Source organism: Chelonia mydas, chromosome 1, assembly GCF_015237465.2.
Source record: "Chelonia mydas isolate rCheMyd1 chromosome 1, rCheMyd1.pri.v2, whole genome shotgun sequence".
In the NCBI taxonomy this organism is placed as follows: Eukaryota; Metazoa; Chordata; order Testudines; family Cheloniidae; genus Chelonia; species Chelonia mydas.
The window spans coordinates 214,934,890-215,211,450 of NC_057849.1; the positions used below are offsets into that span (position 1 = coordinate 214,934,890).

The 276,561-nt window shown below is 47.2% G+C and overlaps 6 protein-coding genes and 1 long non-coding RNA gene across 11 annotated transcripts; 2 read left to right on the plus strand and 5 right to left on the minus strand.

Moving 5' to 3' along the window:
• Positions 1-13,234: 13,234 nt before the first annotated feature.
• On the minus strand, positions 13,235-51,360 carry A2ML1 (alpha-2-macroglobulin like 1). The gene is made up of 36 exons (XM_037912681.2): positions 51,015-51,360; positions 49,330-49,513; positions 45,295-45,457; positions 43,721-43,773; positions 40,040-40,060; positions 38,998-39,157; positions 38,631-38,715; positions 37,977-38,100; positions 37,488-37,602; positions 36,817-36,926; positions 36,325-36,492; positions 32,566-32,796; positions 31,626-31,689; positions 31,300-31,445; positions 30,879-31,028; positions 30,492-30,677; positions 29,046-29,142; positions 28,698-28,842; positions 28,014-28,242; positions 27,436-27,562; positions 26,865-26,986; positions 25,717-25,768; positions 25,074-25,157; positions 24,349-24,525; positions 24,031-24,112; positions 23,689-23,845; positions 21,799-21,873; positions 21,408-21,570; positions 19,839-20,053; positions 19,308-19,523; positions 18,893-19,020; positions 18,673-18,763; positions 18,174-18,242; positions 15,711-15,813; positions 14,480-14,521; positions 13,235-13,810 (listed from the first exon to the last, which is right to left on the minus strand). The coding sequence occupies exons 1-35, from the start codon at positions 51,080-51,082 to the stop codon at positions 14,481-14,483; spliced, it is 4,401 nt and encodes a 1,466-aa protein (XP_037768609.1). The 5' UTR covers positions 51,083-51,360; the 3' UTR covers positions 13,235-13,810; position 14,480.
• Positions 51,361-87,379: 36,019 nt separating this feature from the next.
• Positions 87,380-170,351, minus strand: RIMKLB (ribosomal modification protein rimK like family member B). 5 transcript variants are annotated; one of them, XR_006283992.1, is made up of 11 exons: positions 170,079-170,351; positions 169,323-169,445; positions 167,858-168,371; positions 161,326-161,548; positions 113,567-113,797; positions 111,507-111,593; positions 108,682-108,885; positions 97,541-102,118; positions 93,626-97,124; positions 87,827-87,895; positions 87,380-87,582 (listed from the first exon to the last, which is right to left on the minus strand). XR_006283992.1 is itself a non-coding variant. In XM_043522968.1 (7 exons), the coding sequence occupies exons 3-7, from the start codon at positions 161,498-161,500 to the stop codon at positions 101,655-101,657; spliced, it is 1,161 nt and encodes a 386-aa protein (XP_043378903.1). In that variant the 5' UTR covers positions 161,501-161,548; positions 167,858-168,371; positions 169,323-170,240; the 3' UTR covers positions 97,141-101,654. The 5 variants fall into 5 exon arrangements, 1 of the variants encoding a protein (XP_043378903.1); XR_006283998.1 differs by having other exon boundaries at positions 93,626-93,742; positions 95,004-97,124; positions 169,323-170,240; XR_006284024.1 differs by having other exon boundaries at positions 96,944-97,124; positions 169,323-170,240.
• Positions 170,352-177,738: 7,387 nt separating this feature from the next.
• On the plus strand, positions 177,739-221,414 carry MFAP5 (microfibril associated protein 5). The gene is made up of 10 exons (XM_027818062.3): positions 177,739-177,812; positions 203,092-203,218; positions 203,698-203,760; positions 207,207-207,248; positions 211,954-211,989; positions 212,174-212,212; positions 212,584-212,619; positions 213,403-213,490; positions 213,959-214,032; positions 218,245-221,414. Exons 3-10 carry the CDS (start codon positions 203,700-203,702, stop codon positions 218,364-218,366), a joined length of 498 nt encoding a protein of 165 aa, XP_027673863.1. The 5' UTR covers positions 177,739-177,812; positions 203,092-203,218; positions 203,698-203,699; the 3' UTR covers positions 218,367-221,414.
• LOC122461856 lies at positions 217,258-218,249 on the minus strand. The gene is made up of 2 exons (XR_006284074.1): positions 217,972-218,249; positions 217,258-217,496 (listed from the first exon to the last, which is right to left on the minus strand). It is a non-coding gene; the product is annotated as an uncharacterized LOC122461856 (long non-coding RNA).
• Positions 221,415-235,057: 13,643 nt separating the features above from the next.
• AICDA (activation induced cytidine deaminase) lies at positions 235,058-242,302 on the plus strand. The gene is made up of 5 exons (XM_007055621.3): positions 235,058-235,071; positions 239,041-239,188; positions 239,483-239,753; positions 239,959-240,074; positions 240,373-242,302. The coding sequence occupies exons 1-5, from the start codon at positions 235,058-235,060 to the stop codon at positions 240,424-240,426; spliced, it is 603 nt and encodes a 200-aa protein (XP_007055683.1). The 3' UTR covers positions 240,427-242,302.
• Positions 242,303-245,510: 3,208 nt separating this feature from the next.
• On the minus strand, positions 245,511-252,828 carry LOC102933773 (C->U-editing enzyme APOBEC-1-like). Its single transcript, XM_043523150.1, has 5 exons — positions 252,650-252,828; positions 250,505-250,535; positions 249,615-250,015; positions 248,407-248,528; positions 245,511-247,864 (listed from the first exon to the last, which is right to left on the minus strand). The coding sequence occupies exons 1-5, from the start codon at positions 252,669-252,671 to the stop codon at positions 247,649-247,651; spliced, it is 792 nt and encodes a 263-aa protein (XP_043379085.1). The 5' UTR covers positions 252,672-252,828; the 3' UTR covers positions 245,511-247,648.
• A 1,466-nt stretch (positions 252,829-254,294) lies between these two features.
• LOC114018437 (C->U-editing enzyme APOBEC-1) lies at positions 254,295-271,791 on the minus strand. The gene is made up of 5 exons (XM_027818051.3): positions 271,746-271,791; positions 270,414-270,441; positions 266,906-267,306; positions 263,386-263,504; positions 254,295-255,778 (listed from the first exon to the last, which is right to left on the minus strand). Exons 1-5 carry the CDS (start codon positions 271,765-271,767, stop codon positions 255,740-255,742), a joined length of 609 nt encoding a protein of 202 aa, XP_027673852.2. The 5' UTR covers positions 271,768-271,791; the 3' UTR covers positions 254,295-255,739.
• Between the last annotated feature and the right edge of the window lie 4,770 nt (positions 271,792-276,561).

A 276,561-nucleotide genomic window follows, 5' to 3' on the forward strand; every position in this document is an offset into this window, starting at 1 on the left:
TCAATGGCCCGTTGGTCTGACCTGCTGTGGCAGGAGGTGGGGGAGCAGACTAGATGGGAAAATGGTCCATCTGTTAAGTCGTTCCCCTGATGACTGGGATTGAAATGGAGGTTTGGCATCACTCACAGTATGGGTGAAGTGGCCGTGAAGTGCAGCAAGCAGCTCAGGGCGATGGCTGTCCACATCCTCCCAGGAGACTCACAGTGTGTGGGGAGCAGGGGCTGAAATATTCCTCTTCCTCCAAGGTCTCTGAAGCTGCTGCTGGGTAACTTCCTTTGGGGGCTGCCTGAGCAAAGTGATGGGAGGGGGCTTTCTCTCCCCCCCCCCCTTCTCTCCCTCGGTCTCCTTCCCGCGATTATACTCCTCAGCAGCAAGGGGGGTGTATCGTACAGAATATCCCTTAGCCAATGACAGCCTCCTGTATTCTGTCCACCAATCAGTACATGGTGTCCCCCTCCAAAGTCCCCGTACAGACATTCGACCAAACTGGCTTTTCCTGGATAAACAGCTTGAACGTTGCTGCTCAGTGACCCGGGCCTGGTCCTGATCACCTGTCACCTGTAATCCTTTGTTCTGGCTGGAAACGAATTGCCCATTGTATTGCCTCCTGGGACAGCTCCTCCTCGGAGCAAAGGCGGCAATTAAGCCATGCAATTCGGGCAGGGGGATCTGGATATGAGATATGGAGAGCCCTTCCCCTAGGCATTCTTGGGGTCCCTTTGGACTCAGAACTGTAGCAGCTGGAAGTTGTTCCCAGCGGACAGCTTGTCAGTGGGCTCTGTGAAATGATACAGCAAGTTTCAGTCCATATCCTAGTGTCCCAAAGGAGAGCCAGCATCACAAGCAGCTCTGCCTTGCTCCCTTGTTGACAGGCTCAGTAGAGAAGCCAGTGGTTGAGTGGGTCAAAAAGAACAAACAACCTTCTTAGCTGTAGGTCCCCCCGTCAACAAAAAAGCATTGTAGCAAAGCAGTGCTCAGGTCGCCTTAAGCCTGCAGGGCCTGTGCAGCACCTGGAGTCCGCGCACAACAGCAGAGCCAGACATTTTGCCAGCATCGGTTGTGCCAATTGTTTGCAATGCCTGGGATGAAGGTCTGCGCTCAGGTCCAGCTGAATTGGTGTCATATGAAATAGTTAGTACCCAGCTATGGTGGGAATTCATAAGGGTTACAGCTGTCCAGGGGCAGCTGATCCTCCAGACTCCGTCACGCAATGTAGTGCTTTGCAGTGGAAAAGTCCCTCGAAAGCTGCTTCTCACAGCACTGGGCACAATGGAATAGGTGCTCCAGGAGTCTGAGAACACCCTGGAGCAGCCAAAGCTGCCAGCACTACTGTGTGTGGATGCACACACCCAGTTCTGTAAAAAACTCCAGTGCTGTGCACAGTGCACTGAAACGTACGAGAATAAACGAGACCACCAAACGGCGCATGCCAGCAATGTCCTGGCACACCAGCCATGTTTCCCTTGCCCAGATGCATTCAGGGTAGGTGATCCCTGCAGATCAGAGCGAGACACATTGCTTGGCAGTGTGGGTGCTGGGTGGAGAAGTTTGTCTGTGCTGAACTTGTTCTGGGAATACACTGAGTGCTTTGGTCTCTAGTGGCTGTTGATCCACCAGCTGCTAAAATTCACTCATGAAAGTGAGAGAGAAAAAATTATGAAGAAAAGATGTTCGGGAAGCTAGAATCAGGCCTGGCCCTCTGTGGACTGCCCAGCAGAGACTCTGCCTCTGGGTCTACAGTGAAGTGGAGGGAAGGCAACTGGACAAACAAAGCAGCAGGGACAGAGAGCTGTCTTGGGAACAGAGGCAATCCACTCTGTTCCCTGCATGTGTTTTAGGTGGCACGGACACCGGCACTGGCAGCTCTCATGGGTCGCTCCCAGCCTTTACATATTTGTTGGTGATAGACCAGTGCCCGGGCTTCCCACTGCAAAACTACCAGTGAAAAGAGATATTTACCAGCTGGACACCATGGTTCCCTCTGATCCACAACTGCCCACTTGTCCCTGAGCCACTTGCTCTTGCTCTGATGCCTACAGCTGTCTCACTGGGCTGTGGAGCTGGGGCCAGTTCCTGTTCATTAATACTACCACACATTTGGAGCTAGGTCTTTAAAACTCCCAAGGTCAGAGATGGCCAGTCCCTTGTTTCGGTTCAGACAGAAGCCAGCTGTAGTTTGAGAGTCAGGTCTGAACTCCTGAACTTCCAGGTGTTTGGAATCGACCCAATGGTCGGTGGGCCAGTGGGGGATCTCTTGGGTTTGCAGAGTCAGAGGCTTGGAAAGCTCAGGCAAGAACCAGGCTTTTCCTCCCAAGTTGGGCTGTGGAGGCTGAATTCCCCCATAGTCCCTAGTGTTGGGCTGCTCCGGGGTAGGGCTGAGACACATTGGCAAGGGGTAGCACATGGGGTGGAGTAGAGTTTGCACTGCTGCTGCCTTTGTTCTGTGTGAAGATTTCACTGTACCGTCTGAGCTCTGGGTCTGCTTTTTGTCTGAGTTTGGGGATGAAGGCTGAGGCTCATTCTCATTCAGTCCAAACCATTTCTCTCTGCATCCATAGACACTACATCATGAAGACAAAGTTACGTTCTCTTGGGGAGGACACATTCTCCAGATTCCATCTCTTCGTAGAAAAGGGACCTCTTACATTCTGAGGGCCAGGCACTGTTAGACCCACTTTAAACCTGCCCCTTTGCCGGAGATCATGATTCTCCCATGAAAACTGCCAGTGTGGATCTGTCATGAGCTAATAAATGACAGCTCATGGGGAGCACCAGGGGCCAGCACGGGTGTGAGTACATGAATAGAGTGAGGCTGGACATGCACCTGCGAGAGCTCTCTGACCTGCCCATTCCTGCTCCTACTGCTTTGTTTGCCCAGCTGTGTTCTCTATTCATTCTCTACCCAGTGTTCTGAACCAGTGACCAAGCACAGCTCTCAGTTACAGCAGTGTAAATCTGGAGGTGCTCCAGCGAAGCCAGTGACTGACTGAATTATAGCAGCATCACTGAGAGCTTCAGTGTAGCCACTACCTACACCAATGGGAGGGGTTCTCCCATCAGCATAGGTAATCCAGCTACCTGAGAGTTGGTAGCTAGGTCTAGAAAGAATTCTCCTGTCAACCTAGTGCCATCAACACTGGGGGTTAGGTTGGCTTAACTACAAGGCTCAGGGGTGTGAATTTTTCACACCCCTGAGTGACGTAAGCTGGGCTGACCTAACTTTTTACTGTAGACGTGGCCTAAGACCTCAATGTGGCTGGAGACTCAGAATTGGATGGAAACGAGCAAGGATGCATGTGACTCATGTCTATGTCATTTCTTTCTACGAATGTGTTTAGCAGATTTCTTCCGTGTGAACGTTGCTGGATAGACAGCCCTGGGGAGTGAAGGCTGCAAATCCCCATCAAGAATGTGAGCAAAATAAATACACACAAACTCTTAAATGAACATTTTAATTTAAAAATGAAAAGGCAGAGGAAGAGGAGATTCAAAGCTGAGGTCATATGTAAATATGAAGGGCATCATTTTATGGTCCAAGTTCAAGACTGGGAGTCCGGGAATGTTGGCAAATCAGTTCACATCTCTATGCTTTAGTTTCTCTGTGGTTAAAGTGGGGATAGCAACACTGAACTACCCCATCAAGGGCGTTGTGTTTGTAAAGATGGAATATGCCAGAGAAAGGCAAATTATTACTATTTTTTAAGAACCAAACAAATATCAGAGAGTCTGAAACTGCAGAGTAAAAGTCACTAAACAACCAGAGCAATTTTAATTCTCTCTCATACCCTCAACACATCCTTATGATGGCATATGGAGGTTATCCACCCTTGTCTCCTTTGCCCGTCTCTCCCACCACAAATCCATCCTACTAACCTCCAACACCTGTTGTTCCTTCCTAAATCTCTTCCCACTTCACCACCCTCTTCCCCCTCTGTGAAAGACCTTGCCAACTTCATCAAAGAGGAAATCAACATGATCTTCCCTTCCTCCCTGAACTCCCTTGTTTTGCTTAATATTAAGTGGAAACAACACAAATCATTTTTAAGAAACAGATTCATGATATTCTGGGGTGTATTATTGATTTTCTAATATGGTATTTTTCTCTAGCAGTGAAGTATTCATGTACTTTAAACTAATGTTGGAATCCGTACACAGTTTATACTATCTGCAGGATCCATAAAGTTTCACAGTCCACAATCTGGTAATTATAACTATGCAAATGTCTCCATTTCTCCACAGCCCCCCAAGAGACAGCACTGGTACAATCCCATTCATATTATTAACCCTCACATATGTGCCTCACCCAGGCATTCTCCTCTAGCACGAAGATAGGCATTGAGTATACATGACCAATTCAATCCTTGACCTCTCAGCTAAAACTGCCAGCGAGGGTGGGAGGGAGGTGCTGACTAACCACAGCCTTATTAATTTACAAACACAGTAGGTGTTTCACTGGTCCCCAGTTGGCTCAGAGTTTGTGTAGCCCCAAGTAGCTTAAAATCACCTCTGCTCCCTCTCCTTTGGTCTGTGCTTTTTGTGCTGCACCTCTTAGACATGCAATGTAGAATATGTCTGTTTATCACCTCTGACTCACTCTCCTCCCTAAATGGCTCCTGGGTGATCTGCCCCTCTCCTCTTTTCCAGCACACAGGGAGGAGGAGGTCAGATGGAAGTCGTGCTCCCAGCAGCAGGCCCTGCCCCCGTTCAGCAGGATTCCTGAGTTGTCCTTGCTGGGCTGAGGGACAAGGGATGCCCCAACAGCCCCACCTGTGAGGGTTTGGGTTATCAGCACTAGGTGGGTGGGTGGGTGATGTCCACAGGGTGCATGTTGGATTGCAGGGCTAGGTGCAGGCTGAGCTAACGCTTCTTGCCCCAGTAGCCATTTCCTGGTGAATTTTTGGGGTGTCTGATTATTTTTGATCATTTTAATCTGGGAATTTTCCTGAGTGTGAAAAAAATGAAAATAAAGGGGAAAATCATGGACCTGGGTGCTGTGGTATTTGACTGGGCTCCAGAACAACTGTCACCCCAGAGGAGATTTGGGGGAAACTTTCCCATGGGGGACAGTGTGGCTGATGCTACTGGTGTGACACCAACATTCACCTCCCCTTCACTCGGCACCTCCAGCCCCAAACATTGAGTGGTTCTGTAAGAGTAATAATGTGCCCTTCTCTGGCCCCTTCCATCCATGGGTCTCAAAACACTTTGCAAATATGAATAACTTATACCCACCCCATCCCCCTGGTGGTTACTATCTCTGCTTCTAACATGGGGAAACTATGGCACAGAGAAAAGGGATTTGCTCAAGGTCCCTTTTCACTCAAAGTTGGGGGCAGAGCCGGGATTAAATGTTGGTCTCTTGCCTCTCAGTCATGTGCTTTAATCACAAATGTTGAAATGCGCCCTGCACTTTGACTCTCCTGGTTTGCTGACTTTTTAATTTTTGTAACTAGAATATTCATTCAAGAGTTTGTACGTACGTATGTTGTTCTCATTACTGATATGTCTTTGCTCCAGTTTAACAAAGATTGTTTTTAACAGGGATGCACAGGGCCCTTCACTCCCCATGACTGTTGATCCAGGAACATTCAGGTCCTCAAAGAATCAACGCAGGTCCTCAAAGAATCAATCCTGAAGCACTTAGAGGAGAGGAAAGTGATCAGGAACAGTCAGCATGGATTCACCAAGGGAAGGTCATGCCTGACTAATCTAATCGCCTTTTATGATGAGATTACTGGTTCTGTGGATGAAGGGAAAGCAGTGGATGTATTGTTTCTTGACTTTAGCAAAGCTTTTGACACGGTCTCCCACAGCATTCTTGTCAGCAAGTTAAGGAAGTATGGGCTGGATGAATGCACTATAAGGTGGGTAGAAAGCTGGCTAGATTGTCGGGCTCAACGGGTAGTGATCAATGGCTCCATGTCTAGTTGGCAGCCGGTGTCAAGTGGAGTGCCCCAGGGGTCGGTCCTGGGGCCCGTTTTGTTCAATATCTTCATAAATGATCTGGAGGATGGTGTGGATTGCACTCTCAGCAAATTTGCGGATGATACTAAACTGGGAGGAGTGGTAGATACGCTGGAGGGGAGGGATAGGATACAGAAGGACCTAGACAAATTGGAGGATTGGGCCAAAAGAAATCTAATGAGGTTCAATAAGGATGAGTGCAGGGTCCTGCACTTAGGATGGAAGAATCCAATGCACCGCTACAGACTAGGGACCGAATGGCTCGGCAGCAGTTCTGCGGAAAAGGACCTAGGGGTGACAGTAGACGAGAAGCTGGATATGAGTCAGCAGTGTGCCCTTGTTGCCAAGAAGGCCAATGGCATTTTGGGATGTATAAGTAGGGGCATAGCGAGCAGATCGAGGGACGTGATCGTTCCCCTCTATTCGACACTGGTGAGGCCTCATCTGGAGTACTGTGTCCAGTTTTGGGCCCAACACTACAAGAAGGATGTGGATAAATTGGAAAGAGTACAGCGAAGGGCAACAAAAATGATTAGGGGTCTAGAACACATGACTTATGAGGAGAGGCTGAGGGAGCTGGGATTGTTTAGTCTGCAGAAGAGAAGAATGAGGGGGGATTTGATAGCTGCTTTCAACTACCTGAAAGGGGGTTTCAAAGAGGATGGCTCTAGACTGTTCTCAATGGTAGCAGATGACAGAACGAGGAGTAATGGTCTCAAGTTGCAATGGGGGAGGTTTAGATTGGATATTAGGAAAAACTTTTTCACTAAGAGGGTGGTGAAACACTGGAATGCGTTACCTAGGGAGGTGGTAGAATCTCCTTCCTTAGAGGTTTTTAAGGTCAGGCTTGACAAAGCCCTGGCTGGGATGATTTAACTGGGACTTGGTCCTGCTTTGAGCAGGGGGTTGGACTAGATGACCTTCTGGGGTCCCTTCCAACCCTGATATTCCATGATTCTATGATTCACAAGGAAGGAATTCACTAAAAACATTCCTAGAAAGAAAGACATGACACTGACAGGGGCCCTGCTGGGCTCCTGCCCTGACAGTCTGGCTACACTGAGACCACAGTGCCACTTATGTAACCCAGTCAGTCCCTGATTTCCGTGGAGCTCCTCCTGCTTTACGCTGCTGTAACGGAGCACACCGTCTCTGAAAGCCAAGTAAAGGGTGGAGAACATGCTAGGAAAACAAAGCAGCAGGAGCAGGAACAGGCAGGTCAGAGAGTTCTCTCAGCTGTAGGCCCAGCCTCCCTCTGTTCATGGCTGGCACTCTCCAGCTGTTGTTTATTGGCTCATGGCAGACCTATGCTGGTGGTTTTCATGGGAGAATCACAGATTTCAGGAAAAGGGGAAGGTTTAAAGTGGGGCTACTGGCATCCATCCCTCAGAGCATAAGATCTCTTTTATGGAGAGAGAGCAGCTGGAAAATGTGTCTCACTTCCTCCGCCGCCTCACGTGAAAGTAACTTTGTCTTCATGATAGAGTCCCCAGGGATCGAGTGAGAGAGAGTTTGGACTGAATGAGAACACATCTCAGTTCTCACTCCCTAAACTCAGACAATGGCCCCATAGCTCAGACTGAACAATGAAACCTTAACCTGAAACATAGGCAACATCAGCGTAAACTCCCCACATACATGCTGTCCCTTGCCAAAGAGTCTTCGCCATGACCTGGAGCTAGAGAGGAGTTCAGTCTATGTCTACACTGCAGTTAGACAACTGTGGCTTGCCTGTGCCAGCTGACTTGGGTTCTCGGGCCAGCTGTTCTTGGGTTATCATGACCCTCCCACACCGCAGGATCCTAAAGCCCAGGCTCCAGCCCCAGCCCGAACATCTACACCTCAAATAAACAGCCCCTCAGCCTGAGCCCTGTGAGCCAGTCAGCTGACCCGGGCCAGTTGTGGGTTTTTAATTGCAGTGTAGACATACCTTCTGTGGCCCATTAATCCTTGGTTCTCTACTGAGTCCACACACACAGAGGCTGAAACCTGAAACCAACACAGAAACCTTCATCAAAATTTAACTCAGTTGTGGTGGGGCAGTGTTTCTGCCCCGTCTGCAAAGAGCTGAAAGTCACTAACACACTGATGTGCAGAGGTCATTGCAAAGAGGCAGCAGAAGTTAACTGACAGTCAGCTGTTGAACGAGCGGCTGGCAAGGCAGGGAGGAACCGTGGCTGGCGGGACGGCCACCAGAGAGGAGCAGCGGCTGGCGGGGTGGCTAGATAGCGAGAAGCAGAGGCTGGCAGGGCAGTGAGGAGCAGCGGCTAGCGGGGTGGCTAGATAGCGAGAAGCAGAGGCTGGCAGGGCAGTGAGGAGCAGTGGCTGACGGGGTGGCCAGCCAAAGAAAGTGCTCTGATGGCAGAGCAAGCAAGGTGCCTTCTTTCCTGGGTGGGAGGTGAACTCACACAGATGTGCCTCTGAACCCTGGGTCCTCACTGACCAAGGGCAATCACTGCGAGTGGGGTGTGGTGAGTCAGCAGAGAGGGGCACAGAAAAGGAACCTTTGGTTGTAGAACTCAAGAACATGAGGCGGAAGTCACTGCCCCATGCATGCTGGGGTGAGTGTCCTGCTCACAGTTTTATGATTATGAATCCTGCTTGTGGCATTTTCCCTAATTAACATCAGGTGATTTCCCTCCTTTCATTAAAAGTTTCTTTTCTATGCTCAGACTCTGTGTTTGTGAGTGGGGAAGTATTGTCTCTCAGAGGCGCCTCGGGGTGGTGTGTTATTTTCCCAGGTTACTGGGTGGGGGCTCAAGCCAGTTCTGTGTTATGTCAATGGAAAGAAACCCCTAGATATTGAACCCGGCCCTGGTTGCTGCCGGCTTCACCTGGCAGAAGGGTTACACACATCCCGAGGGTCCCTGTGAATTCTGTGTAGCCTGATTCTGGGACACCTTATTAACTTCTGATCAGATTAATTGGTGATCCTATAACCCATATTATCTAAACAATATTATTAATCTCCCATAAAATCAGGCAACACTCTGAACCCTTCAACTGGAACTGCCCAAATCCCAGACAGGAAGCCCCAAATCTTCTGCCTAACTCAGCTGAAGTTTGGAAACCTTCACCCAAAAACTCAAAGCAAACTCGAAAACCAGCCACCCAATCCCTGGAATCTTTGTCCCAAGCTTGAATGTGAATACCTAAACTTTAAACCCAAACCTTTGCTACCAACCCCACTTTGTCATACTGCTGTGATCCCAAACCCTGTCCACCACATTACGTTCCCATTTCCACAGCTGCCTCTGCACTGCCCGGAACTGGAAATCCAAAAACATCAGAAGGAAAGAGCCTATTCCTCAAGGGCCTCCCCCCTGCAGCTGGAGCATATCTTGTGAGGAAGAATCTTTGTTCCGGGTTGAGATTTCAAGACCTTGAACTTGCTGATCTGAGAGATTCTGACCAACACCTCAACAGCTGCAGGCTTCTCTGAACCAAGCCTCCCAGCTGTGAGCCACAAGATTCAGAGCTGGATATTAAACAGCTGAAGGCTCTGCAGAAGTTCAGATCGAGATCCAGCCTGTGAAGCCGGTATAACAGGCTAACTCAAAAACAGCGGATCTGGACACCCCTGAACTTGGGGATGCTGAAGACCTACATCCAAATCTGAATGTTGTGCCTTGGGACCAACCCTAGTACTAATGAAGAGGAACTGGAACCAGGTCCAGAAATCCATGGGAGCAGCAAAGCTTCTGCCCACATGCAGAGCACGTGGCACAAGGATAGTGGGGGCTCAGCTGTCAGTGGATGCATCAGTGAATTGATCAAGTGCACTGGGCTGTGTGCTGTGTGAGATCTGTGGTTCTGGGAAAGCCATGTGTGCAGATCAATCAAATAAGTTACAGCTAGGAGTGGCTTCTACACAGGTGGCATGATTTACCAGGGAAAGCATATATGTGGGGAACAGACTGAGCCTGGCTCTGCTCCCAAGCCTGTTCCTGCTCCTTTGTGTGTCCAGGTGCATTCTCCTCATGCCACTGTTGATCCAAAGGCCGAGATTCTGATAGACGTAGGTCTTAGGAGAACCAGCTGAACTGGGGCAGATGCAACCATTGTGGCTGCCCATCAGCACTGGGGAAGAGACCATTCTAGAGGGTGCCAGTTCAACCAGATCTAAGCTGAAGACCTGATCCCAGGCACTAAAACCAATTGGTAGAACCAACACTTGTAAAAAGCCTGGGATGGCTGATGTGTGTGGACACAAGGCGATGTACAGGCTTTACAAAGTCAAGACATTCCTAGCAACAGCTTGTTGCAATGCTTTTTCATCTGGTATAGACAGTGCCTGGAGATGAGAGAGGAGTCCAGTTCATGGAGCCCATTCCACCACTGGTTTCTTTCCGAAGGACTGCCAACAAAGGGGCCTACTTGAACCAGTAGGAATTCGACCAAAACCCACACATTCACAAAGGCAAGAGAACTGTGGTAAGAAAAGGGAAACATTTAGTTACTGCTGTGAGGAGTTTGACTAGACCCTGGCTCCTATAGGTGACCCCTACCCCATTCCCCAGGATCCAGGAGCCATCAAGTCCCTGCACTAAATTGCATGACATATCTGCCATCTTTATCCCAAGCACTCACAGGAGGGGACACAAGGGGCAATTCATCAGCAGCCAGAACGAAGGGACAAGTCACCACTGGTGGGGACCAGGCCTGGGTCACTGAGCAGCAAAGGGCTAGAAGTTGTTTAAGAAAAGCCAGCTTGGCCATTGTAGCAGGGTGCCGGTGCAGAAGCACCCGATTAACCCCTGACCGGTCAGCTCCAATCAAGGGAAACAGATTGGGGCTGAAGGAAAAGGCCTGATGTCGGCCTGAGGATTGGCAACACCTGCTGGCCTGACAAGCCACGGGCAATAAAGGCTGAGAGGGAGCCAGAAAGAGGGAGGGCAGCAAGGGAGAAGTCAGTCAGGGAGGGAGCTGAAGGCTGACTCTGCCTGTAAGGGAGGTAACCAAACCTGTAAAGCTTGTATATAGATGGACACTGGTGGTGGGACAACCTTAAGTAAATAAAGACTCGGGTTTTGCACAACCCTGAGGCCTCTCTGAGCCTGCTTGTGGAAGACAAATGGGGTGGAACCCTGTTACACCATTTATAGGACTGTTGCAAGTCAATTGGTGGATGGAATCCAGGACAGCTGTCATTGGCTAATTCTGCGGGATACGCCCTCCCCCACACCCCCCAGTAAACATGAGGAGACGGATGAGGAGAGAGACCAAGGGGATTCTCTCCCAGAAAAGGCAGCACATAGGAGTTAGAGGTGTCAAAGGAACTAGAGTGATCACCCCTCCTTTCTCACCCTCCCTTCCTCAGACCCTCCACCAGTAAGCTGCTCCCTCTGCTGAGCTGTAGGGGTAGACATCTGGCCCCACTAGAGCGAACAGGCTCAGGAGAGGGGAATCAAGATTTCCCAGCAGTTGAAGGGGGAGTAACTGTCAGTCAGGGTAGCCTCCGGGCCAGGGCAGGAGCTGAAGAGTAGCACGCTTGACAAGGGCTCTAGCATGTGTTGTTTTTAAAGAAACCCATTTCTCTGAGTTCAATGTTTATCCATTTAAGAGTTTCTTTTTCATTTTGGCTCCTTACTGTATTGAGCACCGAGGGTGTGCTCCCCAGCTGAGGCACTCGCTAGTCCAGATAGCATTTGAACCTGGGGGGATTGTGCACACGAGCATGCAGCTCCATTACACAATAGCTCGTCTGTGAGGACATGATCCCAACATTGAGAAGATGGGGTGAGATTCCAATCAAATTGAAATCAACACCCCCAGTTCCCCATCCTAGGCATGTTGCGCCCACCTGGAGCTCTGCCACCTCCTGACACCACTTATGGGATTGAATTAATGTCTCACTCAGGGATATTTATTGGTAGCCCATCTAGCTGTGTTGGTGGGTAACGTACCCAGCAATGTGTATAACTCCTGGGTATTTATATAGTAAGCTGTGGCATTACCTAGAATAGGTGAAGCTATGAGAGTTTTACTGAGTAACATGGGTGGTTCTGGCCATTTCCCTAACGGTTTGATATTTGCCGTTCAACCCTACTCCCCACCCTACACCCTCGACGAGCCGAGTTGTGGGCCCGCTCATCAGGAAGCGGAAGGCAAGTCAATCAGGCTCCTGTGGTACATCATCCCCAGTTGGCACCCTCCTGTCCAGCTCTTTTCCGTTTTCCTACAGGAATCGCAGTGCAGCAGGCAGTCCTCCTCCTCCTCCTCCTCCTCCTTCCTCTTTCCCTCTAGTCAAAAGACCCAGGAGAAGATGAAGGACAAGGAGAAGAAAAAGGGAGACCTAGATAGGAGCCTTTAGGGAGAGGAGAAACAGGGAGGAAAACAACATGGGCACAGGGAGAGCTACTTCTTCCCCTTCCTACCTCCACCTGAGCCCCAGCAACCCAGAGACAGCAGCCCATTATCTGCCATTGCAGGCCTCGGCTTTCATCCTGGGGACAGTTCCCACCACCATGAGGCCATTTGATGGGTATTTGTGCCCCTGCCCTTTCGCTAAGGGGCCTCTCCCACCCCACAGGCAAGACTTAGCCCCTTGTCGAGTCTCCCAACCCTGCCTCAGCAGCAGTAATGTCCAGCCTTCAGGAAGTGTCCAACTCCCAGCTGGAGCTGGCTCAGTTGTCCAGTTCTAGGCCTGCGTGGCAACCAACCTACTCTCCCTTCTGAAGACAGCAGGGCCCGTCATTACTCCAACCTTGGGACTGGTGCTTCATTTGCTCCCCCTGGGGATGGGTGCTGGACAGAAGTGAACAATAGCAGAGAGGAAGAGTCTGCCCTCTTGGTATCACTGGTCCAACTGAGAACACCAGAAGTCACACCTCGTTCTCAGCATAGAATTCCCAGCAGACTCCAGAGAAGCACCATCACCACCTGCAGGGATTCCACAGCTGCAGCCCAACCAGCCCAGCCGTGTCCTGTGAGGGATCCCGCTCCGCATTCCTGAACAGGACTGTGGAACAACCTTAGAAGAGGTTGCCCTGGGCAATCCACCACAGGCTTTACACGGAGGGCAGTGCAGGCTGGACCAGGATTTGGTCAGTCCTGTAGGCATACCCACACTGCGGACATAATCCACAATGCTCACAGCCATATACTTCATTGAGTCTCAGTGCCTTGATTTTAGGAGGCAACAAAGTTGCTGCCAGTTCTGGGTAGACTGCAGACAAGGGGGTAACAAGTGAGCACAGACATATACCAACCCTGGCTGCCCTCTCAGGAACAACAGGATTAGGGTCAGCACCAGACATATATGCCAAAAGACATCCAAAACTGCAATTTATTAACAACTCTCAATATGTAAATCGATTATATGAACATAGCCCCATGATGTGAGATTGACCCCTCCTAGAAAACTAACCCTACATCCATCACACTGTAATTCTCAGTAGGTATTTCCTAGCCCTCCCAGTAGCTCCATCAACCCAGTACCCAAACATTAACTGCCCTGCATTCTCCCTTTGGGTGCATCCCCCAGATTCCTCTTTTTGTAGCCTCCCACCCCTCTCTCTAGGACAATGTTAAAGGGGGTTACCTAGCTCTCAACTGGCCCAGGCCCCCTGTGTATTCCCTTGAGATTGCCTTCTGTGTGGCACTCAGCCCTTCTCCTTTTCTTTCTATACAGAGAGGAATGAAGGTTTCTTCTATTCACCCTATAACCTCTTCCTTCCCCACCCCCTTACTGGATCGATGAGAGGTTTAATTGATGCATTCTGGAGCTGCATGTGAGCAGTGTAGATAGAGATTCTCTTCCCCCTTGGCTCAGAAGTTAAGTGCAATGGAAGAACCAGGAATTCCTGTGAATTACACCAGGGACAAGGTGTCTCTATCTCATCCCCTGAAAAAGAGGGGGGAAAAGTAAGTTTACACACATTTCCCTAGTGCCTTTCATTCTGAAGGGTCTTAAAGCACTTTACACTCAGGGGCTGGATGCAGCCACTTCTGGGGTGGAACATGGCAGCTGTTTAGTAAAACTGCACAACAGTTTAGGAGATGAAAGGAGTTGCCTGTTCTTGTACATAGTACCATGGGATCTTTTATGGACCACAGCCAGTCAGTTTTTCATCTCATCTCACAGACAGCACTTCCCTCAGCACAGCTGCCCTTGGCATCATGCTGGGGCACCAGGGTAGGTACAGACTTGGGAGGAGACCACCCTCTACTACATCCCACACACCACTCCCTGTAGCACAGTGCCCTTAGCATCACATCGGGGCATTGGGCTAGGTTCTAACTCAGAGGGGAGAGCGCCCCTCCTGAGCCACCCACAGCACTCCCTGCAGCACTGTGCCCCCTATCACACACTGGAGCCCTCGGGTCAGTAGTGACTCAGATGGGAGAGGACCTCCCTACTGAGACATCCATACCGCTGCCTGCAGCACAGAGCCCCCCGGGATTGGGATCAGCACTGACTCAGAGGGAAGTGCTTCTTTTCTTCACCTCATGCCTGTGCTTGTATTAGGTTGCACAATAATGGTGCATACTACTCCATGAAAGCCATGCTCACCTCACTGGCATGGATCTGCGTATTCCACCGTCGCCTGCTCGTCTGTAACCAAAGAAAAGAGACAATTACTTTCAGCACCAGACACAAGCTGGGGGAAAAGAAGAGAAGCCCGATCCCCAGATGAACTACAACCCTCCCCCAGGTCACCAAAGGTACAACCATGCTCTGGGTGGCTGAACTTTCCAACATCTTCAGACTGTACCATTGGTTGAGCAAAGTAAGGAACAGGGGGAGGAGACTTAATAATAGTTTAAAATTAATATGAGCAAATAAATGTTCGTGTGGTGGGGAGATTTTATTGGCATGCATTTGGGATGGATGCATCACGCAGGTTGTCTCAAAAGACTGTCGATTAAATCTTTATTCCTAACATCACCATGAGGTATTGTCTACGTGCCAGATGTCAGAAAAAATCTACTTTTGAAATGGTCCGAGAATTTCTGAAAGTATGACTGGCTGTAAATCAAAGTGCCTTAGATATCTTGAGTCACAATGGGGTGGGGGGTGGGGGTGGGAGAGAGACCGACTAAAAGAGCTTTTCTGTAGGAGATCTCAGGACCTCCTAGAGCCAAGGGTGTACTAAGTTCCACTGAGAAGCTGTGAATCTTTGTGAGGCTCCCATTTTTAGTGCTGCTCAGCTGTGACATCCTGGACATTTTTATAGCCAAAAACCTGCCCCTGGGCAAGGACTGAATTTGACTCTCCAAGTTTTCTGCAATTTACTTGTATTTGTATTAGGAGGGGAATTAATTCCACATGTTGCAGGGGGAGGAGGAGAAGGAAGCAGCATTTTGATGGCAAGGTTATTTTATTTTAAAGGGGGCTCTACAGTGCATATGGAACAAATAAATAATAATCCCTAGAGGTGCATGAAATATTCACAGTAGAGGTGAAACTACTTCGTATGTGAGACTTTTTGCATTTTGTCACCCATTCAAAACTGGACCCATTCTGCTGAGAAATACATTGTGATTTTCTGAATACTTTTGCCCTGAAACGGGGCTTTTTCACAATGGAAAAGAGGTCCTTTCAAGCAAAAGGGAATTTACATTTTCCGTTTTTGTTTTTTCATTTTGGGGGGGAAATAGTTGTTTTATTGAATTTCACACACACACAAAATCTGAAAATCAAAAGGGTGTGAAATCACCTGAAATGAAATAGCTAAAATCTGCAAGCAACGTTTCCTCGGCAAAATTGCCAGTAATTTGACACAAATCATATCCTAACCCACCTGGCTGGTAGTAATCATAGACTTTGACTGCAGCTGGCTTCAGATCCTTCACTGGAATGTATTGGCTCACGGTGAAGGAGTATGTCTGAGTCTCCTTATTCAGCTGTGAGAGAGAGAAAGAAAATAAGAGACAGAGGGACAAACAAGGTCTGGTTTGAGCATGCACTAAGGAAGCTCCCCCACACCCCAACTCTGCCAATGTCACTCAGTCCTGCACTGCAGCCCCCGGCCCCCCCTGCTATTCCAGTCCTGGGCTCCCCACACAGCTCTGCCAATGCCCCTTTGTCCTGCCCTAGAGCCCCACCCCTGCTGTTCAAATCCTGGGCTCCACACACAGCTTTTGCAGATGAACTTCCTATTGATGCACCTGGAGGGCCCCCTGCTGTTACATTACCAACAAGACATGAGCAGAGACGTGTGTGCTGAATATCAGGGATGTTCTGGTTTTTTAACTATAGACGGAACTGGCTATTGAGGCAGTGGTAAGATTTTAACTCAGGATTTCAATAATGTTTATCTAGCTATCTATGAATGTTTGTTAGATACCATAGTATTTATCTGAGCCCCGAGTATGGACTGTAGAAAGAGCGGGATCTGTCCCGAAGTGACAGGCACATTCTCTGCCCTGCTCTTTTATCTAAACATTGCTACTATGTTGGAGCCCATTGCTCTTGTTTATTAGCTCTGGTTCTTTCAGGGATATTTTCCAAGAAAAGTGAGTCTTCTAGCATGATCTGAAAGCAGAGCTTTTCTGATCCCTGTGGGAGGGTGTTCCAAAGCCTGGAGGTTATTCTTGAAAAGGCTCTTTCTGATTCTCGATTATACACATTGATTCAGTTAGCGGTCATGTCGAGGAAGAGCGTAGCTGCCATGGTCATTCCCTGAAGAATGGAAGGATCTTGATGTAACAAAGCTATTAAGGGGACAAGACCAGGTCAAGTCAGCATTAGAGGCTTGAAATGGATCCTGTAGCAAACAGACTGCTGGCATAACAGACTCCTCAGTTCATCCTGCTCAGAGACGGGCTTGCTGTGTTACGCACCAGCTCTGGCTTCCTTGAGAAATGTTTGTCTAGATTCACACACGAGTGACATTTTGAAGATGGGCTGGATTATTGCTTGCTTCTGAGTGATAGGTAAAGTGCCTTCTCTGAAGGAGGCTCAGCAGTGGGCCAAGCATTTCCCCACCAGCTTTGACCAGATGAGAGACAAAGGAGGAGATCACAGGTGATAGCACAGTTCTCTCTCAGGTGCCTTCTAGTGTCCTAGACAGAGACACGAACACAGTTCTGACACAGTGAGAAGGACGCTGTACTTGCTGCTCCAGCATATATAATGCTTGGCCCCCGCAGGCTGTCAAGGCCTCAACTCCATCTTCTCAGCAAAGCAGGAAGAGGATTCTTCAGAGCTAGAGGCACAATCCCCCTGCTAGCACCCTGAGGTGTGCGGTTTGAAGCAGTGGTGAAGAGGAGCCAGCCGGTGTTTATGAAGCAGCTCTGAATCAGCACACTTATCTCAGATGGGATCTGATGAAGGTGATGGTTCCGGAGAACAATTTTGTTTACAGCAGTCACCACTGTGGCATCAATACAAGTGTTTTCATTAGACTGCAACTGGTAATTCGGTATGATTTGGAGCAGGTACCCTCCCTCCACGCACTGGCACTCCAGCCACCAGCCCTTGGTGTCAATTCATCTAAGAACCATGATGGCCAATGTGGGCAGCATGGTAGTGGCAGGGAACATTTGGATGCCAGTGGGTCAATTGTCACAGCTGGTAGGTAGTCATAGTGTTCTGTCAGATCACTGACCGTTGGTGCTGGCGCGCGGAGGGGGTGGGGGGGAGAATGCTGTTCCTTGCGGGTGGGGGTGGGGTGTTCGAAATATACAGTGTGTGACCAACTGAATATGTGGAATTGGGGAGTGCTTGGAGAATGAGGTTCTGAACAAAATTATTGAGGAGAAGGGATGAAATCCCAGAGTTTAGGAGACTCCAGCAGCTGGCATGACACTCAGTCTCTCTCATACAGTAGGTAGCTGTCAGGGGGTCTGTAGACCGTACTGGAGTTGTCCCAGATTAGCATGCTAAGGGAATGCACACAAAAACTTTTGTTTTAGGGGGTGAACCTTGCTTGAGTCAGAGGCTTGATTACACTTGAGTACAGCCATTCCTCCTGCTCCTCGTTTGCCAGTCCTGGGAATATAATGAGCTGGGTAGCCAGCTGGGTGAGCTGAGAGAGTAAAGGGTTGGCAGTGTCTCAGAGATGCACAGGAGGATGGGACTCTTGTCGGAGATCAGGTCACATCCTCCAGTTTAAACTCCCATATAAACGGCCTGGGACCCTCAAAACTAACTCAGGTCCACTGGGACCCAACACTCTCACCTGCTGGTATGAGACCTACAATGTAGGTGTTAATTAGTTTGTGTAGACGCAACAAAGCTACTACCTTGTTCCAGCACTGACCTGGTCCAGATAGATGGTGAGATCCTCAGGCCCAATCTCCACTCTCTTCACAAATGGCTCCTGCTGGAGCTGGGGACGGGGAACTGCAGCATTAGAGTCTCACCCCAAAACACCCCAGCTCATTCTCCCAAGAGTCTCACCCATGGAAGACACGTTCTAGGGATTGGGGTGTGTGAAAAGTGTCCCCTACCTCTTGACCAGAATCTCCTCCAATAGCCCAGCTAATTCCCAGGGAGTCTCACCCACACAGGAGTGAATGGGAAACAACCCATAGGGTCGGGGGGGGGGCGGGGGAGGAGTGTTTAAAGTTTTATGGGGTCAGGGAGCAGTAGAAAGTACCCCCAGGAACTGACTTTCACCCCAGTGACAGAGCCAATGGTAAGTGCCCGCATTGAGACCATCGTCTGCGCTCCCTGGCTGTTGGTTGAGCTGGCTTCCATGCAACACATGTATCTGGTCACCAGGGACAACGGGCCAAGGGTTATGGGAAGCGACTTACAAAATAGTTGGTGCCCCGGACAGGCGCGAATCCAGACAGGTTCTTCACCTTGATAATGACCATGTTGGAGGTGCCACGACTCCCCACATAACTGGAGGTGAAAGGCAGGTGGTCATGTAGGTTACATCCACCTTAACTTTGCCCTTTCCCCGATCTTGCTGCCCTCCTCCATGTCACCCTGCCCCCTCCATTCCCTTCCTCTCTAGCTCCTCACTCTCACCTGACGCTGATGTTGAGGGACAGGAAGCGAGGGAGTGTTTGCTTCTCACACTTGTTCTCTCCTACTCCCACACTCAGGGTGAAGGTCTCTGCATTCTTTGAGGGAGGCACATTATACCTCAGAACTGTCTGATGGGAGAGACACAGAAAAGTACTCAACAAATAGAGTCACGCAAGCCTGCAGGAGACTATATCCTTGCCATTGCCTCCAAGAGGATCCTGAGCTAGCCAGTGCTGACCTGGTGCCCTAGAGGTGAAAGGATCCATACCCCATTCTGCAATCCCTCCAGCCCTCCGACCTGAGGCTCCATTAGAAGTGAAAGGCTGCATATCGCATTCCCTCATGACCCTGAGCCAGGCAGTGTCCCCTTCCATGACATCCTCCTGGCCACTCTCATAAGAGAGCCACCACTCACCTGCACATACACACAGCCTGTGCCAGCTGCTTGTATGGTGTAGTTTCCAGGAATGTCAGGGAGAGGCTGCTGCTGCAGCACCAGTCGGTTGGTGGCCTCCACATGGAAGGACTGCTGGAAGTTCTTTCCTGATTTCACTGTCACGGAGACATTTCCGGATTTGATGAATGTCACTGCTCCATATCTAGCAAGAGCTTGGAGAGCAACCACAGTGTCCTGGGAAAGGAAAGGCAATCACATCACTGAGTGCAGATCCACTCCTCAGGGCGCTGGCACATGGATCCCCACCCCCTTCATCAGAGCTCAAGAACCATGGGATCCTTTCCCTGGGACATTAACAGCGGGATTCAAGCTCCCAGCCCCACAGTGCAGTGGGATCTGTTCTCAGGGCACCAGAAGCTGGATTCTCACAGACAGGCTCAGAGCATAGTAAGAGTCTAGCACAGAGATTCAGCCCTCAGTGGACATCCCAGCCTGTTGCTCTCCCTGACTAGACATGGTGTCTGGCTCTGAGAGAAGCTGGTTTGTTACCTGGGTAGAGGCAAAGCCCCCATAGGCATTCTGCTGCCTGGCCAGCCATGCCACAATGCCAGTGGCAGAAGCAATCTCTTCCTTGGACACTTTTTCTGTAGCGAGCAGAGCCAGTAACACATAGGCGGTTAACTCCACATCCACAGACTTGGGCTGGGACCAGCTGTACTCAGTGGGAGGCTGGGCTGGTTTCCTGCTCCAGTGTATCTGCCCTCCTGGAGGAGGAGAAACAAGAACCTGAGGCTCAGAACAGGACTTGCTTGGGTCCAGGACTGCAATCCAGGTTGAATATCATGGTTACATCCCACCTCATGTGGGACATTGAAAAAAGCCCATACCCGAAATCTGGGTGGGGAAATCCTCACGGGAATGCTATTGTGTCAGTGTACTGAGTAATTAAGTAGTATTCATGATAGAGATGCCACATCACATCACTGCCATGATCAAAAGAGAGGGATCACCCATGCCTTCCAGCAGGGAGTGTGATGCAAACAGGTCCCATCATGATGCAACATCAGTAAAGCCAGTTGATGGATGGGAACGAGCAGAATTTAACACAATAAGACTAAACTGGAATAAATCAACTAGGGGGAATCATCCCAAATACAGATACTCTCTGGGGACAGAACCAGTCTGGCAGGGACAATAGACAGCAAATTAGATACGAGTTTGCAGAGTGACAGGCTTAATAAAGCTGAGGGGGGGAGGGATAGCTCTAATGGTTTGAGCATTGGCCTGCTAAACCCAGGGTTGTGGGTTCAATCCTTGAGGGGGCCATTTAGGGATCTGGGGCAAAAATTGGGGATTGGTCCTGCTTTGAGCAGGGAGTGGGACTAGATGATCTCCTGAGGTCCCTTCCAACCCTGATATTCTATGATTCTATGAAAAAGGCCAGTATAGTTTTGGGTAGCACATTCACATTCCGGAGCAGAAAAATGATAGTTTCCCTACATAGGGGGGACTGAATCTAGACTATTCCTGCTTTGGACACCACATTATAGGAGAACTATATCAACAAACAAGCAACAGATTATTAGGGGGCTGGAGGGAGGGATTGATGAGGAAAGAGCCAAGACCTACATTTTCAAGAGCAGCCACTGATTTTGGCTGTCTCAATGTTTTGATGCCTGACTTGAGACACCTGAAACTTAGACGCCACTTTTGAAAATGTAGGCGTAAGCCTGTATCACTTCGCTAAGAAATGATGAAGGGGATGCAGGGACTTGGTACTAGTTGCAGTGCACTTAGGAGGAGAGGAATTACTTAGAGTGGTGCAAGGGGATACGACTGAGGAGGATGGAATGGAAAGAAGAAAGAAAAACTGTATTGTAATGGAGGCAGGAAAAGGCACATCAATCGCTCAAGGGAAGGGGCAGAAGCCCCAGCGACAGGACAAAATGCTAGAACACGTGCTGCAAGGACCAATCTTGCCTGAGCTCATAGGGCTTTTCCACCAATAATTTTCTTGGTTCTGTGGAAAGCATCCTGGCCCTAAGCATTGGTGGAATTTGTGTTATAGTCACGGGAGTCCTAGTGCTTCGAGTCAGGCAGCTTCTTGCCCCATGGTACCTGACTTGATGGCCTGCTGGTCCAGCTTGGTGAGCAGTAATTGCCTTGTGACGGTGTCTCCAGCCAGTGAATAGACATACGCCAGCAGTGCCTGGGTGTAGAGATCAGTGGCTTTGGAGGAAGCATTTCTGAGGCACTGCAAACTGTTCTTCACCATTGGGTCCTGGAACAGGAAGAAACATGGAGTTCACCTAACATAGGAGATGGAGCAGAGAAAAATGGAGACAGCTCCATAGTGACCAAATCCTGACATGGTCATAAAGATTGGGTACGTTTCGGCCATAACTATCCTCTGTGCATGACAGAGGAACAGGTGGGCCCATGGAAGCACTAGAACTAAGACAAGAGGAGAGGAGTGAGCGAGGCCGTGTGTAGGCAGCACTGTACTCACATTGAGTGGCTTTCCTGCCTCCAGCAGTGCACCAGTGATGTATGCAGCCAGAGAGATGTCGTCATTTATCCCACCCTGCAGATCAATGAGAGAAAGAGATTGGTGGGGAAATGAACCTCCCAAATGGTAGCTGCTATGTGGCACCTTGTGATAGAAGGTACTCATGACCACATTTCACACATTATTGTAATAATCTTTGTACAATGTATGCCTTGTGAGGTACCATTTGAAAAGTCATAATTCGCAGCTCATTATTGCCCTAGTAAAATACATACGGCAATATTGTATGTGAAGTTAGAAGATTTCCCTAGATGACATTATTAACCCATGTGCCAAACCCACAGCCCTACCGAAGCTGAAGTTGGGCGGGGGAAGGGGGGAGGGAACGGTCTGTCCTAAACAAAGGAACGTGTGATCTGCTTAATTTGCATTTAAGCAGTAAACAGAGTCATCAAGCAGGAAGGGGAGAAAGGAAGCTCAAAGAGGTGACAAAAAAGCAGCATGGAATATCTTTTCCCATAGACTTTTTATCTCCTGGTACCCAGCTGGAAATGTTTTTCAAAAGGCGGGCTGAAACTATAAAAAGGAGGGGCAAACACCCCAAGACACACCCCCTCTTTCTGCCATTGCATTCATGGCACCTGAAGCGACAAAGCAAGCATTTGTTGGTTTCTGGAAGAAGGGATTCTGACCTCAGAAGTTTGGTCAGTGAGACTGGTGAGAAAACTTTGCTTTGAATTTAACGTAATTTGTTACGTTAGGCACCAGTTGTGTTTCATCTTTATTTTCTTGTAACCATTTCTGACTTATGCCTCATTACTTGTAACTTACTTAAAATCCGTCTCTATGTAATTAATAAACTTGATTATTGTTTTGTCTAATCCAGTGTGTTTAAATTGAAGTGTTTGGGAAATGCCATTTGGGGTGGCAAGTTGCGTGCTATTATTTCTATTAAAGAAATAAACGGACTTTACATAAACTTGTATTGTCCAGAAGAGGGCTGGGCAGTACAGGACATAGACTTCTGGCGGGGGTGGGGGTAATCTAGGACTGGGGGTGAGCTGGGGTCACCCTGCAATATAACCTAGTGTGGTAAGAGCAAGGTGTGGCTGGCTGAAGCACGCACGCACGCACGCACACACACCTGGGATGCTGGAGGCTGTTGGTGAGCAGTCTAGGCTGGAGGCTACAGCAGCAAGCTTAGGTGCTGGAACTAGGGGTGCAGAAGCACTCCCTGGCGTGAAGTAGTTTCCATCAGACATAGGGTTTACAGTTTGGTTCAATGGCTCTCCGCTCCCCCACTATACAAATTGTTCCAGCCCCCTTGGCAGCAAGGCATTGTAAACGGCACCCCAAGTTACAGGGCTGGCGGTCACACAGTTACTTATTAGTCTGGATTGTACCCTTGGTATGTCACACAGCTAATGTGGGGTTACCAGAGGGTAAGGTGGGACAGAACATTCTCCTCCATCTGGGAGAGTGAGCCTCAAACATGGGAGAAATCATTAAAGTGCTGGGGGAAGGGGAGTTTATTGGAGAGCCCTAGATGGAATAGCCCATTCTCCTCCGTGGTGGGGGAGGAGGTGCTGGGAAAGCGGACTAGGAGAAGGTGGGAAAAGTTGTGGGGAGGGGCTTCTGGTTATTTAGGATCACACCTCTAGCACTAAAAAGGGGATTATCTGGACACAACAGCCATATCTTTCTCACCTAACTCTGAAGAGGTGAGAACAAAAGAGGAGTCACGCCAGTAGGCCCTACATTAGAGTCAAGGGTAGGACCATTGGCCTTCCATCAGGGTCCAGGTAGCGTCACCGGGCCACTCCCTTAGAGTTAATGACAGCCCCACTAGGAGGGATTACTGAATGAAGGCCAGGCCTTGCTGGCTGTTACCTTCATTGCCGTGTGGAGGAGTTTCCCCACGTTGGCATAGCAGCCATTGGCCTGCTGGTTCCCTGCTATCCACTTCAGAGCATCCTCAATGTTCTTGTCATCTAGGAAGATGTGCTGCTTGGCTTGAATGAAGCATTTGGTCACGAATGCGGTCAGCCTGGGGGAGAGGAGGAGTAAAAGTCAGTGAGAGGAGGGAGAATCAGTGCCGGGGTGGGTGGGTATGCGTAGTGGGATACTGACAGAGTGAGGGCTGCGATGGGGGTGCTGGGTGTCGACAAAGGTAGTACCAGCATTGTGGGAGGCAATTCATTACTGTACTATTGAGAAAGGCTAAGTATTCACCATGTGTTGCCTTCTCCATCGCTCTCTCCAAAGGCACTGTAGGAACCATCTCTGTGTTTGTATTGAAGTTGCCTCTGGTACCCTGAGCAGGAGAGAAAGACAACTGGAGACATCTGAGTCAAAAATCACCCAGGCCTGCCCCTGCCACAGAAACTGATCAGCCACGGAACTGGCTCACTCAGAACCAGGGGAAAGCCACAGAGTTCACAGTACCTCTCCTGCCCCAATCCATCTGCCCACTGTTTGGGGACATCTACTGAGCACAGAGGCTGAGAGGGACACCTTGCATTAGGGAGAGGAGCAAGAAAACTAACTGACCTGTTTGCAGGAAACCCACAGCTCTTGTCTTCAACTCCTCACTCAGCTGCCCTGTCTTCTCCAAATACTGCAGCACGTAGATGATGGGGGCGAACAGCACCATGTTCTGCTCTCCGCAGCCGCTGGGCATCTGCACCAGCTGGTCCAGGTTCTGCAGCGCCGTCCCCATGATGTCACCTGGATAAACAAACATGTGTGAACAATGGTGATCCCCCTGAACTGTGCATCTATGTCTGATTAAATATAGTCCCCCCGCCATATCAGGCTGCTCCACACATTATACCATTACTCAACCCATAACACTGCCGGCCTGACACCTCTCCAACCCCACACTTGCAGCCACCCAACCGTTCACACCTCTCCTGCGCCACCTTGTCTGCATCCTCCTACTCCATGCTTCCTTCTGCATCTGTCTACACCCACTCACCCCGTACGTTCCTTCCCACTGCTTACACCCATCCCACCATCAGCCTGTCCACTTATGAACCCTCCCATCCATACACCCATCCAAAGGCACAAATTGTACATACCTACCTGTGTACAAGCCCTCATTCCTCCACACACTCCTGCTACATCATTTGCCCTTCATCAGCACTCTATCCCCCTTTTCCCCCACACATGCCACCAACCCATGCAGCCACCAAAACACGTCCAGTCTGCTTACACCCTCATACATGCCCCCCACCCTGCTCTACACTAAATCACTCGCTAGACTGATTCCTTACCCAGCACGGACACTTGGGCCCTGGCTGAATCCGGCACCATGTCCTCAGGGAGCTGCAGGGAGACGGAGTCTGAGGCAGAATTCCCTGACAATTATAACAGAGAAAGGAGTGAGCCAACACAGGAGAGGGTATAAGAGAGACCCCCACAGCTAGAAACACAATAAGCCACTCTCAGCAGTAATGGATCTCCAAGACACTGAGAGCTCCTGGCATATGGACCAACAACTCCAGCAGCAGCAGGAAGAGAGGAAGGAGGGCAAGTCCTGATGGGCACATACTGACTTTCAAGTGTCCATTCCAAGAAGAATGAGGACAAGACACAAGAATCCAGTTCTCATTTTTTCACCTCCTCTCAGGGTCTTTGCACCCAGAATCCACTGCAGGAGGCAGCAATTGCAGGGGGTAGACACACATTCAGGAAGTACAGGTCCTCATGCATATATTCCAGTGGGAAAAATCCCACCTTTCTATTCCCTGCTGGAATCACAGGGCTCAGTGAGCCAAAGACCTACCCTCTTGGTAAGTGCTGTCCAGCCAGTGCTCTCCCTCCCCATATGTCTATGCATAGGTGACACTCTCTCTCCCCAAACCCAAGAGAATGTGGCCACTGTGATCCCTTCTCATGATCCAATGCAACCCATACCTTCTGGGCAGAGCAGGGAACTGTGAGACTTCTCCATCAGGACGCCCTCCGGCTGTCAGTAGAAACACAGAGAAACTGATTAAAGACAACACATGTCCACTCTTCAGATTCATGTGACCTCATGACTTTGGGCTGCATGCTCTGGGGCATCAAGTCACAGAGCAAGAAGTGATACAAGGGTGAAGAGAGAGGGGCGGAGGCCACTCCTGGACTCCTTAAGTCAACTCTGGGCACTTTGGGACCACAGTGGTCACATCTTGGAGCAAGAAAGGAACTGTCCCTTGGTATATGGCTTTGCCTTGGAATAATGGGTTCAGTCCTTGTCCCAGACACCTCAGAGCCAGAAAGAGGCCAATCAACTGGAGGGAATTCAGAAGAGGGCTACAAATGATTAAGGGGCTCTAGACTGACTGATTTAAGAGGGAAGATTAAATGAACTGGATCTATATAACTCAGCCAAATGGCAGCTGAGGATGGATAGCCACTTGTCAATGGCTGTGAGAGATATAAACTCCAACACAGAAGAGGAACTGGGGATGAGAGGACAAATAAGAATATAGAATAACATTGAGCACAAGGTGCACGTTTCTGGCTGGATGCTGAGGAAACATTTCCTAACAGGGAGAGATCTAATGAGATGTGGAAGGGTCTCCCCAAGGGATGGGGTGGAACATCCATTGCTCAGGACATGTAAAACTAGACTGGGCAAAACCCTGGAGAACAGACTGTAGGAAACCATCCTGCACTGGGCCCAGGGGAACGGAAATGGTGACCTAGTAGAGCTTTCTCCAACTCTGAGGCTGTGTCTATACTAGATGTACTACAGCGGAGAGCTCTCCCGTCGGCTTATTTACTCCACCTTCTATGAGAGGCAGTAGCTGTGTTGGAGAGAGAAGCTCTCCTGACGACAGAGCGCAGTCTACGCTGGCACTTAGGTCGGTAGAACCTATGTCATTTGGGGGTGTGGATTATTCACACCGTGAGCGACATAAATTACACCAAAGTTCTAGAATTCAGACCTCGTCTACACTAGAAGTCTATGAAATTCAGGACAGCAGATGGATGAAACTGCTGGCAAAAGCATTGGTGATAACAGTGTGGTATCTTCTTGTTCCCCCCCCCACTGTTCTCTGGATTGGCAGGCTTACCCGGACGAGGAGAGGCTTGATCAAGGTGTCACTGCGGCCCTTATTTGGCACCGTCACTTTCCTACCACCACAGAGCTCTCTGCTGGGCAGTGCCACTGTGGTGACGGTGAAGTTCACCTCACCTGGCAAAGAAAAAAAAAGAAAAAAAGAATAAGCTCTTCAGAGCTTCCATTTTAAACCTGCCCATCCAGGCAAAATGGTTCAGTGCACAGAAAACTGATGACATCTGTAGTTCTGTGCAAGCCAAGACAATTATGTAAGAGGAACGCGCTCTCACACCTAAGGGTTCAAAGTGATCTGTATTTCCCAACTCCAGGCATAGTTTTGCACAAACAGTCCTGTGCACTATGAGAACCGGGGTATTGGACCATCATATTCTGAAATATCAGGGATAACAATGGAGTTCCTCAGGTGGGACAGTGGTTTCAACCAGTATGGCAGGAGGATACTGGATTAGTTAGATGTCTGGTCTAGGTACAACAGCAAGGTGGGAATCTGATTATTTGGAGCAATGGTCTGAGCTGGTACAGCAATTCCTGTGTTCTCTCCCCTTCTTCTCTGCTCTCCTTACCCAGTTTGGTGGCTGTTACGTTCCAGTAATAGGTCCTGGCTTCATCAGCACACAGACAGCTGGTGTATTCACAGCCCTTATGTGACTTCACCTGGTACTCCTCTGACTTGGCCAGCATAATCTGGATCTGCACAAGAGATAGGGAAAGGGTTGAGCAGTCAGGGACATGAGTGGAAAATTAGACAGAGAAGCAGCACAGGGGCAAGGGAGAAAATGGGGGACAGACTTGAGCTTACTAAAATTCCCTATAAAAGAAACTGAGTAACAGGTGAAAAGTACCGGATCAGCAGAGCAAGCTTCACACACACACATCCACACATAAGCAAACAAACACAGAGCAAGCAATCCAATCCCATGGATGTATCTAAGCACCATCCTGGCTTCCTGGTAACGGAGGTAAAACCTGCTCTGGATCTCATGGGATTAGCTCCCATTCCCTGGGGAATATGTAAAGATAAAATACATGTGGCTCCCTTGATACTGATTCGGGATCCATTGTGGGCAGGGGGAAGGATTTACAGGCACGCAGGTAAAGCCTGACCCGGATGAGGCTAACCGGAGTGTGAGTGCTTCCTCACCCTTATGCACTGTTTCAGGTAGTTGAAGACAGTGGCAGTCAGTGTAAACGATTCCCCGCGGATCACAGAGTAGGGTAAGGTCAGGTCCACGAAGAAAGGTTTGAAGGCCGTCAGCCCCACTGTAGGTGAGATCCCAAAGCCGCTGCTCTCCGAGGTACAGAACATGCTGGCTTTCCATTCTGTGATGGTGTCAGGGAGAGTGACTGGGACCTGCTTGTTACCTGAACTTCTGCAGAGAAATCAGATCATGATATCGGGGAAGGGAGATCCCCAAGGGACAGGAAAAATTCTGACAATAACTAATGATACTATGATTATCTCCAGTATCTCTCATCCCAGGATCTTATAGAACTTTCTAGGCATTAATCCACCCAACACCCCCTGGGAGGCAGTGTAGGTCGTTATCCCCACATTACAAATGCAGAAACTGATGCACAGGGAGGGGAAGCGACTCACCCAAGGTCACCCAGTGAGTCAGTACCAGGAAAAGAACCCACAGATCCCTTCTTCTAACCCCTAGACCCCACAGCCCTTCCTAAAACCCAGCAGATTTGTTCTCTAGAATATGAAACATAGCCCAGTCTCAAAGGCCTGTGAGGTTTGGTTCAGAGAAGCACCTCCAAACACTGCCCGCACAAAGCCTTGCATTTCTCCCCACCATCCCTGAGATTAAACATCACTTACTCAATGGGATACAGCTCCCAGATCCAGGTCTCAGGGAAAAACTCACGGACTTGGGACTCACTGGATTTCTCCACTGATGGCGGCTGAAACTCCGCTGTAGGGACACGTCCTGAATTCTCCATAATAGAGGGTGGCCTGGGTGCCCCTGGAAGTCAGACAATACCGGCTCTTTGGCTGCTTACTCACAGAAAAGGCTGGCACTGGGACAATAGAGTCCAGTAGGGGCAGTGGAGGAACTCAGGTGGAGATTAACCCTTTATTCCCAGACAGTAATTACATGGACTAAGAGAGCAGAAAGGAAATTTAATAGACCAGGACAATCAAATAAAAAGATAAGGAACTCCTTACCCATTATATTATGTTCCGTGTCATACCAGATGGGATAGGGACGACAATCCAGGGGTCTCTTTATTTTGCCATTTGATAAAATTTTCAGTCCCATCTCCTGTGTTAAATCAGAGATGAAAGAAACAAAATGTGAAAAAGGAAGGGTTTAACGTTTGCTTAGTGTCTCTGCCTGTGTGTCAATATAACTAGTCAACTGCATCACATTGTCCCCCCTGCTTGTCTCTGATCCCCATCTCTCCCTCTTCCCTTGTCTCTCTCTACACTGCTCTACAATAAGCTAGGACACCTTGGCAGGCATAGGCGCCAACTCCATGGGTGCTCCGGGGATCGAGCACCCACGGGGAAAAATTAGTGGGTGCTCTGCACCCACCGGCAGCCAAGCTCCCCTCAGCCCCCACCCCACTTCCTCCTCCCCCCCGCCTCAAGCGCACCGTGTCCCCACTCCTCTGCCTACCTTACAGCGTTTTCCACCCAGTCGCCGCCAAACAGCTGTTTGGCAGCGTTAGCACGCTCCAGGGAGGGCGGGAGGAGCGGGAACGTAGCACACTCAGGGGAGGATTTGGGGAAGAGGCGGGGCCAGGGCAGGGATTTGGGGAAGGAGTTGGAATAGGGGCAGGGAGGGGGTGGAGACTTTGGGGAAGGGGTTGGAATGGGGCGAGGAAGAGGTGGAATGGGGGCAGGGGTGTGGGGGGCGTCAAGCACCCACAGGAAAGGGGGGAAGTCGGTGCCTATGTTGGCAGGCACACTGATTTCGTGAGCTCCTTGGTCATCTCGCTCATCCCTGCCTGGGTCAGCAGCAGCAGCAGAATTGCTGTTAACCAGTTTGGCTGACCAAGACACAGTAGTGCCTTTACCCTAGCACAGCCATGACTGTATTATGGAACTCATGAGGCAACAATTCTATTCCACCCAGCTATAAATCTGGTGATTTTCAAGAGTTCAGCTTCAACAGCTCTTGTTTAATCTAGCTCTGAGTTCAGGGAGAGTGAAAAACTCCACACACATACTCATCTCTTTTTGCAACTCAATGACTCAAAACTCACCACATACCAATCCCATCTGCTTTTACTCAGAGACTTTTAGATTCAAACACAACCCTAAGTGTCACTCCACTAACTTCAAGAGCAATATGCCAGGGATTAATTTGATGCATCCACCTAGGACAAAATGTGGCCTGCAGATCTTTATTACTGCTGATGATGCATGAGAAGGAATGAACCAGCCTGACTCTGCTTTTATTTCTACATAGAGTAAAACTGTTTTGGAGTCACAGAGATGGAAGGACAGGGTGAAATTTTAATAGAGACAACATACAGAGCAGACCTGCACTTCCGGGTACATTGCTGTATCTAATATAGTTCTCTTGAGCCCAGTCTCTCAGAATGGAGGCTATGCATCTTCTCCTCACAGTAAGGAGAGGCTGGTGATGAGTTTAAAGGCACGCACCTTTAGGAAGCTAAAGAAGTCAGCCCCTTGGTCAAACCAAGGTCTCGGTATGATGGAACGTCTTCTGCGGTCTACTGGCACAGGGTTGAGGACAGGCACTGGAAATGGCCTTGTTATATAGCAGTCATCGTACTCATCTACTTGATAGGGGTAACCTCCATTTGAGAAATCGAGCATCCCATACACCTGCAGAACCACACATGGGCCCAAGGAAACAAACAAAGGGCTGATAGCAAAGACAGAGACACAGACACCTGCCATTCATCCCTCACCCCAGCTCCTACCGCCAATCCTCTCCCACACGCAGATGCCCCCCTTTCACCCCAGAGCCCCAGCTTCCACCCTTTCTCCATCATTCTGCCCATCCCGTCACAGTGAGCCACTCACACTGCTGTTGGAGAGCTCCCTCTCTGGCCTCAGGAGTAGGACGCTCTGGTCCACAGCTCGGATGGCACACAGCGAGTTGGGAGCTGCCCTCAGCTGGAGATTCACAGTTGCCCCTGGCAGGTCCTGCTGCTGCGAGAACTCCAGGTTGACCTGGACAGATGGATCCCAAGATGGGGAGAGCCCGTAACATGGGAGCAAAGAGGCAGGAAAGAGGAAGGGCAAGAAAAGGGATGAATTAGAGAAAAATGATTCCTCTGTTCAAGGGGAAAGATAAGGGTTTAGTCGTGGCTCCCCTTAGCACCTAAGCTGCATTTTCTGTTGGCGCACATGCCATGCACTGAAATGGCTTAATCTCTATGGTACCCACCACCCCTCTTCCTCCACCTGTGCCAACCCCAGCCTCCTCAAGCCGGAGCCTCACCTCGTTCTTGAAGCACATGGAGACTGTGAACTGGACTTTGTCAGCAACAACTCCCCCATCAGGGAACATGGCATAAACCACCAAAGAGGGGTTAGGAGCAAAGTGGGAGGTGAAGGTGAGAGGGATGGAGAAAGAGCCCATCAGCCCTGGGAGGAGAGAGGAGGAGGAGAGATTCTGTCAGTAGATCTAATATGGTCTCCTCCTGCCCATCTCAGCCCCTCCCACCCCTCTCCATGCTGCCGCCTTCAGGGCTCTGATTTGTCACTAGAGCCCATCACTGGAGGGGTTTTACTCCCCCATTTTAGGAGAGGAGGCTGCGGACTTACCACCATTCTTCTTGATGTCGACACGTTTCTGACCATTCCCGATGAGCTTCTGCTTCCCCACCACCTAGGGAAGGAGAAAGAGAGAGATCTTAGAAGGTGTTCAGGTCAGGTACCTTCTCCTATCTCCTCTCATGTCCCCCCCAAACACCACAGATCAAAGGTTACCAGCCATGGGACGGGTGAAGTCACATGGGGGACACTAGCCCTGAGAGAGGGAGGGTTTCAGACAGGAAAGGAGGCAGGTTGTCGGAGGGTTTTGGCAGCAGGGAAGGGGCTTGCATGTCCAGGGAACAGAGAGAAGAGGCCTGTCCTATGGGGACTGCACATTTTGTAGGGCGAGGGAGACTGGGGATGGTTTCTAGCAGTGGGGAGGTGAGCTGCACTGGGCATGCTGGTTCAGGAACTAACAGGAGGGAAAGGCAGATCATGGGGAAGTGTCCTAGGAGATTGGGAAAGGGGGTTCATATGGGAGGGCATGTCCAGACACAGGGAAGGGAATCCAGCACTGCAAGAGGCATATCGGGTAGCAACAGCATATCTGGGGAGATTGGGATGGCTTCTAGAAGGAAGGAAGGTGGATCCACCATGAGCAGATGTTTGTGAGGGTGAGGGCAAGATTTGGTGGGGAGCAGGCAAAGAGGAGTGAACGTGAGTAGAGAATTGCAAAGAAGGTAGGAGGGGGGTTTGCTGTCCTGTCGCAGGGGAGAGGGAGGGATCAGCAACTAGGAGGGGCTGGGCTGTCTGGAGGAGCTGTGAGAGGGGAGGGCAGAACAGGAGAAGAGGAGTTGAAGGAAAAGCATGTGCCTCTTGGTGTTTCAAGGGTTAAGTCACAGCTGATGAGAGCTACAGCCATGCATATCTTCCCCCTGCTCCCCAAGACCCTTCCTTGGAACGTCCCACAAGATCTGTCCCCCGTCCCCTGGCCTGCCTGGGCACTCACATAGAAGGAGAAGAGGATTTCTCTGGCTTTTCCTCCCAGATCTATTCGGTCAATGCTGTAATCCACCCGGACCACCTGCTTCTGGCCGCAGGGCAGCACCCCTGGCAGCCGCTGGATTTTGAGGTAGCTCTTGGTGGTGCTGTAGTATGGCTTCAGGTGGAGGAAAGCATTCAAGTAATATTGACTGATCCTTGTAGAGTCAGACACCAGATCCGCAAGCCTGAACCTTCCCTGGAAGAGAAATAAAGGTAATAATTATGACTGCATTTCTCCAGAGCGCTGTCAATGTTCTGGCCAGAACATGTATATATACACTGCCCTCTGCTGGATGGAATCAGTACAGCTCAATCAGAAGCTGTAATCCTTGTACATCTAACCAGGATTTTCCTCTGGTTTAAGCACTAGAGGCCAGTGCTTTAAGAGCAGAAGGGCCACCGTTCTGTTCTGGGGCATTCACGGATCTGTTACAATCCCACAGTGCTTTACAACAAGTGGGCTGGATTCCAAAAGACATGATTGTATTAGACATGAAAAGGGACCATACGCATCTAAAGCGGTATGTATTATCATTACACATTATAATATAGCAGGGGTGGCCCACCTGTGGCTCCGGAGCCGCATGCGGCTCTTCAGAGGTTAATATGCGGCTCCTTACCTAGGCACTGATTCCGCGGCTGGAGCTATAGATGCTAACTTTCCAGTGTGCTGGGGGGTGCTCACTGCTCAACCCCCTGCTCTGCCCCAAGCCCCGCCCCCACTGCACCCCTTCCCCCAAGGCCCCTGCCTCTTCCCCCGAGCCTGCCATGCCCTCGCTCCTCTCCCCTCCCCCCCATAGCCTCCTGCGCAGGTGAAACAGCTGACTGTGGTGGGCGGGGGGGAGGGGGCAGTAGGTGCTGATTGGTGGGGGCTGCCAGCAGGCAGGAGGCACTGGGGAGCAGATGGGGGGCTGCTGATGTATTATTGTGGCTCTGGCTCTTAGGCTCAGGTTGGCCACCCCTGTAATATATAATTGTTATCTATGTAAGGGGACTGTTGCCCCCTTACTAACATTCAGTGGGGGTGTTTTAGTTGCTAGCTCCCAGTACTAAAAAGGGGGAAGGGTCAATGGGGAATCAGGACTCTGAGACTGACAGCCCCCAGGAACAATGGGGAGAGGCCAATGCTCCAGGTCAGCTTGAATGACAGGGCGGGCAGGCTAATCAGGGAGTCAGGAGGCCAGGGAGGTCCCATCCTCCCTGTGAGCTGGATTTGCCTGGGTCAGACAGAGTGGGGCCAAGCTAAGGAGAAAGCAGGGGCCTGAGCCGAGCTGGGGAACGGAGCTGTGCCAGCCCCAGAGGGACCAGAAAAGCAGCCCAGAGAGAGCAGACCCTGTCCTGGGAGCAGAGCTGCTGCAACCGGAGCCAGAGGGGCCAGAAAAGCAGCCCACGAAGCACGTCAGTGCTGGGAGCAGAGTCACAGAAGCAGCCTGTAGAGCAGACCTGTCCTGGGAGCAGAGCTGCAGCAACCAGAGGCAGAGGGGCCAAAGAAGCAGCCCAGGGAGCTGGAGGCAGAGCAGCAGAGACTGAGTGGTGCAGCTGGGGCTGGAGCAGTCCGGAGCTGGGTGCAATGAGCAGCTGGGGAGAGTGAGGGGGACCCTGGGCAGCGGGCCCAGCACAGGGAGACGCCTCAGCCAAGAGGCTCTGCAGGCCAGGCTTGGATCGTAACTCCAACAGGGTGGGGGTGACACTGGGAAGAAGGGTCCTACCACTTAGAGCCTGAGAGCGTGTGGCCACCACCAGAGCAAGTGTCCAACCCACTGCATCCCTGCAGCACAGCCAGGGCCTGAGAAGGCGGCCTGGGACTTACAAGGAACAGCCTGTGAACTGCCCTGACATTCCAGAGACACTATTTGTGATGTTCCCTGCCACAGAGCGGGGTGATGTGTTTCCTTTCACCTTTCCCATTTTTCCATATTCTTTTTAAAATTAATTGTTGATTAAATAACTTGCATTTGCTTTAACTTGTATGTAATGGTCAGTGGGTCAGAGAAGTGCCCAGTACAGACAGAGTACCCGGGAGTGGGGACACCCTAGCCCCTGTCCTAGGTGACCACAGCAGGGTTGGATGTTGAGCCCCCCAGGAATCCTGGGCCCAGCCTTGTTGGGGTTACGAGGACTCTGCCAGACAGGAGAGTGGAAGGGGAGTCCTCAAGGGCAGAGAAGCCACTGGGTAAAGGAAGTGGGAGCGAGGTCTCAGATCCTTTCTCTAGCCCACTTCACCGGGGTAGTGCAGAAGCCAGGAAAGTTCCCCACAAAAGCGGGACTATTCCCCCGCTTACATCTACAACAAATGTATGTAATTTATAGATACAAAATGGCTTATAGCCTGAAGCCAATCATTAACTGCCTGGAATTATGAAGAAACCTCCCCAGTGGACAGTTAGAGCATAGCTGTCTGTTACTGAGTAGCAGCCGTGTTAGTCTGTATTCGCAAAAAGAAAAGGAGTACTTGTGGCACCTTAGAGACTAACCAATTTATTTGAGCATAAGCTTTCGTGAGCTACAGCTCACTTCATCGGATGCATAAAGTGGAAAATACAGTGAGGAGATTTATATACACACAGACCATGAAAAAATGGGTGTTTATCATACACATTGTAAGGAGAGTGATCACTTAAGATGAGCTATTACCAGCAGGAGAGTCGGCTGGGGGGAGAGAAAACCAAAGGTTTGGTTTTGGTTTTCTCTCCCCCCACTCCACTCTCCTGCTGGTAATAGCTCATCTTAAGTGATCACTCTCCTTACAGTGTGTATGATAAACACCCATTTTTTCATGGTCTGTGTGTATATAAATCTCCTCACTGTATTTTCCACTTTATGCATCCGATGAAGTGAGCTGTAGCTCACGAAAGCTTATGCTCAAATAAATTGGTTAGTCTCTAAGGTGCCACAAGTACTTCTTTTCTGTCTGTTACTGGATTTCTTGCTTCCACTCAAGTATGTGGCATTAGCCACTGTCGCAAACAGGATACTGGACTACATGGTGAATCACAGCACTGATCTGGTTTGGAAAGTCCCCTGTCCTCCATGTATCCACTTAGGCACTTATCAGATGTGTGAGATATGCCAATAAGAAAATTTAGCAGGGAGCAGACTAGCTTACTGGATGTCTAAAAACATGGATGTCTATCAACAGACAACTGGCTTCAACAGGAGCCATTAATCCTCACTGCTGGCATTTGTTTATCTGTAGATGGGGGTAGAGACCTAACAAGGCCAGTTTTCAGTGCACAGAGGTAGCACTTATCTGATGAAAATTCAGCAGTATCTTTGATTACACTTAGAGCAGGTCCTTGGGCTGGATGTTAGATGACCAGACAGGAATCTTTGAAAAACTGGGCTTTTTATATCCTAGAGTCACTCACCCACTATTGAAATGTAGCTGCCTGTGGGAAGGAGGGAGCCATTCTGCACCAGCAGCACTATACAACATGACCACAGGAGGGGAAGGGAATAAAGTCTCCTCCACTTGAAACAGCAGACTTTAGGATGGCAGAATGTACAGAGTTAAGGGACTCACACCTACCTCAGATAAACTCTGTATGATATGGCAACAGCCCTAGTGATGAGAATTACTCTCAGATCAAGGGCCTGAGAGATACAGAGAAGAGAATCTCTAGGGCCTACACAAAGGGGAATTATGTGGAGCCTTGCTGGTGCCCAATGTCTTTGTCAGCTCCTGGATGCAGCACTGGTATGCACTGTTCTTAATTTGACTCACCTCCAGAGAGACGTCACTTCTATTCCACGTAGCTGTGTCCAAAGTGAAAGTAGCCACCCCAGTGCTATCGGTGGTGAGATTTTGGTGGGACTGGGTGTTCCCAGCATTAATAACCAAGAAAACAGGCTGCTTCTTCAGTATGGAGCCTTCTCGGTCCAGGGCTTTGATCTGCAGGGAGAAGCAGGGAGAGAATCATGCACACATTCAACCAGCAAAATCTGCTCTTGAGGAGAGACTGACCGGAATGGGGAATCTTTATGAGAGACACTCAGTGGGGCCGAGAAAGCTCAGAGCAGGCTGGCCCCTTCTAAAGTGAGGGGTAGGGCTGAGGACTAGACAAGTAATCTCTAGGGAAAATTAAAAATGGGAATTTCTCTGAGACGATGCCACAGGCGCCCGTGTTTTTTTCACCTGCTAGAGGCATTATGTAAAGCACCGTACTTCGGCTGCCCTGGAAGATCACTCAGAAGCTCCACCCCATATAGATTTTACCTTCCCGCTGTAGGGGTACCCCGGGTGGTAGTAATTGTCTGAATCCTCAAAGCTCATTGACCCAGCTTCCTCAGACATAAACGCAACATGGGTAGCGTTTGCCTCCACACCTATGGGAGAAAGACAAGATGCACAGTGAGCCAATGAACACACGCAGTGGTTTGCCATACTCTGCCACACCAGGTTACAACAGAAACGTTTTGGGACCACTCCTCCCATCTAGCCATAAAGCAAGGGAGGAAGGCCATGACCCCCCCCCACCCCGACCTGTTTGCGATCCCCATGTTGACAACCTGTGAATGAGCACCATGGCTAAAGACTCCACTCTGATTGGCAGAACAGTCTCCTGCCTGCCGGTGACCAACCCATTTGTTTCAAAAGACAGTTTCAGGGTCCACTAGTGGCCAGTGGAATAGTCCACAATCCAAACAGCGTATACGTAGTGGGAAATGGCCCAAGCTGTAGTGGACAATGGGGCAGGCCAAGCATATGCCCACACACACCACAAAAACACTAAAGTGTTAGGGGTCATTCAGTCCATTTCAGAGATCACTCTGGGTCAACATTTCCTTCTTTCACCCCCACGACAGCTTTATTATAAGGAAGAGAGAAGCAATAAACACCCTCACTCTCACGCGCACACACACTACTTTGCAGATGCTAGGGTTTACCTGTTCCAGCTTCCACCAAAGTGGCTACCACATTTATACTGTGGCTGTACCAAGGGCTGACAATTCTGAAGAATGCCAAGTCCACGGAGGCTGAGAAACAACCGGTCTTATCAGTCTGGAAAAGAGGCAATGAGAATTGCTGACACTTGCTGACCACATACTCAAGGAACAAGAGGAAAGGAACAGCCACACTGTGATCTCGTCATAGGTCAGAAGCGAAGCAGTGGCAGGCTCTGTCAGAGCACAGAGGGGAGACATGCAAACACCGCCGGGAGTAGAGAAGCGTATGAGTCATCAGGAGGCACTACTGTCCCCAGGTCAGCAGTACTAAGCTAAATGCTCCAGTGCGATGCGAGGGATACTGTGCAGAAGTGCCCACTGCTCCTGGTTAGAATTTCTCCCTCTCTACCTCGTTCTTTTGCCCTGCCGTTCCTCTTTCCCTAGATGCTCCTACATCTCCATTAGACCATTTCCCAGTTCCCTCCTCACCTGGCCTGTGACATTCTGGCAGATGTCTGTGGGCTCTGATTCTGTCCTGTCCATGTACCAGGTATATGCTGTCCGACACAAAGAGACTTGGACTGTACCCTGGACAGGCTTTCCGTAGGTGTACCTGGCAGAGAAGGGAAACAGGGGAAAAAAACCATCTGCCACTGATGTTCTTAGTCCACTTCTGCCTTCTTCCTTTGCACCATGGTGTATGTGCCTGCTATTCCAGTCCTGGGCTCCGCACACAGCTCTGCCAATGCCCCTCAGTCCTGCCCTGCAGCCCCCCTGCTATTCCAGTCCTTGGTTCCCCACGCAGCTCTGCTGATATACTCCTATTTCACACACACACACACACACACAAAAACACCCGCCCCTTCCTACTCCATCCCTGCACTTTAACTGGGTGGGACACTCCATGGTTAATTTAAAAAAAAAAAAAAGTGTTCTGGGGAAGCTGCAGAATGCATAGACTTCCACATGGAAGAAGAGTTGAGAGCCACTGTAAATGCTTTCACCTTTTCCCTGAAAATCCTTACTACAACTCAGACCCCCTGAGAAACCCAAAGCTAATCCCTTACATCCACTGAGCAAGATGAGCCGATACATTTGCCCGTTAACTGTGCCCTCCCATCGCAAGAGCCCTGTGAAACATACTTGCCACAAACTTTCAGTGGAAAAGATGTATCCGATGTGAAGATCCGAGTTGGCTCAGTCACCACCACTTTGAATTTGGGCAGCACTGGGGAGGGAGAAATTGGATGCAAGAAGTTAAGAAAGGAACATGGTTGGCTCACTGTCACCCAGCTCAGGGAGCAGTGTGTATCTGCGTGTTGTGGGGGTGCAGCACGCCCAGAGACAGAATTCCCCTGGAGAGAAGGGCGGGGGGCGTCCTCTCTAAGGCAAGCGTTCACTTGCAGAGTCAGAATCAGGGTTGGATAGGGAGAGGGCTTCCCCTGGGACTGTCAGAGAGTGGAGTGCTAACTGCTGCCTCCTGGACTGCATGCTGCGCTCCCCTCCATACCGTACTCCTCCACGCTGAAGGTGCTGTAGGCCTTCCCACTGTCCACAGTGATGGTGTACGTTCCCAGGGGCGGTTCGGCTGCCAGCTGGAAGGACAACTGCACGATGCCTCGCACTGGTTTCACATTAAGCCACTGGCCAATCCGGTTATTCTCAGGATCCTGATGCCATGGGCAGAAACAGGATTAAAATGGAGCCCGTCTTCCCTGTTTTACTCCCCATGCAGCCCAGCCCTTGGGTAGACAGGGGCTCGGAGTGCTACATAGGCTGGGCCCCTGTAGCTTGGTGGTGCTCTGCATGACCATGCAGGAGACCAGGGTTCCAGGCCCGGTTTCTTGCTCTTCAGGGGCCAGCACAGGCTGCGAGCGCTCCAGAGGCTGAACTCTGTGCCCTGCACTGCTGGGTGGGAGACCTGGCTCCCATTCCCTGGCTTGGGCTCACGCTCCTGGAGCTGGCAGGGGCTAGACTTGCTGCTGACAGTGGGCTCGGGGCGCCCTAGAGTTAGCACTGTTCTTCGCTGTTGGTGACCCGAGGCTCTCCAAGGGCTGGTAGGGACTGAGGACGGTGCGGAGGCTGGGCTAGACAACCCCAGCAGATTAGCGCTCTGCACTGCAGGGTGGGAGAGGGAGGCTGGATTGTCAGCCCCCAGTTTGGGAATTCCCCCTGGGCAGCAGGAGCCGCTGCTGGAGAAGCCGGGATCCCCCAGGAGCCGTTTCCCTAGAGATTAGCAATCTCTGCCGCTGTGCGGGAGACCCGGTTTCTAGTCTCTGTCGGCACTGGTGGGAAGATTGGAATAGTGAGGGGGTCCAGTCTGGCGCCCCCTGCAGGTTGCTACTGTGTATTGCTGTGCAGAAAACCACAGTTCCAATGGTTTCTTCTCACAGCCGAGAGCTGCAGGAACAGGGCCAGCTGCCCTCCAGGGGTGGGTGCTTAGCACTGCCATGCAGGAGACCTGAGTGAGTCACAGTCTTGCTCGTGTGTGAGTGTGAAGGGAAAGGAATGGAAAACAGAGGCATCTCAGTATGCATATGGGGGCCACTGACCTTCAGCTCCACCAGCAGATACTGAAAGAGAAAACCAGAGAGAATTCCCATTAGCGATCTCTGTACTATTGCAGGGAACAGAACCTGCTGCATGGGCTGGGACCTCCTCCACCCTGAGAGCTGAGGCCAGATCCAGCCCTACTCTTAACTCCATCAGATTGTGCTCAGGGCCTGGGCATTCACAGCAGGAGCATCCGAGTTCTAGCCCTGCTGTTGCCATGAACTTCTGAGTTACCACAGTGTGCAACAGCGTTACAGTAACAATAGGACCCTCCAAGCATAGGCACTAACTATGTGGGTGCTCCGGGGTGGAGCACCCATGGGAAAAAAACAACAGTGGGTGCTCAGCACCCACCGGCAGCCCCCCGATCAGCTCCTCCCTGCCCAGTGCCTCCTGCCTGCTGGTGGCCCTGCCAATCAGTGCCTCCCCCACCCCCTTCCCCCAGCACCTCCCTCACGCCAGTGATCAGCTGTTCAGCTGCATGCAGGAGGCGCTGGGGCCGGGGAGGGGAAAAGAGCAAGGGCGGGACACGCTCAGGGCAGGGGTGGAACAGGGCAGGAAGAGGCAGGGCTGGGGTGGGAAGAAGCCTGGGGCAGTGTGGGGCGCTGGCACATTAGAAAGTGAGTGGCTGCGCCTCCCAGCAACGTGAGCTCAGATCAACCCTTCTTGTTCCTCACAAGGCTTGAAAATATGCAGCTAATGATCCCCACCCACTTTTCAAAACTTCCCAAGTTGCCTCAACACCTCCCACAGCAGAGGCTGCAGGCGGAAGAGTCCCATTGGGCAGCAATAGAGGAGCCTCGTGTGCCTTCCTCAGCTTGGTTGGCTGCTTTTCCCTGCTTTAGTTTCACGCTAATAGCTCTTTAACAATTTCCTAGGCAGCTTCCGGGAAAGTGGTTGGGTCACAGCTCAGAGCGGCTTCCCCTGTTCCCCCTCTGTGGCCCAGCAAGGGCACCCACTCCAGGCTTCTGGCTCCCTGGCTGTCACCTCTCTAGGGTGGAGAGGCTTCTTTCCCTCTTGCTCCTGACCAGGTTGTTTCCAGGATGAACAGTTCCCTTCCTACACTGTGATATCTCCAGCAAAATCAGACTGCCTAACCAGGCCTGTTTTACCCTCTCTTTAGAGCAGAGGTGGGCAAACTACGGCCTGGGGGACCGTCCTGCCCAGCCCCTGAGCTCCCGGCCGGGGAGGCTAGTCCCCAGCCCTCCCCTGCTCTTCCCCCTCCCCCACAGCCTCAGCGTGCTGCGCCGCCAGTGCTCGGGCCCGCTGCTCCTGCCGGGCAGTGCGGCGACGTGGCTAGTTCAGGCATGGTAAGGGGGTAGGGAGTGGGAGGTCCCAGGGGGGCAGTCGGGACAGGGAGCAAGGGGAAGTTGGATGGGGCAGGGGTTCTGTGGGGGGCGGTCAGGGAACGGGGGGCCTGGATAGGGAGCGGGGGTGTGGATAGGTGTTGGAGAAGTCAGGAGACAGAGAGAAGGGGCGGTTGGAGAGGGGGTGGGGTTCCGGGGGGGCAGTTAGGGGTGGGGCTCCGGGAAGGGGCGGTCAGGGGATAAGGAGAAGGGGGGGGTTTGGATGCGTCGGGAGTTCTGAGGGGGGCAGTCAGGGGGCGGGAAGTGGGAGGGGGCACATAGGGGGTGGGGGCCAGGCTGTTTGGGGGAGCACAGCCTTCCGTACCTGGCCCTCCATATAGTTTTGCAACCCCGATGTGGCCCTCGGGCCAAAGAGTTTGCCCACCCCTGCTTTAGGGTGTAATTACTACAGTTAATCTACTACACAGTTTTTGCTAAGCAAGCACATTTTATACTGAGTGCATTACAGAGAAAACATATTGAAAACCACGGAAAACCCTACTTGCATGTTAATAAACTAACCAGAGTTCACCTCCAACTCCAACAAGGGCTCTGGCAGGAGACCAGTAGCTTTTCCTGTAGTTTCAAGTTCCTAACACCCTTTGCTCAGCACAAGAACCCAGTCTTATGGGGGAAGTTAGGGGATAAGAGCTGAGGAAGCATTGCTCTAATGCCCCTACTCTACTTGTGCTACAATGATGACATCTTCATCATCTGGATCCATGGGAAGGAGGCCTTTGAGGATTCCACCAGGATTTCAACAATTTCCACCCCACTACCAATCTCAGCATGGACCATTCCACACAAGAGATCCACTTCCTAGACACGACAGTGCAAATAAGCGATGGTCACATAACCACCACCCTATACCGGAAACTTACTGATTGCTATATTTACCTACATGCCTCCAGCTTTAATCCAGACCACACCACATGATCCATTGGCTACAGCCAAGCTCTAAGATACAATCGCATTTTCTCCAATCCCTCAGACAGAGGCCAACTCCTACAGGATCTCTATCAAGCATTCTTAAAACTACAATACCCACCTGGTGAAGTGAAGAAACAGACTGACAGAGCCAGAAGGGTACCCAAAAGTCACCTACTGCAGGACAGGCCCAACAAAGAAAGTAACAGAACGCCACTAGCTGTCACCTACAGCCCCCAACTAAAACCTCTCCAGTGCATCATCAAGGGTCTACAACCTATCATGAAGGACGATCCCTCACTCTCACAGACCTTGGGAGACAGGCCAGTTCTCGCTTACAGACAGCCCCCCAACCTGAAGCAAATAGTCACCAGCAACCACACACCACACAACAGAAACACTAACCCAGGAACCAAACCCTGCAACAAACCCCGTTGCCAACTCTGTCCACATATCTATTCAAGGGACACCATCATAGGACCTAACCACATCAGCCATACCATCAGGGGATCATTCACCTGCACATCTACCAATGCGATATATGAGCTCATGTGCCAGCAATGCTCCTCTGCCACGTACACTGGCCAAACCGGACAGTCTTTACACAAAAGAATAAATGGACACAGATCTGACATCAAAAATTATAACATTTAAAACCAGAAGGAGAACACTTCAATCTCCCTGGACACTCAATAACAGACTTAAAAGTGGCTGTTCTTCAACAAAAAAACTTCAAAAACAAACAGACTCCAATGAGAAACTGCAGAACTGGAATTAATTTGCAAACTGGACACCATCAAATGAGGCCTGAATAAAGACTGGAAGTGGATGGGTCACTACAAAAACTGATTTTCCCCTGCTGATACTCACACCTTCTTGTTAGCTGTTTGAAATGGGCCACCTTGATTACATTGGCCTCATTAGCATTACAAAAGTTATTTCTACTCCTTCTTGTCAACTGTTGAGAATAGCCCACTTCCACCTTAATTGAATTGGCTCACTAGCACCGACTCCCCACTTGGTAAGGCAACTCCCATCTTTTCATATGCTGTGTATTTATACCTCTCTTCTGTATGTTCCACTCCATGCATCTGATGAAGTGGGTTTTAGCCCACGAAAGCTTATGCCCAAATAAATTTGTTAGTCTCTAAGGTGCCGCAAAGACTCCTCGTTATTTTTGCTGATACAGACTAACATAGCTACCACTCTGAAACAGGAAGGGAGTTTGCAGAAGGGAGCTGGGATTTCCCCTTTGGTTAAATTCAAACTCTTGCAGCTGCTGAGAGATCCCAGATTGGTACTCTGGAGGTATAAAGCCCTCTGCCCCCAGGGCAGAAGCAAAGAAAGGCTCTCCCCACACGCTACCTTCTGTCTCCCTCTCTCCTCTTCCCCTGCCACATTTCTCACCTTGTCATTCAGTGGGATGAAACTGCTGTTCAGAGTGACAATTCGAAACCTCACTGCAATGGGAAAAAACAAATAAAATGCCTTTAGACTAATCTTCATGTGACAATCTAAGCCTATTTCCCCAATCCCGGCTGTATACACAGGTTCGAGGCATCATTTCAACATGTTCCCTGAAGCCACATAGTTTCTGAGGCATTAAGTATTTGAGGGCTTGACAGGCTTTGAAGACAGGGATGGGGGGCGGGAATATATGGCAAGGAGAAAAAGAACTCAGGAGGTATTTTGGGGAAGTGCAGTGTGGAGGTGGGTCTAGCATTGGTTCTCAACCAGGGTCTATGACCAGGTTCCAGGGAGTCCACCAAGGACCAAGCTTCAGCTTCAGGTGTCAGGGCTCAGGGTCAAGCTCCAACCTCATGCGATGGGGCTCGAGGAGGGAGTGCCACCTCCACCCCCGACTCACCTCAGTGGGCCACTCAGCCTGTCTGGATGGGGGGTGCAACCCAAAATTGCAGCATCACTGCAGAAGAGAGATCTCCCCCTGCCATCAGAAGGGGTTGCCTCACAACCATTGACTCCATGAGTAGGCAGCAGCTAGCCAAGGAGGCACACCACTCCTCTGCCCTGCTGCATCAGCACTGCAGGGAGCACAGCCAATGGAAGGCAGAAATCGGAGGGGTGACCCTCTGGGCTCCCCCCCACATCACCTCTGGTTGGGGGTCTGCAGGTTTGTCTATTTAAGTTTAGGGGTCCCTGCGTTTAAAAAAAAAAAAAGTTGAGAACCACTGGTCTGGTGTTTCCACTTCATCTGCTTTACGTGGTTCTGAAGAGATGAAGCTGAAAGGCAACAAGTGTTTTCTGCGTGAAATGGGACAAGTTTATTTTGGCTGTGTGGGTGGAACCTGTGAAACCTTTTAAGAAAAATAATCCGTTTGTCAGGGGTTGTGAAATGCGAGAGAAAAAAACCCTCTCCTTAAACAGGCCGTATCTCTGCCGATAGCTGCTCAGCTTCTCAGGAAGCTCCCTGGAAGGGGAAATGCTAGACTAGTTGCACACACCAGCAGATACAATGGCATTGGCTTACTCACGCCAACATCTGCGAACGAACACCTCTCCAGACATGTGTACACTTGCAAATTCACATATGCACACTGGTGCAGAAACACACATAGCCCTTCGGCTACCATGCACTCTCACACTTGCAGAGCTCTGCACATGCCAACCTCTCGGCATGAATAGATCTGCAGACACGTACTCACCTGAGGGTAAACACGGCTTATGTACCAGCTTGTAGCCAAATACCTCGCCATATGCACCTGAAGTGTACACGTATACATCTGCAAACTCACATGCACCAAAAACCACTTGCCCATGCACACGCACCTGCGAATACGAGTGCATACAAACACATGCAAACACAACACAACAGTCTCATCTGCAAGTTGTGCTCATTTTCACTAATGCAAAGAAAAAAACACTCACAACTGCACCTCTCTAGGAATATATGCACACACCCAATGACACATCTGCATGCACACACAGAGAAAGGAAATCCCTCAGGGCAGATCCCTTCTTACCCAACTGTCCAGGCATATAGATGGGCTTGTCAGTCTGCACAAAAGTACTGTTGCTGGCCCTCTCGATCAGGACTTGTTTCTTCTCAACTATCTTGCTCCTGCTCCCACATCCAGACAGCTGAATGGTAGCAACTTCCTCAGTGCCCCCTGAAGGTGGGGGGACCTGGGGTACACAGGAAACAACATTAGGAGAGTTAGGCACAATCCTTGGAGGAGGAAATTAATGATCACATTGCCCACTAGTGAGTAATCCACAGAGGAGATAAGGAACCTACTTCTGCGGCCAGCTGAGGGACTTCTCCTTTAGCTGAAGAGGTCTGTGTTCTTGGAGCCCCTTCAACTCCAAGAACACACATGAGAGTGTGACTTATATGGTAGTTGTGGCTGCTAGGTGCTGCAAATGGATTTGTTACTGTGGAAGTGTCAAGAAGCTGGTGAAAGTGGGCTCCAGCTCTCCCCCAAGTTATTGCTGGGTGAAGAGTATTTATCAAATCAAAGATGTGTTGAGTTAGGGCTTCACCAGTGCCATTAGCTGCACAGAATTGGCCTTGGTCATCGTTCAATGGAGCCTGTGGCTCCTTCACCAAGCATCAAAATGAACACACACCTAGAGCAGTACCAAATACTAGGGCACGTGCGGGGAGCCACCAGGCATGAGGTGGGAAGAGGAGGAAAACACAGAGAGAATCTATGGGCACTAATAATCAACACAATACCTACTTCATTACTTGACCCAGGCAGCCCAGCTCCACCCTGCCAATGACATCAACATCACGTGCTGCCTTCCTCCCAGAAACCGTTACACTTCAATTACTCCGCATTAATGAGTGGGGGGGATAAGAGATGGAGAGTAACAGCTCGCTTTTCAGTGATTGGCATAGCACAGAGCACAGTCTTGCACTACTGCAAACCAATACCATTTCTCTCTCTCTCTCTCGTTGTATTCATGTGTGTGTGTGTGTGTGTGTGGGGTGTTAAAACAGAGCTGGCTCAATGGGTACGTGCCCATGAGCCCATTGCCCAGCTTCCTTATTTATCATCATTTACCACCACCCAGAGTTTGTTTATAATAAAACGCTTTGCAGAACATGTGAATTGCAGTGGGACGCGTCTAAGGGCTGTGACACGTGTGTTGACATTGGCACAACATAGCTTGAGGCAGGAAGCGCTTCTTGCTACTGTGCCACAAAAACCTTTCCCAGGGGCCTTATTATTGCTGGACTTGCTCATGAACCGCACCTGTTAGTGCGTGTGCGCACACCCTGCCAGTGCACTGCTCTGTACCACGAGTGAGGATCCTGGTTTCAGGCTTCTAGAACTGCATTCTGGGGCCTGGCTTTGGGCAAAAGGAGAACATATACACATGCATAAGAAAAGAAAATGTTTTCATTTGCCTTTCTCATTGCCCCGCATACATGAAGTGGGTGTATATCAAGTGGGGTCCACTGGGATCAGTCCTGGGTCCGGTTCTTCTCAATATCTTCATTAATGATTTAGCTAATGGCATAGAGAGTACACCTATAGAGTTTGTGGACTATACCAATCTGGGAGGGGGTTGCAAGCGCTTTGGAGGATAGGATTAAAATTCAAAATGATCTGGACACATTGGAGAAATGGTCTGAAGTACTCCACTTAAGAAAGAACAATCAGTTGCAGACATACAAAATGGGAAATGACTGCTTAGGAAGGAGTACTGCAGAAAGGGATCTGGCGGCCACACTGGATCACAAGCTAAATACGAGTCAACAGTAACACTGTTGCAAAAAAAAAAAAAAAAAAAAGCAATCATTCTGGGATGTATTAGCAGGAGTGTTGTGAGCAAGACACGAGAAGTAATTCTTCCGCTCTACTCTGCTCTGATTAGGCCTCAACTGGAGTGGCACGGGACACAATACATTTCAGGAAAAATGTGGACAAATTGGACAAAGTCCCGAGAAGAGCAACAAAAATGATTAAACGTCTAGAAAGCATGACCTATGAGAGAAGATTGAAAATATTGGGTTTGTTCAGTGTGGAGAAAGAAGACTGAGGGGGACATGATAACAGTTTACAAGTACATAAAAGGTTATAACAAGGAGGAGGGAGAAACATTATCCTCGTTAACCTCTGAGGATAAGACAAGAGGCAATGGACTTAAATTGCATAAAGGGCAGTTTAGGTTGGACATTAGGAAAAACTTCTTAACTGTCAGGGTGGTTAAGCACTGGAACAAATTGCCAAGGGAGATTGTGGAATCTCCATCATTGGAGATTTTTAAGAGCAGGTTAGACAAACACCTGTCAGGGATGGTCTAGAGAATACTTGGTCCTACCATGAGTGCAGGGGACTGGAATAGATGACCCCTCAAGTACTCTTCCAGTCCTACGATTCTATACTTGTTACATAAATTAAATTACCAACAAGACATGGTGTTATCAGGACCCCTTATCATACCATTTTGCAGCCTAACAAACAGCTGCGTACTTATGGTGGGCTTTTCAAGTTGCCACATAGCTGTGATCCAGAATCTCAGCCTTCCTTAAAAATATTAAGCCTCCAGCCCTCATGGTTGTGAAGAACACCTTCCAAACACGAACAGAGTTGCAAACAACCTTCTCATTTACCCAGCATCCCACTGCGTTTCCTCCCTCTCCTCCCTGCTTCCCCGTCACTGCAATGGAGTAAGTGAAAAGTGACCAGAATTTACCTGCCTGCTCCTTTTTCTCTGGCTCCTACTCCCTCCCAGCAAACTAGACAAAGGCTCAACAGAGGTGGCTTGGAGGTCTCAGCATAGGTGACCTGAATGTACCCCTGTATTCACACCCTACACACTATTGTAATAATCTTTGTACAAAGTATGCCTTGTAAAGTATTGTTTAAAACCCCAAATTACTGATCAGTATTGTCCTGATAAAATATGCGTAGCAATATTGTATATTAACGCCATACAGTGGAATCTTATAACTTATTAACACATGTTCCAAACTGTGGTTGGCAAACAGCTCTGTCTCAGACAAAGGAATGTGTGCTCTGCTTAATTTTCATTTAAGCAGTAAACAGAGTCAAGCAGGAAGGGACACAAAGGAAGCTCTAACAGGTGAAAGAAAAAAGCAGGGAACATCCTTCCCCCATAGACTTTTTGTCTCCTGGTAACCAGCTGGAAATGTTTTTCAAGAAAGAAACTGAAATTACAAAAAGGAGGGACAACACCCCAAGGCACCCCCATCTCTTTCCATTGCTTCACACCTGAAACAATAAACAACATAGCTGTTGGACTAGGGGGAGTGGTCCTGACCTCACAAGTTTGGTCAGTAAGACTGCTGAAAGCATGTGATGAAAAAACTTTGCTTTGATTTTAACGTAATTTGTTAAGTTAGGCACCTGTTGCATTTTATCTTTCTTGTAACCATTTCTGACTTTTATGCCTCACTACTTGTACTCACTTAAAATCTCTCTCTATGTAATTACTTAACTTGTTTTATCTACTCCAGAATGTTTAAATTGAAGTGTTTTGGAAACTCCAGTTGGAGTGGCAAGTTGTGTGCATATTATTCCTTTTAAAGAAATAACAGACCTAATATAGCTTATATAGTCCAGGAGAGGGCTGAGCAGTACAGGACATACGTTTCTGGGGGGAAACCTAAGACTGGGGGTGTGTTAGGGTTACCCTGCAGGGTCACCCCTTCCTGGGGATCTACAAGGCTGGTGAGAGCCAAAGTGTAACCCAAGTGTGGCTGGCAGGCTGCATACACACAGACACTCAGGGTGCAGCTTGTATGATGGAAGGCTGTTTCTGAGTGACTCAGGTGGGAGCTACTGCTGCAAAGTATTGCAAAGCACCCAAGGTTGCAGGGCAGGGTTACGGAGCTGCACAGAAGTCTGGATTGTACTCTAATACGTCACAACAGGTATTTGAATACCAAGGCATGCCCTTCTATACCAGTCACACCAGTAAAAATCTTCACACAGGTGCATTAGCCAAGCCAAGCAGTGAGGAAGCTCCACAAGCACACCCGCATCCAACCCACATGATTTGAAAGTCCCGCAGACACTTACAGGGAAGCTGAAGCATTTGAGCTGTCTCCTCTCCCAGATGAACCTATCCAACAGCTTGTAGGTCTTGATTTTTGTCTCCAGGGTGATAGTGAGCAGCATGGAGCTCTTCACATTACTCAAGTCCATGCAGACCTTCTCCATGGAGGGATAGCTCAGCCGCGCTGGCACCACAACCACATAATTCCTTGAGCAGGGAGAGAGAAAGAATCAGAGGGAAGGATTTAACCATGTGTGTTTCTTTTAAAACGTTCCCAGGGAATCAAGTTCTCTGACTGGCTGATAAACTGTACCAACCTAGCTGGCTGCTTGTGAACTTAAAGTTGCTTTATGCAGAAGCTTCCTTCCCTGGCAGGGGAGACAGGCTGAGTTTCTCTCCCCCACCATGCTCCCTCGGTTTCACAGGTGTCACCCCTTCCTGGGGATCTACAGGAGGTGGTCAGGTGCACCACAGCAAACACCTTCTGGCAGCCTCCACAGGGAGACACACCCATCCCTCATTGGGGAGGCTTGGAAAATCTCTATCTCTAAAGGGGAGGGGGGTTTGAGGCTGCCTTTATCAGTCTTGGCTTTCCAATCAAAGCAGCCCTTTACCAGATTCTGTTTCCCTCTGTGACATCACAATAGTCTCCCTGACTACTGGTGGTAATGTTGCACTGCATGACAACATGCCTTATAGGGCTGCAGTACCTTGGTCAGCTATCTCTGTGCAACCATCTTCCATTATCACAGTCCTTCTCAGTGAAGAAACACAAGGACTGGACAGAGGGAGGGATATGGGAAACCAAACATGAGGAAAACGATCTCCAGCTGGGACTCACTCCCACACCCTGCAATTCTTTGCCTAAGAAATTACTGGTCCTTTGTGACTCCCTAACTATCTCCCTAGCAACAGCCAGTGGTATCACAGAGGATGATATCATCGCTTAAAGAGACAGATGGGGAGCGAGAGGGGATGGTGTCAATATGAAAATTTCACCTCCACTTTGGAGGTGTAAAGAACAAGGGAAGGGAGAGAAATGCAAGGAATCAAGGAGAAAGAGACCCCAGACCTGGTCTTATAACTCAACTGATTTCATCAGGGAGTCTCCACCCAGCACTGACACCAGACTTCTGACAGCTTTCTCTGTCCCCCACATGCTGAACCATAAAAAAAGCTCCAGCTTCTGCTCTCTCCTGCCTTGTCCGATCTTACTCCACTTAGGGGTCTTGGAAAACCTGCCTTGATTTCCCCACTCCCTACGGACTCCCTCACAGCATTCACAACTGCTCATGCGCACCCCCAGCCACTGGTCCCTTCCTCCAACAAGCTGTCCCTCCTCCACCTACCTGTTCCCCCTCTCCAACCAAGTACAATTCCTGGTCCCTCATATCTAACGATGTGCCTGCTTCCCTGACTGTCAATTAATATTCCCTCTTTCCCATCTGCCAACCATTATCATCACACCCACCCCTAACCATCACCCTCAAATATTTGTCCCAACCTCCTTGCTCCCACTTCTCATCCCCTCCCCAACAATCTGCCCCCTCAATCCACCCTGGGCATTTGTAATGCCTCTAGCCACCAAAGTGCTCTCCACTCCCCCAAACAGCAACTTGCTTCTCCCTCCCAACCCCTTGCCCTCTTCCTCCTCCTTCTCTCCACAGTCAAAGAGCTGGAGCCAGTCCCTAACCCCACAGTGACTTACGGGACAGGGTCATCCGTGACAGCAGATTGGAGGAGTCGGGCCAGGGTGCTGAAGAGAAGGAGCCACATCTCTGTGGGGACCTGCCACAAGCGCCGCCCCAAAGTGAGCTACCTGGAAGCCTCTGAGCTAGGATTCAAGTTGGGGAGCAGGAAGAGAGAGAGAGAGAGAGAGGAGCAGAAACTAAGCTGCTTTCTCTCTGGCTCTCAGTTTCTGTGGTGCCGGTCTTATATCCTCATTCTGTCAGGGGTGTGACTCTAAAGATTACTCCTTGCCCAGTCACCTATGGGAGACAATCCACAAATCAAGGGCTGTAGGAGGGAGGGTGCGGAGTTCAGATTTAACCCGTGAAGGGAACTTACTCTGGAATGGAGATGAACGAGTTCTGGAAAGCTGGAAAAGCCACTTAAACTCAGGCCCTTTCTCTCTGAATTTGCCAGGACCAAAGAGTATATACATTATGTGTGTAAGTACAGTATGTGTAGTGTGTGTGAGAGAGTGAAAGAGAGCTTATATGTACATAGAGCAACACTGGCTGCAGAGAACTAGCTAAGGTCCCACTCCTAATCAACATACAGAAAAGAATATGCAATTTTGTCAATACATCAAACACTCCCTGCACTAGGGGATTAAAAATTAAATGCAAATGAAAACATGAGCCACCCAATATAACATCACTCCCAGATTATAGTTTCCTAACCAGTGATGCAAACAACCTCACCTCAAACCAAACAATGCTGAAGGTACTTAACCAACACCTAAAGCACCAATATATGAATCACCTGAAAGAACAAATTAAGAACAGTTAAAAAGCCAGATTGCTACAGAGCCCCGCAGAGAATTATCATACCAGGGCTGCATTTACACGAGCAAACTTCAAAGCCAGAATTCACCTCTAGTGCAGCTCAACCAATAGGAGGAACAACAGCTGCCAAAACCTGTATCATAGGCAGGACTCAGACATTTTTGCCCCCTGTCATCTAACACTGTTCTGAGCAGACATACAGTCGAGCTCTGTCTAGATGCCATATATCACGGTTCTGTCTGTATTACAGCTTCCATTCTATCATTGCTATTACTGGTGGAGCTGCACTGGTAGAGAGTTATGGGTATGTTTGCTAGTATAGACAAGACTGAGCAGATTGCTGTAGCTCCTGTAGGCCCCATCCAGCTGACAGCTAGGACCCACTGTTTAGGAAGTACACAGCTGGCAGAAACTAGGCAAAGATACTAGAGCGCCTAAGGGACAACAGACTGTATTAAACCACATTTGGAATTTCTAGGCCAAACCATTTTTGAGATAAGATGGGACATAAACTCTGGTGGAAAATAGCTATACAGTGAGATCATACCAATATTAGCAGTCTAGTATTTCCCAAACACCTTAACTGATTTCCCTCAGACTTTCAAGGGAAAAAGATCAATCCCAGCCTAAGCTCATAATTGTGGCAAGCAGATCACAATTCTGGCATGGGTGCAGTTACAAGGTTGTAGGGAGAAAGCCTAATGGAAATCTTGCCTCTGCTTTATCTCTGTGGAAGCAACTAGTGTCTCTTCATAATACTGTATGGTAAGTGTGAGAAAGTGCTATGTGCCTGCTCTAAAATTAACATGCATACCTTGAGGAATAAGGAAGGGTAATATAATGGAAGACAGGATTATGTACACAGTACATTATGTACAGGATTATGTACACAGTATCTAGTTCTTGAGCAGCTGGACAGGTGACAAATCTAGCCAAGGGAAAGTACCAAGTGGAATGGCTCATGCCAAATGAGAGAAATTGCAAAAGAATTTGCATAGAGATGACATATGTACAGCTGAGAAATCCTTCCACTGTTCTGAGTGATGTGTTTCTGCAGCTGATCTACAGAATAGAATATACGGACTTCATTGCTTATTTAAGTTGAGGAGATAAAAATCAAATGATATTTTTATTGCTGTATTCAGGTTAAATCTCCTGCATCCAGTGCATTGGCATGAAAGTTGGCTGCAATAGTCTGAAAATTGAAAGTTTCAGATTAACATGCTGTTTGCATCCCTTAGTTTGTATACTTTCAATGTGTTTTTATATCCAGTCACACAGCTTCTCATGTTCTTTGGCCCAGGAAGCTTCTCTTTCAGTACAGTTTGCTCACATCTAATGAACTCAATGAGATATGTGAATGGCTTCCAAAATTAAAATCCTACCCCTAAGCCTTGGGCATCCTCTGTCAGCAAAATCTTCTTTTCCTCCTCTCATCATGATGTAAAGGTTTTAGAGGAAGGGGAGGGAGGGGTCCTTGTGCTAAATCAAGATGTGGCAGGTTGCCAGTATTCTCACTGCACGTTCCAGCCAAGAGGAAGTCACAGTCCTCAAAGTAAAGCTGAAAATTCATGCACCACACCTGCTGCTGAATAACACTCAGTTACAGCTGGGTTCCTGCACTCCAGAGAGGTAAAATGTGCAAGGGAGACAAGTGGATTCAGTGCATGTTAGAAAGGGTTCAGTTGTTACTGTTGTAAGGTACAACTTCTTCTGAAAGACACCAATAACTCTCGTGAGGTCCTGACACACTAGCCCAGTACTTGCAATGATCTCCCCTCCTTCAGTATCTTGGCTTGTACATTCTTCTTCCTTCAGTATCCCTCTCTGTCCTTTCTTGAGCCAGAAATCAAAGGTTAACTCTCTTGACCCTTACAGCTAAAGTGCTCATCAGAAACTTGGCCTGCCTCAGTGCAACAGCCTCCCGTCTGAACCACTGCCCCAAAATGAAGGGTTTCATTTCCCCCGCTCTGAACAGCCTGAGCAATCCATCCTCCCAATCTGGGCCCCAACTCAAACTGCTTGCACTAGTGGTGAAAATCGTCCCTCTCTATGTACATTGTTTGATTTCCCCTTCCAGATTAGTATCTTCTGAAATTCTTAGCACAGTCTGCAAAATACCGGGAAGGTCTGATTTAAGTGATTTCCTTTATTTCAATTTGTGTGCATGGATTTGGCATTCAGATTCCTAGAAAATGAAAGCTGCTTATGAAGTCACACATCCTTTCTGTCCCAGGAGTCCTATGAAGGATTGTTCCCTGTTCACCAGGGCTATGTTCAGTCCTAGTTTTATAATTTAAGCAATAAGGTTTCCACTATGTCCCTTGCAAAGACTATTCCACAATGTAACAGAGGGCAGGACAGAGGGGCATTGACAGAGCTGTGTGGGGAGCCCAGGGCTGGAATAGCAGGGAGCTGCAGGGCAGGATTGAGGGGCACTGGCAGGGCTGTGTGGGGAGAATATATAAAGCAATATTCTTAGCTCTCAGCTGAGCTATCAGTATCTTACTTTCACAAGAAATGTATGTTTCTCGAGAAGGGGAGATAGGAAAATGATCAAGTATATGAAAACTGCTAGCATAGAGGAGGGAGAGGAAATGTTTAGGGTGGAGGACTAGGTGAAACTGAGGAAAGGGGAGAAATTTCAAGATAGATCTCAGGATATCCTTGCTAATAGGAAGATTGCTTAGCTGTATTAGGCAGTAGAATACTCTCCCCAAAGGAGAAACTCCATAGTTTGGGACATTTAAAACAAGGACTAGATGAAGCCCTGGAGAACAGTGTGGGGAACAAACCTGCACTGGCCAGGAGGGAAAGAAGTGGAGGGAGGAGAAGTGGTGATCTAATTCATTGTTTCCAGCTCTATAATTACTGCGAGTGTCACTTCTACCTCTAGATAGACAAGGTGGGCGAGGTAACATCTTTTATTAGACTAACTTCTGTTGGTGAAAGAGACAAGCTTTCAAGCCACACAGAGCTCCTCTTCAGTGCACAGCCTTGAGGAGGTTACGGAGAAATGGCGGATCATGAGGAGCACTTCGAGGGCCAAATCTAGAAGAGACACAATGGCACCATGGCTGCTTATGGCAGGCCTGATTCACAAAAAACAGTGATAATGGAAGACCTGATAGGTGCAAAACCGTTGGCAGCACAAGATTTGCAAACCTGTTATTTTGAATTCTGAAAGACAGGATCTAGACTGAGTTCTTGAACCATTTTTGCTTTAACTCCTCACCTCCTCCCAAGGGAGGTTCCCTTATAAAATATTTTCTTCCTAAATGGAAGTCTCTGCTCTACATGAGCGGTCTAGAACCCCCCAAACCTGACAAAAGCTACACTGGTGCAAGTGGATGCCTTCGCCATTATTCTGCCATTAGAATTTCTCTTACCCTGCTACATTTTTCACCCTCCTTTTTCCAGTAGAATTTCTCCCTCTCCCACTCTGAAGTATGAAGCAGTCTTGGCTTTCCAGACAGTTTCCCTCTCTGCTCCTTTTCTCACAGTTGCTCCTAAGCAGAACATGAGCGCAATAAAATAACAATTAAAGACAAATTTTAAAACCCACAAAGCATGTTAGCCAATGCATTTAGGTTATACACACATACACACAAACCATATTAATAGGTATTATGCAGATGGTACTAATATAATATGTGTGTGTGAGTGTGCTGGCTAATCATGCTGAATTGCACTATGTTTATTCTTGCTCACTTATGCTAAGGCATATCCCCCACAACACCCAAGGACAAGTATAGGTCAGCAGCTTAGCTTAGGCATGGGAATAAGTAAGTGTAGACAAGCCCTTAGAAAAATACAGAAGCTGTCAAAGGCTAGATGGATGAGTGTTATGAAACAAAGGTACAAGGTGGTAAGGAAATAATGTAAGGTATATAAATACTTTGTATTAAGGAGTATCTTCATGCCCTTTAACATTTCGAATTTAATATTCAAAACAAAAGATGGGAAAGTACAGGGAGGCACCAAAGACAAAACTGGCACAGAAACTTGCTAGTTAAACTTTAAGTGACATGAAAATTGTTCTGTTACTTGTAAACTGCCATTAGATAAAAGATGGCTAATATAATATAAGTGGCTCAAACTGCCATTTGAGAAGCACATCTTCTGTGTAAGGTGAACTAAAAACGTTGCAAAAATTCATTTCCTGGAAAGGATTGTTGACATATTAACTCCTTCTTTCCTGAGCCGTATTGCTTTATCTTTCGACATTACGTTTGGCTGAGCTTGGTTATTTGGTCTCTTGAACATTCTTAACAATGAACTGTAGTCAATTAGTTGGCTATACCTTTTCATCAATAAGTGGGTTCACAAATAGGCAAAAACTTACTTGACAAAGATACAACCAGACTAAAGATACACAAATTAAAGCTGTGCCATTAACCTTGAGGGCTGAAGTGACAGTTATAGGTAGTTTGTTTTCACACCCCAACTATTTCCTTGCTTGGGTGATGCAATGCTACATCTCTTACCTCTCTCTGGGCTGGATTGCATAATAAGGTTATCAGTATCTGGAGGGAGACTCAACCTCTGTGATGAGGGAGCTAGTCAAATTAGAGGAGCCAACTGACTAACAGGTTGGTTTGGTTTTCTGAGATGGCAGCTGGAGCATCATCCTAGTTTAACTGGTTTTACTATCTCCAACAGACAAGAGCTCACACAGCCCGAGATGTTCTGATCCTCCTAGATCTCCCCAGGAAATGCCAGAGGGAAAATGTTTTCCCTTGAGTTACCCAAAGAAATCTGAAAGTTAACCCAAGGATGGCCTAACACAGATGGGACAGAAGGGAGGTTGGTCTATGCTTCCTGTGAGAATAAATCCTTCCCCTCAGTACTGCCCTGAAGTGCCACTGTGGAGTACCCAGTGGAGATAAGCCAGAAAAGAGCTAGACTGGTGATATTGGTTTAGATTGTTATCTTTGGCAGTCAGCTTCCTTCAAGCTAGAAGTCATTAGCCATTTGCTCAAGAAATCACATCCGCATGTCCATTATCCCATCACCCTATCACTAACTTTTTCTTTTGGAGAAGGTTATTGAGAAGTTGAGGCAAGACATCTTGAGTACTGTCTGAGGCTTCAGTCAGAATTTCATTGTGGGCATCTGTAAACCAGCAGGCAAACACCAACCTGAAAGGCAGAATAAAGTTCCCAACAACCATCTAATCCAAAGTCCTTTCTCAGGGCTGGCTTTAATTTAAAACAAGAATTCCAAAACCAAAGCAAATAAATTCCAACCAGCCACCCAGGGCTTTCCCAACATCTGCCCACTGGGAGGGGTCAGGATACTCCCTTCCTGGCTAGTATAGCCACACACTTCCCTGACCGTATGTCTCTCCTATTTGCTATCCTTGCCTAAAAGGCAGGAAGCCTCATAACTGGTTTGTTGAAGGTCACATGACTAGAAGCAAGCATTTGACCTGCAACTACAGCCCCCTATTTTAAATTGCTCAAGAGGCACACTGGGATGTGCTCATGTGCCCCAAGGTCCAGTGCTCTCTTATATGATGGCACAGAGGTTGCAATGGTCCCTGGCTACTGAGTTACAGATGAACAAGGAAAAACTCTCTTTGCCAATTTGATCTAATGTACCTATCTGGCCTCCACTACTGTATTTATCTGAGTGCCTCACAGTCTTTCATTTATTTATCCTTGTAACACCCCACAAAGACAAGGCAGTGCTATTATCCTTATTGCACAGATGGGGAACAGAGACATGATCTAGGGGGTTGCAGAAATATCAGTCCTGAAAAAAATAGCCATTTAAAAAAAAACAGTTACCTATCTTTTTGTAATTGTTGTACTTTGAGATGTGTTGCTCATGTTGATTCCATTCTAGGTGTGTGCGTGCCTACATGTACAGTTGTCTGAGATTTTTGCCTTAGCAGTATCCATAGGGCCAGCTGTGGCGCTCCCTTAAGTGCCATGCTCATGCGCTGGTATATTAGGTACCGCCAACCTTACGCCCTCACAATTCCTTCTAGCTGGCAACTCTGACAGAGGGGCAGGAGGGCGGGTAATGGGATGGGAATGAGCAACACATCTCGAAGAACAACAGTTACGAAAGGGAGGTAACTGGTTTTTCTTCTTCGAGTGCTTGCTCATGTCGATTCGGCCTCTGTCAATCCCCTGAATTGAACAGAAAATGTGGCATTTCCTGTTCTCCCTAGATGCGAACAGGTTCACCCGGGGAGTCCCCCACCTCTGGAAGATGATGCTGACCACTTCCAGATAGAGGGACCACTCGTGGCGAGATGAAAAGGTCCTGCTGAGGCGACCTGCCAAAGCGTTCCTGGCCCTGGGGAAGTGCGCGGCTATGAGATGGAAGTCCCAGAGCCTGAGGGCTTCTTGGCAAAGGGCAGACGATCTGACTCCACCTTGCTTGTTGATATAGAACATAGCTGCTATATTGTCCGTCAGAACATGGACCACCCTGCTTCTTATGCGAGGTAGGAAGGCTTGTCAGGCCTGGCAAACTGCTCTGAGCTCCCTGACATTGATGCGTAGGGAGCGATCGTGACTTGACCAATGATCGCATGCTGAGATTGCCCAGGTGGGCTCCCCATCCCAGGTCTGAGGCATCGGAGATGAGGGTCACCGACAGGGATGGAGCCGCAAAGGGAACTCCCTCCAACATTACTGCAGGATTCTGCCACCGTGTGAGTTACAACAGTATGTGGTGCAGGACCCTGACTACATGGTCCACACTGTGGCTGTTGGAAACATAGGTCCACATAGGTCCGACTTGGACCATTGCCCTTCCAGTGGCCGGGGCGGAGCTGTGGAAGCCTGTGTCTGCCAACTGACCGTGGTCGGCAACTAGTGAGGTGAGGGTGAGGATCGGTGCTTGCCCGTGAAATGGTACCAGGGAGGTGGAGATCGGTGCCATGATGAGGAGCGATCCTGCCATGGTGGTGGGGACTGACATCTGGGAGACCGTCTAGGTGACCGTGACCTGCATCACGGCAATCTTTGGCAGGAAGCTTGCCAGTACCCGGGGTGCTGGGACCCAGTGTCTCAACTCCGGTGTCCCATGTCTCATAGGGGGACAGCACAGCATTGGGGACCTGGGCCTTCTGATCAGAGGCCGAGGGCATGGTGCCGGAGTCCTAGGCCGTGGAGATGGGGATCTACCACACCTGTGGTCTGGGGACCGAGGATGCTCCACTGCAATATGGAGTCATCCCATGACTGGTTTGCCCTTAGGTGTTGGGGTCTTAGCCAAGACTGGGGTCTTAGCCTGGTCTGGGGTCTTAGCCTGGTCTGCCAGTGTCACAGATGGATTGATTGGTTAAGATGAAAATTAAATGTAGTCTTTGGGAGGAACTTAGTAAACGGACGTAATGAGACCTTATTGTTAAAGAACATGGTAAGGGGGGGGGAAATCTGCCACTAAGGCTCCAATCTCCCTGATCCTACCAGTTGATGTGATGGCAACTCAAAAGGCCAACTTCATAGATGAATGAAGTAGGTAATAGGTTGCCATTGGTTCGAATGGAGGTCTTGTGAGATGGTTGAGAACTAAGCTGAGGTCCCAAGATGAGGTGGCATGTCTGATGTAGGGAAGAGGTTATCCAGACCCTTAATAAATCTGGAAGATAACGGGGGAGCAAAAATGGAGAATTCCTTGACCAGGGGATGAAAGGCTAATATGGCTACAGTTGTACCTTGATTGAACTGATGGATAACCTGGATGTCTTCAGATCCAGCAGGTAAGCTAGGATGAGGGAGAAGGGAAGAGATTCCAGTTGGAGGTAACAACGTCCACACCAGTGGATGGATCTCTTCCATTTCTGCAGGCAAGTAGTGCAGGTTGATGTTTTTCTACTGTTTAATAATACCTGCTGCAGAGCAGGAAACCTCTTTTCCTTAGAACCCTCCTGAAGCCATGCCCTGAGGTGTTAGAACCACCAGGCTGGAGTGCAGCACATGACCTGCATCTTGAGACAAGACATGAAGAATGGTCAGGAGCTTGATTGACACTTGGACACAAAGTTAAAGCAGGTCAGGATACCAAACTTCTCTTGGCCAAGTAGGTACTAAGAGGATAACTCTGGCCTTGTCCCATATGATGTTGTTCAACACCCCTAGAATTAGGAGCATTGGGGGAAAGGCATAGAACAGAGTCTTATTCCATGGTAGAAGGAAGGTGTCACCCAGGGAGTGGTGAGCCAGACCCCCACCTTGGCCAGAAGAGAGGACACTTCCTGTTCTCAGAGGCGGTGAAAAGATCAGGCCAGTCCCCCTTTGTGGGCTATGACTCGGAGAATGTGAGTGTCTGGCTCCCATTTGTAGTCATGAGAGATATGTCTTTTGAGGGCATTGACTGTGCAGTTCCAGATGCCTGGAAGGTAAACTACTGAAATTCGTATATGGCTGGTTATGCACCAGTTCCAGAGCTTTATAGCTTCAGTGCACAAGGAGGGGGATCTTGCTCTTCCCTGCTTGTTAATGTAAAATGTGCAGGACATGTTTTCTGTCATGAACCTGATTGTTTTGCCCCAATGAGGGGCAGGAAATGGAAGCAAGAGTTCCCGACCACACTGAGCTCCAATAAGTTAATGTGGAAATTGGTTCCATAGACTGTCCATGAATCGTGAGGGTGCCGAGATGGGCTCTTCATCTTAAGAGGGATGCATCATTTGTTAGAATCACTGATGGGTTTGGACGACAGAAGGGCTGTCTGTACAGATGTGGAGTTGCTCCATCCACCAGGTTAGGGAGTTCTTTATGTGCACAGGGACCCACCTGCCCATGGTATCCTTGGTTGGAGAATGAGCAGTTCTTAGAGAACCCTGGAAGCAACGAAGGCCCAGCCTTGTACCACTGGTCACAGAGGTGCAGGCTGCCATATGGCCCAGGAGTTGAAGATAGTTCCTTATTGTGGTCCATGGGCTTCCCTAAATTGTCCCTACTTGTCTTGACAAGGTCACGAATCTATCTAAAGGGAGGTATACTCTGGCTCTCACTGAGTCCAAGTATGTCCCTGTAAACTGTATCCTTTGTACCAGTACCAGCATGGATTTCTTTACATTGAGTTGAAGGCCCAACTCTTGGAACAGATCAAGGGTATTCTAAGTGGACGATTATACTGCCTCGAAGGAACAGCCTTTGAGTAGCCAGTTGTCAAGGTACGGGAAGACAAGGATTGCTTCTTGTCTAAGGTAAGCCACCACTACCTCTAGAACATTTGAAAATATCCTTGAGAACGAGGATAGGCTGAAGGGGGCATTCAGTGCTGGAAATGATCTTGGCCTACTGTGAATAGCAGATATTTCCTGTGATAGTTATGTGTAGCACTCTACTAAATTCACATCCATTTTGGTCAATTTCATGGTCATAGGATTTTAAAAATCATAAATTTCATGATTTCAGATATTTAAATCTGAAATTTCATGGTGTTGTAACTGTAGGGGTCCTGGCCCAAAAGGGGATTGTGGGGGTGGAGGGTGGGATTTTGCAAGGTTATTGTGGGGGGGGGGGTCACAGTTTTGCCACCCTTCTTTCTGCACCGCTGCTGGTGGCAGTGCTGCCTTCAGAGCTGGATGGCTGGAGAGTGGTGGCTGCTGGCTGGGAGCCCAGCTCTGAAGTCAGCGCTGCCAGTGGCAGCGCAGAAGTAAGGATGGCACGGTATGGTATTGTCATCTGTCCAGCAGCCGCCGCTCTCCGGCCATCCAGCTCTGAAGGCAGGTCAGAAGTAAGGGTGGCAATACCATAACCCCCCTACAATAACCTTGCAAAAGACCAGATTTCATGGTCCATGATACGTTTTTCACGGCCGTGAATTTGGTAGGGCCCTAGTTATGTGGAAGTAGGTGGCTTGTTGGCCAAGGGATGAAAAAACTTTCCCTTCCTCTAGTGAAGGAATTATAGTTGCCAGAGTCTCCACCCTGAACTTTTGAGGCTTCACAAACTTGTTCAGCTGTCTTAGATCTAAGAGCAGCTTCAACCTCCATCCTTCTTTGGTACCGGGGAGCATTTTGAGTAGAACTCCCTGCCCCTCGAAGGGGAAGGAACCGGTTCTATTGCTCCTAGCTGGAGGAGAGCCCACCTCTTGCGTCAGTAGAAGCTTATGAGGCAGAGAAGGGGGGTTGAAGGGAGGGAGTGACAGGAAATGGATATTGTAGCCTGATATTATGCCCTCCCAGACCCATTGGTCCCTGGTGATCCATTCCCACACCTGGTGGAAATGGACAAGAAGGTCCCCAAGGGGAGGGAGGTAAGCTAACAGGTGCAACTGTAAATCCAGAGGAACAGGAGGATTCAAACCCTCATCCACCCATCAAAACTACTGTTTAGATGACACCTGAGTGAACGTGGAGGGCAGCTGAGCGGCCCTCTTCCTCTGAAACCTGTCTCTTTCTTGGGGGGTTCTGCCCGTCTATGGTACCCTGAGAACTGAGCCAGGTGTAACCTCTGAGCAGTCTGCAGCCTCCTAAAATGCTTCTTGCTCATAGATGTGTAAATGTTCAAGGAGCATAGGGTAGACCTGGAGTCCTTCAACATGTGCAGGGAGTCATTCATGTTCTCCAGGAAAAGCGTATGACCCTCAGTGAGCTGTAGCTCACGAAAGCTTATGCTCAAATAAATTTGTTAGTCTCTAAGGTGCCACAAGTACTCCTTTTCTTTTTATAGTACTTATCATCTGGCCTTTTACATGTTGGTGGAATAGTAGCTGGCATCTTCCATATTATCTTAGCCAGATCCAGGAACATCTCATTAATAGGTAGCAACACTCTGGAGGGTGTTGCCGACTGCAAAATGTCGAGCAGCTTGTGCTGAAGATCTTTAATCTCCTTCAAAGGAATCCGCAGAGTGTCAGTTACCCTTCTCATGAGGTTCTGAAACTGTCTGAAGTCATTGGTCGTGGAAGGTGGTTGAAACATAACTGCCTCAACCAGCAATGACAATGAAATAGGAGTCTCAGGGATGACTTCCTCATCTGCCCTTGCTTCCTGCTTTTGAAACATCTCCTCCTGCCATGGATGGGTAGAGGGAGGGCGTGAAACCCTGGTCTCCCTAAGGGACAGTACTGGTGGTCTGTTGAATTGCTGTCAGTAGGCAGCCCATGGGTCCCAATATGGCCATAAGGAAGAGGAGGTAGCATACAAGGTTGGTTCCACCATCCTTGGTGATCCACAAGGACCTCCCTGCGTGAAGGCGGATTCCCAAAGAGGCACGTAGAAAAACCCCTCACAGAAACTGAGGACACTGATTGGGAGTCTCTTCCTCCACATCCTCCCATATGGGGGGGCGGGGGGGCAGCCAATGAAGACAGAGAAGAGTCCTGTGCCACAGAATGACCACACAGAGACCAAGGTCTCGGTACTGAGAGAGCAATGGGAATTCTGGTTCATCTGACACAGAGATCCCTTGAGCATCAGAACTCCTGTGGTACTGGAAAGGACCACGGTACTGTCTCCATAGCTGAGGTTGCTGGAACTGGAGCTGACGGTACCAGCAATGATGGGAGTACTGGAGGCTTTATAGATGTCAGGTGCTGATGCTCGCTCAGTACTGAGGGTACTGCTGGTACTGGGACCACCAGCTGAACTGCTTGCATTGGGTTAAGGAGCATGATGGCATCAATGGCTAAGCAGAGTGCTTCGGTGCCAATGGCAGGATTGAACTTGATGGTATCCTGTACTTACCCTCCTTACTGGGGAAGGGTACAGATGCCATATTGGAGCCGTACTTCCTTTCCTTAGAGCTCTGGGGCTGTCATGGCTGAATCCCCTCTCTGGCACCGAGTGCAGAAGGTGGGGGCCCACAAGGATTCTAAAAATTAATACTTGCCACTCCAGGCTTGTATTAAACTCCCAAGGTTACAGCTTTTCTCTGACCTTGGCTTAGTAAACGCTGCCACCACCCAGATGCAAAAAAAAAAACCCTTGGACCCAGGAAGCAGCACTTGGGAATTCCTCCCTGTGGGGTACCCTCAAGCCCTTTCACACCCCGCCTCCGGGGAAGAGCTGAGAAAGAAAACAAAGGAAATTAGCTGTTACCACCAGCTAATCAAACAGCATAGGCATAAAATCTTGGGGCCCAAAAATCCAAATCCTGTTCTTAAAAAAGGTAAATTTTATTTAAAACAAAAGAAAGAAAATACATCTGGAACATAGGCTATTGCTAGATTTTAAAAGAGCAATTCCCAAAATAGCTTTCTTGGGGGTTCACCTTAAAGGTTACAATCAAACAAAAGCAACTGGGGTTAGCACAGAGGAGATCCACAAGCCAAAATAAACGTGATCGTGTTTATCTAAACATTCCCTATCCAAATGATTTCTTCTAGGTATGGAAGATAATTTTTCATACCTGCTTCAAACCTTACATAGCATTCCTGCTCGGTGTTTCCGAAGCCCAGGGAGAACAACACACAACAGAGGGAAGTTTTTTCCCCCAATTTTAAAAAGTTCTAGCCTTCCCATTGGTTCTTTTGGTCAGGTGCCCACTCCCTTTTTCTTTTTTGTACCAATCCAGGGAAGCTTTTTAACCCTTTACAAGTAAAGCAAGTAGAAAACAGCTACCAAGAGGAATTTGACAGCTAACTGGCTGGCTGGGTGTCCATAAAAGGGTGCTAACCCCCCTTCATTTATCACAGGGGCCTCACAGGCCTGCCAGCACCAGAGGAAGAGTGCTTGACCTCAACAGTACCCTTGGAGACAGAGGACCTTGACAGGGACCTGGTCTTTTTCAGAGCTGCCTCCTTACACAGATAGAATCCATGCTCCTCTTTTCGGAAGTCTTCCCAGCATGCTCCAAAGACTTCCTTTTCTTAGGGGAAGGATGCCCTGACATTGTCTGGGCTCTGGATCTGTCCATAGACAGATGTACATGGGAGAGGGTGTCTCCTGACCTGCTCAGAGGGTGATTGCAGGGAGCATTCCATAGCCAACAGTCTGAGCTTTATCTCCCTATTCTTCCTAGCCCTGGACTTATGGACCAAAGAGAAGGAACACTTCCGGGACATGTGGCACTTCCCTCGGCAATGGACACACTTGTACTGTCTGTTGCTTACCAGTATAGCCTCCTGGCAAGAGAGGCAACATTTGAAGCCTGGCAAACCGGGTATCCCCTGCCAGGAGAAGACAAGTTTCCCAGGTAAAAAGGGAGGGGAAACAGTCCTCCCACCTATTACTAACCACTGAACAATAACCTCCAACTACATACTAGCTTGGAAGAAAGAGAAACAGCTGAGTACGCTCTAGGCGGACACGACAGTGTTCCATCTTGGGCCAAGGCGGTAGAAAAGGAACTGAGGGTGCTTTGCCTGCGCACCCCTATCGAGCCTTGGCATCTGCCACGAGGAGGAAGAGAGAGCACAGCGGGGCCGGACGCTGTTAGCTAGATATCTCTGATCGAGGGTTCAAGAGGCGCATGTGCACCTGACGTGGAGCACCCATAGGGACGCTACTCAAAGAAGAGCGAACCATTTGCCAATAGAACTGTAGAGTCATGGGGATAGAGGGCTGGACATCCCCATGACTGGATGCCATTCCAGACTACCACAGGGGAAGGGAGTGAATGCAGCTGGCTTCCAGGAGACACCTGCTGCTTTACCAGGATCATGGATGCATATATGCTGTAAGGATGGAACTAGGCCCCTGCAGATTTCCTTATCCCTGCTGTTCCTTTTCTTTGCTTCGCATGCTTCCTGACTCGCCTGGCCTTACCTGGCCCAAACAGCCTTTTTATCCCATTGCTCTGTGGACATGCCCCTCTCATAGAGCAGGTCTTGCTCCGCTTCTTTCCATGTTCATCTAATACTTTCCTTCTCTCCACATGCACCTATAGACTACCTTTTGTTCACAGAGTCCTCTTTGCAGTTCCCATCATCTCAGCCAGTCATCTCTGTATCTCCAGCTACTCACCTCTCTGCTCATCTAGCACAGCCCTCCTGGCCATCCCATTGCCTTAACTCTGCCCCCTTAGAATCATAGAATATCAGGGTTGGAAGGGACGTCAGAAGGTCATCTTGTCCAACCCCCTGCTCCAAAGCAGGACAAATCCCCAATTTTTGCCCCATATCCCTAAATGGCCCCCTCAAGGATTGAACTCACAACCCTGGGTTTAGCAGGCCAATGCTCAAACCACTGAGCTATCCCTCCTTGTTCAGGTGCTTTTTGATACAGTCTTTAAATACCAGATCACATTCTATTTCTCAAGTAACACTGTATCCCAATTTTTTTTTTTTTTTTTACAATTAGAGATATAAATTTCTGCTTTCTACCCCGACTCATTTCAGCTGCAGGACTGTTTGGAGGAGGAGAAGGGAGTCAAAAGAATTTATTTTTTCATACTCTATGCCAGGGCCATCCTTACCTATACGCAAACTACGCAGCTGCATAGGACACCAGGAAACTTGGGGCAAATTTTCTGGTGCCCTACGCAGCTGCGTGGTGCTCCAGCGGCCAGCCCAATCCCATGGTCGGCTGAGCTGGCCAGGAAAGCTGCCCCCACTCCCGCCCAAAGCCCACTCCATCCCTTCCCCATAGCCCCCACCCCGCTCTGCCCCAGCCCTGCTCCCACTCCACCCCTTCCCCTGAGCTACATCCAGGGGGACTGCAACAGGGGTCGGGCATGCCCTGCACTCACTGGGAGGCAGGAAGTGGAGAGACTGGGCCCCAGCCTGCTCTGTGCTGCTGGTGAGTGCTGGGGGGCGGTTCCCCCGTGACTCCCAATTCCCAGGGCTGGGAGCCAGGGGAGCAGAGTAGAGCAGGCTGGGGCCAGGTCACTCCACTTCCCGCCGCCCCGTGAGTGTGGGGTCAGGCATGCCCTGCAATTACCAGGCGGCAGAAAGTAGAGCGACCTGGCCCCAGCCCGTTCCACTCTGCCGGCTCGTGCTGAGGGGCGGTTTCCCACCTGCCTCCCCCCAACCTGCTCCTGCCCCCCACAGACCTTGGGCACAGCCCCCTCCCCCTGTTGAGGGCTGGGGCTAGGCCCCCCCCCCGTTGCGGGGGGGCTGCATAGGGCACCACAATGTCTAGGGGCAGCCCAGCTCTATGCTCAAAGATTGCAGACCTTTGCTGTCTTTGCTTCAGTTTTCCAGGGAACAAAAAAATCATCCTTGGGCAGCGATCAAGCCTGGAAAATTTCTGCCCACAAGTAACATTTGTAAAATTCGGAGTGACTGGAAACCAGGGAACATTCCCTTCTGTCTAACGTATTTATATGGTCTCTCCCTGCCTTACTGTAGTATCTGAGCACATAAATCTTTTAATGTATTTATCCTCACAGCAGCCATGAGAGAAAGGAGGACTATGGGAAGAATTGTGGCACGGAGAGACTAAGTGATTCACCAAAGGTCACATAGGAAGCGTGCGGCAACGCAGGGAATTGAACCTGAAGATCCAGTGTCCCAGCCTGGCATAGGTGCCGACTCCATGGGTTTTCCGGGGCTGGAGCACCCACGGGGAAAAATTAGTGCGTGCTCTGCACCCACTGGCAGCCAAGCTGCCCTGCCCCCTGCCCCACTTCCTCCTCCTCCTCCCCCCCTCCCCTGAGCGTGCCGCCTCCCCGCTTCTCTTCCTACCTCCCAGCATTTCCCGCCCGGCCAGCACCAAACAGCTGTTTGGCAGTGTAGCAAGCTCAGGGTGGGAGGGAGGAGCGGGAACGTGGCGCGCTCGGGGAGGAGGCGGAGAAGAGGCGGGGGTGGGGCGGGGATTTGGGGAAGGAGTTGGAATAGGGGCAGGGAGGGGGCAGAGTTGGGGTGGGGACTTTGGGGAAGGGGTTGGAATGGGGGCAGCGTTGGGAGGGGGTGGGACAGGGGCAGAGGGGGGTTGAGCACACACCGGCAGGAGCAGAAGTCGGCACCTATGCAGCCTGGCACTGATTATCCTTCCTCTTGCCCTCACATGTACAAGCCAGGATGGGCTACACTAAGCCCTGAATAAGTAATTGGATTGACCTGCAACATTTTACAAGCCTACAGTGCTACAAATAGCTACTTTATTCCAACAGAAAGGGGAGAGTCCCAATTTTTCAGTGGGACACGAAGGTGAGATCTACATTAGAAACTTTTGCCAGTAAAATAATGTTGCTTAGGGGTAAGATTCTTCATGGCATTTTATATTAGCAAAAAGTCTTAGTCTAGCCACAGTTGTACAAACAAAACAGTCCTTTTGCAACATAGCTTATTTAATTCAGGGAACTGGTATAAGCTATATGGGCAAAGACACTCTTTTGGAAAAATAAGCTGTGTCTGTATTAGGGTAATTCACCAGTATTGCTATATTTTCGAGTGTAGACATACCCTAAGTACTTGCTTCTAGTGCTGGAGTCATAAGATACTGGACCTTAAAACTACAGCATTATTAGGTGTCAAAAAGCTAACTTAGAGTTGCCTACAATTTTCAGTTATAACTTTCCTCTTCTGATTGTTGTACAGTTGGACTTGAAATACATGGCTGAAAAGCACGAAATAATAGCTAAGTATTATTACTACTTGAGGGCAAAAATAAAAAAAAACAGGAGAAAAAATGTTAAACTCCCCACAAACATTTTGAAAACAGATTTTATGTAAAAAGAAAAGGAGAACTTGTAACACCCTAGAGACTAACCAATTTATCTGAGCATAAGCTTTCATGAGCTACAGCTCACTTCATCAGATGCATGTAGTGGAATCCACTACATGCATCCGATGAAGTGAGCTGTAGCTCACGAAAGCTTATGCTCAAATAAATTGGTTAGTCTCTAAGGTGCCACAAGTCCTCCTTTTCTTTTTGTAGACGCAGACTAACACGGCTGCTCCTCTGAAGCTAGATTTTATGTAGCATAACCAGAATATAAGGTCTTACAGTAGAATGCACTGGGCACCTTAACTATAGGCAGTGCTACCTGCCCCTGTAGATAGCCAGTAAGAGAAAATACTTTAATAAAAAAATAGTTTTAGCTCATGGTGCACATATCTAACTTTACTCACATGTGTAGTCCCAATAACTGGCTCTGTGGATGAGGGGAAAGCAGTGGACGTGTTAGTCCTTGACTTTAGCAAAGCTTTTGATACGGTCTCCCACAGAATTCTTGCCAGCAAGTTAAAGAAGTATGGCCTGGATGAATGGACGATAAGGTGGATAGAAAGTGGGCTAGATCGTTGGGCTCAATGGGTAGTGATCAATGGCTCCATGTCTAGTTGGCAGCCAGTATCAAGCAGAGTGCCCCAAGGGTCGGTCCTGGGGTCAGTTTTGTTCTATATCTTCATTAATGATCTGGAGGATGGAGTGGATTGCGCCCTCAGCAAGTTTGCAGATGATACTAAACTGGGAGGAGTGGTAGATATGCTGGAGGGTAGGGATAGGATACAGAGGAACCTGGCCAAATTAGAGGATTGGGCCAAAAGAAATCTGATGCGGTTCAACAAGGACAAGTGCAGAGTCCTGCACTTAGGACGGAAGAATCCCATGCATTGCTACAGACTAGGGACCAAATGGCTAGGCAGCAGTTCTGCAGAAAAGGACCTAGGGGCTACAATGGACGAGAAGTTGGATCTGAGTCAACAGTGTGCCCTTGTTGCCAAGAAGGCCAATGGCATTTTGGGATGTATAAGTAGGGGCATTGCCAGCAGATCGAGGGACGCGATCATTCCCCTCTATTCGACATTGGTGAGGCCTCATCTGGAGTACTGTGTCCAGTTTTGGGCCCCACACTACAAGAAGGATGTGGAAAAATTGGAAAATGTCCAGCAGAGGGAAACACAAATGATTAGGGGGCTGGAGCATATGACTTATGAGGAGAGGCTGAGGGAACTGGGATTGTTTAGTCTGCGGAAGAGAAGAATGAGGGGGGATTTGATAGCTGCTTTCAACTACCTGAAGGGGGGTTCCAAAGAGGATGGACCTAGACTGTTCTCAGTGGTGGCAGATGACAGAACAAGGAATAATGGTCTCAAGTTGCAGTGGGGGAGGTTTAGGTTGGATGTTAGGAAAAATGTTTTCACTAGGAGGGTGGTGAAACACTGGAATGCGTTACCTAGGGAGGTGGTTGAATCTCCTTCCTTAGCGGTTTTCAAGGTCAGGCTTGACAAAGCCCTGGCTGGGACAATTTAGTTGGGGATTGGTCCTGCTTTGAGCAGGGGGTGGGACTAGATGACCTCCTGAGGTCCCTTCCTACCCTGATATTCTATGAAGTTACATGTCTGCATAAGCGTTTCAAGGATCAGGACCCATATTTCCAATATTTTGTTTTTTTGCATACAACAGTTTTGTAACATTCAAATCAGACAACCTACCAGTAAGGGCATCTTTTAAAATATCCAACACTTATAATTTAGTTCATTCTACATTTTAACCTAGACTTGCAATGACACACATTTTCAAATTATGCTGAACTTGATTTACACCAACGATTCAAAACAAAATAAACAAACATCACTCCACCTTGCCTGGTTGTGATTATTGGTCACTACTAAAATATACATGTTAAATGACACTTCTTCTTGCCACCTATGTTTGCAGGGACACTGATATCAAAGTCACTTTGGAACTTATATCATTTTAGATAATTAAAAATAAAGCACTTTACACATCTAGTTTCACTAACCCTCTCTCCCCCCTCCAACCAACAAAAAAAACCAAAATGGATTCAATGTCACAAACCAACGTCTTTTCCATGTTATTAATATCACTCAGATTATTACAGTGAAAGAATTTTAAAAAACAAATATCTTTAATGGCATTTCTCTCAGTTTGGAAAATGAAATTCAATTAAATCAGTTTCAGTTTGGTTTACAGCCAATTTTACTTAATGTTTCTCCCTGCTGCAATGTTTAGCTAGTCCATGCTGCTGGGGATTTTTTTTTTTTTAATCACTAGGAAACTTTCTAATGGATTTGGACTTAGTTTTGGACTTCAAGTTTTGAATGATTTAAAGGCCTTTCTAAAAAACAAAACAAAACGTGTGTTCATATGAGATACCAAAGCTGCCCCCCCCCTCCTTTTTTTTAATTCCATATTTAGGCCTCAAATTACAGTTTTTAAAATGTCTCCTTCACAAGAATAAGGAGGCAACAGCTTCAGAAAATGCCTGAATGAGGAAAAACAGATTTTACTGGATACCAGCAGGAGGAGACAGAGCCTCAGAAAAACAATCATCCTTTCATTGTGGTGAAGACATTTGGACAAAATCCCCCATAGTGTAACAGCACTAGAATCAACTGACTTACTCCAGGGATAAATTTAGCCCATTGAGATGTGGCAGTCTGAGTCTTGTTTCTATCCCATATGCTATATTAAACACAATGACAATAGTACAGATGAAGACACAGGTTTTCAGAATGACCTCTGATTTGGGGTACCTCTGCTTTTGAATGCCTAACCTGGGGCATCCTTAGGCCTGATTTTCAGAGGTGCTAAGCCTCCTCTGTTCCAACTGATATTAATGGATACTCGGCATCTCCAACAAAATCAGGTCGTGGGTGTCTCAAGTTGGGGACCCACAATTAGAGACAACAGTAGAAAATGGGTTCACGTGTTTCAGCTCTGCAGACATGGTGCAAATACTAGTTAAAGTGACAGCAAGTGCTTTTAATAGATTTTATCTGGGGGAGTAAATATGGTTCTTTCAAGACGGGGAAGATAAATGCATTGCATTACATCTCCATCCTAACCAGCAGTGATCCCTGCCTAAGTGCTGGGGAGGAAAGATTTACACAGCCATAAGGCAGCAGGTAATACGGAGATGGGGGGGAGGAGGGTTTCCTTGTCTGGAAGGCAGGGGCTGGTTTTTCAACAGCAGGGAAGTTGGGTGATAAGGGGACCCCAGCCTTGGTGACTAGCTGAGGGAGGTGTGGATGGGGAGAGGATTCTAAAAATGAGGATGGAAATAATGGAAGAGTGAGACTTACTGTGGGCAGGAATTTCATCTCTTCCTGCTGATCAAAAGCTTCCCCCACTCCATATTAGCACCCTTTGCTTCCAAAACCCTCCTAACTTCACTGAGTCACTGCTTGTGGAATTGCTCTGGCTCCTAAGGGTTACATCTATTCAATGACACTTACAAAAACCTGTAATTAAAAGACAACTAAACTCCTTCAGGCAACTGAAGCAAAACACACACAGACGCAGGCATGCCAGGGTGAAGGGAAATTACGACCGCCCCAATTCCACATGAACAAAACAATGCACCACAGTATGTTGAGTTCAAAGGGGCACAGAAGAGAGGGAGATTAAACATAAGCCACTCAGGCTAAGGGAAAGAGATGGAAATATAATTAAAAGGAGATGGCTGGGGTGATGTAATTTTGCAGAGTTTGGCTGCTTGTAAAATAGACTCAACTCTTTCTCCAAGCACACTAGAGAATCCAGGGGCCTAATCCTATGAAGTGCTGAGCACTTTCTTTTCTCTTTTAAGACAGCAGGCATTGAGGGCACACAGCATCTTGCAGGATCGACTCCCCCGTCTCGCCCAGGGCAGCATCCAGAAAATCTGTTCCCAACCCAGCTGCAAGCTCCCCTGTCCCAAACTGCTTTCCTGTCCCCACTGGGCAGGAAGAGGCTTCAATCCTACAGGGGGAGAACAGAGCAGCAGTTCTCAACAAGGGCCCAGGACCCCCTGTGGGCCACAAGCAGGTTTCAGGGGTCCGCCAAAATAAACCAGAGGTGGCCAGTGTTAGATTCATTGGTCCCAGGGCAGAAAGCCAAAGCATGAGCCCTACGCCTGGGGCTGAAGCTGAAGCCTGAGCAATTTAGCTTCACGGGGCCCCCTGTGGCATAGGCCCCTGGGCAATTGCCCTGCTTGCTACCCCCTAACGCCAGCCCTGGGTATGCAGAAAGACAGTTGTTATGGCACAGGCGGGCAGTGGAATTTTTATAGCAGGTCCACAGGTGGGCAGTGGAATTTTGTGGGCAGTTGTTATGGCACAGGTGGGCAGTGGAATTTTTTGGGGAGCAAGGGAGCACGCCTCAGAAAAAAGTTGAGAACCCCTGGAATAGAGAACATGTACAGAGCTGGTGTGGATGTTTGTGGGGTGAGTTAGGAGAGCAGTAAACAGAAAGTTCCCTCTTAATCAGGAAGGGAATGTGATGTGCCCCAACACACATTGGCATAAAGCAGATTGCTGCATTCCCCAGGGACTCAAGCTATCATCCCCTCAGGCTCCTTATGCTCTTAGACAGACCTGTAAAAAACTTGATCTGTAAAATGAGGATTGTGAACCCTTGGTGCCAACTGGCAGAGAGCACACGGATTTATGGGGATCCCCTAGGTCAGATATACACATAATAGCTCACCAAAGGGTGGCATGTGAGGTCTCTGCTCATCAGGAGGTAACATACCTCTGAAATGTTCCTTTCAGGCAGGAGGTAACAGACAACTAGCTCCCTGTCAAGCCATTTGGGTATTGTCTGCCGCACACTGCCTGCCTGTTTGCATACAGAGCCACAAACGAACTGAGAGACTGCAAAATCTACAAGAAATCTACAAGATGAAACAAACAGCAGGGAGTGTCCTTTCTATGAATAAAGACAAGGGATTGTCTATCTTGGCGTGTAAGGAAATACACGGACTCCTTCACCTGGGAGGCAATCTGACAGCATACTTGCCTCATGAAACAAATATCTCAGCCAACTTGTCTGTAAAACACTGCAAGGATTTCGAGTAAGCAATATTCTACGAGATATGAGAGTATCTTGTTAATTAATTCTAGGCTCTACAATGTGCACTAGGATTTTGTTTTGCCTGTAACCATTTGTTTCCAATACTTCTAGTTGCTACTACTTGAATCTCTTTGTTAAATGAGCTCATACTTGATTTCACTGTAAAGGTATCCAAGTGCTGCATGTTAAGGAGAGCGGTGATCTGAGGCGTAATTGGAGAGCTGGGGGGTATTGTTCCTTTGGAAGCAGCAAATCAGTGAATACGGTGCGTCTAGGAGGAGATTGGGGCTGGGCACTACAGGGAAACACTCAAAGGGCTCGTGTGTTGGTGTGTGCCCATCGCTAACCTGTAGAGTAACAGTGGGGCCCATGATTACAAGAGCGGAGTGCTCGTGGCTGGTGGAGTTGGGAGCTGACCCATGGCAGGCACAGACAAGGCTTCCTCCCACTATAGGCAGGTGGTAGTAAGGTGCCTCACAACCCTGGGTGCCACCAGGAACCGTTATAGGGGTAATGCTGACCTACCTTCCAAGGTCAGAGAGTGTGAGTGACTTCATTACTTTAGAGACCCTCAGCTCAAAGGTGCTACTGAAGGTCAAATTAACATGGCTTCTTTGAGGAGACTGGCAGGGAATAAATTCAAGTCATTTGGAAGAGTGAGATCAGTAATACAGAGCCCAGCTCTGCTCAGGGCTGGATTAAGACCACCAGAGACTAATGACCGTCATTCCCCTTGACCAGCTGTCCACCAGGGGCAGGTGTAGTGGCAGGTCTTTTTCTTGCAGCTATGCCCATTCAGTGCAAACAACAGCAAGGGCAGGGAGTTCAGGAACAGAAAAAGTGATTGATCTCACTGTGTGTGGCAGGCAGGGCTCCTCATAGGATTCAGCCCTAACCTGCATTTAAAATACCACTTTGCCTCTCTCCCTTGGTTTCCACTCACAGATAGCAAAGTGCTTCACAAACACTGGGGAGTTTAGGGTCACAGAACCCTAGGAGGGGCACATCCATAGTTTCTCCATCCATAAGACTGGGCCACAGGATGTCATGTGACTTGCCTCAGCTCACACAGTAAGTCAATGGCAGGGCCAGGAAAAGAACACACGGATCCAAGTCTTGTCGCACTCCCATCTAGCCACTAGACCACCATGCCTTTCCTAAACATGCACCTGATTTCTTCTCTAGAATATTAACAAGCAAACCCTCCAAAGGGCTGAGAGGTTTGGTTCAAATCTCCCCGGCCTATGCCTTAAACACAGGACCATTGCTTTTTCCCCTGCAACAGACCACCCTGTTAGGGTTGCTGTTATAGCAACTAACATCACCGAAGGGAGAGTGGGGAAAAACTGGCAGCAGGCATCTCTCTTGGTCAAAGCTGTTTCAGAGCATTGCAAGAAAACGAACCCAGCAGAAAAATTAGTTGTAAAAAAACTGAACTGCATCAAAGAGCAACAGCAGTGGAACAAAGTAGGGAATGGCCATAATTGCTTCTCCTGAAGGAAGTTCTGCTTAGCACCTTTCACAGCCCAATATGATCAACTAGACACCCACAAGGTGGGTATTATCCCCACATTACAGCAGAGGAAAACAAAGGCAGGGTGTTAAGGAACTTGACCAAGATCTCATAAGGCAGCTGCAGATCATGAAAGACGACACCACTGTTCTGACTCCATAATCCCTGTTCTAACTAACACACAATACTGCCTCACGGTTGCTATCAAAACAAGCCAAAAATAGGGCAGCCAAGGTGTTGGGGGGAGGAGGGGAAGTGACCCAGAGAAGCAGGCAAGGTGGCAGAGCAAAAGGAGCTGAAGGAAAAGTGATCCAGAGAAACAAAGGGCAGTGGTCAAAGCACAACTGTCTGCTTATCTCATACACAGCTGGGAATGCAGACCAGCCAAATCATGAGGTTTTCCAAAGCTTGTGCTAACAAGATCACCCACTCCACTCCATTACACTAAGAAGTTTTGTTTATAACAAGGGCTCCACTGAAGGAGAATGTGCTGTGCAGATTCAGGAGTGCAGCAGAAAAAACGGTTACTTACTTTCTCGTAACTGTTGTTCTTCGAGATGTGTTGTTCACGTCCATTCCACATTAGGTGTGCGCGCACCGCGTGCACGAGCGTCGGAAACTTTTTCCCTTAGCGGCTCCCGTTGGGGCACCCCGCGTGGCGCCACTGCACTGTGCATATATACCACTGCCAGCCCGACCCCCTCCAGTTCCTTCTTGCCAGCGACTCCAACAGAGAGGTAGAAAGGTGGGTGGTGGAATGGACGTGAACAATACATCTCGAAGAACAAGTTAGGAGAAAGTAAGTCATCGCTTTTTCTTCTTTGAGTGCTTGTTCACGTCCACTCCATATTAGGTGAATTACAAGCTTACCTCTGGAGGAGGGTAGGAGTCATGGAACAACTGCTTGGAGGACCGCTCTGCCAACTGCCGCATCCTCTCTGGCCCGCTGGTTGACCGCGTAGTGGGTCATGAAGGTGTGCACCAAGGATCAGGTGGCTGCTCTGCAGATCTCCTGGATCGGGACCTGTGCCAGGAATGCCGTGGAAGTCGCTTGCGCCCTGGTCGAATAGGCCATGACCACCAGGGCCGGAACACCTGTGAGCTCATAGCACGCCTGGATGCAGCTTGTAATCCAAAACTAAATCTGCTGCACCGACACCGGGAGGCCTTTCATTCTCTCGGCTACAGCCACAAACAGCTGCGCGGATTTGCGAAAGGGCTTGGCGCGTTCCAAATAGAACACCAGCGCTCGACACACATCCAGGATGTGCAAGCTGCGGTGACTCGGGTCAGTATGGGGTTTCGGGAAGAACACCAGCAGACAAATGCCCTGGCCCAAATGGAATTGGGAGACTACCTTAGGGAGGAACTTGGGGTGCGGCCAGAGCTGCACTTTGTCCTTGTGAAATACTGTATACGGTGGCTCAGAGGTGAGGGCCCTCAGTTCGGACACCCTTCTGGCCGAGGTAATGGCAACCAGAAATGCCACCTTCCAGGAAAGGTGGAAGAGAGAATAGGAAGTGAGGGGCTCAAAAGGGGGCCCCGTGAGTTTAGAGAGAACCAGGTTAAGGTTCCATGGAGGGACTGGGGGACGGGAGTACGGAAACACCCTCTCCAACCCTTTAAGGAACTGTCCCACCATTGGGTGGGAAAACACCGAGCCCTGCCGAGAACCCCAGATGGAAGACGGAGATGGCCGTCAGGTGCACTCTGACTGAGGATGGGGCTAGCCCTTACTGCTTGAGGTGCAGGAGGTACTCCAAAATGGCCTGCACCAGGGCCTGGCACGGCCGCACCTGACGGGGTTCACAACAACATGAGAAACTTTTCCACTTGGCCATATAGGGCGCCCTGGTAGAGGGCTTTCTACTGCCAAGCAGAATCTGCTGCATGGGAAGGGAGCACAGGGCGGTTAGCCACAGAGCCTCCACGCCGTCAGGTGCGATGACTGTAGGTCGGGGTGGAGAAGCCGCCCGCCGTCCTGCGTAATGAGGTTCTGGTGAAGGGGCACGACTACTGAGGCCTCCACCAACAGCTCTAGGAGCGATGTATACCAGTGCGGGTGGGCTTAGGCTGGGGTGATGAGGATCACCGCCGCCCTGTCCCTGCACACCTTGAGTAGGACCTTGTGTACCAAGAGGAATGGGGGAAGGCATACATCAAGCCTCCTCTCCACGGGATTACAAACACGTCCGCGAGCGAGCCCGGGCTGCAGCCCTGGAACGAGCAGAACCGCAGGCACTGGGCGTTGGCCCTGGTGGCAAACAGGTCTACCCGGGGAAACCCCCACCTGCGGAAGAGCGAAAGCACAACGTCCGCCCTGAGCGTCCACTCCTGCATGTGGTACGACCCGCTGAGGGAGTCCACCAGCTCATTTCGTACCCCCTGGAGATAAGACGCCTCGAGATGAATTGCATGGGCTATGCAAAGGTCCCAGAGGAGAGCCTTGTGACAGAGTGGCAAGGAATGGGCCCCACCCTGTTTGTTTATATAAAACATGGGAGTAGTTTTGTTTGTCAGAACTGTCATGCTGTGACCACTCAGAGTGGCGTGAAAGGTCTGGCAGGTAAGACGAACCGCCCTGAGCTCCTTCACATTGATATAGAGCGACCGCTCTGCTCCGGACCACAACCCCTGCGTCATGAGGTCCCCCAGGTGAGCCACCCCTCCGTGATCTGACACGTCCGTCACCAGCATCAGGTCCGGCTGTGGGGTGGCGAAGGGGATGCCTTCACAAACCACGGGCTGGGACTGCCACCACAGCAGGGAGTCCAGCACGTCCCTTGGGGCTGTCACTACCAAGTCCAGGGGGTCCCGAGCGAGCCACGCCTGCAGAGTCTGGAGTCTCCGTCTGGCAAGCCTGACCACGTGTGTGCATGCCACCATGTGACCCAGCAGCCACAGGCAGCACCTGGCCGTTGTCATTGGAGACTGGCGCAGGGAGGCCACCGCTTGCTGGATAGCCCGGAATCGGGATACTGGAAGGCTTGCTCTGGCCTGCACCGCGTCCAGGACTGCCCCTATGAATTCCACTCTCTGCATGGGTATGAGCGTGGACTTGGGGACATCGACCAGGAGCCCCAGCTCGTGGAACAATCTCAGGGCCACCTTCACATGGCCCCGCACTTCCGCCTCGGATCGGCCCGCCAGGAGCCAGTCATTGAGGTACAGGTACACCTGGATTCTCTGCCTCCATAAGAAGGCCACCACCACCGCCATGCACTTCATGAACACCCGTGGGGCCGCAGCTAGACCAAATGGGAGAACCGCAAACTGGTAATGTTCTTGGCCCACAGTGAACCATAGGAACTGCCGATGTGCTGGATGGATGACCATATGAAAGTACGCGTCCTTCATGCCGAGGGCAGCGTATCAGTCCCCCGGATTCAGGGAAGGGATGATGGTGCCCAGAGATACCATACGGAACCGGGCCTTGACCAGGAACTTGTTGAGCCCACGCAGGTCTAGGATTGGCAAAGGCTCCCTTTGGCCTTGGGGATGAGGAAGTACTGGGAGTAGAACCCTTTCCCCCTTAGGCTGTGCGGCACCTCCTCTACCGCCCCGCCTCTAGCAGTGAGCAGACTTCCTTCTCTAGGAGATGCTCGTGAGAGGGGTCCCTGAAGAGGGGCGAGGAAGGAGGGTGGGAGGGGGGAAGGGAGGCAAACTGCAGCGAGTACCCATTCCGCACCGTGTGTAAGACCCAACGGTCTGATGTAATGTTGGACCACGCACAGGAGAAAAGGGACAGGTGGTTCAGGAAACAAAGGGACAGATCCAGTGATTGGTCCGGTATGCTGTCCTCAAGCGCACCTTCAAAAGCCTGGCTTAGTGCCCAGCTGGGGTTTGTGCTGGCCTTGGTTCTGGCCCAGCACATTATTGTTACTGTTGTGTTGTGCCGTCGCCTGTTATCCCTGCCTCGCCTACGGTAAGGCTCATGCCTATGGTGAGGCTGGTACTGGCATTGAGGGGGAGGCTGCGGCTTAAAGGGCTTCCTCTGGGTTGCCGGGGTGTGCATACCCAGCGACTTAAGCGTAGCTTGCGAGTCCTTAAGGCTGTGCAGCTTCGTGTCTGTCTGGTCTGAGAAGAGCCCGGACCCTTTGAAGGGGAGGTCCTGGAATGTATTCTGGACCTCGGGCGGCAGGCCTGACTCCTGGAGCCACGCCGAGCGCCTCATGACCACCCTTGACGCAATTGGTCTGGCCACCGTGTCTGCCGAATCCAGGGAGGCCTGGAGAGAGGTCTTGGCTACTGCCTTGCCCTCGTCCACCAGGGCTGTGAACTCCTGTTGGGAACTTTGTGGGAGGTTGTCCTTAAAACTTCCCCACCACCACCCAGGAGTTGAAATTATGCCTGTTGAGGATGGCCTGCTGGTTCGCAATCCTCAACTGAAGGCCCCCAGATGAGTACCCCTTTCTGCCAAAAAGGTCCAGGAATTTCACCTCCTTGGCCTTAGGGGCTGGGGCCTGCTGTCCATGGCGCTCCCTTTTGTTTACTGCTGAGACCACTAGGGAATCATAGAATATCAGGGTTGGAAGGGACCTCAGGAGGTTATCTGGTCCAACCCCCTGCTCAAAGCAGGACCAAATCCCCAACTTTTGCCCCAGAACCCTAAATGGCCTCCTCAAGGATTGAGCTCAAAACCCTGGGTTTAGCAGGCCAATGCTCAAACCACTGAAGTATCACTCCCCAGGGAGCATGGACTCGGGTGGCAGAACAGGAAGTCATAGCCCTTAGATGGGGCAAAGTATTTACGCTCCATTCCTTTGGCCGTTGGAGCGCTGGAGGCCGGGGTCTGCCGTATGATCTTATAGTTGGACTGGATGGTCTTAATGAGTGGGAGCACTATTCTGGACAGACCTTCGGGGCTCAAAATGTCCACCATGGGGTCCTCCTGCTCAACCGTCTCATTGCCCTGCAACCCCAAGTTCTGGACAACTCTGCGCAGCAACTCCTGGTGGGCTCTATGGTCTACCGGTGGAGGGCCGGACACTGCTGTACCCGCCACCGCCTCATCCAGGGGTGACGACGTGGTTAGCTGCTGCTCGACCCCCTTTGGCTGGTCCTCCTGCTCCCCTTCTCCCATGGGAGGGGCCTCTGGCTCGGGCCGGGGCGGGAGTCCATGGGATGGCACCGGACTCGGTCCCGGTCTCTCTGGTTTATCCTGGGGGGATGCTGGAGGCCTGGATACTGTAGCCTCAGGCACCGTCTGGCATCGGTGCGGGGACCAGGATCGCTGCACCGAGTAACTTGCCCTGGACAGGACCCCTTGGTGCTCCTGATAGGCCCGGGGGTCCAGAAAGGCCAATGGCCTGGCGGCCCCCATTGGCGTTGCCAGCGCACGAGGGTCCCTGCTGTCCGGGGCCTGGTGCGGGTAGCTATAGCAGCCACTGTTGGCGCCGGACTGCGGTGACGCCAATGATCTGCGCTGGCGGGAGAACGAGCGGCTCCTGGCTGTGCGGTACCGGTATCCCTGGGACCGGTACCGGCGTTCCCTGGACCGGGACTGTCAGAGGGCTCCTGCAGATGAGGGCCATCTCGACTCCTCCTGGTGCCAGTCTCTGGGTGGTGCCAGAGAGCAGTGTGCCCTTTCCGGTGCTTCCTCAAGCCGACCCGCTCCTGGTGCCGCAATCTCCTTCTGGGCCGCTGGTAACTGTGAGTCCGCGGAGTCGGAGCTTGACCGGGACCAACTCCAGGAGCAGTGCCAGGACGGTGTCCTTGAGCGGCACACCATTGCCGGCTTACCCCTCGACGGCACCCGTGGCATGGATGCCAGAGGGTTCTCCCAATACGGGAGGGGGCTCGCCGCCAACAGCTCAATGAGGTCCTTTGCAGCCTCAAAGGTGCCAGGCATGGAGGGCTGATCCGTTATGCCTTCGAGCCCACCGTCTGCACTGAGCTCACTTAAGTCTGGGCTCGGTGGGGCTTGTGCTGCCAGGACCACTGGTGTCGGCGCCGGTACCATGGCCTTCCCGCTCTTATCGGCGCTCGGGGCCTTGGGAGGCACCAGCCTCCTGTGCGGGGAATGACCACGCCTTCCTTTAGGCTGCGCCGGGGGCCACATTGGGGAGGACGATCGGTGCCAGGGCCTAGCCTGGCGCTCCGAGGCCGACAGTTTACAGTGCTTAGCCGGTGCTGGGTCTCTCGACGGCTCCGGGTCACTACTCACCGAGGAAGCCTGAGCCTGCATCGGGTGCTCTGGGCCCGGTGGCTGCAATGCGGCCTCCAACAACAGCTGCTTTAAACAAAAGTCTCTTTCTTTCCTTGTTCTTGGCTTAAACGCCTTGCAAATCCTACACCGCTCAGTCTGAAGGCAACGTAGACACGAGTCATGGGGGTCACTAACTGGCATAGGTTTGTGGCATGTGGCGCAAGCCTTGAAGCCGTGGGCCTGCGGCCCGGGGCGGGTGCTGGAAGCCTCCAAGCACATAATCACTTAAGTGTCCACAATAAAGATATGTTAACTAACTGATAACCGCTACTCTGAAGGCTAAGGGACTGCTCTTCTACGAGAGAGAGAGAGAGAGAGGTTGTTCCAACGTCGCCGGTCGGGCCGGCAGGGGTATATATGCACAGCGCAGTGGCGCTACTCGGGGAGCCCCGCCAGGAGTTGCTAAGGGAAAAAGTTTCCAGCATGCGTGCACCTAATGTGGAATGGACATGAACAAGCACTTGAAGAAGAACTGTTTATACCAGGGCTTCTCATGGGCCACAGTGTGTAGTTCCCTCACCAACCAAGGGAAGAGCACAAAGGAACACAAATAAGATGGGGCAGATGACACCCATTTATCCTAACACAGTGTAGCTGAGCGGCCCTTGAACTACAGCTGACCAGTTCCTTGTGGGAGTTGGCAGAATAAAAATTTGAGAACCAAGTAGCAAGGAAAGGGTGGAGAGATCACAAGGGAATCTCTACCTCTTATGAAGTCATGGTCTCTCTCACTTTTCTCAGCACTGATGCAGTGTTCTGACCTCCCTTACTTCAGTTCACTCCATTTTGGCAGTGGACCTAGACAGCTCCATTTCACTTTACTAGCTGCTCACTGCTGCTGTATTCGGGCTTCACATTCCTACAAGGGAATGCTTAATGTCTAAATAACAAACCTGGTTTTCACTAGAAAAAGGACAATAGGCCTTTTTGGGGATTCATTTGAATATCAAAGAGTGGCTGTCAATAGCCACTGAATAACAAATATGAATAAGCCTCTGTGATTTGGAAAGGGTGGGGAAGCAGGCAGCTAAAACAAGATTGCAGAGAGCAAGTAAGGCTAGCGCGTAGGAGCCGGTAAAGAATGGGGGAAGTCCCAGAGAAATTCCAAGGAAGCTGCAAAGCCACTATGCTATGGGGGCAGCCATTCTTGATATTGGTATTTGAGGGTGTTGCTTCAGGTATATGTTCCAACACAAAATAGCTGCAGATTGCTGATACTGGTATAGAGACTCTGCATAATATTAATCCCATTCCTAACTTCCACTGACATTTAATTAACATACAAAGACCAAGAATAAGAGGCACAAGTAAGCCCGGAAATCAAAGTTCTACAGCAGGTGGGTGTGATTGTCATAGTGAAGGTGTCTGCAGAAGCCACTGTCTCAAGGGGAAAAATCATCTTGACGTATATTGCAAAAGGTCTTTTGGTTAAGTTAGGGAGCTGGCTACAGATTTCACTACATGTACAAATTTGTGCACAAATCTGCTAATAATTTTTTTTTAAATTGTTTAGTTGTGTAATGCCCTGATAGTGCAAAATCCTGTGGATGGACATTCAACATATATATAATCAGCGAATGAAACAGCCTATTTTGGGGACAGAGTGATCCACATAATGAAGTGGGTTACTGATTTAGTAAGGGGCATTCTTTCCCAAATCTGTGTTAAGTGGTAATCCTGGCACTAGGGGCACTGTACAATTGGAGCAGCCATCGTTGGATGAATCATAAAACACAGCCCTTCACTCAGATACCCTATGATATTTTTCTCCAGGACCTTGTCTTCACTAGAAAAACACTGTATTCTTCCCACACGTCAGCTAGTACATGTTAACCTTGTGTGACCAAAGCAGGGCAGTTGTAGTCTTAAACACAGGGAAACACGATGCTATCAGTGTTAAAGGCCCAAGCATATTGATAGCACTACTGTATATAATTTAATGCTGATTCTATTTGTGCACAAATCTGCTAATAATTTTTTTTTTAAATTGTTTAGTTGTGTAATGCCCTGATAGTGCAAAATCCTGTGGATGGACATTCAATATTTATGATCAGCGAATGAAACAGCCTATTTTGGGGACAGAATGAGTGATCCACAGATCTTAAAGTACTTCACATGGGTTGCCAAGTGTAATTACTAGAGCTGTCAAGTGATTAAAAAAATTAATCACGATTAATCACGCAATTAATCGTGCTGTTAAATAGAATACCATTTATTTAAATATTTTTGTATGTTTTCTAAATTTTCAAATATATTGATTTCAATTACAATTATATTTATTTTGATTACAAATATTTGCACTGTAGAGAACAAAATAGTATTTTTCAACTCACCTACTACAAGTACTGTAGTGCAATCTCTTTATCATGAAAGTGGAACTTACAAATGTAGAATTATGTACAATAAAAACCTGCATTCAAAAATAAAACTGTAAAACTTTAGAGCCTGCAAGTCCTTGTTCAGCCAACCACTCAGAAAACAAGTTTGTTTACATTTGCAGAAGGTAATATTGCCTGCTTCTTATTTACAATGTCACTTGAAAGAAAGGTGTTCGCATGGCACAGTTGTAGCTGGCATCGTAAGATATTTACATGCCAGATAGGCTAAAGATTCGTATGTCCCTTGCTGCTTCAACCACTATTCCAGAGGATGTGTGTCCATGCTGATGACAGGTTCTGCTTGATAACTATCCAAAGCAGTGCAGACCAACGCATGTTCATTTTCATCATCTCAGTCAGATGCCACCAGCAGAAGGTTGATTTTCTTTTTTGGTGGTTCAGGTTCTGTAGTTTCTGCATCAGAGTGTTGCTCTTTTAAGACTTCTGAAAGCATGCCCCACCCCTCTCAGATTCTGGAAGACACATCAAATTCTTAAACCTTGGGTCGAGTGCTGTAGCTATCTTTAGAAATTTCACATTGGTATCTTCTTTGCATTTTGTCAAATTCGCTGTGAAAGTGTTCTTAAAACGAACATGTGCTGGGTCATCATCCAAGCCTTCTACAACATGAAATATATGGCAGAATGCGGGTAAAACAGAGGAGGAGACATACAATTCTCTCCCAAGGAGTTCAGTCACTAATTTAATTAATGCATTATTTTTTGAATGAGCATCATCAGCATGGAAGCATGTCCTCTGGAACGATGGCCAAAGCAGGAAGAGGCATATGAATCTTTAGTGCATCTGGAATGTAAATATCTTGCAATGCCAGCTACAACAGTGCCATGCAAACGCCTGTGCTCACTTTCAGGTGACGTTGTAATTAAGTAGTGGGCAGCATTATCGCCCGTAAACGTAAAAAAAAAGGTGTTTCTCTTAGAGATTGTCTGAACAAGAAGTAGGACTGAGTGGATTTGCAGGCGCTAGAGTTTTACACTGTTTTGTCTGAATGCAGTTATGTAACGAAAAGTTGCACTTTCTTGATAAAGAGATTGCACTACAGTACCTGTAGGAGGTGGACTGAAAAATACTATTTCTTTTATAATGTTTACAGTGCAAATATTTCTCACAAAAAATATAAAGTGAGCACTGTACACTTTGTATTCTGTGTTGTCATTGAAATTGATATATTTGAAAATGAAGAAAAACATCCAGAAATATTTAATAAATTTCAATTGGTATGCTATTGTTTAACAGTGCGATTAATTGTGATTAATTTTTTTAATCGTGATTTTTTTTTAAGTTAATCGTGTGAATTAATTGCGATTAATCAACAGCCTTAGTAATTACCCCCCATTTTACACAAGGGGAAACTGAGGCATGAAGGTATTAAACAATTTGCTTGAGATCACACAGCAAATCAGTGGCAGAGCTAGGAATAGAGCTTAAATGTCTTGGTTCCTTGCCGGATGCCCCTTCCTTCGGACCATGCTGCTCATCATGCATGGAGTAATAGGATGGTAATTTTCCATGGTACAAACCTCATCCGGAAGAAGTCAACAAGCTGTATGAAATCACAACAGCTCATAACCACAACTGTGTAAAGCAATCCCAGATTATACACAAAACAGTCAAGTGACCTAAATGCTGACCAAACACAGACCCCTGGAAAACACAGACACCAGGGACCACTGTCTTTTTTCAAATTTCAACACAAAGGATCCTGCGGAAAGAGAATTGTGGACCAGTTTGCAGTATAGAAAGAAGTGAAAGAATTCACATAGAATGGTGACTTACTAGTTAGCCAGTTTCAGCCACCTGGGATTTTGTTTCAGGCAGCTGATCAAATTGCTGGGGTACTGCAGTCAGCTCCCACTTCAGCGCATTTTTATGTACTGTTACTCAGCCCGTAACAAAGCTCTGCAAAAGTATTTCAGTACGATCATTTCTATCAAATCACGCACATATTTGGACCTAGTAGGCTTCTGACAGTCGAGATGGCAGCAGTCTGCCTCCACCTCCCATCTATACTTGACTAGGGAACTTGCAACAATTCTTCTCAACATGTGGACCTCATAACACAGTTTGGTGTGCCTTGGTGATCCCCAGATTGAACTTGTGTAAGGTGCTTCATATGTAGGGCTACAGTTGAACTGACATACCAGGGCAGATCAGTGGTCTACCACATCCTGTGTACTGTCAGAAATAGCTAGGACCAAATGCTTCAGAGGGAGTAAAACCCACCCAATGGGCTATTATGGAATAATATGCCTAAGGAAAATTTGTTCTTGACCCCAGGCACTTAGCGATTGCTTATGCCCAGAACCATTAGAGTTTATATCCTTTAGATATAAAAAGAAAAGGAGGACTTGTGGCACCTTAGAGACTAACAAATTTATTTGAGCATAAGCTTTCGTGAGCTATAGCTCACTTCATCAGATGCATTCAGTGGCTCCTTTAGATATGTGTATCCTATCTAAAACAACTGTAGATGTTCTTATTCACGTAAGGCCTAATCCTTTATTGAGTCCTGTTAAGTTCTTGGCCTCAGCCTGAATTGTACTTTGAAACTAACTACTTTAACACTGCATTTTACCTGCTTACCTAGTAGTGCTTAGTTGCATGAAATATATTACATTGGTACTCCCTAAACTGCACCAGCTTCCAACCTGGTCAGATGCAAGTAGTTAGTTTTAACCTAAAAAGCCCTTTTTGTGCTTTAGGTCCTGGACAGACACTGCCTCTCTCTGTCTCGTAACATCCTAGGACAGCTGCCATCAGCTATGGCACTTGAGTTTGGCTCTAGTTTTGCATGTCCAGAAGATCTCAACAAAGGGGTATAATGTTGAATTTTGTCAATCCTTATAGTACTTTGCAAAGCCTTCTGCAGTCTTTGCCCTGGCTCTTAAAGAGGGATGTGAAACTGAAGTTCTTGGCTTCTACCAGGAGGAAAGAGTTCATTGACTTGTGTCAATTTAGATTTCTTGGAAATTTGTTTCAATCTTTATATCACACACACCTAAAACTTTCCAAAGGCAAATTATAAAGTTAGCATTAGTCAAAATTTACTTTTCTTATATATTGTATTTTATTAATATCTTGCAGTTCCCTACCATGGTGAAATGTCCAGAATATGCATGTTCTGCATCTCAGGTTCTTTTTTAACACACATTCCTAACTATCACATGAAATAGATATTGTAATAAGTATATGGCTACCTAGGACATCACTGTTATAAGTATTTCACTGTGGCCCCTTGGAACTTCATAGCAACAGTTGGGGTAAAACTCAGACCCTCCTACTCCAAAAGCACAATCTAACCATTTAAAGCATTTCCATTTGGTGTCAGCAATACATGACCTATGACACACAGCTGAGTATTTCTGACTGGTGCACACACTCTGCCGTAGGTCATTACAATATGTTTTGTATTATGGTTTTATTGATTTTCCCTTTAAAACTCTGCTGGAATAAACATTTTGTTTTGGTTTTTGGTTTCTTTTAAGTCACTTGTCTTATTATCTGGATTTATAGCGGAGATCTGATAAAACTGAAGACCTGATGTTTAGTTTCTAAAGCATTGGGGAAAGTAAATTCATCACAACTCTACCCCATGCCCACTCCATAAAGCGTTTTGGCATCTTTCAGAATGAAACGTGCTGGGGAAATACAAATTCTCCATCCTGTATCTTTAAAATATCTTAGAGTTAGTGACAGGTTTCTGTCTTCACTGTACCAGTGCTGTGAGGTCAACACATTTCTGATGTCAGCTGACACTTTGAGAAATTAATCACAAGACAGAGGAAGAGAACAATACGTTTACAGAGAAACAACTACTGAAAAGAACCTCAAACTTCTGTGAGTTACAATTCACAACACTTTAATTTAGTTTTTCCACGTAACAAAGGCAGCATCACTGTGGCTGCTATCATCTCATCTCAAACTCTGGCTGTCGTCCCAAACTTATGCAGTTCTGTTCTCTCATCCCTTCATCATCGAGAGTAACGGAGTGAAAAAAAGTATTCCCATAAAGGGGAAAGAAAGATCTCTTGCCGCTTCACAATGCCTAGAGAAATAAACCACAGAAAATCAGTCTCCATCAGAATATACAATCAGAAATTCAAGCAGGCATCACAAAAACCACCACCACCAATTGGCAGTCTTAGTAGACATGCCAAGAACTAAATAGGCCATGGAGACCAAAACTCCCCTCTTGACCTTAAGGAAGGTCCCTCCAGCTCAGGGGGTGAGGAGCAGTAGAGGCTATGTGCCCTGAGGGAGAAGTTTGACCACTGATGCCTGTGTGTTACCTGTCCTGTGGATAGAGGATTTCAATCTCTGGGGCTGCTGATCCAGCACCTTTCACCAGTATTACATTCCTGCAGAAATATTTCATATGGAGAGAAATGTGTGTAAAATGTCTAGCAGAATCAAACTGCAACCTCTCTCTCTCTTCCCAGCTCTCCCACTGACAAAGCCTTGGAATCTGCCACATGGAAGACAAACATTTCTGGCATTCAGGGAGGGGCACAAAGCCTCCTACAACAGATTGTGATGTTGAGCTACTGCTCCCATATGCTGCCCCACAGATGGGCAGGGAAGGTAATTAGAATGCTGGTGTGGGTTCTATCATCCTTGTGTTTGTCAGATGGATGGGGTCGTATGGTGTTCTCACTCCCCTGAAGAAACTTAAGCAATTCATCTTGAGTGTCTTCCTAAAGCATCTAGAGTATATTGCAAGTTGTGTGCATAACATACAACAGCAGCAAAATGCCAATACCTGGAGAGAGCAGAGACTGACTGACACACAGTATTCCAAACCAAAGTGGTGACGAAGAAAAACTTTGCACAAGGATACTGGGGAAAATCCTATTCTTATAAAAATGGCAATGAAGTCTTTAAGGTATAGACAGAGCCATAGCTGTCTTCCCATCCCCCACCAAAGCCATCCTGCCATCACTAACCATCTTGGCCTCTACCCCAGAACTGCATTAAGGCATTGAAAAGTGAAGCTAGTACATGTATATACCAGTACTACCCACTCCCCTCTCTCTGCTGAAGTTTTAGGTTTCTGGGCTCATGGAGCTGTGCTCCACAGCACTTCCTGTTTATTTATTTATCTATGTAATAAGAATATGAATCATATGCACTTCTACAACTCCTCCCTTCCAAGAATTGAAGTGCTTTACAGGCATTAATGAATTAAGCCTCACAACACCCCCATGAGGGAAGTCAGTATGCTCAATTTCCCCCCATGCTTCTTTTGTGAACAATGGAGGAAGCCTGTGTGGTGAAATTGAATGAATTCCTCAAGGTGGCAGCAAGTTTGTGGCAAGGGCAGGAATAGAACCCAGGATTTCTAACTCCCAGTCCAAGTAATTTAACCATAATAGCATCCTTCTCCTTGTCAAACTCAAATTACCACACAATTTTCCAAAGACTCCACCATGTAATACAAAGAATTCATACGATGGACTCAGAACAAAAATCCCTCGGAACAGTAACTATACAAATCTTTTTATGTTACCATAAAACAGTATCTATTATCAACTAGATTCTAGTTTGCTGCCCAACCACAAAATATAGGTCCATCTCATACTGCCCTAGTTTAACCCAAGGATTTAACATTGCTACATAAATGCAGTGTATCTATAAATGAAATAACGGTACAGGACCACAGAAAAAAATCATGAAAAAAATAATTGGAGGTCAGAAAGCAGCTGCCATTTTCTGTAGCAGTTATGTACTATTCGTGCTCTGCAAATTCAAAGAAAGATTTTTGTAGTGCGCCCCAAAACAGAGCTCCCCTTACCATCATGCTGAGCATGGTATAAATATGCAGGCAGACTGAGTAAAGTCTGGACCCAACCACTACCTCTTTTCCTTTGTGGAATGAGTCTGAGCATTCACAGGGAGGAGAAGAGAGTCTAAATGACAGTATTTGAAAGGGTATGCCTAGACTAGTATAAAAGGTGTATTTTTAAAACATTAGCTAAAATATTTTAAAACTCTAGAGTAGACCAGGAAAGCTGTATTTTAATAGGTGTTAAAACCCCTCCTGGGAGTTCCCCTCAACCAGCTAACATGTTAAAATACAACTTGCTCGCTCGACAGACATTTTAAACATTTTAGCTAACGTTAAAAAAAGAAAAACACCTTTAATCGTAGTCTAGTCAAACCCGATAACTAAAATTCACTGGTAGGTAGGTTTTGGCTAGGTACCCGTTCAGTCTAATCCTCCCCCCTCCCCGATCTCAACTCTCAACAGCAGAGGGCTTTCTGCAGCCAGCCATTCTTTTAGTAAGACATATACACAACCACACCAGGAAGCTATAAAAAGCCAGCCACAAAGGATGCAGTTATTCAAGGCAGGCAGCACTTTCAACTTCCCCCTCCTTCTGTTTCTCTTCCTCCCTTACTAAACAGCAGGTCTGATCCTCTCCCAGCAATATCAATGAGTGCATGATTGGAACCAGACTGGATGGAACCTGCCTTATATTTTACAGGCAAAATTACTGCTTACCAAAAACGCAGCTATGTTCCCCTCCCCCTTCCCACTCTGCTCCCTACAGGAGAGAAATTCCAGAGCCTGGGAATGGGCAATGAAGTGACAAAACCATCCCTCTCCCACCCCCAGGCACTTTGCTCTTAGGAACAGTGCTACAGCAAAGAGAAACCTCTGCATATTCTAGTGATGCTATTTCTGTCTCTCCTATGCAGCAACTTGCCACCAAATCAGAAATGGACAATACCACAAAATAGACATAGGGGACGAAACCCACTGATATCTTTTTACGAAGCCCTCTTCTGGGCAAGTGTTCAATCTACTGAGCCTCCGCCATACTGTTCCTCTCTGTCACTTATATACTTTGGCAACACTTGCATCTCTTGTCATGCAATTAAAGAGAGTTTTGATTTGCTATCAGAAACTCCCCACTCTCTCTCTCTGCACCCCACCCAGCCCCTGCGTTTTTTTCTGACATGCTGTAGAGGAGAGGAAAAAGAGGGTTTCTGAAGAGAACAAAAGGAAAATGGAGAAATACCCTGACAATGCCCTGCCTCAGCAAAACGTAAATGCCACTCTTTGTCCCAGCCTAATCCACGCTGGCAGGGCTGGGGGGGTGGGGGAGGCTGAAGCCCCTCCCCTTTTCATTAATGCACCTCCTCTTCCATCCCCCCCCCCCCCCCCTTGGACTCTCTGAAAAGAAATACAAGCCATTCCACTCCCTTCTTGGGTCTCTTTACCAGTGGGGGGTTGCAGCAAACACAGGGCACTCTGCTCTGTGCTGCATCTGGTGGGGAAAGCAGACTGGATAGACGTTGACTTGCAAAAAATGGAAAAAAACATTAATTTAATCCCCACTTTTCTTGCATCTCAGAAACCTTTGCTGAACATCTAAAATGGCTACCTCAAGCCTTGCCTTTGTGAGATTCTGATTCTATACCCCTACCTCCCCAATTCAACTACCAAGATCAGCTGGAGATGCCTTATGAGTAGGGCCCTACCAAATTCATCATGGCTGTGAAAAACGTGTCATGGACCATGAAATCTGGTCTTTTGTGTACTTTTACCCTATACTATACAGATTTCATGGAGACCAGCGTTTCACAAACTGGGAGTTCTGACCCAAAGGGGGGGGGGGGGGGGCTGCGCGGGGGAGGTCGGGTCTGATATTGCCACCCTTACTTCTGACCTGCCTTCAGAGCTGGATGGTCGGAGAGCGGCGGTTGCTGGCTAGAAGCCCAGCCATGAAGGCAGTGCCCCATCAGCAGCGGTGCAGAAGTAAGGGTGGTAATACCATAACATGCCATCTTTATTTATCTGCTGCTGCTGGCTATGGCACTGACTTCAGACCTGGGCTCCCAGCCAGCAGCCACTGCTCTCCACAGGCCCAGCTCTGAAGGCAGCAGCGCCGTCAGCAGCAGCACAGAAATAAGGATGGCAATACGGCGACCCCCCTTCAATAACCTTCCGACCCTCCCTGCAATCTCCTTTGGAGCCAGGACCCTTACAGTTACAACACAGTGAAATTTCAGATTTAAATATCTGAAATCATGAAATTTAAGATTTTTTAAATCCTATGACTGTGAAACTGACCAAAATGGACCACGAATTTGGCAGGGCCCTAGTTATGAGACTGACGAATGTTTTTGGTTAGGGGACTGACTATTACCTGCCCTCCTCACGCCCCTTGGTTTTCCTGTTCCACTCATGCTCAGGGTAAAAAACTGTCATTTTACCACGAGAAACACAGCAGCATTTTTAACCAGAATGACCATCTGTCTCCATGGACAGGAGCTGTGCTGGTTTCTACACCATGCCCATCCCCAGGTCCACTGCAACACTCAGTTTTTCTCCTCCATCTTGTGAAGGCTAAAAAGCCTTTTCCACAGGGGAGGAGGGTGGGTATGTTTCCTATTTTCTTCCTCTCAACGGACAGATGGGGAGTGCTAAGGCTGAGAAAGTTCCATTTTAACTGTCTTGACTCCACTGCTGCTGAAACATTCACCTATGCTTTTGACTCTGCTTGCCTTGACTATCACAATCTGCTCTCTGGCATTTCAGTTTCTTAACTCTAAATACAAGAGCCTTCTTCTCTACAGCTCCTGCTATCTAGAACAGCATTTGTGTATCACTCCACTGACCAGAACTCTCTTTACAATTCTCTACTCAAAACACCGTTCCAATTTGCACCTAGACCTTAGTTTCTTGTGCCCTCTGCAATGACCTCGGGTCAAATCGTGCTTACTTCCCACATAGTAAGTACTCCAGATGGTTTTCATGGGACTACTCAGATAAGTAAAGAAAACAGGATTTTGCCCTTAGTATTTAACCAAGCGTAATATTTAAGTGCAAAGTGAACAGGGGATAGTCTTACTGAAGAAAAAAGGGACAACGGTGTATTATTCACTGTATGCATTTTAATCACATCCAAGTAACATTTCTGCCATATCAATGTGCTATAACCACAAGAACCTTCTTTTGGACTTTAAGACATTCTGGTGGGACAAACAGCAGAACAGTCTGTCTTGCCAGTTAATAACAGAGCTATTTTAGAAGGCAGGTTGCACATTTTACAAGTTACTTCTAAGGTACTTGATTAAGAAGCCAAATACAGTGAGGTATGCTGTAGATTTACGAAGTGTTCATTATAACTAAAGGGTCATACATTTTGTTGCTTCTGAGGGCTGAGTGTATTGGACATACCAGGTTCTCCTTGTAGCCCTTTAGTCCCCATAAACTACCTGTGTACCACCCTCTCTATTTCAGGGACTCCCTGTAACCCTCATCAGCTCCTCCCTCTATGCCAGGGGCAAGGTGTGCCCCCCCTCATTTCTTTTGTCTGTCTGTCTGGGAGGAAGACAGACAGAAACATGGATGCCATCAGGCTGAGTGTTAGGCTAGGTCTACATTGCGCAACTTACAGCGGCACAGCTGTGCTGCTAAAGCCTTACCGCTGTAAAGCATGCAATGTGCCCGCTCTTTGTAGGCAGGAGAGCGCTCTCCTGGAGAGAAAACAAAACCACACCCAACAAGGGGCAGTAGCTTTGTCAGCAGGAGAGCATCTCCCACCAACAAAGCGCTGTCCACACCAGTGCTTTTCGTCAGTAAAACTTTTGTTGGTCAGGGGTGTTTTTTTCCCTCACCTGAGTGACAAAACTTTTACTGACGAAAGTGCAATGTAGACATAGCCTTAGACCTTGCTTTGCATAGCCAATGAATAGGTAGTTTCCAGTAAGTATCTTTCGCTTCTGTCTTCCATGAAGACCACATAATATCCTTTCCACTGTATTTCTAGGGTGTCTATCACATACAGTATTCTAAGTATCATAACATTTACATAGTTATATGGAGAGTGGATTTTATAATGGCCTCTGCTATTTACCTCTTCCTAGCTCAATAGCTTTTTGCTTACCATGGGTTTGTTTTTGTTGCTGTATTAATTCCTTGTATCCTGTTATTATATAAAACTTTTTGATATTCTATATAACAAGTATAATCAGACAGGTTTTCTTTTTTAAATGAATTCCATCACTGATTTTAAATATTTTGAAGCCTTTTTCACATTTCACATTGTAAGCAATTTAGCTTTTTGCACTTCACTTACCAACTTGACTTACTGAACTAGATCAAGACAAGGTGGGTGAGGCAGTATCTTTTATTGGACCAACTTCTGTTGGTGGAAGGGACAAGCTTTCAAGCTACATGGAGATCTTTCTGAGGTCTGGGGAAGGTAACCAGAATGTTCAAGTTAAATACAAGGTGGGACAAACTGTTACACATAAGGGTTTGGCAAGCATTGTAGGAGACCACTTAAAATGAAGTGGGAAATTAACACATCTGCAGTCATAGGACAAAGGAAGGTAGTAGGCAGCAAGGTATGTTAGAAATTGTTATGAGTCATAAAATCAGTGTTTCTGTTATGTCCATGGTTTTTGTGTGTCTAGCAGAGTTACAAAGTTACCTTCCCAGGTTCATCTTTTGAAGATGCTTTGCAGGTTTCCTTTGAGGAGAGGACTCATATCCTAGGACCAACATGGCTACAACAACACTGAACCTGATGAGTTAGTTTCACTTTATATTCACATGCACCAGTACAATGGTAATGGGGACAGTATAAGTCCCAAGGAGACAACTGCTTCTTCTTATTTATTATTATTATTAATAATAAAGTATCATGGAAAATATGTCTACTCACATTAAGATTTTGAAAAATGTTTTTTTCTAAGGAAATAATGTGCTTAACTGACTAGTACACTCACCACTGCTCTCTACTGGCTGGAATCAGAATGACTTAACTGTGTCAACCTCTATCCTGCTAATGGCATGTCCTTCAGTTCAAGCAGCTGAGCCCTGTGCATTTACTGAAGGAGGATCTCTGCTGTTGCTGTGAAATTTTGAGTGGCCATGGTGTGCAGCAAAGTGACAACTGTGGCATCCCAGGTGGCACTGACTTGGACAATAAAACTAAGATATACAGCTGGTTGCATGCTACACAATATGTAGTTAATGCTCCCCACATACAGTAAATGGATGAAAATCTGTCAGAATACTACGATGAGAGCACTTGAGATTAAAGAGGTGACTGATTTTAACGTACACAGGAAAGTATCTTGGGGGAGGAAATGCTAAATATATTTATCAAGTGGCGTTTATTATTATAGATTAATACACAGAAAGATTCCAGAAAGGAATATATATAAAGTGAATAGCACACAGAGTAGCTAAGCATATTGGCTATGAGTCTTGTGGCTTCAGGGCTGATCATTGGCTGGGGGTCAGGAAGAAATTTTCTCCACATTTGACAACAAGTAGTATTATGGGGGCTTATGTCTCCCTCTGAGATATCTAAGTGTTAGCCCATGTCAGAGGCAGCTGGAAGTGGGATGCTGAATGTCAGACGACACTAGTCGAGAAGGGCCAAGGTGTCCATTCTACTATGACAATTCCTATGATGGGTAAGAATTGAGTAAAACCACACTCACCATTCAAAGTGACAGTTCAAGCACTCTGCCTCTCTCCTCTGTCCCCCTTACTTCAGTTAACATTTTGCAATCCATCTCTCCTTGAATTGTAGGTTTCGCAGGTCCCAGCCACATTAGTTCCTTCTTCTGCTACTGCCACCTACCAGTTTTATTATTCTGTTGCAGCAGAAGGGCATATAGAAGAAGTTCTTGTTCAGCACTCACATAATTACACAATAGGGATCCCTTTGTCTAAGTTGCCAAGACTTATTCAAGTTTCTCCAACATCCTCCCTTCACCCAACACCCTTTGCAAAGTACTGGACACAAGCAAGATTAGTATCAGGCTTTGAAAGCCATTCCAGCAACAAGGGAGGGGAGGGAGAGTAGAGGATTGAGACATCAGCTTCAGTGGACTGAAACAGCTTTTCTTTTCTATGCTTCCCACCAAAGACTGTTTATAAACACTATAGGGCTTAATGTTTTCTACCACCAAGAAAACTTTGAAGAAATATGTTAACTGTGGGTCTGAGCTGCAAAGTCTAGAGGCAAGTTCAGATCTGGTTAACTTAAGGGTGATGGGGGTAGGAGGAGGTTTCAGACCTATCTTTAAAGAGTATTACAAATCTGCAGATCTTTCCCCAAATCAGAAGACACCCAGCCACATGCCTGAAAGCCTACTGTGTCTTACAGCAGCTGATTCACAAAAATATACACAAATAAAGGAAAAGGCCTGCCCAGTGGTGAGACGAGAGAAGTGGGCGTGTCTGAAAGGAAAAAGCATTGGAAATGTGAGTATAACAGGTCTGTACAATTATCTTGCATGTGAAATTAAAGGCACAAATTCTATACTCTGTTATACCAGTGAAAATCTGGTCATTTCACTGATACTTCAGATTAGCATAACAGAGCAAAATTTGGCTCCATCTAAAATTACTTCCCTCCCTCCCCCCCCCCCCACATTTTGTTCTAAGTATTGCTGCTCACGCAAGCTGAATACACCAGCACCGTTCTTTTCTAGAGCACAGAGGAAACAAATTGAGATGGTCACAAGTAGAATTTTTTTAATGCCTACAAAGATCAGAGTTATTCACATATACAAAAGGTCTTCAAAAGAAGGGCAAGAGTACCTAGAAATAAATTATACGAGGGAGCACTTGTAAGCCAGCCTGAAGTGTCATACTCGCCCTGCTTAGAAACTCCCTCTGATACCCACTTCACCTCTTTGCTTACACCTGTAGAACACGGAATCTCCTACCCCACAAGGGATTTGGGAGGCTACACTGTCAACATCTGCAAGGTGCATTGAGATCAGTGGATGTGACGTACCACAGAAGGGCAAATTATTTATTGATCCTTGGATATTATAGTTAGGGGGATCATTAAAAATGCCCAAAACAGATACAGTCAGCCCAGATGTGGTTCTATTTAGCAGAGGTATTCTCCCATTTGCCATGTCCCCCATATCTGCAAAATTTTAACCCTAATCCAACCTTTTTAATACTAGTTTTCCATACCTTTCAACTCCTAATTGATGCTGTTAAACTTTGTGCTCACCGTGCACCTGGGAAGCACCATAACCCTGTGAAAACTTAAGCCAGAATAGCATATTGGAAGGAAAAAGTAGAGAGATACACAGAGGATGGTCAAATTTGTGCAGTTAGACATCATTCCTCCAATCATTCTGCCACAGCAGTGGTATTTAACCCACCCTCACAGTGGCTCACTTGAGCACATTAAGGGAGAAACCCTGAAAAATTTCTTAAAATCTATCTTGTACAAGTTGGGGTGGGGAAAAGAAGGAAAGTAGGATTTGCTCTCTAAGCCTCATTACTGAGGACATCCTTTGAGAAGCTTCATCAAACTAGTGGGTGGATGGTGGAAAATGGGAAGGAAGAAAGGCAAACACGTGAGGGTTAAAAAAGAAAAAGAAAAGAAAAAGAACGGAAAGAGTGAATTTACCTGCCAACAGGTCGGTTTTGGATGCCACCAAACTGCTGCGTTTACTGTTTTACCAGCTTGCATTACTGGGGAGAAAAGTTTAGGAAGGAACATTCTCAAGGACTTTTCATAAGCTCTCACTCTTGCCATCAGAAAGGGGAGAAGGGAAGTTTTTCTCTGGATTGTTTGACTTTTTTGGCTCCTGAAAAGTTTTGCAAAGAACAGTAAGAAAGTGCGAACTGTTAGAACACGTCTTTTTTAAAAGAAAAAAATAATACACACAAAATAGAACAATTTCAGTTAAACAAAATTACAATGCCCACCCAAAACCCACGCTTCACTTTCTGACGTTGGTTTAAACAAATGAAAAAAACCCAAACATTTCAACTGAAAATTGGAACACAAGGGGTTTGGAGATTACCAACAGTGGGCTAAGATCCGCCATCGGAACACTCTCCAAGGTCAAGAGAGACGTAAAAGAAAAAAACAAAACAAAACAAACGGAAAAGGCAGCAAACACTTGGTTATAAATCCTGCAACGTGTTAACATTTTAAAGGAATTCCTAGAATAGTGAAAAATTAAAAATGAAGAAAAAAAACAGTAGCAGCAGAGGTTACCTGTCTGAGCACCTACAATTCCATAGAGAGAACAGGAGTGGGTCGTGTGTCTCACACCAGCCATAAAGCCCATAAACCTTCTCAAAAAGAGCGAGCCATGAGAAAGATATTGTACACACGGGTTGCTTTCACAAAGTCTCTCTAAGCCCGTGAGGCCCCTTACATATTTAACCAACTAGGGCTTTTTGCATTTGAGGAAGAAGAGAGGAGATTTAGAAAGAGTTATTGATATCACATGTGGGATTTAAAAGTCCAGTGCAACATTTGAAGAAATGTCCTCTTTTTTTTTTTTTGGCCAACATAAACAGTAGTTCCAGAGGCGTTTCCTGGGCAGATATCACACATGAAAGACTGCAAATGTGAAGCAGGAGGGGAAAAGCCATCAGAGCATGACCACATAGCTCGGAGGGGGTGGAACACCAAAAAAATAAATAGTCCATGTGTATACAGAGCGTCACTCTTCCATCACGTGTTACAGATGAGGCATTGTAGCATTCCAGAGAGGGGTGATTTTATAAAACACATCAAAAAATTAAAAAAAAATACTTAATATACAAAGCCATACAGACAATTTAGAATTAAACATGGTAAACAAAGAATTGTAAACATGTAACCAAATCACACAGCAGAAAAATTCACAACCCCGCCCCCCCCCAAATCACTGTTACAAACAAGATGACAAATTCCATCAGGTTTAAATTAAGAAAACTTATTTCTGCAAACAAAAGTTTCTGCTTGGCTCGCTCAAGTTTCTCTCCCCTCCCTTAAAAAAAATATAGATATATTAACAACTCATGCATCACCATTATCTGTATCAGCCCTTTTTTTAAAAATCCTCAGGTGTATCTTGATTACGTGTCCTTTCCAATATAAGCTTCCAAACCAGAATATGACAGGTAATGTTAGCTCTATTAAGGCACTAGAATATGGAAAGCGTTCTTTAGGATGTGGAACTGAAGAGAGCATAGCACATAGTGCTGAGCTGTATAGTGTTTAGATGTGATGAGAGACATCTCTTGGTTAGCACAGGCTTGATTTTTTTAGTTGTATTACAGGCATACATGTGAAACCCATTTTTTCTTCTCCACTATATACATCTCACTGACCACGGGACAATGGGTAGGTTGCAGGGAGGAACCTATAAGATTGATTCAAATAGACAAAGCTTTGAATCCTCAGCAAGGCTTTCCGTAAGCATTATCAAGAATTACTGTCTACATGAATGTGTGTAAAGTTTTAACTCCTGATCCTCCCCCATAACAAGCACTACCCATAGACTTTTCTCCAATCTTGTAAAAGAAGCACCAATCGCACAAAAGGATCTCATCACAAGGGAGCCAGCCACAACATAATACCCTTCTGTCCATTTGCTTGTGTGTTTCAGAATAAAAGTATGTGTACCACTTCACAAATCTGTATTACTCTGAAGTGAGAGTAGGAAATTCTAAAGGCGAGATGCATTAAGAAGTCCCTGCAGCCACAGCCTCTTTCCCTCAAGCAATGTGGGGACTCAAGACAGCTCAGATCATACAGCTGTTAGCAGCCTTTCCAATAAGTTATCTTTGCAAACTGTGACAGTAGTGCAGAGGCCCTAGCTGATTACTTCCAGCTGGCATGGAGCTGACTTGTCCACCCTCCCTCACTTATATCCCCCACAGGTGCTCACAGTGTGTATATTAAAGTAGGGCTGGAAACTGCAGGCTCAATCAGGGTCTCAAAGGGAATACAGAACACTATTTAAAAAACAGCTCCTTAGTAAGCAGATGAGGGGAGAAGAGCCTGTAAGGAGGCAGAGCTTTCCCACCCAGTAATTAGAAAGTTGGGTTGGATGTAACCTGTACTGGGGTGTACTGATTTTTTATACAAGGGAAAACCTTTGTTTTCTTTTGTTATAATCTGTGCACTTGAAGGTTCAGGAATAAAACCTCAGAGATGACCTTGACTGTTGAAACGTCTTTTGTTGCTGGATCATCTGGATCACTCCATCAGCTAACATCAACAATCAACCTTCCACTTGTTTTTAATAATAATATTTAATTCTACAAAAACCCCTCATTTTATTACATTCCTTTTTAAAATTAAAAAAACTGTACAAATAAGCATGATCAAACCTCCATGAAAGCAGGTTAATACTGTTCTGTTTATTGCCTCTTGAAGTCTCTCTCCGTAGTGTCCATGAGTTGTGTTTGTTTAAGATCCGAGCGAGCGACGGTAAAGCAGCAGAGCAGCGGAGAGGTGAGGAGGGGCCACAGGGGTAGGAAGCGCAGAGCCTCAGCGGATACATGGGACATGCTCCTTTAAAGTATCCAGATAACAGCAGCATTGCACACACACAAACACCCCTCCAAACCCTCTTTTCACAAAACCATCTTTCAGTCACAAACGTTTTACCTTTTTTCCCCTAAAAAGAGACGCATATATATATATCTATCTATATATATCTATATCTATAGTTCCAGTGCTTTATGAACCCAGAAGGAGGGAAGGAACAAGCAGGAGGTGAGGAGGAGGAAGATGGGGACTTCAAAATGGACCCAACACTGCTGTTTTGGTTCTTTGTTTCCCAAAACTGCTCAAATTGAATGAGAAAATGCACAGCCAGAAGGACTGAGGAAAGAAAATCAGTCAGCCTGAAAAAAAGAAACTGAACAGCCCCAAACCAAAAAGAAATAAAGCAAAGCACACACACATACACAGGGTCCAGGATCCATCTATTCATTGCTTGTGGCCTTTTATATTTTTATTCTAGCTGAGCCCTTTTTTTTTTTTTTTTTTTAAATCTGCTGCATAGTTTCCCAAAGCCAAGAACTGTGTATTTTTCCCCTGGATCCATGTTTTGGAGCTCAGCTGACATCAGAGTTGAGACATTTTCAATGTGGAAAATACAAGCCTAGTAATAGTGGTAACGAACCAACTTCAGCTTTATCCTAAATGTCTGAGGTTTCAACCAACCTTTTCCCTCCTCCACACCCTACCACGTTTCCCAGGAAAAAAATGACAAAAATAAAACAATGATTTACAGGCTTCAAGTCAGTGTTTTGTTAAATAGTTTGTGGTGTTCTCACTTTGGCCACTGTTAAAGATGCAGGCATAGAGAAGGGTGTGTTGGACTAGCATGTATTAAAAAAATGGAACATTAACATAGCATCTCTCTCTCAAAAAGACTAAAACACTAACAAATACAAGTCAATGCACATTTGTTTTAAACTAGTGTAATTCTTTTTCACATTGGATTAAACATTATTTTGTACACCGAACATTACAATGCTGTTTATCTCCTCCAATCGTGCAAAAATAGTTAAAACGTGCCACTTCTGCCATGAATGAGAACATGACTGATTCCTCTACACACCTGCCCCAGGATTTAAAATGATAAAAAACACAAATTTAAAAAACATCCCTCCCTCAAAAGCTTTATAAACAAATATGGACACATTTTTGTGGACACATGCCAGTTAATACTGAGATGGCAGAAGTCGCAGGTTTGTACTGAAAGCTCAAGTTTCCTGTCCCTGCCCCATCACTTAAGGCCAGATCCTGCAAGGTCACAATGGGCTGATTTTAAGAGATGCTGAACTTTCACAGCTCCCACTTACGTAAATGGGAACTGCAGCTGCTCAGCACCTTTGAAATATCAGACCTTAAGCACCCTCAGCTCTCTTGGAAACTAAAGGCACTCAAGCAATTCACAAGATCAAGCTCTTAAAGAGGCAGGAGAGAGTTCACAGCTGCATTAGTTCACAAATGCTTTTGGAGAATTGCAAGATAGCATTCCAAAACCAGAAGTGTGAATTGCGCTGTAATATTTCCCCATCAATACACAAGTTCTGTGATAAGCTTGGGACCACAGCTGCACATAAATAAAATCCCCATGTGGGTTTGAACTGGGTATCACTGACTAGAGATTGGCTGCCAAAAAATGAAACCAATCATATGTTCTGGAGGATTAAAAAGTAAGAGCAGCAATCAGAGAATATGCACCTTTTAATCTCACTCTTTTGACTAATTCCCTCCCCACTCCATTCACCTCCCTGAGCTTCTCTGATAAACAGCATTGCAAGTTGGTTTAAAAAAATTTACAAGAGTTTTGTTGGTCATGTATTTACACGTGGCATCATTCCACAAGGAGTTTGATCTCATTGGCTAATAGCTGGTTCATGTTGAATAAAGCCCCCGGGAGCTTGGTGAGCAACTCTCTCTCCGTGGTCTCAGGGTCGCTGTCGACAGAGCTGGAGCTAGCACTCATATTGTCGACAGCGGCACTAGCTGGAGGGCCCAGCTCTGGCTCGCTAGTCTCGCTGGCCGTGGACACCACAGAGAGCAAGGACATACGCCGCGTCAAGCGACCGGGGGGAAGGAGAGAAGCGGCATAGTCCGCTATGATACCAGCTACATCTAGATTACAAGCCTTGTCAAAGGCAATGAAACCTACATTTGCATTGGCCTCACAGACGTAGAACGAGCCATCATCTTTCATCAGTAGGTCGATGCCACACACGTCCATCCCCAGGATGTTTGACACCTGGACTGCCAGCTGCTTGCCTTGTTCACTCAGTGAGCACATCATCCCTACACCGCCTGGCAAAAGGGAAAATAAGGGTCAGCCCTCAGACTGCGATCTGGTCAAATGTCACCTGCTGAGCATGGTAGGGATGGCTCAGTTCTTGGATGGGAAACATCCAAGGAAAATCCAGAGTGCTGCAGGGAAGGGTGTGACCACTTTTGGTCAGGAAGTATATCAACACATTTTTTATTTGTAGGGGTGTTAAAGCTGACCTGCAAATTAAAAAAAAACGCCATGTGTCTGTTTTGCTTCTTTGTTCCGTTAGAAGGTGGTCTGACACAGTGTCATCCCTCTGCCCCCCACCTAAGAGCATTGCTTGCTTTCCTATTAGCTACTCAGATCTTTGCTATGCTGGAAGACTATGGTAACTGAAGAATCAGTGATACGACATCAAAAAAGATAAGCCTGAAAGCTAAGCAGTTGAGGAAAATGAATTTTTAGTTTTTCTTGTTAACATTTAAGACAGACTATTCTTAAAAATTAGATTGACCTAACTACATTAGTGAGGGCTGCGAAAAATTTTGCACCCTGTCCTACATATTTATCACGACCTAACCCATTCTGTGGACATAGGAACCATCTACACTATGGGCTTGGCTACACTTGCGAGTTAGAGCGCATTAAAGAAGCCCTGGGCGCACTAGCTCACTACCCGTCCACACTAGCAAGGCACGTAGAGCGCTCTGACTCCACGGCTAGAGTGCTCCTGGTACTCCACCTCAGTGAGTGGAATAACGTTTGGTGCGCCCCCCCCGGAGCACTGCGGCACGAGACACCCTGGTCTGTTAGTGCGCTCTGATCGGCCTCCCAAAGTGTCCCACGATGCCTGTTCTAACCACTCTTGTCATCACTTTGAACTCTACTGCCCTGCCCTCAGGTGACCAACCATCAGACCCGCCCTTTAAATTCTCTGGGAATTTTGAAAATCCCCTTCCTGTTTGCTCAGTCAGGCGTGGAGTGCTCTCAGCGAATCTTTCTAGGTGACCATGCCTCCACCCGCCAGGCAATCCCCAATATGGAGCAATGGCAAGGTGCTGGACCTCATCAGTGTTTGGGGGGACGAAGCTGTACAGTCCCAGCTGCGCTCCAGCCGTACCTTCAGGCAGATATCAAGATACATGATGGAAAGGGACCATGACCAGGACGCACTGCAGTGCAGGATTAAAGTGAAGGAGCTGCGGAATGCCTACCACAAAGCCCGCGAGGCAAACAGCCACTCTGGTGCTGCCCCTGCAACCTGCCGTTTCTACAAAGAGCTGACTAGCAACATTGTCCAACTGGCAAGAGAAGTCCAGACCTACCAAAGCTGGAAGAATCTGTCATCCTTCAGCCCAAGTTCTCAGATGACTTTATAAGTAGAAACGGCAGGTCGCAGGGGCAGCACCAGAGTGGCTGTTTGCCTCGCGGGCTTTGTGGTAGGCGATACTTGGGGGTGACCCCACCTCCATTCCGAGGACCACCATTGACACTTCAGAGCCCAGTGGAACAAGACAGGAGGAGGAGAAGGAGCAGCAAAGCAGGAGCGAGGGTGCTGAGGCAGAGGAAGACACCCCGGAATCCCTAGATGCATGCAGCCAGGAGCTGTTCTCAAGCCAGGATTAAGGTAGCCAGTCACGGTGGCCAGTGCTTGGGGAAGGACAAACACCAGAGGAGGCTCCCGGTAAGTGGCTTTTATTTTGGGAAAGAAATTATTCGGTGTGGGCTCTTGGGGCAAGGAGGGCTATGGCTGCATTGATGCCTAGATGCAGAATAGGGCATTGATGTGCTCTCTCACAACACGGTAATTGGCCTCAGTGATTTATTCAAAGATCTCGTCCAGAACTTGGGCAATGTGCTTGTGCAGGTTTCTCGGGAGAGCCACTGTGGTCCTTGTCCCAGTAATGCTAACTTGTCCGTGCCACTGTGCCGTGAGGGGCGAGGGGATCATTGCTGCACACAGGCAAGCTGCATATGGGCCAGGGCGGAAGCCGCATTGCAGTAGAAGACCCTCCCTTGCTTCCCAGGTCACCCTCAGCAGTGAGGTATCTTCCAAGATGAACTCCTGTGGAAAATGTGGGCACAGTGTTCAGTATAGGGGCCCCTGCCGCTGTTGGCTCTCCCCAAGGCACAGAAACCCAGAGGACAGTACAGCCGTGAAACAATCAGTCACACCTGACCCTGTGCTTACTCACCATTTTGGGGCTCCCGGGAGTTATGTGCGCTTGCTTTGGGACAGGCAAATTATGCTATTGTGTAGACTGTGCTTGCTCTTAAATATGGGGGAATCATTGCTCTGTCTGGTGTGAACAATGCTGCCTCCGTTAAGTGTTGCATTTTGCCTTTACAAATGCAACCTTGAGATCTCAGCCGTCCATGTTATCTCCGGCTGAAAGACTCCAAAGAATCAGAAAGAGGCCACGTGGAAGCAAGGAAGACATGTTGCATGAAGTAATGCAGCATTCAAATAATGAAAATCAAAAAGTGCAGGAGTGGCGGGACAGTGAAAGGAGGATCCGCCAGCAGAATGAGGAGCACCGGCACAAAAGCACGGTGCTCCGGCAGCAGAGCACGGATCGGCTGATAAGCATAATGGGGCGTCAAGGGGACTTGATCCAGGCGCTCATAGCCATGCAGGAGGAGCACTATTGCGCCCGCCCTCCCTGCAGCCCTTGTCCCAAAACTCTTTCCCTTGTGCCCCCATGCCACCTCCAACCCACTTTCCCCAACATCTGGATTCTTACCGCCACCAGCTGCCTCCAACACCTGTAGCTTCACCACCTAGCCCTGAAAACTACGACCCTTATCCACTGCACTCAACCCCCACCACCATGCAGTATAGCCATCCTGAAGTGCAGTACTCATTGCACAGACTCCAGACAGGAAGGCCGAGTAATGTAACAGGACATACGCAAATCTGCGATTGTACCGTTCCCCACTCCACCCCCTTGCCCCTTCTGTTTCCCAAGCAGTTGTGTTTCTTTTCAATAAATGGATTTTTTGGATTTGAAAACATTTTTTATTATTGCATAAAGTAAAAGATACCTTAGCCCAGGAAAGAAACAGGCACTGCAAGTCAGCATAGCAGACACAGAGTCCTACTAACATTGGAACCACTGCACTTCGCTCCCGTGCAGGGCACCAGACATTACCGGTGGCTTTCAGCCTCAAATTGCTCCCTCAAGGCATCCCTAATCCTTGCAGCCCCACGGTGGGCCCCTCTAATAACCCTGATCTCTGGCTGTTCAAATTCAGCCTCCAGGTGTTGAACCTCCGAGTTCCATGCCTGAGTGAAGCTTTCACCCTTCCCTTCACAAATGTTATGGAGGGTACAGCACGCGGATACAACCACGGGGATGCTGCCATCGGCCAGGTCCAGCTTCCCATACAGACAGCACTAGCGGCCCTTTAAACGGCCAAAAGCACACTCCACAGTCGTTCTGCACCGGCTCAGACTGTTGTTGAACCGCTCCTTGCTGCTGTCAAGGCTCCCTGTGTAGGGTTTCAAGTGCCATGGCATTAAAGAGTAAGCGGGGTCTCCAAGGATCACAATGGGCATTTCCACTTCCCCTATGGTGATCTTCTGGTCTGGGAAAAAGGTTCTGGCTTGCAGCTTCCTGAACAGGCCAGTGTTCGGAAAGATACGTGCATCATGCACCTTTCCGGGCCAGCCTGCGTTAATGTCAATGAAACGCCCACGGTGATCCACAAGCGCCTGGAGAACCACAGAGAAATAACCCTTCTGATTAACGTACCCTGAGACTAGGTGGGTTGGTGCTAGAATTGGAATGTGTGTGCCATCTATCGCTCCTCCTCAGTTAGGAAAACCCATTTGTGCAAAGTCATCCACAATGTCATGCACGTTACCCAGAGTCAAGGTTCTTCTGAGCAGGATGTGATTAATGGCCCTGCAAACTTGCATCAACACGATTTAAACGGTTGACTTTCCCACTCCAAACTGGTTAGCGACCGATTGGTAGCTGTCTGGAGTTGCCAGCTTCCAGATTGCAATAGCCACCCACTTCTCCACCGGCAGCCACCCACTTCTCAATCTTGTGTTCTTGCGCAGCAGGGTGGGGGCGAGCTCCTCACACAGTCCCATGAAAGTGGCTTTTCTCATCTGAAAGTTCTGCAGCCACTGCTCGTCACCCCAGACTTGCATGAAGATGTGATCCCACCACTCAGTGCTTGTTTCCCGAGCCCCAAAGTGGCATTCCACGGTGGTGAACATGTCCATGAATGCCACAAGCACACTCATGTCATATGCGTTACAAGAGTCGATATCGTCGGAGCCCTCACTGTCACTTTGGATCATAAGGAATAACTACGCTGCCAAATGTGATGTGCTGGCGAGACTCATCAGCATACTCCTCAGCAGTTCAGGCTCCATTTCCGCAGACCGAAAGGGAAGACAAAGTGCGCAGTACAAAAAACGTTGAAAGATGGCGCCAGATGTGGACTGAGGCACAGGGATTGCTGGGATGCGAACCGATGCATCACAGGGCATTGGGACAGGACCCAGAATGCCCCGCCCCCTTCCCACAAGCCACAGCGCCAGAATGGGAAGAGGGGCTCTGTGGGGTGGCTGCCCATAATGCACCGCTCCCAATGCCGCTGCAAGTGCTGCAAATGTGGCCACACCAGTGCGCTTGCAGCTGTCAGTGTGGACAGACTGCCGCGCTTTCCCTACTGCGCTCTCTGAAGGCGGGTTTACCTCAAAGCGCTCTACATCTGCAAGTGTAGCCATGCCCTATGACACCACAAAAAGCACAACTGCAGCGCTGTAGCTGTGCCACTGTAGTGCAAACAATGCCTTACTTAATTCAAATGCCTAATGAATATTTGAAAGAAAGAGCATCTTTGTTGAAGATTTAGCACCCCGCCCTTTAAGCCAAAGTGTGGGCTCCCAATACACATCTCTAAGCACTCTTAAGAAGCCTTTGAACAAGACCAGGGAGGACCAGACATAGTATTCCAAATATTGCTAAGGTCAAAAGTAAAATAACATTTAACAAAAACCTTTTAAGGCCACCTTTACTCAGTATAAAGCAATCTTCTCCACCCCACACAAAAAAACAAAAGGGAGTACTGCTGACCCCATATATTAAAAATCTTTTGCAGATTTCTTAACTCCAGTGTCCAGGTTGAATTCTAGCTTGGATAGCAGTTCTTTTGATTCCCTACAATTCCCCTTGCAGATTCAATTGTATATATATTCATTTCCTGTACTAAAATATTATACAGCACTGCTGTTTAATGTTAAAACAGCTGCCCCAGAATGGCTGTATTTCAGTGGTGGGTGTTTAAGTGTTCAGAGGTATATCTAGATTTCAGACATGTATGCGCACGTGTTTTGCCAAGCTCTTTGGGATCTTTGCTTTAGTGTGCCATACGCACTAATGGCCTGATGTTCAAAGCTCCCACTGGCTTTAATGAGAACCGTGGATGCTCAGCATCTTAGGAAGAATTAAGCTATAGAGTATGCTATCTGAAACACCTTTCCTCAAGTCATCTCTCAAAATGAGTCATGTCCCCTAGTATCTGTTACACTGAAAATTCCCCAATTATTCAAACATTTTTGATCTCCCATAAGATTTGAAGCTGTACTACGTGTGAAGGAGGTGGTAAAAATGGGGCCCAGCCAGGGCCAACTCTCCCCCCACAGCGCTCCCCAGACCCAGAACTATGCAGGGGAGGACCCCTTCCCCCCCACCAACTTTGAGGACACTAAGAGCCATGTGTCTTTGGGAAAGAAATTGCATGGAGAAGCCAGCCAGAGACTGAAGCTGGTCCAGCACCTGCAGAAAACACTTTAAGCAGGGGCTGACAGACACTTATGTCAGACAGCTCTCTCCAGTTTTCACTCTGAACATTCTCTCCCCTGTGCTGATTGGTTTGCTCCAACCCCTCCCATCCCCTTCTTTCCTGTGTCTTTCCACCTAGTTCAGCAGTTCTCAAACTGTGGGGCGCAAACCCATTTTATTGGGGTTGCCAGGGCTGGTTTAGACTTGCTGGGGCCCAGGACTCAGGTTACAGGCCCCCTGCCTGGGTCTGAAGCCCTTGGGCTTCGGCTTTGATGCCCCCTGGCCTGGGAAGGTGGAGGTGGAGCTTCAGCTTTGCCTCTCCTCCCCTCCCGGGATGGCGGGACTTGGGCAGGCTCAGGCTTTGGTCTCCTCTCCTTGGGTCCTATAGTAATTTTTGTCGTCAGAAGGGGGTCACGGTGCAATGAAGTTTGAGAACCCCTGATCTAGCTTATCCCCTTCTAATATAACCCCACTGAAAGACCAAAAATACCATGGCACTAATATGACATTTGCCACCATTGCATCATTCACACTGCTTATGTGTCCTATCTTTTTCTCCCACATTGTCTTATCTATTTAGACTATAAGCTCTTTGTCGCAGGGACTGTCTTATTCTATGTTTGTACAGTTCCGAGCACAATGGGATCCTGTCCTCAGGTGGCCCCTAGACATTACTGTAATAAACATCAATAAATAAAAAATAAAATGTGCAACTTCTCATTTAAATTGGGGTTGCCACTCATCTCCCATTGGGCTCCACAAATTCCAATCAAGACCACAAACAATGCCATTCCTACCAAGTGAGCAGTTGCTCTGCATCCTCCCATCTGTTGAGCAGCGCAGCATGGTCCCCACCACGCGGCCGCCTACCACGATGACACGAACATCCTTGCCATGGGACTCCTTGACATATTTCTGGAACAGGTAAGGGGCCTCATGACGAATTAAATGGCTCAGGTCTGCCAAATGGTGCTTATCTCGTGCCAGGAATACAGCTTTGCCTGTTCCAAGAGAAAACATTGAGAGTGGGAACTGGGAACAAGGGCAAGAGCCACTAGACTTGTCTTGTGTTATAGATACAGCACATGAAGAATCTCCAAAAAAACTGCCTATCCTCATGAGCTGGATATATTTTATATCCCTTTACACATTCTCCTGTGTAGATCAGTACTCAACTGCCTCAGTGCTGCTGAATGTACCAAGTACTGAGACAGTCAGGGTGGTAAGTCAGCCAAAAAAAGCTCTTTAATAGAGAAACTGGGCCTTATAACTCCCACCCCTTTTGGGACAGGTGCCTGGTAAGACAGGAGAGGAGAGACAAACCACAGAGAGAAGCACACATGCAACCAACAGCACAACCTCTCCCCATTTCAAGCAGAAAGCTGGAACTTCAAGGTATAAAAAGAAAGTTAATTTAGAACTCTACCCAGATGCACTGTAGGAAGTATGGCATTAGTCCACTGCTGTAAAATCATAATAATAATACATGAGGAAAACAGCACCCCTGTACCCACAACATCCCAGTAGTGGGGTGACAGACGTCCAATGGAACATAAGGGTTTAGAGAGAAATGTAGCTGTGAATGACACTGATGGAGCTGATAAAATGAGACAACTTCAGCAGCTTATTCCACTAAAAATAACGTGGGGCATACTGACAGTTGGTGAAAGAGGGCCAGCTTGTTTCTTTAGAAATTCAATGCCCCTTACCAGCAAACTATTCTGAAGACTTACTTCAGCCAATCTCTGATTTGTTCTTTTTACTCCTCACTTTGTTTCCTCAGCTCACCTCACAGAGACTTCCCATCCCTCCACGTAATCTCCCCAGTGTCTGTGAAAGGCACTTCTGGAACAGTCTCCACTACTCTGTAGTTCATTTCCTTTCCTTCATCAGCCTTATCTCTTAATTGCTCTCCTCTTCTGTTGACACCTCTTGTATTATATGGCACATTAGATTTACATTTTGCAGTAAGGCACCACCAATTTATGTGGCAGAGCTTCACTGAATTATGCTGCAACATTACTGCATTACAAAATCCCTTGATAAACTGCCTCATTTAACGAGGAAATGGGAAAAAAAAAGCAGAAGGAAGAGGAGATGAAGTACTGTGTTGGGGGTACTGCCTCAGCAGGCTCTGCTCCTTCAGGGCTTAGGGTCTGTGTAGCAAAAGACTCCTGCGTAACATGGAGCTGCTAAAGCCAGCAGTAATGGAGCACTGCTTCGGAAGGATTTAAGATGGTACTGGTACCACCTGCTCAGTCCCGGTCCGCACTTAAGCTCATTCTCCTCATGCTGCTGCTTATCCCCTACTTCCCCACTCTCCTAGCTACTGTGCTCCCAAAATGGGGATGAAAAAACCAAGGACTTGGAAGATGGTAGGAAACTGCCCATTTCAGTGGGATTATGTGGTACCAGAGATGTGTGGCATTTTGATAAAAAACTATGTGCCCATTTGCACTGATGCAAGTTGCACTGCTAATGGCCTTAAGTGTGAGTGGTTAAATTCATTCACCATATATAACATGTAAGCCACTGTTTTCTAAAATATCATTTGCTATCTGCTGTTCTGTATTTAACTTCAAAGTATTTGGTGGGAAGCTTTTCATCTAAGAATTCATGCCACTGAAACGACACTGCACAGAGACACTGGATTAAGTGTGCTTTAAAGTACCCCTTATAAACAGAGGTTTATGCAAGCCCAGATTGGGGAAGGAGAAGAAATTTGATAGCTGTAAGCTATCTAATTGATTATATTTAGTAGATCTAATCAGCAGAATACCACGTAGTGTCAAGTTAAATCCTGGGTCCCACATATTCCACAGATATGAAATTCACCCTTTACTGCATAATCATGCTCCAGAGTCTAAGGCTCTGGCTACATCAGAAACTTTCATCACTAACTAAAATCAGTTTTTAAAGTTAATTTAGTTAAATTGGTGCAATCCCCTGTGCGGAAACACATCGGCTTACACCTGTCTTCATTTGATAATCTACTGATTTAACATTAAGATAAACTGATTTAACACTTAATATTTAAATTACAAAATGAGGTTCTTATTCAGTTATTTGAATCTGCACCGAAGTCACAAAATCAGAAATCCAGTTGTAGAATTTAGGTCCAGTTTGGTACTTAATGCCTTGATTAAACTGAAACCTGACTATTGGCAACGCGAAGTAGAAAGAAAAAGATATTAAGATTCACTGAACTGAGATGTAGTCTCTTAAGCTTATTTAGAAATTTCCCCTTAATTCCACTACTATTCCAAGTCCTGGAGCCTCTCTCCACAGTTGTGCCCGTGCCACTCACTCAACAGCTGTAGAAACCTTCTGCTGTTCCAGTCCTGGCTCCTCACACGGCTCTGTGAATGCACCACATGCAGGACCCCTGTTATTTCTATTCTACGCTCCTTGAACAAGTTACCAGCTGATTTAAAAACTGCCTCCCACATTTGAAGTCTGTTCAATGCTCATAAGCAATTCAGAAGTTGGAAGGATTTAGAGAAGGAAATCAAAGTCTAACCCCCAACATAAAGCCTCTTCAAGCCCCTTTCCCTTCACCACACATGGAACCCTGGAATGCTGGTTACCACCACACGCTTCTTCCCCTCATCCCTGCACCCACCTCGGTGACCCCGTGTGTTCTTCACCACCATGGGAAACTCCAGCACCTCCGCTTCATCAATCATTTTGGCAAAGTTCTCATGACCACCTGACAAGAAGAGAACCAAGAAACGTTATAAATTGCCAATCAGATACTACCAATCTAATCTGTGACTGCTGGATACAGACTATATCCCTTCCACCTCTGGTCTTGAAGACAGCAGTGTAGGCCAAAGGTTAATAGAAGGCAGGTCATTCAGAAGGGCCAGCACTTCCCTGACACATGTCCTCTATGAGACATTAACCCGTAGTAATTGGGAAAGGGTATTGTTGCCCTTATCTCATCTTCCTTCCAAATATGCCCCAGTACTCCCTGGAACTCCTGATCCCTACCCATGAGGATAAACCCAATCCCCAAATCTTAATTCCCCCAAACTCTATTGTTCTTTCCTGCTCCCTATTCCTTCTCCATGTTTATCAACTCCCACCTACCTGCCTCCCATCCACCTGGCAGGGAACCAATAGGGGGATGCTCTGGAGACACAAGTCCATCCTGGCTACGTGTAGCAGGGGAACAAGATGTGATACAGGGACCAGCACCCCCCAAATCCTGTCCCATTCTACCTCCCCAGATTCCTAGATCTGAGTTCCTCACATCTCAGCCTGCCCCCCTAACTCCAGACTAATGTTTCCACTCCTCTATCCCACTCCATCTATAAAGCCACTAGAAGAGTCATTTTTAAATGTTGTTTACCTGATAACAGCCTAATGTTAGGCTGTTACCTGATAAGCTCAATTCACCCTTCATTCAGAGGGCTGACTGTAGTGTGGGGAACAGAAGGGAGGGGGTTAGAGGGAGAGAGAATGAGAGCCCTCAGAGGCTTGTGCAGTAAAGCAGAGGACTCAAGTCAGGGTGATGGTTTGAAAATCAGCAGCATCTGCCGCCGCCTGGATTTTGCTGCTCACAATGGAATATGAGCAGCTCAACATCTCCTGCTTTTCTTGGCAATGCCACCCTTTACAAGCCACCTACCACTTAAACAGAAGAGAGGGCAACCCTGAATCCAATTTGTTATATAGACAGGGCGAACTGTGCAGGATGGGAGACACTCTCTCGTTACCCCTCATGCTTCATGTCCCCCTTTCTCAAAGGGGCAACACACATCTCCCCTTCCCCAGCAGTTGGGACTTCTGAATCTCTAATGCAAGGACACAGTCACTTTTCAAATAAGTATCTGTTTTATTTATATCACATTAGTTTATGTAACAGGTGGACAGATTTTATTCATGGATCAGTTCTCCTGTTAACTGAGACTTTGTATGACAGATCCCATTACTAGAGCCCGTTGGTGTTTCTGCACAGAGACAATAAACTTCCTCCTTTCCTTAACAGAAAAGGAGGCTGAGAGGGAATCTTCCATTCTTAAATACCTTACAGTTAAAAACAAAGAAGTTCCCATACTAGATCAGAGCACAGATCTATTTAGCCTAGTATCCTGTCTCTGACAGTGGCCAGTACAAGACACTTGAGGAAGGTACAATAAAACCACTTGTAGACAAGGACTGAGTAATCATCCCGTAGGGGAAATTATCTTCCTAATACCAGACAGTTTTTGATAATAAAGCATGAGGATTTGTAACCCTTATGCATTTTTTCCTATCCAATATAGCTGTGGATGTTCTTGATCATATACATTTCTAATCCTTTTTCAAATACAGCTAAATTCTTGACTTCAGTAATGCACCGAGTTCCACACATTATCTGTGTGTTGAACAAGGGACATAGCTTTTTCATCTGAAGATATCAAAGTATTTTAGATAATAATCTTCACAATACCCCACTTTACAGATGGGGAAAGTGGGGCATGGAGTCTAAATGACTTGCCCATGGTGTCACAGCAAAGCCCAAAATAGAACAATCAAGCAGTCCTGACTCCCAGTCCCCAGTCTAGCCACTACACAACACTCCTCTAGGGCAGTTACACACTGCAACCCAATAATAAGGGCCTTGCCGAACTTGACTAATGTCCCACCTGCTATAAGTGCTTTTAGTATGTTGCCCTTTTAACCCAATGGGCTTACCATAGGAGAAGGTGTCTGGGAGAGGCACACCATGACCAGCCAGCTCCTGGAAGGTCCAGAACTTGTTGACGCAGTTGAGGATGGCTTGGGGCCGATTCATCAACCGGCAGCCCATCTTCTCCAAGTGGCGAAGGACCGTGATGTCACTGTCGCTCTGGACCCAGGGTGTTGGCACACGTACAACCACCACCTGTGGATAGGCAGTAATGAGCTCCCCATTCACCCGGAGACCTACAGAAGGGAAGGAAAGGAAAGCCATTCCAATCAACTCCAAGGGCTCAAGAAGATGACAGATGGATAAACAAAGAATAGAAATAATTATAATACCAGAGCACACCATCGATCCATCTGTATTCTGCATCTAACAGATGTCTAACGCCTTATGTTTAAATGGCACCCCGTTACTCTTATAACAGACCTAGTCAACTGTGCCACTTTGTACACAGAGGCAAAAAATCCTTCCTGTCCCCCCCACTGATATATTTAAAACTAGGTCTGGACAATCCTGGACTAGCCCTCAGAGTGATGAATTATTAGAGATGGGAAAATACCAATCTAATCCAACAGTCTGTGTGTCTGGAGGGATGGGGTGGGGTGGGAGGGAAAGTTGGAGTGAAACAAGTTGCAGGAAAGTAAGTATGATGGCCTTGCTTTTAGAAGATGTCAAGTCTCCTGAGGAGGACCTAGCAGATGACAGTGGGTTGGGAGCCGAGAAGTCATTTTGACCATCTTGTCAGGTCAATAAAGTGAAAACTGATGGAAACTCATCAGTCAGCGCAATTCACTGAGGTGATGACACTTGCTATTGGTACCGTAATGGTTAAAGGAGGAGAGAAGAGATAGGAAGAGAGATAACAATGCGCTTAGATTTCCATAAACAATGGAAGCCAGCTGGAACAATTCAAATCTGGTACTGTGTATTTGCTGACTATCCCCATAACAAAAATGGGTATTTATTCTTAAAACAGGGCTGCAAATCCACAGTATACAACTGCAATATTGACCGTTTGTGTTTCATTTTGCTTTTAAGGAGCACTTAGAATTAATGCTTTTTCTTGAAGACAGGTCTTTTTTGCTCCTCTTCCTCTCATATCCCTCCTCCCACCTCAGATACATTTCAGTCATGCCTTTAATAGAAAGGAGAAGCCACCTCTACCCTACAATGCATGGAGAAAGATACCCTCCCCACCTTCACATGCACACAGACACAGAATCTTTTTTTTTTTTTGGAAAGAGCAGAAACAGAGCCATTCCCAATACAGATCCCTTTCCCCAATCCCCTCTCCTACTATTGTGCGTGCGTGTATATATAGACACACACACACACACACACATATATATATGCACGAGAGAGAGCACACACAAGAGGAAGGCTGCTCTGAAAGCTCACCTCATTAGCACCGAGCACTGCCGCATTGCAGCTGACATGACTTGCGTGTTTAAGCAAGCAGGCTTCACAACACCATTTTACAATGTTTTCTCAAACAAGATTAGAAATAGCCACTGCAAAAAACCCAAGTGGGATGCAAACATCAGGGAGAGGGCCACCATCTCCTTCAACATGAAAAGGAACTCTGATTTGGCAAGCACGGAACTTTGACGTTGTCAGAACAATTATATAGTAGCATTCTCCATTAGACACACTCTTCCCCGCCTAAATCTCCATTCACACACACTTTTCACTATCCTATTTACATGCATGTATTGAGACACATGGAAGTTGAGTAACAGTTTACATTAGTGAGAAGTGCTTTTTCAACAGTAGCCGTTGTATATTTTTGTGTTGTGAATTGGAATTATGCAGTTTTCTGATGAAAAAAATCTCTCTCAATCCATTTTGGCATTTTCTCTTTAAAATGGAATATACTAAATTGAGTAGGTTTTGGCTTCAGGAGTTTGCAAAAGGGATGCAGCAATCTGAAGGAGAAGTATAAACCACCTCCAATGTCCTCCTAAATATTTTGGACCAGATTTGACTGTTACAACTGGTATAAATTCAGTCAGGCCATCAGCTCCCATGGAGTGACACTGGAATTACAATGATTTAACCAAGAGGATAATCTGGCTCTTTGTTTAGATTCAAACTGGTCTGGACACTGTTCTCTCCAGAACAAAAAGCATTTTCTCTCCCTTTAGAGAAGACAGTTTAAAAACAAAGAGGAAAAAGGCACTCAATGAAATGTATAATTTGAGTCACCGCTACTGACGCGCATCATAAAAATTAGCTGCGGTCTCCCAGCAACGGAGTACTGCAACTAGAGGCAGCTCCATTAAGGTAAACAGGAAACCCAGATCCTGCCATTTTGAAAAAATAAGCTTTTATTTAGCATTGGCCCTGAGATGCAGTCATTTGTAGTTAAATGAACATCCAGGAGAACTGAATGCCCTGATGAGTAGATTTATCAATCCACGCATTAGGTTGTAGGGCATGCAGCAACATGTTTATGTATATGACTAATTAGCTTTTCAAAGAACAGATCTATACATACAATACGAAATGAAAACCAAGACACCAGAGAGTTATAGGAAGTGACTGAATGGCTTGAGAATTTGGCAAACAGTATGCAGAGTATCTCACCTCTAAGTACTGGAACCATTCTGGCCTTTGGACAGAAGTAATAAGTTACTTCCCAGGCTATTTGGCATCCTACGTGAAATGAATTCGTTTCAGGCCAGCATTTAGCAGGCATCTGTCAATATACAAAAAAATCCTGAACATGACTAACTGGCTGCCTTGGTGGCAGTCTCAGGCTACATCCACCCTACCGCGGGATCGACACTGCTGCGATCAATGCACTGGGCGTCAATTTAACGGGTCTAGTGAGACCCACGAAAACAACAGCACAGAGCTCTCCGGTCAACTCCAGTACTCCACAAGGAACGAGAAGAGTAAAGTAAGTTGACGGGAGAGCATCTCCCATCAACCCAGCACGGTGCAGACACCGCAGTAAGTCGACCTAAACTATGTTGATTTCAGCTACGTTATTAACGTACGTTATTCAACTTACTGTGGTAGTGTAGACATAGCCTCATGAATAGGCCAGGTAGACATAGCTATCCACTCATCCTCAGCCCTAGCAGGTTTAGGCACATTGGGAGGAGGGACACATGTATTGACACTTCCTGTACTTCACTGGTATCCACTTGGGGCCTTTTGCCAGCAAAAATGTTCGCTTTAATGGGGGGGAGTGGGAGTGGGGGTGGCCAATTCCTATATATGTAATGATTATAAAGCACTTTGGGATTCTCTGGCACAAGTAGCTCCTAAGACTACACGAGCTTGAACAGCACCATAAAAAACAACAATCTTACATTTAAATAGGGTTTTACACTTAGTGATACAGCCATTCCTTAGCCCTCCTCTGCAAGGCAGATGTCTCTACAATAGAATGAGGCAGTTCTAACTCTACTCAGTGAATTTAATTCACTGTATCCAGATGATGCTGTAAGAGGAATTTTAGCAATGCACAATGTAATTACTTAAGATGGAATTTTGCCAGGACACTTCACTCTTGCGGGGGGGGGGGGGGGGTGGGAGGAGGAGCTACAGAGCTTCAGTTCTCGCTCTCACATGAAGGGTGGCCTCTCAAAACAACATCTGATAACTAAGTAAGACAAGCACTCCTTGAATCACTATTACATTCATAACAGCCAACCCTATTTTGATGGTGAGCTAGATGGGATAACAGCTTCCTCTCCACAAGCTGAACTGACTGCCATTTTATGCATTTCTCTAGGAAAAAATGCTTTCTCCCCATCTCTTCACACCAGAGGTCTCTCTAGCTGCTTCATTGTGACAATCCATCCATTAACCACCTTTTCTGCAGAAAAGGCAACTGTTCCTAAGACATGAAACATTTAAAGAGGGAAGATTACATTCCAAAGAAGTATCAGAGGGGTAGCCATGTTAGTCTGTATCCACAAAAGGAGGATCCACAAAAACAACGGCATCTTAAAGCAACAGTGGCACATTAAAGACAGATTTATTTGGGCATAAGCTTTCATGGGTAAAAAAACCCCACTTCTTCAGATGCATCTGAAGAAGTGGGGGTTTTTACCCATGAAAGCTTATGCCCAAATAAATCTGTTAGTCTTGAAGATGCCACCGGACTCCTCATGATTCCAAAGAAGATGTATCAGTGTTTAAATGTTTCAACTTTTGCTGTCCCCACCTTCTTTCCAAGCTCAACAACTATTATTAGTGTTTCAGCCACATAGCCATCTGTTTCTCTCATGCTTCTGAAGCTGCTAGGTTGAGACTGCAGATATACTTTTGCACTGACGGCATTATAGTTCATTGAAAAGGACCAAGCTATTTCAAGACACCACGTCCAGGTCTGATCATCATCTTAGTTCATGCACCAGAAGTATTTGATAGCGTCTGACATCTTTATAGCTCACTATGCCTACCTTTCTCCCCCCAAATCCTTTACAAACTCCACAAGAATCACTTCACCAGTAGCTGTTCAGATGTGACAACAACATAACACTTCCTGTCCTCAACTGGAAACACAATTTTTCACCACAGTTTAAACAGTGGAGTGAACTTTAGGGAGACAGAAAGCTATTCAGAAAAAGGGTATAATACCCCCGTGGAGTTGCAAAAATTGCCAAAAGATTTTAACAAGTTTTATAGAATCATAGAATATCAGGGTTGGAAGGGACCTCAGGAGGTCATCTAGTCCAACCCCCTGCTCAACGCAGGACCAATCCCCAACTAAATCATCCCAGCCAGGGCTTGGTCAAGCCTGACCTTAAAAACTTCTAAGGAAGGAGATTCCACCACCTCCCTAGGTAACGCATTCCAGTGTTTCACCACCCTCCTAGTGAAAAAGTTTTTCCTAATATCCAACCTAAACCTCCCCCACTGCAACTTGAGACCATTACTCCTTGTTCTGTCATCTGCTACCACTGAGAACAGTCAAGATCCATCCTCTTTGGAACCCCCTTTCAGGTAGTTGAAAGCAGCTATCAAATCCCCCCTCATTCTTCTCTTCCGCAGACTAAACAATCCCAGTTCCCTCAGATTCTCCTCGTAAGTCATGTGTTCCAGTCCCCTACTCATTTTTGTTACCCTCCGCTGGACTCTTTCCAATTTTTCCACATCCTTCTTGTAGCGTGGGGCCCAAAACTGGACACAGTACTCCAGATGAGGCCTCACCAATGTTGAACAGAGGGAAACAATCACGTCCCTCGATCTGCTGGCAATGCCCCTACTTATACATCCCAAAATGCCATTAGCCTTCTTGGCAACAAGGGCACACTGTTGACTCATATCCAGCTTCTCGTCCACTGTAACCCCTAGGTCCTTTTCTGCCGAACTGCTGCCGAGCAATTCGGTCCCTAGTCTGTAGCGGTGCATGGGATTCTTCCGTCCTAGAGTGCAGGACTCTGCACTTGTCCTTGTTGAACCTCATCAGATTTCTTTTGGCCCAATCCTCTAAATTGTCTAGGGCCCTCTGGGCCTTATCCCTACCCTCCAGCGTATCTACCTCTCCTCCCAGTTTAGTGTCATCTGCAAACTTGCTGAGGGTGCAAATCCACACCATCCTCCAGATCATTTATGAAGATATTGAACAAAACCGGCCCCAGGACCGACTCTTGGGGCACTCCACTTGATACTGGCTGCCAACTAGACATGGAGCCGTTGATCACTACCCACTGAGACCGACAATCTCGTCAACTTTCTATCCACCTTATGGTCCATTCATCCAGCCCATACTACTTTAACTTGCTGGCAAGAATACTGTGGGAGACTGTGTTAAAAGCTTTGCTAAAGTCAAGGAACAACACGTCCACTGCTTTCCCCTCATCCACAGAGCCAGTTATCTCGTCATAGAAGGCAATTAGATTAGTCAGGCATGACTTGCCCTTAGTGAATCCATGCTGACTCTTCCTGATCACTTTCCTCTCCTCTAAGTGCTTCAGAATTGATTCCTTGAAGACCTGCTCCATGATTTTTCCAGGGACTAAGGTGAGGCTGACTGGCCTGTAGTTCCCCGGATCCTCCTCCTTCCCTTTTTTAAAGATGGGCACGACATTAGCCTTTTTCCAGTCGTCCGGGACTTCCCCCGATTGCCATGAGTTTTCAAAGATAATGGCCAATGGCTCTGCAATCACAGCCGCCAACTCCTTTAGCACTCTCGGATGCAGCGCATCCGGCCCCATGGACTTATGCTTGTCCGGCTTTTCTAAATAGTCCCAAACCACTTCTTTCTCCACAGAGGACTGGTCACCTCCTCCCCATGCTGTGCTGCACAGTGCAGTAGTCTGGGAGCTGACCTTGTTCGTGAAGACAGAGGCAAAAAAAGCATTGAGTACATTAGCTTTTTCCACATCCTTTGTCACTAGGTTGCCTCCCCCATTCAGTTAGGGGCCCACATTTTCCTTGACTTTTTTCTTGTTGCTAACATACCTGAAGAAACCCTTCTTGTTACTCTTAACATATCTGGCTAGCTGCAACTCCAGGTGTGATTTGGCCTTCCTGATTTCACTCCTGCATGCCCGAGCAATATTTTTATACTCTTCCCTGGTCATTTGTCCAATCTTCCACTTCTTGTAAGCTTCTTTTTTGTGTTCAAGATCAGCAAGGATTTCACTGTTAAGCCAAGCTGGTCGCCTGCCATATTTACTATTCTTTCTACACATCGGGATGATTTGTCCCTGTAACCTCAATAAGGATTCTTTAAAATACAGCCAGCTATCCTGGACTCCTTTCCCCCTCATGTTATTCTCCCAGGGGATCCTGCCCATCAGTTCCCTAAGGGAGTCAAAGTCTGCTTTTCTGAAGTCCAGGGTCTGTATTCTGCTGCTCTCCTTTCTTCTCTGTGTCAGGATCCTGAACTCGACCATCTCATGGTCACTGCCTCCCAGGTTCCCATCCACTTTTGCTTCCCATACTAATTCTTCCCGGTTTGTGAGCAGCAGGTCAAGAAGAGATCTGCCCCTGGTTGGTTCCTCCAGCACTTGCACCAGGAAATTGTCCCCTACACTTTCCAAAAACTTCCTGGATTGTCTGTGCACCGCTGTATTGCTCTCCCAGCAGATATCAGGGTGATTGAGAACCATGGGCCTGCGATCTAGTAACTTCTGTGAGTTGCCGGAAGAAAGCCTCGTCCACCTCATCCCCCTGGTCCGGTGGTCTATAGCAGACTCCCACCACGACATCACCCTTGTTGCTCACACTTCTAAACTTAATCCAGAGACAACTCAGGTTTTTCTGCAGTTTCATACTTGAGCTCTGAGCAGTCATACTGCTCCCTTAGATACAGCGCAACTCCCCCACCTTTTCTGCCCTGCCTGTTCTTCCTGAACAGTTTATATCCATCCATATATCTCCTCATAACAAATAATTGACATTTATAACAAAGCTCTTCATCTATCACTCTCAAATCTTTTTACAAATCTGGTTGCACATTATCACTCCCATATTATGGATGAGTAAACTGAGGTAGAAAGAGGTGAATTGACTTGCCAGGATATCTAAGTCTGTGGTAATCAGGAATCAAATCCAGGTTTTCTGACTCCTAGAGTTCAGTGTTTGACCACTAGAATTTTCATATAAAGTTAAACATGTAACAATTTTTAACACACAAACACAAAGGGTATTGTATGGGCATATATTTACAAATGTAGTTACATAAATCAAACATCTAGTTATGTGCAAATTCTAAACAACTTTAAATGATGTTGCTATCAGATCAGATGTAAAAGGCTGCATCTCTAGAGTATAGGAAGACATACAGGGAAGATGCATTTAGGGCGAGGAAGGAAAAACTTTATTCATGAGAAACCTTGGACTTGCATAATTGCTGCTTACTCAATGTTAAAATCTGCAGCACAAGATTTCCTGGCTTGGTATTGCCAAACTCGCTGAATTCCTGGCCCAACACCAACTGATAATAAAAATGCCTTGCTTAAAAAAAATCCAGTGTCATGTAAACAAGCCTGGAGGAGTCTATGACGTACACACCAAGTCAAAAGGAGCACAGTTGTGCAAGTTCCCTTTTCAGCATGTTGCAATTGATCCAGCAACACAGAACATTTGAGCATCTTGGACCTTCCTTGTTAAAGCTGGCTTCCAACTAGACATTTTTTCTAATTTCATCTGTGAACATACCAATGATGAAAGGTGCCCAAATGAAAAACTGGATGATTGAAGTTCTCTATTTAACCCAAAATAGGTATAGCTGTGCAAGTTTCCCACACCATCCCACCAACGGGAGTTCTCATTGCCCAGGAGAGACCATCTTTGGGAGTGAGAGCAGAGTTCAGCCTCTATGACTTGTTCTATCCTTGGAGTCTTTGCCGAGATTGCCAATAAGTGCCAATGCAATGGTGTGGTTTTTTTTATTTATTGTTATTATTATTATTAGGAGTATGCAGACACTTGTCCTGTTACGAACAGAATGGACTCACAAAAAAATCAAAAATGCCTTAAAGTTGTCAATTACAACAGTAAAATGAGCACACCCAAAAAATGCCCCTTCCTTACTTTATATATTTGCCAACTTCACTGACCCAAACTAGACTTTAAGCCCATTAGATCTACAAAGCCCACAAAAGATACAGGAACACAAGCTCTTGAGCTCCATGGATAAACTCCAGTGGTGGAATCTTTACTACCAGTGAAAGCATCAGAATCAGAAAGGACAGAACTCCTGCCTCACCCAGAGCACAGGATAGTCTTGCTCTGGAGATGAATCAGGGTTGTGTAGTGAAGGAGGGTTTTGGCTATAGGACTTGTGCCTCATTTTTTGAGGAAGTTGGAAGGTATGTAGTTAAAGAGGCAGGGAGAGAAAGGATGGCCTCATAGTTAAAGACAGTTGAATGCTGCCCTGAAGAACTGGATTTTACCCCTGCTTTTTAGAGTTGCTATGTGAAGCTAACCAAGGCACTTTAACCAAGCTTTTCACAGATTTCCAATAATTTGAAGTGACTCAAGTGATGGAATTTTTTTTAAAAAGGTCCACTTACATCATATATTTAACTGGACACAGTCAAGCATTGGGCCCTTTTTGTCAGTTTGATGCATCAATTCAGGACCACCACAGAAAGCTCCCTCCCACATCCTGAAAATAATCTTAAATCCAAAGATATGAGAGAGAACAAAGATTTGTGCTTAGTAAAATGAATAGTTCAAGCTGCAGTTCTCGAAGTTCTGAACCTGTGGGTTTTTTTGTTTTTCCTCTCTCCCCTTAAGAATTAGCCAAAGAACATTTCTTGCATAGATTCCTGAGCAAACCACAAAAGGCAGAGGGTGAAAAAATGTGAACCTGCTACTAGGAGCATGATGCTAACTACATATTAGTTAGAATTCAAGGGACCATAACAAGTGTATTACTTATTTAGAACTCTTCTCTGGATTTATTTCCACCTATCTTATCCTTATATATTCATCTTGTACTAGCTCCCTTTCCACCTTTTCCCAAAAATCTCATTCCTCACTGAGTGCTCAAGAACCTTCTCCTCTGCAGCTCCTCTCATCTGGAAAAGCCTCAATGTATCAACTCAAGAATACCACAATTTGTTTCAATTCTCTCCTAAAGCTCTTTTCTCCCCTGCCCATGCCTCTTTCACACCATCTATGATGACTCTAATGTACACCAAAATGGTATCTTCCAAAATACTTTAATGCTGGATGATCTAGTTTTATTTCTCTTTCCTTGTCAATCCACCCTTTTATTTATTAAAGCTACAGCATGGAGCAGTGTCATTTCTAGCTCACCTTGGGCATGAGATCTCCCCTCTCCATCCAAACTCCAAAATGCTTCATAAAACACTAGGGCTATAACAGTTAACACACATTTCTTATAAATGTGTTTTTACATAATTCCATTTGAAACTATAGCAAAACAAAGATTCAAATGCCAAATTACAAATAACTAAGCCATTTTGGAAGCCATTCCATTCTGGCTACTGCTACAAATCAATTAAAATACATCATAAAAAAAACTAACTTCTCATAACCTGACAAATCAGAAACTAGTTACAAAAGAAACAGAATCAGGAGTTCTAAAGTAGGTAAAAAAGCATATAATTTCTTGACTCAGCCTTGAACTCAAGTCTGCAAAAAGAATGCTTTTAATATTGAGATTGATTTAAATCTGTTGAATTTAATTTTTCAGATAAGTTGAAGGTATCTACTAAATCAGGAGATATTTGGATTTGTTGATTATAATGAAGCCAAGGCTTTAATAGCTTACCTTAATGAGTGTCTGCATGCAGAGGGAATTTCGTTTTGATATTGTGGAGAGGTTCCTGAATTAAAAAAACCTAGTATGCTTTTACAAAGCATTTTAACCAATTATTAATCATTTTGATAGATTCTTCTTGTCTACCTTATGTCCAACTAAACATCTTAATGAATGGAAGGTTTATTCTAATTAGGAGAAATATTCATAAGTACACATGTGATTTAGGCACCCAGCTCCCACTGACTTTCAACGAGGGTTGGACACAATTGCTTTGTGTGTCCTTGAAAATCTACCACCATTAAGAGTATTTATAGACATTCCCCATCACCTTGTTATCTAGTAAGTGTCAAATAAACTTAAGAAAAGCACTAAAAAAAGTCTTGAAAAATTAGAGTTTCCTCTCCATTTCCCAGAATTCCAGTAAAGGGGTGTTTGTAATGTTGCTGTAGCCATGTTGGTTCCACTACAGAGGTGTATTAATTTATATTGTATGGGAGCATATTTTAAAGAAATTCTCATAATTACTTGATAGAGGCTTTATCAAAGGACTATACTTTGAACTTCAAATGAAATACAGTTAGACTTGGGGTGCAGATTAACTTATTCTGACTAGTTCCATAGTTTGGGTCCTGCTGATTGTCCCAGTGCCTGATAGTGCAAGCAGTCCATTCATCCAGCCCATACTACTTTAACTTGCTGGCAAGAATACTGTGGGAGACTGTGTTAAAAGCTTTGCTAAAGTCAAGGAACAACACGTCCACCGCTTTCCCCTCATCCACAGAGCCAGTTATCTCGTCATAGAAGGCAATTAGATTAGTCAGGCATGACTTGCCCTTAGTGAATCCATGCTGACTCTTCCTGATCACTTTCCTCTCCTCTAAGTGCTTCAGAATTGATTCCTTGAGGACCTGCTCCATGATTTTTCCAGGGACTAAGGTGAGGCTGACTGGCCTGTAGTTCCCCGGATCCTCCTCCTTCCCTTTTTTAAAGATGGGCACTACATTAGCCTTTTTCCAGTCGTCCGGGACTTCCCCCAATCGCCATGAGTTTTCAAAGATAATGGCCAATGGCTCTGCAATCACATCTGCCCACTCCTTTAGCACTCTCGGATGCAGCGCATCCGGCCCCATGGACTTATGCTTGTCCGGCTTTTCTAAATTGTCCCGAACTACTTCTTTCTCCACAGAGGGCTGGTCACCTCCTCCCCGTGCTGTGCTGCACAGTGCAGTAGTCTGGGAGCTGACCTTGTTCGTGAAGACAGAGGCAAAAAAAGCATTGAGTACATTAGCTTTTTCCACCTCCTTTGTCACTAGGTTGCCTCCCCCATTCAGTAAGGGGCCCACACTTTCCTTGACTTTCTTCTTGTTGCTAACATATCTGAAGAAACCCTTCTTGTTACTCTTAACATATCTGGCTAGCTGCAACTCCAGGTGTGATTTGGCCTTCCTGATTTCACTCCTGCATGCCCGAGCAATATTTTTATACTCTTCCCTGGTCATTTGTCCAATCTTCCACTTCTTGTAAGCTTCTTTTTTGTGTTCAAGATCAGCAAGGATTTCACTGTTAAGCCAAGCTGGTCGCCTGCCATATTTACTATTCTTTCTACACATCGGGATGATTTGTCCCTGTAACCTCAATAAGGATTCTTTAAAATACAGCCAGCTATCCTGGACTCCTTTCCCCCTCATGTTATTCTCCCAGGGGATCCTGCCCATCAGTTCCCTAAGGGAGTCAAAGTCTGCTTTTCTGAAGTCCAGGGTCTGTATTCTGCTGCTCTCCTTTCTTCTCTGTGCCAGGATCCTGAACTCGACCATCTCATGGTCACTGCCTCCCAGGTTCCCATCCACTTTTGCTTCCCATACTAATTCTTCCCGGTTTGTGAGCAGCAGGTCAAGAAGAGATCTGCCCCTGGTTGGTTCCTCCAGCACTTGCACCAGGAAATTGTCCCCTACACTTTCCAAAAACTTCCTGGATTGTCTGTGCACCGCTGTATTGCTCTCCCAGCAGATATCAGGGTGACTGAAGTCTCCCATGAGAACCAGGGCCTGCGATCTAGTAACTTCTGTGAGTTGCCGGAAGAAAGCCTCGTCCACCTCATCCCCCTGGTCCGGTGGTCTATAGCAGACTCCCACCACGACATCCCCTTGTTGCTCACACTTCTAAACTTAATCCGGAGACTCTCAGGTTTTTCTGCAGTTTCATTCTTGAGCTCTGAGCAGTCATACTGCTCTCTTACATACAATGCAACTCCCCCACCTTTTCTGCCCTGCCTGTCCTTCCTGAACAGTTTATATCCATCCATGACAGTACTCCAGTCATGTGAGTTATCCAACCAAGTCTCTATTATTCCAATCACATCATAATTCCTTGACTATGCCAGGACTTCCAGTTCTCCCTGCTGGTTTCCCAGGCTTCTTGCATTTGTGTACAGGCACTTGAGATAACTCGCTGATTGTCCCTCTTTCTCAGTATGAGGCAGGAGCCTTGCCCTCTCGCGCGCTCCTGCTTCCTCCCGGTATCCCACTTCCCCACTTAGCTCAGGGCTTTGGTCTCCTTCCCCCAGTGAAGCCAGTTTAAAGCCCTCCTCACTAGGTTAGCCAGCCTGCTTGCGAAGATGCTCTTCCCTCTCTTCGTTAGATGGAGCCCATCTCTGCCTAGCACTCCTCCTTCTTGGAACACCATCCCATGGTCAAAGAATCCAAAGCCTTCTCTCCGACACCACCTGCGTAGCCATTCGTTGACTTCCACGATTCGACGGCCTCTACCCAGGCCTTTTCCTTCCACGGGGAGGATGGACAAGAAGACCACATACACCTCAAACTCCTTTATCCTTCTTCCCAGAGCCACGTAGTCTGCAGTGATCCACTCAAGGTCATTCTTGGCAGTATCATTGGTGCCCACGTGGGGAAGCAGGAAGGGGTAGCGATCCAAAGGCTTGATGAGTCTCAGCAGTCTCTCCGTCACATCGTGAATCCTAGCTCCTGGCAAGCAGCAGACTTCTCGGTTTTCCTGGTCGGGGTGGCAGATAGATGACTCAGTCCCACTGAAGAAAGAGCCCCCAACCACCACCACCCACCTCCTTCTCTTGGGAGCAGTGGTCATGGAACCCCCAACCCTAGGACAGTGCATCTCATGCCTTCCAATCGGCGGAGTCTCCTTCTGTTCCCTTCCCCCAGATGTATCATCTAGTCCACTCTCCGCATGGCGGTTCTGCGGCTGGTAAGGTCGCAGGGCAGGCACAGGCCTAAAATGCCTGCACTGGGTTGCTGGCGTGTGGAGCCCCAGAGAGCACAGAGTAACCCTAGAGTGCTTCAAACTGTGAAGTCTCTTGTCAGTTTTTTCAGAAGAGGGAGGATCCCTCAAAGGGGAGGTCCTTTATAGTCTGCTGGACCTCGTGATGCAGTCCAGAGACTTGTAGCCAGGAACCTTGTTTTATCACCACCCCGTGGCCAAAGTGTGCGAGGCTGCATCAGCCGGTCTAAAGCCATGAGGCTGGGGAACGGTGTGGCCTGTCTGAGCGGGCAGCGCCGGGGATGGAGAGCAGCGCACCATCATGGCTGGCTTGCCCCTAGAGTGGAACGGGGGGTGCGCGGTCACCGGCGACTTGTCCCTCCTCTGAGGGGAGGACAGCACTGGGAGACACATCAAGTCTCTGGCCGCTTCAAATGCTTCCGGCATCGACGGGAGCTGTATGTCACCCTGGCGATCCGGGGACCAAAGGACGGTTCAGACTCGACTGGACCCCAGCCGGGGCAGGAGTCAACGAGACCCTGGAAGGTTGCAGGGAGAAGGCGGTCTGTCCCGATGCATTCATGGAAGGCGCAGACCCCTTAGGTTTTGATTGAGGGGACCGACCTCTCTCCAGCCTCTTCTTCTTTACCAGCACCAGGGATTGAGAGTGGTGCCACACTGAGGTCGACTTCTTATGGCCCAAGCCGTGGTGGTACAGGGGGGCCTTACAGTCCTTAGCTGGTGACATTTTGCACGTTGTTGGCGCTGGAACACTGTGCACTGATGAGGATGTGCTCGGTGCCGGTTCAGCAGGTCCCGGGTCGTAGTGGGGCCCTAATGCCCCCTCCATCAACAGAAGTTTAAGTCTCTGTTCCCAGTCTTTGAGGGTTCTGGGACGGAAACCCTTACAGATACGGCACTTCTCTTTCTGGTGACTCTCTCCCTCTGCACCACAGGCAGGAAGAGTGAAGATCACTCTTAGGCATAAACTTGCCACAGCCCTCACAGAGCTTAAACCTTAGAGAACCAGGCATACTCCAAAAGGGGAAAATGTTGTTGCGGGGACCCCCCCAAAAAACTAACTACAACTATAAAGAACAACTATTAAAGAATACTATTAACTGAGAAACTAGATACATGGTATGGTATCAGACACCGCTAAAGCACCTGCTACAGGAGTAAGCAACATTCCAGCTAGCTGTCACTGGCGGTAAGAAGAAACTGGAGGGGTTGGAAGGTCGGTAGGGCCCTATATTGGGCACCATGAAGACGCCACTCCAGGGAGCGCCCAGGGTGACCCTACGGATGCTGCTAAGGGAAAATCTTCTGAATGACATGCACGCAGCGTGCACACACCTGGTTGGAATGGACATGAACAATTACTCAAAGACGAATCATGGCTACTGAATGAGAGGCTGTAAAAGCGGCCTCAATAAGCACTTGAAGAGAAGTTCTGACCATGAGCTGCCCCTCAAAAAGTAGAGCCAGAAACTGTTCCTTATATTCCTCCTGCAATTTGTCAGTAAACTTAGAAATTGCACACAAATTCATAAAAATATATCTAGACAAGAGAGACCAACAATTATTCCACCATTACTCTTCATACGAGGGAGGCTAAGCCTTTTAGCCACATAAATCCAATCTCTTGAATTCCCTGTTTTTGGGAGTGGCTTTAGAATAGGATTAATGAGACCGCTCCAACTCTCACCATAGGGGGCAAGAAGGACCTGAGGGGAAGATGGGAGACACCCCTTTTTTGCTCTCATTTGAGAGCACAAAGAAAGCAGGGGTGCACATGCCATTCTGTGGTATTACTGGCAAAAGCTTCTGACTCAAGTTCATTGAGTATATGTTAATATATACACACACACACAGTGGAATGTATATGTGCACCACTCGAAGGAGAAATACTCAGTGCACCCAAATGTGCACTGCACATGGATTTGGGACTTGTCACAGGACACACATCTTAGAGAAAACAGCTCTCAGGACCATGAGCTATAAATTGATTATTGTCAACTGGCAGGATTAAGAATTTGCAATGGGAGATGAGGCAAACACAGCAAAAGGACCTCAGCTTTCTCTAGCCCGGTTAAGATGTGCTTGTTTTCCCTACACAAGTTACATGATTTACACTGCAGTGCAGCAGCAGGCACACAAAGGTCTGACACCAGAACTATAAAGAAAACACCAGTGACCTCAAGACTACTGATCTCAATCTGAGGTGGCTACAGGATCTTCCAACACACACCAGGTATACAAAGGTCAGTAATTAAGAACTGGGCACGACCCCTGATTATCTTATAAAAAAACATGGTATTACACTTGAATACAGCTCTTCAAACTGTGATTAGAAAAACGTTCAGAGATTACTACTACTCCATTCCAAAGACAGCAAATTAAAGCAAGCATAAGGAAAGCTCTCTGCTGTCCAAACCTCTACTTTCCAAAAATAGTTAGTTTTGGCCTTTGAAGATATCATGTTCAATACAGGAGGACACACTGCAGCCAGGCTTCAAGTTTGAAAATGTGGTTTTGATAATTTAGTTAGCGCTACAAGTTGATATTTAACACTTATATATGCATTTTAAGCCTTACAAGCACCCTTAGCTACCTCTTGGGGGATGACGAAGTAGTACTATCCCCATTTTATAGATGTTGAAACAGAAGCAGTGAAAGGTCACCAATTTGACCAAGGTCACACAAACAAGACAATGAGAGAATCCCAGAGATAGAAGTTCTCTGTTGACACACATCAAGTCCATAAGCTTCCCCAGCCAGCATGCCTTAGTCCTGCACAGAAAAACCCAGCTCTGCAAGAAGCTCATTTTAATGTCTGACACATATATATTTTTCCAATGACCTCCCTCATTTGGCAGCATTTTGGATGCAACCCACTAACTGCCAGTTTGAATGCCTCGCAATGACAAAGCTCTTGACAGTATGTACGGAAACTATGGTATTTGACTATGTTTAGCTTCAAATTCACAGTATCTGACCCACCAAGAATCCCACCCTTGATCCATTCCCAACGGAATTGGATACACTCACTCATGCAGTGTGAGCCCACAATACTAAATATTCTTAACAAATTATGCCCCTTTCCTCTAAATGTGTTTATCAGCACTTCTTATATCTTGAAAGAGTCAAGCCAGCAAAAAGGAAGAGTGGCAGGAAGTATATTTAGAAATTATTTGGAAAGGATACTAAATGAATCAGACACGAGATCACATATGTCTGCAGAGAGCTTTTACCATCCTCTTTTCCCTTATGTTTACAGACCCATGTTCACTGCACTAGCCCAGGATCCATTTTGTAAACACAGAATGGTCAGTCAAGCATCTCTCCCTCCAAAAGTCCTTCACCCTCCTGGCCATGCAACCTTTCCCCGAGCAGAAGGCAAGTTCATCAGCATAAAGAGTGACTCATGTTTCCAGGCAGTACAGCTCTGTGCAAATGTAACTGCTATAAAGGCCCAGCTGCTCAATTCCTTATTAGCACAGTCGGTGATCATTTGGTTAACCCATGGTAGGTCATAATTTCAGTGCCCACTGCTAATACTTTCCCCAAATTTACATAATAATTGTAAAGCCAGGTCATGCTGGTGCAGCCTACACATTAAGCCATTTTCGAGCAAGTCTCTGTAGACTTCAAAGCCCTAATAGCATGTTCATTATTTAAACATGCATGTAAAATATATACAATGATATTACACACAAAAATAAGTTAAAAAATATTAAGATTGCAAGCAAGCCTACAACGGTTAGAAAATGGAAGAATTAAGATTGTCTGTGCAAATGAAATTCGGCCTCCTTTTGCACATGCATTATGATAGTCTTAATTACATGATCACAAACTCTTTTTCTCACAACACCTCTCATTCAGTGCATTGAGGGATGTGCTCTGGGGACGAATCAGGGCTGCACAGAGAAGGAGACTTGCCCCCTTTGCATTTGTTGCAGAACTTGGAAGATATGTAGTGAATTTCACCAGGGTGTTGTAAAGACAAATTCATTAATGTTTGTGAAACACTTAGACACTGAAGTGATCAGTGCAATAGAAAAGACCATGAATAAATTAATAATTCTGTCTTCCAAACAGGGGTTGCAGTAAATAAACCATAGGGTCAACACAACAACCAATGAGAAGAAAACAAAAAACTGAACAACCGCTCATTAAGCATTGAGCAACGTCTAATTCTGTGCACTGAATGAGGCAGTGCTTCTGTGGAAAAAAATAGTATTTGATCATATAATAAGTCTATTTCAATACATACTGACCAGGAAGCCAAATTAAGTTGCACAAGCAACCTTTATTCCAGTGCTCTCCACTATTTTTGAAGTGAGGCCCACTTTGGCAAAAAACCTTCAATGTAAGAGCCACAACAACCCGACACAGACTGTTGAACATTCTTTGTCGGTTGATATGGTAATATTACCGTTATTGGTAATATTGCTTGGGGTGCACGAAAGGATATGGGGGGCTGGCTCTGGGAGGGGGCTCAGGGCTGGGGCAGGGGCTTGGGGTGCAGGAGGAAGTATAGGGGGCTGGCTGCGGGTTCGGTGGCGGAAGAGCTATTCAGAACCTGCCCACTGAAGCGGGCGGCACTTACTTCTGGCAGCCCTGGCCCCACACCACTCCTGGAAGGGACCAACGCACCCCTGCAGCGGGCATCTGGCTCTACGCGCTGTCCCTTTCTGCAGACACCACCCCCACAACTCCCATTGGCCACAGTTCCCTGTTCCCAGCGAATGGGAGCTGCAGGGGTGGTGCTTGCAGGCAGGAGCAGTGCGCAGAGACCTCTGCTCTCCCCCTTATCCCCCGGAAGCGTGCTGGTCACTTCCGGAAGCGGCATGGGGCTGGGGTAGGCAGGGAGCCTGCCTTAGCTGCAGCCCCACTGCGCCACAAGAGAGCGCAATCGACAGGGAGCCGCATTTAGTGTCCATGGGAGCTGCCATTGGCTCGCAGGCCTTGCAGTGAAGAACACTGCTTTATTCTGCCATTTCTTAACTTCTGAGGGCTTGAGTTTGCAATCTTAATGTCCTTTTAACATTGTTTTATGTGTAATCAAAAGAAAACTGAAAACTAACAGCTACCTAAAAACACAAAAAGAAAAAAGTTACTAAACTTTTTCTGTAACTGTTGTTTTTCAAAATCCATTGCCAAGTCCATTCCACTGTAGGTCGGTGCACACCTTGTGCACAGTTGCTGGAAACTTTTCCCTCAGCAATACCCACTGAGGAGGTGTGAATGCCTTCTGTTGCCTCATGCCACTGCGTGCAGGCATAAAGGGCGGAGCTATCCTCACCCCCTCAATTCCTTCTGAACAGAAAGGCTCTGATAGAGAGGGGAAGAAGGAAAGGTTGTGGAACAGACATGTGCAACGTATCTTGAACAGTTACAGAAAAAGGTTAGTAAACCTTTCTTCAAATGACTGCACTTGTCCATTTCACTGTAGGTTACCCACAAGCAGTTCAAACTGGAGATAGGCTATAAGTCTTCTTGAAGCAGGATTTGTATAACCACTTGTCCAACTCTGGCACCATCTCTAGACTGATGAGAGACGATGTAGGAAGAGGCAAACACATGGATTGATGACCAGGCTGCAGCCTTACACATGTATGAGAAGGGCGCACAAGAATTCTGCCCCTTGATATGCAAGCCAAACAGATGGCCTGAAGCTCCCTGACATTTATATTGAGCTTTAGGTCACAGATAGACCAAAGACCTTGTGTCTAAAGGAATTTAAGTGAGCTCACCAACCTAGATCTGATTCATCTGTGACTAGGGTTAGTGACTTGTGGAGGAGCAAAGGGGACTCCCATACAAACACTCAGCGGTTTTATCCACCAGGCCCGGGAAGACAAGACCTTAGTAGGCACTTGAACCACTATGTCTATATGATGATGGTCTGGTGAATACACCGCAGCCTGCCAGCTTTGTAGTTTCCTGAAGTGCAGCCTGGCATGCTGCACCCATTTAAGTGCACGCTGCCATGTGCCCTTGAATCTTAAGGCAGTTTTGTACTGTAATGACAGGATGCATCTTTAGATCTAGAGCAAGGGGAGGAAAAATAAGGCCCATGGGCCAGATCCAACCAAACATTTCTGTCCGGCCTTCTCTGCCCCTTCACAATCTCCGAGTCTGAGCCACTAAAAGTCCTGCATTGCAGCGGGGCGCTCAGGCAGGCTGCCTGCCTGCTGTGGCCCCACACAGCTCCCGGAAACAGCCGGCTGCTGCTGGAATGTCTCTGTGCGCCCCTGGCAAGGGAGGGGGACAGGGGACGCGACAGACGGACAGACTCCACGCACTGTCCCCACCGCCAGCACCGTCCTCACAGCTCCCATTGGCCAGAAACTGGACAATGGGAGCTGTGGGGGCGGTGCTTGCAGGCACAGGCAGTGCAAGGAGACCCACTACCCCCATTCCCCAAGGGGTGTGCAGAGACATGCCAGCAGCAGCTGGCTGCGAACGCTTCCGGGAGCGGCGTGGGACTATGGCAGGCAGGCAGCCTGCCTGAGCCCTGCTGCGCCACCAGCTGGAGCCACCTGTGGTAAGCCCCTCTTGGCCAGAACCTGCACCTCAACCCCCTGCCCCAGGTCAGGACCCCTTCCTACACCCAAACTCACTCCCAGACCCTGCCCCCCCCGCACCTCAACCCCCTGCCCCAGGTCAGAACCCCCTCCTGTACCCGAACTCCTTCCCAGATCCTGCACCCCAATCTTCTGCCCCAGCCCAGAACCCCCTCCTGCACTAAACTCCCTCCCAGACCCCACACCCACTTAATTAATACAGTTGAAATTAATATACCAAAATTCGTGGAGTGGCCCCCCTGCGAAAATTATTGCCCACCCCTGATCTAGAGCAATGACCCATATCGTTTGGAATCTTAATCTTGGCAAGAAAGCCAATGGGGGAGGGATAGCTCAGCAATTTGAGCATTGGCCTGCTAAACCCAAGGTTGTGAGCTCAATCCTTGAGGGGGCCATTTAGGGATCTGGAGCAAAAATTGGGGATTGGTCTTGCTTTGAGCAGGGGGTTGGACTAGATGCCCTCCTGAAGTCCCTTCCAACTCTGATATTCTATGATAAGCCTTGGCATTTGTAGACTCCAGGACCACCCCAATAAATTATTTTTCTTTGTACTGGAGGAATCTATCCTGATTGATTCGGTGCCCCAATGCACTGAAGCTGGACTGTCTAGTGGCCATGCTGGACAGTACCTCGGACCTGGATCAACCTCTCATTAACCAGTCATCTAGTTAAGCGAATACATGGACTCCTGACTTTCACAGGAACTCCACTACCACAGCCATGCACTTTATGAATATGAGAGGAGCTACTAACAGGCCAAAGGGCAGCACTGTGAATTGATTTTGGGATCTGTTGACCATAAACCTGAGGAATTTTCTGGGGTTCTGGTGAATTACCACATGAAAATAAGTATCTTTTAAGTTAAGGGCAACATACCAGTCCCTGTGATCTATGGAAGGGATAACATAAAATTGTGATTGGTCACTCTAGCTTATTTTCTTTAGGAACTTGTTTAGCTGTCTTAGATCTAAAATAGACCTGATACCCTCCCTTTGCTTAGGCAACCATGATAACAGATGGTGCTACCTGCCCCCTATAATATACAGGTGTCATGGAGTCCACTAAGCCACAAAGTGCAGAATCAGAAATAGAACCCAGGACCCCTTCGCTCAAACTAAGCAACGCTTCAGTTTAGATCAGTGTCCTCCAATATGGGGTGTAGGAAGAATGCTACCCTAATCATTTTTTAGAGGCTTGGGAGGCGAAGGAAGGACTTGATCCCAATAGTCTGAACTCTTATTAGGAAGTGAGAGAGGATGGCAGTGTTGGGCTTAGGACATTTTATGCTTTTAAATCTTGAATGACTGAAATCAGGCACCTACGTAAGTGGCCTGATTTTCATCCTGACAAACATATGAGGCTGCCAATGCCCAGTAACTTTGAAAATTAGGTCACTTATACAGAAGTCAAAATATGAATTATATTCAGGCATTTTGCTTCTAAATACGGAATCATGAAGGACAATGTTCTATTCTCACCTCTGCCGCTTACTCACTTTGTGACCTCAGGTAAGTCCCATAACTTCTCTCAACCTCATTTTCTTCATTGAGAAAATGGGAATACGAGCAGATCTATGTTACAAGGGTATCTGGAGGTTTAATCAATTAACACTGGGAAGGAGCTTTGAGACCCTGAAATGGAAACTGCTATATAAATGTGGGATATTGTGGCTATAAACCTAGAAGATCCTACGATCTTCAGTTTCCAAAAAGTCACACAGGCATCTACTACTGACAGAACACTGAGACTCTTCTGCACCTATGATATTTACACTTCTGTTCCAACATATATATTCAGCACCATCACCTACCGAGTTGGAATAGAGTTTGAACTGATTCTCCCAATTTACTCAATCTGACAGAGTGGTGTGTGTGTGTCAACTTTCTTCCGAGTGTCATTGTGAGGGGGTGGATTAGGCCCAGAGGCCCCCTGCTGGAGGCCTCATGGTCCTGTCACATGTGTGTCAGGAAAGGAGCAGTGGAGAGGTCCTCCAAGCTGCCTAGAGCAGCAGTATGGGACACAGCCAATGAGAGGGGCTGCACGGAGCAGCCAATCAGGGCCAAGCAGGCCCATATAAAGAGCTGCAGGGCCAGAGTGAGTTCAGTCTGCTTGCAAGAATCAGGGAGCAAGAGGTGCTCCTGACTGACTCCATGGGCTGCAAAGGCTAAGGCAGGTAGTTGCTGGCAGGGACCAAAAAAGTGAGGGAACAGCATCTGGCTGGCTGCCAGGACTCAATTAAGATGGGCTACAGGGAAGTGGCCCAGGGGAATGCAGTTAGTTAAAAGGGCGTGGCACATGGCCGATACTTAGAGGGTCCCTGGGCTGGGACCTAGAGTAGTGGGAGGGCCCAGGTCCCCCTAGCCTCCACCCATCAGCCATTGGGGAAGTGGCTGTGCCCTGAGAGAAGGGAGTTTAGACAGGCCCAGGGAAGGGACTGTATGTGCACCTGTTACTCCCTCTTCTCCAGAAGGAGGCTGAACTGAGACTGACACATCTAAAGAGCTGGAATCAGAGGACTAAAGGGAAGGCAGAGAACCTCCAGGGAGGAAGCACTGGGGTGCTGCTCCATCCCAGAGCACGAACCTTCACACACAAGCGGGCCAACTACGGTACTGAGATCGGTCCTCAGTCTGACCAATAGGGTCTGAGCCAGGGGAGAGCTAGAGAGACGTTGCCAATGGAGGGGTACTGTGATGGGCTCGGTTGGACAAAGGACTGAGCCCGGGAAGAGCTTCAGGGTGTTTTGGACTTATACCCCCAGAAAGGGTGTTTGTCTGTTTGCACATGGACTGTGTGAGTCTTGGCCAGAGGCCTGAGTAACTGAAGACCTGCCTGACAAGTGCAGCAGCCAACAGGGGGCACTGTGAAATTGAGAAAAACTGCAAGCATGCACACACTCGAACAGGGCGTGCTCACAAGAGGTGAGTGCCACCCCATTACAGACAGTCTAACTGGCTCTAATTCAGCCATGTAATGTTCCTTTTTGTAGCCAAATCCTTAGTTTTTTGCTGATTATCTGTTCTGAACAGTTTTATGGGCTAGTTGTAAATAATTAAGTTGAAGGCTACATGTTTATGTACAGAGGTTCAATTTTCATCTGCCCAAAATTAATCAGTAACTATGAATTTCTTTTAAACCTATATTTCTTACTTAGCCAGATTTCCTGTGCTCACACAAACCATTAGGTCAGTTTGTCACATCCTCCTCCCAGTATACAGCCCAGGGAAATGCACCACAAAGATGGCAACAGATAATTCACTCTGGAGGAGGGAGCCTACCAGGCTGGTAATGCATTTGGAGCTTTGCAGGCATCAAATCTGGACAGACTGGCTTAAGAGATTACACCAATGATTAAGCAGAAACAAGTCTGGACATTACAACTCTGCCCATGGCATTCACACCATTATCTCCATTTGTTAAATTGACTCTCAAAGTTAGATACATTTTCTTTGTTCAGAATTGAGGTTAAGTATGCAATTCAATCCAAACACCTCCTACTTCTGTGTTGTCAGTGCAAAGATATTGAAAAGAATCCTTATGCTCCAAGTCAAAAGTTCTGCGGTACTTCCCAACAAGGCAAGAAAATAGACTACTAGATGACCAATTACAGATCCTTTCCAACACAAACTCCTATAATCCTAGATGGGCATTTTCTACTCTTCTGAGGGTATGTCTATACCACAATTAAACAACTGCAGATGGCCCGTGTCAGCTCCCTAGGACTCAAACTACAAGGCTGTTTAACTGCAGTGTAGACATTCGGACTCAGACTGCAGCTTGGGCTCTGGGACCTCCTGAGGGGGGAGAGCAGACATACCTTGAATTCCCATATCCTCACTTGCTAGAGCTAATTCATCATTTTAAATGCTGCACTACAAGAAAACAGGATAGACTGAAGGATGAAGTCCTGGTGGTTCTTCAAGGTGCTGTCCCTATCTGTATTCCACTAAGAGTTATATGCATGCACCATGTGTCCAAAGCTGGAGATTTTGTAGTAGTAGTCCACTGGTCTGCACATGCGCCCTTGTTCCTCCTCATGGTTTCGACCTAGGAGATACAGGGCGGGGCAGACCAACCGCCCCCTCAGTTCCTTCACTGCAAATCAATCAAATTCACAAATCTTGCAGAACCTCCAGTTAGAGGTAAGTAACCTCCTTTTTCGAGTGATGGTCCCTACTGTATTCTGGCTTCAAAAAGGTAGGTAAGATAAGTGTATGGGTTGGCTGAGGTGAAAGCAGGAAACCACTTTTTCCAAAAACTTGGGATGCAAACACAGGAAAACTTTGTCCTTATGGAACATGGTGAAAGGAGGGTCCACCATCATGGCCCCCAATTCACCCACCCTTCTCACCAAGGTAACAGCTCTCACAAAAGCAGCCTTCATGGAAAGAAGGGAAAGGCAGCAGGAGGCCAGAGGTTCAAAGGGCAACTTCATCAATGCCATGAGGACATGGCTTGAGGTCCCACTGGGGAGCGATGGATTGAACAAGAAGATATATCCCCATTGAGCCCTTCCAGAATTGTACAGTCAATGGGTGAGTGACAACCAAGTGCCTCTCCACAGTGGGGTGGAAAAAACACTAATGATCACTACATGCACTTTGACAGAGCTGAGAGCAAGTCCCAATGCCTTCAGGATAGGAGAAAATCCAAGAAGAGAGGAATGCATATGGTCTCAGGATCAAGACTTTTGAACTGAGCCCAGGAGGTAAAGCATTTCCATTTGGCTTGGTAGGACCGCTTCATGGATTACTTCCTGCTACCAGAGAGGACTTCTATCCAAAAAACAAGTTCTCAGGTGAACCGTTTGTGGATCGGGATGTCTGATCCCACTATTGTGTTGCCTGAGCAGTTCCGGGAACGTCAGTAGCGGTAGAGGAGGATGCTTCAACATGCAGAGAAGGGAAGGAAACCAGAACTGGTCAGGCCAGAAAGGGGCAATCAGAATGACCGTTGCTGTCTCCTGCCAAATCTTGAAGGATGTGGGGAAGGAGTGGTAAGGCATAATTGTTCTGGTCCAACTAGCCAATGACTAGGGAGTGGACTCTGAGCCCGCCCCGGAACAGTACTGGATGCATCTGGTGTTAGTGCGGGAGGCAAAGAGATCCCTGACCGGAGTCCCCAAATGGTGAAAAATGTCTGACCATAGAGTTGTACAGCTCCCATTCGTGGTCGGCCACGAAATTCCTGCTGAGAGCATCTGCAATCATTTTCTTAGTCCCCGGGAGATAAGCCGTTGACAACAGGATACCGTGTGCAATGCACCATTTCCAGTGGCAAACCACTTATGCACAGAGTGCTGGCAACCTCCTGCCCCCTTGTTTATGTAGTACATTGTAGTGATATTGTCCGACATGATGAAAATATGGCGGGAGCATATGGACAGGAGAAGTAGGTGACGCTGTCCATACTGACCTAAGTTCTAGGTGTTTATGTGCATCCTGGATTCCCAAGCGGACTAAGTCCCTTGCATCATGTGTTCATCCATAATGATGGTCATGCTTGGGGAGGACAGATGGAACAGCATTCCAATGCAAACCTGATCTGGGTCCATCCACTGCTGTAGGGAACTCACTGAAACAATCAGTTCCAACAGGGTCAGGAATCTATCCTGCAGTAGTTAGGCACGCACAGAGACCACATTGATGCGTACCCTGATGAACTTGAGGGACTGTGTGGGGTCCAATGTCCATTTTCCAACATTTACACTCACGCTCAAGGAGGAGAGGAGAGGAGTAGAAGCAGCAGGGAAGTTGATGCTTGAGCCTTGCCTCTGGATCGCACTGACAGCAGCCAGTTGTTGAGATAAGGGAAGATGAGGATCCCTTGACGCCGGAGGTAGGCCACCACTACAGAGACGGGCTTGGTGAAGACCTGGAGGGAAGTGGTGTGTCTGAACGGTAAAACCCTGTATTGGAAATGCTAAGGGCCCAGGGTAAACCTCAGGAATCATGTCGGTCAGATGGATATCTATGTGAAAGTAAGCATCTTGCATATTGAGAGCCGTAAACCACGTCTTTTTCTAGCGAAGGACTGACGGCCGTGAGCATGACCATAGGAAACTTTGGCTTGTGTATGAAGCAGTTGAGATGACTGAGATCTAGGACTGGTCTCCATCATCCCGTTTTCTTGAGTACCAGGAAGTAGGTGGAAGTAGAAACCTGCGCCTTGGATGGCCGTGGGCACAGGGTCTATCGCCCCTCTCCTCAGAAGGGAATCTACCTGTAGGACGAGGATACTGTCATGAGAGTGGTCCCGGAAGTGGGACTGGGAATGTGAATGAGATGGTATACGATCGAGTTCACGATGCTATGTTGAATGACATCCAGGACCCACTTATCTGATATCACATGCCAGACTGGTAGAAAGAGAGCAAGGCGAGTGGGGTGCAAGAACAGTAGGGTGCAATATGGTTGACAGTTCTCTATCTGCACTCAAATATTGCTAATGTGAAGGTTGAGCATGTGGTGTTCAGAACTGTGCTGACAGGCCAGGCGGACAGGGTCAATGAGGATTTTGACACTTGTGAGGAGGCTCACAGGGCCGCTGACGGAAAAACTGAGGGGCTCTGTACAGTTGTGCAGGAGGTGGCAGACAGAATTTACATTTGAGTGCTGGTGTATAAATGTCCAGAGATCACAGGGTGGTTCTAGTCTTTGAGGGTAGTGAATCATCAATCTTCCAGTTGAAGAGGCAAGATTCATTAGAGGGGAGGTCCTCAATTGTGTGTTGTACCTCCCTCAGGAAACTAGAGGAACGTAACCAGGATTCCCTCTTCATAACTATACTTGTGGCCATAGTGCCTAAAGACATGTCCATTGAATCTACCGCAGCCTGGAGTGTCGTCCTGGAAACCAGTTTGCCTTCCTGTAAAACAACCTGGCACAGTCCTGCTGGAGAAGTTTGTCCGCAAATTCTGCTAACTGGCCATAATTCAAAAAGTCATATTTTGCCAGTAATGCCAGGTAATTAGAGATGTGAAACTGAAAGTTCGCCAACAAACAGACCTTCCGACCCAGGAGGTCCAGGCTCTTTACCCTCGTCAGTCGGAGTGGAACGTGGGTGCTGCTGCCTGGCCCGCTCTGTAGCGGCTTGAATAACCAGGGAATTGGATGGGGAGTGAAAAAACAGACACTCAGATTTCACTGGTACATAGTATTTCTTTTCTGTCCCCTTCAGAGTGGGCGCACAAGTTGTCGGGGTATGCCAGACGGTGTGGGCCTGTTGGAGAATTACACTGTTGCTTGGTAGCACCACTCTGTCCAGTACCAGTGTATGCAGAATGTCCAGTAACTGATGCTGGCTGTACCCTACACCTCCTCCAGTGGAATGTGGAATGCCTCAGCCACCCTTAACAACTCCTGTAAACGGCAATAGTCTTTCGGAGAGAGGAAGGAGTCGAGGACACTGCCGCATCCAGAGATGAGGGTGAGGGAACCTCTCCAGATCCGGCAGCATGACATCAAGAGACGAGGAGAGAACCGCTCTGGATCTGGCAGTCGGAAGTTGGGCTGACTGGTGCATCCTCCAACCCTGGTTCTGAATGTCTACTTGACAAAGACCAGGGAGGTGAAGAGGGGGACGACTCCTCCTCAAGAGGGTTCCAAAGGTAGGATTCTGGGGCCAAGATCCCTAGTATGACCAACCATGTGGATCCAGCAGTTGCTGTGGCGGTCCCCATGGAGCTGGGTACCACTGACTCCTGTGCTGAGGAAAGGGAGGATACTGCCACTGGGCCAACAGAGTCTTCAGATATTCTTGCCATTACAGGAGCGGTGGACCATGTGCACCTTCTGCAGGAAGCGCAGATCTTGGGCATAATCCAGTACCCAGGTGTACGTGCTGGGGGGAGGGGCTAGTAGGTGGAAAATTGCCAAAGCAGCATCCCTAAGTCCTTAAATCCTAAGAAAACTACTACTAACACTAAAACCTACTACAAAAACAATAAAACATTAACTATATACAAGATTGATTATTGTATGGGTGGCCAACTCCTCAATCTTCGATGTCTTCAAACAAAATCTAAGCTCTTGAGAATTGGCATCACTGACTTTCAGTATGCAGATGACTATCATTCTTGCATACAGAGGCAACCTGTAAAGTACCCTAAATCTTTTTGCAGATGCCTATCACAGCCTGAGTGTCTCTCTCAACATCAGGAAAACCAAGGTACTCTACCTGCCCTCACCTGCACAAACTACTCTTCGTACTCCACAAATCACCATCAGCGGAGAACCCCTGGAAAATGTGGATCATTTTCCGTACCTTGGCAACCACTTCTCCCAAACAGCCAGCATTGACACAGAAATTGAATACAGGATCCACTGTGCCAGCACATCTTTTGAAAGACTACTCAAACGAGTCTTCAATTATAGGGATCTACAAACAGGTACCAAAATCCTGGTTTACAAGGCAGTTGTCACCCCCACACTTCTCTATGGGTGTGAGACCTAAGTGACCTACAGAAGACATCTCAAACAGCTGGAGTGGTTCCAGCAGCGCTACCTCAGGAGCATTCTCAGGATCAGCTGGGAAAACCAATGCACTAACATCAGGATTCTCACTACAGGCAACATCAGCAGCATAAAAGCACAGGTCATGAAACACCAACTCCGCTGGGCTGGCCATTGTGTATGTATGTCTGACACTCACCTCCCAAAGCAAGTACTCTTCTCTCAGTTAAGTCAGGGAAGAAGGGCTCACGGAGGACAACGGAAGTGATTCAAAAGACATACCGAAATTACACCTTAAAAAGGGAGGCATCAACTCAAAAAACTAGGAGGACTTGGAGAACAGAACACAGTGGCACCACACCATACACCAAGCCACCGCTCACTTTGAGGAGAGCAGACGTGCTCATGAGACAGAAGTGACAAAGGAGGAAAGAAAGGGCACAACACTCCAGCCAACAATTATGTCTCCTCCAAGATTACCCCATCACTTTTGTGGGAAAAATCCACCTTGTGGGAAAATCTGCAGGGCAAGAATTAGGCTCCTCAGCCACTTAAAAAACATCACAAATGAATCCCTTGGCAGACATCATCCTCGCATCGAGGCACAGACGAAGAAGACAAGAATAAAACAGCTTTTCAGTAAAATGTGGAAAGTGCATCACAAGGGATGAGAGAACAGCAGAAGCTCCAACTTGGAGAGTAGTGAGAAGAAACTGAGGGTGCAGTCGGTCCGCCACACCATTTACTGCCTCTGTCGAAACCATGAGGTGGGACAAGGACACACACATGGACTACTACTTTCAAAATCTCCAGCTCCGGACACATGCCACATGTGTATAACCCTCAGTGGAATACAATAGGACCACCACCCACGGAACACCACTAGCTTGTTCCAGAGAGTTTGATCTAGAGCAGCATGATGCCTATCTAGTGCAGTTTCTTACCTTCTCGATGCAGCAATCAGATGAGTGCATTGGTCCATCTAGCCCTAGTATCCCACCTCCTGCTATAGTGGATCAACCACTGATTCATCTAGTCTAGTATCCACTCTCTGCCGGATACTTTTAGCAAAGGGGGGAAAATAATCCATAATACATCTGGATATATTGTGTAACACTGTATAATTATGTGATGGAGAGTGTGTATATGAAGAGGAAGGGGAGTTTCTTAATGCAAGTGACCAGCTGAAGCATGAGATTTGATTAGCTCTCATCTTGCCTTCAAAAGGAACACTCTCCTCTTATTCTCCACTCTATCAGTGAACACACGGCTCTGGAATTTAGAAGCCAAATTCACTACTGGTGCAACTCCATTCAATTCAAAGTAGTTAAACCAGGGATTAATTTTGCCCTAAACCCGGGTCCACACTACGGGGTTAGGTCGAATTTAGCCTTGTTAGGTCTATTTTAAAATGAATGTGTCTACACAACCAACCCCGTTCTGTAGACCTAAAGGGCTCTTAAAATCGACTTCTGTACTCCTCCCCGGCGAGGGAAGTAGCGCTAAAATTGACTTTGCTGGGTCAAATTTGGGGTAGTGCAGATGCAATTCGACAGTATTGGCTACCGGGAGCTATCCCAGAGAGTGCTCCAATGTGACCGCTCTGGACAGCACTCTGAACTCCGATGCACTAGCCAGGTACACAGGAAAAGCTCTGGGAAATTTTGAATTTCATTTCCTGTTTGGTCAGCGTGGCGAGCTCAGCAGCACAGGTGACCATGCAGTCCCCGCAGAATCACAAACGAGCTGCAGCATGGACCGAAAGGGAGACACTGGATCTGATTGCTGTAGGGGGAGAAGAATCTCTGCAGGCCAAACTCCGATCAAAGAGAAAAAATGCTAATATATATGCCAAAATCGCACAGGGCATGGTGGAGAGAGGCTACAACAGGGACACACAGCAGTGCCGCGTCAAAGTTAAGGAGCTCAGGGAAGTCTACCAAAAGACAAAGGAGGTAAACGGTCGATCCGGGTCAGAGCCCCCTACATGCCGCCTCTATGATCAGCTGCATGGCATTCTAGGGGGGAGACCCTACCGCTATCCCACCACTGTCCGTGAACACCTGCAAGGGGGGAGTCTCGCAACAGTGAGAAGGATTTTGTGGCTGAGGAGGAGGAGGAGGAAAATGTGCAGCAGGCAAGCGGTGAATCCATTCTCCCTGGCAGCCAGAACCTTTTTGTCACCCTGGAGCCAAATACCCTACCAAGGTGGGATCCCCAACCCTGAAGCCGGAGAAGGCAGCTCTGGTGAGTGCACATTTGTAACTACAGTATAGGGTTTAAAAGCAATAGTGTTTAATGTTTGATTTGCCCTGAAGAATTGGGATGCATTCACGGCCAGTACAGCTACTGGAAAGGTCTGTTAACATGTCTGGGGATGGAGCGGGAATCCTCCAGGGACATCTCCATGAAGCTCTCGTGGAAGTACTCCGAAAGCCTTTGCAGAAGGTTTTTGTGGAGGGCTGACTTATTTCATCCTCCACAGTAGGACACTTTACCACATCAAGCCAGTGGCAAGTAGTCTGGAATCATTGTTGCGCAAAGCATTGCAGAGAATGGTCCTGGGTTTTGGTCGCACTCAAGCAACATTCGGTCTTTATTTTTCTGTGTTAGCCTCAGGAGAGTGATATCATTCATGGTCACCTGGTTGAAATAGGGGAATTTTTGTAAGGGAACAGTAAAAGGACCCCGTTCATGCTGGATTGCTTGCACTTGGCTAAAAGGGATCATCTCAGAGAATAGCCACGCGGCAGGGGGAGGGGTGTCCCAGAAAATAGCCACACGGTGGGGTGGGGGGAGGTGTGCTCTGCATATCCACCCAAGAACCGCAGCCCCTGTTTTTAAATGTGAAACCCAACCGGCATTGCTTGCTATGGGAAAGGATGGCGCTGCAGTTTGAAACCATTCCCACATGTTATGAAGGCGTAAGACGCCAACCCCACATACCAAAAGGCTTACCATGGCTGCCTGGAAACCGAATTCTGTTGCCCAGCCATTTGTGATGTGTCACCATACCAGCAGGTGCTCAATATAAAAGGCAAAATGTGACCTTGTACCTAAAGCACATGTACTGTCTGCTGTGAATTGCTTGATTCACTGTGAAAGAGTGTCCTTTTTGTTCTCAGAAATGTATCTTAAATTTTACTCTCCCCTTTTATCTACCCCCAGGTGCAAATGTTTCTATGCTCCCCCTATCATCTCTGTCCCTGAGGTTATCGCAGATTAGAAGGCGGAAAAAAAACGTACTCGCAATGACATGTTTTCTGAGCTCATGAATTCCTCCCACACTGATAGGGCACAGCTTAATGCATGAAGGCATTCAGTGGCAGAGGCCAGGAAAGCATTAAGTGAGCGCGAAGAGCAGAGGCAGGAGGCGATGCTGAGGCTAATGAGAGAGCAAACGGACATGATGAAGCGTCTGCTGGCACTGTAGGAAAGCCAACAAGAGTACAGACCCCCCCCCCCCCCCCCACTGCATCCATTGTATAACCGCCTGCCCTCCTCCCCAAGTTCCATATCCCCCTCACCCAGACGCCCAAGAACGTGGTGGGGGAGGCTCCGGGCATCCAGCCACTCCACTCCAGAGGATGGCCCAAGCAACAGAAGGCTGTCATTCAAATAGTTTTGATTTGTAGTGTGGCTACAATAAGCAATGTGGCCTTGTTCTTCCCTCCTCCTGCACCCCACCCCACCAGGGCTACCTTGTCAGTTATCTCACTTTTTTTTTTTTTAATAAAGAAAGAATGCATGGTTTCAAAACAATAGTCACTTTATTTCCTTTGCCAGCTGTGATCAAACGGGGGAGGGTGGTTGGCTTACAGGGAATTAAAATCAACAAAGGGGGCGGGTTTGCAGTAAGGAGAAACTCACACAACTGTCACACCGTAGCCTGGCCAGTCATGAAACTGGTTTTCAAAGCCTCTCTGATGTGCAGCACGCCTAGCTGTGCTCTTCTAATCGCCCTGGTGTCTGGCTGCTCAAAATTGGCCGCCAGGCCATTTGCCTCAACCTCCCACCCCACCATAAACATCTCCCCCTTACTCTCAGATATTATGGAGCACACAGCAAGCAGCAATAACAATGGGAATGTTGGTTGCACTGAGGTCTAACCTAGTCAGCGAACAGTGCCAGCGAGCTTTTAAACCTCCAAAGGCACATTCTACCACCATTCTGCACTTGCTCAGCCTATAGTTGAACTGCTCCTTACTACTGTCCAGGCTGCCTGCGTACGGCTTCATGAGCCATGGGAGCAAGGGGTAGGCTGGGTCCCCAAGGATACCTATTGGCATTTCAACATCCCCAATTTTCTGGTCTGGGAAGTAAGTCCCTTCTTGAAACTGCTCGAACAGTTCGGAGTTCCTAAAGATGCGAGTGTCATGCACCTTTCCTGGCCATCCCACGCTGATGTTAGTGAAACATCTCTTGTGATCCACCAGTGCTTGCAGCACCATTGAGAAGTACCCCTTGCAGTTTACGTATTGGTTGGCAAGGTGATCCGGTGCCAAGATAGGGATATGCGTTCGGTCTATCGTCCCACCACAGTTTAGGGAATCCCATTGCAGTGAAGCCATCCAGTATGACCTGCACATTTCCCAGAGTCACTACCCTTGATAGCAGAACATCAGTGATTGCACTGGCTACTTGGATCACAGCAGTCCCCACAGTAGACTTGCCCACTCCAAATTGATTCCCAACTGACCGGTAGCAGTCAGGCGTTGAAGCTTCCACAGGGCTATCGCCGCTAGCTTCTCAACTGTCAGGGCAGCTCTCATCTTGGTATTCCTGCGATTCAGGGCGGAAAGCAAGTCAAAGTTCCATGAAAGTGCCTTTATGCATGCAAAAGTTTTGCAGCCACTGTGAATCATCCCATATCTGCAACACTATGCGGTCCCACCAGTCTGTGCTTGTTTGCTAGACCCAGAATCGGTGTTCCACTGTATCAACCAGCCCCACTGCCGCCATGATGTCCCAATTGCCACAGCCCGTGCTTTCAGGAATGTCTGTGTCCATTGTTCTCATCACAATCGTCCTCGTGGTGATGTCTCTTAGCCCAGTTCTGCACATACTCCAGGATAACGTGCGAGGTGTTTACAATGCTCACAGCAGCAGCGGTGAGCTGAGCGGGCTCCATGCTTGCCATGGTATGGCGTTTGCACGGGTAACCCAGGAAAAAAGGCGCGAAACGATTGTCTGCTGTTGCTTTCATGGAGGGAGGGAAGGGCAACTGACGACATGTACCCAAAACCACCCGCAACAATGTTTTTGCCCCATCAGGCACTGGGAGCTTAACCCAGCATTCCAATGGGCAGCGGAGACTGCGGGAACTGTGGGATAACTTCCCACAGTGCACCACTCCAGAAGTCGATGCTAGCCATGGTATTGAGGACACACTCCGCTGACTTAATGTGCTGAGTGGGGACATACACAATCAACTGTATAAAATCGATTTCTATAAAATCGACCTAATTTTGTAGTGTAGACATACCCTAAGGATATAAAACATACAGTTACAGAGCAAGCACACACACTAGATTTCCCCATTCATTCCAATGACTTGCACATTGTAAGAATGCATGTGTCTGCCTTCTAAACCAGAGTGTGCTTTCAATCCAGTATCTGCAATATATGGCAAGAATGACTGTCTGTAGTGGAAGTGGTTGAATCAGAGGCCTTTTCTACATTATGGCTGAAACAATTCCAGTAATGAGGGTAATCCAGCAGAGTTTTCTTGATCATTGAGAGTAGACTATTTCTCCTCAGGTAACAGTACATATTGCCTATCATGATGTTTAGAAAGTGGCTTCCATCCAAGCTCAACATGCTGTGGAAACATTAAAAGGGCACTGTCAAATTAAAAAAAAAAAAAATCACAACTGTCTGAAAATGGTGTACATGCTATTACCACTTGCAATACCTAGCTGAAAGAGATAAATAAAAGAAAAAATACATATGTTTGTTTACTTTGTGTATTTGACAGCAGTCTAGTCAATTTCACGGTTTCCCCCTGTATAGTCAGTTTCCCTTATTTATGGCAGTTTCATACAGTAATGGGAAAATAAATTGAAGGAAAATGTTATTGTAAAAACAACAAAAATTGACAGAGTGACTCAGGAGCAGGTGCCAGATCTCAAACTATTTTTAATTCAATCTTTGAAATTAACGAGATTAAGGTCCCTTTAAATCTCATAACAACCTTATGAGGTCAGTCAGAATTTTGGGTCCATTTTACTTATGGGGAAAACTGCCACACAAAAAGGCGAAGTGACTTGTCCACAGTCAAAGAGTGAGTCAATGGAACTTCTAGGAACAGAACCTGTGTCTCCTAATGCCCAATCCTGTGCTTTAAGCACTAAATTACCTTGTTTCACCATACGCCATCTAACCAAGATATCCTAATATCCAGCATCCTTCACACCCACAATTCCATGTAGTAATCAAATGATGTGTATTATCATGAACTGATGACCTCTAGCACTGCTCTAGGGAAAGGTGAAAGTACCCCCACTCCCTTCAGGGAATGACAATTAGAGTTGTTTTCTGATCAAATCTAGTGAGATGCTTAAATTCAACCCTCTACATGTGACATAGATAAGCATCCTTGATCCACGTTTGATCCATTTTGACACAAGATTGTTTTCCCAAAACATCCATCCTTGGGATTCCTTGCAGTGATCCCAAAATCCAGCCACGTTCTTCAGCATTTTCAAACACAGTGACCTGCTTGGAGGTTCACGCTGCAGCTTCCTTCAGTTCTAACTTTCTTGCTCAATGGTCTAAAAAGTGAGCAAAACAGAATGGCCTGACTTCTAAGAGCATTTCTGAGGTGATGAATGAAGAAATGGTTCCCCACACAAAGATTCTTGTCCTTCTACCTTGCTTAACTGATCATGCACAGATGATACTCTGGGGTGAGGCCAGTTCTACTATTGGTGGGATATTATTGAGATCCCCTGGAGTGACTGAAGAACTTTAAGATAGCTATGCACACTTTTAGCCTTCATTATGCGGAATTAGCCACAACAGAATACCAGCCAGCCAGCGGCACAGACAGCTGCTGCGGCACAGGAGCCAGCAAACAGAGCTGTAAACAGGGGAATTTGGGGGGGGGGGGGGGGGGGACGGGACTAAGAGAGCCAGGCAAAGGAACTGACAGGTTAATGAAGGGAGTGTGGGATGGTCTGGCAGTGTTTTCGTGCTCGTTGGGGGTTTGTTTTGCTGTGGGTGGTGTTTTGGTTTGGTTTGTGTTTCCCAGACTAACCGGACTTAGGTGAGAAGGCGATGACAGATACAGAGGCAGCAGTGGTAGTGACCCAAGTAGTGGAAGACACAATGAAGATGACTGGATGTAGAAGCGGCAGCATGTACATGATCCTGGAGGGGGTACCTGAAAAGAGTTTCATCTGCATGAAGTGCCGCCTGATAGAGCTGATGGAAGGAAAGATCCTAGGATTGGAGATGCAGATGGAAACTCTGATTGAGTTTAGAAGGGGGGGGGTCGAGCAGATGATGAAGCAAAGACATGAGGAGGCTGAAGAGAAAAAGCTCAGACTTGCAAATGGAAGCAGGACCAAAGAACTCTGAGGGGATACTATTGGGTGAGGAAAGTGGACAGTGGAAGCATGTGACTAAGAGAACCACGCAGAAGAAAAGACGGGCTAATGAAGGAAAAAGAGCTCAGGAACAGGTTTGCGGATTTGGAAAATGAAGAAGGGGCACAACAGGTGGTCACTGAAGGTGAGAGGGCAAGGAAGAAGAGAACAACAGCTAGTCCTATAGGAAGAGGGCAAGAGTCAATGGAGAGAACACCAAATATGAGTCCCAGGAGGTTACGGGATGGGTTGCAGAGGACTGCAAGGGACAACAGGAATCGAGAGGACTTGCAGCCAGAGGGAACAGGAGATAGATTGGAGAATCGCATCATCACCAGGAAAAGGCAGGTCTACGTGATTGGGGACTCCTTACTGAGAAGAACAGACAGGCCTGTAACAAGAGCTGATCCAGAGAACAGAAGGATGCGCTGTCTGCCGGGTGGTAAGGTACGAGATGTGGACCTGAGGCTGAAGAGGATCCTAATGGGAGTGGGAAAGAATCCCCTGATTGTCCTTCATGTGGGAACAAATGATATGGCTAGATTCTCGCTGGAACTTATCAAGGGAGACTATGCCAGTCTGGGGAAGATGCTTAAGGAAACTGAGGCTCAGGTGATCTTCAGTGGGATTCTGCCTGTTCCTAGAGAAGGGCAACAAAGGCGTGACAAGATTATGAAGCTCAACAGATGGCTCAGGCAGTGGTGCTATAAGGAGGGCTTTGGGATGTATGGCCACTGGGAAGCATTCCTGGACAGAGGACTGTTCTCTCGGGATGGACGTCATCTGAGTAAGGAGGGAAATAGACTTCTAGGATGGAGGATGGCACAACTGATCAAGAGAACTTTAAACTAGGAATCTGGGGGAGATGGTTTGGAGATGTCCAGGTGATCTCCACGCCGGATTTTAACATTGAGAGGGAAGAAAACAAAGTAAGAAAGGATACAGCCGTGGGTAGGAGAATAGACATAAGGAGGAAGGGTAGTGTACATACCAGTCTAATAGGTGATACTGGCGGTAGAATGTCTGTGCCTAATCGGGTAAAGAATGTGGTCAAGGCCAAACAGCAAAAATTAAGATGTTGTTTGTACACCAATGCGAGGAGCCTAGGTAACAAAATGGAGGAACTAGAGCTATTGGTGCAGGAAATGAAACCAAATATTATAGGGATAACAGAAACATGGTGGAATAGTAGTCATGACTGGAGTACGGGTATTGAAGGGTATGTGCTGTTTAGGAAAGACAGAAATAAAGGCAAAGGTGGTGGAGTAGCATTGTATATCAATGATGAGGTACACTGTAAAGAAATAAGAAGCGATGGAATGGATAAGACAGTCTGTCTGGGCAAAAATTACATTGGGAAAGAAAGCTACTAGAGCCTCCCCTGGGATAGTGCTTGGGGTGTGCTATAGTCCGCCAGGATCCAATCTGGATATGGATAGAGACCTCTTTAATGTTTTTAATGAAGTAAATACTAATGGGAATTGTGTGATCATGGGAGACTTTAACTTCCCAGATATAGACCGGAGGACAAGTGTTAGTAATAATAATAGGGCTCAGATTTTCCTGGATGCGATAGCTGATGGATTCCTCCACCAAGTAGTTGCTGAACCAACAAGAGGGGATGCCATTTTAGGTTTGGTTTTGGTGAGTAGTGAGGACCTCATAGAAGAAATGGTTGTAGGGGACAACCTTGGTTCGAGCGATCATGAGCTAATTCAGTTCAAACTAAATGGAAGGATAAACAAAAAGAGATCTGTGACTACGGTTTTTGATTTCAAAAGAGCTAACTTTAATAAATTAAGGAAATTAGTTCAGGAAGTGGATTGGACTGAAGAACTTGTGGAGCTAAAGGCAGAGGAGTCCTGGAATTATTTCAAGTCAAAGTTGCAGAAACTATCAGAAGCTTGCATCCCAAGAAAGGGGAAAAAATTCATAGGCAGGAGTTGTAGACCAAGCTGGATGAGCAAGCACCTTAGAGAAGTGATTAAGAAAAAACAGAAAACGTACAAGGAGTGGAAGATGGGAAGGATCAGCAAGAAAAGCTACCTTACGGAGGTCAGAACATATAGTGATAAAGTGAGAAAGGCCAAAAGCCATGTAGAGTTGGACCTTGCAAAGGGAATTAAAACCAATATTAAAAGGTCCTATAGCCATATAAATAAGAAAATAAAGAAAGAAGAAGTGGGACCTCTAATCACGGAGGATGCAGTGGAGGTTAAGGATAATCTAGGCATGGCCCAATATCTAAACAAACACTTTGCCTCAGTCTTTAATGAGGAGCTTAGGGATAAGAGTAGGACGACAAATGGGAAGGAGGATATGAAGGTAGATATTACCACATCCGAGGTAGAAGCCAAACTTGAATAGCTTAATGTGACTAAATCAGGGGGCCCAGATAATCTTCATTCAAGAATATTAAAGGAAATGGCACATGAAATTGCAAGCCCATTAGCAAAAATTTGTAATGAATCTGTAAACTCAGGGGTTGTACCGTATGACTGGAGAATTGCTAACATAGTTCCTATTTTTAAGAAAGGGGGGAAATAACTGATCCGGGTAAGTACAGGCCTGTTAGTTTGACATCTGTAGTATGCAAGGTCTTGGAAAAAATTTTGAAGGAGAAAGTAGTTAAGGACATTGAGGTCAATGGTAATTGGGACCAAATACAACATGGTTTTACAAAAGGTAGATCGTGTCAAACCAACCTGATTTCCTTCTTTGAGAAGGTAACAGATTTTTTTAGACAAAGGAAATGCAGTGGATCTAATAATTTACCTCGATTTCAGTAAGGCATTTGATATGATTCCACATGGGGAATTATTAGCTAAACTGGAAAAGATGGGGATCGATATGAAAAGGTGGATAAGGAACTGGTTAAAGGGGAGACTACAACGGGTCACACTGAAAGGTGAACCGTCAGGCTGGAGGGAGGTTACTAGTGGAGTTCCTCAGGGATCGGTTTTGGGACCAATCTTATTTAATCTTTTTATTACTGACCTTGGCACAAAAAGTGCCAATAATAAAGTTTGCGGATGACACAAAGCTGGGAGGTATTGCCAATACAGAGAAAGACCTAAAGTTTGCTGCTGTTGCATAATCTCATGGCTATACTCAGCAGCTACTATTACAAACCCCACTACTTGTGGTCCATAGTTGCCAAGTAGTGACCCCCACCTTTAGGGTTTAACCTGAATCAATTTGGCAAGTCCTTGGAAATTCAGATTAGAGGAAGTAAGACACACAAAGTTAATGGGATAGAACTTGGTTACTACTAAAAGGAAAACTGAAATGGTTTTTTTATTTGTCAAGGCCCAAGTCAGTAGTTACAAGTGTCTTGCACAACTGCTGATGTAATAAGTAGCAAAGGAACCTGCTCTCCAATGCACTGCTTTACTAATTATCCAATTTTGAGATATAGTTGCTGGGAAAGCAAATACCAGGTTTCATCAGGTAAGCAAAGGAAAAAGCAATTTTTAAATGCTGGTAATGTCAGCAGAGAAACCAAGGATTGAATAAACCACAGATTAACCTTGCTTTTCCTCCTAGAGATGACCCTGACTACTCTGAGGCACACTGGGAGGAGGGCAAGAACAGAGGAATCTTGCACCTTTGCTGTTCTTGCTCATGGAATAAAGACCACAGTAGCTCTAATAGGCACCCATCTCAGCACCTTTCATGAGCACTAAATTCATCTAATTTCTAGTCACCGTTAGGTATTTTGTGCTGAGGGCAGTTTCCTCTCCAGCCTCTAGTGTGGAGTTACATCATCTACATATCAAGGAGACAGTTTGTGATGGCTGCTGCCAGCAGCAGGAGACATGCCAATTCTGCAGTGCTGGGCGAGGCTGGCCAAGGCTGCTGGCCTCTGTTCCATCATTCCCAGAGCCATTTGCTGCATATTGTAGGGAGGGCTCTCAAACAGAGCTGTATGACTAATACCAGAAAGATGCTGAAGGGAGCAGCAGCAAAGCATCTGGATATAGAGCTGACTGAAAAAGAGACAGATGAAAACACCTCTTGGTAGATTTAATGGCAGCTCTTAGAGAGCTTTAGTAAAGGGGGACTGTTTTTAAAACACAAGAAAACATCTTTCCACCAGAGATGATCCGGGTCCATTCCTTATGTTGTACTGTAAAGGATGATAGTCATTCTCTAATCCTCATTGTTCCTTCCAGTTCTCTCAACCTCCAGATATGCCCACATGTCCTGGTCTCATTATTCCCTTTAGCATCTTCATCTGCCAACACAGGAACTTGGCGAGACATGACCTCAACAACTTGTTTCCAACTCAATGGCTGAATCAGTAACAAGGGGCAGGTTGCATGAGGGGAAATGAATCAGGTCCCAGGAAGTGGTGGAGAGGTAGGTCAGGATGGACTTGCACTAGACCGCATCCTTCCTGGTAGCAGCTGCCTGAGCAACCTCAGATGCTTGGATCAGCACCTTCTATTGACTGTAGGGGCAAGCCATTCTCCGCAACCCAGCATCTCGGTTTTATTAATATCTCCCTTTCAAAATACAGAAATAAAACCCCCTAGCCAGTTCCCAGACATCATCCATCTGTCAACGAACAGGCCAACTAACCACAGCGCAGGTCTTTTCACTTATGCACATACCACTACTCTCCCTTTCTGTAATCCCTAATCCAGGTTCTCATTCATTTTTGCATCCCCAATTGTGGGGGAGCCCAGAAGTTGCTCTAAAGACTGAAGTCTTAGTTTTATGACCAAACAGTTTTTAGGACACACCACCTCCATTCAATCCAACAGCTCTAACTGCTAAAAAGCTCATGAAAGAGCCTCTCTGTTTTACCTCACCACCTCTCTTCTCCAATATCAGAGGCAAGGAGGAGCTACTACTCTCAAACTGCTAATAATTACAGAGCAAGGTTTTCAAAGATGGAAGTTCAGGTGAACAATTTTGGTGGAAAGGGGGTTCAGAGTTCCTTAGTGATGTTCTCACCAGCATCTAGGTCCTATGCTCCATTTCTCTGATAGCCAGCTTCTTTAAAAAAAAAGAAAAACAAAAAAAAAACATGCAAGACCTATACACAGGCAAGGGACAAAAACCTACTCAATTCTATACAGATAACCATTGGGTTATATACCTTTGTCCATCTCCCTCTTCCACTCAGAGCAAAATTGTTCCCTATAGTCTATTCTCCAGAGCTTTGTCTACTCTAGTTTTAAATGTCCCAACCAAAAGAAAGAGGGACAAACTGGGCATGAGGAATGTTCCCTTGGGAACATTACCCTTGGGAAGACTATTCCATAGTTTAACAGAACTCTTACTGTTAGCAAATGTTTTCTAACAGCCAGACTAAAGTCACACAGTTTTGCTCAATTTCATCCCATTTACTTCTAGTCACGTTCAGAAGAACGCAGCAATTGCCATACCAGATCAGATCAGTAGTCCATCTAGTTTAATAATGCAATACCCTATCTCCAACAGTGGCCAGCAGCAGATGCTCCATGTAGGGTACAAGAACCCTGAAGTTGGCAGTTATGGAGTATCCTGCCCATAGGGAAAATCACCCTCCACTTCCTTTAAGGCAGGGGTTCTCAAACTGGGGGTCAGGACCCCTCAGGGGGTCATGAGGTTATTACATGGGGGGGTAGCAAGCTGTCAGCCTCCACCCCAAACTGCGCTTTGCCTCCAGCATTTATAATGGTGTTAAATATATTAAAGTGTTTTTAATTTATTGGGGGGGGGGGGCTGTCGCACTCAGAGGCTTGCTACATGAAAGGGGTCGCCAGTATGAAACTTTGAGAACCACTGCTTTAAGGTCTGGTTTATGCCCCAACTCATGAAAGGTTTCTATCCCTTCCAAACTTTAAAAAAAAAAAAATTACTGTAATTCTGGATGTTCGCCGTTTCCCTATAAATATACAATCCTGTTTTGAATCCTGCTAACTTTTTGACCTGAGTGGTGTTTTATGGCAAGGAGTTCCACTGTTAACAGTGCACTGTATAAATGGATAATGTATTTCCTTTCATCAGTTTTCAACTTGCTGCCTTTCAATCTCACTTAGTGCGCCATTGCTCTTATTTTGTGAGAAACAGTGAACAGAAGGGCCCAATCTACTTTCTCTGTACCATTCATTATTTTGTATGACAACTTTTTATATCCTCTGTTATTCATCTCTTTTCTAAGGTAAACAGTCCTAGTCTTTTTAATCTCATCATAAGCAAGTTTTTTCTTGTTGCTGATCATTCTTCTCTCTGAACCTCTGCTGTTTCTGCCAGATTTTTGAAACAGGATGACTACAACTGCACACAAGCAGAGTGAAAATGTGCCATTGATTATACAAAACAACATGCTGAAAGATTTTTTTTTTTTTTTTTTTTTTTTTTAAAGTTACAACCTTAATTCTAGCATTTCCGAACTTGCGGGTTCTTGACTTTTCAAACTTAAAGTTTTGGGTTTTTTTTTAAAATGTAATGTCTTAAGTTTTTAAACAAAGAAAAAAGGCAAACACAAACTCCATTATACACAATCGTAACCACCAGCTTCCCCACACCATGTGTTAGCAGCATTTGAACCCTACACCTCCAGACCTGCAGTAGATGATTTGTGATTTGATCTATGATTTGTGCTAAAATAATATGAGCTGGCAGCAGCAGTAGGTCATTATCCTCTGTGGATCAGTCACTTGAGAAGAAAGAGTGGATTATATCTGCAGGGAGTTAAAATATAAGAATGGCTATACTTGGTCCATCTAGCCCAGTATCTTTTCTTCTGACAGTGGCTAATGCTAGATGCTTCAGAGGCAATTAACAGAACTGGGCAATTACTGAGTGATCCATCCCCTGTCATCCAGGCCCAACTTCTAGCAGTCAGAGGCCTATGGACATCCAGAGCATGGGGCTGCGTCCCGGACCATCTTGGCTAACAGCTATTGAAGAACCTATCCATTAACTTTTCTCATTCTTTTTTGAACCTAGTTATACTTTTGACCTTCCCAACAACCCCTGGCAATGAGATCCACGGACTGACTGTGTGTTGTGTGAAGAAACACTTCCTTTTGTTTAGTTCTAAACCTGATGCCTATTAATTTCATTGGACAACTCCTGCTTCCTGTGTTATACAAAGGGGTAAATAACGCTTCCTTATTCCCTTTCTCCATGCCATTAATGATTTTATAGATTTCTATCACATTCCCCCTTAGTCATCACTTTTCCAAGCTGGAGAGTCCTAGTCTTTTTAATCTCTCCTTGTACAGAAGCTGTTCCATATCCCTAATCATTTTTGTTGCCTTCCAAAAAAGATATTACCATTGGAAAAAGTACAGAGTGGCAGGGAATACAGAACTGCACACAGTGTTCAAGGTACGGCCGTACCATGGATTCATATAGTGGCATTATGCTATTTACGATCTTATTATCTATCCCTTTCCAAATGGTTCCTAACACTGTTAGTGTGCAGTGGCAGTCAAACTGATTGGATGTTTTCAGAGAACTATCCACAACTCCTAGATTCTTTCCTGAGTGGTAACAGATAATTTAAACCCTATCATTTCATATGTATAGTTAGGATGTTTTCCAATGTGCATTATTCTGTATTTATCAACATTGAATTTCATCTGTCATTTTGTCACCCAGTCTTGTGAAATCCATTTTGAACTCTCTCAGCCTGCTTTAGATTTCTCTATCTTAAGTAATTTTGAATCATCTGCAAATTTTGCCACTTCATTGTTTACCCCTTTTTCCAGATCATTTATGAATATGTTGAACAGCACTGGGCCCAGTACAGATCCTTGGGGAACCCCGCTATTTACCTCTCTCCATTCTAAAATCTGACCATTTATTCCTACCCTTTGTATTCTATCTTTTAACCAGTTACTGATCCATGAACGGACCTTCCCTCTTATATCATGACTGCTCACTTTGATTAAGAGCCTTCAGTAGGGACCCTGTCAAAGACATTCTGAAAATCTAAGTACCCTAATGCGACTGGACCACATTTGCCCATGTTTGTTGAACACCCTCAAAGTATTCTAATAGACTGGCAAGGCATGATTTCGATTTAGAAAAGCCATGTTGGCTCTTCCCCAACATATCAAGTTCAGCTGTGTGTCTGATAATTCTGTTCCTTACTACAGTTCCAAGCAACTTATCTGGTACTGAAGTTAGGCTTTCCAGCCTGTAATTGCTAGAATCACCATTGGACCCTTTTTAAAAAATTGTCATTACATTAGCTATCCTCCAGTCATCTGGTACAGAGGCTTATTTAAGTGATAGATTACATACCACAGTTAGTAGTTCTACAGTTTTGTGTTTCAGTTCATTCAGAACTCTTGGGTGAGTACCATCTAGCCCTGGTGACCTATTACTGTTTTATTTATCAATTTGTTCCAAAACCTCCTCTATTGACACCTCAATCTAGGACAGTTCCTCAGATCTGTCACCTAAATTGTATGGCTCCAATGTAGGAATCTCCCTCACATCCTCTGCAGTGAAGACCGATGCAAAGAATTCATTTAGCTTCTCTGCAACTGTCTTGTCTTCCTTGAGTGCTCCTTTAGCACCTCTATCATTCAGTGGTCCCACTGATTGTTTGGCAGGCTTCCTGCTTCTGACATACTTTAAAAAAAAAAAAAAAAAAAAAAAAAAAAGTGTCTTTTGGTAGCTACTCTTCAGATTCTTGGTTGGCTTGCCTAATTATATTTTTACACTTGATTTGCCAGAGTTTATGCTCATTTCCATTTTCCTCAGTAGGTTTTTACTTCCAATTTTTAAAGAACGCCTTTTTGCCCTGACTCTTTTACTCTGTTGTTTAGTCATGGTGGCCTTATTTTGACCCTCTTTGCTTTTTTAGTTATTATTTTGGGGCATACATTTAATTTGAGCCTAGAGCCTTATGTTGTTTTTAAAAAGTTTCCATGCAACTTGCAGGCATTTCACTCTTGTGACTGTTCCTTTTAATTTCCATTTAACTACCTTCCTCATTTTTGTGTAGTTCCCCTATTTGAAGTTAAATGCTACTTTGGTGGCCTTCTCTGGTATTTTCTCCCCCACAAGTATGTTAAATTTAATTACATTATGGTCGCAATTATTGAGCAGTTCAGCCACTCAGGACTAAATCAAGAATTGCTTCCCCCTCATGGGTTCCAGGACTAGCTGCTTCAAGAAGCAGTCATTAACGGTGTCCAGAAATTTTCTCTCTACATGCATTGTGAGGTGACATGTACCCAGTCAATATGATGATAGTTGAAATCCCCATTACTGAGTTTTCTGTTTTTGTAACCTCTCTAGTCTCCCTGAGCATCTCACAATTACCATCACCATCTTGGTCAGTAGTATATGCCTACTGCTATACTCTTTATTATTAAAGCATAGAATTTCTATCCATAGAGATTCTGTGGTATAATTTGGTTCATTTAAGATTTTTATTATATTTGACTATGCTTTCTTTCACATATAGTCCTACTCCCCCACCTGCATAACCTATTCTGTCATTCCTATACATTTTATACCCCGGTATTACCATGTCCATTGATTATCACCGTTCCACCAAGTTTCTGTGATGCTTATCATATCAATATCCTCATTTAACACCAGGCACTCAAGTTCACCTATCCTAGTATTTGGACTTCTGGCAGTTGTATACAAGCACTTATAAAATTTGTTTATATTTTGTTGTCTGCTTTCATGTGATCTAATTGAGTAGGACTCTCATTTGTCTGTTTCTCTTCAGCTCCTACCTGTACACTTTATCAACTTCTCTCCTCTCCTCTTTACTAGGACATAGAGTTGTCCCATTTTACAGATAGTGTAGCCAAGCACACAGCACTAGCAGATTCTTTCTGAGAGGCAGTGTGATAAAATGAATGAGCTTGGATTTGCCATATTAAATATGTGGATTCCATTCCCAGCTGCCAGAGTGACCTTCTGTAGCTTCTCAGTGGAGTATGATGCCTTGTTCAATAATAGTTCTGTGCCCTTCACAACCCTGTACACAAGTTAGTATAAGAGATGAGCACAGAACACATTTCTACTGGATCTATTCCAGCTTTCCTTCCCCTAAGCCAAACGGGTATTTTGATGGGGATGGGTAGACAGTGGCGGAAGCAACAGTGGAAGATGACAGATTCATTTTGCCTGTGTCCCATCTGGAGATTTGGTACTGTATATAGGTGCAATCACAGGGGGGAAAAAGCCTGCAAGGCAGGGGGAAGAGATGACTAGGAGGGAGAATGTGGTTCAAGAAAAGACAAAAATAAGGAGAGAGGAAGGCTAGCCCGAAGCAAATTTCTCTTCCCACCCTTCCAGCACATTTTATATCACTCCTTTAAACAAATATAAATGTTACTTATGGTATTTTGCATCACCAAGGAGAAAATAAAGTAAAAATGTTGAAACGCTGGGGCACATCCTCTCTGTCCATCCTTCCCAGCAGCTGTGCCTATGGTTCTGTGTAGTTGCCTTAGCCCAGCACAGGGACAGTAGCGAAGCATGCTCGATGCAGACAGAATCTTCTGAAATTTTAGCAGTAAGACTCTCATAAATGCTGTAGAGTACATCAACTACTTTAAACTGCCAAATCTGAACAGACTTCATGGGGAAAATACAAAACACCTATTTGACCACAGGACCATCTCCTTGACAAATGTCACATTCCTCATACAAATCTCAGAGCATTAGAAATCTTAAAGGTTGAAAAGATTTTGATAATGGGAACTGCTAGACAACTTTACGTAAGTGTCACTATTGCTCCTCTTGTAATAGTGGCATTGTATTTTCAATATTATTTTACATCCCGTTCCTTATACATCTAACATCTTGTTTTCCTTTTGATCACTACTGAAGAGATATTCACTGATTGTCCACAGCACCACCAACCACCTTTTCCCAAACCATTATAGATAATTCAGAACCCACTAAGGTGTAGTAGTAGTTCAAATTATTTTGATGTGCAGTACTTCGCATTTGTCAACACTGAATTTCATTTTGTTTTTGTTTTTTTAAGTCCTGTCTTCAGTTTTGACTAACCTAAATAACTATGCATTGTTGAAATTTTACTTCCTGACCGCTCACCACTTCTTCCAGATACCTTTTCATTTAGGTGTTTACACTCATCATATAACTCAGTCATCTTTTAACTAAGCTACAGATATTCAACTATTTTAATCGCAATATAAATCAATCCTTCCAACCCCATGACCACTCATATTACTCTTCTCTGAAATTTCCTTTCAGTTTGTTTGCTTGCTTGACTATCTGGGCTGAGTTCAGAACCCAACCTGCAGAGAGATATTGATGGGTTACCCTCACAGCTTCCCCTAAACATAAGTAATCAACTTACAAATGCACACAAAATTAAATGAAGTCAATTCTCTTTCACTCAGCAATCCTGGAGGTAGTTAACCTTGTATTAGTTCACTATTGTCTGTTGGAGAGAAACCCCTCATACAGTAAGGCTGGGTTGCCAAAACATGACCCCATGGCTCTAAAACAGACTTGCTCCCCTCATTCTGCAGAGGGAGAACAAAGCTTATCCAACTGCAAGCCAACAATTTCTATTTGATGATCAAGTACCCAAAAGCAATGCATTTATACGAAATATTAATTTAGATTAGGTGTACTGATCCTGGCATATGTGCACTTCATTGTCATGAAGTTTAGCCACCCCTGTATTACAATCTCCTTGTCAGATCCCCTCCCCAGCCCACACTCCAACCTTCACTTCATCCTCACCCAAGTTTCCATGCTCAATGGTCAGTACCACTTCATCCATCACCAAGGCCCGAAAGTCTAGTTCCTCTTCACAGCACTTGGCCTTGAGCGCCCTCAGGATCTCCTGTTGAGGGTAGTCTTCCCTGATACGACGATCTGTTAAGAACCACAGCCTGGGAGCAACTGAGCTGCACATCTTGTTTTACTAGTCTTGCAACCTCCGGGATCTCCTTTTAATGGAACTCTAAGTAAGGGAGAAGATAAGAAATCAGACTACAAAGGTTTCTGTCCACATGCTTCCCACCATCCCTCAGATCTCTTCCCTGTACACACAGCTCTGTCCTTGGTTTAGAGGGGAGAAAAAAAATGTATCTATATAGCATTTCCTATCCAAGGATCTCAAGGAAGCAATCAATGTCTTATAAATATTAATTAAGCTTCACATCTCCCTTATGCGGATATTCAATATTATCCCAATTTATTGATGGAAAAACTGAAGCATACAGAGATGCAGTAACGTGCTTAAGACAATACACTGAGCCTATGGCAGAATCAGGACTCAGGTCTGAGTCCCAGTTCTGTTCCTTAGTCACAAGGCCATCCTTCCTCACACACAGAAAATATCAGTGGATTCCAACCCACTCCCACAAGTGGTGCAAAGTACTGAATTTGAACACTGTTGGTAGAGATGATCCCACTAAGTGACTAGTGAGGCCATATGGATTTGCATTGCTGTTGCTCCCCATGCTTTGGCTATATAGAGGACATCAGTCTCTAGTGACGTTTTACCATCTGCTAACATCATTAAAAACCGTAAAGCAATCAAGGCAGACTGATATGCAGACTGAAAAATCCACTCCATTGGTGTGTAAGAAACCTTCCTTGATGAATTTGAGGAAGCATGAGGTAAGCAAAAGAATACAAGAAAACTTAAGACTTTCATTTGTTTAAATATGAAGTTTCCTATTCTCCTGGTTGCGAAAAAAAGGAAAAGAAAAGAAAACTCTTCTGAATACGACCTGAAACAGGTACTATCTACTGAAGGACTTGTCTATGCTGAGATTTTCCCTGGAAACAGCCATCAGTGGCCAGTAACTGGTAGACACTCAAAGTATAGACAGGCAAAGCTGCTACTCAAGGCTTTCCCAAGCAGCAGCAGGATGAAATTAAAACTGGCCATTTTCACCTGGTATTTGGAACCCAGTGGACAGCAAGGAAACTGTCAAGAACCATATCAACATCACAATACTGTTATTGCTTTGGAAACCTAGGAGCAGCAGCAGGGCCAAGGACCAGAGCTCTTCATGCAGGAGGAAGGACAAAACCAACTGCTGGGGGAGGGCAAGTAAGGGAGCAGACCTGCCTCCTGTGGCAGACAAGAAGGTCTTGCAGAAGAAGTGTGAGAGGGAGCACCTTCTCCTCCCAGCTGTGAAAGGGTGTGTGGAGTGGAGAGGGCAGGATTCAAGTTTTATACCCCCAGTACACAGAAGTTACAATACAAAAGTCCCAAAGCAGTGTCCACAGCACCCCAGTCACAATAATTTCTCCTTCCAAGCACCAAAAGTGGCAAGGGGCAGGGGAAGTCTGGGCTTATGCCTGGGCCTCACTGGCTGACAATTCCCCAGCCCTGCCTTACTTCATCTTTCATATTAGCCTCTGGGAAGTAGGTTAAGGTTTCCTTCTATGGCTAGCAGGTTACTGAAGCTCTGCTGGCAACATACTTAAATAAGCACTGGAAGAGGATATATAGTTCAGAAACAGCAGAACATAAGAACAAAGGAAAAGCCAAGTTCAGGAGGTTTCTAGTCAATTTATCCTCCTTTCTACTCCCTACAAACATCTTCTTACTATCAATAGACAGAAACAGACCACTTACTGTCTCTCCCCTCAAAAGCATGCTATGCCCATTAGAAAGGCAGACCCACCTCATTTTAAATCCAGCCATAGAGCATTAAGTGTGTAAAGAAAACAGACAGATGTTTTGATTTTTAAGACCACGTCAATCAGAAGCCATTACAGATCTGCAGCATGTGTTTCAAGGGACTTGTCTACACAGGGAAGTTAGTGCACACTAAGCTAGGGTGTGAATTTAAAGTGCACTTGTTACTCCCACACTAATTCCCGATGTAGATACACTTACTGCACACTAACAGTGCTCCCAGGCAGTTTAGCTTAGTACACTTCCAAGGTGCATTAAGCTAACATGCACAAAGGCACCCCGTGCAGTGAGAGTGTCCGTGTAGTAAGTTAGTACAGAGTATCTAACATGCACCAGCTACTTCACTCTTTTTCCCTACATAGACAAGCCCTAGGTCTCATTCCCTGGCCCCAATATCAAAACCAGTGTCAAGTACTCTCACCTGTACTTGTTTTCTACTCCTTCTTGCCACTAATGTGCCCCTCAGTTCTTCTGCCAAGAGGAATCTCTTCCCTGCACTTCCCCTTTCTCAAATCTCTTCTTCCCAACATAACACCCCTTCCATCCTTGAAAGCTGCACTCAGCCATCTCCTTCCTGAATATTTCAGCCAGAAAGCAATTCACCAGCAGAGATAGGAAAAAACAAAAAAAAACAAAACTTACAAATCCTAGCTCCCAGTCCTCTGCTCTGCTAGCACTATACCACATGATCACCACCTCTTTCACATCCTAAGTAGGCCATGCTGGGGTGTAAAGACATCTTATCCCCACTACTTTAGTATTTCTGATCAAAGTCTGGACAATTCAGCTTCAAGCTCTCATTAGAACTCTTCAGTCAGTCAAAATTACTTATTAGGGACACATTGAAAATATTACAATTTGTTCTGGTAACGCCAGCATCTCAAGGGTCCTGCCCACATTCTCAAGAATATTCTGAGGAAAATGTGCCTGTCAGAGCTTGTCTACACTTAAAAGGCTGCAGCATCTCCGATGCAGCTGTGCTGCACCAATGCAGCTTCACTGCTGTAGTGATTCAGTGAAGAAGCTACCTACACCAATGGGAAGGCTTCTCCCATCAGCGTAGGAAATCCACCTCACAGAGAGGCAGCAACTATGTCAAGGGGAGAAGCCTTCTCATCAATATAGCATTGTCCACACCAGGAACTAGGTCACTATAACTGCATATAACTGAAAAGTCCACTCCTCTGAGGAATGCAATAAGACTGACATAAGTTACTAGTGTAGACCAAGCCTCAGACAGCTAAACGCAGCATCAGCTTTTAAGTATGATATGCTTTCAAGAACTCCTCCCCGGAAACTAACCCCACCCACCTGGATCTAACAGACACACAGCCTGAGACAATGCTGGGTGTGTGTTAAACATTTTCTGCAGTGTCTATGGGAGTACCAAATCCAAAATATGCATGCGTGAGGGAGAAGGAAAAACAGGAAATATTTAAATATCTTCAGAGATCAGAAGTGGTTGAAAAGCCTTTGCACTGAAAGCCACAATGGCCAAACTGGGAACAATCTCTCAGCAGGTGCTCAACCCACTTACCTGATCAAAAGTGACAACAAAAAACCCATCAAGGACAACAGCTAACTGAATGTCAGACTATCCCTGCAATCACAGATTGCATCTGCTTCAGAGATTAAATCAATCAGTCACAAAACCTCCAGTGATTTGATTATGGATGGAATCAAAGTGCCATCTCAACTTTTAGCTCTAATACTGCTGATGCTAGGTTTCACTCTAGCATCTCCACACCAGCTCCTTTTCCCTTCGTTTGCAGTCTTCCTCAGGGTACATCTCTACATGGGAATAAAAGACCTGAGGCTGTGTCGCAGGCGTTTAATTGCTGTGTAAACATACCCTGGTTGTCATCTTGTTCCCTGCAACAGTCTAGTGGAACACACCTATACTGCCTCAAATCATATAAGGTTTTATTCACTAAGCATGAAGGGAGATCAGACTGGCTGTCTTTAGAGTCCTAGAAACCTGAAGTCCTCTGTTTACACTCAGAAGTGGTACAGCAAAAGCTTCCTATCCCCACCAACACACCCTTGCCCTGTACATAAGGAACTACTTCCAGGAGCGAGAGGGGAGTTCAGTCTCCATGGACCACTCATTCCTGGTCTCCAGACTAGCGACAGCCAACAAAAGGGACAATTGTGGTATTGTATTTTTTGTTTTTGATGTGAAGAGTTTTCCTTTAGAAGATGAGAATCCAACAATTCATTTTATATTGTGCAAACTGAATAACTGTCAAGATAGTAACTCCTTTAGGTATTACTGACAAATGGCTGAATTAGAATCAATCATCTAGTGTAGAAGTAAAATTGTTCCATAACCCTTTTCCTCAAAGTCGCCACTGTTACAAGAGCTGCTGCATTTAAAAAACAAAAAACAAAAAAAAAACAAAAACAAAACCACACACACAATTTCTTCCCTGCAGGAATGCTGAATGAAATTCCAGATGTTTCACAACATTAGGACTCCATGTCATTTAGCCTCAATTGTCTGGCTTGTGATCTGTGGTTGTGGTAGAGTCCTACTGTCTACAGAATGCTCTGGGGCACAAGATATTGGAGAAGATCTCTCACATTAACTTGTTTCTAGTCTTTGGGTTAGATCCTGGTCTCAGTTACATCACAATGTATCCAAAGCAACTCCAGAGTTAATAACTGGGGAGCAGAATAATAGATCTCCAGGTCTGTTTGATCCCTGCCAGCTCGGATTTGAGGGCTATCACGGTAATCAATAATGGGGGAAAAAAACTGATCATCCCAAGGAGAAGGTGGTGATCAGGAAAAAAAATCCCCACCCACCACCCTTTACTATGTACAGCATTGCATGCTCTTGTTTATGATTTGTAACAAAAGCACCTATGCTCTCTTTGGCACATTATTGGGAGAGGAAGGGTATTTTACTTTCCACAAAATCATCATGAATTAGCTGATGCTGGACTACACTTTAAACAGAACAAGTGCCTCTTTCATGATAGCAATTTCTGCAACCCTATTTTGGAGGCCACACCTTAAGACAGTGGGATCAATAGCTACAAGACTAGCAAAGGACCTTTGAGAGATTGTTATAAATAGAGGTAAGGAAGATGGCTAGCCCATGGTTCATCAGAATTATTATTGCAATGTCACAGATGAGATGGATGGTATTTTGCTAACTGTCCCACCCTATCATACATTGGTAGGAAAGACTCTGGCTGAATTTCACAGTTATTGTGCAAGGGGAGCGAAGTGGTAATTGACCACATTATGGAACCAGAACTGCTCTTTATGTCATGCTGAAAGAAGAACACTATCAAAAACAATTTTAAATTGAAGTACAAAACTCAGCTAATTCTACCTTCTGTGCACAGTTACCAAGGCAATCAGCACCTAAGAAAAAACTTACAGAAATAGTTATGCATCAAGAGTATATCCAATAGGAAAGATATTCACAGATAAGGACTTATTAAAAAGAAAGCTTTTGACCATTTATTATATTACTTTAAAATAAAAAACAAAACAAATGCTACCCTCTCTCCTGTCACTACAGCTAAACAGGGATGCCCAGGGACAACCACAAGTAGTAGAGTCCCTTTATTACAGAAATAAGAATTAGTTGCAGTTTTTATAAGATCGTGTACAAACATGACTGCTTCAAGGTCTTTAGAAAAGACTACAAAAACAATGGAATAAGAAAGAAAAGAAAGAAAGGCAGGCAGGCAGGCCATGGTATCCTGAATAGCAGCAGTGCAATCTGTCCATCACTCCTGCATGTCATCTGCCTTCCCCATATATACATTATACAATTTAAAATCACTGCAGGCAGGTGAATCCAAAGCACACCTCTTTGAAAGCATATGCACTGTACTCACACACCCCTCTTCCTCATCCCCCTTGGATTTTTGTAGAGATCACTGCAGTCAATGGAGGAAGGAATATATTAAGCATACTGATAAACAGACTGCAGAAGGGCACAAAATAAAATCATCTTCCTTCTTCACCCCCTTCCCCCAATTCCTTCCCCGTATGCCCACTCCTGCAGATAGGCAAATACTCAATTGGATCCTCTGACTGAATCCCATACTACTTTTATCTGTTCAATCTCTTCCCTTCAACTGAGTAATCTTAAAGATACCAGCAGCCCTTCTCCACAATCCCCCTCAAGACACACACATCCCCGCCCCCTTTCTTTCCTCATCTCTCCAGGCTTGTAAGTAGATGATAACATTCTTCACCCATACACCCCAGTTTCTGATCGCCAATGAGGAATCTATTCCCTTGCCTCCCTGCCTTACAAAGCTGATACTGGTCAACATTAACGCCCCCCAACACTTGACCTGTAAACATCTCCTTTCTCTCATAGCTGTCACAGCTATTACACTCCTCTTTAGTATGCGCATAATGTATAAATTCCCCATTGCTTTTTGAGACCAGCATGCCTCTGTCCTTACCACCACCACCACCCTGCAGAGTGGGTGTGTGATATAAACCCCCCTTTCCTGATCCATGTACATAGCCACTTCTCTCAGATCCCTTCCCCCACCCTGCTCTCAATCTCTGTGCATGCCTCTCTCCTAGCAGTGGGGGAGGGGAAAAAAGCATTGAATGAATGAATGTGGTATGACTTACCAGAGGTTTGGTGAGTAGGGGGTAGGAGATGAAGGGTTGTCAAAGATGGGTGCTTCTTTCAGTACCCCCAGTAACTGGTGCTTCAGTCCTGGCTCTCTCAGTGAAGGCTTGCTGGTACCCTTCTTTCCTTGGTGCCCCCTGAGAAGAGGGTGCTAATGAAGTCCTCGCAGGGCCTCTCTGATCTGCACTCCAAGGGAGGGAGCAGTGTCCTGCTGGAGCCCCCAAAGCCAGGAAAGGAGCGATGAGGATTATGTTCTCCTGGTACTACAATGGGTGATGCCTGGCTTGTGCCCCCAGGGACCAAGGTATGTTGGGGAAGGGGGTGGGGGATATTAAAAGTGATTCCCAGCTCCTCCCCCCCTCGGGGGAGAGGAGGGTGGGGAAGAGAAGTGAAGATATTGATGTAGAGCTGTGGCAGCCTGCGCAAAAAAATAGATTCAATCCAATAAGCCCCTCGCGTCTCTGCTTCCTCAGAACTGAACCCCTAACTGTCTGAGTCTGGAATCACCAACACCTATGGAAAGAAAGACATATTAGACACAAAAAACCCAACCTATTAAACAGGAAATGAGATTGCAACCTGGAGAAAAGAGAATGAGAGACGCAAGACACTAAGAAAAAGCTGAGCAAAAATCAGATGGATATAATTTTGGGGGGAATGACTTTAAGTAAAACAAAATAATTTACATAAAATATATGAAATTAGAAGTCTTAAAAGGAAACAAATGAGGTTCCACTTGGGCAATTGTGTGTTTAACACAGATAAATCAATATATATATCTTAATACAGGCAGAAAATTCTATGCTTTAAAAGAATAAAATTTTATTCTACACACTTTAAATATCACATTTTGAACCCAATCAAGACAAAAATTAGATTAACAGAACCATGTTTAAGGTCAGAAGCATGCTCATGTGAATGAAATCACAGCCTCCTAAAGCCCAGTGGTTTCTAAACAGAAGCAAATAACCAAAAGATAAAATTCATTTCTAAAAAGTGTTTGCTTATATGATGCAATACATTTAATTATTATAAAATTAAATGCTTGTACAGCCCTTTCATCGTCCTTGGCACTATATATCGTAAGTGCCTGATCGTAGAAGTTCACACTACACAATTATCCTTTTAAAAATCAAAAAGGCAACAAAAGAGAAAAAGAAACCCAGTTAAAAGGGTTTTGTTAGAAGTATGTGATACAATGCAAACATACTGAAAGCATACAAAAAACACCCCCATATTTGCACACCTTTATGTACAAAAAGGTTTTAATATCTGTTTACACGTTGATGCATGTGAATATACACAGACGCCTGCAAGCACGAGTGCGTAAATGCAGATATTAAAGTACACAAATAAATACCACACAGATACAGAATTATCACAGCAGACGTGAGTCTGAGGTGGAGGACACAGCACGATTTCAAATTCAAGCCAGAAGAAACGTGGTTTTTTAAAGACACAAACCTGGCCGCTGCTTCTGTCCTCCCGGGCAGGATTGTGTGTGATGGTTGGAAAGTTGGGGATGGAGAATTTAAAATTCTCCCCTTCTCCGCCAGGGACAGTGTAAAATACACATATGGGACCCAACTAAACCAGTGGAAACCAGGGGGGAAATGGAGAGAGAAGAGGGATAATCCCGAGAAAACTGGCCACTAATTAACCCACCCACCGAGAAAGAGGCTCCCGGCCATGCCCCCAGTAATAGCTATCCACAGCAGCCCCCCCTCCCCCCAAATTATTCATGCTACTTAGGGCAGCTAATCAACCCGCCCAAACGTCCCCCATCTGGTCCGCAGTTGAGCTCCCCGCCACACACGCCCCTGGCCTTCACACCCGCTACAACCAGGCTGGAAAGAACAACCGCCCCCCAAGGTCCCCAGCGGCCCAGCCCGCCCTCCAGGCTAGGGGCGCGGCGCGGGGGCCGGGCTGCTGGAGGGGGCCCCGTGGAGACTCGCCCCCCCGAGAGCAGGAGTCGCACGGCGACGCTGGGTGAGGGGGTGACGGTCGCCCCTTCCCTCGGCCCCCTCCGCTGTCTCCCGCCCCCTCTGACGGGGAGAGGCGGCAGCCCGGACTCGGCTGTTCCCTGCTGCGCCCTCCTCCCCCCGCTGCTCCTGCTGCGGATGCTCCACTCGCAGAGCCGCCGCCGCCGCCTCCTGCGCTGGCTGGGGCCCGACTGAGCCGGCCCAGCGGGAGCGCGCGAGGCCCCGAACGCTAACATACGAGAGGGGTGGCCGCTGGGCGAGCACGCGCACTGGGCAGAATCCCCCCTCGGCGCCGCAGCGGCTCGCGGCTGCCTCAGGTTGCGCGAGAGGCGCCGAGGCATCCGCCCTCGTCCTCCAGCCCGCGCTGCCTCAAGCAGCCCACGCGCCACAGCGCGCCGGGGCAACAGAGCCCGGGGCGGGAATAACCGTCACTCTGCGCCGTGCCCACTCCGGCCCCGCCCCTCTCACCAGCCTCCAACCCGGAGTAGCCCCAGGTTATTCCTGGTCACCCTCCTTGCCTGTCACAGGCCTGTTCTGAGGGTGAGGCCCCAGGCTAAGTGCGTGTGACATGCCACCCTGCACGCCCTGCGCATGTGGGACACGCCTGACCCAACTCAGCCGAGACACGTGTGACCCTCTTGCCCCCCTGTGACACACTCATCCCACTGCCCTGAGTGTTGGGCACTCCCAGCCCACCACCCTGCATGGCCAACACAAGTGTGAGACACCCATCCTGCTGCCCTGACATATGACACACGCAGTCACCTCTACCCGTACATGAGCGACACACCCGCTACGCCTGCCATCACCTACCCACCATGTTTCACACAGACTGACATGAGCGTGACACACAGACACCACCCCACTTCCCCCATGTGCCTGACACAGTAATACTGTTGGCAATAAATGGTTCTTCTGACACACCCAACACAGTAGCCAACCCCTTGCCCACCAATATGTGTGACACACCTCTCATGCTTCCCCTCATACCCACACTTGTGATACACCTAATTGTCTACCCTCTATGCACTACACGTACAACACACCTAACATACTGACTGTCCTGACCCATATCCCCAAACGTGAACACACTAGACATCCTTTGCCATCACGACACACCTAACGCATCATCTGTTGTCCCCATGCACTCCGACTCGCACCAACCTATACTCCCAACATGCTGTCCCAGGCCCATCCATACAAATGTAACATTCCTCCCTTATACCTTTTATCCCATGTGTGATGCATCCAATACACGAATGCTACCCTTCATTCCCTCACATGTGTGACATGCCCAAAACATTAGCTGTCCTATGCTCCCCCACATCTGAAACATCCAATACACTGCACAGCATCACAATGAGTATATGATACACTTAACTGGCCACTCGTGTCTAACATCTAACACACTATCAAAACCATGACACACACACCCATCATGCGACCCCACATTCCCACAGAGATAACATTCCTACCAATCTACCTCTGGACACACTTACATGTGACACATCCAGATGGCTGACCTTCATCACCACACATCTGATATGCCCAACTTACCGCCCTTTGCTCTCATGTGTGACATTCCCAACCCACCAGCCTGCATGTGTAATACTCTCAACCTGTGCCTTCTGAGGTATGCCCAATCACTGCCTGGCTCCACCAAAGATGTGACACACATAACCTGCCATCTCTAGCATTCACAAATGTGACATACCTGTCTCAATGCCTTGTCCCCAATGTGTGATACGCCCAAACAGCCACACTGCCATGCATGTAACACGCCCATCCTGCTTCTCTTCACCTCCCAGGCACGTGATAGACCCATCTCAACCAAGTGCCCTGCTCTTCCACGTGAATGACTGATGCCGTCTATGTCCCCATGGATGAAAAACCCATTCCAATTACCATCAGCATACATGACACACCCAGAGCCATTCCAGCTGTGAATACTGCAGCCGCAGGGATCACCTGGATATGGGTGTGTCATGCATATTCCATACAAAAGACCCCATGTACTCTGTGGCACGATGGGCCCATTTTCTGCAGCATCAACCCCCAAATTATCTGGCAGAAACCCCAAAACTCTACTGCAATGCAAATTTATTTTACTACCATGTAATACCCTTTATTCCTAGCCCCTCCCCTTCTACCCTGCCTCCCCCAGCCAGATGTACAGCTCACAGTTAAAAATACTCACTGATGTAAACACTGTTGATTATTTTCAACAGTGACTTTTTTGAAGATGTTTGTTTTCTGGGCTCTCCAAAGCAACCTGGTGTGCCCAGGCCTCAGTTCCCAGACTGTTGTCCAAGCAGTCTGGCTCAGAACCTCCTTCCAAATGTGCGCCATAGAAGAGGGGAGCTCAGTTGACTTCAGTGGTCTATGTCCTTAATTGCCCAGGCCTCATCTGAAGCACTGTTCTCCAGACAGCCCAGGTTGGCTGCCTACACTTCCAGTTTCCCCTATTCCATGGCTGCAAATTGGATGCCAGTTCCGTCTCCATGGCATCCTGCTGCCTTGCTCCATTTAGCAGTACAGGAAAGATGTACTATATAATCCATTTAATTCACTGCTGTGGGGAAAGCTGAAGAGCAAGAGAAAGCTGCAGGCAAGTCCCAGCAGGGTAGGGACACAAACAACAACAAAACCAAAAATGCTGGGCACCTGGCTGCAACAAAATGGCAAATTATGCGACAAAATTGCTGAATTCTGTAGCATCTTGGGAAAACAGAGTTAATGATTGCACTGAATCACTGTTCAAAGCATGCAAGAATGCCCCAGATGTCACCCCAGCACTTTTTTGGGGAGCTGGAATAGCATTCATGCTTCTGATAAATTTTAAGTAAACTAATGATTATTGGTTATTTATTTCCCTCTGTATTTTGCAGTATGGGTGGCCAGCACCTCTGTAGTGAAATTTTGCTTTCCGGCACTTCTCTTTTTAGGAATTGAACTCTGCACTGAGTTCACATGTCTCAGAGCTATCATTTCAGGCTGTCTGCAGTTTAAGGGCGTGTCAACACAGGGAAAAATAATTATAGCACTCTAGTTATACTGGTTATAGAGTAGAACTTCAGAGTTACGAACACATCAGGAATGGAGGTTGTTTGTAACTCTGAAATGTTCGTAACTCTGAACAAAATGTTATGGCTGTTCTTTCAAAAGTTTACAGCTGAAAATTGACTTAATACAACTTTGAAACTTTACTATGTACAAGAAAAATGCTGCTTTTAACTATCGTAATTTAAATGAAACAAGCACAGAAACAGTTTCCTTACCTTGTTAAATCTTTATTTTAAACTCTCCCTTCATTTTTTAAATAGTTTACGTTTAACATAGTACTGTACTGTATTTCCTTTTTTTTTTTTGGTCTTTGCTGCTCTCTGATTGTGTACTTCCGGTTCCAAATGAGGTGTGTGGTTGACTGGTCAGTTTGTAACTCTGGTGTTTGTATCTCTGAGGTTCTACTGTATTGGCAGTAGTATAAATTATACTGGTAAATTTCTCCATGTAGACAAGCCCTAAGGCAGGCGTCACTACATCCGTTCATGCTTGGTTCACATTTTTGAAGTTGTCTTTGCAATCCTAATGACTAAAACCATATTTGTTTTGAAATAAAAGCTGAGCTGCTGGAGCAAAATTTTGTGACAAGGGATGAATTCCACAGTGGGGAAATCATGGAATACGTGGAATTTTGTCCATATGTATGAAAATTTGCTTATGAGGAGTACGACAAGGAGGAAGGAGCTCTGACTATTGGAAAGAATCTCAGTATGGTGAACACAAAGCTGCTGAGCTCCCTCTCAAGCCTGCTGGGATCCCTCAGCCTGGTCCTCTGACCTCAGGTGAGAGCCCAGGTCTGGGAGTTACTGCTGGACATCACCCATAAGCTGTGTTCTGATACTGAACTTGTGCCCATCCTTCCACCTACTTGCCTGTCTCTCTGGAATGGGAGATGTAGCCTTAAGATGGAGGTCCTTATTACCTGTTGTTTGGCTGCTGGACTTGAGGTACATTGAACTCTATCACACACATTCCTTGATTGCTGGACCGACAACTTTGTTCTGGTGCTGGGCTGGGCTGAGGTAGCCTGTCCTCAGGAGAGTGTTTCACTATCTGGGAGCTAAGCCCTTGTCTGGAGACAGTCTAAGGGTCTTTCTGCTATTTGTCAGGATGGTAGGCCAGAGACTCCTCTCTGTCAATCTTGTTCCCTGGCACATGTCTAGGGCCCTATCAAATTCATGGCCATGAAAAACGTGTCACGGACTGTGAAATCTGTATTTTGTGTGCTTTTACCCTATACTATATAGATTTCATGGGGGAGACCAGTTTTCTCAAATTGGGAGTCCTGACCCAAAAGGGAGTTGCGGGGGTTCGTATTACACCACCCTTATTTCTGCATTGCCTTCAGAGCTGGGCAGCCAGAGAGCAGCTGCTGTTGGCTAGGTGCCCCGCTCTGAAGGCAGCACCCTGCCAACAGCAGCACAGAAGTAAGGGTGGCAATACCATACCATGTCACCCTTACTTCTGCGCTGCTGCCTTCAGAGCTGGGCGGCCAGAGAGTGGTGGCTGCTGACTGAGGGCCCAGCTCTGCAGTCAGCAGCGCAGAAGTAAGGGTGGCAAAACCACACCATGACATCCTCTTCTATGCTGCTGCTGGCGGTGACTCTACCTTCAGCGCTGGGCTCCCAGCCAGAAGCCACTACTGTCTAGCTGCCCAGCTCTGAAGGCCGCACCACCGCCAGCAGCAGTGCATAAATAAGGGTAGCAGTACCATACCCCCCCTACAATAACCTTGCAACCTTCCTCCCTCATCACAACTCCTTTTTAGGTCAGGTTACCTACAATTACAACACCATGAAATTTCAGATTTAAATAGCTGAAATAATGAAATTTACAATTTTAAAAACCCTGTGACTGTGAAATTGACCAAAATGGACCCTGAATTTGGTAGGGCCCTTCATATGCAGTGGATGGAGAGACCGTGAAGAGTTCAGTCCTTGTTGCTCCTGTGCTGTTGGGCAAATTAACTCGATGGGGGTGTTGTACATTCCCTCTTGAGGAAAACAAAGCTTTTTAGGCTGATGAAGGTGAGGTCTCTCTCAGCAACTACAGGCCTGGTCCTAAGTCAAAGAAATGGGGATGATTCAAACAGAAAGTTTTATGGTAACCTTTGCCCTCTGTGCTAATGCACCAGAGAACAATGTCAGCTTTACCATTCAGGCAATCTATATAATATTATTAACTTTAATTGGACAAAAGCTAATTAATGAATAATGGACCCCACTGGACAGTGAGCATCATGGTCACCTTTCTTTTTGCTTTTTCCCTTGCTCAGCTTATGTTGATAGCAAGATGTGGTATAATGCCTGATATGTATAATGTAAGGGCTGTTCCAGAACCTCTGTGTATCTGAAATAAGATTTCATATTTGCTTTCATGAAACATCTCTTGACACTAGGATCACTAAAAATGCAAGACAGCACTTTGGTCTTGAAACACAACTTAGTCCCAAATTTAGAGGGTGTGATTAGCATGTGAGCAGACTTCATATATAAACTCTTCTGTGTGTGTATCATTGGATGTGTTGGATTTTGATAAGAAATGTGGTGGAAAACTCCTGTCTGTACATTCTGGTACTGATGGAAATGTTGGAACAGTTAATTGGAAATACATTAATGCTTCTTTTTCTGTTCACTAAACCTTTTCAAATCTATTTGGATTGTAGTGAATGCATTTGTTTTTCACAAGTATTTGCCCAAAGGTTTATGCCAATACATTTCAGCCTATGAGTTCTTTCTTGTGAAATGTTTACCTTAACTATTCAGTTGGTCACTTAAGTAACATAGTACTGTTTCTGCCTGTTTGGATGATGCAATAATAAATAAGAAATAGAAGGCAAGGCAAAGGCCCCTGTTCAGTACCACCCATGCATGCCCATGCTTCTCAGCTTTGACACACCCTATTAGTCACCAGACATCCTCATTCAAAACCAGGGGTGGCCAACCTGTGGCTCTGGAGCCACATGCGGCTCTCCTGCTGATAATAGCTCACCTTAAGTGATCACTCTGGTTACAGTGTGTATGGTAACACCCATTGTTTCATGTTCTCTATGTATATAAATCTCCCCACTGTATTTTCCACTGAATGCATCCGATGAAGTGAGCTGTAGCTCATGAAAGCTTATGCTCAAATAAATTTGTTAGTCTCTAAGGTGCCACAAGTCCTCCTTTTCTTTTTGCGAATACAGACTAACACGGCTGCTACTCTGTGACCTATTACTGTGGCTCTTTGGCAATGTACATTGATAAATTCTGGCTCCTTCTCAGGCTCAGGTTGGCGGCCCCTGTTCAAGGCTATGACACTCAACTCAGTAACCTCCTCTCCAGTGCATGAGACACAACCAGCCTATTATTCTGTGCCCCCATATGTGACACACCATCCAACTCCCACCTCACCTGGGAGAAACCCAGCCCATTGCCCTACATTCCTTATGCCCATGATGGCAATCACACTCCCAACCCTGCTGTACGCCACTGTGTGACAGATGCTCCCAACCAATGTCCACAAGTTTATGATAGACCCTCTCCACGCAGCAACCACATGTGTGTGACAAACCTACTTCCACCTACTGTGTTGTGCTTTTTCACATGACAGGCTAGGGTTAGGAGTGTGCCAACTGCACACCAGTATGTATAACAAATCAGTGAGGAAACCACTTGACCCTAGGGAGGGGAGGAGCAAAAAAAATCAGTGTTAGGAGGGAATGGCAGAGGGAAATTGCACGGAAGTCTGGAGACAGGAAGGTGAATGGGGAGTTGCAGAATGGGAAGAAAGGTTGAGAGCAGGCAATTCAGTTCTATGATCTGCAACCCACGGATAGAGATTAATTTATTTGGCGCTCTCATGTACATGTGCATATGGATAGGCTTGTCATGTGACCGTGTGTAATTACTTGAGTGGCTAGTGTGAGTATGTGTGACTATGAATACAAAAACAATCTGAGAACAGTGTAGATTTTTAGAGTACTTACTAGAGTCAAGCTTTAAACAGAAACCTAGTTTTAACCTTCACTATAGCCCCTGCTATAATCAGGGTGTATAAGAGGGCATTTGTCTGTCATTGAATGGGTGGGGGTGTGCTAGTGTGCAGGGGTGCATGATGTTGAGCATTTCAGTGCATGGGATGTTTCAGAGTAACAGCCGTGTTAGTCTGTATTCGCAAAAAGAAAAGGAGGACTTGTGGCACCTTAGAGACTAACCAATTTATTTGAGCATAAGCTTTCGTGAGCTACAGCTTATGCTCAAATAAATTGGTTAGTCTCTAAGGTGACACAAGTCCTCCTTTTCTTAGTGCATGGGATGTTAGTGTGCACGTGGCTATGTGACTGGGTGTGTTAGTGCGTGGGGGTGCATTGGTGTGTGTGCCAGTATATTATTGTATAAGAGTGCTCACGAAGGAGTGCGTGTGAGTGTATTACAGTGTGAGTATGCGTACATTAGGCTTGGTTAGTGTGAGTACGTGCCTGCATTTGTGTCATTGCATGGTGTAGCAGCGTGTAAGCTGGTTGTTTATGTGCATTGTATTGTGTGTGCGCATCTAAACCCTCCATACTTCCCCCTGCAGCAATAGCTGTGAAGCAGCAACGGCAGTAGCAACTCAGCTCCCTGCAGCCCGCACATCACCCAGTGCCAGCCGGCTAGAACCGGCCCCAGCAGCACGGTCTCTGCAGTCAGAGTCAGAATGGCTAAACGCCCGTTTTGCCTTCCCCCTCCCGCTGCTCTCCTCCATCTCTCCCCGGAGCTCAGTGCGTGCTGGGCAGAATCACTGAGTTAGCTCACAAATTGCCTACGCGGTACTTAGAGACGCAGGCAGGACGGGTGGGGCCGCATCGGGGGGGGGGGGGGGGACGAGATCGGCTGAAGCAGGGGGGAGAAGGAGGGAGGCGGAGGAGAGAGAGGAGCTGGAAAAGGTGCTGCTAATTTATATCTATTTACATTTTTTCTCTTTTTCGTGCCTGTTTCTTTCCCCTCCTGAATTCCAGAGCTGGAGACATTCAATGTGTAGAGCTGGGTGTAGCTTAACTAATGGGCTTGGGGAGGGCACCATAACCCATCTGTTAAGCATGTGAAGGGCACAGACTCCTAGGACGGAGAAGAATTGTGTGGTGTAAACTAGAAATAATGAGATGAAACTGAACCCAGGGATAAGGTCTGTTAGATTGTGGAACAGAGTCTCCCCAGAAAAGTTCATTTGCTCATGTCATTTAAAACTAGGACTAGTGGACAAAACCCTGGAAAGTAACTGTCGTCCTGCACTGGTCCCCGGAGAAATGGGCTAGATGTGACATAACAAGACTTACCCTGTCTGATTATAGCCATTTGAGGGCTCAGGGTGTGGGGACTAGATAGCACACTTTGCTTGGCTGGTAACTTAAAAAGGCCAGAAGCTTGTGATACCATAATTTTGTGTACATTAGGAAAAGGGAAAGAGATAATCAGGCAGACAGAGTTACAAATAGACACATAGGGATAGAATTGGAGAATCACGTAGATCAACGGTTCTCAAACTATGGGGAGAGCCTCCCAAGGGAGGTGTGGGAATGTGTCAAAGGAGGCGCCAGCTGTGTGCTTTTTGTGTGTGTGTGTGTGTGTAAGAGCTCTGGCTGTCAGCCCCAGGTGGCTGGGGCTCCTGCAGAAGGGCCATGCACACCCGGGAGGCAGGGATAAAGGGAACAGCTGGAGCCCCGCCACCCAGGCTTGGGCTCTCCTTCTCCCCCACCCCATCCCTCACCAGAAGGCAGCCGAAGCTCTGGCTCTCCTTCCCCCAGTCCCCACAAATCCCACACCAGGAGAAGACGGAGCTCCAGCTGTCAACTCCAGGGTGGCAGTAGCAGTGCAGAAGTAAGGGTGGCAATGGGGTGCAAAGTCTGCTGTGAAAAGTGATACTGGTGAATATAACTTTTCACATTGCCACCCTTACTTCTGTGCTCCTGCTGGCTCAGTGCTGCCTTCAGAGTTGGGTGGTCAGCTAGCAGCTGCTGCTCTGCATTCTGCCTTCAGAGCTGGGTGGCGGTATATGTACTTGGGGAGGGGGTGGGGGAATGACTACAGATACAAAGAAGGGGGACCCAATCACATACATTTGATAACCACTGACATAGATTGATCTCAAGTCCACTGCTTAACCAGCCAGTAATCAGTCCCATGAGGAGGAACAGTGCAGCTGCTGCTAAAATGGCACTGCAGGGAAAGGAAATAATACTGGGGAGTTAGAGAGATGGGAGGAATATGGTGGCCTTTGAGAGCAAGTTTAATTTAGGGGGCACAGAAATGGGCTGTGATTGATGGTGGCAGTTTGAGGTGTTCAGCAGCACTTTGAGAGGATTTTTTTGATGAGACCCCAAGATGTAGAAGGTGGACGGTGGGATGGGCTTCTATGTATCCTCTGTCATCCACCTTGTCCTTTTCTTTTCAATTTTCTGCATCCCCATCTCTCTCCCTCTTTTTCTGTCTCTCCATGTCTTTCTCATTTTCTTTTTCTCTATCATTCTTTCCTTCAGGCCTCTTCCCCCCCTTGCATCTTTCTGGCCCTCTCTCTTCTCTAATTCCTTCTCTCATTTTCTCTTTCTTTCTACTTTTTTCTTTCTCTGTTTCAGCCTTGGGAAAGTTCCTTCTTTCTGTCTCTCCCTCTCTTGTTCTTGCCATCTATTCTCTTTTCTCTGTTTGACTGTCTTGTTCTGGGCCTCCATCTCTTTCCCACATTGTCCTTCGCTGAATGTTGATGGTATTTCAAGGGTTGGTGGGCATGGTTTGATGCAGGGATGGAAAAGGGGGCAGGACCGGAAAAGGGATGATAAACATTTGCCCTATGAGCCAAAGGGCTTTATAGAGCATGTTAAAGAGCCCCTGGGGTTATCCCAGTTCCCATGATGTTTTACATCTGGTATGACAATTGCACTAGATGATGAGTTCGATGGGGGTGAGGAGCTTTTGAGACTAAACTCATTGCAGGGAGTGATCACTCCATCAGATTCTCTTTAAACTGTCTCCTGGTTATATGTTCAGTGCCCTTTGCCTGCACTAAACAGATGGAGCAGATTGTCAGGACCAGGGGGGTGTCTCTAGGATCTTCTATTCCCTGTGGGGGGAGCATTACACAAGCAATTATTAGGAGGTTGATTGGGGTGTGGCGTGACTCTGCTCCCTTTTCTTTTGCTGCAGCCAGTGAAGGTATGGAGGAGAAAGAGATGCTTTGCAGAGTGGGCAGAAGTAGGTCACTGCAGCTGGCAGCTGTAGTTGGTGCAGTGTGATGTCGGCAAAGGATGGTGGTGGGAGGGGGGAATGGCCAGAGCGGGGAGCGTGTGAGAAGCATCTGAAACAGAGGAAAGGGAATTGTGTGGGAGTCACTGGGAGGAGTTGCAGGGGCCAGGCAGCCTCCTGCAGGCTGATTGCATGAATACAAGACACACCCTCAATCTCCTTTCCGTCCTTCCCCCCACCATATGTATCTCCCATGCATGCCTGTGTGAGATCTTCTCATGTGTCTCCGACAGAAAGAAAGTAGAAGAGATTCTGGGCTTGTTTCTCCACTGCTTTGAACTCGGGGTTGTCATTTTTATCTGGGCAAAATGGTGTGTGTGTAAGATGTCACATGGTGTAGGCAGTGGAGAATCAAGCCTGAGGGGAGAGAAAGAAATTGATGGAAGAAATGAGAGTAAGATGAAGGGATAGAAAAGGATGGATGAAATAAATGACAGAGAGGCTGATGACGAAAGGATGATGAAAGAATGTAGTGCAAGATGTTAAAAGAAGGGGAAAGGAAGCAGCCAGAAAGAAATCTGGACAGGGAGTAAGAAACAGATGGAGAAAATAGAGAAAAGAACAGAGGCAGAAAGGAAAGAAAGGAAAAGGAAGGAAGGGAAATGTGCTAGGCAAAAATTATCCATGCTATATTCATTGTAATTGCTACTGTGTATGTGTGGGTGGGGGGGTCATCTTCTATTTATAAATGCATCCAGCAAAGGGAGCATGTTCTCATTGCCTCTGCCAGAATTCATGAGGGCATAAACTTTTTCAGCCAACTCTTCCCCCACCATCACCACCCGCTTCAAAGAATGTCAGTAGTTCCGGCCTTACCAGCTCCACAAGGTGTTGCAGTCCTGGGAACCTGACGCAAAACTCTTCCAGTGCCCCCTCAATCCTGACCCATAGCACCCCTTGCTAGTCCAGTCCTGCCTCAAGCTACCAGTTCCTCCTATGCACCTCACTCTTTACCTGCAGCGCCTCCTGTTATTCCATCATGCTTCCTCTTACCCCACCCCCAGCAGCTCAGCTCTTTCATCTTGGTTTTAACCCGCAGCACCTCCTGCTATTCCTACACTGAGACCTATGCATAGCTCTACTGATGCACCTTGACTCTGGCCAAAGATCATATTGTCATCTTCCTCTTGAGTACAGTGAAAATATGTTTAATATACTTTTCAGTTTGCATCATTTGACCTTTTGTATGTTTCTACATTTGTGCCATAGCCCTGCCTGCTATAGTTTCAGCAAGAGAAATAGAGAGAGCTCTAATGCTATTGTGTATTGTTATATGGTTATTGTACCACATAAGAATGCATTCATTTCTCTCTCTCTCAGCCATTCTCCTATTGCTCTTGTGGCAGCCTCCATCTGCTGCCAGAGCTCATTCTGCCTTGTGCCTCTTTTGGCTCTATCTTTCAGACCTCTGCTCTCCAAGATGCTCAGCCAAAGTCAGAATGGTGCAGTAGTCTGCAGACGCACAACACACACCCTCCCAGACATCTCCGCCCCCTCTCCTCTTGTGCTTAGTCCCCACTCTCTCCTTCCTGCCCTGACGCTGGCAGTGTGACTACCCCTCCCTTGCCTGCAGTGATCCCAGCCCTTACTGCAGTGCAATCCATCACTTCTGGCCAAAGTCTGTGTGCGAGTGGAGGGGAAGATCCTGACTCTGAATGGGATTGTGGGTGGGCATGGAATGTAAGTCTCCTTTGCTAAAAAGGGAGAAAGGGCTCTCGGAATACAGACCCTTCTAGAACAGAAACCTCCTGCCCCATTCCTAGATACTTTATTTAGTCAGTCAGTTCCTGTGTTTCTTTGAAAATAATGTCTCTGCCAACATTCCAGTGAAAGTGACAGAAAGGAAACCAAGGATACAGCGAGAGAGGTACAAAAAAAGATACATACAGCAAGAGAAACCATAAGAAACAGCACAGAAAAGAGAGAAAGGGCTGGGGAAGAGGAACAGAGGAAGAAAAAACAGGGAGAGAGAAAAGACAGGTACAGAACAAAACGATAAAAAAACCACACAGGAAGAAACAAAGAAAGAGAGTGAAGGACACAAGTGACAGAAGGAAAGAGGGAGCTGAAGAGTGATCTATAGATAAAGGAGAGGGGAATAGATTGATGAGAGGAGATCATTTGAATTTTTAAGTGTTTTTATTAAGCAAAACGAACATATTCTGAAGTGAATGTAAATATTTTCCACAGCCACATTTAGATGGGATTAACACACCTTTTAATTCTAAATGAAGGAACAACTACAGATGAGGATATTATTAGTGGACAATAAAAATGATCTTTTCTACAAAGTGCCCCCTCTCCCTCTCCTCCTCACTCTTGTGAGCTACTGGGGCACTTCAAAGATAGCTGCAGAGTTAGATAAAAGAGATGAATGATTAAACATCAGTGAAGTCTACATTTAGGCCTTGACAACACTGGAATTGTAGCCATCTGGGAGCTGCACCAGTGCAAACATCTAATGTCAACATGGTTTATGCTGGTGCAGATCATTCTGCACTGCTGCAACTTACCCTAGTTCAAAACTGAGGTAAATTACTCCATAGCAACCCCTTAATGTGTGTGTATATATGTTTTACACCAGTACAGCTCCAAAAAGTGGCAATTCTAAAAGATGCTATACACTGAGTAGGAACATGCATGGGATTGGGGGTTGGAAAAGAAGTCCTCCTTTGGGCAGAAGAAGCTCCCAGGAAGAAAGAAGGAGGAAGCCCTCAAGCAGGGAGCTAGGGAGGAAAGGAAACACTGGAACAACTTCCTCCTATCTCACTGAAGGAGCTGGGGGGAGGCAATATGTCTGAGCTCTGAGAATTTCAACACACTTGGCCAAACCTGGGGGCTTTGCATCCCATGTGACAAAGAAGGATGCTTGGCTATGGTATGTGGAGCTGCAGGAGTGAGGAGCTGAATGCATATTGGCTGAACACTCTCAGCCTCCCTTGTGGGCTCCCAGAAGGGTTCTCCAGCCCATCAGAACTGGTCTTGATGAAGCAGAGGTCCAGGTGGAGAGAGTTCTACATCCTCAAGGCCATCACAGTAAAGGCACAATCACCTGCGAAACAGAAAAGGATCAGGACCAAACTCCCCTGAACTTTGGAGATGTGAATTTCATAGCTGTCCCCATCTTTAGACTGGGGTGAACACAAGCCCCGATCTAAATACCCCAAATTTAGGAGAAGATTGGATCTGGCTTTGAACTCTGTGGCTTAGGTCCATCTCTACTACCAGCACAGGGCACAATAGGGGAATGACTCAAAAGATGGTGTCAGAGCTCAAGTAATAATCGATCCTATAAGAAACTTTCTGGCTCCCAGGAATATTCCCCTTGCCTACCCTGACTCAAATGAACACACAGTGTTACATTCAAACATGTTACAGAAACTCATTAATTTCTCATTGCTGAGACATAGTAACCAGGCATTAAGTTACAAGTATGTGTGAAGGCCAGGGAGATGCAGAGACAGAGAGAATGAAATTAGCTGAAACTGATGGCTTCCCAAATGCATTACAGACTTTATACTCAGGGATCATTCGCCCGCTCACTGAAAAGCGGTGATCTCTGGGTTGGAAAGCATCATGAGAGTTTGAATTGCCCCAGGGCAGTTGGTTTTGTTTTGCAATGAAAATATTACATTGCCTGCATGACAACTTCCCTAGCAACATGTTGTGACGTTAGGGTCAGTACTGACTCAAGAGGGAAGAACACCCCTTGCTGAGCCATTCACACTACTCCTTGACACGTGGAACCCCATCAAACCACACTAAAGCTTTGGGGATCTGAACACCCCTATGACTCAGAGGGTAGAGTTTCCCTGTGGCACAGCACCCCCCTGTTCACTCACTGGGGTTGGCACTTTTCCCTCGAGTCACCCATATCATGACATGCATCCACCAAGGTTAACTTGGAGGTCCCCCAGATCTACTTTGCTGGGGTAAGATGCCTGCAGCCAAGTGAGAGAAAGAGGGGAGAGAGGCAGAAATAGAGGGAGATTTTTGAGTTTCCTGGAGGTGATCAGATCTCCTGAAATATCAAGTTTCATGGGGAAGGACTGTGGAGACAAATCACAAATTCTTCTTCCCCCAAAACCTCCCAACTAAAGAGGTGCAGAACCAGATCACTCAGAAGCAGAGCGAGATTTAAAGGAAGAGCCATAAAAAATTAAATTAGGGACCCTAGCTCTGAAGATATATGAAATGTAATCATAGTGAACTAGGATATGTGGAGTGCTGTAGCTCCCTCCAGTGTCCACTAAGTGCAAGGGCACCATCCTCTATACTTTTTTCATTTACAGTTGTCCTATTTATAAAATATTGAATTGCCTCCAAGAATATTCACAATAAATAGCAATAAATTCATTGGCATTGAAGGCTAAACCAATGCTAACTAATATCACAAAGTCATTCTCCATCAACCCCCAAGCTTCCAACTCCCCTGGGTAAGCAAATGAGCTTTGCAGCCTGCCCAGAAATACAAAAACGTCAGGCCCTGTTGGACCAAGTTGGAGGGGAAAGGAGAGGGTGTGTGTGAAGGAAACTGAATCCAAGTTGATGACCCCTCACTAAGAACAGCCTGCCCATAGCTCCCCAGAGGTTTAAAACTGAGGGTTATTAACCCAAGTGCAATGTCTGATTTCGGCTGTTGTGGAGAACACAATGAGAAGGTAGGTGGTTTCTGAGTTATAAGAGACTCAAACCACAAAAAGATTTAGAGATCAAAACCAACCACTTTGAATTTTTTTATGTGGCACACAGGTGTAATATGGTCCCTATGGGAAACACGTTCTGTGCTATCTGAAGTTTCTAAATGCTTTTCAGGAACTCAATCTGTAGAGCACATTACAGTGATTCAACCTAGAGAGCAAAGGCCTGAATTACTGAAATGAGGTCCAGCTTCAAGAGAAAAAGTTTCCACCTCCTAGACAAGCACAGGTGGACAGAAGCACTCAGGGACATCACTGCTGGCTTGAGATCTAGAAACAGCAAAGGCTCCAAGAGTCTTTTTACCCAGGTGCCAGGTATCACCTCCACTATTTCTCTTTGTTGCTTCATCACCTTATTGGCATCTCCTCTCTCTTGTCTGGATTGAGTTGATGCTAACTAGCCCTCATCTAAACCCCAGTCTTGGCCATATATAAAGAATTGCATTGGCTGGTGCCAGTGGAACAGATTGATAGCAGTGTAGCCCAGAATGCCTCATTAGCTCCCCTAATGACTGCAGGACTCCTGTAATTCCTCCCACCTTCTGCCCTCCTTTCACTGCCTCCTGGGACCAGTTGTCCCCTTCCCAGCTCTTTGGAAGGGCTGGAAGTGGGAAGGACCAGCTAGCCACTGACTTAATTTTTCATCCCCAGTGGCTGCTTGTCCGAAGGCTCTCTAAGGGTGGAAAGTGCTGGCTCACCCACTGCAGAAGCTCTGCACCGGTAGGGGAAGGTAGTGCCCCACCAGGCCTGATGTGGTAACTAGGACACATTGAGGATTTCCCTAGGACCTGTGCACTATGAATTATTGGGTTAGCATGCAGTTTCTAGAGAACCAGTGAGGGTTACAACTCTATGCCTCATGGGGCACTGCCTTCCCCTACAAGGTTTCCATCTCCTGCTGCCTTATTAGTGAGGGACCTTGGGCTACTTCCTACCCTTCCTTCCTTGGGATTGGCTACAGGACTGTGACTATGCCTGGCAGCTCCCTTGAACCCAGGAGATGGGGGATGATTGGCCAGCTAATGCCTCCCAAGATCAAAGGAAGGAGCTGTGAGATACAGGAGGCAGTAGTAGGGGAAGAAGGTCACTGAGCACCATCTCCAAGTGAGCAACAATAAATAGGGAGGCCTCGGGTCCTGTTAGGGGAAGAGGTAGGGAAGCTGGCCAGCTGAGAGTGGAGAGGGAGGATATTCCAGTGGGGGGAGGGGAGGTCATGGCTTTGCTCCCTCAGGCTCACAAAACATTTTGAAAATTTTAAGGCAAGGCTGTTTAAGTGGGTTCAAATTATGATATGAATGATCACACAACTCTTTCTTCCCCTTTCTTTTTCTGTCCCTCCTATCTGTCCCTCCACCCTTTTTTCTTTACCTTCACCATCTACCTAATAGCAGCCAAAATGGCAAATGCAATGCAGAAATTGCTCCTCATTCCTCCTGTAGATTCTGATTCCTGCCGTCTCTCCCCACCACACACAGTCCAGTTCCCTAGGGTGAGCCCCCTCCTATAGCCCATTTTGCCAAAGCAGCTAGTGAAGGGAGGATGCTTAGCTTTCTAACTCCTGGCTCGTGGACACGGGGTGATGTCATCACTCTCTCTGCCAGCTGATTCGCTGGTTGCCAGGCACTCCATCTGTCGGCTTTCCATGAAAATCATGCATCTTAGTTCTGGGCTTTTTCTCTCCTCTCCTTTGTTTATCTGATCCTGCTTTCTCTGTTCCTGGGACATTTTTGTGCTCTCTTCTTGAAACACATATGTGGCCATCCAGGACTTCATGGTTGTCATCTTGCTCCACGCGGAACATCACAGCAGCAGCGATGGAACTGCATTCCTCCTGCTCCAAAAGCCCAGGAACCACTTAAGTTGAAAGAGACTCCCCATTAGCTGTTACCAGTATAGGGTGTATGACACAAAGTGCAGGAGTCCTGTTTTCAGTAGAGGTCAATGGTACATGTATAAGGCATCTGATCTTAGGTTTTAACAGATAAACATTGGTAATCCCCCCCAAAAAATTATAAATTTGAGTTTACCTAATAAAAACTGGAAATGGTTACTCAGTTCATGTTGACTTCACCCTTTTCCCAGTGTAATTTGTGTATAAAGATGATATCCCTGCTCCCTGGCTTGTATCTAAAGGCTTGTCTACATGGAGCAGTAATGCAGACTATGCAGGGATCTAATTTCTAAAATGCACTAACATGTTGCACATTAGTTGGGCCATGTAGACACTTCTTGGTGCACACTAGAATTTCCTAGTGTGCTTTAATGTAGTGCTATTTCAAACAATATTATGTGTATATACCAAGAGAAAGTTCAGAAAAACCGTGATTTTTGGACATCTATATAGAACTCAAAAATAGTTACAGAATAAACCCTGAAAATGAAATTGATAAACCCCCTAAAGCAGAAGCCCTATGTACATACTTCTAGCCAGTTAATTTATATGATTTCCCTACCCATTGCTCTTGTGCTCAATTATGTTCTTTAAATGATCCTGAATTCCTCTTGTTACAGCACAGCGATGGAGCCAGGACTCAGAACCAGGATATATATCTGGAATTCGAAAGTCCTGTGGGATATTAGTGGAAAATAAACTTTAAATATAATTCCTTCTCAAACTGTAACAAATTGCATTAAAGAATGATACACTCAGGTCCCCAAATATTTCTGGAAATGGAAACAAGTGTTACATTTGGGGATATTCAGGGATGGAAAGAAAGGAGAAAGGAAAAGGAGGGAGATATATGAAAAAAGTACCTAGAAAGAGTTACAGAGGGAAGGAGAGAGAAATGTAGTAAGAAAAAGATACAATGGGAGATTAACAGAGGAAGTAGGTTGTGGGGTGGGAGAGCGGGAGGGGGGTAGAAATCAGATGCCTTATACATGTACCATTGACCTCTACTGAAAACAGGACTCTTGCACTTGGTGTCATGCACCCTATACTGGTAACAGCTAATGGGGAGAGAGACTTTTTGACTTTTAAAACATTTAGTAATATCAGTGCAGAAACACAGCAAAAACAAAAATACAAATTCAAAAACAGTTGCCAAGCCCTGAACAGTACAAAGTGCAATTCCAATAGTCTAACTTATAAGCTAATATCTTATATTATATATTATAAACTAAAAACTTATACACTATTTGGATCAATTTATTCAGTCAAATAGCTTATAAAAGTGTATAATATCTAAACTCCAGAAGAGGACGTAAAACCACTAAAAATCTAAAAAAAAAAAACCAAACAAAACACCAAAACAAAAAAGAACATCGGCAATCCCAGTACCAAATAATTTACATCTACTTTTTTAAATGGCCATCTTTGCTTGACCCAAAATAAACTTTGCAAGGCATATCATAGATCTATTTGTGAACCTAAACTTAGCAGTCAAAATAAATACAGTAGGAGAAAAATCAAGGGACAATAAACATAAAATACCCTGAAATAAAACAAATAATGGCTGTAACCTGGACCAAATAAGAAATGTATGAAAAATAGTCTCCTCTGTGTCACAAAAAGAACATGGACACCGACACCTGTGGAGTCAAAAGTTGCACAAACACATTCGTGGCAATAGCCCCGTGAAGAATTCTCCATTGGAGATCACCTATCTTCTTTGTGATTAGAGGCTTGTTTACAGTTCACCAGAATGGATGGGTGGAATCCACCACCAGAAATTGTTTTCCCCCATATTGTATCAGGATCATCAACAGGCATTCAAAAATGACATATCTTGACCACAAGCATAAACAGTGACTTATGGCCTAAAATATTATAAATAAGTTCAGAAGACCCACTGAAGGCAAGCAAGCTGCTAGGCTTGTCAACATCCCAATCCACAGCAGGATCAACAGGCAGGAAAATAGAAGCATTAGTATAATCAGGACTGGTTCCCTCAAGGAGGCAACTGTCCAAACTGGCAATATTACGCCTAGGAAGTGCTGATTCCACCTCTGATAAAAACCAAGAAACCCAGCAAACTGAATGAAAACCAGGCTTGACAGCCAACATATCAGCCGAGACCCACGTAAAATGGTAAGACTAATTACATTAACCAGTTTTGTTATACCTGCTACAATAAGGGAAGAGACAAGACTCCTAGAAACAAGACTAGGAATGTGCATGGCAGGGTTATAAACAAGGAGTTCAGCAAGCAGTCCTGGGAACTCCAGCTGCCTGTCCTGTTGCCTCAGCTTAAAAATAAACACTCTAAATTGAGGCACCAGGGTTCGAAAAAATGTTCCAGATCAGAACCCAAACCCCCTACAGACCAAAGAAAAGCAAAGGCCAGTTGCTTCCAAGAAACGGGCTTATCCTCAAACAACAGCTGTTACAGAGACTGTAACTGAAAAGTAGTGACTCTGCTCAAAGGATCAATGAGACCTTGACCCCCTGGCACAACAGGCAGACACAAACCATTCTGCCTCAGCCAATGATGGCCATCCTAGCAAAAGTCCAAAAGAACCGTCTGAACTTTTTCTTAAAAGCATGGAAGGGGATCCAAAACAATACATTTGTGCCACAACATGGAGGCTGGTAAATTATTAATGACTAACGTCTGCCCTCAGAAGGAAAGTTGAGGCAAACACCATCTTCACTTTTGCAAGTTCCTCTCCAGCTTTTTCATAACTCCCTGCTATTTCCAACCCAAATCATCATCAAGTCCCAGCAAAATATCAAATGCATTAAAGCCAGTTTGGCTCTACAGTAGTGCCCCCGGAAAAACTGGAAGGTTGGAGATTACCCAAATCCCCAGAAGCAGTGTGTCACTCTTCCAATTTACGTGAGCCAAGGAAGCCTGCTCAAAAGAATGCTGATGTTCAGTCAAAACCTGCACAACCATCAATCAGCCTTCATGTTGCCCACAGAGAGGCAGGCAGCCCCTGTACCTGCAGTGAAACCATGACCCAGAAAAACATCCCCTCTCCAATCAGCCGGCCCATCAGTTTGGTTGCCAGCCTCTGTGTGGGTCTCTTGAAAAAATAAAAAAGTGTCCACCTTTTTCTGGGACAGATACTCATAAAGAGCCAAACTTTTGTAATGTCCCTCCACCCATTCACATCAGAGAGCCACATACAAATGTATCCATTAGACCAGTACTCATTAGAAAAAAATAAGAAAAAGGCAGAAACAAAAAACCCCTCCTCCCTCCCAAATCTCAAACAAAACCACCATATTTTCCTATATCCATTAATCCCCAACATTTCCATTGGTCAAAGAGACATGCACTTTGATCATCAGGTTTTTTCAATCCGTAGCACTTCTGTTTGTCAAACTCAGACAGAGACACATCTCATAGCATACTGAGCAGGCAACACAATGAGACTAAGCTCAGGAAACCAATTTCCCCTTAGCCACAGCCAGAAACCTACCAATAGCATCCAGGGTATATCCCCCATCAGGCATTCAGGGCTCACGAATCTGAGGTCATTGAGCCTGAGAATGTGTGGGACGGAGTCACTGCTGACCTCAAGGGTTTGGAGTGTGTGTGTGTGTGTGTGTGTGTGTGTGTGTGTGTCGGGGGGGGGACGGGGGACGACGTCACAGAAACGGGAGGAGCTCCTGGATCGAGGGGGCAAAACTAATGCCTAAGAATTCTCCATGTCCCCAACCTCAGCAGCATCCTGAGCAGTGTGCTCCCTACCCTGCCCAAACTAGCCCGCTTCACTGTACCCTCAGAAACTGGAGCTCCCTTCACAGTCAATGGCCATTTTTTGCTTTGGGGCTTTGCCAGCAAGCCAGACGCCACGGCCCAGGCTGTGGATTCCATAGCCTCTATTACGCAGTCAGGCTCAGGCTGGGAGGCCACTGAGTCAGGAGCCACAAACCCAGTAATGCCATCTCTCTCAGATTGTAAAGGGGCACTAATGCCCCAGACCCAACATCCCAGAGACATCTGGAGCCTGTTGGGACCCAATCCCTGCCACAGCCACCCCACTCTGTGCTTCACTCTCAGAAACCCCACGTTTCCAGGCACAGGGTCAGCATTCCTAGGGGCAGCCTGGTTCTTCTTGGGGCACTGATTAACCAAATGTGTCAGACTCTGCTGGGAGGTTCAGTGTCTGAGCCCCAGCGGTATTGCCTATTAGCAAGAGCCTGTAGGTCCACCAGTGGGGGAACCTGGGCCTTCCCTGCTCCACCAGGTTCCAACCCAGGGCCCTGTGGCTAGCCATTCAGACATGTGGCCTGGAGGATGGATGCCACCAAGCCCGCTCCCTGGGTCACTTCCTATCGCATTCTCAGCCCTCTCCACAGCCTCAACAAGGGTTGGCTTCTGAACTCATGGAGAGGAGGGTGGTTCTCACTGACTGATCCGGAGGCTCTTCTCCTTCAGTTGCAGCCCTCCCCGCATATTCCCTGTCTCCACAGGGGTTTTTGGTGGCTCTGCAGCAGGGTCTGGTGTAGACAGTGTGCTGCTCCAGCAGCCTATCAGCGTAGGACTGCTCCCGTGCTCTGCTCACCCTGACTGAGCTGGGCCGTTCCCTTTTGAGCTCTGCCTCCACTGTGAGCATGCCCAGCAGGTACAGATGGGCATGACTTTCTGGGACCAGTGCTGCTTGTTAACCATTGGCTCCCCATTGTAGGGTTTATATATCCCATCACACTCAGGCTAAGACTGGAAGATGAGTCTTCCTCCTGCCACCTCCCCTCCATTCCGAAAAAAGAAATCAGCATTTGTGTGTGCCTGTTGGTGATGAAGTACCTGGAAGTCATAGGGCTCCAGGAAGAGGTACCACCTCATGATCTAGGTGTTGGTATCCTTCATGGAGTTTATCCAATGGAGACAGGGCATGGTCTATGATGAGTAGGAAGGAGTTCCCTAGGAGACAGACTCAGACTTTAAGATCAGAAGGGACCATCATGGTCATCTAGTCGAGTGGTTTTCAATCTGTGATTCATGCACCCACGGGAAGTGGGATCCCAGATTATGTGTAAGGGGTCTGTGAAAGGTTGTCATTACCATACATCAGTGGTTTTCAGCCTGTGGTCTGCAGATCCCTGGGGGTCCACAGATAAGGCTAAGATTTTCAAAGGGGTCCATACCTAAGATCCCTGTAAGGTGCGTGGCCATGCAGCAGCCTATTTAGCATCGTGCAGGCGCTCAGAGAACCCGCCCAGCTGGGACCGGCCGCAACCAGTCCGAACCCAGCCCCAGCCCCAAACTAGCCCCCAGCCTGCCATAGCTGGGGCAAGAGCACCCCTCCCCCGGCCCCAACTCAGCCATGGACCTGCCGGGGGAGAGGCACCCCTGCCCCGGCCCAAACCCACAACCCAGACCTGGCCCGGACCTGTTGCGGCCAGGGTGCCCTCCCCTGGCCCAAATCCAGCCCCGACCCCGGCTATGTCACACATCACCTCCATATCGGTGCACATAACAAAATTCATTCAGCATGTGTGGGAAAAATTAGAGGGAACACTGGCGTACCTCCATTTGACATTTTTTTAGGAGTCTGCAAATAATAAAAGGTTGAAAACCACTGATCTAGTCTAATCTTCTGCACATTGCAGGCCACAGAACCTCATCCACCCATTCCTGTAATAGACCCCTAACCTCTGGCTGAGTTACTGAAGTCACAGAATCACAGAAATGTAGGGCTGGAAGGAACCTCAAGAGGTCATCTAGTCCAGCCCCCTGATCTGAGGCAGGACCAAGTCTACTGAGACATCCCTGACAGGCGTTTGTCCCGCCTGTTCTTAAAAACCTCCAGTGACAGGGATTCCACAACCTCCCTTGGAAGCCTATTCCAGTGCTTACCTATCCTTATTGTTAGAAAGCTTTTCCTAATTCCCTACCTGCAGATTAAGTCCAATACTTCTTGTCTTACTTTCAGTGGAGATGAAGAACAATCGATCACCATCCTCTCTATAACAGCCCTTAACATATTTGAAGACTTATGAGGTCTCCCCTCAGTTTTCTTTTCTCAGGGACTAAAAATGCCCAGTTTTTTTTTAAACTTTTCCTTATAGGTCAGGTTTTCTAAACATTTTTTCAGTTTTATTGCTCTCCTCTGGACTCTCTCCAGTTTGTCCACATCTTTCCTAAAGTGTGGTGCTCAGAATTGGACATAGCACTCCAGCTGAGGCCTCCCCAAGTCCTCAAATCATCATTAGGGCTACGATTTTGTCACAGAGGTCATAGAAGTCATGGAATCTGTAACTTCCACAGACCTCCATGACTTGAGCCTCCAGCGCCTGGGAGCTGTAGGGTCCCTTGCCACCCCTGGCAGCTGGGAACTGCAGGGGCCAAGCTCGCAGCTGCCAGCTGGGGCAGGGGTGCCCAAGAGCTCCCATGCCATGGGGAGACCCCAAGCTCCTAGCCACCACAGGCAGTGGGCCCCCCCCCCCCGTGAGCTCCCGGCTACTATAGAGGTGCTTTGCAGCTCCTGGCTGCTGCGGAAGCCCTGGAGCACAGAGCTGCCATGGACGGCTGGGGTGCCGCAGAGCATGAAGCCGCCATGTGCAGCTGGGGTGCCCTGGAGCTCCGAGCCACTGCAGGCCATTGGGGTGCCCTGGAGCTCCCAGCTGCCATGGGCTGCTGGAGTACCCTGGAGCTCTGAGCCCTGCCACGGGCAGTAGGGGGACCCTGTAGCTCTGAGACAAGCTCCTCTGGGTGGTGTGGGGAGCCTGCAGCTCCCTATTTTGTCATGCATATTTTTAGTAAAAGTCACGGATAGTCACAGAAGCCCGTGACCTTTTTCTTTATTCATAGAATCATAGAACTGGAAGGGACCTTGAGAGTTCATCTAGTCCAGTCCTTGCACTCATGGCAGGACTAAGTGCCTGTGACCTATCTGTGGCTTTTACTAAAAAGATGTGTGACAAAATCTTAGCCTTAATCATGACTTAACTTCAAATTACAGAGAATCTACCATTTGAACAAGTTTAAACCTGCAAGTGACCCATGCACCACGCTGCAGAAGAAGGTGGGGGAATAGCTTCAGCGTATTGTGTTGCATAGTCCACGATCAATAATGTGGGTTTTCTCAAGGGGCCCCACTAAATGCCCACCCATTCAAAAGGTACTTCCACCACTGAGAGTGGAACCAGGGTGTCCCTTTGGGTCCTCCCAGCTGACATTCAGGGCATGAGGCACAAAAATTGCCTATTTCTTTGTGTATCCCCAGCCAGAAGAACCCGAGGGCCATTCTCTCCAGCATCTTTTCTCTCTCCAAGTGTCCCACACATAGCACCAGGTGTGCTGGGTGGAGAACCATCTGGCAGAGCTTTTTGGGGACCAGGAGCTGTCTCAATGTCTCCTGCATTTGGGGGTCCCACATTACCCTGTAAAGCCATTGATTCCGGAGCTTGAAGTGGGGCCACTGCTTTAGTTGTCGAGATTTACGCTTTTCTCCATCAGAGAAGGCTATCTGCTCCCATGCCCAGCTCCGAGTCTGGACATGTTGCTGCTCCTGCATGAAATCTTCATTCTTAGGTAGCCATATAGGACTTACACCTTTGGGTGCCCCTGAGCTATCAGGCAGCTAGGTTGACATTCCTGGCTGACAGGAATGACCTTCCCCAGGGTCTTCCATTTTGCCCTGCCCCATAAACCCCCTCTGGGATTGGGCTGATTTCCATTTTTGGGGGAGGGGTGGGTGGGTCTCTGCTCCACCATTTCAGAACCTCCTCAACCATTTTCAGCCCTGCCTTAGTATCCTGGGGTAGACCAGGGTGCCCAATAGCCCTATCCAGTAGGTCTTGGTGTAGCCCCTTATCCTCAGCTGCATTTCCATTGTGGGGTAGGGTTAAATGTCCCAGTCTATGCACTGGGGATAGATAGGAGTGCTTGACATGTCGAGAGACTACTAAATTTTCTTGCACAATTGTTTGGTTGCATCCAGAGTCTACCAGCCTGTTACCTCAGGCCCAGTGACCCATGCTAGGATTAGCATCTTGGCTGGGTGCTGTCTGCAAGCCTTAATGCATGCAGTCCAGGTCTGGCTATAGCTGCAGTCCAAGGGGTATTCCTACCTAAAAATGTCCTTTCTGTCCACACTCAAAACAGTTACCCTTTGGAGCTGCGGCTGGCTGGCCCTCCTCTGGGGTTGTGGAGTTTTCCAGGGGGCATTTACCCCCCTTCCCAGGGACCTTGGTCCCCTTGCAGCTCCACCTTGGTGGCGGGGGTCAGGCCCTGTGGACAGGAGCAATCTAAAGTGGAGCATCCAATTCAGCAATCCTGGGCTCTCCATCCCAGCCCAGCCTCCACTATGTGTCGGTGTCCTGAGTTCAGGTGTCTTGGTCCTAAGTATCAGCGAGGCCGGACCCTCTGCAGCCACATAATTCTCCATTAGGGTTACGGCCTCTGCCAGTGTTGCTGGTCGATGGCGCTTCACCCATCCTCTCCCACCGGCCAGGAGAACCTGGATGAACTGCTCCAGCAGCATAGGGTCTGCTACTTGTACTCCAGTCGGCTTCTTGGTGTCCAGCCACAGCCAGTACCAATGCTGTTCTTTCAGGCACTGTGCCACTACCCCAGCCACGCTCCCGGCGGGTATTTTTCCTTCCTGAATCACTGGTGGAATGTCTCGGGGTTGATAACCATGTAGTCTAAAATGGCTGCTTCTACGTTAACGTAATCCAGTGCCTCTATGGGGTCCAGGATCCTGTAGGCGACTTGGGCAGGTCCCATCAAATACGGGGCTATGAGGATGGCCCAGTGTTCCTGTGGCCAGCACGCTGCAGCAGCCAGCTCCTCAAAAGGTAGCCAAGAAGGCTTCTGAGTCACTCTCGTGACCCATTTTCGTGAGCTTGATGGGCAGCCCAGGGGGAGGAACATCACCTGAGTGTCCTGGCAACGCAGCGTTAGATGCGCTCTGGAGGCCGTCCAGGAGTTCCGCTACCGTTGCGTAGGCATTGCTGTTGCTCCTGCCGCTGTGCTGCCAGCTCTCTGAGCAGCTGCTGCTGCTGGGCTGCTTGCTGTTGCTGCTGGCAGGTATCAGTTGCAGTAGCTGCCCCTTGTTGTTGCTGTTTTTGGACTGCCTGCTGTTGTTGGCTCGCTATTATCCATTTAATCAGCTTTTCTGCATCCATGGTCTCCTTTGGGCCAGTTTTGTCGGTAGGTGCACCTTCCTCTTATCGGAACTGAGTCGATGCCCATGTTCACCACCAGTTGTCCGGGTCTTTGGTGTTCAATCCCCAGCGGTATTGCCTAGTGTCGAGAGTCTAAGGCTGGTGGTAGGGGAACCCAGGCCCTCCTACTTCAGCAAGTGCAACCTAGGGCCCTGTGACTGGTCAGTTGGATCTGCAGCCTAGTGTGCAGACACCCCCCAAGCCTGGTCCCTGGGTCGTTTGCTACCACATCCTCAGCCCCCTTCAAAGCCACAACAAGGGTTGGCTTATGAACTCACGGAAGGGGGGTGTGTTCTCATTGACTGTGATCTGGAGGCTCTTCTTCAGTTGTGGCCTCCTGGCCCTGGTCTCCATAGGGACCTTTGGTGGCTCTGCAGCAGGTCTGGTCCTGGTGGTGTGGAGGTCCTGTGGTCTCTCTGCAGGAACTACCAGCACAGGACTGCACCCCTGCTCTGCCTGAGCTGGGACACCCCCCTTTGAGCTCTGCCTCCATCATGAGCATGCCCAGCAGGTGTGGCTGAGCATGATCTTCTGGGCCCAAAGCTGCTTGTTAACTCTTGGTTCCCTGGTGTGGGGTTATACAACCAATCACAGACTCCCCACAATGAAAACAGGTCATGTCCTCAGTGGCAACAAACACATATGTAGTCACACTTCCCAATCCTATACTTCAGGGAAACCTTTAAAACTTTGGAAGCATTTTTTAACATAGAATCATAGAACTGGAAGGGACCTGCTCTTAAAAATCTCCAATGATGGAGATTCCACAGCCTCCCTAGGCAATTTATTCCAGTGCTTAACCACCCTGACAGTTAGGAAGTTTTCCCTAATGTCCAACCTAAACCTCCCTGGCTGCAATTTAAGCCCATTGCTTCTTGTCCTATCCTCAGAAGTTAACGAGAACAATTTTACTCCCTCCTCCTTGTAACAACCTTTTATGTACTTGAAAACTATCATCATGTCCCCTCTCAGTCTTCTCCAGACTAAAACCCAGTTTTTTCCATCTTCCCTCATAGATCATAATTTCTAGACCTTTAATAATTTTTGTTGCTCTTCTATGGATTTTCTCCAATTTGTCCACATCTTTCCTGAAATGTGGTGCTCAGAACTGAGCACAATATTCCAGTTGAGGCCTAATCAGCACAGAGTAGAGCAGAAGAATTACTTCTTGTGTCTTGCTTACAACACTCTTGCTAATACAGCTGTGATGGCGTTGGGACTCACCACCACAGTGCCTCCTGTTGGTAACTCTGGGAATTAGCTCAGTCCATGTGGAGCGCCCTCCGCTGGCGGTGTCCGGTCCATCTCTCACCCTCTGTTAGCATCCGGACCCGCTTTGCTCCCTTCTCGCAGTGACCTCTTCAGGATACTGCCCTCCGGCAGTGCCCCCTAGTCCACACTCACCCCCTTCCCGGGGTGGGGTGGTTAACAGCAGTCTTTTCTCTTCACCCTAGCTGCAGTGGCCAACCACCTCCCCAAAATGTAACCCCTTCTATCAGGGGTCAGATGCAGTCTGCTGTGGCTATGCCTACTGGCCAGGTGTAGTACAAGGGGGAAGGGAGGACCCAGGCCCACCCTTTACTCTGGGTCCCAGCCCAGGGACCCTCTAATAGCAGCCTCCCTGCCCTCCTTTGCTCCCCTTGTCCACTTCTCTCTGGGCTGCTTCCCCTTCAGCCCCCTTGCGGGCCCTTCTATCAGGGCCTGCAGCCTGGCAGGTATTGGACTGGATCTCTCCTTAGCTCCGGCTGGGCTGGGCTGGGCTGGGCTGGGCTGGGCTGGGCTGGGCTGGGCTGGGCTGGGCTCCTTCACTCAGGAGACAGACCTTCTCCCTTGAAAGTCTGGGAGAGACTGCCTGCCTCTGCCCTGGGCAGCCTTTATATAGGGCCTAGCCTGGCCCTGATGGGCTGCCTCTTGCTCAGCCCTGATTGGTTCCCCGCAGGCCCTCTCTGATTGGCTGCCTGTCTGCACATCTGCTGTGGCCTTCTGTAGCCCAATCTGGCCTGGGGGTGGGGCACCGCCTCACCACAACATCCCAGAATGATCTTTGCTTTTTTTGCAACAGTGGTAAACTGTTGACTCATATTTAGCTTGTGATCCACTGTAGCCCCAGATCGTTTTCCGCAGTACTCCTTCCTAAGCAGTCATTTCCCGTTTTGTGTGTGTGCAACTGATTGTTCCTTCCTAAGTGGAGTACTTTGCATTTGTCCTTATTGAATTTCATCCTGTTTACTTCAGACCATTTCTCCAGTTTGTCCACATTATTTTGAATTTTAATCCTATCCTCCAAAGCTCTTGCAACCCCTCCCAGCTTGGTATTGTTCGCAAACTTTATAAATTTGTTCTGTATGCCATTTTCTAAATCATTGATGAAGTTATTGAACAGAACCAGACCCAGAACTGATTCCTGTAGACCCCTCTTGATAGGCCCTTCTAGCTTGACTGTGAACCACTGATAACTACTCTCTGGGAACAGTTTTCCAACCAGTTAAGCACCCACCTTATAATAGCTCCATCTAGGTTGTACTTCCCTAGTTTGTTTATGAGAAGGTCATGCAAGATAGTATCGAAAGCCTTACTAAAGTCAAGATATACCACATCTACTACTTCCCCCCCATCCACAAGACTTGTTACCCTGTCAAAGAAAGCTGTTAGATTGATTTGACATGATTTGTTCTTGACAAACCCACGCTGACTGTTACTTATCACCTTATTATCATCTAGGTGTCTGCAAATTGATTGCTTAATTATTTGCTCTATTATCTTTCCAGATACTGAAGTTAAACTGACCGGTCTGTAATTCCGCGGATTTTCTTTATTTGCCTTTTTATAGATTGGCACTCTATTTGCCCTTTTCCAGTCCTCGGAAATCTCTCCCATCTTCCATGACTTTTCAAAGATAATAACTAATGGCTCTGATATCTCCTCAGTTAGCTCCTTGAGTATTCTAGAGAGACATGCCAAACGTGCGCGTGCAAAAAAAACCCACCATGGAAATTGAGCTTGTTTTTGGCCTAATTGGCTTGTGAGTTGCTTGTTGGCAAATTTTTGGCTTGTAGCTTGTTGCTTGTTCCTTCTTTTTTTTTTTTTATCAGCTCCCGGCAAGCAGGGGCAAGGGGGGCAAGCGGGGCAATGGTTTAGAGAGTCAGGGGTGCACAGCGGGCCCAGCACAGTCCCAGACCGCATGCTGGGGGGGATCTAGTCACATACAGTGTTGGGGTTCTTAGAGATTGGCTTGTTTTGGCCTTGCTTTGAAATGGGATTAGCTTGATTTTTGGCTCATTGTGAGTCGGGATGCTTATTTACCATGTGAAAGTTAGCAACTGTGATTCTAGGATATATTTCATGAGGCTCTGCCAATCTGAAGACATCTAACTTGTCTAAGTAATTTTTAATGTGTTATTTCCCTATTTTGGCTTCTGATCCTACATCATTTTCACTGGTATTCATTAAGTTAGATGTTCAATTACTACTAAACTTGTTGATGAAAACAGAAACAAAAAAGTCATTTAGCACTTCTGCCATTTCCACATTTTCTGTTATTGTTTTTCCCCCCTCATTGAGTAATGGTCTGTGTTATATCCTTGGGGGCAACAGTTTTAGGAAGAAATCACTGGAGACAGAGAGAGCTGTAAACCTTAAAAGCAGACATTTATTGCCACTCACTGAACTAACCAAACACCAGCCAAAACGGGCTGGGCTATCCCCTAATAATCTAACTCAGTTGCCATAGCAACACAAGATTCTATTACCACGACAAGCAAATACACAACAGTCCGACCCTGTTCTTGGTCTTTCTTTTGCTTCTAATGTATTTGTAGAATGTTTTCTTGTTACCCTTTATGTCTCCGGTGAATGTAATCTCGTTTTGTGCCTTGGCCTCTCGAATTTTGTCCCTACATGCTTGTGGTTTTTTTTATATTCATCCTTTGTAATTTGACCTAGTTTCCACTTTTTGTGGGACTCTTTTTTGAGTTTCAGATCATTGAAGATCTGCTGGTTAAACCAGGGTGGTCTCTTGCCATACTTCCTATCTATTTTACGCAGTGGGATAGTTTGCTCTTTTACCTGCCTATGAAAGCACAAGACATGCCAAACCTCTGGGGCTTTTCAGCCCATATTAATTCTCCTGATAGGGCTAGTGATCTTACCATAACTAGCCAGGTCTCTAGCCATCTGCTTATTTCCTAAAAAAGGAGGAACATTAGAGACAGTGACTTTAACAGCAGGTGTTGGGAGCAGCAAAACAGGAACAAAAACACCTCGCACAACAATCCCTCCACAACCACCTGCTCAACAAGGCTAAGCGAGACAACAAACACAACAACCTCCTTACTCATGTGGAAGGTGTACATCACATTTTTAAACCCAATCACCTTCCCCACAGCTAGAACACATTCTCCCCCAAAGGCAGAGACTGGAGGCAAAATCCACAACCCAGGGCCATGTGTTAAACCAGGGGTGGGCACACTTTTTGGCCCAAGAGCCACATTGGGGTGCGAAACTGCATGGAGGGCCAGGTAGAGAAGGCTGTGCCTCCCCCTAAATAGCCTGGCCCTGCCCCCTATTCGCCCTCTCCCACTTTCCGCCCCCTGACTGCCCCCCTCAGAACTCCCGACCCATCCAACCCCCCCCCAATCCCCGTGCCCTGACCATCCCCCGGGACCCCCTACCCCTTATCCAACCCCCTGCCCCCACCCCCCTTACCATGCAGCTCGCACCCTGCTGCCTGGACGGAGCCAGCCGCGCTGTCCGCAGGGCAAGCTTAGGCTGCAGGGGAGGGGGGACAGCAGGGGAGGGGCTATGGGCTAGCCTCCCCAACCAGGAGCTGAAGGGCCAGGCAGGATGGTCCCGTGGGCCGTAGTTTGCCCACCTCTGCGTTAAACCCTCAGAATCTGCAACAAACTGAGGTCTCTGTCCCCCCAGTCCAGAGCGCAGACAAAAGCCTACTAAAACAAACGAAGTCCTGAAATTAAATCCCAAACTCCAAAACTAAAACACAAAAACCAAAGCTCCATATCCCCAGCAGAAAGAACAGCAAAGCACACCCACTCTCCAGAGGCGGATTAAGGTTTTGTGGGGTCTGGGCCAGAACAAGTGGAGGGACCCCTCCCCAGCCCTTCTGCCTGCGGTCCCACCCCCATTCCATCCCTTCCACCTGCAGCCCCGCCCATGGCCTCACCCTGTTCTGCTCCTTCCACCTGCGGCCCCACCCCTGTTCCACCCCTAGCCCCACACCTTCCACACACACCCCCTCAAACACACACTGCGGCCGGCAATCCATTTGCTCCTTTCTGCCTATCCTAGACGGGAGAAGCTCCGTTTCCCATGCCAAGGCCCCGGGGCCGCAGCAGGGAGTGACAGCTCCCCCAGCCCTCAGGCCGTGGCAGGAAGCAAGAGTGCCTCCAGTCCCAGGGCCGCAGGGGCTTCCCCCATGCCTCCTGGCGCTTATGCCACGAATAGGGTCAGGGAATGGAGGCTTCCCCCTGCCCCTCCCAGTGCTGCTACCTGGGTTGGGGTGTTGGGGCTTCTCCTGCTCCACCCGCCAAGCGTCTCTGTCAGGGCTTCCGGGCTTCCATCACCCGGTGGCAGATTTTTTTCCAGGGCCCCCCAATTGGCCAGGGCCTCATCGGTCCAGTGGCTAATCCGCCACTGCCACTCTCAGCCTCGCTCCAACAATCCTCTGAGAGTGACAGAGAGAGAGAGAGAGAGTAACAGGAAAATGGAGAGAGAGAGAGAGAGAAACAATATGCTTTCTACAGGGATTTGTTCGACACTAGTAAATCAACTCTGAGAATTTGGCAGGTGGTCGAATTATAACCCAGGGCCCTGGTGCTTCCTGTTACCTAGGAGTGCCTGGGAGCAGATAACAGCAGGTATGGTGTTGCAGCCACACCCGTGCTTTTTCATTAATTTGTCCGGTGACAGAGCAGAGCAGTTTATGGACAGGTAGTGAGAAGCGTACATTCCTTTAGCATGGGGAGAATGACTCTTGCGATTTCTAAGCTCTGGAGTTTTTAATAAAAGTTAAACAGTTGTTAGGGAAATCCAGGTGAGTCCTGGCAGTGCTTCAATGCACGAGAGAATAGCAGGAAGATAGGGTGGGGGAGAAAGAGACTAAGGCTATGTTTACACTTAATGTGATATAACTTATGTCGTTTGGGGGTGTGAAAAAGCCACCCCCTTAAGCGATGTAAGTTACACCGACCTAAGGATTGGTGTAAGACAGTGCTACATCTGCAGGAGAGCTTCTCCCGCCAACATAGCTACCTCCACTTGTGGGGCTGGAGTAGTTTAAGCTGATGGGGGAGCTCTCTCCCGTCGGCTTAGAGCGGTTACATTAGAGCAGCGGTTCTCAAACTGTAGGTCAGGACTCCAAAGTGGGTCATGCTCCCATTTTAATGGAGTCACCAGGGCTGGTGTTAGACTTGCTGGGGCCTGGGGCTGAAGCCAAAGCCTGAGCCCCAATGCCCAGGGTTGAAGCTCAAAGGCTTCAGCCCTGGGTGCCATGGCTTGGGCTTCAGCTTCAGCCCTCGCATGCAGGGCTGAAACTCTTGGGAGTCAGCTTTGGCCCCCCCCCAAGCCTGGGGCACTGGGGCTCAGGCTTCATCTTTGGCTCCCTTCCCAGGCTGGCGGATCGCGAGCTGATCTCAGGCTTCGGTCACCCCACCCAGGCCATCAGATCTCAGGCTTCGGTCCCCCCTCCTGGGGTTGTGTCATAATTTTTGTTGTCAGAAAGGGGTCACAGTACAATGAAGTTTGAGAACGCCTGCATTAGAGAGCTTAAAGTGTAGCTATAACCTAAAGCAATGGGGTAAGAGCAAATGGCTGAGTGACGGGGGAAAAAGTGTGAGAGAGGAGGGAGTGAAAGAGAAGGGGGGAGACCCAGGAGAGAGGAGGTGGCGGATGAGAGGGAGAGAGGGTTTCTGCACTGGATGGCAGAGTGAAACAGGACACACGTGTATGACATAGATACTGGGAATCCATCCCTGGCACTGGCCCATCCAGAGGGAACGGGAGGAGCTGGCTCTCTTTGGATCATAATAAACTGGAATGAGGGTGTGGGCTGCTTCTCCTCACCCCCCCCCCCTTCCTCTCATTCCATCCGCATTATACCACCAAATCCTGCTACTTCTCTCTGTTTTTTTCTAAAATCGTATTTTGAAGACGACCAAAAGTGGAACGTTTTCTGGGAGTGGCTGTGTGTGCCTCACACTCCAGCCAAAGTAGAGGACCAGCCAAAGGGGGAAGAGACAGCGTCTGCAGCCGAAGAGAGTGGAGATCGTGGACAACAGTGAGTGAAGGAGACTCTATCCCTTTCCCCAACACCCCAAAGAATAAGTTCCCGAGAGAAGGGGGAGGAGGGAGATAATGATGGGAAACTTTTCTAAGGGTTCCAGGCAATAACATGAGCAAATGGGTGAGAAAAAGAGAGGGAGGGGGATGAATATTTGGGGTGGATGGATGGGGAGAGAGAACAAATGGAGGGAGAGAGAAAATGAATTGAGAGGGGAGGTGGAAGGAGAAAGAAAGAAGGCAGACAGGATGCTATCTCCAATCCAAAATGTCTGGGGAAGGAGCTGGAGAATGGCAGTGACAGAGCAGGAGGGAGATAGATGGAGGGAGAGAGGATGAGGAGAAGGAGTGCGTCTGGGAGAGGGATTTGCAGTCAGTGGGTGAGGACAGTGTCTGGCCTGCAGGGGGAAGGTCTCCCTGTTCCTGGTGCAGTTTGTGCCAGACTCTCATCTGACCCCTCTCTCTTTCACTTTGTAGGAATGATGACTTTTGGAGCCCGTGCACTGCTGTGCATCATAACCCTCTCTGTCCTCCCAGCTGGTGAGTCACCGCCCCATGGAAGCCACATCAGGGCTCTCTCCCCTTTCTTTGCCACGTGGAGGCTCACACAGAGACCACTGTTCAGTGACAAGACGGAAAGGACACACACACACAGATGGAGAGTGACAGGGGAAGAAAAAGGGGAGAGTGCAGGAGAGGATGGAGAGAATGCTGGAGGGAAGTTTGAGAAGCAGTGATCAGTGCCCATATATTCTCCTTCTCCTAAGTAGCATGGATAGGAGCAGAGAGAGGTTCAGGGAGTCTAAGCAGAGGGGAAATGCATGTATGCAGATTGTTCCCCTACCAAACATAGTTGCCATTTCGCTTGGTTCTGCCTGGTTGGTGGGATGAACGGAAACAGGTTGGAGTGGCCAGGCAGAGATAGAGGAGTCAGTGAACAGCTCCTCTAAATATTATGAGCCTCCTTTCACACTGGTGTAAATCAAGAGGGGCTCCTTGCAGTCAATGAGTTACACAGGCGTGACATAGATGTATGTGAGAGGTGGCTTAGGACCAACGGTTAGGAAAAGGTGTAGCTGTCGTATGTGCTCAGAGGGGAGCATAATGTATTCTCAGCTGGATATGATGGGGGGCAGCAGATCGTTGGAACCCTGGTCTCCCAGACACTGCCTGGGGCAGTGTCTCAGACCGGGTATGCAGAGCACGTCAAGCTGGTCCATGGAACTTGTTCCGTCACAGTGGTGAAAAACATCTATCAGTCTTCAAACATGGATGCTTTCTGCTGGTTGTTCCCCATTCCTGGCCTCATTGGCTTTCCAGAGGCTTTTCTGACCAGTTAAGCTCAGGATTCCAAGCTTCTCTCCACCTGCTGCTTCATGTCTGTCTGTGCTCTGAGTTTCTTTGTCATAAATTCAGGTGGGATTAAATTTGCAGATGATGCCAAAATTGGAGAAGGCAGCACAAAACTGAAGAGTAAGCTGGAGAGAGTGGAGAAGAGAATGAGGAATGATTCCATTTTAATGGATAGAGAGTGCTGTACCCAAGGAGAGAGAGAACCAGGGGATAGGTATCGAATAGGGGATATAGCCTGACAGTTGCACCCTTCACATTAAAGCAAGTTTATTCCATTCTCCCATCATTAGACATCAGCCTGTGTTGAAATGTTTGGATCCAGAGAGGGACATCCCCATTATTCAGTGGCTGTTTGGATCTGGCATGTTTCTGTTCCTAATAGTACTTTTTCCCATAAGCAAGTACTTTAGCTATCACAGAGCAAATGTGAGCTGGTGACTCACAGAGCAGGGAGGAGAGGCAGCCCTGGCACAATCTTGATCTTAAAGGTGACCTGCAAAGTAAAAAGAAAAAGAGGTTGTGTCCTTTTTGGTGTTTTTCTGATGCACAAACAAGGCTTGAAAGGGTTTTCTCCTCCTTGTTTTTTACCCCAGGCCAGGTCGACGCTAAGAAGTTAGGTTGACCCAGCTACATTGCTCAGAGGGGTGAAAAATCCACACCCCGACTGGCGTAGTTAAGCTGACCCAACCCCTGTTGTAGACAGCACTAGGTTGACGGAAGAATTCTTCCACTGACCTAACTATTGCCTCTGAGAGAGGTGCATAACCAATGCCAGTGAGATAACCTCTCCTGTCCGGTTAGGTAGCATTTACACTGAAGTGCTACAGCAGCACCAGTACAGCAAGTGCCGCTGAAGCATTTCAAGTGTAGACAGGACCTTAGAAATATCAGGAATGTCCGGGTTGGTCATTTTGTTTTGTTGAAGGGTTAGTTGGCGATTTAGATAACTGGAGTGTGGCTTTTTCACCCTCCTAAGTAAGGGGTGAGGGTGCCACATCTTTAACAATGAGTGCTTTCCTCCTAAGTGATTGTCACGAGTTTGAATTAAGTAGGTGTTAATACAAGCAAACAAATTAAACAGCCTAAAAGAAATCCCTCTCCCTCTTGGATTTTATAATGCTTAGATTTTATAATCAGACCAATTTTCTAGTTGTCCTTAGTCTTCTGGAGAGGAAAGGCTAGACAAGAAGTGAATTTCTAATGTAGAAAATAAGCAGACTTTATAAAATGTTCAGCATGTCAGACCTTCCTTCTGCATCACAAAGAGAGAAAAAAGGGCACAAGCCCATTTCCCCCCACTTTGCATGTTACCATTAAGAGATGGGCCAGAGTAGGAACAGCTTTGAGAAGCAGTGGGTTATTGTACCTGGGTGATGTGTGTAATACCTGGCACTTCCTGGATCAGTGGCCAGTGAAGGTGGCCAGCTTCACAGTCGTTGCTGGGGACTCCACTGGGACAGGACACAGAGGGTCCTGAGAAAACTCTTGAAATGCGGCAGAGTAGGATTATGCCCACGGGCCCAATTCTCCCTCTGCAGGATACAAGTAACTATTACTGAAGTAAGAGATAAATAGGGCTTTCAATCCCCAGTCCTGTAGTCCGTACTCACACAAAGCTCCCAGTGACTTCAGTGATAACTCTGATGGAATTAGGGTAGAAAGCTCAAGGGCATAGTGTATAGGGCACAGTTTGACAGTGCCAGTGGGGTATACTATACAGTGGGTCATTCCTACATCTGTCCTAGTTCTAATTTGTTCTGCACTACCCTGTATCACCAGCCTTTTCCTACCAATTCTCCCCTCCCCCCCCCCCAGTTATGCAGATGTTTTCCTCCTCCCTTGTTTAGCAGAAAACTTTTACCTGTTTCAAGCTGCCTAAAGAAGCAGCTCTCTTGCCATTGGCATTTTGAAAGTGAACGGTGTATCTCCGTTTCTATTCCTCCTCTGTTACACTGAGTGCACAGGTGGCATCCATTGCTCTCTGCCTATCCCTTTTTCTCACCTTATAATGTGCCTGGATGTAAATGATCTTCCAGCCTATTGTCAGGGAATGTGTGGTGCTCCATAACAGAGGGGAAAGATAGTCTGGTGGTTACAGCTGTTGACTGGGCACCAGGAGACCTGCCTTCTGTTCCTTACTGTGCCAATGATTGGCTCTGTGACCTCGGGTAAGTCACTTCCTCGCTCAGTGCCTCAGTTCCCTCTCCTATACAATAGGGAGCGTGATACTTAACCTACCTCAGAGGGGGATTGTGAAGCTTAATTTGCTAATGTTTGTAAAATGCAACAAGGTCTGCAAGAGGTGCTGCGGAAATGCAAAGTCTGGGAACAAATCTGTGGCCCCTTACAACTCCACAGCTGTTACTCTTGTGCCCACTCCAAAATGTATGGTAAAGCTCTTGCTCTGACACTTCTTAAACTAAAGGGCAATCTCCTTTATCTATTAGCAGTATAGATCCTAAGACTAGAGTTGAGCAGTTCTCATTCCATCCAGTGGAGGGCAGTGGTATCCTCTACATACATTAGCTAGTTCATGGCAGTATTATTATTAATTATAATTCTATCGACTCCAGTTTATGGAAATCCCCCTTCTGTCTTTTCCCCACTCTCCCCTCTCCTACCTTATTTTGCAGACTGGTTTCTACCCATGGTCAACTGTCAAGAAGTCCCAACAAGTAAGTCTTGCTGTCTGCTGTGTGTGTGTGTGTGTGTGTGTGCGCGCGCACATGCGCATGGCCTGAAAGAAAACCAAGGTACTGGTTAATCAGTAAGAAGTGCTAATCCCAATGCCCCAGTATGGTGCTGGGGGTATTAAGATTTTGGAGGTGTTCTCCTTTGTATGTAGCCTAAAATAGGCACACCAATCACTCAAGGCTGTTAAAAATCTGATGGTACTTTGTGCGGGGATAGGTGTGTTGGTCCTAACATCCTGGATAATCATATTCTATCTCACTGCTATTCAGTTCTTCACTTCCTGGCCTCAGCTGTTGTGTAGTGCAGTTATGCAATGTTAAACAGCTGTCATGTTCTACCCCAGACATGGTGGTTGTTATTAATCATTTGTGTTATGGTAGCACTCAAAGACCCCATTCGGGATCGATATCTCATTGCATAAGGTGTATTCCCACACACATAGTAAGAGACAGTCACTGTCCCAAAGAACTTTCAATATAATTTAAGCCAAGACAAGGGACAAGGATAACAGTGATAGTGGTTACAAATTAGCAGGTTTTGAATCACTAATAGGTATTAGGATGTGTGTAGATATATGTGTGTGTGTGTATACACACACAGAGATACAAATAAATTAATCTCAGGAATCCCCATGGGCTCTCTGCCCAGTCACTACTATTTAGCAATTTACTGTAAGCATCATGATAAAAGTGGATCTCGAGGAGGAATTTGAAGGAGAACAGGGTCATGGCTTTATGGAATAGCTAGGCAAGGGCATTCCCTGCGGAGGGAGTAGCCTGGAAGAAAGCTTAAAAATGTCTGTGGGAGAAGCACCTAAAATGGGTGGTTGAGGTTGGCATCACTGGCAAAGTAAGGTGAGGCAATGCAGTAAGAGACAAAGCCACATGAATAGGGGGAGGTAGAATTCTGAAGGACCTTTAAAGGTGAGGACGTGAACCTGATGTGATGGAAAAGGAGGAGCCTGTAGAGGGGTCTGAAGAGGGGACTGATGTAGTGAGAGTGACAAGCAAAGCTCTTTGCAGCTGGGGTGAATGGACTGGAGAGGGCTGGTATGGATATCAGGGATCCAGAGATTGCAGAAATCAAGATGGGAGAAGATGAGGCCCTGGATGGGAACTTTAGCTGTGTGGACAGAGGGAAAAGACTAGATCGTAAGATGTTATGGAGGAAGGAACGCCAGGATATGGACATGGCGTGGATGTGCAGGACAAGAGGCAGGGAAGAACCAGAGATATGGCTGTGTTTCAGTGCTGAGTAAATAAGCTCTGTATGTACCAATCTGCAAAGCACTTTAGAGTTCTTCAATAATTCATTATTTATTATGGTTCTGAGTGCATGTATTTCTTTGTGTGCACAGGGATTGTTTGTGAATTGATGCTTTATAGCAAAGGATTGTGAGACAAGGAGGATCCTGGGATCTGACAACTTAACACTGAGTCACTCTCTAGCAGTGGGAAGTTAGAGGAACCTTACTGCTATCTCAATGGTACCCAAGTGTGGAACACTTGGTATATAAGGAGAGCATGGTCTAGTGGTGAGAACAGTGGACTATATGTCAGGAGACCTGGATTCAATTCCTGGCTTTACCACTGACTCACTGTGTACTTTTGGGCAAGTCACATGATCTCTCTGTGCCTCAGTTTCCCCATCTGTAAAGTGGGATTATGATAGTTACCTACCTCCAAGGAGAGGTGAGAGGATAAATGAGTTAATGTTTGTACAGTGCTCTGAAAACATAAGGTGCCACATGACTATGCCCTCTCCTCTCCTCTCAGAGGCAGACTTTGCCTTAGCCGGCCATCCCTTAGTCACCTCACAGCTACACTCCTACAACACATTCTACTCTCAAAGGCTTCTTGGAAGCTGTGACTCTTGCAGAATGTGGCCACCAAACATCTGCGTAGGGCACAGGATTGGGAGCACATTACACCCACACTCCACTTGCCCAGCTTTACACCTCTCTGCAGTATGGGCTAGGTTCCACCCTGTTCACCCTGAATTCCCCAGCTGTCCATCCCAAAGGTGAGTGCTGCAGGAACCAGGGGCAGGGCAGCTTCTCAACCTCCGACATCTCTCTCTCCAGTTTGGCCACCCAAGATGGGCCAGAGCTGAGAAGTCGGGATCTGGATCCAGAGTTCAGTAGGGGTTTAGATCTGGGGTTTGTTGATGACCCATCTGTGCCTTTACAATGTCCTTTACAATACAACCCTGGAGTTCCCTGCCGTTGTTGGGGTTCTCTCTGCACTCCTCACAGGGAGGTTAATTTGGGGTGGAGGTGTCCTGGTCTATAGGAAATGGCTGTTTTATACTTGCACTAGCCTGTGTACACAGGGCACCTTTATAGTCTGGGAATGGGTGCATTTTAAGAAGCAGTGAAATGTGAAGCTCAGGCTCTGAGCTGAACCTCCTGGGGTGGTTGCAGGGAGGAAGAGACTTCCTGTGAAACAGCAGAGGATTTGGAGAGGTTCACTGACACATCTGGGCAGCACTGTGACTCAAATTACATGCATGTTTGCTGACAGCTAGTGGCCCTTTTAGAGTACTCCACAGGACAGATATGTGGAAAATGAGGAGGGCTAGTAATAAGCAGGCTGAAAGGGGGGTGAAGGGAAAAGAAGTAAACAGAGATGGACATATTATTAATTCTTATAGGAATATCCCCCTGATGTGGTCTCTAGCCAATCCCAGGCCAACGGAGGCAGAAAAATCAGTGCCCAGGATAGGGGATATATGGATGCCTCTCTCCCAAGATGAGTGGTCAGAGCAAGATTAGTAATAATTCAGTTTTTGCATGCAAAACAAACTGCTATGAGATCCAAGGCTTGCCAGTGAGAGTCCCTAGTCCCAAGGGGGTGGATAGAGATGGGGAGAGGCGCTGTGTGTATATTTACTGGATAAGCTCACGCTATTTTAGGGGCTCATCATGGCAGCTAGAATCATCTGGCCCACTATGGTTAACCAAGCCCAAGTGTAAACCTTCATAAGAGCCAGAGGAAAAGCCTTGAGAGCAGGCCCCAGGCTCTGGAATGCCTATTCAAGGAAGATCAGGAAGAGTCCCTCCCTGATCATCTTGGGGCCTCACTGAAGTACCCACCTCTCCCCCTGCAGCATTTCCCAAGGTACTGGAACAGAAGAAAAGCTACAGCACATTCATAGTGAAAAGCCCACAGCTGGAATAAATAATAATTATATAATAATATAATGAAGAGCAGGCTGGAGACTGATGGTCTCTTCTAGAAGGATCTCACTGTTTCTGATTATCCCCTCACACCCAGGGCTTAATTTGTACCAGGGCTGAACCCTGGTACCTCTAGGCATGGCAGTTCATAGCCTCAGCACCCCTGGGCTTGCCATGTCAGTTATGAAAATAAAAAAAATTGCTTGAGCCCCAGCGCCTCTTTCATTACAAATTAAGCACTGCTCACACCACCTAGATAGCATGGCAAAGAATGCTTTAGAAATGCTGGAGAAAGATTAGTGCCTTGCATGGTGTCAAGTATCAGGGGGCAGCCGTGTGAGTCTGTATCTACAAAAACAACAAGGAGTCTGATGGCACCTTAAAGACTAACAGATTTATTTGGGCATAAGCTTTCGGGGGTAAAAAACCCACTTCTTCAGATGCATGGAGTGCAAATTACAGATGCAGGCATTATTATACACTATACAATATACAATATATATATATCTTATACACTATATATATATATATATATATATATATAAAATCTGAAGAAGTGGGTTTTTTACCTGCAAAACCTTATGCCCAAATAAATCTGTTAGTCTTTAAGGTGCCATGGGACGCCTTGTTGTTTTTGTGGAGAAAGATTGAGAATCAGGCTCTGTCTACACTACAGGCCAGGAGTGTGATCACCAGCTTGTGTACACATACTCGCATGAGCTTGACGAGAGCTAGTGCTAGTGTAAATAGTAGCATAGCCGTGGTAGCATGGGCAGGGGCCGCACAGCTTGGCCATGCCAAGTACAAACCTACCCGAAACCCCTGGACACGTCCTCAGCAGGGCTGCTACCACCACTGCTGCTGCCTGTGCTACCGCAGCTACACTGCTATTTATACCGGCTCTAGCCCTCAGCGCGCTAGCTTGAGTATGTGCATGCCAGCTGGGAATCGTACCCCTAACTCGTAGTGTAGACGTAGCTGCAGAGAGAACATCGGATAGATAGAGGGTCTGTGTTGCATGTGAATTAGTGGTGATGCAGGTCAGAAGGGGAATGCAGGCTTCAGCTTTTTGCCATCAGTGAGTCAGGTTCAAATGGGACCTAAGGGCACAACTGGAAGGACTTTTACTGGGGCTAAACTTAGTCCTTTTTGGGGCTCATCATACAAAAATCAGCATACAGAGAGACTTAAGGGCTGGAATAGCAGGGGGGCTGCAGGGCAGGACTGAGGGGCATTGGTAGAGCTGTGTGGGGAGCCCAGCACTGGAATAGCAGGGGGGCTGCAGGGCAGGACTGAGGGGCATTGGTAGAGCTGTGTGGGGAGCCCAGCACTGGAATAGCAGGGGGGCTGCAGGACAAGACTGAGGGGCATTGGTAGAGCTGTGTGGGGAGCCCAGCATTGGAATAGCAGGGGGCTGCAGGGCAGGACTGAGGAGCATTGGCAAAGCTGGGGTGGGGGGACCAAAAACTCAAAGCAGGATCTTTCAGATCATTCTCTCTTTTTTCCAGTTGTGCCTGACATAGAACCTGTCACTGATGACTTTGGTAAGTTCATTCTTCCGACAATAGTGGGACCACTCGGGGCCTTCCTTTCCCTACTCCCAGCTGTGTCACCACTAGAGATCCCCTTCACCTCACATGCAGAGTCCAACTTTCTCCATTGCCCCTAACTCCAGCTGTAACTCTCCAGAAATTCCACTTCCTTTACACACTTGTTTTTTGTCAACAGGTCTGCCTGATACTGAAGGCATAGTAGCAGATGAACAAGGTGCGTACAACTGCTTTATTAATATAAATGATGTCTGTCTTTTGAAGGAGACATTAACCTGATCTCCCCTCTGGCCTGTCTCTGGGTCGGTACCTAAGGCTGACACCCCAAGGCAAGGTTTGATCAAGGGTGGAGAGGAAGTGCACTATTAGAAGGAATGTGAGCTCCCTTTTGCCCCACCTCTGGGGGTACCAGTTCCCATACCACAGGGCATTAGTGGGGCAAAGGATACTGCTTTGTTAAAGGAGCTGCTGTCCCTTGGGTAAGACATTCCCCGTGCTCCCTCCTTTACACTTAAGGGCCCCTGTTTTTCACTGTCTATTTTAGAAAATAGCAAATAATCCAAAATTCACAAATCCTTTGTTTTCTAGTTCCGGCTGCCAGTGTAAACACAACAGAGATACCAGGTATGTTTAGTTTTGAGATTCAAAGTAGGGGACATGGAGCTGTCACCTTTAGGGCATCATTTCCTATCCAGTGGGAACATAGAAATAGCCAGATTGGATCAGACCAGACCTGACCAGATTCATTTGGGCAGTACTAGGTGCTTCAGAGGGAGGTGCAAGTACTGGTCACTGTCAGAAGAGAGGATACTGGATTAGATGGACCATTGGTCTGACCCAGTATGGCTATTCTTATATTCAAGTAACCCCATACTGGACAGTTATGGAATAATCTGCCCACAGGGGAAGTTTCTTCCTGACCCCACAAGAAATGTGGCTGAGTTCTAATGTGCAGCATGAGGTTTTATATCCTTTATAAATCTGTATCTTAAATAATATGGCTGCAGATGATATTATTTGCATAAATGTCCATTCAGAATTATTCTAAACTCTGAGTAATATTGTGTTAGTAAGTTCCACAGGTTAATTGTATACTGTACTGAATGTTCTCTTGTTTTTGAATTATGAGCTAAGGGGAATAGAAATGCTTTATCCTCATCATCTAGACCATTTATTATTTAGTATGACACCTTTTTCTTGGCCTCTCTTCTCTAAACAGTCCCAGCACCTCAAGAATATCAGGAAATGGGGTATGGAGCCTTTAATCTCTTGAGCACTAGATCCAATCCAGCCCCAGTTTGGAGGCTTTTGTAAAATTAATTGAGGCTTGCCGTCCAGTGCCTAGTGAACTTGTGTCCACATCACAACCACCATTGTCATTCATTTTCACCTGTGTGTGTTTCCCAGAATGCCGTGAGGAGCAGTTCCCTTGCACACGCTTGTACTCCGTTCACAAACCTGTGAAACAGTGTATCAGTTACCTGTGTGTTACCAGGTAAGAAGCCTGCAATCCCCAGGAGAAAAACCAACTCACTATCACAAAGAGCACATCCAGCTCAGAAAGTGTGCTCTCTATGGAGACACAAGGGTTCTATCCCTAGTTCTAGTCCCTACAAGGGAAGGGAAGTGCGTGAAGTGAATCCTAAGAGTGTAATTGAGGTTCTTATCTAATGCAGTGTAATACTTAATATATTTGTAACTCTTTGAAGTTGTAAAATGTTCTGTGAGCTATTAATTATTATTTAATTTATGTATTGGGTGAAATCTTGAAGTCCCTACACAGGCAAAATGCCTTGTTGACATCAATAGGGGTTTTCCCTTAGTAGGGACTGACTGGAACTCAGGATTTGCCTCCTTGTTTGAAGGATTATTACCTATATCACTTTTTGTTCTCATGAATCTCAGTCTCTCTCTGTTTCTCTCCCATCCTTGACATGATTCTGGTGGCCACTCATCCCCTCAGTGTGCGTCGCATGTACATAATAAACAAGGAGGTGTGCTCTCGTGTGATCTGCAAGGAGGATGAATTCATGCAAGGTGAGTGACAGCTGGGCTGGGCGGAGGAGCAGCAGAGCAGAGCTCTGTGGGGAAGGGGAGCAGTCTTGTCCAGGTGTGCTTTCCTTTATAAGAAACTACAGTGCCTGTCAAGTGACATTTCTCTCTGGGGGAACTAGTGGTTGATGGGGCAGTGGCACAAGGTGGGCTGGCCTTTAAAGAGGTTGGGGCTCAACTTCCAACCCTCCTAGGCTCCCCTCACTCCCTTCTTAGTGACAGGGGTGGCTGTACCACCTTATAAGGTGATATCATGGGGGAACCCACACCCATCCCTACTACAGTGGCCCTGTAACCTACACTGTGCAGTCTACAAAATGGAACCTGATGCAACCTCTTCCCTTTTACCTCTCTATTTGGGGGAGATATTTCCCTGTATCCTCCAGGCTCTCCCACAACCATGGACACAGTCTTCCTTGTGAACATAGCCCATTTCCCCAAAGTCACAGCTCTTACCAGGGCAGACCTTCCTGATGTGTCCCACTTCTCCACACCAGAAACATTATTAGCAGACTCTTTCCTCTCCTTGTCCCTGCTTCCAGAATCTGCTTCATAGTAGCCAGCTTCCAAGATTCCTGCTGCCTGTCAAACTGCCCTGGGGTGTCTCTTCCCTGGGCCCTGACTACAGCTGGTCATCTTCCTTAGTTAATCAGACTTCACACTGAGAGTCTCACTAACCCTTCCCTTTTGAGAGTCTGGTTTATTAAAGTTCAAAACACCATAAGTTGTTCATCCAGGTTTCTTAGTCTTGTCACTGCTGAGGCTTTCCTCTAGCAGGTTCCTGTTCCCTGCAGGTCTCCCTCCCAGACCCACCAAGCAGATGTGTAGAGCTACTCAGCCTAGGCCTTCTCCATGGACCTTTTCTAGCTGTTCAGCTCTTTAATGGAGCAGTCACTCCCAGATTTGCTCTTCCTGGAGTCTCTTTTCTGACTGCACTCAGGCTGCCCTTGTATCCCCTAGCTGGCCTTGTTTTCACTCCCATGCTCCCCATTCTATGACCCTTGTATTCATTCCCTCCTCCTGCAGAGGTGGGCTAAGTCTGGCAGAGATGAGGCTGGTTCCCATCCCTGTGACAGGCCTAATTCTGCTGTTTACACACATGAGCTGCAATGTGTAAATGTATAAACTGCACTTCATGCATGCAGGGTGTAACTGATTATGCTAGCATTCACAGCCAATAATATGGTGTCTAAATTAGTGTTAAAGGGACAGGGGTAGCCCTGGTGTAAAAGGGTGCAACTCCACAAAAGACAGTGTCATTGCATCAAGTTACAGCAGGTCTGGATTTGATCCTCAGGGCTTGCCTACATGGCAAGTTACTGCATGGCAGTCCAGGGTGTGAATCTACAGTGCCCCAGCTAGCTGTGCAGTAATGGCCTGTGTGTACACTGCAGAAGCTCAGTTAAAGTCCCCGATTGTGGGTTAGCATATTACTAGAGTCACACCTTGGCTTGAGCAGCAATTTGACATACAGAGAAACCTGAAGTGTGAGTTATAACCAGAAAAGTTTCAGAGTAGCAGCCATGTTAGTTTGTATTCGTAAAAAGAAAAGGAGTACTTGTGGCACCTTAGAGACTAACAAATTTATTTGAGCGTAAGCTTTCGTGAGCTACAGCTCACTTCATCGGATGCATTCAGTGGAAAATACAGTGGGGAGATTTATATACATAGAGAACTATGAAACAATGGGTGTTACCATACACACTGAGACAGTTTCATGTTCTCTATGTACATAAATCTCCCCACTGTATTTTCCACTGAATGCATCTGATGAAGTGAGCTGTAGCTCACGAAAGCTTATACTCAAATAAATTTGTTAGTCTCTAAGGTGCCACAAGTACTCCTTTTCTTTTAACCAGAAAAGTGATTCTCCCATTCCCACTCTCTAGTCTCCCATCCAGTTGCCGATTTGACTAAAACCTGTATGCACACAGTGTTTGTACCAATTTAACCATGCCAGCTTAGAAGGGCCATCCCACCCTTCTAGTGTGGATGCAGTTATAGTGGTATACAAGTACTTATGCTAGTATAGCTTATTTTGGCAAATTTACAGGAATAAGCTATATATCTATAAACTATACTAAAGGTATATCTACACTGCCCATGTTACAGCACGGCTGCGGCAGCACCGTGACGTGGGCAGTGTAGACACGCTTTATCGCCAGGGGAGAGCTCTCCCGGTGATTTAAAAAACCCACCCTGAACGAGCGGTGGTAGCTTTATCGCTGGGAGCGCGGCTCCCGGCGATAAACCGCTATGTATACTGGTGCTTTTCAGCACTAAAACTTTTGTCGTTCATGGGTGTGTTTTTTCACACCCCTGAATGACTAGAGTTTTAACGCTGAAAGTGGCAGTGTAGACACAGCCTTATCTAAGCACCTTAGAGTTAGTGAGGCCCTGTGCACAGCTTCATTTTGGGGGGCCCACCCTCAGGACCCAGCCAAGAAAAAACATTCTCTCATCTCCCCCCCCCCCCCCAACACACACACAAATTTTCATTCTTTTTTCTTCATCCTCCTCCTATATTATAAGTAATGGGAAGTAAATGAAAATAAAGTGAGATACCTTGATTGGGGCAGAGGGGTGGGGTGCACTAGGGAGGGGGGGCGAGCTCTGGGCTGGGGCAGAAGTGTGGGAGGAAGTTTGGGTGCGGGCTCCAGGCTGGGGTGGGGGAGGCAGCGCAGCTCCCAAAGCGACCGGCACATACACCCCTCTGGCAGTGGCTCCTAGGCCGGGGGGTGGTGGGAAGAGGGGGTCTCTGCGCACCACTGTCCACACGCGTAGCCCCCGCAGCTCCCATTGGCTGCAGTTCCCAGGCAATGGGAGCTCTGGAGTTGATGCTCGGGGTGGGGGCAGCGCGCAGAGACACTCCTTCCCCCCTGGGGCTGCAGGGACGTGCCGGCCCCTTCTGAGAGCGAAGCTGCTGGGGGGAGGCAGAGCAGGCAGGGAGCCGCCTTAGCCCTGCTGCTGGCACATCTCTGTGTGCCCTTTGAGGGGACGGGGCAGCGAGTCTCCATGGGCTGCCTGTAGCAGGGGTGTGGCACACAGAGCCGCTTCCCCTCCCGTGCCAGGGGCGCGTGGAGACGTGCCAGGAGCCGGCTGCTTCTGGGAGTATCATGTTGTCCATACCATGGGGTAGCACTTATTTAAATATGTCTGTTTCTAAATGGGTATAGTAAAAGCAGTAAAAGAAGTGCCTGTAGACCAGTATCAACAGTCATGTTTTTATTGCTGTTAGTCCTGGAGAGCCCATAAAGCTATGGGAGAGCTAGCAAGGATTTATTCTGCCTTGTGCATTATCAGTAGAATCATTAGCTGGCTTCCCATTAAGGAAACTTTATTGCTGGTTGTGATGCAAGAAGCAGAGAGAGCTTACCTGGATTTTCAGGTCCCAGTTTTGAGAATGAGACAGCAGCTTTTAGAAAACTCCTCTTGATTTGTAAACCAAGCTGAAATCAACACAAAAGGAAGAAGCTGGAATTTGAAGATTTGCAGAGTCACTTCCCTGATAGAAATTGCAACTTTAATCCCAAGTTAATATGAACTTCTAGAGATGGGCCAGAGCAGAGAGTTCTGATCTGGGGACAGGGGAGACAAGCCAAACCAAACCCTTGGATCTGAACAATTAGAAAGATAGGAAGCAGCTCAGCTGCAAAATCCACATGTGGATCCAGATCTGAAGTGCCACAAAGCTCTGTATTAACACTGAGAAACACTGGGAATGGATCAAATCAGTAGCAAAATAAATAGTTTAAGCGGGCTCTAGCAATGGGTTTTAAAGATCTTGGTTTCACCTGGAATTTACATGGTGTTCCCTAATCAATAGATTAGACTCTGCAAATCCTAGGCAAGTCTTTACTGAAAGGCAACCAGGGGAAATCTGGTGCAACTCCTCTGAGCTTAAAAGAGTGGCTTCTGACTTACACTCATGTAAATGAGAGCAGAATCTAGCCCTGTCTTTATCCAGGCAAAACTCCCAGAGACTTCAGTGTGAATGGTGCCTGCATAAGGCCAGAATGAATTCTGAGTAAAGGCTTCAGGATTCGCTTCTCTGTCCCATTTAAATCAGTGTCCATCACAAGTTTATATGGACAACATGAAGATTGTATTGCTAATTGTTCATGTGATGAACTGAGCTTGAATGAAGCCCTAATCCTCAGTCTTGTGTCTCTCTGCAACTCTCTTCTTTGTCTCCAGATGAGATCTGCCGTCAGCTGGCTGGCCTCCCACCGCGACGCATCCGCCGCTCCGGTCAGCCCCGAGGCCCTCCCTGCCGATTGGGCCAGAACAAGGAGCTGAATAAGCCTGATGCTCTGTGAACTACAAACAGTAGGAGAGAGAGGGGGAAAGGGAAGAAGAGAATCATTGTCAACCCGCCATCTACAACCCCAAACAAGTCCTACTAGCCCTCCTGCAACACAAGCTCACTCCCTCCACCCCACCCTTCAGGTGCTGCAGTGCATCGGGTCCTCTCTCTGCTAGTAGCTGCTGTCTCTTCTAAAGGGTGCTCATGTTTTTTATCCCAAACTTGATCTCGCAGGCCGTGATCAGCCTATTTCCCAGAGGTTTTTATAACTGCACTGCTCCTTCTCTTGCTTTTCTCCCCCCGCCCCCCAAGAGAGAGAGATGAAGGTGGGGACAGAATGTAGGTCTCCTACAATGTGCAAGCCCTTTGGGAGTCCCAGGCCTGGTCACCACAGCGCTCCTTGGATGGAGCGAACCTGAGTGTCCTGGCCTCCTGTGTGACTACACAACTCACTAAATCCTAGGATGCTGGGCCCAGCCCCTGTAGCTCTTCCAGCCCCCAATGGTCAAGGATCCTCAGGACCAGCACTCTGGTAACATTTCAAGAAAGGTCAAGAGTAGGAATCAAATCTGGGGTTCTTGCATGGCATCAGAGTGAAAGTCCTTAGAACATCCCAGCCCAGTCTCAGGGGACTGAGACAGCAGTTTACAACCTGGCAGCCTAGTGTTTAGTCCCCAGGAAACTCCATGCCCCATCTCTACACTGCTCTCAGTGCCAGAGAAATGACAAGTCTGGGACTGAGAATTAAACCTTGACAACCCCGAGCTACAATCCAAGACAAGTCTCACAGGCCCTGTGGGCAGTAATTCATTTATAACCACCTCTGGGAAGCTTTGAATCCCTTTGTTACAAGCTATCTGCCTCTGTCATAGGAACAGTAGCCAATGAAGAATCTTTGCTTAGCAGAGCAATCTATTTTTCACAATACAAACATAACATTTATTGAGGAAGCGTACCCATCTGCCTCCTAGGCCACCCTCTCCGCTCCTCCCAGCTCTATTCCACGCCCAGGGGACCCACAGCAAAGGTATCACTGCAAACAATCCAAGAAAATGCCAGTTAGAGGCAGTCTGTTTGGCAAGTTGAGCTCCTGTGCCAGGGAAGGGCAAAGGTGAAGAATTGGCACATCATGGAGGTGGGCTAGGATCTTGGTACCTCCTAGTGTGAGGGACATGGAACATTTGGGTCTTTCAGGTAAAGAGCAGGTTTGTCCTGGATAATTTGGGGAAGTCTTGGCTCAACCCAGGTTTATACACACAAAATACAATGTCACACCTGCCTGAAAAGTCTCTGTGGAATTCCTCTCCCGCCCCAGCACCAGGAGCTCTTGCAGGAGGCAGGAAATGCGTGTTGGGTTAGCACAGGGAAAAAGAGAGGGAATAAACTATTGGGCACTGGCAGGGTGCCTGGGATTTTCTGCTGCTTCTGTGACTGGGCCCTATTGCACACTGCAAGGGGATGAGAGCCCCATGGCCAGAGGAGTGGGCACACATGCAGAGATAAGCCAGCTGTGTGGAAAGGATTTCATTCCCCTAGCACTGGGCTGTTCCATTGTGGTCTGGGGCAGAGTGGAGGAGGTTTGTGAAATATACAGTAGTGTGGTCACTTAACTAGCACCCCATCCTAGCCAGGAGCTGCTTTGAAGGCACCCTGCCCCTTATCTCTTACAGGTCCCTTAAGCCCCCCTGTCTCTGTTGTGGCTAACCTCACTCCTTTCTCAGTCTGGCTTAATGTCAAACAAAGCTCACAGACCTCAGAGTCCGTAATCACAAAATAACCCAAACAGTCCCTAATACATCCCCCTCTAAAGTCAAAATCACCCACACTGGCTAGCACTGAGCCCTCTGGTACAGCCCCCTCACTAACAGTCTCAACCTGAGCCCTACAGCAGCCTGCTGCCTTTTATATTAGCATACCTGATTCCCCTCAGGTGAGGCTCATCTCATCATCAGGATTGTTTTAGGCCCAGGCTCTCCAGCTTCCAGGCAAGCCACCCCTGAAGGGTCTTAATCACTGTAGCAGTGCAACTTAACTATGGCAACAAGGTCAGCTGGGGCCACTCAGTTAGGTAGTTTATCTCACTACAGCTAGGGGCAGGGAGGAGAGTAGGCGGAGCTCAGTCTCTAACAAAGGTATTGTTCCCAACTATAAGGGAAGGCCAGTTTGTTTGGTTCCCCACCTCCTGATATATTGGGCATAATTCCACTCGGTAGGAGCAGCATTCTGCTGTATATGGCCTAGGTGACACAATAAAGGGGAGAGATGGCTAGATACAGGAAGAGTTCTGCGATATAAGGGTGAAGTTGCCCTACACAAAAGCCTCTTCATAGCAGACAAATGTCTACTTTGTACAGAGCGAAGCTGTGTTACATCCTACTTAGAGGAAGATACCCCAAGATAGGGGCAGATTTTTCCTATGCAGGGGCAGGGCTCTGCTCTACAGGGGCTGAATTTTTCTCTACAGAGCCACTATACGGGGGAATGAGTTCCAAGGCAAACAGGGAGTTTACCCATCCCTGGGAACTATAGGGGCATAGTTCTCTTTCATAGAAGGCAGAGGTCCTCTGTATAAATAGAGACTCACAACATAGGGGGCAGAGCTTTGCCCTATGTAGAGGATGAGTTCATACAGAGAGCAGATGCCTGCTACATTGGGAAGAGATGACTTAAAGCTAGGATCCTGCTCCCATTGACTTCTATGGTGCAGGATCAGGGCCTTAAAGAGACTCCTGCCAATTGGAGGAGGGTGGGTGGAGATAAAAATGTTAGAAGGAGCGCTTGGGAATGGAATTAGACCAAGTCTCCTCTCTGAATATAGAGTTGAATGTAAACATATATAGATATATAAATATATTACATAGTTACTGTACAGTATATCTAAGTCTCATGTTCACACAGTTTGGGGGAATGCATTAGAAACCTTTGCTATTGCTTAAATCTCACACTGCATGCAGGGATTGTAAGTGGAATTCCCCTGGGAGAACACTGTCGAAACATTATAGTCCATGTAATGCACATCAAAACATTAAAAGAAAACTTTATTTCTGATTAGTCTTGGCAACTCATGTGTTCTGGCTTATTTGTCTCTGCTTTTCCTTTTGTTTCATCCTGACCTGCAGCCAGTTCTGAGCCTTCAACACAACTCTGCCTATATACCTCAACGTTTCCCTGCCCTGCAGCACCTCTTGTTATTCCACTCCTGAGATCCCCGCTCAGGTCTGCTGATGTCCCTCAGTACTGATGTGCCGCACTCCCAGTCCTGGACTTCCTTCGCTGCTCTGCAATTGCAACTCATTCCTGATGAGCGGGGCCCTGTGGCATTTCAGTATTTTATCTAGGGATTCCTATAATTTCTTTAGGGCATTTGTTTTCCCAGCTGATTAAACCAGTTTATCCGGAGTTTTAGTTGTGGCCACTGAGGACTAGAATAACTCATGTGCCATCTAAGATTTCACTCTGAGAAAATAATTCCTTAGTAAGAAAACACCCTGCTTTGGTGATGGGAATGTACCACTGTCCAGTTGAAGAAGGGATGGGGATGGAATATATTTTTTCACAACCCAAGCAGAACCTACTGAACCATTTAAACTCAGAAATATGGGTAACTCAGATACATTGCATCACCTAAGAATCACATTTTTATACAAGTAAACATCTCTCCAGTGCATTCCAGATGAGGTTTAAGAAGATTTCTCTCTTCTCCCTAAAATGTCTGATAGTCCCATAAACTCATCTGGGACTGACTACACCAGCCATAGAAATGTATTCTCAGGACCTGGGAGATTTCAAGCTCATGTGTTTGTTTAGACAGAGCTTCTAGAAACACAGGAAATGCCTATGGCCCAACTAGTCCAGCATCCTGTCTCCAATCCTGTGACCAATGATGCATGCTACAGAGTATTGTGTAAGATACCCACAATGCACCTCATAGCACAAAACCTTCTTCTTCGAGTTATTGCTCATGTCAATTCCAATTAGGTGTGTGACTCGACAGATACTGCTCGGGGAAGAATCTTCCAGCTGCCGTGCACACGGCATGCGCACACTGAATTGGAATGGACATGAGCAACACATCTCGAAGAACAACAGTTATGAGAAGGTCAATAACGAATATTTCCCCTTCAGCAGAAATTTCTTCCTGACTCCAGCTGATTAGTTCATACCTTGAAGCATGAGGATTGATAGCCCTGGTGATATTTACCTTCACTCGTATGACCACAGCTGCTAGTGTAAACAGGATCCTCTGACTTCATTATCATTTATTACCTGTTCCATTCACTACTCTATAGACTATCTCCTCTCCTTTATAATCTACATAGTTGTCCTTAATCTCGCTTGTATAGAAGCTCCTTTGCTATGCCAGCTGCCTGTGGGTATGTCTATACTTCAAGATAGAGGTATAAATTCCAGCTCAAGAAGACATACCCATTCTAGCTCTGATTGAACTAGTACGCTAAAAATAAAGTGTAGCTTTGGTGGCGTAAGGGGCTAGCTGCCCCTCATATGTACCCATCCAAGATGCTAGGTCTGGAGTTGGGGTGGCTAGCCTCTCCCACCACTGCAACAACACTCTATTCTTAGCACACTACCTTGATCAGAGCTAGCACGGGTTTGTCTCCTCAAGCTGGAATTTACACCTCCAGCTTGAAGCACAGACATACCCTGTCTCTGGGCATTCTCTGTCCCTAAGGGCCCTGTCTACAAAAAACTTTCCACTGAGTTAGGGAATTATGTTTAAGCACAGCTCCAGCTAGCAGGAGGTTTGATTGACCAGAGTGAATGGGGCCAGAATCACATTTAAAATGCTTTCTAGACTTGGTTGCTGATTGTTTACAGGCACTTCTAACCGGGGTTTGAACTGGGAGTATACAGCATAACCCACTTCCTTTGAGTCAGCCTCCTGGTCTTGCACATCCTTCCCCTGATGTCAGTATCACTGGCTCATCAGCCCCAGGGGTATCAAATGAAAAGCGGCAGTACCATGAGCAGTGGCATACAATCCCAGCATGAAACAGTTGCAGCACTTTTGCCAGCAGAGGGACCCAAAGTCACCACTGAGCTACTCACTGGGAGGAAGGCAGAAGGAACCAATGCTGAGACCTGTTCGCATGCCCAGTTGCGGGGGTTGGGGGGCGGGGGAGAGAGAGAGGCTCTCCTGTTCCCTAACAGGAAGGGGCTCTTACTCCTCCCCAGAAATGGTAGAGAAGGTACCAGGGAGAGGAGGAGGAGAGGAGAGGAGGGCAGGGCAGGGCAGGGCCTGGACAGGGAGCAGCGTTTAGCCAATCCCATCACCCATTTGCGTGCAATTGGAAAGGCAGTGTAACACAACTTACCGTCCCAGAGTACCCCTTGTTGCAAAACCTGGCATCACAGTCTCTCTGCCTCACTCTCCTCCTTGAGTAGGGTTGCCAGGAGTCTGGTTTTCAACTGAAATGCCCAGCCGAAAAGGGACCCTGTGCTGACGGGGACGTTAAAAGTCCAGTCGGCGGTACAGTGGGACTCAGGCAGGCTCCCTGCCTGCCTGCCCTGGCTCTGCGTGTCTCCTGGAAGCGACCGGCATGTCCCTGCAGCCCCTAGGCGCAGGTGCAATCAGGGAGGCTCCGCGTGCTGCCCCCACCCCAAGCACCAGCTTCGCAGCTCCCATTGGCCGGGAACCTGCCTTAACCCCACTGCGGTGCTGACTGGGAGCCGCCTGAGGTAAGCGCCGCCCGGCTGGAGCCCAAACCCCCACATGCACCCCAACCTCCTGCCCCAGGTCGGAACTCCCTCCCGCACCCTAATTGCCTCCCAGAGCCCGCATCCAACCCCCCGCCCCAGCCCTGAGCCCCCTCCTGGATCCCACACCCCGTCCTGCAACCCCAACCCCCTGCCCCAGCCCTGAGCCTGCTTCCACACTCCAAACCCCTCGCTCCCAGCCCGGAGCCCCTCCTGCACCCCAAATCCCTCAGCCTTGGCCTTGCCCCAGAGCCCACACCCCCAGCCAGAGCCTTCATCCCCTCCCACACCCCAACCCCCTGCCCCAGCCCAGTGAAACTGAGTAAGGATGGGGGAGAGCGAGCGACAGAGGGAGGGGGGATAGAGTGAGTGGGGGCAGGGCCTCGGAGATGGGGCGGGGCAGGGGCAGGGTCTTGGGGAAGGGGTGGGGCAGAGGCGGGGCAAGGGTGTTCAGTTTTGTGCAATTAGAAAGTTGGCAACCCTATCCTTGGGGCTCCTGAGGTCTGGGTCACAGGCCAGGTCACATTTATGTTCTCCCACCCTTGCAGGGTAACAGAGCCCATTAGCCCAAGTCCAAAACCAGCACCAGAAAAAAGAACCAACCCTGTTACCCAGGTATGGTTGCCAACAGTCCTATATTACAAGGGATGTCCCTTATTTAAATAGAAAATTGCCTGTCCTGTACTAAATCAGTAGGTGTCATGGACTCACAGGTCATGCCCACTCTTGGCCCCGTATGGTCTCTGGGTGGAACCCCCCTTCAGTGAGATGGCCCTTCTCGGCAGTCCACTCTCTCTTGGGGGTTAAGCCCCTCCACCTCCTGGATCCGTACCTCTCTGAGCCTTAGCACACCTGTCTCTCGCCGTGCGCCCCCTCAGGGAGTTCACTTGCTCTGGACCCCCGGGGTCTCCACTCCCAGAGTGAATAATGCAACCCTGTTCTCTAGACCGGAGCGACTTTCAGCCAGCGTAAAACAGGAGGGTTTATTGAGCATCTGACCACAGCATAGAAAAGTCTCAGGGCCCTCAGGCCTGGCCTCCCTCAGCACAGCACAGCACATCCAAATCTCCCCTGCATCCAGGTGGGCTCTGCCTGCTCTCTCTCTCTCTCCAGTCCCGAACCCCCGTGCTTTCCAGCTGGGTATCTGATATCACCTCCCCCAAGTCCTGCCTCTGTCCATTGTCTTCTACCCAGGTAAACAGGGTTGCCTGGGCCTCCTCTCCTGTCTTCCATCCTCTGGCCCCCTCTGGCTGGAACCAGCTGGTCAGGTCACCAGGGTCCTCTCTTCACAGCCCATTATCCTCCCACTGGCCAGAACTGGCTGTGACTCCTGAGCTGGGCCTCCCGGTCACCAGGTCACCAGTTGCTGGGGTAGCCATTCTCCAGGCCATTGGCTGGGGTCCCAAGTTCCGTCGCCAGTCGTCTGTAACAACAAACTCCCTCTCCCATTACCTCATTAAACCAGTAACACCCAGGGAAACTGAGTCCCACACCCTCTGCATGCAAACCATTGGAAAAACCAAGGAAACCCCCCGCACTTCATCACAGTAGGGGATGCCTTTTATCCTGTATTTCAACAGCAAGGGGCCAATACTCACAGAAGCGTCTTTCTACTCTCCTCTCAACCCAGATCCTTCAGTGCTGCACAGGAAAAGCACATGGGGCCATGCTCAAGGGCTAGGGTTGGGAAGGTAATGGGAAGATGCACTGTTGAATATTGGCCCCCGGCTGGACAGAGCCCCCTGCTGACTCCAGCCCTTGAGAGTGGCCCTATCTGCTTTCCCTGTGCAGGCTCTGTCTGGCAGGGTACAAGGTCAGGGCTGTGTGCCCTGGAGCTGTGCAGAAGGGCCAGGGTCAGGAAGGGGCTCTGTCTGGCAGGGGGGTCATTACTCCAGGGGTGTAACCTCCCCCCTCACAGACTCTCTGCCCACATCCCTAGCAGTGTGCACAGTGCTGCAGCAGGCAAAGACCAGCAACTGCAGCTTCCAACTCGGCTTCAGGTACTAGGGTCACTAGATAGCAAGTGTGAAAAATCGGGATGGGAGTGAGGGGTAATAGGTGCCTATCTGAGACAAAGTCCTGAATATCGGGACTGTCCCTATAAAACCAGGACATCTGGCCACTCTATCTGGTGGCTGTGCAGAACCTGAATGGGATTCACAGCGACTGCTGGCCTATCAGCAGAGGGCCTGGGTTCTCCGCAGCATCCAGAGCTGGAGAGAGAGAAACCCTCGGAAGAATGAGCGTGGCGGGAAAGGACTTGTTCCCAGAGGTTCAAGTTAAGCTTGGGGACATCTGAGGTCTGTCCTGTATTTTTAAATACAATGTTGGCAACCCTAAACCCAGGGTCTCTACACAGTTGCTATCCCTAGCCAGGCCTCTTGCCCCACATGGAAGCAACTTGTCTACTCTTCTCCCCAGTCAGGCCCCGACTGCTGGGCTTTCATCATCCTAAATCCATTACCCTATACAACGAGGTGGGGCTAATTTAAACAGGGCTGGCCGGCCTCAGGCCTTTTGGCCCTCAGAGGACCAGGCTGCCCTGTTACAGCCCTCTGGTTCTAACACGGCTTGGCTGACAGCCTTGGCAACAGGACTTAGTGAGTTATCCATCGCAGGGACAAGACGTTCACAATGCCTGAGGCGGTTTCGGCATCAACTCAGCATGTTCATACATCAGCATTGTTTGGGACAGAGCCATGTTGCTGTGTCCATGCACAGCAGACCCTCCAGAGCAGAGCCCAATATGCAGCACTGTCACTGGGAGCAGTGCTTTCAGGGGCTTTCCAAACACAAACTGTGGGACAGAGTTTGGTGGAAAGGTTGAACTAGGCAGGCACCTGAAACACTGTGGCTTCCGCTCCAGTTGGAAGAAACCATTGTAGACGGCCCTGGTTCAGCTGGACCTGAGAAGTGAAGCCAGCGGCTACAACCGAGGGCTGTAAAATAGCCATAGTGACCACCTCGATGTCAAGGAATAAACAATAACTGCATGGACACCACAAAGCATTGTTGATTTGCAAGGAGCACCCCCTGCAGTGTTTATTTGTGGCATGTCAAAGTGTTTGTTCATTTGCTTGGCTATTGTGTAATGCAGCAAAGTGCACTGGCTCATGCAGCTGAGTGGGAAGCGGGTGATCAGGGTTCCAGCCTTGGCGCTGCCACTTACCAGCTGTGTGACATTAGACAAGTCCTCTCACCCTTTGTTTGTCTTATCTATTTAGGTGGGAGAGTCTTTGAGTCAGGGACTTTTACTATGTGTTTTCATAGCACCTAGTATAGTGAGGGCCCAGTCACGGCCGAGACCTCAAGATTCTACTATAAGAGCAATAATAATAATAATAATAATAATTAATAATATAATTAATAATAACTGACTAACTGTTTGTGATCGTATCTCCCTCTAATGGCTGCTCCTCTCAGGATTCGAGCTTGATTGTTACAGGTACAGAACTATTCTAATAGCTGGAATGACCGGGGCTTACATGGAAGGTTCTGTGTTCTATCTCAGCAGATGCCATGTGTGTGCAGACAAAGGACCATTACAATAAACTGAAAACAGATGTGCTTTTTATTGGATGCAGATCACAGGCCATCAGGCACTAAATAACGTGCACATCTTAATATACAGGGAAGGTGGTCACCCCAAAAAAGCCTGAGATGGCAGCTGTCCAAGAGAACAAAACCTTAGGCGTTCTATGCTCAAGGCTTTCTGTGAAAGTATTTGCTGCTCTGTTCTTTCACCTACAGCAGCGTAGACAAGGTCAGACTGTGTTAGAAAACACTAGCTGGAACAGTGTTTAAAACTCATTCCTGTCGCCAGCTGAGTGATCGGGTAGGCTTCCAAACGGCGATAGAGAAAGCAGAGCAAAAGGCATAAGCTATCAACATGGATTAACCACAGTAGAAACAAAAAATACTTCCCCGCAAGTTCAAGCCATAGACCATCCCCGACAGTTGTTTGTCCAACCTCTTCTTACAAACCTCCAGTGATGGGAATCCCACAACCTCCACAAGTCTGTGGTGATGTTACCAGCCCAGCTGATAGACCAGCATGGAGGCCCCTGGATGGCTACTCCTGGCTGAATTAATTAGGGGTGGGGGGGAGATTTGGAAACCTCAGAAAATGCCTCTCCATTTGATAGTAGGAGGCATTGTAAGATCCAGTAACACTGCCTCTGAAGAGCTCATGGCTACTCCATTCCCAGTATCTCCCAGCCAGAGCATGGAATATTGCAGGAATTATTGCTGTAGTTCTCAGCTGGTCCTAGTGGGAGGCATTATAAGGAATGTCCTAGGAATGCGGGCTGTGGAGGGCTCCCAGCTACTTTAGTCCCAGCCTCTCCCAGCATGGAGCTCCTTAAAAAACAAGAAACTGAATTCAGGAATTACAGCAGATACTGAACTTTCCTGAGTGAAGCTTCTTCTTGTGCTGTTAATAGCTTGGCGGCAGTGCAGCTACAGAACAAAGTGTGTTGGAGGCAGGTTTGGGCTGTGAAATCACAACCACAGTTGGGTTGTTATCATTCTGAAAAATAACTTCATGATGAAATGCTGAGTTTCTTCCCAGGTCTTGTAGCTGACTGCAGAAGGCCAGCCCTGGTGACCTCAGGTCTCCAGGTACCACCAGGTCAAGGGAAATATAGCTGGCTGCAGGGCCAGGCAGAGGGGAGAGACATACTGCTCTGGAGCACAGCAAAGCCTTTCGGGTACCTGTGATAGGGTCCTTGGGGTTCAACCTGGACTGTGGCACTGCTCAGATCTCTGTCCCATCATCCTGGCATATCCCCCTCATACTGTGATGCCGTGTCAAGCCAGAAACCTCTGGCAGGTACTGCACTTACACAGACATCCACAGGCAGGGACACTCCCAATAGATAGGGCCCAACCAATTTCATGGCCACGAAAAACATGTCATAGATCATGAAATAAATCCTTCCCCATGAAATCTGATTTCTCCCTTGCTGCTGGGAGCGCCTCAGCCAGGGGGCTCCTTGCTGCAAGTCCTGGCTGGGCTGGGGAGGGACAGGACTTCTCCTTCCCCTGAACAACTATTCTCACTTTCAGGAGGAGTGCAGGAAGCTCCAGCCCCGGAGGTTCCTGCAACTGGAAAAGACTTGTGAATGTGGGTCCGATCTCCCTCTGCTGCTGGAAGTGCTCCAGCCAGGGGGCTCCTAGGTGTGAGTCCCTGGGGAGTGACAGGACTTGTCCTTGCCTTGCATGGCAGCTCGGGGAGAGAGGGAGATCAGACCCACTTCTGGGTACCTTTTGGGTTAGGACCCCCATGGTTACAACATCTATCTGAAAATGTAAAACTGACCAATTTTAAAACCCTGTGGCCAAGAAATTGATCAAAATGAACCATGAATTTGGTAGGGCCCTACTAATAGAGTTACATGAATGATCTCCCAGACACTCATGAACCATCAATAGGGAAGCTTCAGCCAATTCCCCCCCAGCTCCCCAGCCTTGCATTCCAGAACTGTACTGTTTTGCACAGGTCAGAAGCCTGACCAGTGTAAGTTCATTACCCAGTCCTCCACCTCTCAACGTGGAGAGGGGACACACTAGCCTTTGTAAACTGAGCTGTGATTTCCCAAGCGCTTCAACCAAAACACACTGTTTTAGGTAAAATATAAAACAGGTTTATTAACTACAGAAAGGTAGATTTTAAGTGACTATAAGTAGAAAGAATAGAGATTAAAGTTGGTTATTTTAGAAACAAAAATGAATTTGCAGTCTGAGTTCTACAAACTAAACAGGATTTGAATCAAGCAGCGTCTCACCCTGACAGTACAAACAATTCACAGATCCTCAGTACACAGGCTGGGACTCTTTTCCAGCCTGGGACCACCCTTCCCCAATTCAAAGTTTTTGTCCTTCAGATGTTCTGCCAGGTGTTGAGTTGTGGGGGGAGAGAGCCAAAGTGGTGATGTCACTTTTCCTCTTTTATATGATCTTCCAGCTTGCTAGAAAGCTCTTTTGCTGTGACATGGGGATCAGTCAGTTCCCATTGGTAAAGCAGTCTCCACTGTATACGTGCTCCCTCTGAGAAGTCTCTGGGATGGTGGATTCTTTCCTTGATGGGTGTTGATGAGCTGTCTGGCTACTCCACTGTTGTACCTGAAAGGCTGGTTGTGGGTGTTCCCAAGCTCACAACATGTTTCAGTAACACATACAAAGGAAAACTTCATAAGTTCCCCTACAATGATAGCACATACAATCCAACAGGATATTAATGTTCAACAGATCAAGACTTTTAAAATGATACCTCACAAGGCATACTTTGTACAGAACATATCATAATTATATAACAGTGGTGAATTGTGGGGGTTCCAAGGTGATGCTTTGAGGTACCGAGTGTCACAGTATCCCTGGGTTGGGGACTATGGAGGTGGGAGCAGGGCCAGCGGAATAGGAAGGATGGGTAGAGCTGGAGACGAAGCCTGCTGTGTAGCCCCAGTTGTAGAACAGCATGGGGGAGAGGAATGACATCCCATGCTGGAGATTGAAGGCCTCTGCTTCTTCACTCTATGATGATTGGATGGCTGGTCTTGAGCTCTGGGAGGAGTGGGTGGCATGGGAATGCAGACTGAAGCCCGCTGTGTATGAGGAAGGTGTGAGTCTGAGCAGAGAAAGGGCAAAGGTGGAGGGTGCTGGGACCAAAGTTCTCTGTGTATGTCCAGGACAGGGTTGCAGAGGCTCTGTGGGAAGGAGATGGGTGAACAGTGCTGGAGACTGAGGTCCTGTGCACAGCCCTTGAAAGTAGCACTGTAGAAACAGCACGGAATGAATTGCAGCATTTCAGCTCCCCAATCAATCATCTCAGTGCAGGGACGCTGTTTTAGCTTTGATTGCTGACTCTGCATTTTTCTTACTGTAAATGAGACGTGCTGTCAACCGCATGCTGCAGCCACGTGCTGGTAAAGACACGCAGGGTAGTTGCTGCACGCTGCTTGGGCTCTAACCACATCCTCCACACCTGTCCATGGTGGACAAGTAACTCTCCAGCCCACAATTCCCCCCTCCCCTTCTTCTTCCCTCCAGCCTGGCATGTGAGCTTGGAATTCCTCAATGACAGATAATGTGTCAGCTATCAGATTTCGAGGGCCAAAACCCTTATTGTCTGAAGACACCCAGAGAGAGAGAAACAAGCAGGGGCAGGAGAAGAAGAACTGGGGCATTGCCAGGGCTGTGTGGGGAGCCCAGGACTGAAATAGCAGGAGGGCTGCAGGGTAGGACTGAGGGGCATTGGCAGAGCTGGGTGGGGAGCCCAGGACTGGAATAGCCAGGGGATGCACGGCAGGACTGAGGGGCATTGGCAGAGCTGTGTGGGGAAAATCTGTACATTGTCTTACTGTCCTATATTTAATTCTAGCGAGGCACTATGAGTACTGAAGAAATACACTCAATGCAGTTAGCAAGATTATCAGTGTATTTATGCATTCATCATGTTTAGTAGTGAAGAGACCTCTTTTCTCTGCTGTTCTTGGCTTGAGGTCTCAGTGCACAGACATCGCCTTGGTGGTTTCAGCTTCTGCTCCCACTGAGCAGAGAAAGTTTTTCTGCATCTCTGAGGTTTTCACTTGAGGGGAGGGGAAGCAGGTGGTGGTGTTCGTAGCTCTCAGCCAACAAAATTAGCCAACTAGAGCCACCGGCGCTTGATTTAAAATGAGATTTCTGAGCAAGGGGTGAATGGAAAAAACAAATAGATATTTATATCTATACACACAGATCACACGACTTCCTGTTGACTATACAGGCAGCCTGCTCTCTGCTTTGGGCTGGATAATTGCTTTTAAATATTTACTAAATGTTATCTCTCATTTCTCAGATTTTTGCTGTCTGAATCTTTAAAAACAAATATAAGTTTGGTATTTTTCTCTGCGACTCCTTCTCTTCTCTGCTTGTCTCATTTTATATTTTGAACGTGCCAAGCTCTGAGTTCAAGCACAGGTGCAGGTTTACATACAAGATCCCATTACAAATTGGAACGGTGCCCTTTGTTGATAAATACTCTCCCAACACAGCCTGACCCACCAAAATGCTCCCGGCTTCCTCTCTACTAACTCTGGGGGGAATGGAAGAGTCTTGCAATGAGCCCTGATGGTCAACAAGCTGTGCTGGAGAAAGAAACAGAAATGGAGGAGCCTTCGCTGGAAATGACCCATTGCTAGCCCCTTCCAATTTTAATTAAATAACTATGATTGGAACACAGGGAAGAGATGCATTAGAGATATTAAATAATTGATAGTGGAAATAATCTCTTACATTTCTTGAGCATCTTCCACCCAAAAGGATCCCAAGTGTGATAAACACTCTGCAGATTACAGAAGGGACTAGAGTGGTAAGAGCACAGGTCTGCGAGTCCTGGTTCTGCTGTTGCCTCACCCTGTGACCTTGAACAAGCCTTGTCATCTCCTTGTGACTCAGTATCCCCATCTATAAAATGGGGAAGATACTGCCCATACTGAGAAGAGGGGGTGAAAAATAATTAAATGTTTATAAAGGGCTTAAGATTCTCCGATGGAAGATGCAATAGAAATATTCTTTCTTTCTTTCTTTTATTCTTTCTTTCTCCCACTGTGCTTCTCTCTGTTCCATATAGAGCAGGTAGAATCTGCCGTGCTTTTAGGTAGTAGGGATAATGTGTTAAATCTCTGAGAACATGTCCCCTTTGGGGGCGGAGGGGGTGTTAGGTGAAGGATCTGGTTAAATATCATATGAAATGTGATATTTGTTAAACCTTCAGGCAAATACGTGCACTGAGCCTTTGTTTAAACAGATGGCTAGGCTAACAGATAAAGTTCTTGGACTTCTTTCAGTGTGGAAAATTTGATATAAGCACTTGGCTATGGAAATTAAGAACCAGAAAAGGAATGGAACTGCAGCTTCCTTAATTTAGCTGATGAAATACTGGCAGGTGTGTTCTTGAGAAGTAGCAATTTCTGTGGGGTATATGGTCTTTTTTAACGTCCTCTGAAATGATTTTCCTGTCTTTATCTCCTTCCCAGTTAAAAGGCACCAAACTGAAATGGGGAAAAAAGTATTTTTAGTGCACCTGTTGAATTCACTAACACAAGATACTATAGGGGCCAAGAGTTTAGAAAGATTCAAAATGGTCATATATATAAATAATAAGAATGCCCTCTGCAATTCTATTAGCTAGGGTACATATTTATAAGGCATATAAACCCTCATGCTTTGGGACATCAATCAAACACTAGGGGATAGGGGATCAGCTGGTGTGAATTGTTATAACTCCTGAAATCAATGGAATGTATGACAATTTACACTAGCTCTGGATCTGCCCCTATTCGCCTGCAGTCAGGAAGAAAGGTCCCCAGTATGGGGTTTCTTGCACCTTCCTCTGAAGCATCTGGAATTAGCCACTATCAGAGACAGGGCACTGGACTAGATGGACCTCAGGTCTGTTCCAGTACCGCAATTCCTACGTTCCTTATATTTTCGCATGTACTGGTTTCATATGACTCCATCAGTCATTCTGAAAGTCAGCTAAACAAATACAGAAAATAAATCAAGTACAGAAAAGTGGAGCACTTCCTCCAATACTATAAAAACAACCGCAGCCTTGTCCCAGCAGCCCCTCCCTATCTCCTCTTGCCCTAGAGCTGATAATGCACAGTCCATGTTCGTGTGGCTGTTCGTACAACAAGGAACACGGTTGCCAGGGAGAGAAGAAAGAGGGAGAGATGTTGTGGAAAATCTCCCCATCACCCCTTTGGCACCCATCCTGAGCTGATTCTGGCTTATCGTAATGAATGGCTTAATACCTCTTCTGCATAAGACATAAACCTGGGGCTCTTCGGCTCTGATCCGGCAATTTACAACCTGCGGGCAGACTGCTACCGCTGCAGCAACTGCACCCACACGTTGTAAACAGGAGAATCATTAAAGATCCCATGTGGCTTTCTGCAAGAGGCTGCCTGATTCTCAGTCTCTCTCATTATATCTCTCTCATATTTGCTCAGCACCTGTCACCATAATATTTAGGTGTCAAGTTGGAGACTAAATTCCATCACTGAGCATTACAATTTGCCTCTTTAAATTCTCCCTGCATTTTCAGCTGGAGACAGTTTTCTTCTCCATTTCCTGTACTGAGCTGTTGTGTGGTGTTGCAGTGTGCTTTTAAACAGCTGCTGTGTCCCACCCCAGAGGTGGCTGCTGTTCTGTAGTGAGTGATGCAACTCCTTTGTACAGTCTGCAAAGCCCTGCAGGATGAAACTGACAACAGCAATGTAGATGACAGTAATAATTGGATGTTTTCTATGTTCCTTCTATCCAGGATTCCAGACACTTTACAGACATTGATGAAAAAAGCTTTGCAATCCACCTGTGAAGTTGGTCAGCATTATTACTCCCACTGTACAGATGGAGAAACCGAGCCACAGAGAGATTAAGGTCCAGATTATCAAAGGTATTTGGGTTCCTAATGCCCACTGAAATCAATACATTAGGTGCCTAAATACTTTTGAGGACATGGACCTAAATGACTTTGCCCAAGGTCAAACAATGAATCAGTGGCAAAGCTAGGAAAAGAACACAGGAGTCCTAGCTCACAGTTCCCTGCTCTAACCATTAGGCAACATTTCCTGTCTAGTTGAATTTTATTATTGATATTAATTTAGAAATATATCTTAGAGCTAAGAGGGGACCAATGAAAGTTGCAGGGGCTAAAGGGGAGTAGCCAATCAGGGCTAAGCATCTTTTAGAACTGAAGTCCCTTTACATTTTAACCCTTTCCTCACTAGTGCCTGTGGCCCCAAAGAGCTCTCTAACTCCTCCCCTACCTAAACCAGACTGAAACCTGGAGGGAGATGATGGGTGGAGGCAACAAATGGGGGAGGGGAGTACAGGGCAGTTCTCATTTCTGTACATCGAGTCAGAGGACCATTCATACGGAGCAAGTGAGCAGGGTGACTCAGAGGACCTCCCTGTAACCCCCGCCACCTCAAAGGAGACCCCGGCATGGCCATGGACAGGTACCCCTCTCCGTCCTACCAGAACTCAGGGCTTCTCTTGGTATGAATCTGTTCTGCACAGCTGCTCGCTGTCCCTCTCCATTTCTCCATCTGACTCAGTTCCCCAGCTCTCCCTCCCATCTCGTTCTCTCTCTGACTGTCCCTCACTACAGATTTCTCTCTCTCTATCTCTTTCTGTCATTTCCCCCATCTCTGTCTTGCCCATTCTTGTTCAGATCTTTCTTTCTTTCTTTCTTTCTTTCTTTCTTTCTTTCTTTCTTGAACTAGGATAGGTACAGAGAGCTGAGGGGTAAACATTCAAGTGCTTCTGTGATCTATCTATCTATCTATCTATCTATCTATCTATCTATCTATCTATCTATCTATCTATCTATCTATCTATCAATTTCTGTCTCTCATTTTCTCTCTGGTGTTCATATACTTGCTCCTAGGTACAGATCATTCCAGATTACAGTAGCTCTACTTGCACTGCAGTTACACGGTGTCCAAATGATCACCTAATCACTCTTATGCAATTGCATGCCATTCTCCCATGCAAGGACCTGCCCTGTGATTTGAACATTTGGGGAGTGTATCTATATTAGAGGAGATGCTCCACACCTAACAACTTTCTTTAATGACTGGACAGAATCATGACTCAGACAGCATCCCCTCGAATTATGCAGGAGCTATATGGGGTGCAAACACCCAGTCATTTGTAACTAGCTATACAGTGTGAACCTGCTCAGTCGCTTTAACCTCCTCGTATCTGCCCAGGGTTGACTTGTTGATACTCACCTACCAAACATGTTTTGAAGTCCTTACTATAGCAGAACTCCCAGCGGAGTCAAAGCCAGAGAAAGCACACAGCCAGAAGTGGAGTTAGCATTAGAGCGGGTTGAAATGTTTTGAGTGACAGATTCTCAGTCAAAAAATGACCTGTTTTTGACATCGTAAGTTTGCATGAAAATGGCTTTGTTTTTTTTTTTCTGTATTTTCCGTTTTTTTTCTGGTGACACTGGAAAATGCTAATTTGAGCGTCATTTTGCTTGTTGGGTTTATAGTTGTTCCTTTTCTCCCAATGCACTTTTCCAGTGGCAAAATTGTTAAAAAAGAATTTTAAAAAGAGGGGAAGGAGGGAGAAAAAATGAAAAATGAAGCATTTGAAGGTGAAAATGTTCACAAAAATTTCCATATAAACGAACAATTCTCCCTGTTCCAATCCCTTGGAATGAAAACGCTTCGAAATGGTCACATCTGTCATGATTTTTCCCTCCTGTTTCTCCAGCTAAGATCTCAGTATTTGGCCCTAAATGTTATACTTGCTCCTTAGCCCATAACAGGGCAGGTAGTGCTACTGTAACACCCTGAAGTCAGTCATACTGAAGGCAAGAGCAAAAGGGGCGCCCCCTTTCTGTCCCCTTTTCAAGGGGGATAATGCCACACCTCCCTCTCCACCCCCCCCCCCCGCCCCCTGCAGCGGTAAGCCACATTTGAAAGTGAGAGTGGACCATTGGCCGGGAGATACGTGCTTTGTGGACTAGAGCCAGAGCCACTTCTGTGGGTCGGTGGACCGGTGGGGTGGTTCAAGGGCAGGTTGGAGTTGGAACAAAGCGGTACTAGCCCATTATGGACCCTAAGCAGGACTATTTTTGCCCCCCCAACACATAATAAAAAGCGAATAGGGGGGCCCCTTGAGCAGCTCGGGGCCCTAAGCAATTGTTTAGTCTGGTCATGCCCAGCGCCGGCTCTGGATGTGACTGTTCCGAGTGCACAAGGTACAAGCGTGAAAAAAAGCAAGCGTGATAAGGAAGGATAGATGAGGAGAGAGAGAAATGGAAAGTCAGAAAGACACACTAAGAAGTGGAGTGAGACAAACAGAGAAATCGAAACGGGGAGATGTGTGTAGTCAGCTCATGTGTATGGTACTTCTGGCCAACCTTGTATGCTAAGCAGGGTTGGACTGCAGCCGTGCTCAGGTGGGAGACCTCCAAGAAATCCCCAGATGCTGCAGGGAGTGGCAGGAGTAGTTCAGTCGGGGAGCTCTCTCCCCTCTGAGTCAGTACAGAGTCCAGTGCCACAGTGGATGCTATGTTGGGGGGAGAAGTGTAGGTTATTCAGTAAGGGTGCTCCGCCCTCTGGGTCAACACTAATGCTCCAGCATGGGAAGGAATGCTGTGGCATCAAAAGCAGAGCACTGCCATTTGAGCTAAAGAAATAACTCCATTAACTGATAGCAGTAGTAGGCTCTTGACCCTTATGTGGACCATCCGCAAGGAGAAGACATGACACAACTTAGTCAGATGTTACATGTCTATGAGTTTAAGTTTATAATGTAGACATTGGGAGGAAATATGATATGCATATCATGTTCTTTAGGTACACTTAAGTTGTGGGGTTGGAACAAAGGATGTGTGTGAGTGAGGGATGTGTGTATCTTGTGTGAGAATGAGCGTTCTGTCTCTGTATCTCTGTGTGAATGTGCATGAGGGAGGCATATGTGTGTATGGTAGGAAGCTTTACATATGTGAAGGCTGGTGTGCTGTGGGTATATAAAGGTATGTGACAGACGGATATGTGAGTGTGAATGTGCAGATGTGGGTGACAGCTGGAGGTGTCTATGAATGGGGGATGGGGTGTATGCATGTGTGTGAATGTGTCTGAATGAGTGCATGTGTGTGTGTGCAAATCAAGGTTGTGTAAAGTATGGATGTGTATGAAGCTGTGTGACAGGGAGGAATGTATGTGTGTGTAGCGAGAATGTGATTGTAATTTCCATCTTAAATACCGAGTTACTCAGATACTATGGTGATAGGTAGCTGGATGTGTGAGGGAGCAATGTATGTGTGTCACACAGAGGGTGTGTGTGTGTGCAAGTGTGTGTGTGTGTGTGTTGAAGAGATGTGTGTTTGCCTGAAACTCTCAGACCTCAGACTGAAGTCAGACAAACCTGCTACAATAAATCAACAGACACAAGCTCCCCTCTCCCAACCTTTACTCCACTCTCATCCCCCTATAGACCCAGACCCTATATCAACTGACCTGCTATGAGTCCCTCCATCACACATCAGCCCTTCAGAGCGAGGAGGTGACGTGCCAGGATTATTTTTAACCCATTCACTTCTGTTTTGCATTGCTGTGGAGGTGGCTAGCGTCTCACCTCAGTGAGCACAGCTGTTCACAGCTCCTGCTGCCACCCCGCATTGAGGTGAAGCCTGTTAGAAAAAGGTCTATGACTTCTGCATTCCCCTGGGCCAGAGTAGGATCCTACGCAGAGTAATGAGCCCCATGTGTGAATTTGTTTGACTTAGGGCTTGTATCCATAAAGGTCTCCATCCAGAAACGTCCTTCCATTACACTGAATGGAATTTTTTAGCTAGATTGCTGGTCTCTCCCCTCTCCCATTCTGTCCTCCCTGTGTGGTTTATTCCAGCATTCCACTGATGTTTGTAATTCCACCATGTTTATCTCTTGGAGGCCAAGGCAAAGTTCTTCCATACAGCCTGCTCTCCAGAGCTTTGTCCAATCCTAGTTTTAAATCTCCCTAGTGATGGGGCTGCCACCCCTTCCCTTGGAGACTCTGCCACAGTCTCACACTGTGAGGAAACATTCCTTGATTGCCCAGCCCGAAATGTCCCATCTTCTCAATCACAACCCAGGTCTCCTCCTTCAGACTCCCAACCAACTGCTCTGCCTCCTTGCTTTTACGCCCTTCCCACAGTTTCATCCTCTCCCACCTTAGTTGTTGTTTAACCAAACTCTGTAGATTAAGTTCTTTCCATTTCCACTTGTAGAGTCCCGTCCTGCAGCCCCGTTGTCCTGTCTGTGTCCCTTTTCTGAACACTGTGCAGTTCTGGTACGGATGGGCCTAGGAATGAAGAGGATGTTCTAAGTGCAGAAACACCAGAGTCCTGTACAGAGACGCTGTTGCTTCCCTGCTCTGGGATGTGCTATTATAGTTTAATCTTCCCCTAAAATGTTCCCCTGCAGCCTCCTGATGAAGCAGAAGAAATTCCTCTACAACTTCAAGAACCTACGCTGGGCCCGGGGCCGCCATGAGACCTACCTCTGCTATGTGGTGAAACGTCGGGACAGCGCCACCTCCTGCTCCTTGGACTTCGGATACCTACGTAACAAAGTATGGGCATGACTTGGGCACCCATCAATACAGCCAAGCACCTATCAGCTCACTTACTCAACTATCAGGCCATCTGTGTACCCAACTACTCACCCCACTATGCATCCATGCACCCACCAGCTCATCCCCTACCTATCCATGCATCCACCAGCTCACCCCCATATCAATTCGTCCATCCGTCCACCAGTTCAACCCTATATCTGCCCATACACTCATCCATTCCTCCACATATCCATCCATGCATGTCTCCATCCTCTCTCCCATTGTCTCCCTCTCTGTCTCTCTCTTGCTCAGTCGGGTTGCCATGTGGAGATGCTTTTCCTGCGTTACATCTCCGCCTGGGACCTGGACCCTGGACGCTGCTACCGAGTCACCTGGTTCACCTCGTGGAGCCCCTGCTATGACTGCGCCAGACATGTGGCTGACTTCCTGCGTGCCTATCCCAACCTGACACTGCGCATCTTCGCTGCCCGGCTATACTTCTGTGAGGACCGCAATGCTGAGCCCGAGGGGCTGAGACGCCTGCACCGGGCTGGGGTCCAGATCGCCATCATGACTTTCAAAGGTGAGATGAGGAGATGGAGACAGTATCTCAGACATGGGGAGACAGAGGCCTGGAGAGAGGGGATGGGGGCGAGATGGTGACAGAGTCATGGGGGAGAAATATAGAGGGATATGGAGCCCTAATGATTCTTGGGAACAGTTGAGTCCTGTTCTGGGAAACCCTGACTCTGCTCCATGTCTTCATCCTGTCTCCTGCTCCTTGGCAGATTACTTCTACTGCTGGAACACCTTCGTGGAGAACCGGGAGAGGACCTTTAAAGCCTGGGAGGGGCTGCATGAAAACTCTGTCCGTCTGTCCAGGAGACTCCGGCGGATCCTCTTGGTGAGGGACATTTCTTCTCCCCCTGTTCATCCAGTGCCTCCTCTCCCTCCACTGCTGCACTTCTCCTCTGCTCCTGTGTGTCCCTTCTCTCCCCTCTATCTTCCCTTCTTGACTGTCCTCTGCCCACTTTCCTCACCTCTGCTCTCCTCCATTCCATCTCCCTTTCATTTTCACCCCACCCTTCTTCGGTTCCCCCCTTCTCCAACCCTCCTCTCCTCTTGTCCCCTTCCTCTTCTCCTCCCCTCTCAGCATTTCCGTTATTCAGCATAACTCATCTTGTCTCTCCTGCTCTGCACAGCCACTGGATGAGGTGGAAGACTTACGAGATGCCTTCAAAATCCTGGGACTTTGAGGTGGGCAGGAGTGAAGGTCACAGAGAATCAGAAGACTCTGGAAACACATTGGTCCTACAATATCTCTCTTTCTCTCCCACTCACACTTTCTCCCCTTCCTTCTTTCCCTCCCTCCCTCCAGCCTTAAATCCTCACGTCCTGAGAAAAGACCTTTCTTACTTCCCTTCCAAGGAAAATTAGGATGACCCACTAAAGACAAAATTCCCCTGCACTCCCACTCCCACTCCATCCAGCACTACTGCCTTGCTTGGGGAAGTCAGGACTGGAGTGAAAGCCCCTCACTGCCCTGCATTGACGCCTGTAGTGTGTGTTTTCACTACAGAGTTAATTCGAGTGATCAATACCCAGGTCTGAGCATCCAGGTTGGCCTAGCCCAGGTGTGAGTGGCCACACTACAAAGCCCCATCTGTGCTACTGTACGCTCACTGGTGCTGCACTCACCCATGTGTGCCTCTAGGACTCCTGGGGCACATCCCAGGGTTCTTTGTGCTCCAGTGAGCTGAACTGCCTCCTGATTCTCTGCCAGTGAATCGTGGGACAATTGGTCTGTCCTTCTGGGCACATGGGGGGAATTGTGGGAAGGCATTGGAGGATGAATAGTGATTTAATCTGTGCCCTCACTGCAGAGTGGGAGTGTTATCAATCAAGCGCAAGCCTCTCTCAGCCTTTAGCCTATAGCCCCAGCTGTGCCAGCCAGGTCAGGTGTAAAGCAGCACCAACCTTGAGAGGGTTTGGCCAGGAGTTGGGTTAGGGGCAATACATGAATAAAAGCCTGAGTTAACTCTGCTGTGAAGACAGACCTCTAACATTTCCTGCTGAGAGAGGACAGGACTGGATTAATTGTGAGTCACCCATCCTGTCTCCTTATGCTGCCTCCTGCTGGGAGAGGCATCAACTGGAGTTCATGTGAGACTGCCATGAAGCCAGCTGTCCTGCATTGATCCCCATTGGGCCCCCTGCTATGAAAAGGTGGGGGCTGCAGTAGCTGAGAGACTCCCATTGCCAGCCCTTTTGTCCAGCTCTCTGCACTGCCTCCCACTTGGAGAGGTTGAGACTGGGAGACAGAACCCTAGAAATTTGAGGTGGAGCCGCTCTGGCCGAAAGTTTCAAGGGTGTCCATCTCTACATACTTTGGACCCAATTTGCAGAAGTGCTGAGCACCCATAGCTCTCATTGACTTCATTGGTCCTTGACTTCTCAAACTGGGCAGTGAAAACCAGACGTCTAGATTTAGTGGAGACTTTTGAAAATGCTGGCCTAAATCCATTTCATCTTCTTCACACAGCTCCCTCAGTCAGGGCAGGATTGTCCCCTGTGGTCTAACCTCCGGGCCTTAATCAAATATAACACTCCTAAGCAATAGAGCTTCCATTATTTCCTTTTTGGGAGGGACTATTCCATAGCCAATTAGCAGCTGTACGTTCCCCACAAGCAGTGTCCCTGCACGATGCCATACAACACCTCCTTCTGGGAAGGGCTGACACTGCACTATCTGAGATCTCCTTAAGCAGTTAGAGGTCCTGCACCATTCCCAGTAGTGCTTCCTTTTGGGAGAAGCTCGAACTAGAGTGGTTGAGAGCTGCCCTACCGTTACATTGCCCACCCCATTCCCTACAGTGCCTCCTAATGGGAGAGGTAGGAAGAGGACTAATTATGTGCTTTCCACACCCAAGTCTCCTGCACTGTTTCCTATGGCACCTCCTGCTTGGGGAAACTGGAACTGGAATAGCTGTGAAAATTCTCTGCAAAGCATTAATTTCCATGCATGGTGCTGTAGAAGTGCTTGATGTGATGCCTGTTAATGTTTGTACATATATATATATATATATATATAAATAAATAAATACATATATATCGATAAATAAAGTTCTTGTGTATGAGTAAGCTTGGCAGAATATGTTTTTTAAAAATAATTTCAATGGATACAGTTGATGTTTATTTTGAAGCACTTTTTAAAGTTGTATTGATTTATATTGTCACAGTTGCACAAAATTATGGGGAAGGGTCCTCATCACATGTCAAAATATAGCCTTAAATAAAAGTCTAATGAGTTCTCAAGCAGCATTTCCCTTACTTTGCCTAGCTGCAAATTTTGATTATTATCACTGGAGATATTTTCTTGCGGGGTTTGTGTGTGTACAGTGAAATCAATATTTACTGATAAAAAGCGAATCCTTCCAAACCTACGTATGAGCCTTAGCTTTTGGCTGGTCTGTTCCAGAGATGAGCCATATAAAGGATATGAAGATGGAAGAAAGGCTTGGAGCATAATCCAGATGTTGAAGCTGAATCCTAGACATGCTGGTTATTTTAGGGGTAAACCAATGGCATCCCCTCAAATTGTCCTTTAAATCATTACAGCGTCACACATCAAATACAGATCGTTAGAGTGGTCAGGCAACTTACATTTTGGAAATATCAGTGGAAAGAGGCAAAGTGATGATACTTAACATGCAGGCAAGGCTTATAATAAATAGACCACAACCCTTCCCCATACAAGGAGGTAAACCTCACTGTCCACAATTTACAGAGGAGGAAACTGAGATGCTGATTTGCACAAGGTCACAAAACAAGGAAGTAGCAGAGCTGGGAAGTGAACCCGGTCTCCTATTTTGAGCATAGCTCAGGGCCTTGGTCAGCAGAGAGCACTCTCTCATGGACTCAGAGACTTTAAGGTCAGAAGGGAGCATTATGATCATCTAGTCTGACCTCCTGCTCAATGCAGGCCACGGAATTTCACCCACCCCCTCCTGTGATAAACCCCTGACCTATGTCTGAGCTATTGAAGCCCTCAACTCGTGGTTTAAAGCACTGCCTCGCATAATGCCACTACCCTTTTTGGAAGATGGACTCCTCTGTAGAGTGATGAGCTATAGAAGTATCACTAAAGCAACACTTTCTAAAAGTTGGGACACTAGATTTTATTCCAAGTAGCATTCACTAGTAATCCGGGGGGAATGAAAAGAGAAGAAATCTTACTGTAGACAATAAAGGCTCCTCTATGTGCACTGAATGTTCAAAACCCATCACAGGTCATTTCCTTGCAATAGTACTGACAGTAGCTTTGGTCATTTATCTAACCTAGTTGATCAAGCTATAGTAATCTATCTGATCTAGTTCACACATTTCCAACATGTGCTGTAGTAGGTAGGCACCAAACAACCTGGGTCTCATATAAGCAATCCATCACTTAGGTGATTTATCATAAAGGCACTGGCTGCACTAAATTTGCTATATAAGCTCATCCAAGCAGGATGACACAGGGTGACCCCATCCAGAGTAGAAACAGAGGTGAATATAATGTAATAACTTTGCATTTAATCCCCAAGGATCCCAAACTCTTTTATAGACTATAAATACACAACAAAGCCTGTGTCTTGGCAGGGGGTTAGACTAGATGACCCTTGCAGTCCCTTCTAACCCTATGATTCTAATATGGGTGTCACTTCACCGATGATATTCCCTATGGAGATACTGGGGAATTGATCCTAGGCTTCCTTCCTTATTTATAAGTTGGATCAAGCATTAATTCTCAATGGAAATTCCAGGGGATCTACCCCAGGCCTTGTTTGTGAGTTAAGGAAGATGCCGGTGTTGTGTAGGTGAATCCTAGAGGTATGCTCCCTATGGAGATCCCCGGGGAAAGCCAGAGCACTGAACCTGTAATGTCAGATCAAGCCCTCATTCCACCTAGTCTGGTAGCTGTCATGCTGCAGTGGCCAACATCACGCAAAAGTGCCCACGTTGCACCTGAAAAACTCTACAATGCTGTAAGTAGGAGAAAAATTCCTTCCTGACACCCCTTCATCCCACTCTCTGCTATGCATGACAGCTGATGAGTAATACTGTCATTTTAGCTGGCTTAGGCACAATTGTCGATCATGGTCAATAAAGTATCCAGTCCTTTTTCAAATCCAGCTCATGTGTGCTGTCAGTGCCACCCTGAAATACACACGTGTGCTCCTATTGGGTTTGGCTTCTAGAAAATCTGTCATACAATTACATATGCAAAATTTCACACACATTTCCATGCTTAAATTGCATATTCCATTATCACAAATGCACATGTGAAAGGCTAGACGCATCTCTTGTCATTTGTAGGTGTAATTAGCCAGCCTGCCTGCACAATCATGGTAATTACTCATGTGTTACTTACACAAGTGTGCCTGCATTTTTGTGCATGCAATTTTGGTACTGACATTTTGCAAATCAGGCCTTTTGGGCACATTGACATAATTTTCATAGCTGACATACGCTTTATTACATTTCCAACTGAGATGTAACTCCTCCAAGAAATAGCTAAATCTAAAAGGATGTTTAGGAAACACCTCAGGAAAGAAAAAAGGAAAAGAACAACTATTTGGGGAGTGCTATATAAAGGATATACCTAGCAGTATATATGTGTGTACAGCTACCTAATAGAAAGAGTGCCATCTACTGTCTGGCCCATAAAAAAATCTAGCATTGTTCATACATTTGTAGGTTAAATAAAATCGTTGTTAACTGCAAATAGCTTCCTGACTTAAGACAACAGTAGGGTGACCAGATGTCCCAATTTTATAGGGACAGTCCCACTGGGGGCTTTTTCTTATATAGGCTCCTATTACTCCCCACCCCCATCCCGTTTTTTTACACTTGCTATCTGGTCAGACAAGAGTAACCAAAGCACAGTCATCAAAAAGCAGGAAATTCACAACTTTTCAAGAGCTGCACACATATTACTCCTGGTCATTGTTGTCAAGGCTGATTCCCCACTCTGGCACTTCGAGTGCAGAAGGTGGGGGCCCGCAAGGATTCTAAAAATTAATACTGGCCACTCCAGGCTTGTATTAAACTCCCAAGGTCACAGCTTCTCTCTGACCTTTGATGGGTAGATGCTGCCACCACCCAAATGCAAAAAAAAACCCTTTGAACCCAGGAAGGCGCACCTGGGAATTCCTCCCTGTGGGGTACCCTCAAGCCCTTTCACCCCCACTCTGGGGAAGAGCTGAGAAAGAAAAGAAAGGAAATCAGCTGTTGCCGCCAGCTAATTAAACAACATGTGCACGAACCTCTTAGGACACAAAAACCCAATCCTGTTCTTAAAAAAGGTAAATTTTTATTAAAAACAAACAAAAAAAGAAAATACATCTGAAATTTACGCTATTGCTAGATTTAAAAAGAGAAAATATAATAATTAAGCATCAAGCATGGTTTTCTTGAGGTCCAGCTTAATGGTTACAAGCAAAACAAAAACATTTGGGCGTTAGCACAGAGGAGTCCACAAACCATAAAGAAATAAAAGAAATAAACCTCATCACGTTTTCCTAGACATTTCCTGATCTATTTACATATTTGGGGTTTTAAATGAGTAGCTTCTAGGTATGATCTGATGATTTTTCATACCTGGCTTAAAGCTTTTTACAGCATAGTTTCAGCCCTGTCCCTGCTCTCCAGAACAACACAGACCGACCAAAGGGGAGTCTTGTTTCAATTTTAAAAAGTTCTAGCCTTCCCGTTGGCTCTTTTGGCCAGGTGCCCACTCACTTCCTTTTACCTATGCATAGCAGTGAGACTTTTTAACCCTTTACAGGTAAAGCAAGTAGAGAACAGCTACCGAGAGGGATTTTATAGCTAACTGGCTGGCTGGATCCATGAAAGGGAGCTCTCCCCCCCTTCATTTATCACAATTGTGGAATATCATTAGGGATCATATTGAAGCAATATGAGCTGAATTACAGCTAAACATTGAAAACACACATTCAAAGCTCTGAGAAATATGTTTTCGGAATGTGTCATTCTCATCACCATTAGTCATATGCTCTTCACCTCCTTGATCTCTGCAAGTGAAGATCTGGTCTAATAAGGCCCTGCCTACATTACAACTACAACCCTCCTGGGGACTCTGTTTGCAACACCATTGCCCCTAACCTGGTTGCCCCTTAACATTGGGCCCAGTTTTCCAACCACTTACCATGTGAATAAATATACTCAGATGGACCATCCCATTGGCTTCAACAGTTACTCAACAACAGTTACTTGTGTATGTGGGATTTGGCTTCTGGGTCCTACTTATAGAGGGGAAGTTAACTGTGTCAGAGTCGTAACGTGGTTATGAAAGTTCTGGCCTTCCCTACAAATTGCAGCAATGATTGTGACTGGTTCAAGGGTCAACTGAGCATGTAGCCAGTTCCCTGGCATGGCTGAATGTTTAGTGTAGATGGGGGCTAAAAACTCATCATAGTCTAAAAGACTAATATTTAGATGTCACCCAAAGCCACTTGCAATTCTGCAGGCTGCTACTCCAATTCACAAATGCACTCACTTTAAAATCTCCACTTTGCATCTCCAGCTTGAAATCATTACTAATTAGGAATCATTGATAAGGCACTAGGCACACCTGAGTTGTATCTATAGTAATGTAATTTACTAAAGCACTCTTCCCTAAATGTACCTAGTACAAGGATTGCTCCTTAGGAAATACACACCTCTTCCTCCTCCTGTGATCTCATTTGCATTGGTAGAAATCTAGAGTAACTCCACTGAATTCAGTGGAGTTACTCAGGATTTACCCCAGTGTAGATGAAAACAGAATCTAGCCCATTTCAGTTAATTGAATTGAAGACATTAGGGTCATCTATCCGTGAGACTGGACCATGGTCCAGGTCAGTATAACGATGATGCCTGTTGACTGGTTGATGGCCAAGTCTTGTAGCTTGGTGTGTAGTTGTAATTGGATGCTTGTAGATAGTTGGTTACTTTTTGGAATGTCTACACTGCAAGTGAAGGTGTGATTGTAGCATGGCAAAGCATATCCATGTTAGCTTTAAACTAGTGAGTACAGGTAACAATAGTAGGGTAGATGTCATGGCATGGGCTTCAGCATGGGCTAGCAACCAGAGTACAAGTGCTCCAGGGAGCCTGTGTATGTACTGTGGTTGCTAACCTGCACTGAAGCCCATGTCATCACATCTACGCTACTATTGGTACCTGTTCTCACCAGTTTAGAGATAACACAGGCATGCCTACCTTTGCTACAATCACAATCTTCACTTGCACTGTGAGATATTCCAAAAAAATAACTACCTGTATACAAGCAGCCAATCATAGCTACACACCAAGGTACAAGACTGGGCCAACCCTTTGCCTTGTTGATGGTTCAGCCTTGAACAATGGTTGGTGCTCCAGGCTAGTACGCTGGTGTAGGCTGTTGATTGACTTGTGTCTAGGCTTGAGCACAGGTCACTGCTTGTGATTGACCGGTGGTCCAGTAAAATACATTGATGGGTACCAGTGCTCAGCTGATGGCCTGGGCCTGAAAATCAGTGGCTGCTGGTGACTGTTTGCTGTGTGGAGACTTTGCCAGAGTATTTTTCTATGAGATTCTTGTAAAACGAGTCGGAAAAAAGGTGAGCCAGTGTAATTCTTCAGCCAAATCTCTAAACAAGGAGGTAGGCCCTGGTACAAACAGAGAAAATGATATTAAAAGAACTTTGGAAGCTAACAATCCAATGGCATCATGATAGGGTCACTTGGACATTTCAAGGGAAGCAGCAACAATAAAGAACCTCTCCCTTGAGCTGCAGTCACTGGCCACTTTTCAACAGTGTTACTGAGAAGAAATTTGAAAGGAAACCCACAAAATACTGAATGGCCCCATGAACCCAGATGGCACTCTCCATGTATTAGAGCTGAGCCATGAAAATGGGTCATCAGAGCCAGAGGAGATGTTGAAGGAGAGACATGAAATGCCACTGATGGGACATAGTCCTCCTTAGGCTAAAGTCCACCCTCCTGGTTTAATCTGGTGCAACCTCACTTCAGTGGAGTTCTGCCCATTTACTCCATGGCTGAATTTGATTCCCTCTGGGAAGAGCCAGGAAGAGAGCTCTGGTCTCTTGACTACCAGTTCTATGCTTCAACCACAGGACCATCTCCTTTTACCTACATGTGACGCTGGATCAATTCTCTCCCCACCCCAGCATTAAGCACCTACCAACCTGTAGGATACACTGGAGTTCAAGCATATAGAATATCATCCATGGAGTGAAGTAGCAGGGCCAGTAAATATCATCTTTTCTGACTCGGTGGTCGACAAATGTTCTCCAACAGTAGTTGTAAGCTGAGTGAATAACAAGATCACTAGTCATGCGGTGAAGGACACAACAAGGCGACTGATACACCAATCATCACCCGCCCTGAGTTTGATCAAGGCAAGGGAGGAGAAGCCTTAATAGAAGGGACACTTGAACTGCTGGTGTAACCCACACATCTCCTGGGTGTGGTGTTCTGTCCCATCTAGTGGCACCGAGACCACTTAGAGAGAGAGAGAAAATGAGTCTGCTCCACAGCCTTAGCTAACAGCCAGTTGGATTTTAGCTCATGCAGTAGAGGCTTGTGCACTAAGCTCCAGAGACCCCAGGTTTGATCCTGCCTGCCCATGACTGCGGTTTGTTGGCGTTACACTGGCACCTGGAGATGCCTGATGTGCTGCGCTGCCCTGCATGAAGCTCCAATCTCAGGCTGAAGGGGGATGTCCTCATTATTGCTCAGGATACAGTGACCCAGGAAGGAGAAAAGAAAGACATGCCCACATGCTCAAAGGTGGAGGGGACGCCTATATACCAAAGACTTCCTGAAACTGGGACAGTGTGGAGATGACACCGAGCTCCTAACGGGATTGGTTTGAGGCATAAGTGATGTAGCCTACAGCGCTGTACCCTAAGAGGGTGCCTCATGAGGGTGGCTCTTGTACCTGTGATGGTTAGGGATCTATCTGACTCCACATAGCCTTAGTGAGGGAACAGTTCTCTCCCAGAGCTTCTCCACCCTCTGGGAAGGGAACAGGCAAAACCAGCAGGGAGAGATGGGGGGAGAGAAAGAAAAAGCAGGGGGCAAGAGAAGCTGCTAAAACTCCATTCTCTCTGCAAGGAGCAGGGAATAGCATGTGGAAATATTTGAACCAACCCATTGACCCCCCCATCCCAACTGCACTTCCCTAGAAATGAATCAATGTTTGGCCAATATGGCAGTGTTTGATTGTGGATTGACCCTCACCAGCTCATTTCACATGGCCATCAAACCAGAATAACTTTCACTCACTACTAGCCTGGGACCTAACTGGCACCAGTGGCCTAGAAGTGAAAGGCTTCATGTCCCATTCCCCAGGGTCCAGAACTGAGGTACCTGTAACCTTGGGAAGTGTTACCTGGCAGGCTCATGATGTAAACGTTCACTCCACTGCTCACCAGGTCCCTGAGGCCTTGTCGGTTCCGTTCATCTCTGTGCCGGAAGAGCCGTCCTATGTAGATTTGCAGGGTCACTTTGGGGTGGGCCCGTAGGAAGTGAACGATCAGTCTGCAACACAGCCCACAGGGGCTCCAGGACAGGAACCAGATGATGGAGCACTGCACTGAAGGCCTGTGGTGTATCTCCCTGAAGTCATTTTCCAGGCAGTTGATTTCGGCATGCTGGGTGGGGGTGTTCGGGCACCACTTCCTCCAGAACTTGGTGCTGCTGCCCCACTTAATTTCATAGAGTAGGTAGGTCACCTTGGGAAATGCGCTGGGGTCAAAGATCGCCCTAAATTCCTTTGGCTGTATCTTCCACCTGAAACCCAGATTCCATCACTGGCACCAACCAACATCTTTAATGACTCCCCCTTGTCTCACATATAGCAAAAGAGACAGAGACGGTGGTAAGGATGGGAGAGGGACAGTATGTATGGTCTTAGTACCACCGCTTTGCGGATGGTCAGACAAGCTGCCTGTATGACTGTGTGTCCCCAGGTCCTGTCTCTAATGACCCCTGGGATATATGATACCTGGGACTTCTGGGATCAGGGGTTCAGTCTGAGCTGCAGCTTTATTGTAAAGGAAGGCAAGAATTCTGTCTACAATAAAGCAAGGCACCATGGCTGCAGCGTACTGCACCAGGACCTACATTGTTATGAAAAGGACAGAGAGAGAGGAGAGTGGAAAGGAAAATAGCAAGATGCTTTTGAGATCGCAGAAGTTTGAGGGGAAGAAAATCCCCCCCACTCCCTCTGAAATTCTCTGTGGCACCAGGCACGTACCAGACTAGAGCTGTCATTCTTACCTGTGGCTAGCACTTCTGGATTGATGACCTTCTGGAAGAGAGAATGGAGAGTCACCTATGAGCTGGTACAAATACAGGGTGGGTTGGGGGTGGAGGTGATTTTTAGGATCCCAGTTCTCACCCCAGGGATCCAGGACAGCATTTTAGGAAATCAGTGACCATTCACACCCACCTATTCCTTACAGTGGAAGTCCAGAGAAATGTGACCCTGTTCCTTCCTAATTGCACCAGCTTTCTGCCATGTATTGTCATTCTTACCTCAGGGGTGCTATGCACAGTGCCACCTGGGGTATATGCTCCTTACACCTAGATAAGGAGTTTAACTGGGTTGGAAATTGGATGGGAGACTACCACAGGCAGCGTTAATATATCAGGAAGCAGTGACTTTGTAGGGGTGCTCTTCTCTCAGAATCAGCAGTGGGGTAGGTGGCTCAGTAGGGGGTACTCTTCCCTCTGAGTCAGCACTGACTCTAGCATAGCACTAGGGGGCGCTGTGCTGCAGGGAGTGGGGTGGCTGGTTCAGTAGGGGATGCTTTCCCTTGTGAGTCACCGCTACCCTGTAACCCTAGTGTGGTGCTGGGGATGGCTCTAGACGAGATATAAAACCAAGGATGGGGTGCTTAGAATCCCTTGACACTCTTTGTAGGAGTAGGAGTGTTAACCCTGGTGTCCTGGCTGAATTCTCATTTGTGTTACGGCACTTTGCCTCCCAACACTTCTCTCTGTAGTTTCAGCTGGCTACTAGATTTTTCTTCACTCACAGTCAGCTGTGTGGTATTTCTGTGCCCTGCTAAACAGTGGCCGTGCTCCACCCCAGAGGTTCTCCTCTGACACCATTTGTACATCAGTGCAACTCCGTTGATTTCAGTGGAGTCCCTCCTCATTTACAGTGGTATAAGAGGAGAATCAGGCCCTTTGCATCAGCTTGTGAAACATTTTGGAAGGGCTCAGCCTGGAAGACATTAGGGAAACTGTTTGTTCTTTGTGATATTAGGTCTTGCCAAATTGCCCCACGTTGCTGACATGGCTCCTCCTCCCCGTGCTCTCAGTCTCTCCTTGCTGTCTTGATTTTTCTGTGAGTCCCTTTCTCCAGGACCTCTCATGTATCTCTGAGCTCCCAGAATGGAGCTGCCATCCTGCTCTTGTGCAACTAGTTTGGTTCGTAGGAACCTTGAAGGCGATAGCTGAAAGAATGAAAATATAGACCTAGTGACCTTGGTTCCCAGGCCTGGGATGAAACATCTTGGCGCCTTTGCAAGGGGATTAGATAAAGTTCAAAGGGAGTTTAGGAAAGCTCTTGGTGTGTCAGATTTTAACCCTTTTTGTCCCGGACCAAAGTCAGTTTTCCCTACCCTACTTGCAAGAGGGACACTTAATAGCAGTGCTCCCAATGATGTGGGTACATGACTGCTAGGAGCTGGACCAGCTAATTCACAGACATAGAACTATGTTCACTCTTGTACAGGAATACAAAAATAAATACTTTTCTTTCAACACTGGCTGCCACGTAGCCATGACATGGTTATAACCAGCCTGGGGCTGCATCAGAAGCAATGCCCTAGGAATGAAAGTCTTTGTATCCCAGCCCCCAATCCCCGGGCCGTCCAGTCTTCTTCACCTGGTGCTGGCTCAGGCCCAGTGCTCCAGACAGGCCTCCTCTCCCATTCCTTGACCCTCTTGGATCAGCTGGTAACCCTGCCACCCCCCACTACTACCTGTGGCTGGCTTGCATTTCATACCCCAGAGATGATCTCTGCACTATTCCAATCTCAGTTCCCCTGAGTCAGCCACTCTGCCACCCTCCCTTGAGACTTGTGTTTTCAATAATTTGCATCCTTTAGGGACAAATCTTATCACACATTTTATACCTAGGCATGCAAGCATAGATACATACATACACCCCTGCACCCAGAAACACATACACAGAGATAAAAATACACACCGATAAAATGTTTGCATTATACAAAGAACCCCACATCCAAACATCCACTCCTACACATCCCTGCGTGATCACAAGTGCTCACAAACACATGTAAACATACAACATGCACACACATACACAATCACTCACCTCAAACAATCACACAACACGGGTACACATAGACAGACATACACATACATTCTCTCTTTCACCTACACACATACCTGTCTCTGTGGAAGCAGTCATGGCTTCCTCTCCCTTTTTTCTAGCCTCCTAGTCTGTGGGATGGTCTTTTTCTCTCTTAACTGAGACCCTTTATCTCTTTCAGTTCCTGTTCATGAGAGCTGGCCTTGCTCAGAGCAAAGGGACGGTAACCACTCAGTGCCCTGGAGACTAGACTGCAGGGAACAATCTTTCCCTAGCAGCGGAGGGGCTGGGGGCTAGTGGGAGGAGCATGGGAGGGAGTGGAAAAAGGGAATGGATAGGTGACCTGAGAAGTCTTCCCCATTTCTAACCTCTTTGGCTGTCCTGGAGGGAGGGGAGTTTTGCCAAGTGATGAAGGACAGGGCAGGGCCACAGAAGGCTTTCTTTATACAGGCAGAGAAGTATTTGTCAGCCTGTTCTCTTTCTTTGCCCCTTTTCCAGTGAAGGCAGCCTGGGACCAGATCCATTCACAAGCACCTGCCTTCCCTCCTGAACACAGAGGTTGCTGTGGCCACACAAAGGGTACCTGCCATCTGGCCTTGGTGCCTTTATGGCCTGTGCATTGGGGAGAACTGCTCCAGCAAAGCTGTAGGGAGGCTTTACTCCCTGAGAGAGAAGAGCAGTGATTTATTTGGCAAGGAGGGGCGTCTCTCCCACCCTTTCTAAATCAGTCGTTCGCTGGCTCTAGACATTCCAGAGCTCCCCAGCTCTGGGTGCTGCATCTGCCCTCCCCTCCTGCCTGGGGGTTTGCTGGTTTCCAGGGTCATTTGGTCAACATACAGTGATACATTATCGACCTTGGTCTGCAGATTGGAGACCTTGGTGTGGCTCCCTCTCCCACACAGTGCCAGGAATGCCACAACCATAAATCACTGGGGTAGAGGAGGGGAGAAAGGAATAGTCACTGGAAACCCCCCCCCCCCCCCGCACACTCATTTTTCAGCCAAAGCTTTGTACTTCCTGCTACTGCTGTCTGCAGACCCAGAAGAACAAGTGAGTTTTCCATGTTATACAGTGGCAGTGCTAGACAGGGCCCCCTGCCCAGAATGGCTGGGCATCACATAGGCTGGTGCTCCCATCGACTCCCAGTCAGCAGTCTTTCCCCATTGCCAACAGCAAGAGGCTGGGAGTGGAATAGCTGGAAGCTCCCACAACAGCCGGCACTCCTGTGCCTTCCCTGCCTGTTGAGAGAGGCTGGGAGCAGGTAGCTAGGAGACGCCCACTGCCTCTATTCCTGCACCATTCCCTTCTGTGCCTCCTCCGGGGAAAGCATGAGACTGCAGTAGCACTGAGGTCTTTAGAGTTCTTACACTGTTTGCTGTGGTGCCTCTCGCAGGACAAACCAGGCTGTCCAGGTACCTTCCCCACTCTGAACTCTAGGGTACAGATGTGGGGACCTGCATGAAAGAGCCCCTAAGCTTATTCTTACCAGCTTAGGTTAAAAACTTCCCCAAGGTACAAACTTTGCCTTGTCCTTGAACCCTATGCTGCCACCACCAAGCGTTTTAAACAAAGAACAGGGAAAGAGCCCACTTGGAGACGTCTTTCCCCCAAATCCCACCCAAGCCCTACACCCCCTTTCCTGGGGAAGGCTTGGTAAGAATCCTCACCACACAGACTCAAACCCTTGGATCTTAAGAACAATGAAAAATCAATCAGGTTTTTAAAAGAAGAATTTTAATTAAAGAAAAGGTAAAAGAATCACCTCTGTAAAACCAGGATGGTAAATACCTTACAGGGTAATCAGATTCAAAACAGAGAGAATCCCTCTAGGCAAAACCTTAAGTTACAAAAAGACACAAAAACAGGAATATACATTCCATCCAGCACAGCTTATTTTACCAGCCATTAAACAAAAGGAAATCGAATGCATTTCTAGCTAGATTACTTACTAACTTAACAGGAGTTGTGAGGCTGCATTCCTGATCTGTTCCCGGCAAAAGCATCACACAGACAGACCAACCCTTTGTTCCCCCCTGCAGATTTGAAAGTATCTTGTCCTCTCATTGGTCATTTTGGGTCAGGTGCCAGCGAGGTTACCGTAGCATTTTAACCCTTTACAGGTGAAAGGGTTTTGCCTCTGGCCAGGAGGGATTTTATAGCACTGTATGCAGAAAGGTGGTTACCCTTCCCTTTATATTTATGACACAGGCCTACATGGGACAGGATTACATTGGGATGGAGGCAAACGACACATTAACACATCGGTAAATTCTAAGCACGAAAAGCAGCGCTTCCTTTGAAGGAACATTTTCTGTTTCATTCTGTTCTTTTTTAATGGTCAGAAATGATACAGAAAATAAAACCAAGAAATTCAATGATAGAAAAATAAACTCAAGTAATAAAATAGCAGGAGAAATTCTCTCCAAAATACAACTCCATATAAAAATGATCTGCTTGTGAATTCCTGATGCAAACAGTTCATTGCTTTGACTTGATAATGGTAGTTTCTCAAGGTGCAATAAATATGATTGAGACAAGGTGGCTGAGATAATCTCTTTTATTGAACCCAACTTCTGTTGGTTAGAGAGACCAGCTTTTGAGCTACACAGAGCTCTTCTTCAGCTCACAGAGCTCTGTGTAGCCTGAAAGCTTGTCCCTTCTACCAACATAAATTGGTCCAATAAAAGATATTACCTCACCCACCTCGTCTCAATCATATCCTGTGACCAACATGGCTGCAACAACACTGCAAACATAAATATTGTTGGATTGTCCTGCTCATCAAGGTGGAAGGCACAGAGACATGTCCAACTGCAGGTACAAAGGGATCTGCTCCAGTCCCTGCTTCCCTAGGGCATGCAGAGTTGGTGAGGAGACTCGATCCCCCAGGGTGTGTTGTGTATGGAGACCCAAGGTCCGGTTAAATATTGATTGGCTGCTTTTTCAGAACTTCTTGCTGGCTTTCTGAGTGGCTCCTTTTGCAGCCCTTTGCCTGGCGATGGTTGGCTGGTGTTTCAGGCTAGTAGGTCAATAGATGTGGGTGTGGGGCTGGTGAGTCGGGATTCTAATGTAAAGGCTGCCAGTCTTTGGCTGCTGCATGGTACTCTTGTAAAAGCATTTGGCACTAGCTGTCTTGCAGGACGAGATTGAAGGTGTGCTGCTGATACTCATGGGTATGCATGTCTTGCTAACAATGAAGGGAGACCCTGGTGGGAAAAGAGAAAGCTGGGTGTTAAAAATGAAAGGCCAAAAACCAATTGTTTTATCTTTAGCATCAATCAGAGGTTTAAAATGAAGTGTCTTTCACAGGAAATCATTCTTAACTCCTTCCAGCAGGAAGTGTGAGCAGCCCTGTGAGATTGTAAGGGAGATCAGTGGTCACCTGCAATCATTGGGCTTACTGTGCATTATAACTCAGCTGTGGAAACAGACAGGCCACTCAGAAGCAGGGGTGATTTCAAGGCAGGAAAACTCCCAGTTGTCTTCAAGGAAAGCAGGATATGGCCCCATATTTTGCACTTTTATCTGGGACATATTTTCAGCAGATGTGTTCAGAATTTCTTACTTCCTTAATAACTTATATGCACCCAGGTGGACTCATACTTCACTGAGAATGACATGAGGTGACTAAGATTTTCAAACTGAGACGCTTTCAAGTCCTAAACAGGATCTCGGAGCCTCACTTTAGGCCCCCGTTTTTGGAAATCTTGGCTCCTGTGTTAATTTTCCATTTTCTTAGGCCCCTGACCCTGCAAAACACTTAAGCACATGCTTAACATTAAGCACGTGAGTAGTCCCACTGTAGGCAAAACCTCATGGTCCCAGTTTACACTCCATGGACGAGAATAGGTTTGTATGGGGAGGAAGAGAATTGAGATATGGTGATTTATTATTCACACTTGCTTGTTAGCCAGACACTTAGGGCCAAGGCCTGAAATTCTTACTTAGTCTTTAGAGTTGTCTAGGGAAGGCATAAATGTGAATGTGTGTGTGTGTGTCCCCAAAATCTTTTCCCCAGACAACTCTTTCTCTGTATATACATACACACATAACGTATACGTGTGTGTGTGTGTATGTGTATAATAACTCTTTTTTTAAAGCTGTCCAATGACTTTCATACTATATATTCTGCAGAGATTGATCTAATACATTATTTAATACCAGGCATTAGCAAGTCTCAGCTAGTCGAAAAGCAAGGTGAGACTGTTGAACCAAAATGGTATGTTAGATTAACTGGTCGGTTTAGACAGCTGATACTGCAATTCTCTTCATGGAATTCACATTCACATAGAATTAGCAATCTGGGTTTTTGAGACCTGACGTCCTATATTCAAGATCCATTCTGAGTCTATCATACAAGCTAGATAAACATGGAGGTAGCTGGGACTGAAATGGAAGGTCCTGCATTTACCTGTTCGTTGATCAGAAATTAAAGAAATCAATCACTATTCTTGTCAGCAAGTTAAAGAAGTATGGGCTGGATGGATGCACTACAAGGTGGGTAGAAAGTTGGCTAGATTGTCGGGCTCAACGGGTAGTGATCGATGGCTCCATGTCTAGTTGGCAGCCGGTATCTAGCGAAGTGCCCCAAGGGTCGGTCCTGGGACCGGTTTTTTTCAATATCTTCATTAATGATCTGGAGGATGGTGTGGATTGCACCTTCAGCAAGTTTGCGGATGACACTAAACTGGGAGGAGTGGTAGATATGCTGGAGGGTAGGGATAGGATACAGAGGGACCTAGACAAATTGGAGGATTGGGCCAAAAGAAATCTGATGAGGTTCAACAAGGACAAGTGCAGAGTCCTGCACTTAGGACGGAAGAATCCAATGCACCGCTACAGACTAGGGACCGAATGGCTAGGCAGCAGTTCTGCAGAGAAGGACCTAGGGGTGACAGTGGACGAGAAGCTGGATATGAGTCAACAGTGTGCCCTTGTTGCCAAGAAGGCCAATGGCATTTTGGGGTGTATAAGTAGGGGCATTGCCAGCAGATCGAGGGACGTGATTGTTCTCCTCTATTCGACACTGGTGAGGCCTCATCTGGAGTACTGTGTCCAGTTTTGGGCCCCACACTACAAGAAGGATGTGGAGAAAGTGGAGAGAGTCCAGCGAAGGGCAACAAAAATGATTAGGGGTCTGGAACACATGATTTATTAGGAGAGGCTGAGGGAACTGGGATTGTTTAGTCTGTGGAAGAGAAGAATGAGGGGGGATTTGATAGCTGCTTTTAACTACCTGAAAGGTGGATCCAAAGAGGATGGATCTAGACTATTCTCAGTGATAGCAGATGACAGAACAAAGAGTAATGGTCTCAAGTTGCAGTGGGAGAGATTTAGGTTGGATATTAGGAAAAACTTTTTCACTAGGAGGGTGGTGAAACACTGGAATGCGTTACCTAGGGAGGTGGTGGAATCCCCTTCCTTAGAAGTTTTTAAGGTCAGGCTTGACAAAGCCCTGGCTGGGATGATTTAGTTGGGATTGGTCCTGCTCTGGGCAGGGGGTTGGACTAGATGGCCTCCAGAGGTCCCTTCCAACTCTGTTATTCTATGATTCTATGAATTACAAAGTCCCCTCAAATGTACTCTTATTCTCCTTGTTTATATGTTGTTTCTATCTGTCTAGGTGCATATATGCCCTGCCCCATCCTGACTACATCTGACAGCTGTAGTAGGAAGCGAGCCTGAGACATAAGCCCTTGTATCAGAGGACTGGTATGAGGCAGGACCCTGCTCACAGAATCTGGCAAGAACAAGGCGGGTATTGCAGAAATACACATTCCTAAGAAGTGCTAGGCACAGAGTGCTCATGCAAACACATCCTGATATCAAGTGGTACCAAAACATCCCAATATCAAGGATGGTACAAAAACATTCCCCAAGGATAACAGGAACACACTGACCCCTCCTAAAAGATAAGGTCAGGATGACAGTACGTAATAGAGATTTTTTGATCAAATCAACATGTACAAGGTGATGGGTAATAACTAGCCACATCAGGGGGCAGTAACTAATTATATCAGAGGCAGTACTAACTGGTTTCTATCAGGATATAAAGATGTATCTTAGAGGGAGTATTTTTGTCTGGCTTAGGGAGGAACGGAAAGTCCCGCCATTCACTGAGCTGGTCCATTGTTACAGGCATACGTGTATTAGTGGTCCGGTAGAGTCTGTGGGATACTAGTAATGTGCTTTGTTGACAATAAACCTGGCTGGGTGCCTTTGTCCCTTGTGGTCATTGGGTGGTTTGCTCAAGGTCTGCTGTGCCAGCTGTCTGCGCAGGGCTGGGGTGGCACACAAAGGGAACATGCACAAACAGCCAAACATCCATCAACATCTAACCACACCGGTGACCTCCAACTCCTAATCTGGTAAGTAAGTGAGCTGTCCTCTGTAGAAATCACGATCTAACATGACAGAAAACCATAAGCTAGGAAACCGCCTTAGCCCCTCCCTGCAAATCCACACAGAGTATAATAAGGTATGAACGTGCTGGGTTGCTAGCAAAATAATAATAATTTAAATTTTTTATCAATTTTTAATAAAAGTTTTAAATAAAAAGGTAATAACTTGTTTATTTAAATGTTTAACGCTTTTTCATTATTTATTTTTGTTTACCTTATTTTGTACAGTTATAAATATAATTCTTGCACCATTTGTTTTTAATTGTAAGTTTGTCCTGTATGTCATGTATGTTGTCCTGTGTTGTATGTTGTGTGTGTCACATGATTATTTTTTAATTATTTTTATTTTGTTGCAACAAAAGTCAGTTTTATACCTTTTTAAAAAATATACATGACGTACAGGACAAATTTACAGTTAAAAACAAATGACGCAAGAATTGTATTTATACCTATCAAACCAACATGTACAAGGTGTGGTAAACCCAGGACAAACAGCTACAAAAGGGGGGGGCAATAATTAGTCCCAGGGGATTAAAAGGCCCCTCCCTATCCACTGAGGAGAGATAACCACGGGGCAATAAGGTTCAGCTGGAAAAGGGGTTGCTAGGGAACCAGTTAGGTTCAGCTGACTCCAACTACTTGGGACCTTTTTAAACCCTCCCCTGGGTGGAAGGAGGAGAAGAGTGAGGGAGTGAGAGGTGCAGGGAAGCTGCCAGTAGGCTGTTTGCAGCAAGACACCAAACCTTCCCAGTAGGGAGGCTGCCCTCGCTCCCCAGAAGGGAAGGAAAACAAACACAAGGAACTGACTGAGGAGAGGAGTAGCAGGACCCTGTGCCACCTATAAGGATTCGCCTTGCCCCAAACCTGAGTCTCCAAGGCTAAAAAGGACTGAGCCTGCTGAGGCGAACAAGGTATTTTGCCACAAAGGTGATAGGTGATAACTAGCGAAGCCAGGGGGCAGTAACTAACCATGCCAGAGGCAGTACGTAACATGTTTGTATCAGGGTATAAAGATGTATCTCAGAGGGAGAATCTTTGTCTGGCCTAGGGAGGATCGGAAAGTCCCGCCATTCACTGAGCTGGTCCATTGTTATGGGCATACATGTATTAATGGTCTGGTAGAGTCTGTGGGACACTAGTACCTTGCTGTGTTGACAATAAACCTGGCTGGGTGCCTTCGTCCCTTAACGGATCTTGTGGTCATTGGGCGCTTTGCTCGAGGCCTGCCGTGCCAGCTCTCTGCACAGGGCTGGGGCAGCACACAGAGGGCAGACACACTTAGACAAACATCTATCAACATCTAACCACAAGAGCTTCATAATCATTAATGGGGTTTTATCCTTGGAACACCCTTGTCAGTTAGGGAAGCACTACCCCCATTTTACAGATGGGGAGCTGCATCACACTAAGGATTAGGAAACTTGTCCAAGGTGACCCATGCAGTCTGGCTGTGTCAGGAACCAAACCCTGAGCTGCACTCTGCTCTCCTATTCACTTTACACCCTCCCTTACACTTACCGAGGGCAAACAGAATAAGAACAGAGCATCAAGAGACTCACTGTGATTTGCCCAGAACGTGTGAAACAATCAATTATTAGGGCAGGTAAGTTTTAAGTCTTGTATCCTTAGGGCATGATTGTGCAACTGGATGTGCCCAGCTGAACTTAGCCAAATGCTCAGAGCCCCACTGAAGTCAATGGCCCTGTTGTGAGGGGCAATAAGGGTGCTTTTCTCCATTGTGCTAGCTTGGTGGAGTTACCTTAATATGACTGGAAAGCCCCAGTAAGCTGTAGACTAACACACGTGAAGCTGTATTCCCCAGGCTACACCAGAGCCAATTAATACAGCTTCATATGTGTTAGCCTGCAGTTGAACAGGGCTTGTCAATCATGCTAAGCTACCATGAATGAGCTAACACAATTGCAAAACACCCCTTTCAGCCTTTCAAGAGAGGGGACAAGGGGCGACCTGCAGGCATAGGGGTCTGCCCATGCTGATTGAGTTGTAGGGTCTGGCCCTTAAAGGAAAAGGGACTAAGAGCACGTTTTCACAGCAGACAGGTTAATGCAGTAGGTGCCGTTTGTCTCCACACACAAAGTTTGGTTAACTCAGTTAATGTTCCTAGTCTGCACATCCCACCAGCGCAGACCCCAAAGAGCAAAGGAATAAGCAGTTAAGTCATTTAATATCCCATCTCCACTCCCGTGACATTCTATACCTTGTGGGAGCGCGCTGTAATCCCCATATTCCTCATTTTCATATAATTGTGATCTTATGTATAAAGCATGCCTTGTAAAGTATCAGGGGAAAGGTTATGATCAGCTGAAAGTCATTTCTCTATTCATATATGTGTATCATTACTGCATGTGAAGTTATGACAATTGTGTAGTATGGTTGTCACTAAAACATGATGTAAGTTGGGGGCATCAGCCAGATATTAGCTCCCCAGAGGCAACTGCAAGGAAAGTAACCAGCGACCGGGCGGGGTGTCAAACAACCCATCAACAGCCATTGTCCAGCAAGGGAGCTACAATGCAATGACTCACCTGCATGAGGCCACACCAGGGGAATTGCTCAACCTTGCTTGGAGAGACTCAGTAATGCTCACCTCACTCTGAAGGGCGTGGGGAGGGGGAGCCAAGAGGGAGGAAAGGACACGATAAAAGGGAGAGACGTTTGCCATGCTCTTTGTCTCTCTTCCACCTACATCTCCAGACACCACACACCAAGTGACTGAAACGCTGATCAAAGGGGAGAGCCTGGCTGAAGAGCAACCAGCCAGCCTGTGGTGAGAAGCATCTAAGTTTGTAAGGGCAGTGAAAGTGTTAAGATCAGCTTACAATGCGTTTTGCTTTTATTTCATTTGACCAAATCTGACTTGTTATGTTTTGACTTATAATCACTTAAAATCTATCTTTATAGTTATTAAATCTGTCTGTTTATTCTACCTGAAGCAGTGTGTTTCGTTTGAAGCGTGTCAGAGACTCCCCTTTGGAGAATAAGCCTGGTACATATCAATTTCTTTGTTAAATTGACGAACTTATATAAGTTTGCAGCATCCAGCAGGCATAGCTGGACACTGCAAGACGGAGGTTCCCAGGGTTGCGTCTGGGACCGGAGATATTGGCTAGTGTCATTCGGTTGCAAGTAGCTGGGAGCAGCTTACATGCCAGAGGCTGTGCGTGAACAGCCCAGAAGTGGGGGTTCTCACAGCAGAGCAGGGTAAGGCTGGCTCCCAGAGTCAAGGATCGGAGTGACCTAGCAGATCACCAGTTCAGATAACACCAGAGGGGAAAGTCACAACTCCACTCATCAGTTACCTGTATCAAACTCCACTTCCTCCCACCCTCCATAGTGCACATATCCCCACCCTCGTCCTGAATAGGCCACACTCTGAGCACTTCCTGTGAACCATCTTGGGGAGGGGGTCACAGTTACATTATTCTGATAAGGGCTAGAAAAAGGCTCTCGTATAATACTTGATGTTTATATCACCCACAGTTAATTCTGAAGAGTTATATGCATGACAGATGTTACAGTGATGAGCACAGCATAAGTACCGATATGGAATAGAGCAGAATTCAGCCAGCCAAAAGTATACTGAACACAAAATCATAGAAAGAAAAGGAAAAATCTGAACAGACTCCTGATGGGAGTAAATTGCCATTTATAGCGCTTCTTGTCTACATTTTACCCATAGTGTTCTTTTGAAACTCCATTAGAAAATCTTATGGAGGAGCGTCTGATTGACAAAAAATGCATACTTCAGTGATTAGAAAGGCATCTAGACAAAATCTAGACTAAATAAATATTCTCTGTGGGTATCCCCTCCCTAGAGTGAGATGGGACCGCAATTAACCCCTCCCTAGAGTGAGATGGGACCGCAATTAATTCTCTAGGCTGCCCCTGCACTGCTCAGAGCAGAGTGGGACATTCCAGTTCTACTGGACTGCCCTGCCTCTCGTGTTTTGAAATTGACCTTGTACAATGGAGGCCCCAATCCTGACTGGAGCCCTGCCTGGTACTGCTGCTAATATCAGGCTATGTGCACACTACAGCTTACGTCAGTATAAGTTATGTCGCCCAGGAGTATGAATAGCCCACCCCCCGCGACATTATACTGACCTAAGTGCCGCTGTGGACAGCGTTAAGTCTGCGGGAGAGCTTCTCCTGCTAACATAGCTACTGCTGCTCACGGGGACTGGAGTAATTAAATTGACAGGAGAGCTCTCTCCCATCGACTTAAAGCATCTGCATTAGCAGGGCCACAGAGGCGCAGCTGCATTGCTGTAAGCTCTGCAGTGTAGCCATAGGCTAAGTGAAGATGGCACAGCTGGGTCACTCGAAACCTAACTCTCATATGATTTAGGTTTGTTCTTGGATCCAACATTTTCTCCAAAATGTCTACTCACCCAAAGGACACGCTGGAGTTCTTGACAATAGAAAATGATCCACAGAGAGCGCAACAAGGGGCAATAGTCATCTTCTTCATCTTGATGGGCAACAAATGTTCTCCAGCAGTATCTGTAATCTGATGAAATAAATATCCCGTCACGCCTGTTGAGGGACACGTCCAAGGGATCAATGAGCCCCTCCTTGCTCAGTCAGAGGTCAGTAAAGATCGAGGCAGAGTCTGAGTTTTACACTGAACTCAGTGTTGGCCAAAGGGTCCAAGTTGTCAATCAGTAATCAGTTAGTCACATTTTTCATGTAAGCTGTGATCTCGTCTAAGCTCACATGTCTCCTGGACGGCGCAACCACCATACAACAAGAGTGGAATTGACGCATCAGGGTTCTGTACTCTGTCTGAAGGAAAGGCTAGTTTCAGCAAAGAACTGTGCAAGCCCCTCACTCATTATCAGCCTGAGAGAATAGCAGTTACATCCCGGGAAAGGCCCAGTTTGGGTTGTTCCGCTTACTCCTCCGTCATTCTGCCGCTTACAAGATGGGGAGGGAATGGGGAGAGGACGGATATGCTTGGGGTTTTTTGCTGAAGCCAAAGAGGATGTATATAAGGGGACTGTTGTCTTCTTCTTAACACTCAGTGGGGGTGTTTTGGTTGGCTAGCTCCCCGTACTAAAAGGGGAAGGGTTGATGGGAAATGAGGACCCTGAGACTGACAGACCCCAGGAACAATGGGGAGAGAGGCCAATGCTCCTGGTCAGCCTGACTGACAGGGTGGGCAGGCTAATCAGGGTGTCAGGAGGCCAGCGGGGTCCCGTCCTCCATGTGAGGTAAGGAGAAAGCAGGGTCCCAAGCTGAGCTGGGGAGCAGAGCTGTGCCAGCCACAGGGGCCAGAAAAGCATCCCAAGAAGCAGGTCAGTGCTCGGAGCAGAGTCACAGAAGCAGTCTGCAGAGCAGACCTGTCCTGGGAGCAGAGCTGCAGCAACCAGCGCCAGAGAAGCAGCCCAGCGAGCTGGAGGCAGAGCAGCAGCAGCAGTGCTGAGGCAGAGAGGAGCTGGAGCTGAGGCAGAGTGGTGGAGCTGGGGCTGGACCAATCCAGAGAGCGAGGGGGACCCTGGGCAGCAGGCCCAATGCAGGGAAACACCCCCAGCCAAGACACGTTGCAGGCCAGACTTGGAGGGGGATTGTAACCTCGATGGGGCGGGGGCGACGCTGGGAAGAAGGGTCCTGCCACCTAAAGCCTGAGAGCGTGTGGCCACCGCCGGAGCAAGTGTCTGACCGTCGGCATCCTTGCAGCACAGCCAGGGCCTGAGAAGGGGCCTGGGACGTGTGAGGAACAGACTGAACTTCCGTTACAGTCCAGAGACGCTGGCTGTGATGTCCCCGTGCCACAGAGTGGGGTGACGTGTTTTCCTTTAACCTTTCCCATTTTTCCCTTATTTTTTTTTAATTGATTGCTGTTTAATAAATTGTATTTGCTTTGAACTGTATGTAATGATCAGTGGGTCAGGGAAGCGTCCAGGGCAGAGAGCGCACCCCAGAGTGGGGGCACCCTAGCCCCTGCCCTAAGTGACCACGGCAAGGTTGGGGGTCGAGCCCCCCCAGGAATCCTGGGCCCAGCCTTATTGGGGTTACGAGGACTCTGCCAGACAGGAGAGTGGAAGGGGAGCCCTTGAGGTCAGGCAGGCCTCTGGGTAAAGGAAGGGGGAGCGAGGACTCAGATCCTTTCACTAGCCCCTTTCACCAGGGTAGTGTATAAGCCAGGAAAGTTCCCCACAATAGCAGGACCATTCCCCCACTTACATGTAGATGGGAGGGGCCCGGCTTTAGAGAGAGGTTGCTCCTCTGAGCACATGCTGCCCCACTGCCCCGCGGAGCGGACAGAAGGAGCTGGGATGATAGGCAGCTGCGCTGCTCTTGTGGCTCGGTTAGGGGGAGGAAAGGAAAGCAGACAGAGGGGAGCTTTGCTGGTGCAGCTCCCAACGCCTCCCCACTCCCTGCTATCAGCTTGCCAATGAGCCCTTCTGCTGCAGGGAGGGGGTTGCTTGGGGGCTAACGTTGTCACTCCCCAGGCCTTCACTGCACACCTCACCCTCCCACAGGAATGTGGTAGGCCAGGTATCCACCACACTGGTGTTGGCCAGTTTACTTGCTTGCCCGCTGCAGTGACACACCAGGGGATACAGTAGAGAGGTGCAGAGGCTGTCGGCCTGGCACCGTGCCAGACCGCTACATCTGGCATCCTGGGCAAGGGGGGAGAGATTCTCTGTGCTCCTGCCAAGCTTAGGCCTCTTCACTCAGATTGCCAACAAGGGCGTGACACTGGATACTTGTCCTGTCCACACCCAACCACCAGCTCATGTCACACAACCCACCCACAGAGAGTGGCTGTTGCTGGTAACACTAGGAGCTCAGCAGTGTCTGTGATTGGTTAGTTTTCAGTTCTGTTAACAGGTGGCTCCTGCTGACTTGCTGGTTTTTCAACCCAGTTCATAGAACTGTTCTGATTGGCTCCTTGCTGACGTGAACTTTTGGTCACTACAGCCCAGGAATTGAACTGGAACTGCTGCCCTATAGATTAAAGGCTCCATGGTCAATTCCTGATTCCCTCCACTCAGCCAGCCTCCCTGGCCTGGAATTAGTTTGGAAATCGTGCCCTGTAAGTTACAGGCTGCATATGCCATTCTCTGACACCCCTGAGCCATGCAGTCCCCAGCTATAGCAAAGGCCTTGTCTATAGGGTTGCCAACTTTTTAATCACACAAAACCGAACACCCCTGCCCCACCCCTTCTCTGAGGCCCCAATCCCACTCGCTCCATCCCCACTCCCTCTGTCACTTGCTCTCCCCCACCCTCACTCACTTTCACTGGGCTAGGGCAGGAGGTTGGGGTACAGGAGGGGGTTCAGGATGTGGGGCATGCTGCCCTTGTGCCCGCAGGCACTGCCCGCACAGCTCCCATTGGTCACGGTTCCCAGCCAATAGAAGCTGTGGAGCCGGTACTCGGGCGGGGGCAGCACAAGGAGCCTCCCTGGCCGCCCATGCGCCTAGGAGCCACAGGGACCTGGTGTCCGTTTCTGGGAACTATGCAGAACCAGGGCAGGTAAGGAGCCTGCCTTAGCCCCAGACCCCTGCTGTGCCGCCAACTGGACTTTTAATGGCCCAATTGGAACTGCTGCCCGGTCACTTTTTGACCGGGTATTCTGGTTAAAAACTGGACACCTGGCAACCCTACTTGTCTAGACTGGGATAAAAGTTGTGACGATAGAATGTCTCTGCTAATATGTGCTCAGTAACATGTTCTAAAAGTCTAGTGTAGCCACAGCAATGTACACTTTAACACGGGGAAAACTGGTCAAGTTAATGCCTTGGCTCCCTCCTAGACCTCATCTGGACCAGATTAGCACATGTTAAAGGCTTGTCTTTTCTGCACTAGGCTTTTCAAATGTGTTAGCATCCATCAGCTAACCTATTCTAACATCACACCTTTGATTCTAGCCTAGGCAGGGCCAAAAAGTGGTTAGGATACCTGGCAGGTTCATGATGTATAGGGCTACTCCATTCTCCATCAGGTCCCTGAGGCCTTGTCGGTTGCGTTCATCCATATGCCTGAAGAGCCACGCTGCTTTTATTTTCAGAGTCACACTGGGGTGTGCCCTCAGGAATTCCACTATACGCTGGCAACATTTCCCACAGGGGCTCCAGGACAGGAACCAGGTGATGGAACAGCGCACTGATGGCCTGAAGTTTAACTTCTTGAAGTCATGTTCCAGGCAGGCGATTTCGGTGTGCTGGGTTGGGGTGTTTCGACACCAGTGCCTCCAGAACTTGGTACTTCTGCCCCACCTGATTTCGTAGAGCAGGTACGTCACTCTTGGACATGTACCTGGGATGTAATTCACCTTAAAATCGTTTGGTTGTATCTTCCACCTGAAACACAAATGTCATGATGGGCACAGACGCCTTTTCCTGCCCCCTTTTCATCCTGTGTATCATATGCAAAGTCCTCACAATTCACAAGTGCTCTTCATCCCAGAGGAACCCAAAATGCTCTCCAGGCTGCATATCCAGGTATCACTCTCCGGAAAGAAATAATAGGTACAAAATCCAGTTGTAACTCTGGAAGGAATTTTAGCAGAGTTGGAATCTAATGAGCTCAATCTGGAATTAGACAAAGACACCTGAGGGATCCTTGTCATGTACTTCTGTACCAGCTATGGACTGGCTGCAGAGCTCGCTTATACACACCAGGTGTGATCATCATAGGATCCTTTAATGCTCTGCCAGGGATGGCTGAGGTTCATTGAAATAAGGCATTTTCACACACAGTGCCACCTGGTGACTGAATAGTAAATGAACAACAATATTGAGGAAGCTGTCAAGTCTTGACACTGTAAGTCTATTCTGTATTCTGTTGAGAATTTCCCTGTCCCCTGGAAGACATCCTCAAACTCTTTCTCAATTATTTTGGTCCCCTGCCCTCCAATGAGTGCACCGCTTGATGAAACCCAGGACTAGACATGTTTTTGACCCAAGATCAGGGGCTCTTTATTACAAAATGTACCTTTCCCCATGTATTATTTACCCGTACATCTAGTTCACATATGCCTTTACAGTAAATGAAGCTGTCAAGTCTTGACACATATTTAAGAATACAGACCAAGTCAAGCAAAAGAGCCCATGTTGGTGGCACAGGAAAAATTGCCCCCTCCCCTCCCCTCCACCCCGGGGAGCAATATTTACATTGTCTGGAAAAACCTGTGTACTCTAACTTCCCTGAGATAGCCTTACTAGAAGATACTACTGCTAAACAGCTGATTGTGCATATCAAATCTATTTTTGCTAGGCACGGTGTACCTGCCATAGTAATGTCTGATAATGGGCCACAGTTTATTAAGCATGAGTTTAAGCAGGTTGCAGTGGGATTTGGGTTGAGACAGGTAACCGTCAGCTCCTATTATCCCAAATCATAGAATCAGGAGGTCATCTAGTCCAACCCCCTGCTCAAAGCAGGAGCAACCCCAACTAAATCATCCCAGCCAGGGCTTTGTCAAGCTGGGCCTTGTCCAATGGGTTGGTGGAAAACGGCATTGAAATAATGGAGTGGTTATTGGAAGAGGCTGCAGAGTCAGACTCTGATCCGTACTTAGCACTGTTAAACTACAGAACTCCACCAGTGACTCACGCGTGGCCACCTGCAGACACTTTGTTTAACAGAAAGCTGAGAACTAAAATGCCTGGAATGAGAGAAGCTGATGTCAGAAGAACTGGGGATTTGCAAAAAACATATAAAGAGACAGGTAACGCTAAACAAAAATCAATATGATTTGGGGTCCCAGGAGCTGCCACCACTTCAGGAACACGATGCATCTCAGATGGGAATCAGTGGTCACAAACAGCAACGATGCCACAAGAGGTTGCCCTGCAGTCGTATGAGGAGACAGACACATACGGAGGCAGAATAGGCGACACTTTCTCCAACTTGCAGAAGGAAGGGAGATACGGGGCCCTGAGTTTGCTGTGGTGAAGGCCTCAGTTAGGCAACAACCAGAAGAGGTTAAGACAACTGAACCCCAGACATAACACCGCCAGAACAGATGGACTCATTGCCTCCTGACAGCAGCAGCACTGGTATTTCACAGCAATGGTGCAGGGCACGTCAGAGTTTAATTGAGCACTTTTTAAGTTCAGTTAGTAGGTTGATTATAAGTTTTTGGAGTTGTGTGTTATTGCAATGTGGTTTGTTAAGTGTTGTTGTTGTTATTATTATTATTAAATTAGTCTGGGAAAAGAAGACGTGCTATTGGGAATTGTACCTAGAAGAGTTTTAGCTTCCCAGACAGGCAGTCTGGAGAGGGACACTGCAGAAGTCCATGACCTGTCATGCAGAGGAGCCTGAATTCAATGGATTTCCCTCAAGCATGTTGGGCTCCAAGTGATTGCTGAACACCACACTCCTTAATGAGTCACCCATCCCTCCAGCACAGCATTCTCTAGCACAGAGGTGGGTAAACTATGGCCTGCGGGCCACATCCGGCCCACGGGACCCTCCTGCCCAGCCCCTGAGCTACTGGCCCGGGAGGCTAGGTCCCACCATCTCCCCCCTATTCCCCCTCCCCCTCCCCCGCAGCCTCAGCTCACTGCACCGCCACCGCAATGCTCTGGGTGGTGCAACTGTAGTGCTGCCAGGCACCGGTGCTCCAGGCAGCGCAGAAAGGGGGCAGGGAGCGGGGGGGTTGGATAGAGGGCAGGGGAGTTCGGGGTGGTGGTCAGGGGGCGGGGGTGTGGTTAGGGGTCAGGGAAGTCAGAGGGCAGGGAACAGGGGGGTTGAATGGGGGCAGGGGTCCTGGGGGAGGCAGTCAGGAAGGAGAGGGGGGTTGGATGGGGCAATGGGGGGCAGTGAGGGGCAGGGGTTCCGGGGGTGGTCAGGGGACAGGGAGAAGGGGTGGTTGGATGGAGCAGGGGTCCTGGGGGGCAGTCAGGAATGAGAGGAGGGGTTGGATGGCGTGGCGGGGGGCAGTCAGGGGTGGGAGGTCTGGGGGGGTCAGGGGACAGGGAAAAGGGGTAGTTGGATGGGGCAGGGGTCCTGGGGGGGGCAGTCAGGGGGCAAGAAGTGGGGGGGTCAGATGGGAGTGGGGGCCGGGCCACGCCTGGCTGTTTGGGGAGGCACAGCCTCCCCTAACCTGCCCTCCACACAATTTCGGAAACCCAGTGTGGCCCTTAGGCCAAAACGTTTTCCCGCTCCTGTCCTAGCACCACACTACGGCATTAGGGGTCAACACTGACTCAGAGGAGAGAGTCGCTCCCACTGAGTCACCCACCCCACTCTCTGTAGCACAGTGTCCCCAGCACCACGGTGGGGCACTGAGGTCAGTACTGATTAAAGCAATGAAACTGGGCAACAGAGAAAGGAAGAGAGACAGATCTAGGGTAGAAATGCTGAAAGGGAAAGGAGCTTCAAAATTTCCCAGCTCCGACTGTCTCTGGAAATCATTGGGAGGTCAGCCAGTGCGGGGTTATGGAACTGTCATTCTCACCCTGGGTTGGTGCCTCTGGCTGAGTCACCTGTTGGGAAAAATGAGATAGCCACCTGTCATCGGGTGGAGCCAGAAACTCAGAACAAGACAGGAACCCACCTACTTCTCAGTTTTAACCCTTTTGATCTCAGGAGCACATCACACCAAATCTATTTATCTATCATCCACATGGTCCTAACAGATGATCCTTGTTCAGGCCTGGAAAGAATGGAGCTTCCAGGTCCCTGTTAATACTCAGAATCCCTTGGGGGAGAAATGCCTTGCTGAGCTTAAATTTGATTATCAGTTTAACTATGTGTGAGTTTAATCTCAGCTACTTATACGTTTTTGATCTAAGACCAGTTTTGTATCTGTGGACCTTCATTGACTTCAGTGGCATTATTTCTGATTTACACTAGCATATTGGAGAGCAGAATCTGGTCTTTAACCCCTGTTTATAGTCGAAGAGACAAATGGTAGCCAAGGATTGGTCTGTCTTTTCCTTTGTCGCAGTAATAAGGAGACAGACAGAAGTAGATTTGAGAATCAAGCCTTTTGTTTTCTCCATTGATTTTTTGTTTGTTTTTTTTTCAACCGAGTTTGACCATTCACAACTTTTTGAAAATTGTTGGTATCAATTTAGTGCTGACAAAAAAGCTCCGGACTCATGGCCCTTTAATGACTGACAGGTTCACGTTGGGCAGACCCCCCCAAACTACTCCACCAATAGGCCTTAACCCTGACCTGGGGGGCCAACCTCTATGGTTGAGACAGGAGTTGTCTCACATTCCCCAATTCACTTCACAGAGAAAAATTATATTTATTTATTTAGAATTAAAATTAGAAAACTGGCTGTCCAAGGTCCTAGGCATCCTAACATAATGAATTATATACCATACATATAATTAAAATACATTTCCGCAGCTGCGAAATCATCTGTTCCACCAGAAGTCAGCCAGACAGCCACCTATCCCCTCATCCTCTCAAATTAACAAATTAAATAAAACACATTTAGATTTCTTGATGGATCAAAGATAAATCAAATCCTTGTTCTGTTTTTATACAAATCTCTGAGAAGATCTTGGGAAGCTGAATGTGTCCTGAATATTTCTAAATAATGTTTAACACCTCCCTCACCTTCCTGAAAGCCATTAGCTACCATTTTTTAATTTAATATCGTAAGTTAAAAACCGTATGGGAAATCTCAAAATATATTAACTGATAGATAATGAAAAACCCCACAGAAATACACACAGCTATACCCACACAAAGATACATGCATATATACACAGCTACACACACATATAATAATATGTGCATAGAAATATACACAAACTAATCTTGTCTGTTTACCTTTCTCTGTGCCAGCAGCCATGGCTTCTTCTTCTTATACTTCCAGCATCTGGGGCTGTCTTCTTTTATTAAGATGCTTTCCCTCTTTCGGTTTCTATTCCTGAGCATTGAAACTTTTAGACCATGCTTACTCATGCTGAGTAGCACCTTACTCTGAGCAATTAGTCCAGAAATTCCCAAACTCTGGGGCACAGCCCCCTGGGAGGGTGTGATAAGGTTATGGGGGCACATAGCCATGATGGACCATGCTGAAAGGCTGGAATCAGTAGGGGGCCCTCTTCAGCAGGAGGTCAGTACTCAAGAGTGCACCTTTTCACTCCCCTGCACACCCTGGCCCTTCAGTGATGCCCTGTTCAGATGGGGAGCGAGATGGGTAGGGAGCTAGGTCCAAGCACCCAAGACTGCATGACTGCTGCAGGGGAGTGGAAGGTTTCCTCAACTGCCCCATGATTAGTACCCTCCACCCCCTGGGGTACTGGGCACCCCACTCCTGTTCCCTGTGAGTACATAACCCTGTCAAAAAGAGGGGTGTGGTTGGGACATGAAGCTCTGAAGTGGGGCTCAGCAAAAAATGTTTGTGAACCTCTGGATTACAAGTAAAAAAACCACCACCCCCCGACAGACACAAGTGACACCGACACTGGTGTGGACAGCGCTGTGGGGGCGGGTGAGTGGGACAAATTCCATGACCGGTAAAGGGGGGGGGGCGTGACTGGAAAGGTTTGCGCACCACTGAATTAGTCCCATTGATTTAGGTGGGGCTACGGTGTCTCAGGGCAAGTCTACACCTAAAGCGCCGCTAGAGTGCTTTAATGAAGATGCTCCAAGGTGAGGTCTACACTGGAGAGCTTACCGCAGCACGGCTGTACTGATGCAACTGTGCCGCTGTAAGGTCTGTCGTGTAGCCGCTCTATGCGGGCAGGAGAGAGCTCTCCTGTCGACATCATAAAACCAGGAGCGGCAGTAGCCACGTCGGCGGGAGAAGCTCTCCCACCCACACCTGTGCTTCTGTCGGTGAAACTTATGTCACTGGGGGGGTGGGGGGGTCACTCCGCTGAGCGACACAGGTTTTGTCGACATAAGTGGTAGTGTAGACATGACCTAAGCAAACAAGAGAGAGCTCTCCCGTCAGTGTAGTTAATCCACCTCCCCAAGAGGCGGTAGCTATGACGATGGGAGAAACTCTCCCGCTGACATAGCTTTGTCTATACCGGGGGTGGGGATGGGGTTAGGTCAGTATAACTACGTTACTCAGGGGTATGGATTTTTCACACCTCTGTGCGAGGTGGTTATACCCGTAGAGGTCTGTAGTGTACACCAGACCTTACTCTGAGCAATTAGTCCCATTGACCAAGGGCTGATCTACACTGGGAACTTACCTCAGCATAGCGACGTCTCTCAGGGGATGAAAAATCCACAGCCCCTGAATTCTTCCATCGACCTAGCTACCGCCTCTCGGGGAGGTGGATTAACTACGCTGATGGGAGAACCCATCCTGTCCGCGTAGGGAGTGCCTACACTGACGTGCTACAGCGGTGCAGTTGAGCTGCTATAGCGGTTTCAGTGTAGACATACCCTTAGGTGGGACTACTCACAGAGTACAGTACTACTCGTTGTAAACAAGGTGGCAGAATTACGCCCTCAGAGATTACAGTCGCTACTCTGCAGTGAGTGACTAAACCCTTGAGTCTAGGCTCTGGCAGGGTTAGAAATACAGCTCTTGCTACCTTGTTAACATTCTTCCCTGCTTGCAGAGGGCCGCCCAGCACCAGAAATGCTCATGCAATCCTTCTCCACCCATCAGAACAAGCAGCATATGTCTTCACTGGGGAAAAAAAAAAAAGAGCACGTTCTTAACTCACGCCTGGCCCACACTATGAAATTAGGTTGGTATAACTATGTCGCTGAGGGGTGTGAAAAATCCGCCCCCCCCCCCTCGAGCGACACAGGTAAACTGACCTAACCCCTGATGAAGACACCACTACACTGACAGGAGAATTCTCCAGTCGGCCTAACTACCATCTCTCTGGGAGGCGGATTATTTATGCCGACAGGAAAACTTCTCCTGTCGGTGCAGGTAGCATCTTCACTGAAGCGCTATAGCTCCAGCGGCGCTCGTGTCGTGGTTTATGTGTAGACAAGCCCTTAAGCAAAGAGGAGGAAAAGCATCCCAGTAAAAGAAGACACAACCCCAGAAATTGGTGCTAACTCAGGTTAGCTAACTTGGGTCAAAATAGCATTCAAGACCGGGCAACTCTGGTTTTAACTCGCGTTCGCAGCTCCAGTTCAACCCCAAGCTGCCCTGTAGGTTTTAACGTGAGCTGCTAAAGTGAGCTAAAACCCAGGATGCTGTGTCTTCACTGCTATTTTAACCTACGTTAGCTAACCCAGGTAGGGACACGCACCCAGCCACAGAGAGGAACCTCTCCAGGGGAACCATACAGAGCGCTCATTCAGACAGCGCCATGCACAGGGCCCTGCACTGACAGTCTTGGCAAATGAGCAGAGATTAAGCAACCTATAACCAGGGAGTTAATCCTCCAGTGGCTCCCAGAGAGGATTCGTCTTGCGGGACAGCCTGGGGAGGAGAGACAGAGAATTGAAACCTGCGGTTTATTTCTCAGCCACAAATTTGTCATCTGGAAAAAACCTTTTTCTCTGTGGATCTCAGAGAGTGATGATGGGTGTTGTCATTTCCAGATCAAGTCATATTGAAAAGGGAGTGCTTGGAGGACAGCACCCAGTTCCTTGTTCTAGGTGGCACAAGCACCCTGTCCCTGTTCACAAGTCCCTGATCTCCTCTCCCTCCAGTGACAAGACAGATTTGGATACCCCTGTAACACGCGGCTGGGGTTCTCTGCCTCAGCAACAGGGAGTATTGCTGGCAATTAGGCTGTGTCAGCTCCCTGTCACACCACTCTGTCCACCTCCTTCACTCTCTCCCAGCCCAAACCTTGCCTTGCTGTAACAATCAGTGAACTTCAGCCCCCAAGCGCCTCAGAGAGGTTTCCTTATTTGTATTTCCATACCCCACTAGCGTTGGGGTGACCTTCTATAGGTTACTAGTCTGTTTACCTCAAGCTTATTAGTATATATGCCAGTCAGTTTTATGTACTCTTGTGGTCAGACATCAGCTGACATTCCTAACTTAAAATACCCCAGGCTGGTATAAACTAGCATCTTGTGATTCACTGCCTGCAGTTTAGTCATTACAGCATTCTATCTTGTCATATGTTATGATCTAGGGTTACTCCTGGTTAGCCAATGAAGTGAGCTGTAGCTCACGAAAGCTTATGCTCAAATAAATGTGTTAGTCTCTAAGGTGTCACAAGTCCTTCTTTTCTTTTTGCCGATACAGACTAACACGGCTGCTACTCTGAATCCTGGTTAGCTGCTTATGCCAAGGCTTTTGAGGTCTTATGCCTTGTTTAGCTAAGCTATTGTCTTACAGACCGTGTAGCCATGTTGGCTCATTACATTACTGCCTTAACTTGTCTTATACCTATGCCACACATAGCAAATACCTATACCTATAGACTACAGGCCCCTCCCACACCTGTAAGCACTTTGCTTTTTCCTGCTGAGCTGGGGCTGTCCTCTCCCCCCACAACTCCCTTTTTGTCTGCACCGTTCTCTCCTGAGATCACAGAACAGTATTCTGTTTTGGTGTGAGTTACTCCACTCACCGCTTTAAACAAAGACAAAATATCATTTCCCACAAGAATTGCTGGAATATAATGCAGTACCCCAACTTTTAAGGTACCCACTAAAACCTTCCCATTCCAACTGTACCTTAACCAAAGGTAGAGGAATTTTATAATCTTTCCAATGTCAGGAGTTTTACCTCCTAGCCAGGTAACATCTTTGATCATACTTTCCCTGACCAGCGAGATCTGGGCACCAGTATCTCTGCATCTTAGACATTCTTTGCCATTCACATTGGCGACTTTAATAAATTCGGTGTCTGTCTCCAATGGGTCAGACCTCACAGAATTAATCAGGGTCCCAGAGGTACTTTGTGCTAATGACAGGTCCATTGTACTGTGGGGGGTGGGCTTAACTTCCCTTATTGTAGGGCAATTATTCCTCAGGTGTCCAGTGGAATCACACATGAAACACCTTCTTGGACCATTCTCCTGTACAGGGGGGTCTGTGAGCATGATTTCTAGGATGGGATTCCATTCTGGAGAAGTAAGTGCCTGGGCTCTCAACTACCCTTTCTCTTCCCAGGGACAAACCAGAACTCTCCCGCCTCCTTAATGCTGGGCTTCTTCCCTCCCCTCCGTGGCTTGTGCCCACGGTATGCACTGGAATCAGTCACATCTGCTGCTTTTTGGAGAGAGCCTAGGGATGCATCCCAAATAGCGTGTTTGACTTCTTCAGAAGATATGCTCAGGAATCACTCCAGTGCAAAAAGATAAAACAACTGTTCATAACTCTCAGTCCCCTTCCCCTTGACCCATTTTTTCATCACACAATGTATACACATTTTCTCCATGACTCATTTTGTCATTCAGTTTGAAGGTTCTAAATTTTGTTCTATGGACCTCCAGGGCAATCTGGAACCTTGGCAATACAACCTTTGTAAGTTCACCATATGTCAACGCTTGTTCAATTTCCATTTCATTAAATAAATGTAAAGTTTTTCCTGAGAGCTTAGTCACCAAAGTTGAGAATTTCTTGTCCTCTGGATCTTTCTGCACCTCGCATAACCTTTCAAAAGGGGTGTGTATTCTTCAGTACAGTCTGCTCTTTTTATGCAGAGCCCAGCTTGTGAATCCAGCTGGGAGTCCCTTGGGGAAATAGAGCACCAGTG

Coding starts and splice junctions, on each gene's coding strand:
- A2ML1 (XM_037912681.2), bottom strand. CDS start 51,082: ATGTGGCTCCTTCTCTTCAGCACCCTGGCCCGACTCCTCCAATCTGCT. Junction 49,514..51,014: donor GTCACGGATGACCCTGTCCC/GTAAGTCACTGT, acceptor TCCCTGCTCAAG/GAATTATGTGGTTGTGGTGC. Junction 18,764..18,892: donor TCCCTCAACATCAGCGTCAG/GTGAGAGTGAGG, acceptor TTTCACCTCCAG/TTATGTGGGGAGTCGTGGCA.
- RIMKLB (XM_043522968.1), bottom strand. CDS start 161,500: ATGTGCAGCTCAGTTGCTCCCAGGCTGTGGTTCTTAACAGATCGTCGT. Junction 108,886..111,506: donor GAACACACGGGGTCACCGAG/GTGGGTGCAGGG, acceptor CTCTTGGAACAG/GCAAAGCTGTATTCCTGGCA. Junction 102,119..108,681: donor GCAGAGCAACTGCTCACTTG/GTAGGAATGGCA, acceptor CCCTTTTGCCAG/GCGGTGTAGGGATGATGTGC.
- MFAP5 (XM_027818062.3), top strand. CDS start 203,700: ATGATGACTTTTGGAGCCCGTGCACTGCTGTGCATCATAACCCTCTCT. Junction 207,249..211,953: donor CTGTCAAGAAGTCCCAACAA/GTAAGTCTTGCT, acceptor TCTTTTTTCCAG/TTGTGCCTGACATAGAACCT. Junction 214,033..218,244: donor GGAGGATGAATTCATGCAAG/GTGAGTGACAGC, acceptor CTTTGTCTCCAG/ATGAGATCTGCCGTCAGCTG.
- AICDA (XM_007055621.3), top strand. Junction 239,189..239,482: donor TCGGATACCTACGTAACAAA/GTATGGGCATGA, acceptor TCTCTTGCTCAG/TCGGGTTGCCATGTGGAGAT. Junction 239,754..239,958: donor CGCCATCATGACTTTCAAAG/GTGAGATGAGGA, acceptor GCTCCTTGGCAG/ATTACTTCTACTGCTGGAAC.
- LOC102933773 (XM_043523150.1), bottom strand. CDS start 252,671: ATGACTGCTTCCACAGAGACAG. Junction 250,536..252,649: donor GACTGCTTCCACAGAGACAG/GTATGTGTGTAG, acceptor TCTCTCTTCCAG/AAGGTCATCAATCCAGAAGT. Junction 248,529..249,614: donor TTACATCATGAGCCTGCCAG/GTAACACTTCCC, acceptor TTATTCACTCAG/CTTACAACTACTGTTGGAGA.
- LOC114018437 (XM_027818051.3), bottom strand. CDS start 271,767: ATGGCTGCTGGCACAGAGAAAG. Junction 270,442..271,745: donor GGCTGCTGGCACAGAGAAAG/GTAAACAGACAA, acceptor TTTTCCCAACAG/GTGACTCAGCCAGAGGCACC. Junction 267,307..270,413: donor GCCAGAGGCACCAACCCAGG/GTGAGAATGACA, acceptor TTTGTGTTTCAG/GTGGAAGATACAACCAAACG.